This window comes from Triplophysa rosa, linkage group LG9 (assembly GCF_024868665.1).
Source record: "Triplophysa rosa linkage group LG9, Trosa_1v2, whole genome shotgun sequence".
NCBI lineage: Eukaryota > Metazoa > Chordata > Actinopteri > Cypriniformes > Nemacheilidae > Triplophysa > Triplophysa rosa.
In genome coordinates, this window is record NC_079898.1 from 16,227,119 (window position 1) to 16,515,476 (window position 288,358).

At 39.0% G+C, this 288,358-nt stretch overlaps 2 protein-coding genes and 1 long non-coding RNA gene across 5 annotated transcripts; 1 reads left to right on the top strand and 2 right to left on the bottom strand.

Annotated features, from left to right (window-relative positions):
- Nucleotides 1-55,696: 55,696 nt before the first annotated feature.
- Nucleotides 55,697-164,303, bottom strand: LOC130559497 (uncharacterized). 2 transcript variants are annotated; one of them, XR_008963585.1, is made up of 6 exons: nt 164,134-164,303; nt 158,242-158,404; nt 140,304-140,401; nt 82,457-82,617; nt 57,103-57,191; nt 55,697-56,974 (listed from the first exon to the last, which is right to left on the bottom strand). It is a non-coding gene; the product is annotated as an uncharacterized LOC130559497 (long non-coding RNA). The 2 variants fall into 2 exon arrangements; XR_008963584.1 differs by having other exon boundaries at nt 158,238-158,404.
- Nucleotides 164,304-165,898: 1,595 nt separating this feature from the next.
- fancl (FA complementation group L) lies at nt 165,899-184,269 on the top strand. The gene is made up of 14 exons (XM_057342184.1): nt 165,899-166,155; nt 166,294-166,352; nt 166,483-166,543; nt 166,851-166,907; nt 167,060-167,157; nt 171,462-171,558; nt 173,061-173,129; nt 179,454-179,604; nt 179,917-180,000; nt 181,690-181,735; nt 182,065-182,146; nt 183,099-183,215; nt 183,305-183,376; nt 184,158-184,269. Exons 1-14 carry the CDS (start codon nt 166,066-166,068, stop codon nt 184,191-184,193), a joined length of 1,119 nt encoding a protein of 372 aa, XP_057198167.1. The 5' UTR covers nt 165,899-166,065; the 3' UTR covers nt 184,194-184,269.
- On the bottom strand, nt 184,032-197,218 carry vrk2 (VRK serine/threonine kinase 2). Of its 2 annotated transcripts, none has more exons than XM_057342183.1 (13): nt 196,758-197,218; nt 195,957-196,012; nt 195,802-195,871; nt 195,219-195,306; nt 194,966-195,074; nt 194,346-194,438; nt 193,908-194,040; nt 189,645-189,765; nt 189,314-189,372; nt 188,395-188,552; nt 186,359-186,502; nt 184,878-185,036; nt 184,032-184,651 (listed from the first exon to the last, which is right to left on the bottom strand). In XM_057342183.1, exons 1-13 carry the CDS (start codon nt 196,882-196,884, stop codon nt 184,253-184,255), a joined length of 1,716 nt encoding a protein of 571 aa, XP_057198166.1. In that variant the 5' UTR covers nt 196,885-197,218; the 3' UTR covers nt 184,032-184,252. The 2 variants fall into 2 exon arrangements, with proteins under 2 accessions (XP_057198166.1, XP_057198165.1); XM_057342182.1 differs by having other exon boundaries at nt 188,395-188,555.
- Between the last annotated feature and the right edge of the window lie 91,140 nt (nt 197,219-288,358).

The window sequence follows — 288,358 nt, forward strand, 5'->3', positions numbered from 1 at the left end:
AAAACTTGGCATAAGCTCCTTATCAGAAAATATTAGGTTTACGCCTAAAGGTGCTTGCTTGTGTCATCTTCTGAGGCTGTCTGAAATCCCTGCCTCAATGTGACAGGTCACTGTGCCAAAACTAGCCAGCAGATGGAAGATGCCCCTACATGCATGTCCCCCACACACATAAATAAAAACTGTAAACTCTATAAACTGTATTTAAAACATTAAAACTTAAAACAAATCTTTTTTTTCTTAACTAGTAGGCCTATTATTCTTATTCACTAAAAGGAAAAATACTGGGAGAACTTATTAGTTAAAAAAATATATTTTTTGTTTGTTTAAAATAAACGATAAACAAAAAATGTTGGTTTGGTTTTACGTGCGCATTTTTGCTCTCAAAAATCATTATTTTATCATTGCTCCTCATTAAATTTAAACTGTACATAATTTATTCATGGCCAAACAAGGAAAACAACATCAAGATATGTTGCTTACCTTCAGAAAGTGGATTTAATAATGACAGGTTTGTACTGCTGTGCTATTTAATTCATCAAACAAATAAATACAATAAAAAATACTTTTTTCCAAGGATGAGCAAAACTTTTCTGGAGTTTCTAGATCATCCAAATCGCCTTTATAAATATCCACGCTCATGTAATAGAGATCAAACAGTAGAGTTATTTGAAGTGCAAGCAATATGTGCAAGTTGTTCAGCGTTCCTGGATCGATTGAGAGGGTCTTATAGGGGTCAGAGTGGATGCCTGAGGGAGAGAAGGAGTCAAACATAATGTTTGGTGTCAGACTGTAGACATTTCAGATCTTCAGATGCATTTACCATGCCAGCACAAAGAGAGAGAAAAGGATGCCAGGGGCAGAATGCACACACACACCGTATATGTATGTGTTGCCTGAAATGGCCGGGGTCATTGTGAGAGCTGACAGACCAAGTTGCCAATAACGATAATCAGTATGGGTCATACGAGTATGTAAATATATTTTGCATTAATTTAAATATCTTAATTGTTTTTAGCCTCAAGAACGCTAGTTTTAGATCTTATTTTCCTAGAAGTCATTATTATTATTATTTTAAATATTATTCAGATTGTATTTAAATATTTTAAAATGTTCAAATTTAAAACAACATTTAAAAGGTGTGTAAATTATACAATAATTTTCAGTGTTGTCTCTTAAAAAACAGCTGACAATCAAGGTTTCTCGTGTCTTAACATTGAACCAAACATGGTCAAACCATACACAACTTTTTCGTAATAAATAAATAAAAATTCTAAAACACATTTTAAATTTATCAAGTAAAATGTTTTTGTCAACATACAGTTCAAAACAGATCTATGAGCGCTCAAGCGGGATGCTTAAGAATTATGTGCAATATGCAGAAACACAAAATAAATTAACTTTAGAGGTAAGGATATGTTTAAAAAAATACAGCTAAATTATTTATTAATTTGATCTTTTTGCCATATCAGCAACAAAAGCAAACTCAAGATATTATAACTTACACAGTGTCCTAACCAAACGCGTTGCGATACCGCGACACATGATAAAAGGTTCTCTTTTCCATGTAAATCAGAGGTTTTGTATGGGATAAATTTCCCACATATAATAAGCGTAAATCAAAAAATTAAAAAAGCGAGTCAGAACTTTAAACACATTTTAAATTATATTGCACATAATTAATGCATAAAGACAAAGTTGTCTAAATCGCACACAAAATAATGTTTTCCTTGGTTGTTTTGCTCTTTTTTGTGTGTTCCCTCATATTTTCTGCTTATATTTAATTTTTTTCTACGCATACATTCTTTTTTTCCCTCGCTTGTTTTGCCACGTTCTACGCTTGCTTTTCCAAATGCTGCAGTTCGAGTTTCATGGTAATTAGGGTGGCCCTAGTGTCACCATTGGTCCACTACTTCTAGATTGACAGCTCCTCCTCTAGCCAATCAGTCGAAGAGGGTGTTGACGTCACTCCAAACGCGAATGGCGGCATACACTTGAAGATAGATAACCATCAGCTGCAAATCCCGGACAATCACAGGTAATTGAACATAATTATATCGTTACTGAGTGTCAGATAAACTTTTTATGTCTGTTATGAGTATTCTCTGCCGGGTCTATTCGAACATACAGTACAGTATAGTTTGTTCAGTTAACATACATATGTCCTGTTAGCTGGGTTTAGTCAGCGGTGCTATAGTTAACAGTGACTCTATTAAGTTATTTAAGATTATTGGCTGTGTATTTAGAAAAAAAGACTGAATTGGTGTGAATGCCTGATGTTGTTAGAGAATGATTATGCCATGCGTATCTTAATTCATCTATGATTTTTTTAAATATGACTACAATACTTTTGGCGGGAAATTTATCCCATAGTTTTGTCAGAACTAGCCGCGACAATGCAGCGCAATGAGCAAAGGACGTTTCTATTTTAGCTGACAGCTCCGCCACACAACGATCTCATTCGATGTAAATTCTGCACCTCATAAATATTAATCGCCAAACATGGATGATGACAGGCTATATACGTTTGATTACATCCATTTAGATTCTAAAATTATAGTGTACCGTCCGGTGAAGCATCACTGAAGTCATGAGAACAGGACATATCTCTCTATGTGCACTCTTGTCTTGTCGCGTCCCACCCTTTTTCGCGTTTGGTATGGTCAAACAAATTGTTTATCACTGGAATCTCATCACATCGCGTTTGGTTAGGATGCTGTGTTTAGACTTAACATAACAGCAACAAAAACAAAACAAGAACATGTATGAAAATTTTAACCATGCTAGTGTAACCGGTCCTACTCGCCCCGCTCTGCGCGGGCCTCAAACCGGCGTCGGTCCAGATGGGAGACGGGCGCTCTAATGAGGAGGCTAAAGACCGTAGTCTCTAGCGTGTGTCGCTAGAGCGTCTCTGTTGGTCGGGGAGTGAGGTTTACACACTGCACAGCTCTTCACTAGCTGGCCTCCGTTACACTCACCCCCTAAACCTCACTCCCATCCGGGTCACGGCACCAATGTACTCACCATGCGATGCGCGGGCCTCGAACCGGCGTCGGTCCGTATGGGAGACGGGCGCTCTAACGAGGAGACTAAAGACCGCAGTCTCTAACGTCTGTCGCTAGAGCGTCTCTGTTGGTCGGGGAGTGAGGTTTACACACTGCACAGCTCTTCACTAGCTGGCCTCCGTTACACTAGCTTACAACGATATAAAATAACAGCAAAGTAATACTGTTTAAAGTAACAATTAAAAATAACAATAGCAATAGACCATACCTAAATTATACTTAAACTATTATGACCTACAATAACAAAATGTTACCTTTTGAGTTAAAACAGCTGTAGTAATGTGGATAATAACACAAGCCATATCATTTGGATGGAGTGACCCATATCTGCCACACGCAAAGGGGCTGGTGCAGATCCCCAAAGCCTTTCTCCTGTCTCCATGCGCCGAATGCAGCGCCTGGCCCTGGCTCTTACTTCTGGGCTTGGATGGGCCCCTGACGAGGCTATCTTAAAAATGCTTTAAGATCCTCTGTCCTTTACTGTCTCATTCAAAGAGCCTTGTTTTAATATTCAGCACTGCAAGATGGTGGGAGCATTTGTTCCGGCTGCCACATTAAAATAGCTCCCACACTCTCTGATGAACTTCAGGCTCCTGAAGTGGGACTATGAATTTATCATATCAAGGTCACAATGCTGTTTTCAACTCATAAAGAACACTATTTGCATGTATGGATTAATGCAAAATGATAATGTAATACAGTCTTATATATCAAGACAGGTAAATAATAAGTTTGTGTGGCTGTGTGGGGTTTGTTTCATTGTCTGTCTTCGTGCATATGGGACTAAAAACACAGGAATATATAGATACAAACTCATAAATCCACACACAGGTAGTTGATAAATATACCGTACATGTGTCCTATGGTGTGACATAGCAAAAATGTAGGAAACAAACTATGAATAATATATTTTTATATTATTAATATTTATAATTATAATATAAAATAGCATAAAATATTTCTTCATTGATAGTTTTTATTTATTTTGCAGTCACACCATAGGACAATTGAATCATGACCTTGGAAAAAAATCAAGCATTTTAGGTGTGTTATAGTACTCAACAAACTACTAAAACTAAATTAAAAAACTATAACCTATTTAGAAAGTGAGAAATAATTTAATAATCATAACAACCATTACATTGCTCTTAATACTAATAATATTGCTATTACATTAGAAATGTATATCTGAGAGCTTTTTGAAGGAAAGTGCAGAGAAAATCTTAGAAAAGGAAAGAAGCAGACAAGCTTTGAGAACATGTGTGAGAATTCTTATAAATGAAAAGTGTTTGAGCAATTTACCAGATTACTGATTCTGCATGAAGATGAGATCACTTCACCCTCTGCCATCATCCAATAGTTATGATACCTTACTATTTGTGTCCCCTATATAACAGCAAAAATGCTAATAAAATAAACCATTCATTTCTCTGAATCTTCGTTCTACATGACTCACAACACCAGATGACACCTTTCTCGTTATTGGTTATTTATTGTGCCTCTCAGAATACTTAAGTTGATTCTGGATGTGCCTACCTAGGGAGAATGAATCAGATGATATTGGCTATTCCAGGATTCACTCAAAATTAACCGTCTTGGTTTGACACATCTCTCTCTATTGGAACGCCACATGTTTTCATAAACGCAGTGACACGAGCGTGCACCCAGCTGGGATATAATTAGCTCCTACGGTGTACAAATAAAAACTCACTTCACCATGCATCGATCCTATAAGAGTGATGAGAAATAACACAACAGTGCGTAAAAAAGTCCAGATGACTACACGGGTAAAAAAACGTACTGAGATCCATACGTGCTGTAAAACAAGAGAAGGTCTTCATCCATGAAGAGGACATTAGCTAATACCCCTGACACAACTGACCACCTCATTAAACTACGCATTTATGGGCCATTACGCACTGGGTCAATGAACACACAAGTTCAAGCTGTCCATAGTCAGACAGCAACGCACACACTCCGATTTGTTGCACTTCCATATTTACGTGCAACATTTTCCACCCAGATATATAACAGCCTATAAGGGGGTGGAAGATTTGAAGTTTGTTTTGGGGAACCTGAACAGGACCTGATAGAGCATCTCATTCCGCCCCATCTCTTTATTTCTCTCCCTCTCAATTATTGCTCTGATTTGTAAGTTGTGATTACAGTCGTGCACTTGGGAGTGAGCTAGCGCCAGTCTACACCAGGAGATAACACACTCCATGCAAACTTACAAAGTGGCCACTGACTCCTCTCTCCTAGGGTAATGAATAGAAATGCAGCTTTCAGGACAGCGGGGGGCGGGGGGGGGGGTTGGGGAGAGGCGTTTGTGTGTGTGTGTGCTACGGGGGTGGCAGGGTTGCAGGGTGAGCAATGCAGTTCCATTCTCTACCTCGCTGTCAGAAAATATAATTTGCGCCTTCAGTGATTCACCTGGTTCATACGCAGCATGCAAATTTATTTCCTTAATAATCAGAGCAAGAGGCTGCCCAGGAGGATTAATGGCATCATTCCTTATGCACCGGCAGCTTCCCGGACCGCAAGGATATTACCCACCTCTGACATGGAAAAATTGTGTTAGTTCTACAGAGAAAACGCCAGGATATTTGTCCTGTGCGACAATATAATGGGCTGGTGCATCATCAGATTGCAATGTCATTTCAAAAGCCTTGAATACAAATAATGTACAGTGAGAGAATAGATGGCGCGTACCTTAATACAGTTGGCTAGTTATCCTTCATGCAGGTATAAAGGGGGTTTTCTGACATCAGCCTTTATTTAAATGAAGCTCACCGCATCGGGCGGCTATAGGGTCTGTCCTAGGACAGATCCCTCACGTTTCTCTTTTAATTAATCTCGTCTTCTCTCCCTCACTCTCGTTTTTTTCGTTCTCCGAGAATATCTTTTCTTGCCTCCTTCACAATTTTAAAGCAAACAACATGAAATATGTATGGGGCAGACATATTAATTATCCCCCTATGTGGGGAAAAACAATGCCATGGTGGCACGGAGGGTTTGGGTGCAGATCTGTCACCGATCGTGGGGAGGGGAGAGCCGGCGTGAAGTGAAAACCTAATTAACAAGATAAGTGACCAACAGGAACCCTTTGTCAGGAGTCACACCCACCCCGGAGCTGAGCCAACATGGACGCCGCTGGAGCTGGAGCAGTGCTACTGCAGAGCTGCCTGGGCAGCCATCTTGATGAAGCTGTTTGTGCGGTGATCCAGAGTGGCACGTCACTGCCGGCATCATGCTTGTGTTAGCGTGATCTTTGAATAGCAGTGGCTGGTGGTAATGCAGCTACAATTTCATGAAAAAACAGCATTAGTCATCTGAAAGCTTTTAGACTTTATTCCTTAAATAATGACTGAGACAGTGAAATGTTTCAATGGAGAAGTATTATGATTGCTTTGAGTAAATCTGTCTAAAGTCCACTTAAGGGTCGCGTGTATGAAATTTAGCGGCATCTAGTGGTGAGTAGTGCTTTCGAAGCACTACGGAGGCTGACACAAGACTAAGATGTCATCACATTTTTGCTTCATTGTCAAAGGAGATAACATATTTACGAAACGTGCTCTGTAGAGCAGTTTGTCCATTTTGGGCTACTGTAGAAACAACATGGCGAATTCCTTGCAAGTGGACCTGCGGCGTATGTGGATAGAAATAGCTCATTCTAAAATAATAAAAACATAACGTGTTTCCGATGCGAGTACGCTGCGCGCGTTTGGCTGCCGCTTCACTCCGGGCTGTTTGTTTAGTCTTGTTTAAACTGTTTGTTGTACATCTTAAACACTTATAAATTGACTGAAGATTGAAGACTTCAACTTTAATCTCACTTTAACTGGACAATTTATTGCGTCGAGGAGGTGGTGTGCCCTGCTACATTATGCCGACTGTTGTGATGTTTCATCCGGTCTACCTGAACCCGCCGGCCAGCCTAACTGGCGGTGTTTGTTGTGCGGGTGCTGCAGGCGGAGTGTCTGCGTTCCTGGTGGGAGGTTTTCCTGGTGTCGCTCTGACTCTGCCCTGCGTTCGTTTGGTCGCTGCGGTGGATGCGTGGAGTGATCCCGTTTGCCGCTCGGGGTCCTGGAGTTTGCACTCGCTTGGACTCTGTGGTGTTCAACTGGAGGCATGGTTTGATGTGGGTTGCTCATTGAGGGACTACAGTGGTTGCTGCCTTTTTTGTTCACTGCTTTTGCTCCAAGGACATTTTGGACAAATAATTTCATGGACAGAACATTTGGACAGAAAATTTGCTCACGTTGAACTATGTTTTAAACCCTGTATCACTGTTTGTGATGTTTGATATGTATATTGTGTTTTGTCTTGTATTTTTTCTGTTACTTGTGTTTCTGTTGTTATTTGTAAAGCCCTATTAGCTCTGGAAAAGCGCTATATAAATTAAACTTATTATTATTATAACGCTTCATTATGAAAGGTCTTTATACACCTCTGAAGTCATAGTTATGGATATTATATTGCATCCTCCAAAAAATTACATACAGCACCTTTAAAATCCACATTAGTTTTGCTAATAAAGCAAATTTAAGCTCGGTCAGTACTACTGGTAGTTTTCCTTACTGTCAACCACTTATTACAAACCCGTTTGCCTTTCCATCATTTGAGATTATAGGAAAGAATTATTCCCTATGAGAAAACAAAAGCATTCTCACTTTGCTGTCCAGTAAACCTAACCAAGTGCAATAGTGTGTACGACTAGGGATGTAACGATTCACTCAGCTCACGATGCGATGCGATTCACGATTCTGATCTCACGATGCGATTTATTCACGATTTACTCACGATTTATTTTTACAAAATGAGTTGAAACAAATTAGAAATGAACAACTTCCCTTGCATTATTTCTTAAATGCTTCACGTTTCTTTGTATAATAAAATTATCTTTAATTTTAAATAACAAAACTAAACTGCAATTTTATAACAAATTAATAATAGAAAAAGTCTCTTTAATATAAACAAACTAATACTGTCTGTGCTTTTCTTGGATTTTTTGCATTTAAGAAATATCAGCATGTCCACGTGCAGGTTTGCAGTGAACATGGCGGCCCCTGCTGTTCAAAAAATGTATCGCGATTCAGTTCACACCTCAACCGATTTGAATCGTCACACATTATAATCGATTTTCAACCGGCTCACGGTGAATCGTTACATCCCTATGTACGACAACTACACTATTTTATTTTATTTCTCAGGTTTAAATCAAAATACATCTAGAAGAAATTAAAGACACCTTCACATTCTGGTTACAAGCCAAATATCTAAGTCTTCATAGTTTTAATATTTTTTCATAAGAAAATTTGAATCAGTTTTCTTACCTCTTTTGTCATTTTATCAAATCTCCATTTACAAAAAAAGAAAACCAGTAAAAAGCCTAAGCTGGTTTGCTTAGCTGATCTGAGATGGTACCCTGGCCTGACCGGCTGAAATATGCACAAAACCCCTATAAACCAGCAAAGAAACAATAAATGGTCCAGTAAAGGTACAACGCACTAGCTACCACTCAGAACTACACAGAACAGAACAACATGGCAATGGCCAACCACCCAGAAACCCTAGCTACACATTTTTATCAGTTAAAATAGGTTGCCCTAAATAGTGTCACCTTTATTAAAAGGCTGTTGAGATTACAAAACATATTCAGATACTTACACCGGGTCTAGACCGCATGCGACAGGCGCGACGCACCATGACAAAATTTTAAATTATAATGGGTTCTAATGCGTTTCTAATGTATTTTGTCGTGTCGCGTCGTGCCGGTCGCGTCCGGTGTAGACACGGTGTTAGGATAGTGGATACATAGAAACATTCAAGTCATGTCAGTTCACAGCAAGCTTCTTAAGAAATATTAATCTGGACAATTCCAACACATCAAAGTCTGCATAGAAATGCTCTGTCATGTTCAACAACAGCCCCAGGTGTTTACATCTGAGGTGAAACGGCTTTAAAATGACCTGTCGCCATGCAGCAAGACTGATGATTAAGCTGTAGGTACGTTAATGAAACGTATTAACGACTCTTCTCATCTGAAATGGGATTTATTAAAATGAACGCATAATTAAATTTAGCGATGAGCCACGTCGAACAATGCCAGATAGTGGCTACTTTGATTTTGTTTAAAGTAATTATGCAGAATTGACATGAGTGAGAGTGGAGCTGTGGCCCCTCTAATGAGTTAAATAAGAAAAATCGCTCAAGTTTCAGACTCTGGCAGGAGCTAATTGTGTTGATATGATGGTTTCCACATTGCTGTCATTTCATTTTTGGTTTCATTTTCTTTTTTCCTATCTGGTTCTTTTTTCTTTCAAGGTAAACAAGGGATGATTGTTTTCTTTTCATGTCTCAGGCTTAAAATGGATTTTCACAGCAACATTTATATACAAGTAAACATATACAAGCCTTGTCACTAGCAATGCTTACACAAGCCATGCAGACAAATGGATCTGTATTTTAGTTTATTACTTGTTAAGTCTTTGTATGGAGGTTGTTTATGTGTTAGTAAACACAAGAAGAAGACACACAGAATTATTGTCTCTTTATGAACAAGTTTACTTTGGCTTCTCACTACGGTTTCACTCTTTAACATGGTCTTAGTCAATATTAAAGAGATCAAGGTTATATTTTCACAAAACGTTTTTTACATTATGTAGGATGATTTCATGCATCACAGTAAATCACAAAAAATAAACTTAAATCACAAAAATATAACCATGTCACTCAAGCTTATGTCAATCATTTTCCAGTGCGCACATAAAAGATTGCTTATACCGAATATGCTAGCTTACGAAATATCACTTTTCCAATAACCTTTGAGAATCAGAATTAACTGCTGTATAAATGTAAATATCAGTCAATGTATGCATCCTATTAAAAAAACGTCAAAGTACAGGTGTCAAAGGAAATTAGTAGTTTGTTTGCATATTAAAACTCCCTCCAGCTACACTCTCAAACAAACTACACATCTTCTTTTCCATTAAGTGCTGACAGAACGACAGTGACTAAATGGTAGTGTGTCACTAGTCTGAAAGCTACAGTCAATGTAGCCTTCTGTAGAAAACTCCAGACAGGATCAAGTGCCCTCCTGCAACAAACAAAGTCTTCACACTAAGGGCCCACAAGTTTACCAACACATTGCCATGGAGACGGATCGCACAATAGCCTTAATTTGGCCCCTTGGCCGCGACAACATGCAGTAAGAAACAAACTGCTGCGACACACTTGTTCGAATATAATAAACGCGGCCCAAACCACACAAACAGGGGAAATAATCACGGTCGGTGCCCTGTGCGCTGCACAAAACAGAGCTGTAAACATGGACGCTGTGCTGAGGGGCGACAAACAGTACTTTTCATATGAGGTGAGAAGAGGTTATCAGCATCGCAACCCTCGCTGCATCTGGACACGTATTAATTATCACACTCGGCATTCACGGCTGTTTCTCAGAGCCAGGCGATATTAGGCTGGGGACGTGAGGTCTCATTATTACAGGGGCTGCTCGCAATGTCCTCTGCTCTTCCCATCAACAAGGAAGACAAAAAAAGTCTCACTGTCCTCTGGTTCCCAGTAGAAATCGGCAAGCCCATCTCACTGCTTAGCAACCAGCCCTGGGGCCTGTTTTACACAGCTTAATTCAGATGTGAGTTAGCTGCAGTTTATTGGCTATGCGGCCTCTCTCTCCATCTCTCAGAGGTGAGGACTGGAGAGAGAGAGAGAGAGAGCTACTGTGTGTGACAGTAATGAAGGATGGCTAGCACAAGAGGGGGGCAGCACTGGGACTGCGCTCAGAGGAGATAATGGTCAGTATCCTCGCTAAGAGCTCTGAACACCTTTTTAAAAGTTTCGCTTTTCAATACACATTAGCTGACATTTCAACTGTCTTCTCGGTTCTTGTACGGGATTTCTTTTTTAAGTTACGATGAGCTGCATGCAAAACACATTTCCGGAAATGACTTGTTTTAAACTAAAACAATTAAAAATGGTGCTTTCATGCCTGTAAATCTACAACCATAACAGATACAAAAATAAAACATAAACCTATTATGAATAAGTAAATTATTAAATAAAATATGTTTATACAGCTGTCACATAATTTAAAGGGATAGTTCTAAAAAATGAAAATTCATTTACTCCCTCACATTGCAGTCCAACCTTCCTTTTTTTCTTCTGTGGAACACAAAAAATATATTTTGAAGAATGTCGGCAACCAAACAACATTGCCCTCCATTGACTTTCATTGTATGGACACAAAACCTGAGAAATTCCTTAAAATGTCTTCCACTGAAGTAAGAGTCATATACAGGTTTTAAACCACAAGGTTGAATAAATGATGACCGAACTCTTGACCTTTAAAAAAGGCGTGAACATTAGCATTTTTATACTAATTTCTAATAACTTTTTAAAACTTTGTGTCACATGCTGTGTGAGAAAAAGAAAAGATTTTAATTTATGTCACAACATATGCAGTAATATGCACTATGAGACGTAATCGTAATTGAAGCTCAACCCTCCACTGAAGGCTAGGAAGACAGAAAGACAGATTGGACGGAAGTGAGCTCAACAGGGACTTACACCAGTGAGCTTAACATCTTGGCTGATAGTGGGTCAATTACCTGTGTGTAATTGCAATAATTCCAATAACGCACCAGTCATGCTTGACAGTTTCCAGATCAGGTCCAGTAATTGCTGGGTGATGTGTATGACTGGAATCAAAGGAGAGGCTCTGGATCTCGACTCCGCCATCCGCAGCCAAACCCACAATGCCTAATGCAATAAATCCTGAGCTTATTAGCACTGCGCTAAATGGCAAATTGGTGTGAATACCAAATTATTCAGGTTATGATTGAGGGGCAAAAGTTGAGGAGGAGATTTCACAGAAAATGGCAGGTATTGAAGCAACGGTCTCCGAATCGACTTCATTTATTTCACCTCACGCCATAACATCTATGTTTCCACGCATAATTCAGCACAAAACAATCCAGAGGTAAATGTGCACCACTCTGATCACCCGACAACATTTCGGATTATTGTGCGTTACATTCAGCTGTGATCGCTCGCTATGCAATAACATACGCTACAAGCAGCGTTTGGTAAAAACATTTACATTTTACATTTATGCATTTGGCAGATGCTTTTATCCAAAGCGACTTACATTGCATTGTATTATACATTTGTTTCTGACTATATGCAATCCCCTGGGATTGAACCCATGACCTTGGCATTGCTAGTGCCATGCTCTAACCACTGAGCCACAGGAAAGCTGAGTGAAAACAGGGCCCTGTTGATACTCACATGACCAGGCACTCAGCAACTCAAAGCAACAAGAGGCTAATAGGACCACCGCCCGTTTACCGAGGTAATTAAACGGCCGTGCGAGAGGACTGAAGAGAGAGAAAGCTACGGGGACTGAGGAAATATCGCCAGAGTGTGGGGCCACTTTGCTAATAGGCCTGGCGTGATGATGGATCTCGTGAAGTGGCCCCTCTGCATTAGCAGGAAGACATTAATAAACACGAATGGGTTAATAGCGCAGAAAAAGCCAGCAGTCAGACCGTGGGGGTGTGGAATATTCCTTTCCTTAAGTCAGCTGTAAGTAATTACGCCACGGTGAGCTTCTGACGATTACCATAACAGAGCAATTGGACGTGAAGAATGGATAATAGTATGAATATGGAAGTGTGTTTAGAGTGGGGCTAGCTGGGTAATGCTACACATTCTTCTCCTCTCACAGGACATGCGTTTGGGCCATCCCATGATTTCAACACTTGGGGCTCCGTGAGCATTTGTAGGGCGACCCTCTGAGACATTTCAGATTTACGGATTGTGACAAGGCCTTTCTTCACCTTAGTCTAGATTTGAGCCCTATGTTTCAGGCAGCTGTCTATTCAGTGTACATATAAACTAACATTCTGCCGCCCTGTAGACAAAGGAAAATAAGACAAGAAAACCAAAATACTGTGTTTTCTCAAATAAGGGCTCCTGCTTGTGTTTAATATTCAAATGCAAGGAATGCTGAAATGTTTACCCTTTGTGCGGGTCCCAGAATATTCTTTAATTAGATGTACAAGTTAACTAATAATAACTGGTTCTCCTTTTGGCAGTTCCTTAATCTCACATTAATAATGTTGATTTAACGTTCAAACAGAGAAATGAAAATATAATAAAAATGAACCTCCATCATGAACAGAGAGGCAAGATTCTTATTTAAGAATTTCTTGCACTTTCCGACAAAGTGTAGCTACATCCTGAATCTGAGCAGAGTGGAATTAGTTATTAGTACCATGCATGACACAGAAACTATATGGAAAAGGCATTCACAGACTGCACTTAAAAACAGTTCTCACTCTTAACACAGGACAGAAGACTTTGTTCTTCAACAGAGGGAGTTGGGAGGGTGGAGGAGTCCAGAGGTCTCCATCCTTACAGTCAAAGCAGCCAACATGTGACGGTTCCCACAGCTGGGCTGCCACTCTGCTTTAGATCAGGTCATAGAGCCTTCGGAACGGTCAAAGAGCAAAGGTCAGCCTGTCTGAAGAAACTTCCTAAGGGACTCTCAGTACATTTCAGCATTGAACAACAAAGACACTTTCACAGGTGAATGAGTGTGTGGATTTAGAGGGAGAAAGAGACAGGAAATAAAACTGCATTTTTTCTGGAATATTTTCTCTCACTTCTTCCAATAAAAAGTCCATATGACAGGCATTCTTGAATGCTCTAAATTGGGGGCCACTATAAAGAAATTCTGGCCAGTGAATGAAATGACTTATAAACAAAATGGTGCAGTATTTGGGTTTTCATTTTTTTATAAATAACCACAGATAAACAATTAAATAGAAACTTTTAAAATAAAATACAGTTGTATAAGGCCTTGGAACACGTTGAGCAACAAACATTACTCAAATAATTTAGAATAAAACAGGAAAGCAGGAACCTGGTAAATACATTCTTGATTCAGTCATAGAACTTCCTTTGCAATAAAGCTCAGGCCAAAAGCCACAGCTCATCTGCAGGGGTATGCTCTGGCAAAAGTTCATCCACTGCATCAAGAGCAGCCAAACTAGCAGCCGCACAGTCATGGCCAGCATCCAGAGTGTATACTCCGATATATTTATGTGCATTGAATTAAGGCCGAGGCCTGCGTTTGGACTGAGCTGTAAAGTGACGTCTCAATCTGTCGTGACACACAGCCGGCTGTCTGATTTCTCCCCTTGCGTCTGTCTGGCCCTGCGTACATGGCGCGCTGGCGGAAAGATGGACTTGACCAGACTGCCAGCCCTGACCTCTCACCCCACCAGCCTTCCTAACCGTTCAGCTATCCCAGACTGCACCACTCCAGCACCCACTGCTCAAGTGCAACGCTTAAAAGATTTAGAACAGACAAGGCCATTTTTCTCCTCTGCCTGTCTGGGCCAGTATGTGCGTTTGTGCGTCTGCCAATCTGAGCCATCAGCTTGGAACGCTCGGGCCGGGTCAGGGCCCAGCAGGCTGTCTCCTCCAGTCTTCCCTTTGCATCTTCCAGAAAGTTCTACTTAAAAAGCCCTAAATACATATTTATGGACAATGTGACACAAGGATATATGAGCATCACCATGATGAGTTAAAGAGAAGGCATATGGCCTGGCCAAAGACTCCTATTAGCTACTCAACAAGTCTTCTCTGTAAAGATACTCATTAAAATTAAAATTAAAGGGATAGCTTGTCCAAAAATAAAAATTGTGTCAACATTCACTTGTTGTTCCAAAACCATATGGTTTTCTTTCGGCCGTAAAACAGAAAAAGAGATGTTAAGGAGACTGTTAGTGAATGACAGCCTCAGTTATCAACCTAAAACCTCAATATTAAGAATACCCCCCCCTACAAAAATTCCTAACACATTATACTATTGTAAATAAATGTATGTACTTTATGCATTACCAAAGGATCACTATAAGGCGTTACCACTGAGTGAGAAAAACGGACTATTTGACAATAAGCACTACTGTCGAAGCATTACAGTAGATGTCAACTATGCCACAAAGATTTCCAGTACTAAACGGACAATTTCTGTTTTCTTTTCTTATAGTATTTCTTTTCTGAGATGGTGGCTTATATATGTTGTCAGCTAAGCAGAGCAGGGTGCAGTTTGTGGCCATTTTGTGGGATGTATTTTAATAGATGGTTAACCATCACATCCCTATCGTAATCTGCCATGTTTCTGGTATCCTCCAGCAGCCCTATAAACACACAGACTTTAAGATGCATTCACTGACTCACCAATACAATAACTGTAGCAGTCAGTCAACTGCCCGACCACTAACAAGCCAGCCAAGTTTAATTGGTTTGCTCTATTTTCCCTCTGGCTTTAAGAGCTTAGAAAGAAATTCTTTATTGTAAGGGGTCAAAGGCACTTTTTCTCAGTGTTACTTCTAAGTATCCTTGAATACTGCAAACAAATGATGCTAGAGCTTAGCACAAACCAAGACATTTTTGCAATTACTTTTAACCAACTGGTAGCAAGATCATTTTTAATAGATGCATTAAGCCAGTACCTTGCATTCACACATTCACAATACGGCACCCCACATGTACACTTTCTACAACAAAAGGCTCCTACAGTTCTTTAATGAGATACCTTTTTTGCTCTAATATGGGCAAAGTTGAAGACTGTGGTAAAAAATTTTTTGTTATATTTGTTATAATGTTAAATTGCTACTAATTACTATGCCACTTAATAAATATGAGTTATACTTATTTTTAATACTGAGGATTAAAGCTTTTAAACAAAAGAATCGCCAGTTCTAAATGATTTGTTAGACAAAGTTTCCAATGTACATTCTATGAAAACGATGAACTCTAAAGTGAAAGAATATCCTTCTCTTTTCCCTATATTTACTTCTTTATTGTTGCTATTTTTTCTTTTGATGTTTCAATGACACTGCATTATCTGATATTTGGTGTGGTTACAAGGAGATGTAAAAGCACCAAATTATATACATATTGGTTATTGATTCTATTTATGTTTTTTATAGTGTGTGGGGTATTGTCACAAAACGGAAAAAATACAAGCAAAGCATAAAGCAAAAAGCTAACAATATGTGTGCTAAAAAATGTCTTATAAAAGAAACTTGAATAATGAGTTGATGTGAATAATGTATAAAATACTCTGAACTAAAAGACATAATAAAAATAATATTTTAAGAAATATACAGTATGACAATCAGGATGCTTAAACAGAGTGAAATGATGTCAGAAGGTTTTCTCTTTGATGGCAGATCGACGACAAAGGGCCGCAGTGCTGGGGAGGTCTTTGGACAGGAAAGGGCCAAAGTCCAAAAGCCTTGGGCCTCTCATACCCCTGCCAGGAGGCCAGAAGTTCATCACCTACAAAGCCTGGCCAGAGACAGCCAGCGGGGACGGGCACCGTCCTGGAGGACATGCAGGCAGATGGTGCTTACACCGAGGGGAGAGACACCAAACACACACTCTCATGCATTCTGGCTTTTAGCCCAGCAATCACAGGCACTAAAGCTAATACTAAGGGTAACTCAAAATCTAAAGAGGACGGAGCAAAGCACCAGCCAGCCCGTCCTCTTCATCCACTCAATTACCCCCCCCCCCACACACACACATTCGCCCAATGCCGCAAGGCCAAGCACCCAAACGGCAACAGGCATCATTACACTTCAGTACACATTCTCTCACCTAGCGTATCAGGGCAGGCTGAGCGGCGGAAGAACAGACTGTTAAAAGTGGAAAAGATGAAAAGTTTGTAATGAGGCACATGTGGGAGTCGCGGCGGTCCCGTTTCTGTGTGTGCGTCTGATGAACTGGGCTGCTGCTTGTGTTACCTGGGGCTTGTGTGCAGATGGGCTTATGTCCTGGACTCATCCTCACTTTATGCGCCTACAGCTAGGAAAGAAACGAGAGATCTAACATGTACACACACACCAGCTGCAACCAAAATCTCTCTCACTCCCCAAACATAACTACACACGCTGCCTAACTCCCATATGATGACCGACAAACTATCCCATATTACCAGATCGCACAGAAAGAGATACATTTCATCACCCTCAGGTAAAAATGTCCCTCATGGCGTGAGCTATTAAGAGATTCTGTAAACCAATGCACTTTGACGCTCTGATATGTTTGTATCCTGTGATTGGAATACAAAACACATTCTCAATTTGGTGTATGCCACTTTCTCCAATCCCCCTCATCTCTACTTCGTACCCGAGAAGCATAAACGGATCAGACGATGGCAGATTACCTCTCAGAGGGAGATTTTATTGCTCGGAGGTTGCTCTTTCATCGCTCAGGAGATTTTATGGAGTTTTCAGTTAGGTTTCATAAACTTCCTAAACTTTTCTAGGAGAACCAACTAGGAAAACCAACTGAGGAGAACCAATTGAGATGTTAAATAAATCTCATTTCAAATGACTTTATTACAATAAACCACTATCACCACTGAGGCTCCATAACGCAATCTCTATTTTCAAAAATCAGGAAAAGGGGTGCGAAAGTGACACTCTTCTTTGGCAAAAGGCGGTCGATAAACAAATGAAAGGAAGAGAGAAAAAGTGCCGCCCCATGGATTTCTGTCCGGCTATCAGTACCCACAACCACTCGCCTACGACAACATGACAGGTGTAAGTTTCACCAACTTAAATGGCAGGATTAGCCACTAGTGGTTCTCTTCATATGCATTCCTTATGGGAATTAATTCCATTTGAAATGCAAGGCCAAAGGCAAGATTAGAGAGGCAAAGCCCCATGGGGAGCTGTGTGCAGCAGCTAAAAGCTGGGATTTGAATAATTGTACAGGCTTAGACCCAGAATCTGCACAAAACAGAACGAATGGATTATTACTGGGAACTTTGTACATTTGTGACTGCCTTGCTCTCTAAAATACCTGTGCGTGTGTACGTGGATGTGTGATCTTAATAAAAACGAGAGAACGGGATGAGAACGAGAGAGAGATGCCCTTGAGTGTATTGCGATCCACAGACACGTATGTCTGTTTCAGACAGCCTAACATGCGGGTGCACCACAGACACATGTAACACTATATGAAGACATACTGTATGTCATTCAAAGGATTAAAAGAATAGCTAATAAAAGCAGAGCAATGAAAATGCGTCCTGGGTTATTGGATGGAGACACAGTCTAGCAGCCTTGTAAAGTGAGAGAGAGGGAATTTAGTATGAAAGGGTGGGCTCATGCCCTGGAGACAGACAGGTGAGGGGCAGCTCATACAGACGGCTGAATTATCACACTGTTACTCGGCAACATCTCAAGAACAGCGCCCCGCCGTCGCCATGTTTATTTCATGCAGCCAATCAGTGTAATCTGATCATTACCCTCCTGCCCCATGCCTGAGCGGGGATCCAAAACGGCCCTTATCCAGCCACTTTGCACACTCACGCTTTAATCAAAGCCTCTCAGTCCCGACTTCCTCTGTTAGCGCCAAACCCGAGACAAGCACAAGCAACAATGGCCACACATTCAGATGAAGTGCTTATGAAAAGCGATGGTTGACATGATTATAAAGGCATGGCTGTGTACTAACATTAATTTGTTGTCCTAATATTACAATGCAAGATGAAAATTGCAAACAGAGTCACTTTTTACACTGCAGTACGACAAACTGTAAATCTTGGCTGGGGTTTGTAATAATTGGCAATATGCCTTGCATTCCTAAGTGTGTGTGTTATAGTGGTTTCGAGAGAATGAAAGAATGACATGAGGATGAAAGAGTGAAAGAGAGAGAGAGAGACGGAGCTCAGGAGGCAATTTCAGAAGTGTCAATGACCAAATCCCACACAGGCTGAAGTATATCAGAGACTCGAAGCAAGCATATGCAAAGCAAGAGGTCAGAGTCATCACTTTCTAAATGGTGTGACCAACACTTCAGTCATGCCCAGTGAAAACAGATGATGAGAACTGGGACATGAGAGGCCTTTAGTTTGGAGTAGAAAAAAACTGTAAACATTAATACCGTCGATTCGGAACGGCACACGTGAAGGCAACCAGAGACTACGCTAAACACGCACACACAAACGCAACAAATAACAACAACAAAAAATCAATAGCTTTACAGGACAATAGACATTTAAGGCCGTCCCACTGGCTGTTTATGTGTATGCTACAAACTGCATTTCTGTTGTTTTGACAATTCATCTTTAAGTGACAACCGGCAAGGTGACAAGAGCCCTTCAGACGAGGCATAGGACAAGCGCAGGAACCATTCATCTGACGAATGGGCTTCACCTATGTGTCAATCACGCACTAACACACGTGCCGAGCTCAGTAGCCCCTGCTTCCTCCACCTGCTTTAGGCAGGCAAACAAGATGGGCTCCAGCGTTCCGCTCAGACATTGCTGGATCTTCCCACAGCTCCCGTTCTCTACACTCTAAAAAACGTTAACCAACCAATAGTTGGGTTAGAGATATTGGGTCATTTTGTTGGGTTATTTCTGATGTTTATTTGGTCATTTCTGTAACAACCCAGCCAGTTGGGTTAAAATTGAGCTGCGTGAGCGGTTATTTAAAATTTCAACGGTCGACCAGCACCACTGCTGAGAGACGAGAGGTCAGCTAATATTAATAATACTTATTAAATGTGCCTGTGTGTATACAGTATATACTGTATATATATATATATACACACGTTTGTATGCAGTGTTTTTTTATAGCAACACAAACATACATCTCTGTCGACTGTTTTTATAATCTGCTGCATGACTGCCGACCAACCTATTTCAAACGTAGATAAAAATAATTGTTTGGGACGCCCCCTCGCTTTGTTTTTCTTTATCCAAAACTTTTAGGTAAGTCATAAACTTTTGTGGAAATCATATTTTAGATATTTGCCGGCGCATTCGGGTTTTAGCACCCAGTGGAAGCGTCAAGGCTCCCAACAGCTGCAGCACCACTCAAAAGCACTGGAATTCAAATGACGAGTTTGTTAATTTTATTTCGTTACATTTTTTACTTTTATCATATTTTTAAAGCAAATGCAGCAATAGCCTTCATTGACAAGCTTTCAATATATATTCAATATATAGAGATTGTATGCGAAGTAAATCTTCAGAAGTGGGAGACTGCAGCTTTAACTGACAAATTTGTAGGTTAGAGATTAATGTCTGAAAACTTCCTACGCTAGCCTACAGTCATGTGAAAAAGGACCTAAAATGTTTCATTTTTGACATTTAAACAAATATGTAATGAAACGTGTCTGTACATTCAGACCGCCGCCGTTGAGAACGTCAAAGTGGCCGGAAGTCATTCATTTCCAATATGAGCCGGCAATGGGCAGCGGCGTAGCGCTTCTTGGTCGTTGAGGGTGTCGAGGAGAGTTGAAATCAGGTCAACTTTATGGTAATGAGCTATGACGAGGTTCAGCAGCAACCAATCGGAACGTAGAAGTCCACCGCTTGAGAGGATTCCAGAGAACCCAACCCTGTAAACTTCGGTTCCGACCACATTAGTTCCTAAGCAAAATGGAGGAGGTGTTGATTACTGCTGTGGCGGGTTTCCCAATAATATACGATGTGTCCCTTTTTGCGTACAGGGATATAAACACTTAACCATGAACACAAAAGCCACAACATTAGTTTATTTCGTTAGCAAACAAGTAACTACAATAAAGTTATTTCCACCGATCAATTTCTTACTTTCACATTTAAAATATTTAATGAGGTTAACTTATAACGTTACCCTCCTTGTGGTCAGTCTCAGTCTGCACAAGATCAATAAGCTTTTTTTCTTTTGCGGACCCTTTAAATACAAGATAAGCTTTCGATCCATGTCAGAGCACCCAAGAATCTTTCTACAGCATTGTTGGCAGGGCGGCCAGAGCGATTTTTGACGCTCTCGACGGCGGCGGTCTGAATGTAGTTAGGGATGCTCCGATACTACTTTTTCATTTCCCGATCCGATACCTGAATTCTGTGTATCGGCCGATACAGATCCCGATCCGATACTAGCACTTTATTTTCCTGATCAATGTAGAATTACATATCTTTTATTACCAGTCTTTTATTGATTCTTGTAAATTGATACTTAATTGCTAGTAACTTAATGATAAAAGGATGTACATTAATAAAACAACTGCAACCAAAACTTGTTGTATTGGAAAAATAATTATAAAGGTATTTCTATGTTGTGCATTATTTGTTTACACTGCAATAAAATAATAATAAACAGGCTGGCCAAAAATAATAAACAACAAATATAACAATAATAATAAAATAATAAATAACATGTTGGGAAAAATAACCCAACAAATTAGTTATTTCATATCCCAACTGTTGGGTTAAACTTATAACCCAATATATTGGGTTAAAATAACCCAATAATGGGTCGGTGCTATAGTAACCCAGCATTGGGTTATTTGTTACGTCAATTTTAACCCAACTGTTTTAGTGAGTTAAGAAATGATGCCGATTAAATCTTTATGAGGCCGTGCCATGCTCAATTCCGTATTTGAGAACTGAGTCTTTTCTGAATGTGTAAATAATTTAATCTTTTGTATAAGGCAAGTGGATTTATCCAGTGGTCAGGTATAATACCCTGGGCTAGAGGTACTTATCAGGAGAAAGGTGGTCTGTGACTGTGCTCAAGGTGTTTAACTTATAGACTACTCTCAGGGAAACAGAAGGAAAGATAATTCCTTATGCAAAACTATCACATTAGTTGTTTTATTCACCTGCTCTCTATATCAAAAAGACAGTGACAGACTTGGAGTAGTTCACCTTCAAAATGAAAATACTTTCAAATTCTTCAAAAATCGTATTTTTTGTTCTGCGGAAGAAAGAAAGTAATAAAGGTTTGAAATGACAAGCGGGTGAGTAAATGATGACAGAATTTTCATTTTGAAGGTGGAAATACTCTTTTAAGACTAACCAGAAAGGTACTTGAGCTTGGCAAGATGACTTCATGGTCAATGCATCACAAACTGCAGCAATGCACAGTAACTTATTCAGAAAAAAAAACATCTACAAAAGTCTAGAGTGCAAGCTAACTCGCTTATAATTTTGTGCGATTATATTTGGACCTATTTGACATTCACATAATAAAGCACTCAACACTAGGAACAACAACTAATTCGTACATACCTGTACAAAGAAATTTAATGCGAATATTTCAAAAAATGTAGATAAGACAGTTTTAATATAGTTGGGTTACATCTCTTCATTTAACATTAGCAAGACATAAAGTAATTTAAGCAGGTAAATTGAGATTACACTGTAAAAAAAGGATGCAAAATTTACTGGTCATTTTCTGCCAGCACTTTATCCGTTTATTTACGTTAATGTTTTTTCCATTTATCTTACATTTTTGTTAGTGCTAAAACACAACACAATGCAGTACAAAATGTAGAATACAGGTAAAACAACTGTAAAAAAATATTACAGAAAATTTCTTCATATCAATACAGTGGGTATACTGTATATTGTGCTCTATTTTTACAGATTTTTTTACAGTGTAAGACATACTGAGCTCTCTACTTGTAGTAAAACAAACGTGCAAACTTGCTTAAGAATTACTACAGATCAAAAAGCCTGTAATGACCTATGACCTCCATCAAACTAATAATTCCAAGAAAATAAAAAAGGACCACTCGTAATTTCTGTGCTTAAATTCAGCATGGTGCTCTGCTGAAGTGCTGTTAGATTAATGTCACCTCCCTTGTTCAGCTGGTGATGCATCCATTTCTTTTCTCCTTTCCAGCAATCACCAGTTACATTTAAATATATCAAGTCATTGGAAAGTGACAAGTCACAACGGAGCAGTAATGACATAGGCTAGAGCTGCTCTGTGGGCCAGCTGGGCAACATTTGGGAATAAGGAAAGTAATACAGCAGGATAAAAACTCCTCTCTCTATTTAAAAAGGGAGGGTGAAGGCTTTTTCCCCCCACGGTGCTAGCGCCAGCTGAAGATTGTGATGGCAGGACCCCAATCTCCTCCCCGTGCCAGGCCTGCTAGAGCAGACGGTCCCGGCTGAAATACCTGGCCCTCCTGCGCCGCCCGCTTCACTACGCTGCTAATCAAATAAATAAATCAAATGAAGAGATGTGCGAATTGCTTTTTTCGACCGGGTCCCCTTCTTCTGCGGGACACTTGGAGTGTCTCAGCTGGGTGCCTAGCAGGGAGTCTGGGCATATTTTAGCACAGGTACGGATCAAACCCGGAGTGCATGCGAGACGTTGCCCAGCGCAGGCAAGCCCGGACAGACTTCACACACAGCCATGCATACACACGCAGATGAACTGTAACATTACACTGTACTAGACGGTTTAAGGGTTGGGTAGCCCAAAATGCAGTAACAGATGATGTCCTTAGCTCAATTCTAAAGTCAGCCATCTCTCTACCTAAGGTTGCATCCTAACTTATGTGGAACCTCAGAAGGGACCAATTCAGCAAGCTCTGCAGAGAAAGAACCTCAACAACAACGGTAGAACAAAGCTTTAAAATAGACATTTCTTTTTTTCTGCCATCTTGTACAGTAATTATTTTTTACATAACGGGATTGCCCACTCAGCAAAAGACACGTGCGATGTCGATTTAAAGTTGGCCTTTATGTGACCAGTGACCACTGACCAGACTGTCATTTATACCAAATTACCAGGATTTCTGGCATTAGACTCTTTATTTTAATATTATTTTCAAATCACTGCCTTAAATTTGACAATTAGAAATAGTACACACCACTTTGGATCACGTAACAATGCTGGTTCAATGCTGGTCCAGAAGAACTTCCTGTTTCAGTTTTTTAACACTGCACAAACGATTGAACAAAAATACAACAAACAGAACATTCATAGTCAAATTAAAATATTAAACAAAAATAAGTAAGGTTTAATAAATAAATAAATAATGGTCTATAAATTAAAAATAGTTATAAACTAATATGGCAGGTTCAGAGGCAAATGTGCTATTTAAAATGCTTTTCCTAGATGACTTTGACTTGTGCAAGAATTCATTCCTAACCAGTCACAAATAAGAAATAACATCTAAAGAGACCTGAGTGCTTATTGCAAACATTTCAAAAATGGCTCAGCTTCAGAGCAGAGGAGAAAAAGACCATTAGTTCAGGGCCAAACAATTATACAAGCTGACCTCAAACCTGGTCATATGGTTATTTCCATTCAGCAAAAGCAATCCATTCAATGTCAACCAATACATCCACTGGCCAGTAACAAATGTGTCATAGACAGTTTCTTATCAAAACAATATAACAATAACAATGTTATTTATCATTTCAAAATCTCAAAATAAATCATAAACAAGGTTTTAACTGCAAAGCAAACAACACTGTAAACACCATCACTGTAAATACTGATTTTGGTGTGTGTGTGTGCGTGCGTGCGTGCGTGCGTGCGTGCGTGCGTGTGTGTATGCATTGAGGTCTGAGGTAATAAGAAAAGTAGTGAGTTTACTGTATGTTCTTGTTCTGACCTTCTGCATCATTCATAATGCATCATCAGTACCTTTATGAAAGTTTAATATAGAAAAACTATCTTGCTTGTCTCCGGTCACAGCATTATGACAGAGTAATCTTTAATAAGCGTGATTGGAGTGGGGTGGGATGTCACCCAAATGCTGCTGTGATCTTTCTGAGACATCCAGAAAAGCTATACTGCAGCATCTCTACCTCTGCCTGCCTCTCTCTTAACACTTCTCACTATTCACCAGTCAGAAAGGCAGTAATTCAAAGAAAAAAACAAAGCTGTAGCTTCTGTCTCCAGTCTCCATCTTATACATTCTGCCACTGCTGCAGAAACTTATGAAGTTCCTCTATTCGAGTTGGTCAGTCTTATGATAAGTTGGACATGATGAAATACGGAAGTGCCCAAAACATAACACAGCATAAACAAATAAATGCAGGGTATTCTGCTGTTGTGTCAAGTGAATAATCCTGATTTAATACTTTTACAAAATCTGTACGGTTTATGTATATGTGGGCGGCATATAAAAATGCATAAAACATACCACAAATTAGCTCCCACCATATTAGCTCTGTCATTTAACAAATTAATATTTAAATGTAAAGCATTTTCCTTAAGGTGGCACAAGAACTCACTACTCTAAGCAACCTTATATTGATATTGACATAATATTACTTCGTAACATCTGACAGTAGTGAAATTGTGCTTATTAAATAAATAAATTAGTTTACAAACCCAAAGCTGCAGTATTTAAAGAGACTAACCTGCACTTTGAAGGAAAATCCATTTTGACTGACGCTTCTGTTCCACTCGCGCGATTATGGACGCTGGGATAAACGCGTCCAAATAAAAAACGTAAAATGTAAAAATAATAATAATAATAACTTACACGTGAAAACACCATACAGTGGTGATATATGTAATAAGAAAAGCGTTCTTTGTTGTGAGACTGCACTTGTTACACAAATGTTACACCTGAGTAAGTTAAATTGACACTGGGCACGTGCAGGAGTGCCTCACGCGTCCTGAAAAGTGAAGCTGCCCGTCCTTTGATCGTCCCCTGGTGGCTGGCTGCGGGACAGTAGCCAAACTATAAACTCCATTTACACTTCAAATATTTTTTCCAAAGATGTTTTCTGTTATTTAGTCCGTTTTTATCACGTTGATGTATGTCCAAGTGTATTTTGAATAAGTTTGGTTTTAGTAAGTTATAAGATGTTATAAAAAAGGGCTGTGGTAACATGATTTCTTCGTACGATTGGTATGGGCAGGACCTTGATACCACGCTCCACAAAAAAAGATACCGCGCTCCACTTCGTGCTCACTACTGTGCAGACTTTGGCGCCACTGACTATCCATCTGCTCATGCCCGGGCTCCAAATTGACGTTTTTGCGTAACATGTCAGCGCCCATCGTTCAGTTCAGATCAGTTTTTTTCTAGTCTTTTTTTCAACAACCTTTTTTATTTTAATGAAGAACAATTTGAACAGTATTATACAAATAAGAGTACATACATCTACACAAGTCAGGGGTCTCAAAAAAGTCCAAATTTTTACGATCAGTTTTTTACAATGGAAGTAAGCGGTGTCACACCGTCCATTGCATACGGTCTACGGTCACGTGACGATAAAACATGGCGGATGTAGGTTCACGCAATATAAACGATCCTGAACAAGTAAACAGCGAAGCTGCAGTTTTTTAAAAATATTATAAAATAACATTTCAGAATGATTTCAATAGTGTATGATCTACGTAACAGTTAGACAACCTTCCGTCAGTTAGAATTTAGATGGGCTGTGTCTCAATCAGCTCCTTTGTTCAGTAGTCAGGGCACTGACCAGGGAGTCGGACATTTTAAGGGCTGTCTCATTCTCAAAATCCTTCGTGTGCACTGATACGTTCGTTCCCTAAAAATCCCCACAATGGACCGCAAAAACCAGGGAGCATCGATGCTCCCTATGTTCCCTTATCGGAAATCACGTGTTAAGTTTTGAAGACATTTAACCGAAATCGCAGGAACCAACTCAACAAGGGAGCTGATCGAGACTAGGGCTGTAACGGTGGCCGTGATAACCACACCACCGCGTTGGTAAAGTGCAATGAAGGTGGCGACTGCCACCGGCGGTAGTGCACCTCACTCTGACAAATATAGGTGTAATAAATAATGAGAGTTGCGATAACGATTGCTAGTTGTAGCCTTTAAGTTGTGGATGGTTTTATTTAAAAGATTTTACATTAACAGAAATTATTGGCATACGTTTCCGTTGGTGCGTTCGAGCGCGGGCCTGCACGGCAAAACCCAGGTTATTCTGCGGGTTTTGCAATGGATCTTGTTGTGAAATGAACAGATACGTAAAATCAAAACTGGCTATGACCCGCTTGCTTAGTGTCGGAGCGCGCGCAGGTTTTGACGCGGAAGCGGAGAGACATCTATTCATTTGCGCTCCTGTGCACATCTTCTGAATGCGCATTTAGTGCAGCTGTACACATTTTAATCTGGACAATGTCAACAAGTAAGTTTCACATCAACGAGTCGGAAAAAGTAAAGTTTTTATCTGAATAGGAAAGCCAATGTAGGTTTAAACAGTTTGTTTCAAATGGAATTGTTAAGGACAGTGAGGGTTAATACGACTGAAGTTACTGCAACACAAGCTTTTTTATTTCGTATTTAGCTTTCTTATATCATTTAAGTTTTCATTATTTACTGATGTTTATTTAAATGTTTTATATGCTGTAGTGTGCCGTTTCACTGATGGATTTGCGCGTTAAACATTGACGGATGTTTCATCCTCATTTATTTCAGATATCATATTTCAATTTCAAGTATTTAAATAAGGTCAATATTTCTCTTCCACTCGTCATGTAGTTGCTACACGCAAATATAATAATATAAATATTATTTATATAAATAATATATATTTCTCAACCACCGCTGTCGATTGTCTATAGGCCCTTTTCACAATGACGTCACTTAACTTCCGCCTTTTCGCAAAGCAGTGTATCATAACATCCGTCTTGCAACAAACAAGAAGAAGAACTTCCGTTTTGCTGTCGCGCTGGAATTTAACAACAGTGAGAAAAATAACTGACAGAACACGTATTCAAGTACTTATCCAAGCACCTTCGCCAACACAAAAAGAAAACAAAACACTTACCTTGATAATCAAACAGGTACTGTTCAACGAAGAATTTGTATCCTTTCTAGCTTTGATCTTGTCATTAGCGAAAATTTGTCTGCAAGACGTTGTACATCATCTAGCTGTATTTGTGGCAGATGTGCAAGCCACTTGGTAAACTCCATTCTGAGGCGCTAGCGGAAGTAACTTCTTCTTCTTCTTGAGTTTTACTGGCGGTTGTCAAACCAGCTTATAGGTGCATTACCGCCACCTTATGAACTGGAGTGCTAGCGGAAGTAACGATACACTGCTTCGCGGCAGAACGGAAGATGCGTGAAGTCATGTGAAAAGGGCGTATTACCACCGCGGTGGTAAAAAACTGCTACCGTCACAGCCCTAATCGAGACAGGTATAGATACACTCCTGTGCATATGAAATGGCCATTTTGGTTGATGCATTAATCATGCTGTAAACTACATAAAAGTAATGCATAATCACATTAAATTCTAAATTAATTTGATTTCAACTGCTTATTTATTTAGAATACTTTTTTAAAAGACTTATTTCCATATCCACATTGCAAAGCACAGCATGTGATTTAGGAATTGATACAGACATTGTGAAAAACTAACACATTCTCACTCCCGACTCGTCACATATTTACGTTCAGTCAGCGGCCTTCGGCGTCACTTTTGAACGCGCAGGGTACCCCTTTGGCGTCGTTTTTCGACGTGAAGGGCACGCGAATTTTACTGTTATTGTGAAAATGTATATTAGATATAATTTGCAATGATGATGTTTCGGGGTTTCTTTTAAGTTTAATGGCCAGGATAATTGCGTTTACATGACGCTATTCAGACAGTTTCACAGTTTGAGCAAGTAATGTAACAGTTTATTTATCATACTATAAAACACATAATACAAGCAGCCACAATGTCGTTCAAAAATACAGATATTCCAAGGGTACCAACGCGAAACGACTGATTTGTATGAGGACCAGATCCGAAAGCGATCACCGTCCGCCGTAAATCTCAAATCCAGAGAAGGAACGACGTTCAAATATTGCCGCTAGAGGAAGTTATGTCTGCTTCGATGCCATTGGCTCTCCCGTGTCTCGTGACCGATCGCGTTATTTCGTTGGCTTTGAACGTGAAACGGTATTGGCTCCCGCGACCGACTGCATCTAGCTGTTCCGGTTTATCTTTTGAATAGGAGCGACTTCACTTCATGTATTCACGGACAAGCACGGCATCTTCATGTAGAGTATGACAAGTTTGCTTTGGTGCAAACAGGTCTTCGAAACGAGTTGTTTGTTATATTTTGTAATGCTTTTGGTCAGTTTGTGCAATAAATACCTGTGACTGTAATTTTATTTGCGTGTTGTGTTTTAAATGGCTGAGAAGTGGTTAGGGTGAGGGTGCGGTTAAGTGCTACAAAATATTTAAACCATAAATGTGACCCTGGACAACAAAACCAGTCTTATGGGTCATTTTTTCAAAATTGAGATTTTACATAATCTGAAAGCTGAATAAATAAACTTTCTATAGATATATGAGTTGTTAGAATATGACAATATCTGGCTGAGATACAAGAGTGTAAAACTCTGGAATCTGAGAGCACAAAAAAATCAAAATATTGAGAAAATTGCCTTTGAAGTTGTTAATCAGGGGCACTACTGTGGCAGACCATCCACTCACAAAAATAAAGTTTTTATATATTTAAGGTAGGAAATTTACAAAATATCTTCATGGAACATGATCTTTACTTAATATCCTAATGATTTTTGGCATAAAAGAAAAATCGATAATTTTGACCCACACAATGTATTTTTGTCTTTTACTAAAAATGGTCCCTTGCTACTTAAGACTGGTTTTGTGATCCAGGGTCACAAATAATTATGAAATACTAAGAATTGCACGCATCTCGGTCTGGAGCATTTAGCAAACAGCAACGCAGTTCCCTGTTCGTCGAAAACGACGCCAAAGGGGTACCCTGCGCGTTCAAAAGTGACGCCGAGGGGCGCTGACCGAGCGTAAATATGTGACGAGTCGGGAGTGAGAACGGGTTGGAAAAACAGCTAGAGAGAAAATAATGCTTGTTGTCATTCTCCATTGGTCTTAATTTACTATTTTCAAGTTACCGTTAAGAAAACTGAGCAAGTTTAAGAATGGAAGATGTACCTCTGTAGCCATGCCTGCTCTGTCTCAACAACTAATGCCTGTCTTTGTTTGGGTAGATTTGGGATTGAATCAACTGTAAGCTGCATCACACAGAGTTTCATCCAAGGGATATGAGCTCCCAAACTTGTCTGATGAATGTCTGGAGTCCAAAGCTTCCTGCTGAATACGGATGCTCTTATATAGATCTGTATCCCGACACAGCGGTGGAGAGGTCTTTCCTCAAAGCCTGCATTATAATACACAGTGATAATTCAAATATGACTGGGGTGGCGTGACATATTTGACCTCATTATTTCAGCAATGCCTCTTTTTAACTCAATAAAGCCTTTACAATAACGACTTCCATTGTGTATCTGTCAAGATTAAACTACTTATGTGGAAGCAATAGTATGCACAAAATAAACATAACTCAGAACGACAACGTTTAAAAGCATAATGCAAGATATTAATGAGCCGTTGGTTTTGTTTTGTCTATACTTTATTGGAATGCCCTGGTCAACTGTCAAGATCACTTTAAGCTAGGCAATAATAATTGTATTAATAGGCAACATGCATATATTGAGTCAAACTGTAAATAAATCTTATGCTAAAATCATTTTGGTGTAAATTATTAAACAGCACTGAACTCTCGTGAACTCAACATGCAACAAACATTCCTTAGGTATTAGAGGAACAATGGAAATAAATGAATTACATTTTGAACTGTGCATTACTTCACACTTTCATGTAGACCACATTGCAGTTTCAAAGTCAACGCACTCGCCACAATCCAGATTTCCACTTGATTTTGTAACTGTTTATTTTGGATGAAATATATCTGGCCTTACTGCATACTGTAGCTCTGATGAGCACTGAGACTCTGTTTTTCTCATAAGTCATTTCTACAGTGCATGATCTCTTTTGTGGATGAGGCATGTTATGATAGCCTCCAATAATACGAATAAAAGTAGTTTCCATGTAATCATGGAAAATCTCAAAATAAGATCTTTAGCAGTTTTCTCCGTTGTCGACCATCTCTGTTTTCCCTGCTACCCTAAATGTTTATTCTGCTTTTGGAGCTCCCAGCTGGCATCAGGCAGAAATTATAGTTGTCTGGTGATGTGTCTGTACATGTCACTTCTGCTTTTACCGCATAACTCTGTCCAATGTCTTGGTTAATGTTGATTGAAATATGGGCACTGCCTGACTGCAAAACCACTTTGTGTCAACGTGTCAATAGGCGCACAAGGAGAAATAAGTCAAAAAACGACCACATTGTCAAATCACACGGTACACAGAGCCGAGCGCCGTGGATACGTTGGCTAGCGTCGAATTTGCGAGGTTCTGACAAGGATTTCACGTGGCACATTTTATGTTTCAGAATTAATCCCACTGCAAAATTATGGGTTCTTTTCATCCTAAACTCCCATTGCCATGGTTACAATGTTTAAGCCTGGGAGATGAGCAGAATGAGGTGTTAAAGAGAAAAAAGGGAGGCAGTGCCAAGCTTTGATTCTCTTACCGTTTCAACTGCGATCAAACGAGGGAATCTAATCGTAACAAAGGACAAATTCGATTTTGCCGGGGCTCATTGTGCTATGAATGAAAAGAGGAGGGGGTGAGCAGAGTTATAGCAAAGTGATGGGGTCTGATGCTTAATTAAAGTACAATTTAGCAAATTCTACAGAGTTTCTGTTGGATAAGGAGGAGCTAGACGATGAAAGAGACCAGTAGAGAAGGCCTCAAGATGGATGTCTACAGAGTTTTGGATCCTGGGAAAACAAAAGTGATCAGTCTTTATTGCAATATTATTTCTAGATATTCAGCTAATCTTTAGATCTAAAATTAACTTTTGCCATCTCATTCAATGACAAGTGAAATTGCACGGAGCCCATATACTGAACAGTATCTGTTGTTAAAGCAAACAGTGATTGAACTCCCCTCCAAGTTTTTCTAGCAGATTAAATGATGTTAGCAGCAGTCTCAGAGGGGTAAGACCCAAAGTAGAAAACAGGTCGTTGACCCGGGCTTCACCCTCCCCTCACACGATCCCATTGCACTGCAGTTAAAGAACCTGACTGTCTCTGTGTGTTAACTCACCCCCTCAGCTTCATACAGGATGCGGATGCACAGAGCTGCCGCTGCGCCACTGCAGGCGAGACTTAGCTCATGAATCTTGCAAAACACAACATACCCCATGCGAGTACTTCTTTACTTTGGGGAGGGTATTGTGTTGATATGGTACAGTAATGTCAGATGTAATACCATGGAACTTTGATGTAAAGACCAGAGTTTCTTGTTACACATTTAGGTTTTATTTTAAGTTGTTTAGCAAGTGTGTGGGCACAAATCTCGAAAAGGAAACTTGTGTAGTAGGTGACTAAGATATAGTCCATGTGACAATGGTTTTTTGTACCTTAGAATTAAATGATTCAAAATGAAACAATTTCGTTTATTTTTTGTATACATGGTACCCCAAACATAGAAATTGACTGCAATATTATGCAATATTTAAACGCTTTAGATGAGCCTTAACATGCAGTGTAAGAATTCAAATGATCTAAACATAAAGACTGAAGCTATCCTGTAGTTAGTACATTGGTTAAAGTCTGTTGTCTGTGAGAAATGGGCTGTTTTGTGATAATGGCTGACTAGACACCTCATTCGATGCCAAACACGTTGGGTGCCATCCAAATCTCACCCATACGCCTGTGTCCACTGCGCTGTGTGTTCCAACCACCCCAGCTTTGTCATATGGACAATGATAAACACAATTTAAGTTGAAATGTGCATGGACAAACCTATGAGTCAGTCCTACAGAGGGAATACAGTAAGTGTAATTACTGTCAGTCTGTACTGTGAGGCCTCCACTACATACAACTATTGAGTCTACAACTGAGCAACTGAGTCTAACACTAACATAGTCCTAAACAATAGAATCTGCTCTCAGTAGTATATACCCCTGAAAAACATGCAGAAAATGATATATAACCTTCAGAAGAACAAATTCAATGCAGTCAGCAGTGTTTCACGAGAACAATACTCTAACCTTGGATTTACAAACCACCACAAAGATACAATAGACTAACTAACAAGTGATCACACTCAGTTTTAATAAAAGACCAGAAAATACTTTTTTCCTCATTTTACTTTCATTTTAGTAGACACGACATTTACTCACCCTCAGATTGTTCCAAACCTGTATTGTTTTGCTGAACACACAGGAAGATATTTAGAAGAATGTCAGATCACGCCCCCCTATTGACTCCCATAGTATTTATTTTCCCTACTATGGGGGTGAAGATCTGAATTTTTTACAAATTTCTTCCTGTGTGTTCAGCAAAACAAATAAATTTATACAGGTTTGGAACAATCTGAGGGTGAGTAAATGATGCGTTTTCATTTTTGGGTGAAGTATCCCTTTAAGAATATTGGTTTTAAATATTTCAAATAACGTGAGCTGTGGAATCAAAAGCCAGTGAATGTTAATATATTGCTTTTATACTAACAAAAAATAATATTTATTAATATAAAACATATTGTTATTGTTAAATAGCAATCTCTGGCCAGTTCAGATGTACATTGTACCTTTTACTTTCACAAGGGGCTTTTTTACTATCCAAGTAAAGTTTGCCTAATATTATAAAATGTATCATACATATGTTTTGTAGAAATCAACCAAAACTGTCATCACAGAATAACTCCAAAAGATTTACGTATTATATTTTTATTTGACAGGTGTTTATATGCAAAGCATGCATTTAAGGTTTTCATGTTATCAGTCCATGCTTTAACCACAGAGCATTTTTTTCACACAAAGTGTCTTTTCTTCATAAGCGTTTATTAAATTTATGTCAGATATACAAAAAGCAAAGCAGAGTGGAGAATGTGACATTTTGGGAACCGAAGCTAGTGGCTGCCTTAAGCAGTAATATTGCAGCGAATGTCGCTGCAAAGAGTTTCATCACACTGAATCACACAGCTATGCCCTCCTTTCTTTCCTTTTCTTTCTTTTCCTTTTAGTTATGGCCTTTACTAGCCACAGAAAGGCTAAGTCCTCAAAGGCTTAGTTCAAACAGACGGAGCTGTGGAGGTCTTAACTGCGGAAGACTTCCCTCTGAGGAGCTGGATTGCAAAAGGGTTGATTTCTGAGAAGAAATTCTTCTGTAGAGAAGTCGTCTTAAAGCTGGTGAGTTCCAGGTGTTTGGGCCAGAAAGAAGCATCAGATGATTGTGAAACCTTGACAGGAGACAGATGGACTTTGTAACAGGCAGATTTTTGAGCGGTCAGGTCAGGTTAGGTCAACGCTGCGGACAGCGCTGAGGTTTTTCTACAGAAGAGATGATCCACATGACCGCACGTCCCAAGAGGCCATTGACAGCAGAGGCTACTGCTGAATTTATGGGTCTCCTCAGTCACCCACTGCCAAGACTATATAACAAATTTAACCAGTTGACTTTGGCCAACTCAGGCTGAGATTCATGGTTTTTTATCCGGGTATGTCTGAGAGCAGAAGATGCTCTCTCTCCACCACCCCGCCTTGGAGAGCACTGTGTCCGGAGAAATGAACAAATAAATCAAAACCGCTCGTTTGCAAGAAACTGCAAAAGTCACAATTTTCCACAAACAGGATGATTGCGTGCCTAATGGAAAATCTGACCATTAAGTATGAAATGAGATGAATAACAATGCCACAAACAACTCTGCGTGTAGCTGAATCAGGATGCATTGTGCAATCGTTACCCCACTGAGACCATCAGACAGCTGAACATCTCTCAGCACCAGTGACACTTCATCAGAATGATGAAGAGGAACGTTTGCTGACTCAGCATCCTCAAAGACCTGGCTATACTTTACTGAAAGCGTTGAAATTTACATCAACATTCAATGTAAGGTTGTGGTTTGTTTTGTGGTGGGGGGATCAGCATCTAGACACACAAAGTTATGGTGATTTTATGAAGCCCATCCATGTTCTGCCCAGGCACTTGGTCAGTAAATCATCAAAACCAACAACAACGTATTTAAAAAGGGTGCTTTGATTAATGAAGACAGAACTTAAATCATTAAATGACACATATTACAAAAAAAACATATCATATTAATAAATTTGGCTTCTAAATTTGACAACTCAGTGAACAACTTCCAGATGGTATTTTTGCAAACATACATGTGCTGCAGAGTTTGTGCAATTAGAAGTGCTAATTACCTGCTGACCTCTGTGTTTTGAGCGTAGCGTTACAAATTAATGCCACTAAAATGTCAGCATTTGACTTTCAAAAAATAAGTTTTCCTAAGATTACAACGATTAATCAAACCTGGAGGAAGATTCGTACCAAATAAAAGGTTCAGATATGTCTCCACCTTTTGTTCACTAAGTCTAACACAATTTTTTACCTTATATCCCATTGGAATTACACTGGTATGGAGTTCAAAAACATGCACAAATTATCACTTAAAAAATCTTACAGCCTCAAAGATTATTAATCAAAATAAGCATGTACTGTATATACATATTTAAAACATTTCCATGGTGTATATTTTGTGTCATATTTAGCTGCAAGGAATAGTTTATATTGCTATATACTCTACATTTAAAACTTCAAACCAGCTTAACTTAAAAAAAAATGGTAACACTTAAAATAAGATTGTTTTTGTTAACATTAGTTAATCTATTAGTTAACATTAATTTACAATGAGCAATATTTATACAGCATGTAATGATCTTTTTAATGTTAATTTCAGCATTCGGGTAGTCGACAGGCTAATATGCAAATGTGTCCTATGGTGTGATGGCAAAAATTTAGAAAAAAAAACATAAAAATAAATTATTACTATACTATTTTATGATAAATATAAATTGTAAAAACATAAAACAATGTAATATTAACAGTTTGTTATCTAAATTTTGCTGTCACACCATGCACGATTTATTTGCCAACTACGGATTTAGTGACACATTTTTAAAAGCAGAAATTGATTTTGAATAAATGCAGAAAAACTAGAGCAAATGCATTAGCTACAATGAATGAACCATGAACAATAATGTACAAATACAACTTTGTGTGAAGTGTTACCCAAATAATTGTCTTTAGTGATAAGACATGCAAATATAAATACAGAAGCACAATATATTTGTCTCTACTGTAGGTTTACTTGCTATCCTTATGACAACAGCATAGCTGGACCGAAGATGGCCTCTTTCTCCTTTCATCAGTCACAGCCCCCATATAACACAACCCCCCAAGCCCGCCCTGCCCCCTTTCATGCAGAACAGCATGCATATGCAAATAAACCATAAGCCCTCCCCATTCCACTAGTCTTTTTTTTGCATGCAAAACGTTAAGGTGGTAATGATGGAAGTTTGACACGGAGGAGGACATAATCTAATTTTATTTTGTACATATTCTTTACTGTATCTGTCTGTTTTTACTTCTTCCACACAGCTAGCCAGTGGTCTGGGATCCGTCTTAATATGCTTGGTCCATTGTGGCCCAGCTTTGTTGTCCTCGCCAGTCGCTATCATCCGTTCTCAGAGCAGACAATGGGCAGCGTTGATGCTGGACACGGCAGTCATGTTCTATTTGCTGATGTGCATTATCTCCCAATCCCGTCCTTTTGCCGTCGATGCTTTGCGAGTGGTCCCTGCTCTGAATGGAGTCTAAAGCCATTATTTGAGGGGAGAAGGGGGAAAGTGGGCATAGACTGTTATATAGGCTACATTTGGGCTCGGCCACATGCATACTAATAACATCATTACAGGGCAGCGCTTCTGGAGAGCATGTTTATTTTGTTACGGTTTCTATCACCTTCCTCCCCTCAGCCACCAAATCACTAATACCCACCTCTCTCTCTCTCTCTCTCTCTCTCTCTCTCTCCCTTTCTCTCTCTCTCACCTTTTTTGCAAATGTAAATAGCAGGTAGGGCTAATTTTCTTACATTTCCCCCCAAAATTAAGTTACATAGTTCTCTCTCCGGCGGGTACACAGTGTGTGGGTGGCGCTCCTCACAGCGAGAACTTCTTTTCCATGGCATTGAACTTGACCATGAATGACCTTTTTATAATGAGTGCATTGAAAACATCTCCCTTTGGAATGCAGCTTGTAGACACTGGCTAGGGCGGTTATTTCTTTTTTTCTCTCCACACCCTCCTTCCACACATTCTGCTTTTGATGAATTAAAGGGGCAGTATCGTCATCCTACTCACCTGCGCTGTACCGCGCAGCTCTCAAAGGAAGCGAGGTCAATAACGCCGCTTTTATAAAGCTCTGTCCTCTGTAGAGAGAGAGACAGTAAGAGGGAAGAAAGTCTTTTAGATGCCGCTTTCTCCTTCTGGCACTGAGGCAGCAAAAGAAACCGATACCTGTGCTTTTATTTACAGCATAAATACAAGTTTACAAGAGTGAGGTGTTTGTACAGCCTGAGCTGTGGCTCAATCCCCACCATAACGCTAAACACTTGAAAGCCGAGACACTATAACATGGAGAACGTCTACAGATCCACAGAAGTGTGATTACTGAGAACCCAGGTTCAAGTGAGGTTTCTGCGCATCACCCTGGGACAAATCAATGGCTGACGCAAAGCTCAGCTTAGCAAACTGCCTGTGAATGGCAATGATATACCTGCAGCGCAGCCTTCCACATAAGCACCTAATGATACCGCTCAACTGAATTAGCTTTATATGTAAATATGCGAGTCTCTTACAATGAAGTAATACTTAGTCGGTGACCTTCTTTAATACGCACTATACAAGCGATTCGGCGTTCTTTCTTTTCAACCGCATTGATGCAGTCAGATAACAGAGGCCGTGGGGTCCGGTATGTTGTGTGCGAGTGTGTGTCGCTCTGAAGTGTGCTAGAGAGGTGCATCTGATCTTAATGGTGATATATTCTCCGTCAGCTCTGTCACGATCCATCACTTAGCGCAGACCTGCCGCAGCTGCCCAGCTGAGGTGTGGCTTATTACACCACCCCAAAGCTCATGAATAATAAAACAGGGTTGAAGAGCCATCTATGCTGAGACCCTGAGAAGCAATATCCCCGTGGCAACGTCACCTCACCCCGGCCCTGCCACCGCCATTCCTCTCTCCCCCTCCCTCTCCTGTGCATGTTTATGCATGATGCCTGTTTCATATGTATCGGCCGCATCATTTCTGTTGTCGTCCCGGGAACTGATGACACGCTCTGCATTAGGAGTGATGACCTGCACACAAGGGCCCGACACTTGCTCCACTTTACAGCCATTGTCAGAACACTGCTCCATTATGTACACACACACACAAGCAACACAAGTGTTTGTTTTTTATACATCTGGGATTAGCATTTGCATGTGCATGAGTGCATGTTTATTGTGTTTATTAATGTTTACTGCTAGAAAATTATAATATCACACAATTCAGAGGTGGAAGCCCATATTTTCACCCTATTTGCGGTGCATGGAGTCATATACTGCCATAATGTATTTGCAGTTTGCATACACTTTTACGGCTTGCGTCTTATTATCAAGCACACAAAACAAAGAGACAGAAAAACTAAGAGTAGGAAAAAAGACAAGGTGCTCTCTGACAACCATCCTCTCGTAATTAAAGCGGTCTTATTATTCCTCATATCTTGCTTTGGTGTCATGAGAGATGAGAGTTGGTCCTTTTCAATTTGAAAGTTTTTTTCTTCTCGCTTTCATTTTCCGATCTGACTGGAATAGAAAGAATACATCATGCATATTATAGACAAGTAAAAAAAGCAGAACTTTATAAATATTTAATCAGTTGATGTGCTCAGTATTTCCATTTCAAAACAGATATTATGGTTTGTTTAGGTCAGGGCTCATTTTTTAATTTCAGCTGTTTTCCTTTATGGCGCTGTGATGCAGATAGCGTGTTTTGTTTAAGCAGCGCTGATTTGTTGGCAAATTGAAAAAGCACACTCAGATCTTGCAAGTGACTTTATAGTACAGCTGGTGTTTCTGCAATAAATTCCTTCATTTGGATTACACAGTAAATATTCCAATGGAAGGCAAAATCCATCAAGATTAAGCTCCTCTTTCATGACGAAAGAATGAGAGAAATAAGGAAAGAACAATGGCAGTGTTGGGAAAAGCTTGTCAAGCAATAAGCCGCTCGTCATTTAAAGTGCTTACATCACAGTTAAGTCACTCTTTAAATGTAGTTACCAACACTGCAAGCTATTACCGTTAAACTAGATAAAAGGACAACATCTCAATTAAGGAATCAGCAACAAACCTCAGCGTTTGTACTTATAAAAAGTTAGAAGAAAAAAACTTTATGGAAACACATAGATTACATATTAGAGTTACACATTTAATTCGATTTTAATATTTATTTTATTTACAATATTTTATATAAACATAATATTTCGTATTGATATAATAATATTTAAAAAAAATGAAGTTCCACTGGTAAAGCAATATAGCATTTGATTGTCCGACACTGCGACTCGTAATCAGACTCGTAATAAGTCACACTACTAACAATAGTTATGTTACTACTTTCAGTTCATTCCATCCTGAACAATAGTAAAACTAAAACCACACATTGTACTTATGCCCACAGCGATTTATTCATCAGATTTCAGACATTACATTAAGTTTTAAATTTTACTTTTAATCAGAAGAGACCTCAAACTGATTACATCTGTCTCCAATTACAACATTATTCACCTAAATTCACAAGTAAATTCGAGCAGGTGGGAAAACGCTCTGATTGTGGATTTGAGCAGACAACAGCTCAGACGAACACACACACAGCCCTTGCTTTTTCTCTTAATCTCTCCCTCTCTCCAATTTCACTTAGATCTCCCTTTCTCTCATCATTTGTCCCTTTATTACTGCTCACTGTCTATTGACTTGTTCATAGTAACTTGTTTTCTTATTCTCTTCTTTCCCGCTTCCTCCTCTATCCTTCACTTCGGTCTCTTCGTACTTCCCCGCTCCTCACTTCTTCCTTCAAACACTTTTGTCCTTAAGCATTCCTTCACAACCTTCCCCCATTTGAGATCATTGCACCCCCGTCTGAGCCTTCTCTGGCCGTCTGCCCATACACACATTTGTGTCGGCCTTTTGAGTGTTTTCAGAGGCCCATTAAACAGCGCCTTGGCAGGGCCAGAAACACTCACCTCACCCCTAAGACCCACAGAAAGAAGAAAGGTTATCAGATTCCCTTATCCATGCCAGACACACACACAGAGACATTCAAAGGCATGCAAGGCTGAAGGTAACTTGTTCATGTTCAAAAAGCGCTTTGCTTCCTGTACCCCACGTTGGAGCCTGTAAATGTGTCACTAATGCCGGGTGGCAAGGATTTCCCCCAGCAGGCACTGGGGCCATTGGAGGTGGGGTTGAAGACAGCACGTCTGGTCAACGGTGGGCTGGACTTTATGCACGAAAGATGAGAAGGGGGACTGGAAGAGGGTGCAGGGGTGCACCTCTTAAATCTGGGTATGCTACAACTGTGCCTTCTGCTGGCCAGCCAAAGAAACTGAAGTCACACACATGCTCCTGCGAGTGAAACTCAACACGTACTATCGGGTGCTGAAGAAAACACTTCCAAAGTTTAAAATATTTACTATGCTTTTTGTCAACGACATTATTTGTTTACACAGCGGGTTCGATAGGTTAGGGAATGACCTACTGTATGCAAACAACACTAAACACTTATTACGATGTAAAGATTCTCTCGCAGACTTTTGTAGTGACCATACGTTATAACCAATAGCCAATATAACAAGCAATGGGGAAAGAAATCATCATTACCATTGTGCTTAAATACACCGGCGTTGTCATGGAAATTGTCTAAAGTCATTGCTAATTTAGGATTTAACGGATGCCAGGGAAGGAATATTTCTAATTACCATAACAAGAAGGCTGATGAGTAAATATAGATCCTCGGTGCTGCAGCGGTGGCTGTTTGATACGACTATGCAGAGACATGTCAGAGTCAATCATCATATTTTCTCACACCTGCAAAAACGGATGAACTCCTTAGAGGAAGCAGAAATTATAAAAATTCGACAGAGTGAGTAAAGGACAGCATAACAAAAAGCAAGAAACAACCAAGAAACTTAGATCAGGATATGAGAGGAGAGCAAAGAAAGATGAGACAAAGAAAATGAGAGGAAAGACAGAGAAAGAGAAGCATTTGAAAAAAGCAGAAGTGAGAGAGTGGGAAAAAGAGCCATTGGAGAAGTGGATATTTTGATTTGACTTGTGAATTTGATGACTACCTCCTCCTGCCACCTGTGAAGGTCTCTGCACCATCAAAGCACATTAGACACATTAGGCCCATGCTTACTTATGAGCAAGATAAAAAGCTGTGGGGCCTCTGCCTTCTCAAGCTGTGAGTGGAATAGCTTTGCAATTTGCCTGCAAAAAAACTGCATTTTGATCCTAATGAATATAAAATGGCTGCCATTAAAAGTAAAACAGATTATTTTGGGCTTTTCAGCCAGCACGGCTCTCTGACAGTCTTGGAGGGCCACTATGATCTTTCATTAAAACCTCACAGCAGGGTCCCCTCCGCGGCCGTCCGGGGCCTCAGCCCTCAAAGAGACTGGCTACGTTTAAAAGTAATTTTCATAAATCTACACAGATTTCTGAAATTCGGTAATGAAAGCCATGAGAGAGGGGCCGGCGGCACGGCGGCCGGGCTTTGCAGAGATGATGGTCACACTGTCTAGGGATGGAGGAAGAGAGAGAGGACCAGACCCATCCGCATCACCCCGTGGCAACCGTCCACATGAGCCTAGATGCTTGTCAATAACTAGCATGTGCTAATGACTAGCAGCCAGACTCTGGCAAACAGCACTACAGATCCCCAACACACACTACCTGGCCAATCCAGGGCCTGGACACTGCACACTTTTAATTGCATTAAACTTTGCTTAGCGATTTGTTGTGCTGGGAAAGAGAGGCGAGGACTGACAGCTGGCTAGCTCCACTAATGGACCTTCAGAAATCCGATGGGGATGAATGTTATTGCTCTTGATTTTAGTCATCTGCGTGATCTTGACACCGTACCAAAACATCTCTAGCAGCCTCCGGGAGCGAATACTGCCAAAAAACACAATTCTATTAAACGGCAATCAGTTATCGTTAAATCAATCACCTCTCATTGCTTCAAAAAGTTGTGATCTGTTTACAGCAGACCCACTAGGAGACGCTGTATCTGCTGTAAATTCAAGGAGCAAAAGTGGAAGTTTGGAAACGAAACTTCAGTAAAGCGCACCCCACGGCACGCTGCTCGTGGCAGTCAGGATCGCTGTAATATTCACATCCATTAATTTATGCACTGATCTGTGGCCTTCTGGGTCAATCGTAAACCCTTTCGTGCAAACATCGCTCCCTGCACTCTTTCATCTTCTGTTTGCAACCGCTTAGATCTTTCTCTTGGACATCTCTGATATATCTCTACAAACAGAAAACATAAGTAGCATGTCATATCTTTAGGCAAACAAACGGGTAAATACATGAATTATAGATCGAGATATAAATGAGGATGGTACACGGGTATGTGAATGCCTACACGGGGCGATGTACAAACAGCGGCGGGCGACACTGAACGATTGGCTCTGGCTGCAATCCCCTGCTAAGAGAGAGCTTAGAGGACGACGCACATCCACACACACCCTGAGACAGACACTTCAACATCGTGGTCGGAGATCCAAGGGGAAATTAGTGGGCACTTAGCTCCACATATGTCGAGTGTTTCAGCTGGGATCCAGGCCATAAGATCCAAGCAGCAGCACATGAAAGAAACTCAACTGCCCTACAGCCTCTAGCACCACAACACCTCAAAGAGAAGCGTTTGCTTCTACACATAGATGATTTCACATCTGCCTGTGTGTGTGTGTGTGTTTCCACTGCTAAAGCTAAGGGACATCACCATTATTTTACTAATCGTCTTTTCATCGACTCTTTATGTGATGTGAGCTAATCCACTCTTTCCATCTCCACTGTAAATACCTTGATTTTTCAGTTGATGTAAAAATCTAAATATATCCAAGGTGTTAATATAGTGTCAAACTCACAGAAATTCATATGTTGTGACACACAACTAGTGGCTTAATTAGAACTCCCACACTGCCCGAATCACTACTCCGAAACATCTCCGTGATTGATGCAGCCAAGAATTGTGCCATTTCAGGTCTCATTTAAGTTTATAGCGCACTGTTCACTAAAAATGAAAAATTACTACATTTTAAAAGCTTGTGCAATTTATGTGGCTGAAACGTCGGAGGGCAACAAATCCCACCCACCCTGTGAATGTCGGCTCAGTGTCATCCTGCTATATTTGAACGGGGCACATTCCACTACACTTTTGCAGTGTTTATTTCTTTCTCATGTAATGTCAAGGATACCGTAATAATTAGTTCTACATTTCTCACCTTTTCTCTGAACCTTGAAATAAATAGGCGGTGCTACTGCACCTTTAACACCATGTCAACACCAGACGCAACACGTCCCTATACATTAGAAAAGATATCTTTCATGTTATTTAGAGTTGTCATGATGCCGATACGCTTCATGTTACAACGGATTTTACAGTATGTTAAAAAAAAGTTTCCCTAAATTTTGAGACAAAATGCAATCTAGTGATGTGGAATACACCAATAACCACCAAAATATGTTGTTTTGTTTCTGCGTAACACACTGAAAAGTCTACTCTACGTGTCCTTCAAAATGGCCGGCGTTCATCAGGCAGATGAGAGAGAGTGTAAGCAGCGAGCGAAAGTTTCACGACTGCCACAGGGCGCCGAGGGGCTCAGGGGCAGCACAGAATGTTCCAGGCCACTCTACAGACCACCGCGCTGTTTAGCGCCCACCGTCCTGTTGTAATTCTGTGTTTATCAACTCTTTATTATGGGCGCATCATCATTTACAATGGTACCATCTGCTCATTACCTTTCCTGAGTATGGGGCAAATTGCTTTCACAGGGAGTTAACCAGGAGAAGGAAAATTGTCAGCAATAGAGAGAAAATCAAGAAGCCTGCTCCCGTCTATTTGCAAAGGCTGTTACCCACACAAGAGATTCAGAAACACGTTTATTTTTTAAGGGGATAAAATAATTAGCCGGCTCTAGTTGTGCAAAGAGAAACAAGGAGATTGGTAAATTAGAGCGAGAGGCCTCCATCGAAATCAAATAAATTCGGAGCGTTTTATGGGTACCTGCAGCTGTGTAGCAAAAACAAATATCGCATATGACCACATGACTCTAATTTATCTGCTTCTCTCCTAATTTAACAGCCCGGGCCAGGCAATGGGAAAAACAGTAGGAAGCAGAAAATAGGAGAATTCCTATCGCCTCTTTCACATTTAGTCCATTAACTCTTCTAACCACGACGGACGAGGAGAGGCACTCGCGTACAAAAAGCACCCATTAGGGAAAAACGCAAACACCTAACACCTAAACCTTTACTCAATGTGGAGAATTAGACTGCCTTTCTCGTCCGGCGGTGAATATCGATACCGCGGGTGGCACCGTTTTCTCCCACATCCACAGCAGAAGAGGGAAAGGGAGGGAGACGCAAGACCATCTGCTTCATTTCGCCTTTACAGTGATATATGGAGAGAAACACAGATAAATGAATCCGCATTAGAATGCAAGGGGGGGGGGGGGTAAAAAAGTGAGGAAAGAAACGCAACCCATCAAACAACGTGTCATTATGAAAGACAGATAGCTCAGTGTCTCCCGACCCAAACTTGCAACATTGTTTTTGTTACAATAAGGTATCAATGCCAGAGACCAACCCTCTTTTGCAATCTGATTTATGTAACAGGTCACACCGCTGCCTGTGTCAGATAGATTTGAGACTGTCAGAACGAGTTGTTAGACTTTTGGATGTTCTCCAATGTGAAGGCTGACATTATTCATGATATTTTGGAAGGAACAGAGGCCAAAAGATCTTTGACATTCAAGGATTGCGACCCTGCAGCTACGTGAAAATGTGTGTAGGCACGGGGGAAGGCAGATGCCATCAGATGAATCAGTGGTCAATGCCACACAACGTTATCAGAGCTCACACACCCCTCCCAGCAAACAAACACACACACACACACATATAAATCAGCCTTGATCTGACAAGTATTATTTGTGATGGCTGAGCACCATGCGGGACAATGGTCATCATAAACATACAAAGCACTTTTTAGGCCCTTTATACCTTTACGCCTCCTACAACTAACCTTCAAACATTTGCATTTTTACATTTTTATTAGGACTTTATTTAGTAGCTACATATACTAAGCTATTTTTCATGTGGGTTATAATGCGGGTGATTTCAGGTTTAAGTATGCCCCCATACACAAACATCTACAAAAATATATTACACTGCAATACACAGTGATTCATCTACTCCCGAGCTAATCCAAACAAATCCGAAATCTTTCTTTTTTATCACACTATCCACCACACACATATACTCGCGTTATTACAGCCTCATGATAGGATTTCAGATGAGAATGTGAAAACAAATGGAAACAACGGGCCAGAAAAACATAAAAGGCACAACCGATGAGCCACCTTTGTGCGCATTACCTCCGCGTCACAATATTCTCATATCTATTGAGACTGATTTACAACCCTCCCTCAAAGCCAGTGCTGCCGCTGCGCAGATTTATGTAGCGGGGGTCAGATCTCACCTAGCTGCAGCCATATGCACGCCTCATTTCCATATGCTGTATTAGGGTGGTGTCAGACACTATGTAGAGATGGAGGTCTTATTAGGCACGAGGGTCCCTGCCACAGTACAAATCAACACCGCTGGGACTTCTGCTCATTCTCTGTCACCGGCTCCGCTCAACAAAGCTCCATATGCGCGGCATCGCGCTTTATCGTCGACTGGTGAGCCCCCCTCGGCCATCGGCCCTTCACCGCACGAATCCCCCAGTGCTGGAAGCAGTAGGGCCATGGCCATTGGAAGCGTCTGGGGAAAGGAAGACACAAACAGGGAGCGGGGAGGGTTTTGGGAGTGCCATAAAGTTGGCAGCGTGTGATTGCAACAGCTTTGATTCCCAAGAAGAGAGTAAATAAACAAGATCCCCTGTGGTTCCCGCGGAGACACGGAGCGGCAGCACAATATGGAAGAGGGGAAAAGAGGAAACGAGGAAGAGGAGCAAGCAGCTGAAGACGAGAGAGACAAAAGAGTAATCAGAAGGTGTAACACTGAGTGCGCTAACAAAATACACAAGTAGCAGGGCACGTTGAAGGAAATTCGTAACAAAAGTTTGTTTTATTCTGCTCACATTCAACTAAACAGCTGTCTTTTAATACCATGTGATAATAGCATAATGGAGTTTTGTTATACTTTAAATGAATACTCTCTTAAAAATTAAGGTGCTTAAAAGGTTCTTCACAGCGATGCCATAGAATAAACATTTTTGATTCCACAAAGAACCATTCAGCGAAAGGTTCTTTTTTATAATATGAAGAACCTTTTTTCACCACAAAGAACCTTTTGTGAAGCAGAAAGGTTCTTTATATATTAAAGGTTCTTTAAGGAACCAAATGGTGGTTCTATGGAATCGAAGAACCTTTTGAAGCACGTTTTTTTTAAGGGTGTACTTCACCCAAACATAAAAATTATCTTTGAATAATTTACCATCGTGCCTTCTATGATGAACATGACTTCCTTTCCTTTTTCGACATGTGAGTGAGCGGATAAGAGATTTTTCATTTTGGGTAAATTATTCCTCTACTACACTCTTGAAAATAAAGGTGCTTCACAATGCCATACAAGAACCCTGTTAGTCTAAATATGGTTCCATAAAGAACCTTTAACATCCGAAGAACCTTTCTGTTTCACAAAAGGTTCTTTGTGGTAAAAAAAAGTTATTGTGGTAAAAAAGATGGTTCTTTTAAAGAAATTTGACTGAACGGTTCTTTGTGGATTATCATAGATTATTAGGTGAATTCATAGGTGCTCAAAAGGTTCCTCATAGCATTGCGATAGAAGAACCTTTTGAGCACCTACGAATTTACCTGCTCTGCAAAACATTTATTACAATAGAGTGAAAATATTTTTTTGTATAATGCACTCATAATTTCACTACTGTTATACTGTGCAAATGATCAAAAATGCAACAATGGAACTAAACAAGTTTACTTTCAAGTTACCCCAACCACATAACAACAAACAAACAGACTGAGAAAAATAAATACCGAAATGTACAAAACCCAATTTCAACATTCATGCAATATGTATAGTTGCCTTCAGACACAAAGTTCAGCTAGAAGCTGTTATAATTTGATAAGACTGTCCATACGTCAATGGTGGCATGAGTCAGACTGCTGAAGACATCTGCTTTGTGTAACCTGCTGGAGACAGCGAGAGCAACCGAGAAAAAAGTGAGAGAGTGCAACAAAGAGAAAGAAATCAAAAGTAAATGAAAGGACGTAGAAAATAAGGATTAATGTCATGGCCCGGAGCTCTGGGCAGTCAGAGTCAGAGCTGTATTGAGATACTGTCTTAACTACACAAATTCACATTCCAGATATGAGCAATGTCCAGGACGGCCACACTCAGCTGGAACTAAAGGAATAAGACATCAAGTGCAGGGTGAACTAAACATGTAGAAATGCTATTTAGGGGCATGGGGCCCCATTTCTGAATAAGAAAATAAGGATTCTCCTTTTTTTGTAGTCCAATATAAATTCATGTTTCTACATGTAGTGTTTCTACATTTTTAGGGCATATAAAACACCATTCACCTCACACTTGGTTGACGCTACAAACAAGCAATCAAAAATGAAATACTACATTAAAGGCATAGTTCACCAAAAAAAAAAAAATTCTGTCATTTACTCACCGTCAGATTGTTCCAAACCTGAATGAATGTATTTCTTCTGTTAAACACAAAGGAAGATATTTGGAAGAATGTCAATAATCAAATAGATCTCATTTCCCATTGACTCCTATTTATTTCCCCTGCTATGGGGTATGAGATGTGTTTGGTTACAGACATTCTTCCAAATATCTTCCTTTGTGTTTAGCAGAACAAAGAAATTGATACAGGTTTGAAACAACCTGAGGGTGAGTAAATAATGACAGAATTTTCATTTTTGGGTGAACTATCCCTTTAAGATTGTTGATGAGTTTTTGAACAATTGAACTTCGTACAACAAATACTGTAAGACTTTTCCCGTATATATTGCTTGTTTTTTAGCTGTTGTTTAGTTGTTTCTATCAATAATAACCTCTATTCAGACCATTAATCATAAAAGTCTTGTTTACCATTGCTGAGTGCTCTTCAAGAGATCATTTTGTGTTTTAAAAGCTTGCACATTCTAATTGGGAAAACACTAAAAGTGATGATGTCTGAGTGGGTGAGCTGTCTGTAATTTGTCCATCCATTTTCATTAGTTTGACCCATTCAGGCCAATTTGTGGACCAGCTGCAAACATGATACTTGGGTAACAGGGGAGCCAACTGCACAGTACTTGATCTCATGTTTTGCAATATTTGTTTAGCCTTGTTTCATTTTTGTTTCCCATCTATTTTTTATCTTTCCAGAGATTAGACTAATGATGCAAAAGAGTAGAGCTCATATTTTGCATATTTTGCATTTACAATCATGAGCTTGGAGGGGAAAAAGTGCTTTGGCATCTTTAAACTGTTCTGCAAATTGACCCAGATTAAATCAAATTTAAACTCTGTAGCCAATCAGACATTTGGCACTCTAAGACGCAACTAAAATAGGATATCAATCTCAGCATTTGCATCATAAAGGAGACATTGTGGAATGTGGAGAAAGAGAATTGCCTGTGTTACAGTAGATGTAAACCAAGCTGGCTGGACATCAGAGAATAAATCCTGAATGGCTGAAATATATTTAGAATGGAAGAACTAGAAATATGTTTTTGGTGAATTCAGAGTGTTTACTTCCTGGCATTCCAGGATCTTATCACCTTTATTGAGATACCAAAAACCTTCAGGATCAGTGGATCAATTTGTTATTTATGTTATCACAATTGTGCTGTTGTTCTAAACAACACTTTTGCTAGTTCAATATTGCTTGATTTACACTGTTCGGTGAACTTTATTTTCAGTATCAAAAACATTAACAATACTAGGTTTTATTCATTTGTTTTCAAATGGTCTCTCGCTTTCTACGCATAGCAGTGCTTGACTTTTGTCCAAAGCTTGAGGAAAGTGGCTGTGTTATTTATAAAGAGCTTGATACACAGACGCATCACAAATCCTCTTAGCCCTGACTGCAAGCTGCTTTTGGGTGGCAGCTTAAAGGAACCATTGTGGTGCTTCAGGTTTTGAAACTTCCTACAATGCCTTTTGGCCAGGCTAATGTAAATAAATGAGAGCAAGACCACAGAAAGAGCAAAAGAAATTGTGTGCGAGAGAAAGAATGAGATGGGATCAAAGCTCAGGTCTTCAACACCTTAAAGGGTACCGCAGAAGGGGGCGATAATCAAAGTGTTCCAAAAACAAGAAAGCAACTGAATTTGTGTAAGGAGGACCCTTTCACGAGACTGTTAGGGATGTTTGAAGTTTTTAACATGAGGTTTTAAAGGGATAGTTCAAAAATTATGTCATCATTTATTCACCCTCATGTGATTGAAAATCTGTATATGACTTGTGATTTGGATCAATAACAAGATATTATAATCTGTCAGATCTATCATATGGCGTTGTCTGTTGGATGGTCAGATCTATCAGAACACAAAAAAAAGACAAAAACAATGGTAGCACCCATGGACTTCTATTGTATGGACACAAAACCACTGAGAAGTCAATGGGTGCCAATGTTGTTTGGTTTTACAACTTTTTCAAAATATCATCATTTGTGTTCATATAGGTTTAAAATGACAAGGGTAAGTAAACGATGAAAGAATTTTCATTTTTGGGTTATTAACAGAAAATATTTATTTTTGTAATGTTTTCTCAAAACATAAATACATGCTAATGTTTCCTGCTCCAAACAGACATGCACTTCAAAGTAACCAAATGCTCTGCCCTTAAGAATGAGCAGGGCACAGCAATCCTCACTTTATGAACTTTGTCCACAGTATCACCAACTAAAAGACAAATGGGAGGTGACAGAAGCCAGAAAAGAAAGTGAAGCAAGAACAGACCCCCATCTTTTGCTTCCCTTTTTCTCTAGGAAGCCAATTCCTGCTTTGCTCAATTCTTCATCTATTCAATTTCCACGTATGTAATTGGCTGCATGTAGATTGTGATCTTGGTAATCTAGACCGAAGAGGGAATGCAATGGCCAGAGCTGCTGTTTCTCATAAGAGGCCCAGACAGAGCGCTGCTTCATTAGGGGGCGGAGAAGGACATGCACGAGCCACTGTCCTCCTCTGACAGAAGCCACAGGCCGACATGCAGAGAGATTATGCATTATGGAAATCAGAATAGCACCGCGTTTGAGACCATAAAGATTTAACACTGATCTCCATGTGCCTGCACATTGTAATCTGTTTTTTATTAGTTGGGGAATTTAGGTACAATTGTTTCAATATCGTCATGCTATGGAGACAATTGTTGGTGTATTGCTTGTTTTACATAAAGCACATGACAAACAGCCACAGTAACATCCAGTGGGACGATGCACGGTTTCATTTTGGCATTCTATATACTATTAATATGTTCATTTAAAAACTAAATACAGGAGGAAGCCTATGTATTAGTTCAATTGTGACACCTGCTCATTAAAATTTCATCAAACCTTTAAAGGGGCTTAAGTTGATTTTGCCTTAATGTGACTGAAACATTGGCTAATATTTCACCTGCATAATTCTGTGGAATGAAGAATGATAGAACAAAGAACATTATAAAATTACAGCGCATGGCAGACCGGGGGTTTATTGCACACATAAAGCTTTGATGGACAGCCTTCTCATGTGTATTTTTCAAAAAGACCAAATTATGAATAGAAGCGAGATGAAAATCAAACTGTCAACAAAGAGAAAGGGAATGAAAACCAGGAAGGAGCATATAACATTATTATCCCAACAATAAATGGTGACAAACGGGAATATGAAAAAGAACTAATGACAGATACATACTGCCAACCCCATTTCTTCAAAGAGCTTTGCATCAACACGGAAAACAAACAAACTCCAAAGAAGAGCAGTACGCATTGATGTTTTCTCTTCATCTCCTTAAAGGTAAAAAAATGTATGCCAGCCTCTCGAGTGAATCCAATGAAATATATATGTTGTTTTAATAAACCACTTCTCAAAGTGTACACTAAAGTGAAGGACTTCTTTTAACTTCCCCTAATCTTCTTCACATCAAGGGAGCAAAAACGTGAGAGGGTGCTCGCAACAGAGCCAAGGGGGTGGAGCTTTGCTCCAGCTCCCCCTCGCTGGACCTAGTGGGCGGAGCTTGAGCTGCTCTGTACTCTGTATACAGGCCATCGGAACTTACACAATTTGCATCGCACGGTAAGAAAAGCATCCATTAAAGATAAATTTAACATTGAGACATGCATCAACTTTTTCCATAGATCTTTTGCTGTCTCGACATTGCTAATTATTTTTCACTTCCTGACATATTAATCGGGAGTAGGTTAACTTTAACGTTAAAGCGTCATCCCCCCTGCATAAAATACCACTGTGCCTACTGTAAATTGGTGTTTAACCATTTACAGGAGCTCCAAAATCATGTAGCTAATCACATGCAAAATGCACTTCAACAAGAAGGTATGTGTGTGAATGATTTAATTATACTACCTTCTTCTTATAATACTTAATAAAAACATATTGATCATTTAACATTTTTTTGTGTTGTGAAACCTTTGAGAAGTCGGAATCTCAGGGGTTGAAATACTTGTTGTTGTTGTTATAGAATATGCATTACATTACATTTAGTTTAAATCATTGTAAAGTTCATGAATAACTATATAAATACCCTAGACTCTTAGCTTATGTTGTGCTTTAGAGCAAGGCATTTTACCACAAAACCTCTTCCTAGGCAATGCACTATAAACATTGCTGCTGTAAACAAGACAATTGTGCCAATTTATTCTTTTTACATTTTAGATTTGACCATCATCAAGTCTGGTCTAAACTGCAGACCATCACCACATTTTCACTGCTGCTATTGCACTTCAACAGTAATCAGACAGGATGGTATTATTAAACATTTTAAAACCTGTAAAAACATCCGGACAGCCTCCATTGCCAGCAGCACCACCACCATCCCTAGCATCAGCAGCGCCACCTCCATCGCCAGCATATGCAGCACCACTACCATCTTTTAGACTGGTTATATATTGAAATAGCATAATGCATGCATAGCCTACCACGTGAAGGCTGAGTCTATCCCCAATTACGGTAATATAATTCCATTTAAATGATTATATTTACAAGATTTTTGGAGTACGTGCATTCATATATACGAAAAAAAAAGGACAGATACGGTAACCTAGGCCAAGCTTTATTACACAAATTAATCCGATTAGCCTATTTCAATTCACATCTAAACCACACGGTAATGCGATGGAAAAAAAGGAAAGTGATAGTAAGATTTCACAGTGCCTACTAAGTGTAGTAATTTACATCATAAACTATAGATGCTTTTATCAAAAGCTATTTAGAAATGAAGGAAATTAACGAAAGGATTCATCCTATTAAGAAGAAAATATTATGACATTTCACTTTCTGAGATGGATACAAAGTTTCAACAGTTGTAAGAAAACATACATAGTTTACACATTAAATATTTTTATTAGGTGTTCCGTTTGTCACAGAAACACGTCTGACGTGCTAAAAAATCATCATGAAAAATGTTAGGGAGTCAAAAATAACAACAAATAGCATTTAGGTCGAGACAGCGGTTTAAGTCTATGGAAAGATTTTATAAATGTCTCAAAGTTCAGTTCATCTTTAATATACACTTGTCTTGCCGTGCGAAACAAACTGTATGAGTTCGGACTGTACCTACGCGTGGATAGCTCAAGCTCCGCCCACTAGGTCCAGCGAGGGGGAGGGGTAGCTGGAGCTTTGCTCCACCCCCTTGCTCTGCAGCGAGTACCACTTGAAAAACGTTCCAACAGTTCGAAGCATCACTGGATAAACTTTTACGGGAAAGAAAATAAAACAAGAAAAGGGTTTATACCATGATCTAGTCAGTGACAAATACAATTAGATAAAAGGCATGTTAGAGCATGGTAGGCCTAAAGTTGACTTTTTCTGTAAACACTTTGAAAGCCCTGGCACCGAGTACACATAGCCATGAGGGAAATGTTGTAGGAATGGCATGAGCCCTCCATATCATATTCTTAATATGGCTGTACAGTGCTTGAGTGATGATGAGCCTGAGGTCATGCTCATAAAGGGGCATGATTTTTATAGAAGACGGCACCAAACCATTTCCAGATGGCTCATCAGTACGGACTGAAGGTTCAGAGACTCCCAAAAAAACAAACATTGAGATATCAGAGCGTCTCGACCCGTGTGCAATATGACCAGCACCGCCTGGGAGCGGTGCAATGAGAACCTCCCCAACTCTCAACCGCCTGCCAGGCTAATGCCATGCAAAACAGCTGACTTTTATAAATGTGCATATTGCTTGCTCCTCACACAGACCTGAAACCCATTTCTGTATTCGTGTTCACAAACAGACACAGGGGCGGTTTCCCGGACAATGCTTATGACTAGTCTTAGACTAAAGTAAATGTTAGAGCTGTCTACAATGAAAACAGTTTAACATATCTTATACATCAGTAGCATTGTTTTGTCTCGAAATGCACACAAGTCATGTTTTTTGTAAGGTATGTTTGTAAGAACTACTTAAAGGAGTCATATTGCACGGCTAAAACGAATATTATTGTTTGTTTTAGATGTAACGCAATGTGTATACACCATTTAAAGTTTAAAAAACGTTGTATTTTCCACATACCGTGCGTGTTTGTATCTCCTCTTTGCCCCGCCTCTCTGAACGCACTGATTTTTTACAAAGCTCATCGCTCTGAAAAGCGAGGTGTGCTATGATTGGCCAGTTCACCAGTGCGTAGTGATTGGTCAAATACTGCAAGCATTTCACGGAAATGTAACGCCTCTTACCATATTCGGAACATCAGGTTCCAAAGCAATTGTACTGACAGGCGATACAATGAGATTTACAATTACGCCCACCGTATCTACGTGTAGATCTGGGCGGTCTTAGTCAAATCATGTTACGAAGTTACGTGGATTTGCCGGGGTGTGGTTACACGAGGCGTTTCAGGCAAGTCTGGTTGAGCATTCGCTTTTAGATAGAATGCATCTTTTGTTCCCACACTTTCATTTGTGCAATTTTACGTGTCTAATACATGCATGGGCAACTTATAACACACCAAAAAACACAGAAAAACATGTACTTCCGCCATATGTCCCCTTTAAATGTCCTAATTTGACTAAGGCTTAGTCCTGGTTTAAGCTAATCCTTGTCCGGGAAACCGCCCCACAAAGTTCATCTTAGTCTTGACAAAAGATGAAGCCAATTGTAACGAGGAAGGCGTGATGAGAGCCGTGAGGGAACGGTGCGAGGCCGGTGACGCGAGTGATAATGAGTGTCAGCTGCGTGTTGCACCGGTCTCGCATCTCTCACGGAGGAGCTCCGGAAGCATAAAAGAACGAGCGACAGGAGTGTACGATGAGAGAGCACCAGGCCTGGACATTGTGTTAAGTTTTATTTATGTTTGTGTGGCCGGCAGTTAAGGTAGCTGTCGGCCCTGTACTTTCATTTGGTTGTTTGTTTATTTTATTTTTAAATGGAGCACAAATCCCATTATTATTCTGTTGTAGGCATTTTTATGAGATGCTGCACATTTTGTAGAACAATTTCTTCATCTGTCAGTGGATCAAACCCTCACTCCAACTCACAGATGATTATTCATTTAGCTGCTTTATAGAGTCTTGCCAGTGATAAGAGCTCTCTATTCATTTGCTCAGGAAAAGACCATCACAACATCATTCCCTCCCGTTCACATGGAATATAGCCGTTCATTCAAATCTGATTCCTTGCTAATAGAAAATCACAGCCTCTTTTTGCGCATTGATTGATGGCTTATTCACCCTCACATCACAGCGTCGTAAATACAGGTAATGCTTGATTTTGTTCTTCTCACAGATCTTGACACAGAAAATGAGGTAATAAAATGCGAGGAGTGGTATTGAAATAGCGAGTGATACAGCAGTCCTGTTAATTTGTTTGCATGTGCTGTAATAAACCTGCGGTTGGTCACATGGGTGCGTGATTAAATGTAGCTCAGGCTGCAACGAGACTGACCTGTAAGCCTTGTAGTTACATTTTTATCAAAATCATTTTATAAATATAGAGCTGTGAAAAAGCAACAACCTGCATGGTCATTTTTATATACTGTACATGTCATGTGCACAAGTAATTAGTGCATTTTTATGAATTGAATTCCACCATAGACTTGAACAAAAAATAGTAATAAACAACAAAACTTGTAATAAAAATTCCACATGTTAAATTTTGAATTTTATTTTTTGTCCCTGAAAAAGTTTATTTGAAATAATAAAAACAATGTAAGTGTTGTAGAGACAAACATTACATCGATTTGTCCTTTTGCTTTGCATTGTGCTGCTTCATTTAAATGGCAAAAAAGTCAGGTCATTTGAGGGTACTTCAGCAATGTGACAAACCACTTCAAAACCATTTCCCTTTACTTTTACTTGCATTATCTCACCTTCTTTTCCTCTTCTCATCTCTAGTGTTATTTCAGAGGAATCTCTTTCAACTAGAGACGGCTTAGGACAACTGCAGAGTTTGACATAATTACGTCTTGGCTAGTTTTAATCACTCTGGGCCTTCACTCCTTGACGCATATTATCTGACTCCAAACATGTCAGATCCATGCTTGAAATAGGCCAATTTATCCTACGTATTCTGCGAGGAAATCTAGCTCTGTCAAAGGCGCAGATGCATAATTGTCCTCGTTTTTTTTTCAAATGTGTTTTTGAACGCTGCTTGTCTACAGTAAAGGCGAAAAGAAAGTTTGACTCGTTCCACACTTTTAAAATGAAAACCGTCCTAACTCAGGGTTAATAAAGCCACGAGTGTTTGTCACAACAGATTTAATGTTGAATGTTGAGTTTTCGAAGAGTTTCAGAGTTAATTACAGACAAGTGATGTGAATGAAACAACACTAAGCTTTGTGCAATATAAAGTGGGCTTTAATTAAAAATGCTATCATTTACATCAAGGTAGAGTGAATGTTATGACATGCGGTTCAGTCCCAAAAAAGGATTCAACTTTTGAACAAATGTATAACCGAAAAACACAGATTTTTTTTGTTACTCAATAGATACACGATCCATTTCCCTGCACGCAACTTCCTTTATGTCCTGCGTGTTGTCGTAAACTGCCCTTTCAGCTCAATACGGAGATACCCAGATCTGTGGATTTTCAGCCACCCTCATTTTACAGGCACACCACATGCCCAGCCAAGACTCAAATGGGTCAGAGAACAAAGGCACATCAAAGCCACACAACCAGGTCATGCACACACAGGCTAATGTGCTCCCAAGATGCAGCCATTCAACCTAAAACCAGGACCTTTGATGATAGCAGCCTGATGGACCATTGTTAAAAAAGAAGCCATCAGCAAATATGAGCAAATCTACTCTCAAGATAATGCAGGCCTGATCTACACACACTGAGACCAGAACAAGGCACAGCAGGGTACAGAGTCTGATAATGAAAAATACAGCGCTTCTGTCAATGAGCATGCGTGGGTGCACGAGCTTGTGCGCACGGGTTTCATCTGCGCTCATGTAATAAAAAACAACTCTAAAACAAAGACTTACATGCAAGTCTCTCTAGTCTGAGCGTTATCGTCTGTGTTTTTCTCCTTGCACCAGGTCCTCTGACTAGACAAGAAACAGACGCAGAGGAAAAAAACAACGTAACTGGACGGACCACAGGGGCCTCATGAAAACGTTTAGATGATGCTTCAGTTTGAGAGGTTCAAAGAGGTCTATGTCGACTGCTTCTCGCATGGCCAGAGCGCAGGGCACAGCCACCAGCCGGAGCTCCCAGCGGAACGGCAGGCTCTCAAAACTGGACCGGGCAGAGAGCAGCTCCCTCTCTCTCCTGAGGCCCTGAAGCTGAACCCAAACCTGATGTATCTGTCATCCTGAGAGAGGTGAAAGGAGGCAGCTGACATGACTGAGCTTGTGGTCTCATGTGAGAAGCTTCGAGACCCATTTGTCCTTCAGAGGGGAGAGAAAAGGAGACAGAAAAAACGGATTTAAAGGTGAAGCGTTTCTGTAATGTTTCTTAAAAACTTTCAAAAGTGGCAATTGGTCAGACAAAGCAGATAGATGCATGTCAAACTTACTTCAATGGATCAGGCGGATGTGTCCAGCCTTTGAAGTGACTTTTTCAAACATGTGGCAATTCCGTTTGATGCCGCTAGTGGTGCACAAACTAAAGAGACAAAAAAAGAGATTTACAAATACCTTTGACAAATACAGTGGGGTACAAAAGTTTGAGAACACTAGCAAAAAGATTTGTTTTTCAAAAAATATTTTATTACTGATTACTTTTTTATTTGTTTAATCATTTTATTAGAAACATTTATATGACATAATTTCTTAGTATTCTGTATGCGTTTCTACTGTAATTATGTGTGTTTCCAGCATGATTTGTGAATGATCCAAAAATGGTGCATTTTTTATTTCTCACTTGTTCATTCTTTTTTAGGTTCAAATGGAGAAAAAAATCCAAATTACCCAGGATTCTGGTGTTTTTTATATGATCAAAGATATGATAAAAATGATAAGTTAGCAGCAACGATGAATGTGTTATACACCCGTAAAAAGTTTTGGAAAGATGGAAAAACTCCACTTAAATAATTGCTGAAATACATTTTTATGTACTGTAAATGTAATTCTAAAGCAGGAATGTGCCAGAATGCTTAACTGCACTGCACACGCGCATGTGTTTGTGTATGATCAGCGTTGAATGTATTTGGACAAAGTAAGTGGCAACACACAGTAACCCACACAGTCTGTTTAAGCAAGTAAACATGTAGGCCTCCAGCACAGCTATTACAGTTCCTGATCCATTCTGACTCTTTGTGTAATTGTCTCTCGCATCTGAATGCAAATTTCCAGCCCTCATGATTCGTCATATTTATTTATTCTTATTTCCTCCAGCTACGTCTTTTATTAGTCCTGCTCGCTGTGTCAGGATTTAATTTCTGCTGGAAAAAAACAACAACAGAGGCAGTTGATTATTGTTATTAAGAATGTGATATCGCAACGTCAGAAATAAAATCTATGGCGCATTAAAGTGACAGATAAGAGCGCTCATTTACAAGTGCCCAGCAACGGAAAATGAAAATCAACTGTTTCCAACTGTTTGTGTGATGCAGACAGAATCTCAAGGGGAGGTGAGGGAACAGTGTGTGTGTGTGTGTGTGTGTGTGTGTGTGTGTGTGTGTGTGTGTGTGTGTGACTGTCAGCATCAGAGGAGGGGCAAAGACACTGGGATTGCGGTCCCCCCAACCTTTAGTAGAAAAAGATGAAACAGACCCCTCCTCCATTTACCTAGAGAAATGAAGCAGTTTTATCTCCTCATCTCTAAGGCACCATGTGTAAGATATGACCAACGACAGGGGAAATTATGGAGCAGATTACCCGTGCCATTGTTATATTACACAAAGTCTCATTTCCTCCTCTTCCAGAGTAGCAATAGTTATGCTTACTAAAATGACAAATTTTACAAATATATGAACATTTTGTTAAAAAGACCATCATATTTATTTGATGTAATAAACAATATCAGCGTACAGTGGCGTCGCAAGCCCCTTTTTTAGGTGGGCTTTAGCCACCCTAAATTTCTACCTTAGCTCCCCTAAAAATTGTGAGTAATTATGTCATTTGTGCAGGAATTCGAGATCGCTTCAGGCCTCTTTAAAACTCTTATTATGAAAACGGCAGCGGCAGGCTGCGTTATTTTGCGCATTCTTAAATTCTCAGCGGCACAGAGTGGAGTCAACGTTATAAGCAGAGTACAAGGTGTGTGCATTAACATGACATCTGCATCTTTGCCATTTTTGTTATAAATGCACCTTACATAATATGATGCGGGAGCGATACAAGACCTTTTCCCATCCACTGTAAAAAGACACTTCACACCAATGACGGCATACTCTATAAAACGATCATGATGATATTGTAGCGCACAGAAATGTGTCATTCATGATGACGTTTATTTTTCTGCACCTAACGTAGTTATAGAGAGCTGACGGTAGATTTGAGAGCCCCGGAAAGACGACGGGCAGATAGAGTTACAGTAACGTTAGTTCAGCGCGGTGCGGCTGTGTTCATTTATTCATTGTTTTGACTTCCGAGTAAACAAAAATGTACCTAGAAGCTCTTTGTCGTTTTTCAGAAGCTTCAGTATTTTTATTATTCATTTAAAACCTATGGTGGATGTGAAAGACGAACACGCAGTCATGAACAGGAGTGACAGTGACAATGACTCAGCAGTTGATTGTGACATTTATTATATGGATTTGTGGCTGTTTTCCCTTTGAATTATAAATGTTGCAGATTGACCGATTAATGTGATATTAATTTAATAACGATAACTTGTCTTTATTCTGCATATTCTTTCTTAATTATTTATTTTAGTAATGTATGCAGTATGGAGTGCTATATATATATTATTACTATGTTACTATGACAGGGGTGATACACACCATCCTCATTGGAGGCTGAGTCTCCCTAATATTGAAAATCTAGAATCGCCCCGTCATAGTAACATCGTATAAATCCTGTAGGTGATAATGGAAGTAACAGTAACTGATGCTGTAAAAATACACCTGCAATGATGCAGTAATAATGTAACGGTAGTAATGCTGTAATACTGACATAATCATAATGGGTTTAAGTGTGGCCAATGATGTATTAATAATGCAACAATGGTGGTTGTGATGATGTAATAATAGCCACAGTGACAATGGTAGAATTGATATAATGATTGTTGTTTTACACTACAGTACCCTGAATCAGCAGAGCAAATACTATCAATGCATAGTGTAATCTCTATATATTGTTATACTTGATCTAATGCAAGTATTGTTCAGATACTAGTATTGAATACTAGACTTTACGGTACTTTGATTGCTCTGAGGATCTATTCGTTTTATTTCCTTGTGCTGGACTGAGTACAATTACCGTAAATGTGTGTGCCAATAAATAATAAAAGCTTGTCAAAGTAATTGTCATAATGTAACAGTGCTGCTTTATGAAACAATAATGGCTTAAACAACCAAATCACTATTTAATCACGACTATAACAACTGAAGTATAAATACAGTAAACCTGATACACAAGTGTTAGTTATGAAGCAATCACAGTGTTGAGGTAACAGTGGCAGTTATTTGGCTGAAGAAATGATGATAATTGTGCTACAGGCACGATGTGCTAAACAACAGCTACTAATATTCATAAAAACGCCATTTTCTCTTCTGTGATTCTAACATACTGAAATAATGACAGCAGACAGTAATGAATCATTTAGATGCCCATCTCTGGAAATCAAAGACCAACAATGGACACAAAAGTATAAAGGATGAAATTAGCCATAATGGCATAATGGCGAATCGCTCTGAAGCTGACATTATGACTCATTTTCTAACCAGTCTCATTGAATTGATTTTTATTAAGCAAGAAACTTGATCCTTTCAGTAAGCTTTTTAACCTAAGCATTCTGCATGATGCCCCAGATATGTGCCCGCTGTCTGATTTCAAAGAGAACAGAGTTAATCAAAACCAGAAGCTCGCCAATCAGTGTTCACAAAGCCATAGAAGACAGAGAGAGAGAGAGAGAGAAAGAGAGAGAGAGAGAAATGCAGAATGAAAAGAGAGAGACAGAATGACAGATAAGGACCAAAAACAGCACCCCGGGGAGCTGGTCGGTGGAGGTATGTTATGGTATGATCAATAAACATCTATAATGAGTGAGTGTAATAAACACGTCTCGTCACTGGTAATCACGTGTGTTGTGTGTCCTCTCTGACCTGAAGGAGCCCGAGCACCCATATATTCTTCCAAATGATTTGGGTTTCACATATCTGCTGTTCAGTCACAGACTTTCGAGACTGTGCATTGAACCTGCCGAAGAACATATTTTTTTCAACTCTATTAGGGGGACATTTGAAAAACTAAACATTTACAGTAGTGCGTTTTTATAGTGAGCTCTGAAACCAGATCCATTTTAAATCTAAAAATAAACTTTTTCGAAAAACTGTTTAGAAAGAAATGTTATTAAAGCGATAGTTCGCCTCAAAAATGAAAATCATTTTTGAGGCGAACATACTCAACTCATACTCAACCTCTTGTCATTTCAAACCTTTATGACTTTCTTGCACAGAACACAAAAGAAGATATTTTGAAGAAAGTTGGTAACCGAACAACACTGGCCCCCATTCACCTCTATTGTAGAAACACAAAACTAATGTTATTGAATGGGGGCGGGTTAACAACATTCTTCAAAATATCTTCTTTTGTGTTCGGCAAAAGAAAATCACACAGGTTTGAAAAGACAAGAGGGTGAGTCAATGATGACAGAATTTTTATTTTTGGGTGAACCATTACTTATAGTATCCAAACAATAACATTAGAAAAACAAACAATAAGGCACAATGAATTTTAAACATGGTCAAATAATGCTGCATGGACATCTGGCTTCTCAACCCCAAAATAGACTAAAAATACTTAGAAATATTCATATTTAAATTCTTTACATATGTTAAGATACCATTAGTAATAAAAAATACATTAGAAAAAAATGAAGAGACGTGGTTTTAAACTTGTAATCATACTGTAAACTCTACTGTATGCACTTTTTCATGCGCTTTTCTTTTCATGCGTAGTGCCTTTCTCTGGTATCCATGGTCACTGGGGCTGTATCAGCAATGATCTAAATCACAATCGTACAATGTGAAATTATTTTTCCTCCGGAGCCTTCTGGTAAGACTGCTCGACAGAAGTGTAGAGATCTGAATCAATTACCGAGGTCAGACTGGCCTTAGGAGCATTGCTTAAAAAGTCTTATTCCTGTTACGCAAGCCTGCACACTATATTAGCACTGATTTCGATGGGCAGTGTATAATGTGTGATACATTAATCTCCACTATTTCAATTTCTGAAGCCAGGGCTGTAAAATTGTTATGCTGCATATCTAATTCACTTTTTTTCCCTGTTCCCCCCGAATAGCCGATTTATGCCTCTCTCTGAAGAAGAGGTGCAGATCCCATTGTGGACCCTATAAGAACATCCAACATCAGCTCTCAATTCTTATCTTGTTAAATCAGACAAACGCATGTGGCTGAAAGGGAGAGAATTAATGGGGAGGATGCTGCAGGGAAAGAACGGAGCGTTTTAATGCGGAGAACGAGGGGTGTGTGTGTGTACAAGTGTGTGTGAAGGGGAAGACGTGGCTGACTAAAGATGGGTATCAGCCATAAGGGTTGCGGTGCGCCGCTGGCACCTCGGGTTCATCTCCCCGCCATTCGCTGTGTTGATTGTGCCGTAGCTGATGTATCTAATTCATCTGGAAGTGTGATAGTTTATGACACGGGAGGGCCGGATAGTGTCCAGAGATGCTGGATTCAAGACATTAGAAGGGTAGAGAGAGAGAGGGGGAGAGAGAGTGAGAGATGATGAGGAGTAATTGACAGGTTTATGCTATATGTTCTATAGTTGACATGAACCTTGTCTCTCTGTAACGGAGGCCAGCAAGAGAGAGATGTGCAAAGTAAACCTCACTCTCCTACCAACAGAGACGCGCGACAGACGCTTCCCATGCCCATTCCCAGACCATTTCCCATGCTGGACCGACGCTTGTTTGAGGCCCGCTCGGAGCGGGTGAGTAGAACCCGTTACATCTCTGCTCATCCTACTGTCCACATGCAAATAAATATCAATGTTCTTTCTTTGACCCACATGCAAATACATATCAATGTTCTTTCTTTGACAAAAAAAGGTTATGACCTCAATAGTCCACACCACGCTGAAGCCATGACAAAATCGAGGAAAAAGCAATCCGACCATTTTGCTTTGCAAAGAAAACAAGTGTTAATCTGAAATCTGGACATAAGTCCCATTAGGAATCCAGAGTACATATACTCTTGTATCATTGCTATTCTGTCAGAAGAAAGGCGTTCAGGCCCTGAGGTCGTGATGGGACCACGTTGGAGGGGCTAATTTGATTGTGGCAGAACAATGGCACTGTAGCCTCCTTCCTCTAAAAAGCATACTAATTACAAAGGCTGCCCTTGATCGTGACCTTGGTGGGTCACTTAGCAGTTGTGATCTGTCTCTGACTCTTAATAAAGTCTCTTTCACCCTTGTGAACCGGAGTGGCAGGCTCCCCTTACTCTCTCTCTCTCACTGTCCATAATTACCAGCATGCTAAGCGGGTAGAGACATAATGACTGTGGCCATCACTCTCTCGCTGCCTTGCGAAACCAATTCCAGTGGCAATCGTTTCAAATGAACTGCAACACTCACTTGCTGTCCTGAAGGGAACATTTTTGAAATGGAGAGTAATGTGGGCCGAACTGCAACCTGGGCTGAAAACATGTTATTGAAAATTCAGCAAAAATGTTACAAAGAGGAGGAAATATTTTCATTACACCAGTGGCTGCAATACTGTGTTTTGAAGGCTCCTGGAAAAAAGAGTGGACTTAAAGATGCAATTCAAGTGATAATATTATGTACAATTAATAATAATAATACTTATTATTACTATTATCACCATTATTGTTGTTGTTATAATAACAATAATACTAACGTTTAAGTATTCATATAAATATTTTGATAATTATATAATTATTCATATTTATTATTATACCAATTTAAGTATAATTAATATAATAACAGCATTTATAATAATAACAACAACAACTGATATTAAATATTATTATTCATATTAATAATTATTATTACACTTATTACTATAATAATTATTATATTTTCACAGTCAATCTCTATTCCAAAATGGAAATTATAAAACGTACTGCAGTCACCAAATTCTTTCCTAAACCCAACATTTCTAGCCACTGCTACCAAGTAAAATGTGTCTTTGTTTTCTCTTGCAGAGTTCCAGTAAGTGCACATCTTTGAAATATTTAGTTCACTTTGTCAAGGTTTATGAAATTGACCATTGAAATGTACATAGAACGAGTCGAACCGCCTTGTGTAGCTAGAAAGTAAGTTTGATTCTAAACTTTAGTTTCTTTGCTTAGATCATGTGGTAGCTGTTAACAATCAAATCCTATCGTCTAATATTACTGTTTCATAAAACATAAACCAGCCTGCAGCTTTTGACTTTCATAAACTAGCTGTAGACAGAGCAGCAATATGGTGAAATTGAATTACAGTTTTGTTTTGTGATTATTTATAAGTGCATTAAGCACAAAGTTCACTCTGAAAATGCACAACACCTCTACTCTAAATGCATGCATGTATCACTCTCTCCTTAGCATTCGGAAGCGAATTTCATTATTTTTGCATAAAACAATTTACTTTTTTCTAAATTTCCTCTAACAGCATGCAGACATTATGAGCAGTCGATGAAGCCCTCGTTCTGTGGGCAAGAACGACAGAGCAGGTTTAAAATGCAACCCCAGGAGGCCAAACAATAAGCCAGTGACAGGCAAAAGAGGGAGGGAGTCCAGACAGTCAAGAATAATGGCTGCATCTTTCAAGTTGGATCAGGTCCTTCAGTAATGAAGAGAGGAGTTCTTTTCCTCTTGTGTGGCAGGGAGAGAGTGAGAGTGAGAGTGAGAGAGAGAGAGAGAGAGAGAGAGAGAGAGAGAGAGAGAGAGAGAGAGAGAGAGAGAGAATCATCTTGGGTCTCAGTCTCTCCAGTGTGGGATATGCAGAGACAGAATGAGGGAGAGAGAGAGTTGGAGAGAGAGGGAACAGCAGGGAGGCTGGGATAATTACACACTGTTTGTGCATCCGGGAAAAGCGAATCCGAGAGCTGAATGCTGGTGTGACTGAACACTGATGCTTTTTTTAATGAAAAAAGAAAGAAAAACAACACCTTATTTACTCCTCCTCTCTCCGACTATTTACTGTTTTTACAGAAACCATTGTCCAACGACTCTTTGTTTGTGTCACGATTAATTGTACTACAGAACAGAATCTCAAGTATACATACCGTACATAAATAGTGTATTTTTAGAGTTAGATGCTTTGTTCCTGTATCATTTTTTTTCCTGCTCTCTTTCTCTTTTCCCACGTGTGTTCACACTTGGTAGCTGACAGAGGACACTCTGTGTTTTTCAGTGGTAATCTACCCCACAGCCCACTCCACTTCCTTTAGAGAAAAAGACACATAAAAAAGTGAATAAACAGAAGACAGTTCTAGGAAGGATGAAAGTAAGTATCTCTACAGACGTGGCAGTTCATTTAATGGAAATAAAACTGAATATTTGTCAAGCACTGGTCTCCTCTGGAATGTATATGGTGGGGTTGCATGATCTCCCAGTACTGCTGGGAAGTCCACAAAAATGAAAACTTCCCAAACTGTCAAATACAAACTTAATACATGCTTTACATCCAAAAATAATCAGCATAGCGAGTAGCATAGCACCAAAAACTGGTCAAGTAAAGAAAACACATTTTGGCGAGTAAATCCAAAAGTAGCACAAAAATCTGAAAACTTGAAAGACTGTTCCTTTTGCACTTTTATCTTTTTAGGACCTCATCATAATCATCAAACAGTAAAAAGTATTCTTGCTGATGTTAGTAAAATAAGCAATTGAAAATAAAATAAATGTCAACTTCGTCAAACATATTTTACCTTAAGGTACACTAGAATCAGAAGTTTATCTGGGATCCTTAAAGGACAGTTCACACAAAAATATTAAAATAAAAATTCTGTCATCATTTACTCACCCTCAAGTTGTTCTAAATCTGTATAAATGTCTTTGTTCTGATGAAAACCGTTCTTGGACCCCATTGACTACCGTTGTAGGAAAAAGTACAATGGTAGGACGGGGGTGCCCCAGAATTGTTTCCTACATTCTTCAAAATATCTTCTTTTGTGTTCAACAGAACAAAGAAATTTACTAAGAAAAGTACTACTATGGTAGTAAAACAAAGAAATGTATTTAGATTTGGAACAACTTGAGGGTGAGTAAATGAAAACAGAATTTTCTTTTTTTTCTCCCAAACTCCATTTTTTATGCATTACCAAGATTATGTTGTTATTAATGTCACTTTTGTTGATGCCGCAAAGTTTGAAACCTAATTTGAGTTTTTAAAACATCTAAACAATCTCAATATTTACAGTTAAATAAAATAAGTTATGCAAAGTACAGTTTTACAGCCCGTTAATATTTATGGAAAATCCATGACCGGGTAAATTTTCCAAATCCCCTCACAACTGGCATGTCTAGTAAGAAGTTCATTCATGAACTCTGCATACATATGCACACGGGTGACCATGGTAAAGTCCTGCAGTGCACAGTGGGAGTAAAACGTCCACCGGGTGCGCTGTAATGAAGAGCTGTTTCGTTCCCAGACCATCAAGGCCCTTTCTCATTGAATACCACACTTACTGTATCATCTATCAGTCCTGGCAGCCACACTGTCACACCAAACTTCCTGCCCTCTGTGTGTGTGTGTGTGTGTGTGTAGTGAGGCCTGGGCTGCTGTGGGCTATAATGAGGCCCTTTGGTGGCTGTAAAGACTAGAAAGAAGAAAGAGAGAGAGGAGGACGCACACATATAGCTCTATTTGTCTTACAAATATCACACTAACTACCAATTACAGCACCATAAACCTCCTGCCTACTGCTTACCTCCCTCTCCATAATGCAGGACACACAGATGCACTGGGCTAAGCGTCCTCTCTCTCTCTCTCAGCTGGTGTGGTAGAAGAAGCTGTGGTCGTTGATGCAGGAAGCACAATCAATGAGGCTGGTAATGAGGTTTTTCTTAAAGAGTGGTGAGGCTTCTGGATTAGCACTGAGAACACAGCAGAGGAGGGCAAACCTGGCGCTGCAACTTCCTGTTTCACTGCCGTCCTCTGAACAAGGTGGGGCTGCCATAGGTGACGGACGATACATCACTGCAAATGCACTCTCTCTTAACAAAACATGCAAGCACACAATGAAAAGCCTGATACAGCAGTTTAAACCTTCTATTCAATCTGAACATTATTGTTTGTGTATAAAGTGGGGTCAACATCGGAAATATGAGAATCTCAAAATTTGATCAAATATAAGCAAGTTTGTAACAACAATAACAACGTGAACAAATTTCCTTGCTTTTTGGAACATTGTCAGATCATGTTGGTATAACATGGACTATCATTTTTTACAAACCTGTGAAGTCCATATAAGCTGGTAAATGCTGTCTATACAGTGAAATCCCAATTTCATGCCAACTTTGTTTAGTAATATTCTTCAATAACAAATTGTACTAGAAAAAAATGCAAAATAGAAGCATTACATCTGCGGAAAAATTAGGAGACCATTTCTAAATGATTTTACATCTTTTATTTTAATTTATTGCTTATTTGTATTTAGGTAAAATGATCATTTTTGTTTCATTCTGTGAACTACTAAGAATATTTCTTCCAAATTTCAAATAGAGAATATTGTTTCTAATTGCGTTTATGTAAAATAAATCTGGAGAAACATGTACTGTATACAAAATAACAGCAAAGATGCTTTCAAAATGTTTTATTCAGACCTCAAATACTGCAAAGAAAACAAGTTCATATTCACTTTTAAGCAATACAATATTTGTACATGTATGTAAGAAAAGTTCAAAAATGATTTTTTGTATCACAGGTTTCATGTGTGTTTCCATCCTGTTTTCATCCTTTCACATTGCTGTTGGATGACTTTATGTCACTCCTGAGGTTTGATTTTGTTGAAATTTAACAGACACTGGACTGGCCACAATACATCTAGAAATGCTAAATATATCAAAAATTTGAATGGTCTCTTAATTTTTTTCCGTTTTATAAAATAAAAATGGCATACACAAACATTGTTTATATGTTGTTAAATACACCTACACCAGAAATGAATCCACGTGAGGTTACATCACACATCATCCCATACTTCTAACTGCACATTTCACACTTGTTTGTTGGCAGAAGAATCATCTTTTGTTATCTCCTCATTCCTTTGAAAAAGCAGATGTAATCAATTTCTGTGGCGATGGAAAATGAGCTTGTTAAAAATATCGCGCTACCATATGAGGATTCCGTGTTTCCAATACATATTTCCACGTGCTGCAGAAAATAGCCCACTGATGGACAGAGCCTGCCAATAAACATGAGCTTATTAGCCGGCGAGAGAGTCATCAGCAGCGGATTTAACAGCTTTCCACCACTCATCCGCTGGAGGTGTGGAGAGTTGCCCCCTCTGCCTGGATCTCTGAGCCCAGGCCAAGCTTACCGCTCTGGGGCCGCAGATCCAGCCGGCCGGGCTCTCGTGCGCGGCCCGCAGCCCTCGCATTACCAGCTAAGCCTCAGCTGCTGGAAATGTTATTCTAATTAACAGGGGATTAAGTCATCATCTTCTCGTGTAATACAGTCTGGATGGGAATTTCAATATGGAACGGCAACCCCAAAAAAAGGCAGTTAGCATCTCAATAAATTACTCTTGACCCCCAGGATGACAGTCTACTGGCGCGTCAATTGCCTGCCAATTAAAGCCGCCCATCCTTGCCAAAACTTTATTGGGATGCTTTGGGTTTTCATCTGAACATAAATCAGAGGGCTGGAGATGGAGGAGGGTACGTGGCTGGCTGCGATTGCGAGTCTGATGGGAATTTTGACAAGTTAGTACAATAAAGTGTGCGGAGCTATCGCCGGCCATATCTGCACTGACAGCTTCACAAAAACAAGCTCCTTGTGAAGCGCAGATCTTTGATAAATGACCATATGTGGATTGTCATGGGAGCACAGCCGATAAACGTAAACAGAAGCGGTCCAAACAGACTTCTGAGGAACTGGACAGACACGGAGAAGCCTAACAAGCCCAGCAGGCCCGCACTTTGATTCTCTTGAATTGCTCCCTCTTTAAAAATGCATCAGTCATGTCGTGACATTTGACTAAGACTTATGGACTTAAAGCAAGCTCAGTGGGGAGACTGTTTGGTGACTCGGCCAGTGTATTATCTTCTGCGGGCCTGGGGTGGATTGAGACCCACTCATGAAAGGATTTGGACAGACCCAAAGAGGAATCAGCATGGTTCTTGGTATGACTAACCCTGATGCAACCTGATGCAATTTACAGCCACAAAAACAAAACATGTCAACAACAACAACAAAAAATCTGTGAACCAGAGCAAAACATTGCAATGTTATTCCAAAAGCTCAAAGAATGTTAACAATTTTAAAATCTATGAGGAACACACACATTATTCAAGTTATTATGGTAATGTTTTTTTCCTGACAAAGTAAAAGAAACAAAACTAGTCACATGGGTTTGTGGGCCTTACACAAGATCATGAAAACCACTGTTAACAAAAAGCAGACCCTCTTAAAGTTTTGAAAAAGTTCCCGCAAAAATAAAACTTCTGTCATCACTTACATTTACTTTCAAGTTGTTCCAAATCTGTATAAATTTCTTTGTTCTGATGAACACAGAGAATGATATTTGGAAGAATGCTTATAACCAAACAGTTCTTGGACCCCATTAAATACCATAGTAAGACAAATTACTTTTTTTTCTGTTGAACACAAGAGGATGAGATATTAAGATATAAGCGGTTGAAATAAGATATTTTGAAGAATGTAGGACAACAAACAGTTCTGGGGTACTTTTGATTACCATTTTTCCTGCTATGATAATCAATGGGGTCCAAGAACGGTTTGGTTACAAGCATTTATCCAAATATCTTTCTCTGTGTTCAACCAAACAAAGACGTTTATACAGGTTTGGAACAACTAGAAAGTGAGTAAATGTATTTTTGGGTGAACTATCCCTTTAAGAACAATATACATGTGTAATTTACTCATTCGGTTGAGGCATGTTGAAGCCCTTGGCGACTCCCTACTTGGATAGTCTGTTTGTGGAGACAAAGTAACTGTTTACCCAAAGTAAAGATGAAATGCATCTTGTTTTCAGACACAAGAGGAGGAAAAAGAGAAGAACAGTGGAAAAAAAGAGCATGATAGCAGGTAAATTGACAGCCAGTCAGCATGACTCCCTCTATGTGCTAAAGCACTGTTTTCTGCTCAGCTAAGCAGCAGCGAATTGATACGTTCGCAATGAAGTGCAATGACAATTAAATTGTAACTGACCTGCATGTAACCATCATTATGTCTTTTCTCTTTACTGCCATCCCTGTTATTTAATCACACAGCATGTGAGCTTTTTTATTAGGCAGTAACACTGAGGACTACATCCTCCTGCCTATAAACACTCAAACGGGGAAGAATCACTTCAGCCACCCGAAAGAAAACCTCCATCCTGCATGCTGAATCACTGAGGGCGGAGTCTGTGCTGATGGACTTAAATACTGAGTCCTGGAGCCTCCTATGGAAACATGCAGAAGGTATTTGAGGGACAAGTGCATCTTCTTTGGTTGCTTCTTAGTAAGTAAAGTAAAGTGTCTATGAGTAAGCAATTTGTAGGTGGAGGTCCCATGAAAAGTGTTAACACTGTAGGGCTACCAAAACAGTCCTCAGTTTGTTTACCAGCCAAACAGAGTAACACCGGCACAACCAATTGCGTGAACCAAGCGCACAACGCTAATGCTACAGACAGACGTCACCTGTAACTTACAGCCAATCAGCTATATTGGATACTGTCACTTTAAAAATGTATCAAGTCATACACTACCAGTGAAAAGTTTAGGATCACTTACTGATTCTTTCTTTATATTAGTTCACATTTTAGAAGAATAGTAAACCCATCAAACCCATTGAATAAAAATGGTAACTATGAGAATTATGTTGTGACTAAAACTCTATGTTATCTATGTTATCAAAGGCTGGCTACTATCTTCAAAGTAGCCAGCCTTTGACTAGAATTAGCTCAGTTGTACACTTGTCATTTTATTATCCAGTTTTTAAAGGTCTCAACATGGGAACCTTTGTCTACAAAAGTCATAACAAACATTGAAACACATATTCAGATTAAAAGATTTTTAAGAGCACGAGACACATTTTTGTCCAGCCCTGAACTTTTGACCAGTAGTGTATTTTACACAGACCTTTCAAATGTGACTGTTGCCTTGTAACTGCTCATGCCGTAAAATGCATACGCCTGTTTATTTTATACACACTATGCTTGATGATTGAGAATGTTTTTTTTAATGTACTCAAGTCCTGGCTGGAATATTCTCTCTCTGCCTCTTCATTTATTTTACTATGTGAATTATAATATATAAACACACGCACACACACTACAACCTTTCTAGAATAGCCAGTGCATTTTCATTTGCATAACAATTTCCTCTTGTTTTTCTGGTTAGATGGAATTCACAGCATGGTGTCTGCATAGGGAAGCGGCGGGTCATTGCTATGTATATGTGACAACAACAGAGAGAAAGATGTGAAGAGAGGTAACCGTATATAGCTATATGACTACAACAATAGATAATGCAGCATGAGACCTTTATCAAATAAATGTAAACAGCAATTATTATTATTGTTATTATTATTATCATTATCGTTATTACTATTATTATTATCATTATTACTGTTAGTCAGTTAAGAGGTGAACATTCATTCAGAAACACACACACAGCATAGGAAGTACATACACACAAGTGTCCCTAAAGGCTAGAATAAACAGACAAGCTAGCTTTGTGTAGTAACGAATGAGATCTAGATTTGTGGAGGTGATTTAATACCAACAGGAGAGAGTGTGGCTTAAGTTGTCGAAGGTGGACATAGACTCAGATCCCCCTCCTGAGAATCTCTCCACCTCTCTCACTCTTTTCTACTCCTTTACATTCCCCTTCTCTCTTCTCTGCTGGGACTTATAAAAGCCACACAGCCCCCGGTGACACCAAAACACAGAACATTCTCCTTCCTCCTCCTGCTTTCAAACTCTGCGGTGCCGTTCAGACACAGAAGCGTATCAAGTGCTCAAAGAGAAATCTTAATCAGACTGAGAAATGAGGTGGAATTTAAAGTTGAGGAGGAATGTTACTGCTTGAATGTTGGAATATGTTGAATAGGGTCAAAGTTGGCAATATAGGTCAAAGTGTGTTAAAGCATTCTGTGATATTATGCAGGTTGACCATTAAAAGCCTCAACTTTTTAAAAATAAAAAATGCAACATGATTGTCCACCTTGTGGTGGCTGATGGTAACAACATCTCCAGGCTTCAGTGACTACACACAAACCGAAACAACTCATTGCTCACCTCACTTCTCAAACTCATGCGCTCTGTATGGCCACCATCCAACGCTCAACAGTCACCACATCTACTGTATTCAAAAGATGCACTGTAATCTGACCTTTCATTGCTTTGTTAAACTGATTCTGGAAGAGAAAACTCTATAAAATAAAGTGCGATGATGTGCCCCTCCTCTAGTCACTCTATATGAGAGAAGCCTTCACCTCTCAGAGGCCTATTATTGAACACAAGTGCCTTCTAGAAATCTCTGGTTTTTTAAACCGAGTACAATTAAGTACATGTTACAAGGTCGTTATTTCAGTTCAAGTAACCCCTACTGACAGACAGCAATGTGGTGGTCCTTTTATCTCTGATGGGAGTAAAAACATGCATTGTATACAGTAGGACTATTGATCAATATCTCCACTCAGAACAGATTTGCACCCAACTGTTTTTCATTTCTCGACACAGAACTACAATCTTTCCCACAAAGAACCCTGCAGCTTCGGTTGCGAAAGTTAAGTTATCCACAGTTTACAAAAGTCTCTTGACGTACTTTTGCAGAAGGAATTATCTATTCGCAAAGCAAGTCGCAAGAACGAAAGCTTCTGATTGGTTACGCATGGCGCCAACAGAACAATGCGCAACTGCTCCGAGGACCCTGAAGCATGCACAAATGCGTCACGGACACAAAACCCAAAGGTCTGTCATCGGAAAAATCTTTACGTCATAATATTCAACCGCAGTGCTTAAAACAAGAGCAAATAATCCTTCTAGCCGTTTCTCAGTTTCTTTTGGAGATGAAAGATCCTGGGCAGCGTAGGAAGGACGGAAAGCCTGTTATGTGTCTATAGACACATTATGCAGGAAGAGGCTACCTCCCTTGTGTTTTAATTTGCCTTTAAAAGCATTCCCCCGGCTGCCAGGGCTTTTAATAGTTATTCACTTACAAATGATTGCAGGTCATTACATAGTCATTGGGAGGGCAGTAATGAGATGGGCTTAATGGCTCTTGGTAGTACATCGCCGCGCAAACTTCCCGCCAGTAAGTTTTTACGATTGTTCCATATGAACTGCGTTTGTTTAAACCCCATTTGGATTAAAGGGGGCTAACTATCTCTTTTAATGAAATCTGATTTATGGGGGCATTAGCTCACGGCTGAGGTAAGCAATCACACCATCAAGAGGAAGAGAAGTGGAAGAGAGAGAGAGAGAAATCCCATCATCCGCCTAGACAAATATTGTGTTAATCTTTGGTCATGTTAATTCCGCACTCAGCCCCTTTTCATCATAATTTAACTGTGGCCGGTGACAGCGGGCGTAATCGGATGCGGATGTAAACGAGTTGGTATTTATTAGGGGCCTGCGCCGTGGACGCTCGCTGAGGCACAAGTGCCCACCCGTCCTTATCCCTATTGATGTACAACGCTGACAAGTAAATTAAATTTACCTTTGGAAATGGTTCTATTAGTATTTTTATTAGGTTAATTAAGCAAGCTCTGGGGACTCATTGAATGGGAGAGACTGGAGATTAATTCACTGTTCTGCTCGTGCTGGAGGACTAAGACGGTAATCCCCACGCAGCCATCCTCCTCCAAGATCAGCCCGTCACCGCCACACCACGCCACACCACTTCATTAACACGCCGGGAACACTGCGTTAACCCCGCGTTGCACTCCCTCACCGTTTCATCTCTTTGGATGTTGGCGAGAGGTGGACTCAACACTGTCTTAAAGGGATAGTTCACTCAAAAATGAAAATTCTGTCATCATTTACTCATCCTCTTGTCATTTTAAACCTGTGTGACTTTCTTTCTTCCTTCCGCAGAACACAAAAGAATATATTTTGAAGAATGTTGGTAATCGAACAACGGCAGTGCCCATTGACTTTTATTTTAATGACACAAAACCAATGCCAGCTGTTGTTCGATTACCAATTTCAGTCAGGTCATAAAGTCATATAAAGCGAAAGCTGTTCCTGCAGGTCCAATGATGATATGAGAGAGAGAGCGAGCATGTGTTTATGGGAGCTCCATTTTACCAGGTCAAAGAATCTGCTGACCAGTCTCCAGCTGAACGGGCATTAGCCTGTCCCGCACAAGCCATCTGCCCAGTGGAAGAGCTGATACGGCGGGGCAGGCTCGGGACCAGTGCAGGGCTCCCCTGATGAAAGCTCTATTGATTGAGAAAAAGGCCTTTTGATAAAGCAGATTGCTCTTCGGAGAGGAACCTCATGCTCCTCAGATATAACACCTCTCAATCTGCCGGTCGCCGAATCGACCCCGACGCCTGCAGTCGTTACCAAAGCTGGGAAACATCTTCATCTCTCATCCGCTCTGATCACACTTAAGACCGGCCCATCGATTGGCCGCCGTGCCTCCTCTGGACTCCTTGAATAAAGTATACGAAGGTGGTGGTGGACAAACTACACGCCTTCCCGTTCGCCCCCGACGGCGTCTGTGCTCCGCCGAGAGCATCCTTCATTTAGCTGTCGTCAAAAACAAATCAGTCACGACGTCTGCCTGTTTTGGTACTGAAGGAAATCAAATTTGTACTTTAGCAGAGATGAAAACAAATCATCTTGCACTATTTCACTCGTACGGTCAACTCTGCAGAGGTGCGCGATTGAAAAGCGTGTTTTAGTTTACTGGTGCTTGCGTAGCATGAAGTAGATGTTATTTATTCACTGAGAGTAATTACAGGCGAGTAAGTGGAGAGTAAAGAGCGGAGGACAGTTAGAGAGAGGCTACGCAATTGTACAGGTGGGGCTTATGGATGCTGGATGGTTGTATATTACAAACAGTGTTCAAACAACTATCTCTCTTTCTCACCTTCGGCTGTACTGCATTTGTTTGGTTAAATCACCTAACTCCACTTTCTGAAGAGGCTTGTGTTTGGCGAAAGTGTTTGGCTAACAGTTAACCCTTGGGATTTGAGTGCTATTGTTTGAACTGACTGTTTTTATGTTGCGTGAGAATAAACAAACATTTAGGTATTCTGAGGACTTTCATACACAAGCTTGCAGAGGACTGTATCAAAACAATTCAAACATTTTAGAACTTTAATTTGTGGCTTAAAAATGCATAGACCTCTATATAGAACATCTGATAATAATAATAGTCTGATAGTAATAATGAAATCACAAAAAAGATGCTAGAGCAATCCCATAGAAGGACCGTTTTCTATGGGATACAATTTTCTTTTCGTCCAGCTGGTCTTCTAGCCTGAACATCTGACAAATGCCCAAAATCCATAGGAACCAGCATTAGACCAGACCAGATTGACCAGACTGTAAACAAACCAGCTAAGGTGATTGCTTTAGATAAAAATGAATCTAATCGAATCTAATAAAACTGGACCTCACAGCAAACCGGACTTCTCCACATCACTCTCTCCAGCTTATACCACATACACAGTACCCTTAATAATAGATTATAATTGATTTTCACCTGGCCCTGGCCTGGACGAAAAGGCTGAGCCAATAGCGTCTGCCCGTCAGAGAAACAGAGAAAACAGGCCAGCACGCATCTTTAAAAGCTCCAGACGTGTAGCACAGATAAAATATTTAGGATGAAGAATCCTTGACCTCCTTGTGCTAGCCAGTTCCCAACTCGAATTGATTTCTGACAAGACAACTGGGACACAATTACAACAAAATGCACTAAAGCTAACCAGTTGTGTCTCTGAACCTTCCCGCTAGTTTGACCTCTTCAGCGTGGCTGGGGTTGAACGGGAGGCCGAGGTCTGGCCAAGCGGACACTTGGTGGATCACACCACCTGAGGGAGAAAAAGATCAACTGTCAATTGCTGCAAATGAGGGACTTGAACAGCATCTGAGAAACTGAGAAAACCAGAATCCAAGCAGACAGATGATCCCCACCTCACCCCAACTAGTGTTTCAGGCAAATCAGGAGCAGTATTCAGACACCCTGCACTGTCTCTGCACATCTTGTGATGTGGCTTCTACTCTGGGTATCTGAAAAGAAAAAAGCTCTCTGGGCTTGAGCATACACAGAGAGGGAAAGAGAGAGAGAGAGCGAGAGAGAGAGAAGAAGAAGCAGAGAGAAGAGAGGGAAAGAGAGAGAGAGAGCGAGAGAGAGAGAAGAAGAAGCAGAGAGAAGTAATGCCCTTTCCCCCAACATTAAATATCCATGTTTTTGGGTATTGTAAGGAACTTGGATAAGTAACATTGGTGATAGTGAGAGTCTCTTCAAGATGAAAATCAGAGGAATGGATTGCTGGGGAAAACCAGTTTGCAAAGAGCAGTCTGCTCGTGGATACAACATGGAAATTACACAGATAAACCAGAGCTGTGCGCATGTATTATATATTAAAAATGTGAAAAGTAAACAACCACTTCTGTAGGCAGTACAAAAATGCTTGAATTAGATTTAACTTCATCAGTTGCACCACAAATAATAAATAATAAAATAAAATGACAATAAAATATAGAATACAATAATATATAAATATATTCACACTTATTAAAAAATATTTGATAATCAAATAAAAATGTTAAAATAAAATGAATAAAATAAAAACTACTATAAAACATCAAATAAAATAATATATAAAACATGCACACTCAAACACACTTGAATTTATAATTCACATAAAAAATCGTTACTTCCACTTCTATGTTAGCCATGCGAGGAGTCATAAAGATGTTCATCTTTGTGGAAAAAAAAACACCACTGCAGCCTTAAGTGGTATCTTATGTGATAAAAACAGATTTAGTGATTAACCTTGTTTCGACATGGTTTACATTCAGGAGGCTATTTAAAAAAAATGGTAAACCTGAATTTCACAAACCAGCATTTTGTCTTAATTCTTGTAAATACTGGCATCACATGTAGCTTTAGTGTATATTTTAAAGGGGTTTTTGTACTTCTCAATAGATCACGCAGATGACCGTTTACACGTAAGCACTGCGTGTTCCCATCTGATGCACCAAATAACTTTAATAGCATGTTAATCCTGCATCGTGCCAGGCTCGGGGCTGTCCAGGTTTGATGAGGTTGTTGGGTTTAACCAAGTTCATTGTGGTCAGTGGACACGCAGATGTTATTTGCTTATCGACCGGTGGACGTGCATGGGAGCTCTTTAGGGAAATCAAGTCTCTTTGAATTGGATCAAACCTTTTCTCTCCCACCATCCAAAACCACATGGCCGACCCAAAAGCACTCACTTTCCATACTGCTGAAATACAAATTCTCAGCTGAAATCACACAGATCGCCGTCTTTCTATTTAAAACAAGTATACCACCAGTGCCATCCAAAACAAAAAACTTAATTCCATTATTCCATAGACATACACAAAATAAGCAGGAATGCTGGGCAGTGGTTGGGTGTGCGTAAGTGCGTCTGTGTGCGTGTACGGTTGTCATACGGTAAGCCAGCCACGGCAAAACTAGGTCATTAATCATACGCCGGCGTTGGAAGCGGCGTGTGTGGCGAGGTGGGGTCAAACTGGGGCTATTAAAGGAAGGCACAGGACTGGGGCCTCTGTTGTGCTAAACCTGAGATCCCTGCGGGCCCTGGCTGGGCCGGAACCCCAGCTGTCCTCCTCTGCCTGACACCCAGCTGGCTAGAGGGAGGATCGGGCAGAGTCCAAGCTGCCGCCCAACCTCTGCTCATGGGTAGAAAAAAAGGGCCTGTGGATTGGAGAACAGGAGCTCTCCAGTGAACAAACATCCCATAGCTAAAACTGAGCACAATAACATTGACGGTCTGTGACTCATGACGTACTTCAACTGCTCTTATTAAAAGGCCAAGCTTGGATCTCTTTGTCATTGTGGAATATTTTTTCGTTTCACACACCAGCTGACGGACGCGTATTACGCACACACATACGCACGACTCCAGACCGCAAGCCATCATCTTCTTGGCGAAGTCCAGCTTTCATGCTGTTTTACTGTTTTAACATTTTACAGTCGGTCAACTCCATTCGTCTTGAACTGTAATTTACTGTATGTCATCGTATTACATACGACCACATGAATGCTATCGGCTAGCCAGTAATTATAACGTGAGTTCCATAAACACAGTCATCGCTACTGCACTTGTTAGCGGACACGACGCCATTCTTATTGGCCACAGTCATTATTTGGACCCTGAGAGGTGCTCTGTCCCGAGTAAATACCTCCCGGCCACCTCCATTTTCTCTCAGCGCTCCCCGTAACCATTCCTCCGACTAATCTCGAGCACTAGTTCAATTAAATTCAAAGTTGGCATGCATTGCAAGCATCGCTTCTATCAGTGATTCAGCTCTCTTTATAGCCAATCTATTTTTTAATAACGCTTCTGATGAAAACATTACAGTATTGATCTTTATTTATTGATCTAGCAGAGAGCATAGTTAAGGCTGACACAAATCAATCAAAATAAATGTAAAATGACGATGGAGAACAGCAGGACCCGAGGTTGAGCTCCGAGCTTAATTGGTGAAATGGCGAGAGGGAACCCAAAGCAATATCGGACAGTAATACAGTGGCTCAGATGCGTTTGTGTGGGCCAGATTACGCATTTGTATCGTATTAAACCTAGATTTCTGCAGCCAAGGTTAATGAAAGGCAGCAACTTACTTTATACGATAATCCCTGGAAAACCTCTCTGAGAATCACAAAGTGATGCATCCTATCACATGTGCTTAAAAGATCAGATTGTACACTGGCCTGTAGTAGCATGGGCATGGAGCAGGGATGTTTGGGGAAAAAAGACGAGAGAGTAAAAGAGATCGCTGTGGACAGACAGAAATGTTGTGTTATTGCAATCGGATGAATGCAACCTGTGCTTGACACAAGTACAGTAGAAGTGACTCTCAGAGTCAGAGAGCAAAGGCTGTCCGACAAAACAAACAGTTTTTTTGGTGTGCAAAAACACGCAGTCACATTAAACACCCCCAAATTGTTCATTTTTTCCCTCGTATCATTCTAAACTTGAACGCATGAAAGAAACAGACCTTTATAAAACAAAAATAGTTCAATGTGACATCTGTTTGGTTAAGAAAAAACACACCAAAAACACAACTGAAACCAAATAACTGAGCCACTGAAACGGTTTTTTGTTCTTTTTGGTGCATCACAAACATAGCCACTACATATTGTTTTTGTAGCACAGAAAAAAATAGTCATGGTGGTAAAAAAGATTTTTAGCCTTTCCAACACCACTTACAGAGACAGACACATAAACCTACAATAAAGTGAAATACGTCCTTAAATTACCTCTATGAAAATCCATGGCCAATAGCTTTTTTTTTAAACAAAAATAGTTAATTGTGACGTCTGTTTCATTAAAAACACACATACAGTACACAAAAATGCAAATGCAAATGAAAGTCACTGAAACTGTTTTTTGTTCTTTTTTGTTCTTTTTGGTGCCTCACAGTCATAGCCACAACATGCAGTTTTTGTCGGCGTGAAGATATAAAAAAATGTGGTTGCACAGAAAAGTTGTCATATGGGATTTGAACAACGTGATGGTTTAATCCAACAGTACGCTATGTTCCTAGCAAACTTTCCACATTTCTCCTGTTCTTAATGGGTAACCAGAACATCAAACCATAATTTTTCTCTACTAAAAATCAGTGGACAGCCTGAGACTATCGTCAGTTTAACTAATTTAAAAGAAACTGGATTCTTCTTACTGTATAGGAGTTCTAATGCATAAAACATGTTAGACTCGCAAATATTAATGAGTTAACAAGGACCTTCGCATTATAATTATGTAGAGCAACCGTGGCATCTTAGTGGGACAATGTTCCCTGTGGGATACATAAACATATCATGCTAGCAAAACTCACCTACTTTTAACAAAACAGTTTACATGCAGATGCAAATAACTCCAAGCATCCTTCATTACGATAAGCCGATTAATGGCTATGCCATTTGTAGCTTAATGACTGAAATAACTTTTTAATGCAGTGCTGACGGTTATTGTTTAAAACGCTGTCCGTAACCTTTACAAAGGACACAGTTCCAAGAAAATGCAAAACTCTAAAGGTTTTTCTGAAGTATTTACTTACAGTAGAGTCTTTACAAATAGCAGAGCTATTAGTTTAACTATGTAGCAATCAAATTCGGCATCCTCTATTGTCTGTTAGCTGTTTAGAACCAGAACTATAGTCGACTCATGAATGAATCATTCTTACATTTACATTACATTTATGTATTTGGCAGACGCTTTTATCCAAAGCGACTTACATTGCATTATACTATACAGTACATACGTTTCTGACTATGTGCAATCCCTGGGATCGAACCCATGATCTTGGCGTTTCTAGCGCCAGGCTTTAACCAATGAGCCACAGGAAAGCTCTTTGGAGTAAAATGGCCCAAATCTTTAACAATTCAGACTAAATCATTCACACTTATGCACTGAACCTTTTTTGTGATTTTTGTTGTTGTGTAAATGAATAAGTATAGTATTAATAGTCAATTAGAAGTATTAGTGCTGTCAAATCTTTAAATTGAATATTTAAGGTAAATATTTAAACAGAATTTCTATTATGTATAAATATATATTACACATAATATACACATGTATGTTTGAGCATATATAGGACTGTCAAACAATTAATCACAATTAATCGCATCCAGAATAAAAGGTTGTGTTTTCATGTCTGTGTACTGTGTAAATTTTTGTGTTTTAAAAAAACATACACATACACAAAATATATCAAAATTAATAAACATTTATATATCATAAATATGTTTGCTAAAATGATTGCTAAATATAATATCCTTCTAAACATTTCCTTGTAATGTATGTTCATGTGTTTATAAATACAAAATTAATATGCAAAGTACACATACATATATTCGTGATTAATCGTTTGACAGCCCTAGTTTTTATATATAAAGATATCAATAAAGAGTTAATTTGCAAAAACAGATTTTTAAAACTCCGCATTTGAAAATTTTTCAAAAATCATTTTTTTTATTATGCATTCCAATTAATACAAATTAAACTGCAGTTGAGTTGTTTTGATTAAGTAATAATAACTCATAAATAAATACATTGAAACATAAAAACAATACAGAGTTATGTGTTTTTAAACAAACTTAGCGTAACTAGCTATTGTTTCTAAAGGGTGGATTAGATATGCTATTTTTCTCAGTGAAAAAGTTTGTAGCCTTGCTAACCAGATTTTTAAGAGACAGACACATATACCTAAAATAAAGTGCAATACTTCACTGAATTACTTCTATGAAACCCACGGCCAATTACTCTCCATCACCAGTCACCATAACCGTGTTTGACAACTACTGACTCTCAATTCATTGGACGAGCTGAACCTCAAATGCAGGCAGAACTTGAGAGCTGTCGGGTGAGCAGAAGATGAGCATGAAAGAGAGACAGTGGCATATCTGTCTGTACCCAACCTGTCTGCTGCTTCAGAAGAGTAATTACAGGAAGGCCTGTGGTAATTAGCCCACCACTCACTGTGTTTGTCTGTTTTTAAAGCTGACAAAAAGAAGAAAAAAAACATACAAAAAATCTGGAAGCTGACAAAGCCTCAGCCCAGGTTTGCCATATGGGAGCGGATGGTTAGTGTCGAACAGCATGTTGGGTTACGTGGAACTGAGTCAAATGTGTGAGATTAGCCACGGGGATCCCAAAAACGGAGACGTGCCTTCTGATACCGACAGTTAAACAGAAAAGACAGCCATTCTGCATCACTCATTGTTTGTTATCAAGGACATCTCTATGCAGAGTTAAAACAATAAAGATGGGACAAGGCCAGTTTGAGATAGTTTAAGGTGAGCTGAAGGAACCACCAGATCTTACATTCCAACTAACTTTACTACAAATGTGTGGATCATTTACATGTGTTTTCATAACTTGTACATAATTCTAAAGTGTCTTGGAAACATTAATATGACCTGAAATGTATGAACAATTATTTTTGCATAGTGTGCCATTATTTTTCATTTAAAACATCGCACAGTGGTTTTGGTTTATGTTTTGGGCAGGGCAAGTCTGACAGGCCCAAATGGGCCAAAAACATGCTAATTATATATCTTGTTTGCTTCTTTTGCTCTGACATTGTAACAGCTGCCGAGATCAACAAGAAAACTTTATGATTGCGAGTTCTGAAGTAAGTTATAAATAGCTTGTGGACAGTTCGAGAGCAAGAGAGGGCTACCAGAGATCTCCGCCGAACGTACTGACTCAGAGGAAGATAATAATAAACTCACACGTCTTATTTCCAAAAAAACTCCTCTGCCGAAATGAAAGACTATGACAAATCGTTGTTCTAATGTTTCCTGTGTGGGTGTGCCGTGTGTGAATGTGTCTGTGTGTGTGTCCCTGTTGGCTAAGCAGCAGGGTGACTATTCCCCGTCTTCCTACCATCTGCCCAAGAGAGAGCTCCTCCAGCACAGCCCTGCTGCACCCCTGCCACGATCAGCACTTTTCCAGGCTGAAGCCAAGAGAAGACGACATCCAGCTAACTCTGCAGGTCCAAGCCATTCCTCACCTGCCTCGATGTGAGCCCAGGATTCACAGAGAAGCTGTTAAACAAAAGAGATCAAGTTCTAAAACAATCCAACGCATCTAAAACTTTTTAATGGAGTGAAAGAAAAGTAAAGCAATGAAAACCAAAGTAAACAGAAATATTGTTCTTGACACTTTGATGAAGGTTTTATGTGGTAAAACCAATGACTGAGCTTCATTGGGGCACCCTAGTCATTGACAAGTTTATATGTTAAAACAACAGAAATAGAAAATCTATTAATGTAAATTAATGCATGAAATTTACACAGCAATCACAGCTTTTACAGCTAGTACAAAGATAAAAACTTTATATTTCATATACTGTATATATTACACACAAAGATTACATACACAATTTCAGCCAGGACACTATCCATTAATGTAAAAACAAACAGAAAATCCCTTTATATTAATATAGTACATTGTGCCCTATTTTAAAAAAAATTAATTGAATAATATTTATATTTTAATTTATGTATTATTATTAAGTCCTTTAACAGATTTACAAGTTAGGTGTAAACATGTACATGTAATGTACAAAAACATACAGTATAATTTACTTACATATGTGATTGACTTATATATACTAAATTTATCTTATCTTTTTTATGCCCCAGCTGCCAGAATCTTACCCTTTTTACGGGTATGTTTTACAGTAGATTATGTGATCAAATGTTAAATCAGTCAACAGTCAATATTAAATGAACAACAAATAACATGTGATCGCAATATGAACAAAGAATTTATAAAATTCATAAAATGTGGATTCATGGTGGTTACTGTTGCTAAAGTTTCAAATCACTTAAAGTCTTCTTGCTCTTAAAATACTCGAGAATGGTCAAACACTCACTGAGGCAAGCCAGTCTACTATAAGCCATTTGGGTGTTTGTAAAGGCTTACCCTTTTCAGCGCTCAGAGCTCCATTAGATAAAGAAGAGCAGTGCAGGCTAATTAGAGTCTGACCGTCTGGCCATTCTAGAGCAAAGATTCATTTGCACTGGCCTTACAAACCGCCTCTCTCTCTCTTTCTCTCTTCGCCTAATAGAAAAATAAGCTACTTCATTCTGCGTTGCTGGCAGTGACACCTGCGATGGAGGGGGTAATGGTGTTTAATGGCCTTTTAAATTTTTATTCAGTCTGAGAATCATAAAAGAGGAGCCAGGCAGCCACTGGATCTCTTAATAATCCCAATGCTATGGCAACCAAAAGCATGTTCAGCCCTCGGACTTTAGGTGGCTCACCAATCCACCAAAAACCTAGTGAAAAACAAAGATGTGGAGAAAGGGGCTGGTTGAAAATAAGAGTGAGGAACCTTTCAAAATTTCTGCAAGGTCACCAATGGCTTGTTTTGGTGCCCCTCATAATAGACACATGCTGCCCAAGTCTCCGGCACGTTCATTTGGAATCACGGCCTGCTTGGTCAATGCAGTGAGGAATAGATTTTACATTAAGGAAAGAGAAAGTGGTAAAGAAGGAAAGTGGAAGAAGAGTGTTCATGTTTTGGAGAGCTGAAGAGTGTTCATGTTTTGGAGAGCTGAACTGTGTGTGTTTGGGATCCCAGGCGGAAGACACAAATCCAGATCTGATATGAGACTTACAGCTTTTACACATCTGAAACCTGCTGTATCACCAGACGCTATCTTTTATTTATTTGCAGCATTAAGAGAGAGGAAGATTCTCTTGAAAAAAAGTAAATCACTCCTTTTCTAAATAGGCCTGTACACGTAAAAAACAACACATTAAGTAAAAGGTAATGACCTGCCACCAATCATTTTTGATCCAGATGTATTCAATTACCTTACACCTCTTTTATTCTGAAGTCTTAATAAGACTTTAATCCAGAAATAAAGATTTTGTCTGCCAGTTTAAGTTAGTGAGATATCCAACATGCATGAAACTATATTGTTGTCACGTGAGCGAAATAATGTCAAATAGATGACTCCCTTTATCATTCAAAAATATAACGTTCCGTTTTTATATCGAACTGATCAATTTCAAGTTTTAATAACTCATCTGCAAAAACCCTTTCAAATGCCTGCTCTTCCTATGATTACTCGGAGTTAAACAAACTTGAAGATGAAACGAATGGAAGTTTTGAGGCAGTCAGCAGCCCCAGTCAGGCTTCACATCTTGAAGACGCGGTCCAGGTCCAGCAGTCAATCTTACGAGTGGTCTCCTGTCCACCCTAGCCGACTGAGCGCGTCGCCGTGCCGTTTTAATGTCAGTGATAGACATCAAACCCTGTTCTTTCCCAAACTCCATCTGCTTCATACAGATGTCTCAATCAAGCCAGCAGCTGCGTGGTGTCTGTACTGTCGGAAAGGGCCAGTGCTGCACTTACACACACTTCTGTTTAGACACAGAAAACGTACCTGCCATCCACCACATGCTACCTGACCCGCCCGTCTGCTGCCTGTCACTCAGCCCTCACGTGAACCCTCAACACGCTACCACAATCTTATGAACATACACGCACATACAAACATAATTACACACTAGTGCACACATGCAAGCTCTTCTTCCAACACTTCAACTGTTTGGAGGAAAAAAGCCAGAGGCAAATGCCTTTTCTATGCTATCAATTAAATACACGCACCATCAGAGATGAAATAATGGCTTGTTGTGACACACTGCAGATTCTGTTATCCTATGTGCTTATTATGAGATACATAACAGGTGGGCTTATTTAAGAATAAATCTTGGTGACAAAACTGTAAAATATACAGATATTCCCTTCTGCTTCCAGTGGATCTGCAGTATCTGTCTCTTCATATTTCTTTTTTTTTGTGAATAGCAGATAAGGACAGGATTGGACAGAAATGCAAAAAGAAAGTTTGTGAGAAATCAGGCCAGAGCTGCACTTTCTGACAGTATGCAAAAAGTCTGGAAATTGTTACTATAATTTTATACTTAACACCATGAATTGAATAATGTACCAAAAATGAAAAGATCTTTCAGATAAAACTAAAGAACTTCAGAACCTTCACTGACTGTGACTGGTTTAAGCTCTAAATTCTGTGATTGGCACCTATTTAATTGACTTTTATTTGGCATAACTAATACTTTTGTTTAGTTTGGTATCACCTGTTTACCCCTGGCACTTTTGTTTTTTTTTGTCCACAATTTCACATTGCATGTAAAATGTTTTACAAACGTAAGTGTAAGAAATGTATTTCTTTCATATTAAGTGTAATTTAAATGTATTAACACATCGCTTAAGACTCACTGATATAAAATTTTAATTAAACTTTATTTGGAGTACTACTCAGGGATAGTTCACCCAAAAGTGAAAATTCTGTCATCATTTTAAGAATGTCAGTAACCATACTATGGCAGTCAGTGGGGGATGAGATCTGTTTGGTTACAGACATTCTTCCAAATATCTTCCTTTGTGTTTAGCAGAACAAAGAAATGTATACAGGTTTGGAACCATCTTTGGAACTCTTTGCACTACCTCACATCTGCACTGTTGTATAATTCACTGGTTTGCACTCTATCTGCCATTACCTATCTTGTTTTTCTTTTTTTTAATATCCTTGCTTGTTATAGTTGTATTTTACATATATATAATAATCTGTATTTATCTGCATTTATATATACACTCACCTAAAGGATTATTAGGAACACCTGTTCAATTTCTCATTAATGCAATTATCTAATCAACCAATCACATGGCAGTTGCTTCAATGCATTTAGGGGTGTGGTCCTGGTCAAGACAATCTCCTGAACTCCAAACTGAATGTCAGAATGGGAAAGAAAGGTGATTTAAGCAATTTTGAGTGTGGCATGGTTGTTGGTGCCAGACGGGCCGGTCTGAGTATTTCACAATCTGCTCAGTTACTGGGATTTACACGCACAACCATTTCTAGGGTTTACAAAGAATGGTGTGAAAAGGGAAAAACATCCAGTATGCGGCAGTCCTGTGGGCGAAAATGCCTTGTTGATGCTAGAGGTCAGAGGAGAATGGGCCGACTGATTCAAGCTGATAGAAGAGCAACTTTGACTGAAATAACCACTCGTTACAACCGAGGTATGCAGCAAAGCATTTGTGAAGCCACAACACGCACAACCTTGAGGCAGATGGGCTACAACAGCAGAAGACCCCACCGGGTACCACTCATCTCCACTACAAATAGGAAAAAGAGGCTACAATTTGCACGAGCTCACCAAAATTGGACAGTTGAAGACTGGAAAAATGTTGCCTGGTCTGATGAGTCTCGATTTCTGTTGAGACATTCAAATGGTAGAGTCAGAATTTGGCGTAAACAGAATGAGAACATGGATCCATCATGCCTTGTTACCACTGTGCAGGCTGGTGGTGGTGGTGTAATGGTGTGGGGGATGTTTTCTTGGCACACTTTAGGCCCCTTAGTGCCAATTGGGCATCGTTTAAATGCCACGGCCTACCTGAGCATTGTTTCTGACCATGTCCATCCCTTTATGACCACCATGTACCCATCCTCTAATGGCTACTTCCAGCAGGATAATGCACCATGTCACAAAGCTCGAATCATTTCAAATTGGTTTCTTGAACATGACAATGAGTTCACTGTACTAGAATGGCCCCCACAGTCACCAGATCTCAACCCGATAGAACATCTTTGGGATGTGGTGGAACGGGAGCTTCGTGCCCTGGATGTGCATCCCACAAATCTCCATCAACTGCAAGATGCTATCCTATCAATATGGGCCAACATTTCTAAAGAATGCTTTCAGCACCTTGTTGAATCAATGCCACGTAGAATTAAGGCAGTTCTGAAGGCGAAAGGGGGTCAAACACCGTATTAGTATGGTGTTCCTAATAATCCTTTAGGTGAGTGTATATATATATATATATTTTTTTTTTTTTTATTCTGTGTAGTGTTATTTATATGCACCATGGGTCTGAGAGTAACACAATTTCAATCCTCTATATGTACATCTATATGTGGCAGAATTGACAATAAAGCAGACTTTGTCTTTGAAAACTGAATACATTTTAGTAGGCTATATTTATTTTTCATGAGGGTAGTCATGTTAGTAAGCACACTAAAATTTAAACTAAATTGAGAGGGAAAGAACAAGCCAATCACAGTGTGTGCATCTTCTCATGTGACTTTTCATCTGTATTATTACATTCACACTTTAGGAGCACAATGAGAGCACAACGACCTGAAAGAAAACAAGAGACTCTGCCTCCCTCTGTGCCTTTTTTCTGATCATGTCACTGTTAGACAGAGCTACCGTAGAAAAAACAATGACTTACTGTTTAATCTCATAAACTATAATTATTCTTTTGTTTTATTAGTGTACAGTTTATTTTCTTATATGTGAGGCGAACACTGACAGGTATCTAATTCTGTTCCGTAAAGCTCGACGTCTTCTTTTTTCCCAGGTTGATTAAAAATCCTCTGTTGGTTTCCTTCAGAGTCACGCCGAAGAGCCGATATAAAAAGCCGAGCCAGAAGCTCATCAAACGCGCCACACGACACCCACATTAAAGGTAATGTTACTGCAACAGCAACACCATCTCGCATTGTTTTATTTCGCGCTCCGCCTTTAATGAACGTGGCAGAATTACGCCGCTTTAAAACCGTCTGCTTTATTGTTCCATTTGTTTATCTATTTCTTATTTTCCCGTCTTTTCCCCGCTCTCATCCTTCATTCTCCGGTGCTTTCATTTTATTGGCCGCTCCGCAGCGGTACTGTTGATCGCTGCCCATTTTCGGATTAGGAGATTAAGTTATTCATCACTCACCGAGCTCCCCGCTGCGCCCCTGCTATCAGGACACCGGCGAATCAAAACATCTCTGCCAGCCATTTCAAAATAATTGAATGCACAATAATTTCCCTATTAATACATTTCTCATATTAGAGATTATGCACGAAACATGCACATTATCTGTGGCAGTGTTTTCCTTCTCCTTTTTTTCCCTCTCTGCGTTAATGCCTTGCTCCTCTCTAGCAAATCTAATAGACAGGATTGAATAGCTCACGCCACGATGAAGGGATAGCTTACAGATAGCCTCCTTTTTTATTTATTCATTTTTTCCCACTCCTTCTCTGGTGGAAGATGCAGGAGAAAATTAAAGAAAATCGATCATTTTGGAGCAGGGCGGCGGGGATGGGCTGTGACGGTTGCTAAGCCAACAGTAACTCAGCCTTTCACAGCTGTCTAAGAGAAGTTTGATCATTTTCACAGATAAGCCTTGTATTTATTTATTTTTAATCTGGTCATTTGTTAAGATTTAATAATTACACAGATCTGAAATCCAATGTTCGCCGATTTTTATCACTCAATAGGGTCAGTACTCTGGCTTCTCATCATATTTCTATATTTTTGGTCATTACAACTCACTATTTATATTTTTGTGGTGAGTTGCTGTAACTTATAAAATAAGTTAAAATTGAGATGAGTTGATGTAAAAACATTAAAACGTTTAAAATAGTAAGTTGAAATGACTTTTTAAGACAATTCTGATTAAAAATTTAAAAATGAAAATTCTGACATTATTTACTCACCCTCTTGTCATGTCAAACCTGTATGACTTTCTTTCATCTGCAGAATACAAATGAAGATATTTTGAAGAACAACGGTGGTACCCATTGACTTTTGTGTCCATGCAATAGAAGTCAATTTGTACCCGTTACCAAAATTTTTCTAAATATCCTCTTTTGTGTTCTGCAGAAGAAAGAAAGTCATACATGTTTGAAATGACAAGAGGGTGAGTAAACGATGACAGAAATTGCATTTTAATTTTTGAGTGAACCTTTAATGAAGCTGAAAACATTCAGCTCCAACTTTTCATCAATACGTCTTTAAGAAAAACAACCCAACACATTTTTTATTTGAATGATTCAGGTCTGTAAATCTCTCATCAGTAAAATATTACTAAAGCACAACACAATTTTACTAGTGCTCACGCCCAGTAAAGAGCAAGCCGCTGGCGAGTTTACTCATGCGGAGATAAACCACGCTACAGACAACACATGAGGTTTACGTCAGCACGCGCTACCTCTGAAATCAGTCACGAGCATTGTAGTGTCTCACGTCTGTGCACTAAAAACAATCAAAGACACACACACGCACGCACAAACAAAACGCACATCAATAAACGCCACATATGCACGTATTAGCATGAAAACAGATCATTAAATCCTTTGTAGGCAGCCAACCAAAACGCCTCCGAACAAGAACGACCATTACGCCGTCATCATACTTCAGTGAGCTGTGTTGCGCTTTGTACTAAGAATAGTCCCTCTTCTAGCAAGGACAGAGGTGGGCTCGCAACAGGGCTGGCCACAGTTTGAGGTCTCCTTCAAAGATCACAGTGTTAATCACTTGTGATGAAAGAGTTGCAAGGTTGGATGAGGGTTGGGAGGACCGATGCTATACAGAGATGTGCTGGCACTATGATGGCGGGTCAAGTGGCAGCGAAGGCCAGTGTGTGTCCAAGAGTGAACTCAACACAGACAGTGTCACTGTTATGAAGTCTTATTCACTGCTTCAGGAACGGCTCTCTGAAGAGAACTAAGTCTGACTTGGCTATCTGAATGGGGATGTTCCATAGACAACACATAGACGGAGTATTATTTATAAGGAAAAGTACAGTAGTTACAAATATTATAATCTAACACATGAAACACACACACACACAAACAAACAAACAAACACTTTGTTTTTATAATGAATAGATAAATATCATTATTACAATTATTACAAATGTAGACATCCCAAAAGGAGTATTCGTGACCTTGCCATTTTTTTCTAATTTACGGTTTTCTACATAAAATCATCCTACATAATGTAAAGAACATTCTGTGAAAAATAACCTTGATATCTTTAATATCGAATGATTAAAGGGATAGTTCACACAAAAATTAAAATCGTGTACTCAACCTCAAGTTGTTCCAAATCTGTATAAATGTCTTTGTTCTGTTGAACACAAAGAAAGATATTTGGAAGAATGTCTGCAACTGAGGTTTCTGGGGCACCACTGACTACCATTAAAATGGTTGTTAGAGGTGCCCAGAACTGTTTGCTTTCCTAAATTCTTCAAAACATTTTATTTTTTGTTCAAACAGAACAATAAAAATATACAATGTTACTTTCTACTATGGAAGTCAATGGTGACCCAGAAATCTCAGTTGCTAATATTCTTCCAAATATCTTTCTTTGTGTTCCTGTATAAAAGAAATGTATACAGATTTGGAACAACTTGAGGTTGAGTAATTCATGACAGATTTTTACGTTTTTGGTGAACTATCCCTTTAAGGCCATGTCAAAGATTAAAATCATACTGAAATGTAATGTTTGAAATCAAACTTTGATTATTAGATTTTCAATGCAAGACTGACCGACTACATGTAAAACAAGTCAGTCACACGGGACTAAAACCATTTCATGTGGAACCTTGATTTCCCAGATATACTGTATGAGAATACAATGACTACTATAATGCATTATGAACGTCTTCATGAAGCATTAGGAATTCCCTTATGATTCATTATACAGGCTTCATTCTAGAAAGTATCACCGAACATATTGGTGACTTGATTTGATTAATAGTAACACCATAATGACAGACACATGATTTCACAGCGGGCAGAAAAATTAATAAATAAATATGTGAGCGAAAGTGTGTTTGTGGAGCCACCGACTTCTCATTTCAAATGAACATGTGCTCTCTCCGCACAGACGACACTCAAAATGCATTATAACCATTAATGAAAAAGTTAATGGGCCATTTTCTTACATATCAATTTACATTTTACAATTTGGGTACACAAATGATGTCTGCTATGGCGGGCCCTTAATATTTTGCTCAAGGAAACAGTTCTAATGTGTTTTGCGGACATCAAATGTAGTGAATAATGATGCGTCCATCGCATGCAAATAAGATGACAGTTGGAACGGGCTGATCAACAGTGCTCGCATAAGAGGTTACAGACTGACACGTATTGTGCTCGGGTTTTCAAAAATGGCATCTACCGTATCACTGCATGTCCTTGACCAATACAACCAATTAAAAATTTCATATAAAGCTATTCATGGATTTACACTACATCAAAGACATAATTCACTCAGAAAAAGGTATTTTGTTATTCAGCCTTGTGTCATTGCAATTTTGTTACTTCAGTGGAACATAAAGAGTTTAGCAGGAGGTTGCATTTGCGCCTAATCCATACAATGAAAGTGTACAGTGACCGGGTGGTTTTAAGCTAAAAAAAAAAAAATCACTGAACACAAAACTATTCTGAATATTCTGTTGTTGGACAAAATAAGCTTGAATAAATGATGACAGAATTGTCATTTTTGGGTGAACTATGCCTTTAACTGTTGAATTCAACAGTCCATGCAAAACCTCTTCTATCCAAAACATTGACTCAAAAGCGTTTATAAGGTCCATATTTATATGTACTGTATGTATGTTTCACGGCAGTCATTAAGTGCTGCATGGTTGTGTGGGATCGACTTGGGGGATCTGCTTTCCCGTCTTCTTTCCAACACATTCCAGCACGCTGAGCTCCCTCTCAACTTTACACAAAATAATCATTTTCACCACGGGGCGTCGTTCTCCACGCACGTCTCTCGCGTGATGCCGATTCTGTTTTTGCATGAATGCGGCGGTGGTCCCGGGGGCCGGGACGGCTGAGCGCAAGGGCTTATGGGTGTGAATATATGTATCAGTGCCATCTGCATGTGAAGTGAGAAAACAGAGGGCAGAGAGCCAATCACACACCCACGCACACCTGAGGAAGGAGCCTATTGTTTTAGGCCTCGGATGTGAGGCACGTGGGATTGTTGTCACACCTTTTAAACTCGCAGCCACCGACAAACCCCACAAATGCAAATCTGTTTTGTTTGATGCATTTTCGAGCTTTGTGTTGTGTTAAAAAAGCCGCTATGCCACACTGTTCACCTCTGTTTGCGCGCCGGCGTTCGACAATGCTGTGTATGGAGACAAAACCCTATTCCCACTTTAACAATAACGTTTAAGTCAAGAACACCCACCGCTACGAGACATAGTATTCTCCATATACATTAATTAAAAAGATGCCTGCAGTTTGAAGTTCTCCCTCCTTTTTTCCTCGGCTTTCTCATTATTCCTCTACCTCGTTCTCTCTGTTCTCATCTCTCCCCCTTCTACCAGCAGCAGTCCAAAGCAATGGCCAATAACACAGCATGCTGGAACAGATACCTGCAAAGTTAATATCATTAATCAATAACAATGGAATTGTGCAGAGGGACGCAGTCCTGTGAGCCTCCCAGCAGTACCGATCTCCCTCCCTTTAAACCTCATTTGCAAGCCCAAGATGCTTGCTCGAATGACTGGCAGCAAAGTTTTTCCAACAAATTTCATGGGGCATGAGCCAAAGATAATAGGTTTTCAGCCCAATGACAATCCAATTACAACGCCAATCAAAGCTGACTCCATGCAGGCTAATTATCAGCTTCAGCCGTCAGTTCAAATACTAACATACCACTTTTTATTTGAATAAAAATTCAGTTTGGAAACCAGACGGGCCCGCGGTCCCCGATGAGCAGAGAAGCTACCTTGGTGGCTGCGTCTGCACTGATAAAGAACAGCAGGAGTATGGTCTCTTCAGAAAAGAATAACCGCTAAAATGTTCAGGGATGGCTTCATAGTGTCCTTTGAAACACGTGTGCAACAGGGTTACATGATATACCATGGTACCACTGTAAAAAGTACTGCGGTAGTAAATGATGGCATTTTTTGATTTTGGTACCCGACCCATTATTGTTTTGCTATACAAATTTGCATATCTCGTTCTGCAGTTGAAGCAGTGTGATGTGAAGCGTAAAAGTTAACACGCTGATGCGTGACATTCATTAAAGATGTTTTCAACCATTTACCAAGTTTGATTTTACAAGTACAGTATATTATATCATTTTGCTCTATATTTTATCTTTAAATCAAATCCAGATGAGGTGTTAAAGAAAATAATTTGTTTGGTAGAATTACATTTTCAAAGCCCTAGTTTGAATTACCGTGTTTTTCTAACACAATCTCATGGCAGTTTGTAAGTATTTTACCAGGTGCCAAGTATAATTTTCACCCATACGTTTTAGTATAATCTTATTTAGGCTTATATTACGTTTAGCGGTAGGGCCTTAGTATTGCCTTTTTATTAATGTTTTTGTACAATTCACATTGTATGAATTCATATGAATTATCCGCCATGTAAAAAAACTTCTTTTGAGATCCTCCTTTAAAATTTTACGAACATTAGTAACAATTCAGAAAGAGATAAAAGCATCTGTTACTTAAGTGAGCATCAATCTATACAGTAAAACGTTGCTGTAATTTTGCAGTAGGTTTGCCATTAACTAACTGTAGATTTAATTTTCAATTTTGTTTTAAACCTAAATTTACCTAGTTCTTATATTTTCTTTCATAAAACTAAATATCTAAGGTCACTTTTTTATGTAAATGTATCGTAATATAAGAAGTTTTAAATATTTTTACTATAAGACAAGACAAAAATGCTTTGGAAGAATGTCATTTTTTTGCAGTGTTGCTGTGCTGATGTCAGTAATGAGACCAGTCTCATCTTGCTCATTTTGAATCTCAAAAGTCAAAGTGTTAACTCAAATTGAAAACAGTAATAATAGGAAAGTAGTATTAAGTATTAATTAAATCTACAGTAAGTTACTGGCAAACCTGCTGCAAAATCTCTCTAATCCTTACACTCTTTTAAGTGTGATTTATTGGCCAAAAATGAGAAAATACTAAAGGAACAAATTAAAGATGAATTGACAGCATTATTTGGTCATTGTTCAAAGAATAAATAGATATTGTGATTGTACTGAGGAATACCAGGAATTATTTTAAAAACCTTGAAAATCTGATATCATGACAGCTCTATCACGCACAGACACTGCACAGATGTTTCTACCTGTGACACATTTCTATAGCATTCGTGTATGTGTCTTATCTCAACATCAGTTCTTATCAGTTATATCTGATCAGATTTCCAGATCAATTTTATAAACGTTAAATGAATTTGCGATTGGCTAGTGAGCGGCTGTTCTGGAATCCAGGATTACAGCTAAATCACAGCATCCACGCAGTACAATTTTGAGAGGATAACACAGATGCAGCGGTGTAAAAACAAAGGATCATGAATGCGTGTTCGCACCGCTCCGCGATGTGCTAGGATGAGATGCGCTGAGGATATGGAGCGCTGGCACAGACATGACATCTAATAATGTCTTTCTTCTACAAGTCTGTCCTGCTTGGGTTGGATTTAGAGGAGGTTTATCTCCTTCATATAACCCCCCCCACACACACACACACAGCGCTCGCATTACACTCACATGCAAACACACACACACAAACTAACAAACAAAAACCTGCATCAATAACACAAATGATTAAACATTCATGGCCTTTTGTAGAGAACATCTGCTCTATATAGACGTCTAGCCTGAGGGACTGGGTGAAAAGAATCAGAAGGATTTCTACCACAGAAGCAATAAAATGGCGCTCAGTTCTGCGTCTGAATGTGGCACACACAGATATAGAATAAAACACACACACCACTACAAAAACTGCATTGAGCTTAGTACTTGTGTCTTATTTGATCAAACAAAGTCATACACATGTTTTTTTCATGATGTTTTTAACATTTAGAATGAGAACACACAAAGTTATTCCGAAGGAGAAGCTGGCATTGTAGGCCAGCAGTAAATCTGTGTCACTAACAAAAAAACTAACAAGAAAAAAAGAGCTCCAATGTATCAAAAGCAGCTACAAATGCATCTGACATACAAAAAAAAAACGTAGAATTGTACATTCTAAAAGCTAAATTCTAGCTGATAGTTATTCTATCTAGCTGATAACAATTCTTATGTTATGACCGCTAACCGATACATGGCCAATGTCCTTACTATTATCTAAAAATAAAATAAAATATTTATATGGTTTTTATTTAAATTTCTTTTGACGATACTTGCTCATTTAATTTGAATTTAAATTCTGAAACGAATAAAACTAATAAATATCTAGTATTAGTTATACTGTATGCACAAAATATAATACCGTGATACAAAATCTGAAATGTTAAAATGAAAAAAAGGCATTGCTAAATGGAAAGTGCTCTACAAGAGATCATCAGTGACTTCACAAAGTTAAATATTTGCCTAAATCTTTTGTGAAAAAAAAAAAAAAATTACAGCCATATCAAAAGATGGAACCCAGAGCCCACAGGTAGACACACAACACTGACTGCTACAGGTAACTTTTAAAGGGATACATAAAACAGATTTGTTTCAAATCTGTATAAACTTATTTGTTCTGACGAAGGTCGAAGGTGAGTAAATGATGACATGAAATGAATCATTTTTGGGTGAAGTGTCCCTTTAAGAAATTACAAATGTCCAATATAATCCAATGAAATCAAGAGGAGATCATATCATGCTGTCACTCAAGAAACAAATAAATCAAGATATCTTGCGGAAATGTAAACTGCTTGGACAATGCATTATATGTTCGAAAAGCACAAAACTAACAATGCGCTCGAATAAAAACCATTCATTTGGAATACACCACACGTGATTTTTTTTACACGTGACCCAACTAAGCATTGTTTCCCTGTGCTGTTTTACTCTGCGCTTTGTTATGCCATCTTTGTTTCTCTTCTTTCATTTTTTCCAAACCGCTGTTTCTGTAAGTGTTTCCTATTGATTGCTTCTACTGACTATAAACCCACACAGAGCCGCCCATCTGAGAAATGATTATCTTTGATTATCTCAGAGTTTGTGGTTCAATAAATTCATGAAAATTTGAGGCCTTGCTGTGCCTCCCACCAGTGCGGGAACGTAAAAGTCTATCTCTCAGTCCTTCAGCGTGTTATCGCCGCTCTCTACACAAACTCCGCACTTCTGAAGAGATTAATAACACATTGTCTGTGGAGATAACATCTGTCTCCACTGCTCCTGAAATATCAAGCTTAATAAATATATTTATGAGCCCTGCTCTCTATAGCACTAATGCAATCAGCCGTTACTGCTCACGCTGGCCCAAGACACTGAAAACCCATTGACTTATTTTGTAGCAAATTAGTCCAACACCTAATCGCTGAACCCTGCTACGCTTTTTGAATTACGACTCTGAAACACCCATCCGCTCCACGGCGAACGCCGTTTGAATTATATCAATTCGTAGACTTGCTGGTGTCCAGATTTCATTAGCAACGCATTAACAACGTTTTACATCTATTACAGTTCTGACATGGTCTATAAATAATCGACATGGAAACGGAGCGTTACCATTAAACGATGGAGTGTTACGATAAAGAGATACATCATTAAAACTGAATGCGGGTCACAAACAATACGTAAAATTTGACTTCTGGGTGAACATTTATACTTTATGATGGGCTTATGAACACAAGTGGAAAAGCATAACGAGATGTTTGTATTTCAATAGTGATGCTTTTGGATCATGGCGGTTTTGACACCAGCATGTAAAATTCGACACCTATTGTGCTCCATACATGAATAAACGACGACAGAATTTTCCTCCGCAGGTGAACTATCCCTTTAAGTTCAAGACGTGCAGAAAGGAGCCATTTGTTTTCAGGGTAAACATGTCCCCCCCTCCACACCTCCGTCCCACAGTCCCTAAACCTGACAGAGCTGTAGCCAGAGGCTACATGAGACACAGGATGCGGCACAAGGACAAATCCACACCCACGAGGACAGCAGAGGAAAGATGTGATTAACTCTTTATCATTGTGACTTTACAGCGGTATGAACATCTCCGCAATGCGATTTGCCCCCCGATCTGACGGCCCACTCTCCTGTTCTCTAAATATTAGTCTAATCGCAGATATGCTCAATAGCTAGAGGCGGGGGGTGGTGGGGGTGGGCGTAGGGAGATAAGCCAAGAGGCTAAGCTAACAGAAATTAATAACCGTGATGGAGATCTGACTGTTTAGCATAATTTTAGCGCAAAAATCACCCTGACCCGCCAATGATACTCTTTATCTTGATTATTTTGAACAATGTGAAACAACATCATTTTGTTTACTACTTAACCTTTAGCGGGCAGGTGCTACGCCAAACCCGACACTCCTGCAGCAACCTGCGAGCACTCAGAGCTCCTTTTGCATTAAATGCAAAGCTCTTTTGGACTCGCTTTCGCTGTCAAACACACGCGGGAAGCTATGAAGTGCAGACTCGCTGTTGGAGCTCATCATGAACACCCAAAACAAGGCCTGAAACTGAAAAAGTTATTTGGGGAATTAACATTGTGATGAGGGAGGCGGGACGAGAGCCGTGAGGGAACGACGCGAGGCCGGTGGCACGAGTGATAATGAGTGTCAGCTGTGCCTTACACCGGTCTCGCATCTCTCACGGAGGAGATCGGAAGCATAAAAGGACGAGCGACAGGAGTGTACGACGAGAGAGGACCGGGTCCAGACATGTGTTAAGTTTGTATTTATGTTCTATTGGCCGGCAGTCGACCGTGAGGTGGCTGCCGGCCTTTTATTTCCGTGTTATTGTTTGTTTATTTTTATTATTATACGTTTTTGAATGTTCACCGGTTCCCGCCTCCTTCCTTCCCTACTTTGAACATTGTTACAAACATTATTGTGTGCATGTTTATTTGTGTCACAGTTGTATGAAACTGCTTGTTATTTTAGCAGCAAAACACCTTAAAGTGACCCAAAAATGAAAATCCTGTCATCATTTAGTCATTTTAAACCTTTCTTTCTTCCACAGAACACAAAAGAAGATATTTTGAAGAATGTTGGTAACCGAACAACGCCGGTACCCATTGACTTGCATTGGTTTATACAGGGGTGAACTACTCCTTTAATTGAACCTGACATTTTCAGTCTTGATGATCAGGTGCATTACACAGTTGAAATTCCTATGGATGCATGCGAACAAAACATTCAGCATTCAATGAGTAATGTTTTAACGAATGCTTCAGGATCACTGTGGTTTTCTTGTTATGCACATTTTTCCCGTTTGTCATTTATTCGCTATCTGTCAGTCCGAAAAGCTTTTGAGAAAAACGAGCCATCAAATAGGCATTCGCTTTCATTTCAGACATCATTTCAAGGACTCATTACAAAAAAGATGAAATATCATACAGGTCTTGCATGCTCTCACAAACATAATCTCTCAAGGTGTCGACGCAGCCAGGGTGCTTTATGAAAAGGGATTACTTACTTTACGGGAAATTAAGAAATGATTGTATGCGTGCAAACAGACACATGTGAAGTTGTAAAATGCTTTATCAAAGACATTTGCATCTTCTGAGATAGATGGGCGTGCAGAAGCGGGGAAATGTTAACTGCTATGGTAACCAACCCCTGGGGACTGTGAATCCTCATCGCATCACCTCACAACATCTGGCTCTTAAATGTTCACGCACAACAAAAAATCAAAGCACACAAAAAATTAAAACAGTAGTGTTAATAATACACAAGGAAGACAATGAGTACACTGTATACACTGCAAGCAATATACTACATACCCACATTGACACATAATCCTGCATAAAAGGCTGCATAAAATACATATATACAGAAAAATTTGAATACATTATAAAGATAAGATGGTGTGTGGTGTTACTGATTGCCCGGGTACAACAAAAAACTGTCAGTATGAATAGTGATCCAAAATAGAGGCTGTAATCCAAACTGTAATGGCCATCATGAAGAGAAGGACATTACAATTGACAAAATAATATGGTTGTACAAGTCAAGGGATTATATCGCGGTACTGTAGCCCATCTCAAAGGTTTCAAATACTTCAAATATTTCTCTTATATATAATGATGTTAATAATAACAACAATAATGGTGATATTTATTATTATTATTAATGTTGTTGTTATTATTATTAACATTAACTTATTTAAATAATAATAATAATACTAAAATAATAAATAATTGTTTTTATTAACATCGTTATATTAATATCATTGAAGTATTATTATTATTATAAATACTTGTTTTTAATTTAAAACAAACTTGTTTCAATGTGTATCATAAATGGAAATATAAAAACGAAGAAATTTTTTGAAAAGTGAAGAAAAGAAAAGTGGCCTCAGCTAGTCAAAGAAACAAAAATTCTCAGCATCCGTGACCTAAAACTGCATTCATATCATTTTTTACTGTTGCCGAGCAAAATCACATTTTCCACTTGACCTTGATAATGTCAGATGGAAACTGTTAGATTTTGAGCACCAGTTTTCTTAATCTTTTATTGGCCCATACTTACCGCTCAGTCCCAAAGCTTAGTCACATGATATCACCATCTACAGGAGACACCTTCACTCCCCGCACAACATAACTAATGCCTATTAATGTCTTTCTGTATTTCATTTGTAATTATAACTGGGAGGGCCACTACAAAATGGTTGTAATTAACAAAACATTATCGTGTAAAAAATAACCCTTAATTAGTGGTGCAACTGACTTTTCTACTTAAACATACTTCTCTCTGATTAAGAGACCTGGTTTAGTCATTTAGATCAATGCGTGCGTATTGAGTGACTCTCCCATCCCCGTGAACACGAATGAATTATGAGCACAAGCTCATAGGCTGCCATGTTCAGACAATCAAAACAACGAATTAGACAGACTAATGGAGAACACTTCCTTGGAGTACCATAAGAACCAGGACGGACTGAAGTCACAATGATACATGTTTGATTATCGTTCAAGAAACTTTGATCTAATGCAAGGAAAAGAAACTTTTGGAGTCTTGACACACTCTGAAAAAAGTTCCACTGAAAGTTGAAAGAGAAATAGCATACTTCAGTGTGACCTCCCGTATTGTCGCTTGTCCACCAAAAACAATTCAAAGGCTTGATTGAGCGAGACTGACTGCGCAGAGCGAGCGGTTTTCAGGTGGAAATGACCCAAAATGTCAATTAGCAAATTATCATTGGCTTTAAAGAGAATGGGATCTTTTCTCTCGTTTTTTTTCTAAACTGTCTGACAACCCTATCCCCCTGAGACCATTACAGAGTGATTTTTGAGGTATTGTATTCATGAGGGATTTCCAGTAATTGGATTAAATTGGTTCCAGAATGTAGCAATTTATATTGTAATATCCCATTACTTCTAATACTGTTCTTAATTAATTAGGTCTCTTTTTTTCTTGATGTATAAGTTAGCTACTACAGGAAGCTGGGGTTCAGTTTGTCCTCTTCCCCCTTTTCCTCTCCTCTTATCATTATACATTCTTAATATCACAGGTTCATTTGACACTCATATGGACTGATCATACTACTTATTGTACGTCTTAAAAATATGGACAACAGATCCTATTTAGTCTGAACACATTATGCTTTAAAACACATACTAAAATGAACCAAACACAACAAACATCTGACACCCGTAAAATCAAAATATGTATTAAAAATGTGTGTTTTTATTTATTGTAGTCGAAGTGTTTGATCAATGCTTAGTCATTTCCGTCTCATTCTGGGTGTTACTCTAATATATGAAAGTCGTTCTGCCTTGCCTAAAGGTTGTCTAAATGAATACAATGTTCAGACAATTTCCATATGCAAATAGGCTTTAATTAAGTAAATTAAATTATTTTCCTTTGCAAAGCCTCCAGGCGAAGTGTGTGAATGTGGAAAATATGTGTGGCTCTATAACATGTAGCAACTACGCACACTCTCGCACACTTTAAAAAATGGAAAACAAGTGATGGGATGCAGACAACAAGAAAAAGATGTTACAATGTCTGTAAGATCAAACAAATATAAATATATATTCATTGCCTCTATTTATTTCTTCAACCAGAAATGTATCTGACCCTAGCTTTCTGTTACACAAGACCCTACATCACTGTAACACAGATACCCCAGTGATGGAAGCTACCATGTTTTAAAAACCATGTCAACAAACACCAACATTTTTAAAAAAAATCATATTTTCTAATACAGATTAGTATAAATGTCTAAGTGTACACACTCCATTAATCTAATTATATGAAAATAGGTCAACAAAGATTCTTCCATCCATCAGTTATCTGCTAAACTTGAAGGTAAAAGATGAAAACAACATTATATAAATCAACAAATAAATAAAAGAATAAAGTACACGAGGAAGTGCATAATGGCTTTGTTTTCAGACACTAAGTTCATGAATAATTACACAGATGTCACTTCAAAGAAACGCTCAATATTACATAAAGCCGTGCTACTGCATGCTTATTCTATTAGCATGCATGCTAAGATGACACCTGAACAAAGGGCTGTGCGACTGTGCTCGTGTGCAAGCTGCCAGGAGAGGACAGACCCTCTGTAAGCTCTCTATTCTTCCCATCAGTCCAACAATTACACATTCACCAGGGAAAAATAAAAGAATAACTTTAAAAATCTCATCAAGAACTCCAGCGAGATGGACCGCATTAACATCGCTGCAGTATCCCTTGCTTTAATTTTGTTTCTGCGATATAACCCTGCCTTAAATTACACGGGGAGTAATAAAAAATGTCAGTTCAGGAAACAGAATCTTGTTTTGGCTAGTGTCATTTACCTATTAAAAACACAATCTTGCTGGTGACTAATCTTGCTATGTGATTCGGAGGACACGGAAGGAGTGAATTTCCTTGTGTATGTGTGTGTGTGTGTGAGAGAGAGAGAGAGAGAGAGAGAGAGAGAGAGAGAGCTGAGCTCTGTGGGCAACCACAAGGTGGCATCTTCCATCCTAAAGGAGGCTTGTGTTTTATGTCTGATCTGAAGAGGATGAACACACACCGCATCCCAAAAGCAGGTGCGTGTAGCGTGTTCAGAAGTAACCTGCGTTTATTTAATGAGCAATGCCATCATCTCTCTCAGCCTCTCTCTCTCTTGTTAAATAGACTACAGGCTCTGTCAGGCTCCAGCACACATTCCTCTATAGAAAAAGACAGAGCCGCTTAAACAGGAGCGGGTGTGCATCTGCATCTGGGCACAATAGGGAGAGCTAACAAGGATAGGGACAGAGAACAGATATTTTGCATTTGTGTTTCACGTTACATTTCACAAGACGGTGTTTTCTATACCTTAAAACTGTGTTTTATATACCCATTCCATCACTAGGACTCAAATTCGGATTTTACAGTAATTTTCTTACTGTAAAAATTAAGTACAATACGTATATATTAAAAATAAGATCAATTATTTTCATACCATTTTTATTTCAAGCGTAACTATTTCTGCTTCAGGTTTCCAAGTTACTTCTGTGGTCGTGGTTTAGAATCTCTGTCATGGGAATAAATAAATGTAAAAATGTCTAGGGGATAGATTTAGAGGGGCTTATCTCACCTAAAATAGAAAACATAAATAAAACATGCCTCTCAAAAGAAGATTTTTTTTTTTAAACTAAAGCACAAGATGATGCTGCATGTCTCAAGTCCACTGGTATGAATAATTTCTACCTTGATGCTTTGCATCTGCAGATCAGTTGGATGTTGTTTTGTGTTTCCCCCTTTTCCCCCCACAACTGCTATTTCAGTGCTGACAGCTACAGGAAATGTGCCTGTCTCAGTGAGAGAGAAAGAACACAGAGGAGGCCAGTGACTACTAAAGTCCATTATCTTCACCTCTGCCTCAAACGCTCTCCTCACCTGTTCATTTGCCATATGGAGGAAAAGTGTGCACTGAGTAAACACTTTCATTTCCATCCACGGCAGGTCATTACAGTATGTGTTCATTTTCCTTCTCGAAGGCTTCGAGCAGCTGCACCTTCACTGATTCTATAGGTGCAATTAAACATCTGTTTGGTAAAATTGATTAATATGATTCAGACACAGAATGCTGTAGATGGGGGGCTGCGGGGAATGTGTTCATATTTTTCTCACTTATTCTTTAATGTCAGTTTCAACTCCGTCCCTATGGTTAACATGCTAAATTGAGAGAGCGAGAGAGAGAGAGCGAGAGAAATTGAGAGAGCGAGAGAGAGATTGAGAGAGAGAGAGAGAGAGAGATTGAGAGAGAGAGAGAGAGAGAGAGAGAGAGAGAGAGAGAGAGAGAGAGAGAGAGAGAGAGAGAGAGAGAGAGAGAGGAGAGAGAGAGAGAGAGAGAGAGAGAGAGAGAGAGAGAGGGAGTGAGATTTTTTGATTTTTAAATCCATTTAATTTACAATTACCATCAAATCAACACACCTCCAATAAACAAACAAAAACAAAATAAATAAAAAATAAATAAATAAACAAATACATATATATACATATATATACACATACATATATTAATAAATTACATCAATTCAAGAGAAAAAAATAAAGAATCATCAACAACTGAACATATTGCATCATTATAACACCACTGTATCGAGAAAAACATCAGGTTATTCATCATCTTATAAAACTTAAAATCAATCCAGACTCTTGCTTTTATCATATTCTTTAAAATAGATACAACTTCACATCCTCTTGATCCCTCAATTTTATTTCTCCTACTTATATAAATTGCCTTTTTTGCTTCACCTATAATAAAATTTAATAATTGCCATTTCATTCTATTTTCTGATTTGTGCTGATACCCAATAATAAAACTCTGAATATTAAACAGTACATTGAATTTGCTAAACAACAAACCCAAAAAAACAAATAAATCACACAATCTTGTACATTCCATAAAGCAATGAAATATTGTTTCCCTTTTCTCCTCACAAAAAGGACACACATTGTTAACACTCAGATTTATCACACTTACAAAAGCATTGACAGCAACTGCGCCGTGTAAAATTTTCCATTGCAAATCCCCAATTCTTTTTTCTAAAGGAGGTTTATAAAAAACCCTCCATACCGGATTAACATCATCATTCAAATGCAATTTTTCCCTCCAAACAGTATCCACTCTATCCTTTAAGGTGTTCTTATTCATAACTTTAACACAGCATCTATACAATTTCTTCCCGTCAACCTCAAAAAAATGTAAATCTTCTAAACAAGAAGCATCCAACAACTTTCCCCCACAACCTCCAAAATTAGAAGTGATATAAACCCCCAGGAAAGGATCGTTCTTATTTGGATGCAAATTTCCTTTACAAAAACTCAAAATGAGAGACTTTTTTTGTACAGTAAGTTTCTGTTTCACCAATTCCAAACATTTTTCAACTAGTCTTATTGATTTTAGACCCAAAACTGAGGCCACCTTATTCAAATTATCCAAGTCAGGCCCACCAGCAGTTATTAGATTATATAATTTAACATTCTTTGACATACGTAACATATGTTCAAACCCCAATGCCACTTCAGAAGTAATATCCAATCTTGCCCCATAAACAATAGGCTCTTCTAATAACCAAAATAAAGAACATTCAGATACTTCTCTCTTTTTTTCAAACAGACTCCAAACTTTAAAAACACTTTTGTAAAATGGAGTCAGTCCATTTAATTGAATCTTAGAAGTGTCCACAAGAAATAAAGAAGATTCAAGTCCCAAATTTCCAGCTTGACTTAAAATGAAATTAGCAACATCCTTCCACACAAGATCTTTAGGTCCCATCAAGAGTCTTTGAATAAATTGTAGACGAAAAGTTGCTCTCCTGCTAGCCAGATGTATTAGTCCTTGGCCCCCTTCTTCTTTAGGAAGATATAGAATGCTCTGCGGTACCCAATGAAACTTAGTCCAAAAGAATTCCACTATGATTGTCTGCAGTTTTGCAAGGAGTCCATTTGGGGGTTCAATACATGCTAGCCGATGCCAGAATGTTGAGGCCACCAAATTATTGATAACTATAACTCTTCCTCTAAATGACATTTTTGTCCAAAGCCATTTCCATTTTTCTAATTTTCCTTTTGTCTTCTCCAGGACACCCTCCCAGTTTTTTTGTTGTACTGAATCATCTCCAAGAAATACACCCAAATATTTAAAACCTCCTTTCTTCCATTCAAGTCCAGCAGGAAGCTTAGGAAGGTATCTTCTCTCCCCCCGCCCACACATTATAGCCATACTTTTTAACCAGTTTACCTTTGCTGAAGACATTTTTCCAAAATCATTGATTATTCTTTGCAAAATGTTTATTTCTTCTTGTTTTTTAACCATAACAATAATATCATCAGCATAAGCTGACAACTTGACCTTGACCTCAGAATTTGGTATACTCCATCCATCAATATTTGCTCTAATTCTTAGTAACAAGGGTTCAATAGACAAATCATACAACATGCCTGACAAAGCACACCCTTGCCTTATACCTCTCGTAACTTTGAAAGGAGTACTCAACCCTCCATTAATTTTAAGTATACTCTCAATATCTCCATACAACACTTTAATCATTTCAATAAACTTTGGATTGAATCCAAATTCTCTTAACGTCTGCCATAGATACTCATGTTCCACCCGATCAAAGGCTTTTTCTTGGTCTAAAGAAATAAGAACACAATTCAAGTCTAAAGATCTAGAGATGTCTAGAATATTTCTGATCAAATGAACATTGTCAAAAATAGATCTATTAGGTATACAATATGTCTGATCTACATGAATGACCCGACCAATCACTTCTCTTAATCTAATAGCCAAAGTCTTGGACAAAATCTTCAAATCGGAGCACAAGAGTGACACGGGTCGCCAGTTTTTTATGTCTCTTAGGTCACCTTTCTTCGGTAAAAGCGTAATGACTGCTCTCCTGCAGCTTGTAGGCAATGACCCTTTGGTCATACTGTCGTTGAGTACTGCTAGCAAAGTCATCCCCTAAAACATCCCAGATTGTCTTGTAAAGCTCCACAGGAATACCATCTATCCCTGGGGCCCTACCACACTCCATACTGTTCAGGGCAACAAACAGTTCACCTTTAGTCAAAGGTTTTTCCAGTTCCTCATTATCTCTTATCCGGAACTTTAGGCAGACCTACATAAAACTCTCTGGCAATTCCACTGACCTCCACATGTTCACTCTTGTCAACTCCAAGTAAAAATTCACTGCTCTTTTCCGAATTTCCTTGACATTTGTAAGTTCTGTACCAGATTCAGATAACAAGGAATGTATAATTCTTCTTTGACCATTTTTCTTTTCAAGTCCAAAAAAATATTTGGTCGGGCCATCCATGTGCGTCACATTTTGAAAACGTGAACGTACCAGTGCACCCTGTGCCTTAAACCCCAACATATCATCCAAAGCCTTTTTTTTTCCCCTTAAACTTTTACAGCATTCATAATCTCCTTTAGAGTCCGCTAAATTTTGTAAATCTACAATTTCTTTTTCCAAAGCCTCTAATAACTGAGAAGTGTCTCTAGAACTATTGAGAGTATACATACGGCACAGTTGCTGTATTTCCACCTTTCCATATTCCCACCATAACTGCAAAGAAGTAAACAGAGACTTCTTGTTCTTAAAATTATTCCAAAAATAAATAAAAACTTCCCGAAAAAACTTATCTTGCAATAATCCCAATATTAAAATGCCAATAAGCACTTTTTGGCTTGATATTAACAATAAAAATATGACAGCAGACTAACCCATGATCTGAAAAGCTTACCGGTGAAATTACACAATTCTTAATGCAACTAAAATGATGTTTAAAACAGTACCATCTATCCAATCGAGCCATTGTTATATGGTTTTCTCTTATTTGTGTACCACGTATACTGTCTCTGTGTTTTATTTAACACTCTCCAGACATCATACAACTCATGTTCTATTACAATTTGTCTCAGCACACGTATGTGAAGCCAAATGTGGTTCTTTATGATTCCGATCAACAGCATCATTTTCAGTGCAATTAAAATCTCCCCCTATAAATAAATACTCTTCGGGTTTGCAGGCTTCTACAACACTTTTAACCTTATTTAAAAACAAAACTCGTTCACCTCCCATTACTGGCGCATATACATTCAGAAAAACAACAGTAAAATTCTCAAAGCTGAGCCATACTTTTAACAAATTACCCTCAATTACATTTTCTATATCAACTAAAACAGGAGTAACATTCTTACTTAATAGGATGGCAATACCACCACTATTTGTACTCTTATGACTTAAAAACAATTTTCCTTCCCATTCCATCATCCATTCACTTTCATTTTTTAAATCACTATGGGTTTCTTGAATAAACATAACATCAACATGTTTTTGCCTTATTAGTTCAAAGAGCATTGCTCTCTTCCTATAATCTCTTGCACCATTTATGTTTAGACCGCCCAGTTTTAAATTATTCATAAAGTGAATAAAAAAAGACACCGAGCTAAACAAAAAGAGGCAAAAAGGAAAAAAAAGAAAAATTATAACACTTGTTTTTCATCATTCAGCATACTTGACCTCAACTTTTGAACAAATTTCCTCAACCTGTATACCTCCTGTTCTGTTAAACCCCCCAACCCTGTTTCTTTAATTGCCACTTTTGCTGACTCTATAAACAAACCACGATCCGGAAAAAAATCGTCAACTTTAATTCCCTTCATTCCTTTTGTTGTTTACAAAAAAGACTTAATTCTCTCAATAGTATATGCACTCCTCCCCAGCCTTTTTAGGGAGACTGAATCAAGTGAACTCACAGATTCATTCTCACTCTCTGTTACTGAATCATCAGAATTACTACAATCAGAAAGAACTCCAAACATCTCATCATCTTGTTTGTCCTGAACCGGTTCTTTTTTTGTTTTTTTTCCACCCTTCTTGGTTTTATTTTTCCTTTTCAAAGTTGGTGTTTTAAAAAGATTATCATCTTCTGTCATGTCAACATCCCTTGAAATTTCTACCTCTGCAGCCACACCATTTGTTTTCTCCACAACTCTTCCTTCCTCATTATTCCCTTCTTGATTAGTTTGTTGTATATCATCCCTAATTACTCCATTCTCGCTCACCACTTTATCTTCTTGTTGCTGGTTTTCACAACCATCCTGTTTGTTTTGTCCATCTGCAACAACAACATTATGTGGCACTGCAATTTCTACAATCCCAGGACACGCTCGGGCAAGATGTCCCTCCTGCCCGCATTTAAAAAACTTAGTTGTTTCCGATGTAGCATATATGGTATAATCATAATTGTCAATTTTAAACTTCAAAGCAAGATTCAATTCTTCACCTTCATTATTCAGTACCATATAAACATGACTTCTAAAAGAAACAACATGTTTTAGTTGCGTCGATTTACATCCTAAAGCAATCTTCTTGATCTGAGAAACAACTTTTCCATGTCTAGCCAGTTCTTTCTCAATCACTTCATCTCTTATGAACGGTGGAACATTGGAAACCATAATTCTTTTCGCAGGCTGCATCAGAGGCATTACCTTCGTATAAGAATCATTAATAACAACTCCACTTGCAACAATCTCATTAACTTTATTCACATCATCGAGGAACAAAACAACCGCGCTGTTCATTCTTGATGCTGATAGAATGCTTTTGTAACCAACAACTTGCGCTATAGCTAAACTACAATCCTCCACCGAACAGCGATCCGTGGGGATAACTCTAATGCCATGCCTCCGCGTTAGCTTATCAAGGCTAACTTTTTCAGCCGCTGCCATTTCGATCAGCACAAGCTGATCAACAGCGCTTACAACTTTTCTAACTGTAATAAACTTCCAAACGTTACACCAACACCCTTAAGATAACAGATAGAAAAGTTTGGAAAACTCACTCAGTTGCAAAAAACCGCTAGACGACCAGGACATCATCTAGAATGGGTCATTTTGTGTTGCTTTTGGAGAGAGAGAGAGAGAGAGAGAGAGAGAGAGAGAGAGAGAGAGAGAGAGAGAGAGAGAGAGAGAGAGAGAGAGAGAGAGAGAGAGAGAGAGAGAGAGAGAGAGAGAGAGAGAGAAGAGAGAGAGAGAGAGAGAGAGAGAGAGAGAGAGAGAGAGAGAGAGAGAGAGAGAGAGAGAGAGAGAGAGAGAGAGAGAGAGAGAGAGAGAGAGAGAGAGAGAGAGAGAGAGAGAGAGAGAGAGAGAGAGAGAGAGAGAGAGAGAGAGAGAGAGAGAGAGAGAGAGAGAGAGAGAGAGAGAGAGAGAGAGAGAGATAGAGAGAGAGAGAGATAGAGAGAGAGAGAGAGAGAGAGAGAGAGAGAGAGAGAGAGAGAGACAGAGAGAGAGAGAGAGGAGAGAGAGAGAGAGAGAGAGGAAGAGAGGGGAGAGAGATGAGAGAGAGAGAGAGAGGAGAGAGGGAGAGAGAGAGAGAGAGAGAGAGTGAGAGAGAGAGTGAAGAGAGAGAGCAGAGAGAGAGAGAGGAGAGAGAGAGAGAGAGAGAGAGAGAGAGAGAGAGAGAGAGAGAGAGAGAGAGAGAGAGAGAGAGAGAGAGAGAGAGAGGGAGAGAGGGAGAGAGAGAGAGAGAGAGAGAGAGAGAGAGAGAGAGAGAGAGAGAGAGAGAGAGAGAGAGAGAGAGAGAGAGAGAGAAATTGAGTGAAAAATCCTGAGTGAGGCTAAAAGCTCAAACTCACTGTCTCTTCTTGGTCAAACGGTCAACAACAGAATTATTTTCTGTCATGCTCCAGAGTTTCAGTTTAGCCAACCAATATCATCATTATTCATTTATGACTAAATGCAAAATGAACCAGACTAAAATGCTGCCTGATGGGACACCTCTGCATCAACAAACCAGAAAAAGCTGACTTAAAAACAGGATTCACCTGGAGAATGTTTGTTTCAGCATGCATCCGATGAAACAGCACGTTCTTGGTTATCAGCTTCAGTCTGGAGCTGCTCATGTAAATACGTCCACATATCGGCCAGCTAATATGCAAAAAAGCTCTGTCCCGTGTGTCGGGATCTGTGGAACAAGGAGATTAATGGAATCCTAAAAGTGTAAATTATAGCCTTTACCCGCCGCAGCATGGAGAGGAAGGCCGACAACCCCCAGGGAGGCTCCCCACAAAGCAATTCCACCAGCTCCACACATGCAGATCTCCTATACACAGAGGTGAAGGGCAATTTCCCCTACTCTCACTTCTTTATTTATTTCCACAGATAGACTGGTTGGACACATCTACATATACACGTGACCGTGGCTGCACATGTTGTACGCAGGTAATAATGTGCTGGCGGGGGGTGGGGGTGGTTGGGTCAGCTCTAAACCTCAAGGACTGGATGTGGAAAACTGATGGAACAAGAGGAACAAATCATCAATGGTACTGTTGACAATTTATTAGATGGATTACATTTGAATACAAAAATAATGGGCATTTTTGGTGAAAACGTATATAATAAAAATAAATGTGATGGTTACAGGCAGTGACTTTACTGTGGGTGTCTTTGGGATGTTGATTAAATGTCGATTACAAACATTCTTACAATTCATACAAAACCAATAAAAATAAATTATTTAATTTAAAATCGACTATTTAATCAAAAATCTGTGCAGGCATGCATATCAAACCATTGTGCTTTTACATCAACTATATTAAATATATCAAATGTGAGACCAGTGTCCCATGCAATACACATAAAAATCACAATTTATAAAATGCAATTTGTTCCAAATCAGTCACATTCAAGGATACAGTCAGAATGTCACAGTCACACAAGGCACTAGGTAGAGAGAAAGCTCAGTTGTTGTGTCAGTAATACAGTAATTGAACTAACACAGGCCAGTGACATGGACGGTCAAACAAAAAGATGCAAACCTATTCACACTAAATCATTTAACAGCGAGGCTAAGAAACAACAACAAAAAACAGCAGCTGATGGGGTATTGGGGGGGGGGGTAGGGTTGAGGAGTGGAGTTCTGGACAGAGACCCATAATTATAAACACCTTGTATTGTGTGTATTATAATAGAGTGATTCATGTTTGACGGGTGAAAACATTTCAGATTTTTTTCCCTTTTTCTTCTTTAGATCTGGCAACGCTGCTGTCCTCCCCCCTCCTCCTTTTTACTATTCATTGAGATACAATCGCCTGTTGGCACTTCTCCAGTGTTAGATGCATTTGAATAATACATGACATGCCCTTTTGCTGACATCACGATGCCAGAGCTCCAACAAGGTATGAATCTTATTCTATATACACTTCCAATGTTCAGCTGTTCACAATCTATACTGTCAACAATTTATCACGGGATGCAGAGTGGCGCTGCCAAGTTATCAGAGCGGTCGGCAGCCGTGTATGATGTAGTCGGAGCATCTGGCTCTTCACTGCTCGTGACATTAGCCCAGACAAGAGAATCAGTGGACTATTGAATGCAATTACAGTAAGCAAGACAGACAATAAAGATTGATAGGGCTTTTTCATTTTATCACACAGGGAAACATCACTGTGGTAAGGCTTTGCCTTCAACTGCCTGCATCTAATAATGATTGAGGGTGTGCCATGGTGTGGGCAAAAGGAGAGGTGAGAGAGAGAGAACGAAGGAGAGAGAAAGCACGTACAGAGTTGGGCTTTGGCCTTTTATCTATGCACATGCATCACAGACAAATATGACCATGCACTCCCACATATGCTTGCACGTTCACATGCTAAACGCAAACAGAAGGTATACACACGCAGAGACACGATGAGCGTGTGTGGACACCTTCTGTTTGGATTTTCTCTTCAGACTTGCGGCTCTGTGAATAATCGCACTTTGCAATTTTAAAGGAGAGAAAAACCCTTAACGCGGCAGCGTTCTGTTAATGATGAATATTTACACAACATCGATCACATTTTTGCAAGCAATCTCAATGATTAAGAGGGGAGAGAGTCGCCATGCATATTTAAACAATGCAAGAGATAATAAATGAGGCCTTTCAATACAATCAACAACCTCAGGCAAAACAAAGGAAAAACATCAGAGGAAAATATATCTGTACTGTGTTGACCACACTGAAAGGCCAAAAAGACCCCCGTCTAAGAGCCTGGATACATATTCATACTGCTGCCTTGCTGCATTTAAACAACAGCGTGTTTACTGAAAGCAAAACTGACAGGTCACATTAAAATGACCTGACAAGATTCGGAAAGGTGACTATCGGGGCAAAACGCATTATGAATTGCAGTTTTGACTGGACGTACATGCAAACATGACAAATGTTTAATTCCTTGAGAGAGAGTGGGGAAAGAAAAAGCTATTTTCTGGGAGACACTGTGGAGATGACATGTCAACGCCGGGCTGTTCTATTATTTGCTTGAGTAATCATAACAATACAACATGCTTTCAAGAGTTAATTGCAATGTGGAAGAACAGGCCAATGCAAGCAATTCTATATTTGCACTTGTGTGTTGGCGTGCTGCTTCTCTCCATATTTTCTGTAATTTTATAATTTATGTATTATGATAAATAGTTATACTAAATAAAAAGATAATATATATGTGATATCTGAGATCAGCTTTTTATGGTAGGAATGATGTCATCCATATTACAGTGGAGTCCACACTGAAATTCAAAATCAATATTGAAAATATTGAAATTAAGTAAAAAAAACATGATTTTAAAGATCATTCACTATTTCAACCACTTCTATCCATTAAAATCTCAAACATTTTTTCAAGTTTTTTTTTTACTGAAAATTCTCTTGGGAACATTATCAAATCATCCTTCTCTTACAGAAAAGCTGCATGAAATTTACTTAAAAATATGTAATCACTTGGTATTGGAACATGTGTAAATCCCATGTAAATTACTATGTAAAAAGTAGGGATGCACCAATACAATTTTTTAAGACTGAGGGCCCTATTTTCACGATCTAAGCGCATGGTTTACATCGCACGGCGCAGGTGCACTCAGGGCGTGTCCGAATCCACTTTTGCTAATTTAACGATGGGAAAACAGTCGGCACGCCCGGACGCATGGTCTAAACGGCCGATTCTCTTAATGAGTACTGGGTGTTTTTTTGGACGTAATGTGCAGTAAACCAATCAGAGTCTCATCTCTCATTCCCTTTAAGAGCCAGTTGCGCTCGCGCCATGGCGGATTCGCTACTTACACGGCAGAATTTGCAAGAGCAAAGACTGGACGCTTCTCTAGAGAGGAAACACATCTGCTCGTGCGTGAGGTTAAAGGGGTGCTGCAATGGTGTGTCATGCATTCTGACTTCTTAACAATGTTAAACGTGCTGTCTTCTCATGCTTAACATGGTCAACTTGTCAAAAAATGAGTTGGGCGTATTACGTAGTATTTCTGTGCTCGATACACTCCCCCAGCAATCGTACAGGTTTCGGCAAGCTTTTTTCGAACATATAAAACTGTTTCGTAACAAATTTTCTTAGTCCCTTATCGGACAATTCTCCAGGAAAAGCATGCGGCACGCCCACGCGGCAGCAAGGAGAGCAGGAGAAGGAGCATGCGCAGACGTCACTTTCACTTGTGTGCAGGAGAGAGAGAGACAGCATACGTTTGTGAAGTTCAGGTGTTTGTTTGTTCACTGCATTTGGGTGATGAATGTTATATAAATGGTGGATATAACGCTGGATTTGGAGATCGTTTGAAACTGATATATTTAGCCGTCCCAGCGCCAAAAGATGCCGGACATGGACCTCATGCGGTGAGTGAAACTGATGTCTGCGTTTTGTTAGCAATGGGTGCGCACGTGCTTTAGTTCAGCCTACCCCTCCCCCCCACACGCGCCGTATGCTTTCGGAAAAAATCGTACAGCTGTATCTATCTTTTATAAATGTGATCAAACTAAATACTCTTCGAAGAAACAAAGTATGCAATACTACTCTATAGGTACTCAAGATTAATATGAGATTGGCAGAAGCCGCGTGTGTTAGGGCCGCTTTAAAGCGCGAGAGCAGATCATCTACATGACAAGACGGATTTTTATCTTTATGTACACAATAATAATCTTTTACATTGTAATCCATTTATTTTTTATATTTGGCATGTTTGTGTGCTGCTGCGCTTCCCTCTGTGTAATAAGTAAAGTGAAAGCACGTTGTATGTGGACCCGCCCAGAGGCGCATTTTCTACTAATGCGCTCTTTTTTTTAAACAAAAAAAATATTGCGCCATTGACTTTACACCAGGTTTGAGTTGGTCTATGGTTCAGTCTACGGTTCAGTCTATTTTCAGTTCCTCAAAATAGCAACGCGCCAACAATGCGCTGAGCACACCTCTTTTTTAGACCACAAATGAGCGCAAATGCATCTGCTATTTAAACAACCGGGTGTACAATAGGGCCCTGAGTACGAGTACCAATATTTTTTTCTGGTACTCGTTGATTCCGATACCACGCCCTGTATGTTTTTTTTTAAACTAATAAAAAATAGAAAAGCTTCTTTATTACGAACAACTCTGCTCAAACACATTTATGTTCTTGTCACAAACTTTCAAAGCACAAATTTTAGTCAGTTCTGTCAGGTATGTCACGTGAGGTATCAGTATCTAAAACTTTTCGGTGCATCCCTAGCAAAAAGCCATGTTATCACATGAGAAAAATAAAAAAGCAAAACTATTTTATGAAGTGGCTAATTCATATGAATTTGTTTTTTTAATTTAAACGTACAGTTATTTTAAAAACGCAATAATAATCTTAACCGTCACTTAGGCGAAAGTAAAACGTACAAAATGTACAAATGAAGCTGTACGAATTCATATGAAGTAGCCATCTTGTTAAATAGTTGCAAATTCCTGTGAGATTATTGGGTTGGAATAGCATGGATTATCCGCTTTTACAACTTGTCAAGTCACATCAGTTAAAGTAAATATTGTTAGACGATGAAAATGGAACAGAAAAAAAATTCTTATTCAATTTTTTAAAACAAACAAAATAAAAGAATGTTAAGTAATTGTCTAAAACTTTGCAATATGTTCCAACGTGTGCAATATCTATATTTGCTTGTACATCTACACACACACACACACACACACAATCTCTAAGGAAAAAAACAGTGATAGCCAGAAGTCGAAATCACTAAAAAAACTTTCATACCCAGTTACAAAAGCTGAAGCAAAAATACACAAAACGAACCAACACTAAAGCATTTCAAACGCTCAGTCGTCAAAGTTTGCATCCTGCATCTCAGCGTCTAAAAGGAGGTGGGGAGGCTGCGGGTTGAGACAGCTCAGTATATTTGCATGCACACATAGTTTCACATGCAGTCACACAGGCAAGGTGCTGGGCTCTTATCAACCGAGATAAGCCCTGACTGGCCTTTTACCTAGGGGAGCCAGGTCTAATCTGAAAAAGCCTGTCATTAACAAAGAGAGATCCCTTCCTCAAGGATACAAGAAGGCTACAGGCAAACCCAACTTTGCTCCTCTACGTCTTTGACATCCTTTTATCTGCCCCTTCATTTAGGCTCGGGACTTATTATTCCCATAATGCAACACTTTCACCCTGGTTCAACGGCTCCATTAACAGTGGATATTGTCCCTCTTGCCCTTACTGTCTGATAAGTGCAAATGAATGGCCAAATAAATATTGACAAACTGTTTTTCCTCTTTCCCCGCTGGTTTGACTTTGTCTGCACCCTGGCAGTTATTACAATAAGCTCTCCGGCTTTTACACGTACATCCGCTTTCATCAATGATAAAAGGTTAAGCTTAATCCAAGTATATTATGTTCATCACGTTTATTCACCTGCAACGAAATAAAAATGAGCACAAACTCTCAGAGATGGTCAAATATATCAAATCTGTTGTCATTTATCAAGACACCTATGGTGAGTTTGCTGTTCACAGATAGAAAGTGTCATCAACATTAGGCATATTGGAATTTATTAAAGGGATAGTTCACCTAAACAGAAAAGAACAGATATTTTGAGAAATGTCTCGGTGGTTTTCTGTCTGTACAGTAGAAGTCAATGGGGGCCAATGTTGTTCGGCTACTGACGTTCTTCAAAATATCTTCTTTAGTGTTTCGCAGAAGAAAGAAAGTCAGGTTTGGAATGATATGAGGATGTGTAAATGAAAATTCTTTCATCAGTTATGAATGATCTATCCCTTTAAATATTGCTAAGAAAGGTGGTGCATAAAAAACTGACACGAACAAACCACACACAACCCAAAAGTAAAGCAGTGTTAAGCAAATTGCTTGCATGATAAAAGAGCCCTAATATGTTTTGAAAGCATTCAGCTCTGTTAACACACAAACTCTGACTTCCAGTCGTGGAGCTTTGTTAAGATTCTAATCGGCAAATGTCAAAAAGAATTAAATAGATAACTGTCATTCAGATTGGGCTCCGGCTCTCTGACATATTACTCATAGACGGGAAAGATAAGGCAGACCCCAGCCTCCTGTTTCTCAGTCAGAACCCACTGCATTTCCTTCACATCCCAAAAGCTAATTCCCCGCTCATATGAATATGCCATTTTCCTACTGCCAACATGATGAATCCCTGAACTGTACGTTACTGGTAGCCGGCCCCACCAAAAATGCCATATTAATGTCAAATGAGATATAACGATTTAGATTTGTCAGATTGCCCGATGTCAGTCCACATCCATCCTGTGTGCCGGTGGAGATTTCCCATCAGACACTGAGAGGAAGAACAGATAACACAGCTCTCTGTGTTGGGCTACTCTCAGTGGAGGAAAGGGCTAAAGAAGTTATTCCAACTACTCGGCTCACTATAGTTAAAGGGGTATTTTACCCAGAAATTACAATTCTGTCATCTTAACTGACCCTCATGTTGTTTCAAACCCTTTTATTGAGGATGTACCAGTCAGTCTTTAATAGTCCCAAAGAACTGGTAAAATGATCAGCATCAATTTGTATATTATAAAATTATATTTTGTCAATATGTTAGACAAAAATTAAAGGCAATGCTTCATATAAGATTATTTACTGTATAATACAGTAGTTTTTGTGCACATGTGCTCTTGTGTTGTGAAGTAAGTGGTGAAGGTCAATAGAAGAGGGCACCACCCAGAGCATACAGACCAAAAAAGCAAGTTTCTAACATTTTAAGGGTCATTAAGGAAGCAGAATGGAGTTGTTGTACCCTATTCTCCCTCACTAACAGCATCATCAGCGCTTAACAGGTTCAAGCTACGATGCATCAGCTTCAAGATACAATCTCCGATAGCAATTAAGCAGGAAACGTGCAATTTGCTGAAGAAAAAATAGTCAATACCTATTATTGGATCTGCATACTTCAGGAGTAAGTTTCTCCCAGACGCTTTGTAATAGCAATCGCAGGCGCCCTCGAACTGAGACACTTGTTACAGCACAACTAAAAGGAGATAAAAAGCCTGAAGAGAATAAGAGACAATATTGGAATAATCATAAATTAAAAAACCTAAACGTTTTGTTTTCTTGGTTACCTTTCACACGAAATCTGAAAGATATTTAAAACAAAGTTTGAGATATCCCACATAGCAACGTTTTCAATTGTACTTTTTAGACATGCCCTTGGCTTCCACAGAAGAAAAATAATCCTTTATGTTGTGTTAATTTACTCTGAAGTGTGTAGGTAAGCATTTCCACCATGATGTTGTCCAGTCGGACAACAGCAAGTTGCAAACCTGTAAACCGCACTCAACCGCATACGCTCATTGCATTCATACATGACATTTGGATTCATACAGCAATCTCAATATGAACTATTGAGTATTACAATATTGACAGATAAAGGGATTTTTTAAAACAGATCTTAAAGCAGTTTTTTCACTTAAAGATTGGGTAGCATGCTATTTCATGCATTCTGACTTCTTTACACGGTTAAACATGCTGGCTTCTCATGCTTAACATGGTCGACTTGTTAAAAAACGAGTTGGACGTATGACATAGTATTTCTGTGCTTGATACATTCCCCCAGCACTCCAACTTGTTTCGGAAAGTTTTTTACAAGTCTGTATCCCTGTTTCGTAACAGGGATCCTATTCCTTTTATTGGGAAATTCTCCCGGAAAAGCACGCCCACGGCAAGGCAAAAGAAATAGCCCACCCACACGCCAACGACGAGCGATAAGAAGACCCGCTTATCAAGATTGGCTGTGCTGCGTCAAGATTGGCTGCGCTGTGGGCGTGCAGCTGCAGCTCATTACTCTTGCGATAGTGAGAGATGTTGAGGTGTGTTTGTCTGTTCACGGAATTTCAATGATGGATATTATATAAACGGTGGATATAACGCTGGATTTGGAGATCGTTTGAAACTGATATATGGAGCCGTCCCAGCGCTAAAAGATGCCGGACATTGCACGCGGTAAGTCAAACTAAGGGTGTGTTCATATATGCCATGTTTGGTTCGATTAAAACGAACTCTTGTGCGATTGCTCTGTTAGTGCGGTTTATTTGTGTAAGTGTGAACGCTGCCACCCAAACCCTGGTGCGCACCAAACAAGCGGACTGAGACCGCTGAAAAGATGGGTCTTGGTCCACTTTCAAATGAACTCTGGCGCGGTTCGATTGAAATATGAACGCAACCGAACCAAAAACAGGACTTGATAACAATATACGAACCAAAGATCAAGTGATTTGGTAATATAAAAAGAGTGTTTATTAGATGTGCCTGCGCATGTAACGCAGGAATTCCTGGCGCCGTTTTGACTGCTTTTAAACACTTCATGAGGTCTTCGCGAGTTACTAGCTACCGGTAAGTTCCGTTTTAAAATATTAATCATAAAAGCTGTCCAATCACGTTGCGACTTTACACGTAAGCTGTTAGGTTCGACATCTTTAGGTTCGCTGTAAAATGCCAGTCTGAACGCTAAGCGAACCAGGACTAAATGCATTTTTTTATTTTTTTGGTCTGAACCAAAAGAACCGAACTAGAAATATGAACGCATCCTAAGTCATATGTCCGTTTTTTGTTGGCAATCGGAGTGTACGTGCATAATGTAAAAAACACGAAGGGATTATTGCGATGATGTATTGTGTGCTCGTGCTATAGTTCCGTCCCTACTGCCTGCCTCCAGCTGCTCGTCTTTTTCCGGAAATAATCATACAGCTGTATCTCTCTTTCATAAATTTGATCAATCTAAATACTCTTCGAAGATAGGATGTATGCAATAATACTGTATAGGTACTTAAGATTAATATGAGATTGGCAGAAACTGCGTGTTACCCGATCTTTAAAAAAAGTGATTATCCTTGAGAGTTGACTTTACAAGATTTACTCACTCTTACAGTTTATTGTTCAAAACAATACTCATATTTCAGTGATTTCATATAATAAAGTGTTTTCTGGTTATTTTAAAGGGACAGTTCACCCAGCAATGAAAATTTTGTCATCATTTACTCACCCTTGTTCCAAACTTGTATACATTTATTTGTTCTGCTAAACACAAAGGAAGATAATTGTAAGAATGTCAGTAACCAAACAGATCTCATCCCCCATTGACTCCCATTTATTTTCCCTACTATGGCATTAAATAGGGGAGAAGATCTGTTTGGTTTATGACATTCTTCCAAATATCTTCTGTTGTGTTTAGCAGCAGGTTTGAAACAATCTGAGGATGAGAGAATGATGAAAGCATATTTATTTCTGGGTGAACTATCCCTTTAAAGCCTGACAGCATCTGACTGTACATCTCTCTTAACAAGCGAGTGAGTAAATAATGACAGAATTTTATTTTAAGGTGAACTATCCCTTTAACACTTTGGTCTATCCTGTGAATAAGCAGAACAGTCTTTCCAATGTTTGTCATTTCCCTAAGTGATCATGACTAACAAGGTTTAAATCCATTCTAATCTGACCGTCACCATTACGACTTAAAGATGTAAATACCAGCCCCACTTCATAAAATCAGAATTCATGATGTGACAGAGCAGTGAAGAGGACACCATGCTGGAAAAGCTAGCCAATGAAAGAGAATTAGAAGAAAGCTGACCCAAATATCATCTCCCCAAAAGAGGAAACGTGTTATGCTAAATAGGCCATAAAGGTACTTAAAGATTATGCAAAATTCTCTTTTAATGGATGACATGGAGAAATGAAAGACAGCCAAATCTCCAGGCGCAGACCTGGTAACCTCCCTCCCATCTCACTATGTGTGTGTTTGTGAGTGCCACAGGGAATGACAGGGGGTATATTTCGGATTTACTGGAAAATAGTAAGTTTGATAAAAATTGCTTAAAGGTACAGGGTATGAAATTTAGCCGCATCTAGTGGTGAGATTGCAAATTGCAACCAACAATTCATCTCTCCCTTTCGAAGGACTACTGAGGCTGACACAGAACTAATATGTCGTCACATTTTAGCTTCTTTGCTGAAGGAGATAACGTATTTACGAAATGCATTCTGTAGCAGTTTGTCCATTTAGGGCTACTGTAGAACATGGCGAATTTCATGCAAAGGGGCCCGCGGTGTATGTAGATAGAAATAGCTCATTCTAAAGTAAGAAAAACATATCGCTTCATTATGTAAGCTCTTTATACACCTCTAAAGACATAGTTATGTACATTATATTGCATTTCTGTCAATAGATCCTCCAAAAAATTGCACTGGACCTTTAATGTTTTGTAAAAGCTGATAATATAATGCATGTAATAATACATAACCATCTAATATATAAAACAATAAAGCTCGTTACATAAAACACGTTAAAGCGTTTACACTAAGATGCACTTTTAAATAACAAACAAGCTCCTTTCTCATGTACGGGCTCTCTAGTGTCCATACAGGCACGTATTATTCGACATACTCGCACTGAACACATACACACACAAAACAGAACCAGCCAGTGGGACAGCGTCAAGGCCCTTGTGGAACCCATGCACCGTGAACCCTGAATTTTATGACTTCATTATTTTCCTTTCCCGCAACGCTCGCTTTCATTTGAGCAAGTCTTCACATTGGTATAATGAGAGCGCTATAAAAACGTTGCTTTAAAAGGGTTTGCATACTCCCCCATTCTCAGCTCAACCCTTCAGCAAGCATATGGCAGGTAATCAGGTTGGCAATCACAGTGCCCATAATATGTGCTGCATGATTTCAGCATTGTGCTATTATCCATCTGTTTCTGCACGGAGAGACATGAACCTTCCTGCAAGAGGTCAGTGCTTTCATGACACTCACAGATCCTCAAAGCTCAAGCAAGAGGCTCTCCTGATTTCCTCTGGAATCTGGATATGTGCCTTCCTCTGTTCAACTATTCTATTCTATTCTCAAATAGATGTATCTATAGATCATAGCATCTGTGATGTCATATCCTGTTTTGGGGAAAGTAGGTGCTGCTTTCAGTTGACCATATCGTCTATAACATCAATCCATCCTTGTGGAGTTTCTCAGATATTTACACTGATAAAATAACCCCTTTGGGTCATGCCCTTTTTGAAAAGGTGCCTAGTATCTTTTCATTTCGACAGTGTGTGTCAGGTAGTATCACAATTTCAATTTGGCATTCACACAGCAAACTTTCCTGCTGTAACAATTTTATGCTATAACTCAATACGTGCGTGTTATACTGTCACCTTAAGATGTCCTAACTGTCCTTTTAAAATCCTTGAAAATAAGTTAACTCACTCGAATGCCAAACAGGAGGGGGTTATACATTCTGAGTGCCTTCATGGTACAGTATTTATTATGTATGTCAGGACAAAACATTACACAGGAGATGGGACGCATATGGATTCAATTGTGTACTTCGAGTGTGCTTCAGTAAACCAACCACTTCAGACTCGTTTGCTTCTGACAAAGGTTATATCTTATTTAATATTTGCTTGTCTTAATTCGCTGTGTGTGATCTTGGGTTTTACATTCTGGTAAGATCAATGCTTTAGTCTGTAAATTGCTCTACAAGTGTCCTGCAGTCTGTGATCTGAAAATTGAACATTGACATCAGTATAAGAATAAGTACCGCACAAGGATCAATGTGTGATAAAGCACATACTGTATGAGGCTGGATCGAAAGATGAGCCTTATGTCATCGTGCTTGCATTCGCACGTACACACATTTCTATCACAATGTGCAAATTTCATACATTTCACAAAATTATATATGTTAAAGGAACAGTTCACCCAAAAATGAAAATTCTGTCTTTATTTAATCACCCTTAAGATGTTCAAAATCTGTATAAATGTATTTGTTCTGATAAAAGCAAAGAAAGATATTTGGAAGAATGCTTGTAACCAAACAGTTCACAGCCACCATTGACTACCATAGTAGGAAAAATTGCTTCATAAATTTCTTTGTTCTGTTGAACACAAAATTAGATATTTTGAAGAATGTTGGAAAGCAAACAGTTCTTGGGCACTTTTGACTTCCATTGTCATTTTATGGTAGTCAATGGTGGCCAAGAACTGTCTGGTTACAAGCATTCTACCAAATAACTTTCTCTGTGTTCATCAGAACAATTTTTCTGTGTGTGTGAAATGACCCTTTAAGTTACATCACACAGGAGGCAAACATCAAATACATATTTTCCAAAGCCAATAAGACCAAAACAGGTCAAGATGTCCAATAAAAATAACTGGTATAGTTACTATTTTGAATCTTTTGAATAAACTATATTTGTGCAGACATCCAAAAAATCAAGAATGTATATTATATGACACTGTGCTAATGATTTTTGTACAGGTTTTGAAAACCCAGGGTGCCAGGGAAAGCCCTAAGCCCATGGATCTGGCCTACAGGACTCTATAAAGCTATCCTAAAAAGCAGTGGCAAGCAATGCTACATATTATGTTTGAATGACTTTATTGGGCTGTAAAATCTGAGGTGAGGTCAAATGGAAAAGAACTGGTAACGAACAGGTTTCCCTGGAACAGAAAAGCAAGAAATGTGAAGTGAACATAAAAGCCTCTCCAAATCAGAATAAAAGACAATAGGCTTTGAGCAAGACAAAAAGCAATTTATTTATTATTTATCATTTATTTATTTATTAGATATTATTTATTAGAATGATCTTGCTTGGTCTATAAACACCATGCACTGTGCTGTGTTTTACCTTTCTGTGTTTTTCTGTTTTTATTATTTGCTCCTGTAAAGTTGCTTTGGAACAATGCACATTGTGAAAAGCGCAATATAAATAAATTGAATTGAATTGAAAGATAAAACCATCATTGAGAAGACCAGTGCTGATGACAACTTAACCCTGGATCTGGCGGTATGCATGGAAACAATTTTATCCAGCTCCCTTCTAGCTTTGAACTTCTCTCTACTTACAGATTTTTAGGCCTATTAACTATTAACAGTGCTCCATAGATCCACAATCTGTCCTGAGTGTGTGTGAAAAAGTCTGAATGAAGATTCGAGCACTTCAGTGCAAAATAACACCCTGAATGACATGTCATGTTCCTGTTATGGCTACTAAGGAATGTCCATAGTAAGTCAAAAGTGTCTAAATGTCCTCCGCAAACTCACCCACGTCCCTCCTGCTAATGATTTATGGCAGGTTGGCAAGGCCGGTGTAATAAACTAAACATGGGGACAACATGGCAAACGTTAGCATACGTTAGAAATGGCCAACATCCAAAACAGACGAGAAAGAGTGCATCGGAGTTAAAAATAAAGACATTTAAAAGTGAATGTTAGATAAAACATTTTCATAGCCTAAATGTCTCAGACCACATTTAAAAAAAACTCTTCTAAACTTAGAAATAAACAGGACATTTTTATGATGATGAAAGAGGGATAAAAAAACTGGTATCATACTTTTAAACCTCACTTAAATACAGTATAGGTATACTACTTATTTTAATATTCACATTAAATTAAATTGTGCCTGATTTAAAAGCACTTGCCTCCTTATCCCCCGTATCCCAGCGTTTAAGTAAGGAGGCTCACAAATCTTTATTTAGAGATCTGTGATTATCCCTCGTCTCAGAGCGCACATGATGTACAGAGCATTAGAATGCACAGGAAGCAGTCATTCCTTCTCTCCTCAATCTCTCTCCATGCTGAAGGCCTTGTTTGTACAGCTCTCAGCCCAAATCCATTATTACTTCCTAAACTGACAAATCATTTCAACAAATACAATCTTCCCTTCCTTGCGCCGGCTGATAAGATAAATGCTGAAGTCGAGAAGGGACAGAGGCAGAGGTTCATATTTCAATTTGCAAAGCACCTCGTTCTGAATCTTAATTTAGACAAACAACAAAAAAAGCTAAAGACTAAGGTTCCAATCAGAAACAAAACTCTCATCGAGCCAAACTGTGAGCCGTGCCTCACACCTAGATGCACGTGCTCTAAAAACGCCTGGGTAAAAAACGACCAAACTGGCAACCCAACGCTGAGTCAAATATTGGAATTAACCCATGCGGCAAGGTGGGTTTGCACGTTTTAACCTAAATATTAGCTCCTGATGCTAATTGAAGCTCATAAAATGATAACCTATGAAAATCTGTCAACGCAACCCTATATCAGCGTATACACATGAGGTTAATAATGTTGTAGGAGAGGAGAAACGTCCATAACACATCGATAACAATAACACACAGAGTCTACAGAGATGATTTCCAGTGAATGAGCCCTGCTGTGCTCAGCACAGACCTCCACTCCTGGCCCTCCCCGAGCGTTTGTGTTTTTTTTAATCGTGACCAATAAAAAAGGTCATAATTAATACCCCAACACAGACACTAATAAACAATTCCAAATTGCCACCATAATCAAATGATGCAAACAGCCACGAGTTACAAAAGTTCACAGCCACAACTGACAATTTCTTAATTGTATTCAGTCATTCATGGAAATTTTATTAACATGGAGCTGATGTATCCTGCCCTTCCTCTGTCACAGCACCAGGGATCTAATTTCATTATTTTCCACAAGATTTGCTTGACTACAGCCATGATTTTAATGCTGCTGCAGTCCAGATGTTTATGCTATTTAAATTAGGAGGCAAGGCCTGTTGGGTAAACATAATTAAAGAAAGTTGTGTTTTTTTCCTCCTGCCCTCTCTTTGTCACTTTGCCTTCCCTCTATCCGTCTTCACAAGTTTACTTCATTAGACAACTTTCATTTAACTCCCAACGCCGCGCGACCCTCCCGTAAAACGCGCAGATCTGTGAACGGCTCACGGCGCCGTGAAGGAGCCTTACGCACATCGTCGCACCCGCCGTGATGGCACAGCAGCAGGCTGGCGAGAGGGGTCAAGGTCTTTGGGTCCGTGGAGGGAGGAACATTAGGTGCTCAGTGTTTACATGTTTGTTCTTCCTCCATGAAAATACATTATGGGAAGAGGAAAGCAAACGGCATGTCCCATCTGAGAAGTCTGAAAACGCTCTCTGCTCCTTTATTGCTTTGAGTGATGGTTGACTGATCTGGGTTTTACAGCTGCTGATATCAATATCTAAAGATCCAGATGACCAATGTAGATCTGTGATATATAACACAAGCAGATGGTAAAACACTTTCTCCTAGTAAATCTTAATATCTTAATACAACTATTAGTAATTTTTTTTTTTGTGGCTCCGTTATATTACCGTGTAATACTGAAAGATTGGCTAAATCTGTATTTTGAATTTAATCTGTAATTTTGAAAAACCAAATGTAATTTCAAAAAATTGTTTGCAAAATTCTATATTTTAATTGATTTCGTTAATGCTGCTGAAACAAAATTGACACAAAACTGACACAAAACCCTCATGGTTTATCAGGCCAAGTAGGCACAGTTGTAAATGGCCACATATCCACAGATTACAACACATACAATATACAGAATATAATAATGGATAATTCGTGTGAATTTGTATGACCTCATTTTGTATGTTTTAGTACGATCTACTTTCGCCCCAGTGACATTAGGTTAGGGTCGAGCCTTAATTCTTGCGTACGTTTTTTACACATTTTTATATTCAAATTCAAAATCACCACCTTGTAAAATAGTTTTCCCATGATGTCAGGTTTGATAAATCTGCCTGGCAAATAGAGAACCTCAGAGATGACGTATTTTTGTATGCAAACCCCGGAAGCTTGTTAGCATTTTAGCCCTTCCGGTTCCATCGCCCCAAAGTCAATGGGTTTTTTATCGCTGTAGTTAAGTCTGTGGTTAACAAGTTTTAACATTTGACATAAAACACACCAGTTAGAACCCGCTGGATTTTTAAACATTTATTGCGTCTTAAAAACGGTTGCTAATAAATTGCTAAAAGAGACATCGTTTGGCTGGTCATCGTGCATATACAGTAAATCTTACAAATAATGTAACATGGACACAAATCTCTAAAAACGTGGATGGATATTCCTTCACAGTGTAATTACATACCAGGTAACACGTTTTTAATAAAGTTTGAAAAAGTTGTCTGAGGCTTGGTGGTGGTGACATTGATATCGAGCCACCACCCAAAAAAAACATTTGCATTGTGACCACGTTGGTGCCACGTTCCATTTTTCCTCTGGCAACGTTGCTCACTACGTGCTGGCAACACTGTGACAACGTATAAATGTAAGACGCTAGAAGGCTGTTGCAACGTTGTAGCATTCAGTAACTGTGAGACGACATTCAGACTACTTTCGTTAATCCTCGATTCCATAGCAACTAATTTCTGTGAATGACCAATTTGCGCTACATTTTTCTGTTATATAACCACAAAATAAATATAGATTTTTGAACATTTAATAATGATTACGGTTCTATAACGTTTACAGAAAAAAACATAATCAACACCAACCTGTGTAAACTTTAAAGAGTAACAATGCAGCGTTATATAATTTAGCTTCATTATAAAAACGCGCACACTAATACAAGGGTATTGTAAAATGAAATTACACTTCCAAAAAAAACCATATATAAGTAAAGGTATATGGTTTCATTAATAATAATTTAAAAATAAATTCATAACTGTAAACCATCATACTGGCAAGCTCAGCAGCCTTCAGTTGACTGTACAGCTGAAAAAAGATGCGTCACATAGCATCATAAGAGCGTTTTCCGAGCAAGTATTTGTCTTTTTTAAATCTCCCAGTGTTATCGAAAATGCCCAAAAAACAACAAAGTTATGACCATTTTCCAAGCATCTGAGCTGCAAGTCACACATATATTTATAAATGATAAAGAAAACATAAAACGCACGTTTTTATTCTTGTTATGATTACCTTGTTAAATTGTATTGATTCAGTATTTTTTTTAATCTATTTTGGTGACAGAAATTAAAGGCAATACTCACGTATTCTTCCGATGAATCAGAGTGGACTCTTCTCCGACAGACAGCATAGCTGTCGGCTGAAATTTAAAAGGTTGATATTCGCGCTTCCCTACAGTAAAGGTTAAATGTCGTTTGCTGGTTGTCCATACAACATAGACACAACCTAAAGCAATGGCCCCGAAGGCAGGTTAAAAGATTACTTTGTGACAACGTTGTGACAACTTCACCACACAACAACGTAGAAACATCAACCTTTTGATCACGTTGTTACAACGTGCTTAAAAGGTTGGCTACATTGTGACAATGTTGTGTGTTTGCTGGGCATAAGTGTAGTCTGTTTATAGCCCCGTGTTAGCTTTTTACTTCTGGCAATTGTATTGAGGCTTCAAAAGTAACAATGTTGTGTTCATTTGTAGATTAACCTGATAAACCAAATGTGTAAACATCATAAACCTTTGTTAATCACAGAATTTATTTTTTGCGATAATGCAAAAATCTATGGGAAAAATGCACAGGCTTTCGGTCGAGGGAACCAGTACGGCGCCAACTTCCGGGTTGGCCTAGTAAAATACGTCATCTCTGCACCACTCCATACACTAGCCTTTTACTAGGTACTTTAGCTAAGTAAATAATAGAGGCTATAATATGAACCTTGCTTTGATAATTCATCTAAAAGTATCACACACACACATCAAAATGGTTTTCAGCATTCAGCTGCTGATGCCAACTGGCACATAAGTTGAATTTTAATGTCAATGACTTGTGAACCCTCATCGTGCAACACATCGAGCAGCGTCATTGAGGTCTAAACCGGTGATGAGAGCATTATTTCTCCTGTTTAGTGAATACTAATCAGCCATCCTAAAGCACCAGCCTGCATGTGTGTGTGTGCGCACAGAGGAGCGAAAGAAATTATATCACTTATGTCAGCTTGCTAATAGGTCCAGCCACACTCCAAATTTAATTTCATAAGCTGCTGTTCTTGATTTTTTTCTCTCTTTTCAGATTAGTGACTAACAATCTATTACAGGCAACATCACAGACAGTGTAATACAAGAGGTCATTACAAGATTACGTAAACTCCAGGCTCGCATTACCATTCCACATCCATTTACATGATGATTATTGCGGCAGAAATTAGACTGCGATTAGAAGGCCCGGTAGCCTTTGCTTTCCGCAGACGCATTTGGGCACACAGCAGAGGGGGACTGACCATTCGTGCCAAGGATTTATAGAAGCATGTCGGCATTTGTTTTGTTAGCGTGATCGCGGCAGCGCCTCGGTCATAAAACCAGTCATTCTGTCCCCGTTTTCCCGCTGTGGGCCAAACCGTTCATTTAGCATATGTGATATAAACACCTATTCTTTCCCAGCATCACGGGCAACAAGGAGAGTAAAACTCATCCAAATAACATTACGTCGACGCCATCCGTCCGTCCATTTATAAGTATGCAGCGCGTGGAACGTTCGCCATACTTTAGTGCACATGAGCTGAGTAGCTGTCAAAATTACAACAGGCATCTCAAGTAATTATGCAGATTTATGCAAAACATTAACAAGAAGAATTAAAAGCACAAATGAGGTGGCTACACTTGAATTGTTAAGATTATGAATAATTACCATGAATCCTTTTTGCTCTTAATATAACTTGTTTTTGATAAACAAAGCCTTAATTATCAGAATACTTCTGAGAATATCGGTGACCTTCATTAATCTTACAAAACAAGTCTCTTGCGAACGGCAGCTGAGGAGACCCGCTCTCATACAGAGTACACAAATAACAAGAGCGGCGTATGCTAACTAGCCACTTCAGAGAGCCGTGCGTGCGGCCAGGTATATCTTACAGCTCAGCCATGGATGCACAATCATGCCAGGCGACTCTGCCTTTCCATCTGGGACTGCCTCATTCCAGCTACTCATTAATTACAGCCACATTTCTCACCCCATCCTCCCTTCCCATCTCGATATGAGAGATCTGTTTTCGTCCCTAAACTCCACCGCGAGAGTAATTGTGGCAGCGGCGAAGTCCGCGTACCGGAGTCTCCGATTTCTACGAGGGTTCCCGACTGGTAGCCGTTCACCCTGACCCTCCGCCGAGATTCATCTGCGTGAAGAGGCTGATCCTCAGAGCTGCGTTTTGCTCTCTGGTGCGCCATACGACGTCCTGTCAATCAACATGTACCTCACAGGTTTCCTGTCCGCCCACTCGTTTTCTCTGAACAGACTGAAGGTCCATCCATCCAACCCCTACCACACCACTCATCTCTTCCACGCTGTCCAGCTCCTCCACCCCTCCATCTGTGCTTCACGTAGTTGCCTTGTCGATCGCAGACCAAGAGGATGGAGCTCGCTGGCATAGAATCATAGTCCGCAACCCTTCCAGCCAAAGCCCAATCAATTCAGATTCTGACAAATAATAAATGTCCATCTAATTGAACAGCTGATAGAAGGATGTTAGTTTGTTTTTTGAGATTTTGTCTTTTCATAAGATAGATATACTGTAGCCGAGAGCAGGGATGGGTCAAGATGGTTGATTAGGGAAATGAATTAATCTTGATTTCTTAATGTAGTTTAAAGGGATAGTTTACACAAATTTGAAAATTATTTCATCATTCCAGACCCCTATGACTTACTTTTTTATACAAAGAACTATAGAAGATATTTTGAAGAATATTGGTAGCCAAACAACAATGCCCCCCATTGACTTCCACTGTATATACACAAACTACTGACGCATCTAAAAATATCTTCTTTCATGTTCCACAAAAGAAAAAAGTCATGCAGGTTTTACACGAAATGATTTTGTTTTTGTGGATGAACGTTTTCTTTTGAATTCTGATTTAAAGTACCACTTTTATACTAAGCATTTTTGTCCTTTTTAGCAGAAAAAAATTACTTGACAAGGAAATGGCTCAAAGATATTTAGTCTTTTATAAGTATTTAGAAAATTAAATATAAGAAGTTTATGTTTAAAATAAGCAAACAAATCTACCAATGAGGTAAGAAAATTCAACTTGAATTAGTTACGTAAGAAAATGTAAAACTAAATTCAAGTTTATTCGTCTTACCCCATTGGTATTTTTTGCTTGTTTTAAACATACACATAATTAAATTTTACTTAATAAACCAAGACTAAATATCTTAGGTCACTTTCCTTGTCAAGTAAATGCATCTTGTATGTGGGAAACAAGACAACAATGTTCAACATTCAAAACAATGTTTTAAGAAATGCTTTTGATCTCAAAAAGTATAAAAATGATGAATGTAAGATTTCTTGAATGGACACGCATGACGCACATAAACCAATACATGGCGGCTCTGAGGACCGATGCAGAAATGTTAACATGAACAAGATGATACTAATTCCAAAAAAGGCATCTGGCTTTATTGTCTACATTTTGAATCATGTGCTTAGAGAGGAGTGTGTATGATAAAATCCTACTCATTCCTTTTTGTTATGATAATGTTGCCACTGCACCCAACATGCACTCCAGAGAGAAGGAAATAAGGAGCTATTTAGCACAGTGTCACAGATGCTGCGCACTCCAACCCCTTCAATCCACATATCATGCATGTGAACTACCGCTGGCTTGAAAAACATTAACATCACCGTCCACCAGTCCCAGAGACACACAGCCCCAATAAACGTGACAATTCCAGTAACAACCATTTCCGGCACTATTTAAGTCTGTTAGTCTGTAAATCATCAATACTCGTCTGTAGCGAATCAATCAAACATTTCCTCCCGTAGTACAAATACCAGCATGACTACAATTACCATTTATCACAATATAATAATACAGATAATTGTGTTTGCGTATTGATCTATAAAAACACTATAATTCACAAAGCAGGGAAGGTGGAGGGGCGGTCGACGGATTTGCTTTACAGCTCATCTTCCCGACATCAATGCAAGCATACCGAATGAGTTTACATGAAAAGATGGTCGCTGTTAACCTGTTAGGCAGCGCCAGATTTACCGAGTCTATTTCTACAGTTTCCCTTTTAAATCGATAGGGGAGTCAAGCCTCTTCCACAGCAAGAGCTACTCATTTTCTTCACATCAATACAGCCCCACAGTTCACTTTTTCATCCCCCTCCTTAGTATTAGGGTGGTTTTAATAGGACCAGCCTTTAGTTTTGGAGCTGTATTCCCGACAGACGCAGTGCTTTTAAGTTATTTTAGACTGAAAGGTTGCAGAACGGAGGTGAGAATTGTGGGAGGGGCCACCAGGCAGACCAAAGCACCCCTCGACCCGGGTACACCGCACACCCCCGGGTCACGCCATGGCACTTACACAAGGAGAAAACTTGGCATCGCCTCTCCATGTGCAACCCAAGGTGCACACAGGAAACATACCCAGGGAGATACTTTTTTGGCCAATTCTTTTTTGCTTTTCTTTGTTCTCGATTTACTTAAGTCTGTCGACTGACAACGGATTTAAATGATTTCTAAATCCTGGTGCTCCCCGATCGTGAGCCGTCCTATCGCGGTTTGATGCGAATGTGTTTTTGCATGGGTAATAAAGCCGTGCTCAGACTGAGCCCATCATTATTCTGTTAATGAAGTTGGGATAGTTGTTTAATTTGGTGTCTGTTTGCTAGCAGGCCTGCTGTTTCATGTTTCAGCGTGGTGTAAAAAGGAAACAAACTCCAGCACGGCCACCATTCCGGCTCCAGCATGCCTCTACCCGATTGCCCCTCAAACTCCCCCTTCCATGCCCAGCGCCCCACCGCTTCAATGCCTGACCCCCAGGCAAACAGATGTCCCCTCAGCCCAGGCAGACAGGACTGCCTGTCTATCCCTCACAAGGGCTCTTTAATTATTCCCCCTCTCGCACTCCTCTCTAATAAAACATTAGCTTGCTAATCGAATCTGGTACAGCCGACTGATATTTCGGCACAGCCCTCTCAACACACGCAGCCGGCCAATCTGAAATACAGCGATGTGGGAGAGATACAAAGACCTTCCCTGATGTTGACGCAACCGTGGTGCATCAATCAAAGGACGAGTTAAAGGCGAGAATCAACAAACACATCGAATTTTAGATATGAGGGGAGATTAGCGCTATAAGTCACTAAATATAAACCTTCTGGATCTTCTCAATGGACCTTTTATTGGCCTCTCTCTCTCTATCATCCAATACACCAACGCAACCTGAAATACACCCAGTGTTGTGCAATGTTACTTTTAAAAGTGACATGTTACTTGGGCTATAAAACAAAAGGTGCACTAATTCTCAAGATAAAGTCTATGATGGCTGAGGGCAAATTTGGTCATTTTCTCTTGTAAAATTTGGTGAATACAGCAGGATTTATTTTCACTTCCAGTATTATTTTGATGTTCTTAAATTCTCGATACAAGTTGAAAAAACTACTGTCACTGTCACTGATAAGAACACACTCCTTAGAACTACAATATTCATCACAAAAACTACAAATCCTACAATGTTTATGCATGTTAAATTTGTCACTTCTTTCTCCTCAACATACAATCAAGGGAGAGGTTTTTATTTGTGTCTGTCAATAAATAAACATTAACATTTATTCCACAAACAATATCTCTACAGTTTCTAATCTACCAGCAGGCAGAAACATTACCAAAGGTTTTTAAATGTTTATGCACATTATCGCAGCAGAATATAAAAAGGTGGCAGAATTCCTGTGCTATCCGTATTGTTGTGGCCTCCTCTTGTGCTGCATGCCATCGAAGCAAAGAGTTAGACAAGCGACAGAAGGCCCAGCAAACTGACCCACTAAATGTATTCTGCTCTCAATAACTGCTCTCAGCTGAAATTCATGTAAAACGCCCGGAACTCCCGATGCTTTTAAAAGCCACATCTGATAGTAGATAATGACACAGATTTCAGGGCCATTATGGAAGGCTATCAAATATTCCATTTCTTTTTGCATTTAGATTTGTAAACCGTCCACACAGTCCTCAACTCATTCACTGACACGGTATCTGTGGAGTGCAGCGTACGATAAGACGGTCCACAGCCAACAGAGCTTAGAGGGAGAGAGAAAGCAAGATATAAAAAAATGCTTATCAAAATGAAATGCTGGAAATGTATAACTCGCCACGACAGAGATTCCTTTAATGCTTTAGAATATCAAATGATATAAATTCAAGACGAGGTAACACGGTAAAAGTTTAGCCTGTAAAATAACCAGAAAGCGACATGAATGGAAATAATGTGTATTATCATCATGTTTTTTTATTCGTGTATTTGTTTTGTTCCGGCAGACTGTATATGTTTCCCTCTTTACATTTCACCATGCAAACTAAAGCAGGGAAATGACTGCACCTCAAACCTATTAGTTTCATGTTGATAAAAGCTAAAGATAAATGTGAAGAAAAAAAACCTGACTGAAGAACAACGGCTAGGAAGCGAGAGAAAGAGGAGAAAATGAGAGGTTCAACAGGCACCCATCAAAAACTTCTCAGTAATGGGCAGGCATTCACCCATTGGACCAACATCTTTCAATTTATTAGCATGACAAAGGACACAATCATTTTGGATATGCCTGAATGCAATTTTCATTAACTTTGCAATGATTTATTAACAAAAGTGTCAGGAATGTAATAAAAGCAGCAGGACCCCACAAAATGCCAAAATAAAAAAAGAAGAAATTAAACAGAATAAAATAAATAAATCTAAATCGAAGGGGAAAAGAGGTAAATCAGGAGAGAGAGAGAGAGAGAGAGAGAGAGAGAGAGAGAGAGAGAGAGAGAGAAAGAGAGACAGAGAGACAGAGAGTGAGCGAGAGAGCGTGCAACAGAGATGATTTGCAATGTAGCCTGGGGTCAATAAGGTGATCTTGATTCCATCACAAACATCATAGAGTTTAACTGTGCAATTAATACGGTAAACACAGAACATGCAAATGTCTCATTTAAATGGAATTACTGGCCTGGCATGCTTTGCATTCACACACTGTTACACGCATGCAAACACATAGCATACACAAACAGAAAATCACAGGGTCCAATACTAACAGTATCCAGGTTGTTCACTTTTTTTGTGACCCCTGCAAATAGCAATATGTAAACCATTATCAGCCATGACAATAATGACTATTTTGTTTTAAAATCTATCTTGTCAAAATAATAATTTAGCTTAGGACATTTGATTTTTAATTTGCTGACTTTTGAATGCAGACAAACTGAGCTTGGTTTGTGACATTCTCTTCTGAATTTCTTCTGGAGACATTTGTGGATCTAGAAGAAATGTTTGAGATCATTCACATTTAGTCATTTAGCAGACGCTTTTATCCAAAGCTACGTACAAAGTAGGGGAAAAACAGTAGAAGCAATTTGTGCAACAAACAAAAGTACAACAATGCATAGGTGCAGTACAACTGGTCTCAGTCAGCCTATCAGTATACGAAGCTAAGAATTTTTTTTTTTTTTGGGGGGGGATAGGCAAGTAGAAAAGAAGTAGAAGACTGTACTGTTGGGTCAGATGTTGACAGAAGAGATGTGTTTTTAGTCGATTCTTAAAGACCGCTACAGAATCCGCTGATCTTGTGGCAAGAGGGAGATCATTCCAGAGTCGTGGAACACATCCGGAGAAAGTGCGTGAGAGTGATTTTTTCCCTTTGTGGGACGGCACCACAAGACGTTGTTTGATTGCAGAGCGCAAGGATCGGGCGGCTACATAAGTCTGAATTAGCGAGTGAAGATATGGGGGTGCCGAACCAGTGTTGAATTTGTAGGCCAAGAGCAGAGATTTGAATTGGATGCGAGCGACTATAGGGAGCCAGTGCAATCTAACGAAGAGAGGAGTGACGTGCACTCTCTTCGGCTCATTGAAGATCACTCTTGCCGCTGCATTTTGGATCATCTGAAGAGGTTTGGTTGTACAAGCTGGAAGACCAGCCAGTAGAGCATTGCAATAGTCCAGTCTGGACAGGACAAGAGCCTGGAGAAGAACTTGCGTAGCATGCTCAGACAGGAAAGGTCTAATTCTCCTAATATTGCAGAGGATGAATCTACAGTACAGGACCGGGTGGTGCTGGCAACATGGTCAGCGAAGTTCAGCTGATCATCAATTACCACTCCCAGGTTTTTGGCCGTTCTAGAAGGAGTAATGGTTGATGAACCTAGTTGGATGGAAAGGTCGTGCTGAGTTTTCTGGTCGGCCGGGATCACGAGCAGTTCAGTTTTTGCAAGGTTGAGCTACAGGTGATGGCCTTCATCCAGAGTGAGATGTCATTCAGGCATGCCGAGATGCGCTCAGAAACCGTCGGATCATTAGGCTGAAATAACATGTGGAGATGTGTGTCATCCACATAGCAGTGATAGGAAAAGCCATGTTTCCGAATGACAGAGCCTAGGGACGTTGTGAATATGGAGAAGAGCAGCGGTCCAAGAACTGAGCCCTGGGGTACCCCTGTACTGAGATGCTGGGACTCAGAGACCTCACCTCTCCAGGATACTCTGAATGACCTATCCAAGAGGTAAGACTCGAACCCGTAGATGTAGAAGACTTAAAGGTGCTGTGTATAATGTTTTGGAAGACCTATTAACAGAAATTCTATACAATATACATAACTATATCTTCAGAGGCGTATAAAGACCATTAAGCATTATGTTTTTATTATGAGCTATTCCTATATACATACACCGCGGGTCCCCTTGCAAAGAATTCGCCATGTCATTACAGGAGCCCTAAACAGACAAACTGCTTTACAGAGCACGTTTCGTGAATACTTTATCTCCTTCAGCAAAGAAGTGAAGCATGACGATATCTTAGCCCTGTGTCAGCCTCCGTAGTGTTTCGAAAAGGAGGGGTGGAGTGAGCCATTGGTTGCAATTCGCAACCTCAACGCTAGATGCTGCTAAATTTCATACCCTGGACCTTTAAGCAAAGCTTTCCATTTGCTCTTCATTTCATCTTATTAATGTCTAGGATAAATAACTGAGATATTAAAGAGATCTCATCTGTGATTCTTTTTTCTTATGGGTTAATGGACTAACATAAACACTTCCATCCCTATCAGACTGTCACTTTAGCGGATTTCTTAAGAGTTTGATTTGACTTGCATCAGATAAAAACAGTGCAGGTAACACTAGCACAATACCCATTTAAGCCACACAATAAACCATCTTCCTAATAACCAATAGCTCCATTTTATTTAAACACCAAAGGCGAATTTTGCACTTTGGCATTTGTCAAATATGTTAATTTTGGACCATACAGTACATATGCTCAATGTGAAGAAACAGAACACCATATTGGTGTTGGTGACAGTTACTTGCTCAAGTGGGATGGCTTGTCACTTGGTGGGGGTGCTGCTCTTTTTCTTCCTTCCTTTCTCGATTTCACAACAATTTCACAATTACAAACACTCCCTCACAGTAGCACTGGCACAATAATAACTCTAAAAATATGCCAAGACAAAATAGAAAAATCATCATCTTTGCATTACCTCCTCCTTCAGTTATTGGATATTACCACCTCTAAATGCGATCTTCATCATTTAGTACTTATTAAACCTCTATATCAAATATTTACAAAACTGCCAGAGCCCAAATTGCTGGAGGAGAACAGTTTTTATTTCAAAGAGCAAGAAGGAGAAATGAAATGAAGACTAAACATGAACACAGTTATTGAGAGACTCCAGCGAGAAGGAAGCATCAGATGAATAGAAAATAGGTAGGAAAAAAACGTAGTACTGCTCCTTATCAAAAGTGGACAACAGGGGCTGAAATACACAAAAGGTCCCTCAACAGAACACTCTACCCGTAGCTTATCTATTTCATTAAGATTTTATCATCGTATAATCTCTTTGAAATAATAAATAAACTCCTCAGTAAATAATCTTCAAACGACACACATTCCCTTTTTGGTGAACTTTCAGAGACAAGTCAATGCTAAATATTTGCACTAACAAATAAATACATGTCTTTCGTAAGCACAAAGTAAAAAAATTGACATGCTTTCTGGGTTGTGCCAATGATTTATTTCCTTGGTAAGAACAGAAAATGGTTTCAAAAACCTTGTTTCTCCACTGACAACAATTCAAAACGAACCTTCTCACAAAAACAGTTTTTAAATCAGCATATGCTAAATATTTCATCGCATATTCTAAACTGCATACTAACAGGGGTCCTGCACCAGCCGAGCACCTGCTAAAGATTAATGCCCATTGCTTTCTATGTATTTCAGACCTCCTTGGGTTGGTTGTGTGTGCAACTGCCATGTTCCTTCACAACGTAATGCTGTCTCGTCGTGCTGTCTCGAAGAATAACATTAACATATATTTTCAAAACATTCCATAGAATAAATGGTCATGAAGACACATTTTAATGTAAAGATCATAGGGGATGACACTTTGCATTATAAAAGACCCATACAAATGTAATGAACAGCATGCCACATGGCTAACTTTTTGTGGTGTGGCGTCCGTGCTGTTTTTTCTGCTTTTGTGTCGCTCCCCTTACACCAGCAGTCATCACCCTAAACATACGACCTCCAAAGTTATGCAAATACTCACTGCAAAAATGATAGCACCGTCATTCCGATAATCCATTCGTAAATCTAATTTGTGTGCTAGAAATACACATTTACCTGCTATACCCAAGGAAAAATGCCGGGTGGTTCTAACAAAGCGTGGAGTAGGGCAATAACAAAAAAAGAAATACATGTATTTTTTATATATAAATATATATATGTATGTACAGATATAGTCAACTTTTTGCTAAGCTTATTCTGGCAAAGGTGCCTGATGGATGGGGTTCCTTTTTTAAGCCCTTTCAGGGAAAGAAAATAAGCTCAACGTTGCAATTTACCGAGCCATATAAATCAGCCCGTGACCACAAATAATTCTGTGAGGGGAGAATTTATATGTTTAATTACACAGTGCAGGTGCCAGACTTGTCTTCCTCATTACTCTAAGACACATAAAACACTCAATAACGCGTACAGCGGCAGGACAATAGGAAGACAAAGTAATTAGCTGCCTGTTATTTAATAAGTTACTTCTACGAGCCGCTTCATCTTGGTCGAGTTTAGCATACTGTACTCCGTTAAAGGAGCGCTCCAGATTACCTTAATATGCCTAGCTGAGTTGTTTTCTTTTATTCCAGTTCTACTTCTAACTTCTTGTTTTATGGTTTTTTTTGCAGCGTTCCTTGTAAAGCTTTCATTCTCTGCGCGTGTGTGTGTGTGGGGGGGGGTATCGCTGTGGCCCGATACAGAAAGCCAATAAAGAGGAGGGTGGATTTGGCCGGACTCTCTGGTTTCGAAATGTATGTGCGTTTGGAGACAGGCAGACATGTTCCACACACCTGAGCACCGTGTTGCACCTAAGTCACATGGGCACCAGTCAGCAATGGGCAGCCAAACTCCAGCCATTTGTGTTTTACTCCTGGGCCTGGAATCATATCAAAGCAAAGCAGCATGCCAGTGTGGGTGGCAAGGGATTCGAACCACAAGGTCAAGGGAGTTCAGCAGAACAGAGAAAGGCCTCTCAGGAGAGAGAGAGAGCGAGAGAGGAGGAGTTGAAGAGAGAGAACTAATGTGAAAGCCACATGTGCGCAGTGCCTTCACTTTCTTTCACTCCCGCTTTCCACAGTCCAGCTGCCCTCCACCACAATCCCAGCCTGGGGATGTTTAACTACCCAACACAGTAAAAGGGCCAAGTCTTACTCACTTTCTTTCTCTCTTTCTCCATTCCAAAACTCACAAAGTCCTGAGTAAACATAGTTCAGCCTACCTCACCGGCCATTCTCTTCCCATTGGGCCCAAGGCTGTTTAGAGACCAGCCAAACCAGGTCAAGTCCCCCCTCGCAGGCTCCACAAGAGACCTGACCTTACCCCGCACCCGGCTTCTACACAACGGGCCATGGGTAAGCTAATATACCGCCTTACACTCACCCCACATAGTCGTGTTGGATTTGGCCGCCGCTGGCCTGGCATCAGTTGACAGGCGGGCCGTGGGAACAGCTTGGCGAGGTTTGATGTCCGCAGGGCCGTTTGGATATGCCGAGCGTTTTAACAGGATGTCATGGGCTACCTGGCCCCTTCAATCTGTTTCGGCACGTCTCGGCAGACTCAAGCTGGGCACCAGGCCGGACACAAACCATTTACTAAAATGCCACATTTACTCTCTGACCACAGTAATTACTTGATGGCGACAACACGGGTGATCGTATTTTAAAAGAGGGGTACAGAAGCATACGCACTTGTTTAAACTAGTTTACACAGGTGCTTCTTGAATTCTTGTCTTGTATTTGAAACTTTAAATATGGAGATTGGAAACACATAATAAATCAATACATTTACCCTTGTGGCCATCATCTCTATAATAAATATTGGAAGGCAAAGTAATTGTCATCTGCTGATATCGTTGAAGGGGATGGATGTGATTTATATCAGCAATGGAAAGATGGCAGATACTGTATACCTGGGCCTAAAGGAAGACATAAGAGCATTGATTTGTTTGTTGTCTTCTTGTGTAAATGCAATCCTGTTGTATTGAATGCACATAGGAGAACTACCTGACCGTGGTGGAAAAATCTAAATCCTACAATTGTCATATCCTTGGCCTTGATGCACATTCCAACACATTGAAATATGACACAGATGACACAATTAAGCTCTCTGCTATAGCTATCAATACAAGTGGCAAATAAATAAATAAAATCAGTGCAATTTGACAAATGACGAGAAAAGGAAATGGTCAAGTCAATCGAGTAATAAAACCATCACACTTTAGGTCCTTCAGAGCATCTGACTCCAACAGTGCTTTTCCATCAAAGTAATTCTTTCAATGTGGCAAAGCAACCCAAATCACATTATCTTCATTTAAAATAAAAAGAGATAGGTGTTCTATTAAAGGTTAACAGGCAATGGGTGTCAGCAGGCAGGACAGAATGGGACAAGATGGGATTGGCACGGCTCCTACCTGTTTGAGCCGTACTGGCTTTCCTCCAACCGGTTAACTCGCCATCGGGTGAGCTCACAGCAGCCTCTCATCCCCATAAACAGCCTGTGAAATGACTCCTGGGGACACACACAGAAGAAAGAGAATGATTAGAAAACAGATTTGCTGGTACAACAGTTAAATATCATGACAATAAAATTTACGCTTCTTAAAGGGATAGTTCACCTAAAAATGAACAAACTTTGTATTCTAAATTTCAAGGTTGTTTGTCACACACAATTGTAAGGTTTCAGAAAACTTGAAGTATAGAACTCTAGAGCAATTACTTTGGTTATTTTGGGGATTTTTTTGAGCTCTGTGACATTAGTGCCGATGTCCCTGCATTGTATGTAAAGAAGTAGCTACTGCATTTCCCCTTACATATTTTTTAACATATATGTTATATGATGCCGCATGCAAAAAGGTAAACATTTTCAGAACAACATGAGGGTCAGTAAATTATTTTTCATCTTAGATAAACCTTCCCTAAATTAATAAATCTACAGTAAGTGCATGACAATGCCTTGTTTTGTTGCATTTTGATTTCTGAAGGCCCTTCCCCCAAATTGAGGTTTCTTGGCAGGACTGAGCTGGACCAAGGTTACTTTATAATGAGAGAAGGCACCAGTCATAAGACACTGACAGATAAACCACATTCCACCAGGAAATAGAAGCAAGGAAGGAAAAGAGGAAAGCAGAGGATGAAGACAGGACAGACGGATGACAGCATTTGAGCTGCTTGCCCTATAGCACTCACTATCCGAGAGCGTTGCATGATGGTAGATGGGCTGACAAGGGTTGTGAGGTTACTAGGAGATGACAGAGTAAATGGCATTACTGGACAGCCCGTATACAATGTGTATCATCGTAAATAGACAGAAAATGAACCTACAGCACAATAACATTATGTGACTCAAATTATTAAGAACAATGTGTGCATTGTCAACCAAAGAGACTAAAATAATTATGCTGTTCCTGTCCTTAACAAAACTAACCAACCAACAAGTAAGAAGTTATTTAGTTGAAACCTAAAACCTAAAAAAACAAACTAAACAAAAAATAAATAAATTGGACAAGATCTGTGATATGTCTTGCCCACTCTTCCGGTTTCAAACAGGAAATACATCAGGACTAAAGACATTTTTGGATTTAAATAAGATCTTACAGGACTGTAATAAACTGCAATTTTACAGAATTTCACTTTTTTAAGCTTTTTCCATGTACTTTAAAAAAACTTAAAACATTACAGGAAAAAACTGTAAATGTACAAGAATAACATGAAACACATGCAATTTTACTTGAAATTTTATTTTATTTTAGTATATAGTTTTTTTTATACAGCGATTGCTTTCAACGTATACATTTAATGTGTGTTACGTGAGGGTCAAACCAATGACCTTTGCACTGCTAACACAATGCTCTGCCAACTGAGCCACAGTAACGCTAATATTGATGTCAATGTTAAACCAGCCTGGCATGGCAATATTGCTTAACCAATAGCATGAGTATGGGGCAACAATTCCCATTCCAAATTTGGTTTAATCAAGGCAAAGAACCCCAACCCACTCAGAGTATCCCACACATCTCACCGTCCGCCTCCTACGTAAGACCTGGCCACTCCCATGACCCACTTTAACGCATCTGGGTCAGCCTGTGAACTCATATTCACACTTTATGTATCATCTCACCGTGTAAGGTAAATACTAATACAAACACTCCACTGAAAGTCTTCACATTGAATTCCACCTGTATGAGCATTTCTGTGTGAATTCTTTCAAACACAGATTCATGTGTCCGAAAGGGTTTTAAATGCAGTTAAAGAGATGGATTTTAAACAAAAAACACTTCTGGTGTTTGCTTTGAATCTTACAACGAGAGGGCAAAAAAAACACATCCCTCCCTCTCAGCCCAGGAACGCTCAAAAAGGCTGGTGAGGTCATATGGGAAATGATTAAAGACCTTCTTTCTCTACTATACACTCCAAAATACAAATTACGTTGATATGCAAGGCAGCAGAAAAACTAAACGGCAACTTTTTCCTCTTAGTTTGGACAGGAATGGAGAACACAGGTAAGTGACACAGCTGTCCTCTGCCTGTGGCCTCTGGCAATCTATCCTCTACAAAACTACCCATAAAGAGTGAGGAAGGTGGAGGGAGAGAGAAAGAGAGAATGAGCCCATTTCAGCTAGGGCTTCTGGCTACAGTGTTCAAACAGCCGTGATATTGAAATAAAGAGCTAGCAGGAGCGGCCGGGTTTGGAGCGATCCATAGTGGGGTATTGATCAAGGTTTGCGCTCTGTGAGAGAGCGCATCATCCCAACCGCACCACTGGCTGGAGGGCATCACACACTCACACGCATGCAGTTCCATCTCTGTGTACTCTAAAAACAGTATTCCACATGTAAACTAGCAGGGAAATCTCAAAGGCCAAAGAGAATCTGGAAGTTACATCTTTTTGAACAGAAAAAGTAACACAAATTAGCACACAGGTGCCTTAAAAGAATCATTTACCCATACGTTTAAAATTCTGTCATCTTTTATACACTTATGTCACATAAAACTTGTGCATGGCCCTTAATAAAACAAAAAGATTTTTGGGCTCATGTTGTTTGGTTACCAACATTCTTCAAAATATCTTTTTTCGAATAAATGGGTGAACTGTCCTTTTAAGGTCTATTCACACAATGGACAATAAAGTTTTAAAAATATTTCTAAAAAGAAAAAGATAAATGCTCTTAAAAAGAATGTGTTAAGCTATTTAAAGGGGTCATATGACATGGCTAAAACGAATATTATGGTTTGTTTTAGATGTAATGCAATGTGTATACACGATTCAAGGTTCAAAAATGCTGTATATTCCACATACCGTGCATGTTTTTATCTCCACTTTGCCCCGCCTCTCTGAAACGCACGGATGTTTTTAACCCCACCTTACTTGCGTATACATTTGGGCGGTCTTAGTCAAATCATACCATGAACTGATGTAGATTTGTGGGGGTGTGGTTACACGAGGCGTTTCAGGCAGGTCTGGGTGAGCATTCGCTTTTAGATAGAATGCATCTTTTGTTCCGACACTTTTTTAAATTTTTGCAATTTTTCGTGTCTAATACATGCATGGGCAACTTATAACAGACACAGAAAAACATATATTCGCGCCATATGACTCCTTTAACACATGATGTTATTTTTAACACATTTGTGTTGATTTTGTGTGAAATAAATGAAAGGGACAACACAAGTTGTGTTAAAAGTAACACAAAATGTGTTGTCCCAGAAATAACACAGAGATGTGTTAACATTTGTGTGTTGTCCTTAACTGAACACAAAATGTGTTCTGTTTTCATAGCGAATAATAAAAGAAACAGAAATAGACCATACCACAACTATAACAATATCGATACTGAATGAACAGTAAAACATTGCCAACCAATCAAAATCCATTTGAATTTAAAGGGCTCAAACATTTCAATTTTAGAGTTCAAGCATAAGTTGCCTATAGACATCGATGTAGTCATGTTATCTTTATAGTTTCATTCTTGGTGTGTAGTACAAATCAGTAGCCACACATACAATTAGTAAAAAAATGGCAACCGTAAAGTCAGCACTACAAACATATTCATTAAATAAAATAGGAGACAACAAACAGGAAATAGAAAATAAACCTACTGGTGTATGATTGGTTAACCCAGTAAAAAAATTCTCAGAGAAGTGTCAGGATTATGTCAGAAAAAGTGCCTTCCTGCTCTTTACTGTTCAGCAAGCGTTTTATTGTCCAGTATGACAGCAGTAATGCTGGTTGTGATGTCTGTATCATTAAACACATCTCATTGAAGTAGACTTCACTGGGAAGAGGTGACCTCTTGAGTCGGTGTGATTTTTAAAGCAGGACAGGGAGAATTTACACAGTCTTTCATACAAGATGTGGGAACACTTAAGAATTCATGTGCTGTGTAGAGAGCTACTGTACCTGCCAATTCCGTCTGCTGTTCTGCTCTGGCTGGGTAAAATCACAAGGCAAACTGCCCTCCTAATTGAAAAACCACACCACATTTAGAGATTCTGAAGAAAGGGCGACTGGCTTAAAATGAATATAAATCGATGAAAATATAAATAGTTATATTATTAGCCATTAAGCAGACTGATAAACAAACACAGAACGGAAGTTAACTTCGGGCCAAGCGCGTGCATCCGATGAAACCTTCTATTGTAGCAAGACACAAGCAAGAAATGAATACATTACACTTACATATCATGATTAAAACTCCCATAATTTGAACCAGCTTACAACAAACAAGTACAGATAATGGAAAACCAGACTGTGCCGGAGAAAGATCAGACATGGCAAAAGCCACCTGAAGGCAGTTCCCTCACAGGACCATGTTAGGCACAAGAATTCTATATTCTCTCTCTCCTCTCATCTGCTTGTCAGGGAGCAGTCTGGTCACTCTAAATGGATGGAGAAATTCCCTGCTTACTCATGCATACTGCTGGCAAATTGTCCCTCTCAGATCCCCGCCCCGCCGGGTGATTTGCGCAAGTAGCTGCGATGTAGAGTCTCCGTCTCGTATTGGAAAAGGGCACCGCGGAAATAGACAAACTAGTCGGAGAAGTGCATTTGAAGAAAATTACATCTTTCAGGGCTAGCCAGCGAGTCTGCGCGAAGACGAAGCCACTTGCGGAAGAGTGAGACGCCTTTTAGCGGCGACCTTGGCAGGGGAGTGGGCGGCCGGCAGCATTTCGAAAGGTCTCGCTAAGGCTGACGTGCATGTTATTGTCATCATACTGCGAATTAGGAGAGAGAAAGAAGGAAGGCGAGAGAGGATGGGAAATATCAAACAACCTTCACCGGGCTAGCAAAATATTCTCCTGGTTTCGTGATGCAACACAGCCCCAGAGCATCATCACGTTGTTGAACAGAAGCTTTTTGACTGTAGGTTTGTGATAGCATGTCAGGTACAAAACAGGAAGGAAGGTATCGCACACACCGCATGTCTAGCAGCAGTCTCGGCACCCGTGTGTGAAAGTATAAGGATATAGCAGTGGTGTGGGTTTGTTGCCGAATTGAATGCATCCTACCTACCACCTTCCTAGGTGAGCGTCTGTGGGCCGACCAATCAGCCTTGATATTAATAATGCCTTCATGCGCCCCCTATGGACCGTGTGATTACCCCCGGCGCGTTCAGGCGTGCCACGGCACCATGCAACGAGTGCGGATTATTAATGCTTTTACCAACTTTGCCTCTAAGATCATCTGTAATAACAGAGAACATCCGTTAGCACTGAATTAGATCAATTAGACGGCACTCTTAAAAGAGGTTACAGAGCAATTCATAAACGGAGCTGTGAGGGAAGGCAAGCGCCGAGAAAAAAACGAGCCACGTTATAGCCCATGAATAACAATGAGACTGTATTAGACAGCGTAATAGCACTGGATCATGCACGGACCTGTTGAGAGATTCAGCTGCATTACAGGAGAGATAAACTTGGTCTTGTTACCAATGTGATTTATACCAAAGACACAGAACCCGCAGGTACTCGCAATTGTGGACACACACATACATATGCAAACACCGATTGACTACTATCAAACAGACAGTGGATCCCAGGGGTATTGAATTAAAGTTTCAAGAGGTCTGCTTTCCACATTTCCCGCCCAGCAAAGGTCCAAACAATCGTAGCCACGCAAGTGTTTAAAGAAGCAATATCAATGTGGAATTTTAAAGAGATAGTTCAACCAAAAATTAAGACTCTGTCATCATTTACTCAACCTCTTGTCGGTCATTTCAAACCTGTATGACTTTCTTTCTTCCGCAGAACACAAAAGAAGATATTTTGAAGAAAGTTGGTAACCGAATTGCACTGGCACCCATTCACTTCTATGGTATGGACACAAAACCAATGCAAGTGAATGGGGGCCAGTTAACAACATTCTTCAAAATATCTTCTTTTGTGTTCTGCGGAAGAAAGAAAGTCTCGGGTGAACTATCATGAATTATATTGATTATAGGATATTCATTGCAAAAGTGATATCAGCCATAGGGGGTCTAGGCACACATCTTGAGCATGATTTGTGGGTCTACAGATGAGTGACAGCTGAGTTAATTACAGACTTTTCGTAAAACAGAGGCAGCGTTTGCAGAACAGATATTTTAAGCAAGTCTATTGCATCAAACCTTTAACGTTAGCGTTGTCATGACAATCGGCGCACAACTTGTTTTCTGTTGCCAGTGAATGAGAATTAACAACCGGCAGACACAAGGAGCTAATAAACAGTTCTCCCTTAATTGTGATTCTTGTACGTTTTTTACAGTACCTCTGTGTGGCATTGAAGTCGGAGTAAAACACACATTGTCACGGTAAATATGTTGCCTTAGATACAGCTGCTGTCATGATTTTTGCACCAATACGACTGTTTCCTGTAAAGAGTAAATGCAATTAAATGAATTTAAAGAATGTTGGTAACTGAACAACGGTGGTACCCATTCACTTGCATTGGTTTAGTGTCTATACAGTAGAAGTAAATGGGTACCCCTCCTGTTCGGTTACCAACATTCTTCAAAATATCTTCTTTTGTGTTCTGCAGAAGAAAATGAGTCATACAGTTTTGAAATGACAATAGGGTGAGTAAAAGTAAAATATTTTTTATTTTTGGGTAAACTATCACTTTAAGTCTGCATTTAGGCAATCCAAAAGCAAACAAAAGAATAAAAAAGAAGAAAGGAGAAAGAAAGCGCACACTAATTCAGAACACCAGGTAGTGAACGTGCCAAGTTTGCCTTCTTTTTCCAAAATGGACACAGGAGCTTTTCCAGCCACCGCGCGCAGGGAGGTCTTTTAAAAACTACCCACATTAAACACTAGGATCTGCTGGGGAATTTTGCCACGTATTGGCCAAACACTCTTTTTTTTTTGTTTCCTAAAATCTCTTGATCTTTAATCTCGGTGCCAATGCCTGTAGTACAGATTATGGCAGCGAGCTACTGACAAGTCAGTTAAATCTTAGCTGGCTGACAACTCTGGCAACAGCATTATTTGAAAATAATTCTCAGAAGGGAGAATGTTTTAATAACAGACAGCCAGCGCGAGCACTACTGCACTGGACGGTCAGATTTGGCGGCCACTGACGTGCATTAAAACAAGTAACTCGGCCCAGAGTGTGTGTGTGTGTGTGTTATGTGTGTGTGGTTGAAGTGTATATTAACTGTCTGCGGTGATAGTGCTGCTAGGGCTGTTTAATGACACATGATATGTTGTTTAAAGCCAGATGACAGTCTCACGGTATTGCTGATTTTACAATCCGTATATCTTCCTGTAATCCCCACACACTCGAATCAATCTGGAAGGGGAAACAAAGCATATTGTTTGCGAACTCATCAATGCTGATCAAATCCAACATTTTCCTGTTACTTGTACGTTATACACAAAGAGTGAATGCGGTGGCTCCTGTGACACTCCGTTCAGACTGCTTTATGCACACTGCAGGCTGGCTAATTATCATGTGGTTCTATGCCACCCCCCACTCCCCACTCCCCCCTCCAAATCGAGCCGAGCACACCCCCACATCCCCTGCGGGCATGGGACGCACTGACAGTAATCTCTCTGTGACAGCACTTGGACGTGCCATCATTAAGCCGTCCGTGTTATTGAGATGATAGCCCTGAGAATGTGGCCATCATGCCAAAGAGAGCGAGTGATGAGCAGCTCTTCCACTACAGCTGAAAGACAATGAGAGAGAAAGAGAGAAGGAAAGAAAGAATTAACGTAAAAAGAGAGAAAAGAAAGATTTTGCTTTTAGACATAAGTAAATCAAGGTGTTACACTGCAAAGACACTTTCACCTTTAATTCCAACCAAAACTTAAAAAGCCAAACCCAAAACGAATACAAAGATCACAAGGATGCGAGTTTTCATGCTTGACAGCATCAGTTTCTAAGACAGCAGTGTCCAACCTTTCAAAACATCTCAAGACCTCTGCATTCTGTTCCACTACACTGCTTTCCATCTAGCTGTTTTTAAACACAAAGAATACAGTATGTCTAAATTTCCCTCCTAAAAAAAGGTGTCCGGGCTAATTTTACAGGGCTCAGTCAACTACAGTGGGCATTGGGCAATCCATCAAATAGTCGATTATGAAAAATTTAAGCTTTGCATATTCTTGCTCAAAATATATCCACTATAAGAAAAAAAACTGTTTTTTGACCATACACCAAGACAAGGAATGAGAGAAGAGTTAGACACACGAGAGTTAACGTGTCCAAAACCATATTCTCCCGGCACACAAAAAAAGAAAAATATGGGAGAGAACAAAATAGAGAAAACTTTCCTATATTCCCCTCCTCTCAGATTCTCCGAGTACCCTGACAGGGAAACAGATGGCAATTTAAGCAGAGAATTTATGAGCGCCACAATCTTAATGTTGCATAAAGAAAAGAAAAAGACTCGCATCAAGCCCACTGACAAATGTACTCGCTAATATTAATGCACTCCTCATTCATCCAATATGCTTCCTAATTGCTTTTCTGTACACAGTAATATGGCACCTGCTGCTCAGCCCTTGCTCCGTCGTTCGGGAACGAGGCGAGGCACGGGCCGCCACCGGCCCTCGTGCCGTGATGGATGCAGGGCCGTGCATCACGCACCGAGCCTGTCAGGCAGCATAATTAAAATTTTAGACTTACAGCCGAGAGAGAGAGAGAGAGAGAGAGAGAGAGAGAGAGAGAGAGAGAGAGAGAGAGAGAGAGAGAGAGAGGAGTGGTAAACAATCAGACAAAAACACAGTCACTGTTCAAAGGCATCTTCACAGCCAGTTCACACACCTCTCGAATAGTGACTGACACACACAGACATGCGCGCACACACACGCACGCATGCACACACACACACAGACAGACCCACACACACGGACACACACAAACAGACACAGACACACACACACACACACGCATGTCTGGTTTATTATCTCCGTGGAGACAGCCCATAGGCGTAATGAGTTGTATACTGTACAAACTGTATATTCTATCCCCTACCCCAACCCCTAAACCTAAAGATCATAGAAAATTTTTTGCTTTTTTAGATTTAAAAATAATATTGTTCTGTACAATTTATAAGCTTTTTTGCCCATGGGGACCTCAATTTTGGTCCCCACGGTGACACGAGTCCCCATTGAGTTGGTGTGCATTCAGGTTTAGGTCCCCACCGGGATATACAAACATGAACACAGACATGCACACGCACACAGACATGCACACACACACAGACACACACAGGTTAACACAGACATACACAAATGAGAATATACAAATAAACATGCAAAACAACTTGTATACAGTAGATTGCTTTTTCAATTATAAAAATGATGGTAAATCTCACAAAATGGGTCATATTTTACCCAATAACCAAAAAATTAACATTACTAAGAGCAAAGATGGGCCGCTTGTTACTTTAATACTAGGACAATTTTTTTGGTTTATTTTGTCTGTCTTCCTGTAAAGCTGCTTTGAAACAATGCAACATTGTGAAAAGAGCTATTTAAATAAAATTGAATATTATAATAATAATAATTATGTTTTTATTAAGTATCTGTATTGCCTTAAAATTGTTCTGACTGTAAAAAAAACATTGCATTGAGGTATTTCGTTAATTTATGAGAAAATGCGCTTGTGCAGTACTGAAAATCAAAAAATAAAAACATCACCATCGCGAATAATAAAATTCAGGCAAAATTAAATTAAGGTAATGAAAAGGAGAATCTAATTGAAAGAAAAAATTGTAACGTGTAGGCAACATTTTTATGCACCAAAATAAATTTAGGGAGATAAGAGTCAAATATGAGTTAAGCATGAAAATCAACAATCTTTCTGTTTTAAAATGCCCATTCTCTTTAAAGCTCTTTTATGGTGTTCCTTCATGCTGTGTGTTTGAGTTTGGAATTACACCTTGAACAGAGTCATTTGGGATAATGTAGATCCTCCCTATAGCTCTTGTCATTAACTCTATAACAGCTGCTGTTAAATGCACTAAATTGTACTATAATGAGCAAGTGAATTGCAAGCAATTACAGAGTTAAATTGAATAAATCCTCAGAGCAATAAATTGTCCTTTCTCTTTACATCATATCTAATTGATGCATATTTATATGGAGACATACACACATAATTCTCAGGGAAACAATGGCATGTGTCATCTATTCAGACACATTCAGTAACAATTTCACACAAAGAAAGTAAAACAAAAATGTGAAAATATTAACAGCATGGACTGACCTGTCGTTAATAAATTGAGCATATACAAACGCAAAGATCAAACCGTGTTTAAAAGGAGACCTATGATACTTATTATTTATTTCTCTTTTAAGGGAACTTAAATGCTTTTTTCTTTTATTTAACTTGGACATTTTATATATATACTGTATATCTTTTATGTTTATAAAATATTTTGATATATGCTTCTGTATATGCTTTTTAGTGCTTCCTTGTTAGTTAAAGGAATAGTTCACCTTCAAAATGAAAATTCTGTCATCATTTACTCACCCTGTTGTCATTTTAAACCTGTGTGGTTTTCTTTCTTCTGCCAAACACAACAGAATATATTTTTTAAAAAGTTGGTAACCAAAAACCGTTGGTCCCCATTGACTTCTACTGTATGGACACAAAACCAATGCAAGTCAATGGGGACCAATGGTTTTCTGTAACCAACATTTTTCAAAAAATATCTTCTTTTGTGTTCTGCAGAAGAAAGTAAGTCATAAAGATTTGAAATGACAAGGCGGCGTGTAAATAATGACTGAATTTAATTTTAAAGGTGAACTATTCCTTTAAGTGACTGCATGGAGCCAGTTTAAAAAATCAGAATGATCCATACTTGATAAATGATCAAATGTCTCCTTGGACTAGGAAGGAGGTTTGGATTTCTGAAAATATATTGTAAAGGAATTTTATTTTAAAAGCTCAACCTTATGATATGGCTGCTGTGAGGTAATTTTTTTTTTAATTTTAAAAAAGTACTAATCTTACCAGTGATCTTAATTGCATTACCTTCAAACTTCTCTCTTCAAATCACCACCACTCCTTGTCAGTCTGTTAAAACTCTCTCTCACACACAAGCACACAGGCTTACACAGTGTTCCCTGGCTCTGATCCTGTGTAAGGGACTAACTCTGTTATGTGTGTAATGGGGAGAGTTGTGCACCTGAAGGCACTTGTCAACACAGTATCCCAGGAGCTGGCAGCAGCCGGGGCCCCCGGTCCACACATCTGCTGTATCCACTTCCAATGTGTGCACATATCAAAACACACAAACCATTCACGCACACACACACACACACACACAAATACACAGCATCCCGTTGATGCGAGTGTGTCCCATTTTGATTTTCAGTTGCATGTGTGTTTTTGTCAAGATGCATAGATTTTAAAAAGCTGATATCATTTGAGCCACTGAAAAAAAAATTGTTTAGAAAATTGTGAATAACGGTTTGTATTATTTTACTTCACGTGTGTAACAGGGACGTTCTCAGGTTGCGGCTCTTTCCTCAGCCACTGGAAAAACTAGTCGCGCTCAGACAGCCGCACACGTAGCATTTAACACAGCATGGGTGCGCGTTTGCACATCTCAACACCTCACATTACTGCGCTCATCTGTGCAATTGCATTCCTGAGACAGCTGCAAGTTCCTGCCCACTTTTGCTTGTGCGCATTCTAGACAACGCTCTCCTTCAATGTCACCACAATTACACAACACAGGAGCGCGCTAGGTCCGGTCTGCAGGCGTGAGGTAATAATTGGGTTGTATTTTATGGTTTGTGTATTTTAAGATTGTGAGAAATGGCTCCACTGAATAAATCATTCATACGTTTAGAGTGATTACCGAAGCGAGAAGAGGGAAGCTGGATCGCCCAAGATAGATTACCCATAATGCATTTCAAGAAGGCAACTAATTAGCAGAAGAAAGGTCAAGTAAAACCAGAAAGTGATTAGAGAGAGGAGACATGAAAAAAGGAGAGAAACCGTAAGAGAGAGAGAGAGAGACACACACACCGACACAGACACAGAGTGAGATGTTCTCTCATCTCACATACATTTAGGCACTTTTGGAACGTGGCCAATTTATCCCCCGCTTCTGTAACCGAAAGCGGTCGCTTTAATATTTAATGAAATGCTTATGTTGTGGCACCTGGACGCATCCGCATCCATGGCGACCCGTTGCTTCCCAAGTGGGCCATTACTGTAGCCATTTGCAAAGGGCACGGGCCTCTCTATGCCCGAAATGATGCCAGTCTTCCGGAATCTGCCGCAACACAGCAGGGGACGAGGGGGCGTTGCTGTACCCATCTACCAGGAGGAAGAAAAACAGAGGAAAAAGATCAAAAACAACAGCCCGACACTGCACCCAGAGCAAAGCTACGCCCACAGCCAGACTTCTGCTGCCCACGACACCCTGAGATTACAGCACGCTGCCAACGCAGGCACGGCGGAAGCATTTCCTATGGTGCATCTCTCCTGTCAGCACCAAAAACACGGCTTTACGCTGGCTCCATCTTCTCGGTGTCCCCCCTCCCCCTTAATGACCCAATGCATCAATACCTTCAGCCATCAACAGAGAGCAGATGTCCTACGTTAGCGTATCCTTGGCTGGGATCGGGAGCGCTGCTTTAAAAAGCATTAGTCTCTGGGTCCTGGACGGCTGTCTCGCCACGGCCTGCCACCCGCTTCCCACTGGCAGGTGATCCCAGGGCCTAATGGAATTTAATTACTTCAGCCACATTAATCACGGCTACAGTGGAGCACCCACTATTTCATCTCCACTCTTAGGGGTTATTAGTACAAATACACTGTCAACCTGCATTGTGGAAGCCGCATTTTAGATGTCATCGCCTGTACATTTATTAAAATCTATATCAATATCCTTCAGCGGACACCATCGTCCCCGGTCGTCTCCCGCTCACATTAGGGTCTTCAGACGAAGTTTCCTGGTATCAGGTGACACGAGGTCTAAAAAAGTTTTTCGTTCATTAATTCTTTTCTGCCACTTCTGCCCGTCGTTTGTCGATTGATTAGATGTGGCTGGCAAGGACAGAAGAGCGGCGTTTCTAGACAACACGCTGAAATAGAGACTTCATGCCTTGACTCTCTGAGGTGTCAAAAGCTTTACCCCATTCATTATATTATTAATGGTCCAATTGAGACAAGCTTTTCTTTTTTCAACACAATGGCACAGTTAATGTTTCATAGATGGTGTCTGGCGACATTTATGTAGTCAATTCTCATTTTTCATCTTTTGAAATACTAATCCCTAAAAGCATTTTCAGGAAACAAACTTTTAAAATATACTTGTTGGTAAAAGTTTAATTCTGCGGAGAGGCTAAAATCAAATATATTTTTAAAGTTCTAACTAAACTCTCTATAATAATTGTGGTGATTTTGATGGAGTAAAACTGGATAAGAGCTATCAAATTCTACCACCAACATTCAACCAGCGTAACCAGCAAATTCTACCAGACCAACTTAAATTGGCCTTTAAACTCAGATTTATTTCCAAAACCACTCTCCCAAGGACCAGGTGCTAGTTTGTTCTGGTTTAATTATTATTTCTAGCCTTGAAATCAAAATCAATAAGTACACCCCAAGCCCTCTTTATCCTGTTTCATGTATTTCATAGTAAAATGAAATGCCACAAAAGGAAACTGTGGAATTTGAACCCTGCTGCTCTGGAAACTCGAAGGTCAGGGAAATTAATTTGACCGCCATCTGAGCTGAGAAAGAAAAAGTAAAGCCACAAAAAATATTTCTACAGAAGCTAATTCAACATTTGCTGTGTTCCATATGGTTTCTGTATCTTATGCATAAGCTATTTCACCAACCTGCATGTGAGGATTGAAGCGCAGCACTGACAGCTGAACAAGACAAGCAACGAGAGCTTCATCTTCCTGCAGAAATGCGCAGAGTTCATGATCTGAAGCTCTTGACGCTGATCTCTTTCTTACCCAGCAACTTCCGTGTATTATTCTATGTGTGACACAAACTTTCCAAGCAGGTTTATCAACACCTAGAAAATATAGCATAATCTAGTGCACTCTACTCAAAGACATAAATTAAAGTTTCAATTTTGTTTCCAAAAAAATGAAAATGTCTTGCCTTTACTTTTTCAACAAAATAAAAAATTTGAAATTTCTTCAAATACAATGGCGTTTCATACTGACCAGCTGTTCCAAAAGTTAAAAATAAACCACCACTAAATAGATAATGCAGATTTGCAATGACAATTTTTTTTTAACAATTCAAATCAATGTCTGTTTATGCAATACACTTGTTCTGTGCCAAGAAATAAAGATTTTTTTAAACCTAAAATAGATGTCCATTCAAAGCAGATGCAGACCAAGAAATAAAGAGCTTAAAGCTTTGCTTTGATAAGAATATATCTATCAATAATGAACACATATATTATCTGGATCAGAGAGCTTGTTATGGTGCTTGCAACCAGACAATAGTCAGAAGCCTATGGCACCGACAAGACAATGTAGGCGATTTCAACAAAGGCGTATGAACAGTAAGGCCTTGAGCTCCGGGGCATATAGATTACTCTAAGCATATGCATGTGTACATGTCTTGTGTTTGGTGGGGAGTGTTATTTAGGCTCAGGTAGCCAAAGAAGCAGCTGGTCCACAACAGTGCAAAGAATTCTGGGTGCGAGAATGCGAGTGGTGGAACCCTCTGGATCCCTGCCACTCATCTGGCCACCTTCCTAAGCAGGGCAGAAAATCAAACAAGTAGGAAAGAATTAAATAAAAGCGAGAAGAAAAATGATTTCTTATAAATAGCAGGCTTCGCCAGAAGGCATAGGAAATGAGAGCAGCGAGGCGCAGGAGAGGAGTTTGAGCTTGACACGGGTCTTAAAATTGAGAGGGGGTGGAATCAGGGACCTATTGCGCAAAATGGCTCCAACCAAAGCAAGGATTAGTGTTCCTGCCTCCACAGCCAAGATTCTGCAGAACAACTAATCACCTTCAAGTTCCCTCGTTTTTTTCTCACTGGCTCTCTCTCTCTCACTTCTTTTCTCTCTCTCTATCCTCTTTAAAGTATCATTTCACTCCTCACAGCCATTATGGCTAAAATTAAGCAGAGAGTGTTCTGCCAGCGCCGATTAGACACATCCCTGGATCCACGCTGAGAAGAAGGTGTCATGTCAGTTACGGCTCCGAGAAGAGACGTGCTTCTACGTGACGGTCCACGCGGGCAGACTGAGAAGACAACGCACATCTGCGCCACAGCGAAACGGCTTGTGTGGAGAAATGATTTGATTTGGCTCCGAAGACTAAAATAGCATGCGGCAATTAGAAACGAGGATGACTATCATGAAAGGATTTATGCAACAAAGCTCACAGATTGTTTTACGTCAGTGTGCTAATAGAAACCAGGCATTTTCTGAGTGTTCTACAACTATAAATAAACACTTTTTTTTAAGTTAATACAATTAAAGTTGTAAAGGCATGCAGTGATCAATTAGCTTAATGCGAAGAAACAAACAAGGGTCTCTTTGTTCTTGTTTTTGAAATACAAAATGCAGACGTCAGCAAATCTCTACACTAAACATTCACACTTTAACACAGTTACAGACGAAGAAGAATATGAAGTTTATAATTAGCTATCGCAGGAATGCACAAACGAATGAGCATGTACTTCACTTTACAAGCAGACAGTGTGTTTGCACACACCTGTCTGATGTGACATTCTGCAGGAGATCAGCATCTCACAAGCATCAATGCACATGCAAATGATGGCGATGGTTGTGATAAAACAGAAATGTTATATTCAGAACAATCTCGAAATCTGCACCAGCACTGCAAGTTTAAACAGGTTTAAATTGGCCACATTCAACTTCAAGAGTTGTGTTCGACCTTTATTTTCTGATATAAGGCAAACAGAACGTGAATATAGAGGAAAATAGCTGTGTGGTTTTACTCTAGTTCTATCTAGACGGATGAAATGGGCCCTGCATACTTGCAAATGACTGGGAAATATGCAAGTAATTTACCGTTAAATTCCATAACAGGAAAACCTAATTGTACAGCATGTCCAGCGTAATTGAATTGTTCTACATGTGCATTACTGTTATGGAAATAATATGGGCAGGAGTGATAAGAGATTGAAAGCACAGTCACTAAAAGGAGAACAAAATTATTAGACAAAAAAAAAACACTCTCTCTCTCACTCACTCACACACACACGCACGCACGCGCACGCACACGCACGCACATTGAAAAGCTATTCTGTAAAATGTGCCATGAACCGAATGAATAAAAATAAACCGTAATAAAAACAATCTTAATTGCGGTTTTATATACTTTTAAAAATGCTAATAAAAACAAAGACATTTAAATTAGGCACAATGACATCAATTGTTAATGATACATTTAAAAATAACATTAGCAACATGTGTTTTTATTAAATACAAGAAACAAAGTATGTTTAAAAAGTGAAGAACTCCCTAAATATGTGCCAAAATCTGAGTAACGTCTTTACCTACCCTAAAACTTCATTTTGGCTGCCCAGACTGTAAAGACCTCCCTCTGCTGGTCAGACACTGAAGTGCAACTGACCCTTATGGTCTCCTGATGTGGCCTCTGACATCTAACCAGGACAGCAGCCTGTGGTAAACCAGGCTATCAATCTTATTAAAGAAAGATGTGTTTATGTGCCAGTGTTTTTTGCTCAGATGTACAAATTCACCATAATGGTTGTAGTTAAAACACACCCTCTTCCTTTCAGGTATACTACCATACATACATGTTGAAGCATGAATTAATTTCTACATAATTTACACATAAACACAAAGACAAATTAACACCAACATTCTGAATTACACTCTATAGATCACTGAAATTCTATCCAAATAATCACTGCACTTGGAAAAAACTAACTTGCTTTAATTCTGCTACGAATGTCTTTTGATTGATGCAAATCACGAGTGCAGTAATATTGGAAAGCTCATGAGTGATAATGGGAAATAAGGAATTTAATATCACCAGTGTTTCTCAGAAGTGCTAAATCTACATTTTTGTTAAGCTGACTAAATAAAAAAATCTCATCACATCACTCTGAAACAGTGGAATAGGCTAAAAATAATGAGGCTTATGATCTCTGGCTATCTCCTGACAGCAGGTTGTTTCAGCAATGATAGGTTAAATGTAATTTCTCTATTGTTTTCATTCAGACATCGCAATGGTGAGGTCCTTTCATGATGACAAACTGATGGGTAGGAAACTTCATTTCAGCTGGAACGTCTCACAGATGTGACAATACCCCCCTTTGTTGCCAAAAGAGTCGAACTGCTTTGAACTGGCGACTGACAAAGTAGAGAAGCCATTCCAAATTCAAATGTAAATTGTTGTTACATACACATTTAACCCTCTAGCCACTGCACTGTCCTATTAAGTGATGGAATTCTGAACTCATGTTGCCCTCTTTTGGCTGGCATGTGAAACTGCAGATTCTTTTGAAATAATTACAATGCCTGCTGGATAAATATGGGAAGGTATTTAAAAAGGGATAAAAGTGTAATATCATGATACGCTTAGTATTTAATTCCAGCAGTGAAAAACGTAAAATATGAATGTAAGGTTTTCATTCAGCTATATGACTCTATTGGAGATATACGAGTTAAGACATTGTGGTTTCTCTACATATAATAAATATACAAATAAGTGCATTAGAATAGTATATGAACTTCAATGCCCTCAAGGACATGAAAATTAAATTTTGAACTTCACCAGGCTCCAGTAAACCAACGCCACCAAAAACATCATAGATAAAAAAAATGACCAAGATGACACAGAAAAGTGCTTCTCACTAGGCCAGACTACATTCAATTCCTTCCTCAAATTATCAGTCTCCTCATTATTACTGCTCATTTTATACTCACTCACTCTCTCTCTCTCTCCAGTTCCTTTTCTTTGTCTCTCGCTCCTCCTTAGAGCAGCAGGTCACTCCAGCAGGAACAGGAAGTATCCGTCCTCCGGTCCAGACATAACCCCTCCATCAGTTTCCCCGGAGCTCACCCAGCATTCCAGGCTTTGATTTCCCACTCGTCTGCAAAGATAGGAAACAAACCCCAGCAAAGGGAACTTTCAGTGAATATCCTTTTCAGCCTCCACAACTATCTGTTTTGCTTTCTCCTTTTTTCCTCCCTCGTTCATCTCCGAGCTGGAGGAAGTGAAGAGGTGGGTAGTTTATTCAGTAATCTCCAGAATGGTTGATCTAAATAAAGATGCTCTTCAAATTCCATTGTATGTCTAATGGTCTATCACAGAGGGAGGATTACTGATCTGCTTTAAATTCAAAACAATGCCGAGTGGGAAGGAGGAGTGGAAAAACGACTTTTGTGGTGACAGATGCACTATGGAGAATTTCGCTGCCTCATATTTCAAGCTGTTAAAACGGACTTGTTTAAAAGGCCTGTACTGCCCAATATACAGCGGTAAATAAACGATCGGAGCGTGGCGATAAGCGACTCTTCCGCGTGCACTCTCTCCCCTCAGCCGAATCGATACCGCCCGTGCGGCATATCATTCATCTCATAAGTATAATGAGTACTTGTGTTATTAATCTCATCTTTATACCGGGGTAATATGATAGTTAATTCAGCTCAGTTGAAATGAATGAAAATAAGTTAATCACAAACGCATCGCTTAGGAAAATCAATTTCGGCGAGATATTCTAACAACAATACGTATAGGCAATGAGCCCTAATTCTATCATGCATAGAAACCAATATTTCTCTCTGTTCATCTGACTAATATATAAATGGGATTTTCACACTCTTTTCTTCTGTGAAAACAATATAGATTTTGATTTGCTTGCGAACAATTTTAATAAAAAGCTATTGATGGGATATTGATCGTTCAACTCGCAGCACAGCTCATGGGCCCAGCATGCAACAATCATTACACGCGTTCATTTCTGCTCATATGGTCAATAAAGACTCCGTATGCTCTTGGCCCTTTAAACACATGAGGGCACTTTTTCTATACTATCCTCAACATCAGCCAGAGAAGCGACTCCGGTTTACTCTGACATCCGACCGTGGCGTGAATCAAAATATAATAAAACATTTTCTAAAGCTGATCTGTTTTTCAAATGTCACAAGGATGACGTGCTTCACATCGACTTTATTTAAACTAAGATCAAGACAATATATTTTGCCTGCACACTATGATTCCCTCCATTGCTGAAACTTCGGCGGTATACAGTAAGTAAATTGATTTGAAGACTGGCCTGCCCTTTCTTCGCTTCATGTTTTCCAAGAAACACTTATATATATATGATGTAGTTGTAAAATTTGTGGCATCCCTCAAGGTTCTCTAAGTGCTTCCTTGACTGCTCTCCAGTCTGCACTGTACCTTTCTCCAAGAATGTGATCTCTGCACTCTTAAGATCTTATTTATCCTCGTGTCACTTTGTAAAATCTTTATTCTTGTGAACATATCTTTTAAATGCGAGAGGCACTGGAGTAACGGCAATAAAAGATTGGCGAGAGATCAATGCTGAACGCATTACGCCTCAGCACAGAGACCTGGCTTTAATAATCAAAAAATTGATCCATTAAGCCCAACCTAATTCTTTCCCAAAACGGTAGAGGTGCTTTGTTTTCTACACATGGTTATGTGGAGAATCGCAATTTTTCACAGAGGCTCTGGTCTAACAACAAAATTTCAAAGATCAAATGGGCTCATTAAAGGGATAGTCCACCCAAAAATGAAAATTCTGTCATGAATTACTTATCCTCAAGTTGTTCCAAACCTGTATGAGTTTCTTTGTTCGGTTGTACACAAAGAAAGATATTTAATGTAGGCAACTGAGATTTCTGGGGCACCATTGACTACCAATGTAGAAAAAAAACTACTGTATATTTTTTGTTCTGTTAAACACAATAGAAGGAATTTTGAAGAATTTAGGAAAACAAACAGTTCTGGGGTCCAAAAATCTATGTTGGTAGCATTCTTTCAAATATATTTCGCTATGTACAACCAAACCAAGAAATTTATACAGGTTTGGAACAACTTGAGGTTGAGTAATTCATGACAGAATTTTCATTTTTGGGTGGACTATCCTTTTAAAGCTAGATATAGCCCATATATATTCAACATATGCCTTCAAACAATGTCTTAAATCAACCCAATTAAACATTTATTTTATTGACCCATTCTGACCTCAAACATTTAGCAATTTTTTTTTCTTTTAATGTACTCAAATTACACTGGGACCAAAATTACTTGTTACAATGGTATTACAATAGTAATATCCAGATTTATCTCCACACATTATTCTACTTTGAGTACCTAAATATATGAGCAAACCCTTTAAAATCCTGCTTTAAAACATCCCTCCCATTCAGCATAATTGCAGAACATACATTGGGCGGCTCTCTTGGGAATATCCACCCCTCCCCCATTCACGTGCTAATTAAAAAAGATACTTAATAAAAAACCATTAAAACCCAACACAACTCATCTTTCTTTTCGATGGACCCCCAAAAACATCTGCTAGAAAATGTAATTGAATTTTCTTTAATGACCTCAAAAAATAAGTTCTATCTGGTCTACAGCGACTACTGAGCGCCATCCTTCATGTACAGAGCAGAGACTGATGTTAGAGCAAAAAGATTTCTTAAACCTTTTCCTCCATTCTGTCTTTTTACCTGAAGTGACCTAACATTTACTGAGCCCTTCTCAGATGACTGCGAGCATTCTCAACACATACTTCAAAGGTTACCGGATGTGCCCAATTCAAGGCTGTAAGTGAGAGTTCCACTTTTGACACGAGGATTTACCAAAAGAGATGAAACCTTATCCACACCACTCTGATGAGCTGGAGCATGTGTGTCTATTCCGCTGTGTAGAAGCAAGCAGCCAGGTTTAAGAGTTAAGGGGGTGGTGGGGAGGCGGATGAAAAGGAACACAAAAGCGGTAAACAACCAAAACCCTCTGAAACGAGACCCGCGGCAGAATCGCACGGACCTCGGTGGATGCGTAGGTCGAGCATCGCGGCGCAGAGACATTTCCTCCTCACCGTGTCCCTGGGCTGCCGCCGCAACTCAACACCGGCGATATCGATCGGCTTGCTAAGCCTCCACCAACCTGGTCAAACCCGAGTCCTTTCTGATATTTACCCATCAAAGTATTCCCTTTTGCTAGCTCTGCCAACCCACAAGACATGGAGGGGGAAAAAAGTCAATTATATACAACGTGCTTGGTTTCCCCTCAAGGATGGAATCCACCCTTTCTAATCCGATCAATTCATGTCAGACAGGGGGCTGGATTCAGCGCTATCTCTGAAGTCCTGTAATCCAGGCTAAGTCTTCACACTGCCTGCCTCACCTCCACAAGAAAAGGGTTTGGTCCGGAGCGTGATACAGCAAATTAGTCTCAGTGTACATTCAGACACGCTGCAGTGGATGGGTGCCAGCGTGCTAACAACTAAGCATAATGGGATAAGGTGCATTCAAGTAATTCTTACACCAAATTCCTGCTATACTCAATGCTGCAGTATAGTGTTTGCCAACCTTTGTTGTCGTACAATACGTTCCACTTAAAGCCTCATTAGTAAGTACTTTATCAACCCCAGAAATGTGTTTCTAACTTTTTCACAAAATTTATTTGGATAAAAATAAAAGTATAATTAATTAGGTGGAAAACAGACTAAGCGTCATTCACACTAATTTTAAAAATGTGCACACAAATAGATTTTCTTTTGTAAAATGACCGTTATAAAACAGATTATTAAAAATCAGCAGGTAAGCATTTAAACTAGGGATGCACCGATATGTAAATTGTGGCCGATAACAGACAATTCTTTAACGTTGGTAGCCGTTAACAGATATATTGTCCGATATACATTTTCTAAATATTAATGTATTTTTTCAGTATGCTTTTGTTCCTTTAATTTACACATTCATAAATATCTACATACTGCACCTACATCAACCATGTTTTGCTCATAGCAGTAAGTGAATAAATCACGACAGAAAGACAGCACTGTACTGGATTTTTACTGAGCAGAGGCTTGTTTTTCCGGCTGATGACGCAGGTTCCAATGACGAACGCTGCATTTTTCGTTTTGTTCCAATAGGATAGCGTCTACTCTGGCGGGAGCTTTCGTCACCGTCATTTGCCAGAAAAACAAGCCTCTGGTTCACATGCATTCGAGACATGACGGAAGCTAGACATCAACGTTAATAACAATGTGTCAATATGGATATTTCTCTTAAACAAACGCATCGATTCGCTTCAGAAGACCTTTGTTAAGACCACGGAGCCTTGTCGAGCAGTTCTTTGGTCGATGGATGCACTTTTTGGAGCTTCAAAAAGTCAACACCCATTCCCTCCCATTCTACCGCTTGGAAGTAAAATGATACGTGGTTTTATAACTTCGACTGCATTGTTCCTCATGAAGAAACCCATATTCAGTTAGGATGCCTTGAGGGTGAGCAAAACATCACAGATTTTAAATTTTTGAACTACCCCTTTAAGAACCCCATCGATACACAGACCACTGGTTGAGGTCTTAAAAAACTGCTACAGTACAGTGATTATTTTTACCTTTTCTATCCCGGTTTGACTTTTAGCCACTACTGAACTTTATCCAAGCACTACAGTATATAACTTTGAAGTATTTGGCTGGTGGGGAGACATGGGATGGAGTCCCATTGCAGACATGCGAAGCCTAACGGCCAGTGCACACAGTAAATGAGCAGGAACGAGGAAAGAGTGCTGGGACACTTTAATTTCCACTGACATATTGTGCCTCGTGTACATTCTGAATGGCTCCATAAAGAAAGCGTAATGATGGTCCAGGACCCTGGCCAAATAGTTGACATGCACTGTTTCCCTGGTCAGCTCAGCACCAGGTTTGATGCGTCTCATTACTACACCAGTCATTCAAATAATGGGCAGCTATGGGAGCTCTGGTAAAGCTGCAACTACACACATGCCAAAGACTACATCACAGCGGTTAACTCTCTCTCTCTCTCTCTCCCTCTCTGTTCAGTGAGCACAGGTGTCCAGCACTGGGAATGAAGATAAACACCTAAATGTTGTTTTTTCTTGTATAATATAATATAATATAATAAATGTTAAGCATAACAATAGTATGGTAAAAAATAATTCATACATATAATAAACTGAAGGAATTTTGGATCGCGCAACGCCCTTAAAAGGATCCCACCAATCTACATTAGGAATAACAATATATTTTCAAAGCGATTCGTAAACTGGCATTAAAGCTTGTCTACCACGACTGGAACAGAACAATAGCTCCTTATTCTCATTCAGATGAATGCATGGCAAGAAAAGAGAGGCGCGATAAATCGGCCACCCCTGCTCCTGTCTCGCTTCAAAAGAATCTGTTAGAGAGAGAGCGAGAGAGAGAGAGAGAGAGAGAGAGAGAAAAGCAGGGTGCAAGACCCACACGATGTAGTTCCAGCCAATTGCATTCCGGAGAAGTGACCATGGCTGGAGATAAACAATGCACAATAGATCACTCTCCTTAAAAGGTATAAAAGAAGGCAGGCACCGCAGGAATAAGGCAACAGCGGGGAGAAAAGAAATAATCCGCGTTTCTCCTGAAATTCTGAAAGGATAATTGTTTAAATCCGAAATGCAGGACTGCCATGATCGGCTGAAATGATCTGCATGTGAAGGGAAAAGAATCTCTCTCCCCATGTGGGGTTGCCAGGCTCACCCTCTCCAAACCACGGTCAGAGCCAAAATCGCTTGAAATTGTTCCTCACTGTCGCAAACATAAAAGCATTTAACACTCACCCATTGTGCGGGAACTGATCACTCAAGCACCCCATCAACACAAGCCAGATATTCCTTCCACAGATATGTAAACAGCCCACTAAGATTTCTTTGTTTGGATTTTGAAGCTGGGTAGGTTTGCCTTTGCTGCGCTTGCTTTTACAGCTTAGAAGCAGGTGGATGACAAAACATCAATCTCTCCAGGCACAATGTGTAGCACGCACACGCTTGACACTCTACACAAGCAATATACAATCACACACTCCAGCACAGTGCTTTCAGCTTTAACGCTGGGTGTATTTGCTTAAAGGCAGCTTTAGAGAAGAACTGCATATTTGATCATTTTTGGACAAAGAGAACATTGTGCTTATTACACGATGTAAGGTTTAATGACAGTAAAGTAGTAAAAACAATACAAAGACATTTGCATTTATAGCAGTGCATGGCAGAAAGTGAAAAGAGATTCAGTGTTGCCAGAGGAAACTAGAGAACTAAACAGCTTTATAAAGTATGGGGGAGGCCAGGGAGTGTTGTAACTCTGGGTGAACTGAACCATCTAACATTACATAATAACAGGAGGATTACAATTACAATTGTACATGGTTTACATCAAAGTTGTACATTTTTGTCAAATGTATGGTTACAAATCACGTTAATGATTGTGAAATTTGGAATTATAAATCAGCAAGTCCTCATGTTTAATTAGATTTTTACAACAAGCTAATTTTCACTTACATGGTAAAAATGGGTGGTGATTGGGGATATCATACAGCAATAACCAGAATAAATAAAAAAATGAGATACGAATTTTGTTTTTCGAATTGTAAAACTAGGTGACAAAAGTTTAAAAATAATGCTAACTTTAAAACATTAATGTTACTAATGATTAAGTAGCATAAAAACATTACACGTAAGTTATTTATTAGCATTGAAACAAGTGTCTCGAGGTGTCTTGAACGCAGCACAAGTGATAGAATTCTAAACTAATGTGTATCAAAGAAATATGGTAACGTTAATTGGATTCATGATCAATGTTATAGATGTTAAAAATGTGTTGCAACACTCAATGACCCTTACACGTGTATATTATGGTTAACTGTCTGTACAGTATGCATCATTGACAACAATTACGATAATTGGGGCAAAATGGGGCAGTAAATCTAACTTACCTGTTACAGCGCAATACGCATCCTTTCGTTGGTTTTGTTGACGGCTTTAATTAAAGACACATTTCAGACTTTGCACCCTTGAATTGGACGCTGTTACCAAACGAAAGAAAGCAAAATTGTTCTTGTTGCTGCTGCTGTTGTTCTTCTTGTTGTTGTTGTTGTTGTTTTTATGGCGTTTGGCATATAACGTGGTTCGAATTAAAAAATTGTTTGGCCATTTGTGATCACGTGATACGAGGTAGAGCGTCCCGTGATTTATTTTTTTAAGCTGAGGTCATTTATGTGATTACATGGTTTTTTTTACCTATTGCTTCAACTTTAACTTACCTTTGTTTATACCAACTGGAGGTCCTTACTTTTTTCGATTTTTAATTCACAACAAGAGAGTATATTCGATTGATTAACGCATTAAAATGAAACATTTGACATTAACAATAATTTTATCAATAGTTTTGCTGTACTTATATATATGTGTGTGTATAGTGTAAAAACAACTGATAGCGTGTTTTTTTTACTTTTCACAGACATTATCTTGTTATTGAAATATCGTAGTTTCTGAGTTCAAATAAAGTTTGGTCATTCAAACTTTTATGACGTAAGCGACACTTGAGTCTTTTTGCGGGAAGTACTTTCGCTTTGCTTGGATCTGTTGGTACTGGTGCTGTTTTGACAGCAGCAATCGATTGTTTCCCTTCCTCAAAGCTTTTTTCTTTAATGTGTACACGTTTATTTTACCTAAGGTTTATACGCGTCTTTACAAAATACTGGACAGTTTGTATGTATAATGTCGAACTGTTTGCTGATGAAAGAAAGCCCTATGATAATTTCGCTTAATAAAGAGAATACAGTCTACGATGGGTTCATTACAGCGCTGGTGAGTAAGGGAATCATGTTAACTAGCTAGTTTAACTTGTCCGTTTATATCCATGAAGTCCTCAGTGTGTATGACATTATGTGAATACCATACCAATAGTCAGCAGTTCAGATGTCACTTCTTATTTGTCTTTGACAGGAAAAAGACTTTAGGATAAGAATAACTTTACCCCCCGACCATCAGATGAAACAGGCAACGTATGATCACCATTTATTTAATTTATTACTGAATGATATTTTAACCTGGATATGGGTTTATGAATAGTACGTTTCAGTGCCATTTGGCAGTGTAGTCATATTCATTGACTTGTCTTTTATTGTTTTGTAGATTGCACTGTTGTTGGCAAATGAAACGACTACTTCATGGTTATCAAGATATTGTGAAACAGGTACAGTAAATCAATGGGAAATAGTTTCCAGCTATTTCTCATCATTCAAGAAATGCGTCTTAATTAACATGTAATGTTTGTTGAGGAAAAAATAATCATTTTCCATATGCCTGTAGGATAAAAAGATTAGATTTATGTTGTACCCTGCCTGGATTTATGTTGTACCCTGACGGGTTCATATTCATTATTTTCTTATGAATTTAAAATGATTAATAATTAACTCTGATGTTCACCCTCATTAGTCAAATGAACAGGTACAGGTTTTGATATTCTGTAATAGTTAAGCATGTATGTTCTGTTTTAACAGAGATTACAGCATTCAACAAATTTGATGGGTTTTATCCTGGAACTCAGGACTGTACTGGTAAATATTGCTTTAGCAATATGATTTTTATCCCTGGGGCTGTTGACAAATGTTTTACATCATGTAACATTCGGCATCAGATTACCATAATGAATGCATGGGTTGTTATTGAATGAATGATGTGCTTCTCCTTACGAACTTCTCTTTATCAGGAAGTGGCGTTGAAGAGCCAACCAGGATGCCAGTCCTTTTCGCCACCTCAGTATTATTCCCAGCTGATAACAGAGATGGAGATCTTAGGATGGGATAAGTATGATGTTTTGAGTTGTGGCCTCCCTAGAATCACATTGTATTCAATTGTATTGTGTTTAGTTTTAGTTACATCCGCATTGGCATGTATGTCTGTCATCAATGTTTTATGCAAACATTCATCTATCTTGCTTTGTAATAAAGGGGGCTAATGTGGTGTCTGTCAGCCATGTATCAAGCTGTGATTTCAGTAGGCTTCTCATTTCCCACTTTCTATTAATGTCCAGAGATATAATTATGATATTAGCAGATGCAAATTGGTCTAATTGGAGACCCACTCACAAGTTTAATGGGGAAATGTAGAAGTTGGTCTGGAAATAAGGTGCACATTTCAGACCTGAATTGCGGTCAGACGCATTATACACTAGCGCTATCTGTAAATGCACTTGAGATTAATTAAGATGCTTAATTCATGTCTGTGTTAATAGCCTCAAGTCCGGCACAGTTGTGGCCTCTGATTGGTTTAGGAAGGGGGATGCGCCGCAGAACCTGGTCATTTTAATGAGTTTTAGTTGCCTTGAAGAAGCCACATTTACAGTTAATTACTGTATAGATGGGGTCATGCCAGTTCTCCCCTCTTATCCTCAGAAAAGTTCAAAAGAGTCAGATATTTAGGAAATTACAAAACATCCGTTTCTCGCTGCTTTAAAGTGGTATGTAAGTGTGCCATTTGAACGATCACAGAAAGCATTGGGTCATAAGAAAATCAAAGTGGAATATTTTGACTTTGATCCCATTTTGCTCCTATTTTACTGTGAGATATTGCATTTTGTCTGACATCATCATCCGAAACTGTTCAGAATTTTTTTAGACTATTGATGCATAGGAGCCGTGGTGAGAGGTTGTCACACCTTGCACATGTATGAGAGAGAAACGCGGGCCTCTCGCTGTGGTCTTTTAACACCCCGCCAAGATAATGACACCTGAGCAGGTTTCCTATTGGCCAGTCCTCTCACCATCTTACTCTAGCCAGCAGTTAGATTTTAAAACCCATGATCCCTGGTGGCACCTGTGAGAATGGAATAACTGTACTATTTTCAGTAGCTGGGTTTTTGCATTTCTGGATAGTTGATAAGAATTGGTCAGAAAACGGCCCTGGCTGTATTACAGTTTGGGTTTTTTCTTCCTCCCGTGCTCTTCGGACAAAAATTCTTTGTATGGCTTTTTGCTTTCATCTGTGGCCTGTTTGTATGCAAACATTCCAAGTGTTCCTGTGCCGTTTATGAAGGAAGCTGATTTTCTAGTTGCAAATGTAATGTTCTCATCAATCCTCCCAGCAAGACGTCGAGCTGTCAAGCTGTTTCAATCAGCTGAGGTGAACAGCGGCGAGGCCTGATACTGTAGTAGCATATCCCTGTAGAATGCAAAGTGACTGAACGGGATTCCAGCTCAGAAAGGAGATCTCAATTTTTGAGAAAATGAATGATTGGTGTGATTTTGTGCCAAAAGCTCATGTAATTGAATGTGATGCACAAGATTCGTCCCGTGGGTTGTGAGAGAGAGAGTCTGTAGTTGCTACTGAATCTTCTGCACCCCAGCAAAAGAAATGAAATTTTGCCTGAATTGTGAGCTTGCAGTTTGAATTGAACGTGAAGAGATAAGCAAGGTTTTTTACGCTTCATAATAAATAAATAAATCTGCACAATTAATAACATGTAGTTTGTAAGAAAAATTGAAAAAAATATAAATAAAGCTTCGAAACTAAGGATGGACGATAAATTATCGACCATAACGGTATCGACCGATAAATGGTCATTTTTAATGTTATCGGCCGATAAATCATAAATTATTTCCTCTGATTAAACTTCTTCAGCTGCAAGCTGCACACAGTTAAAATACAGTACAGTACTGTATTTCTGTTGAGATCATTCACTTACTGCTATTAGCAAAACATTGTTGATGTAGGTACAGTATTTATGAATGTGTAAATTATAGGAACAAAAGCACATTGTTTGAGTGTCTTGAGACCTTTGAGACATGTGGCTATTAAAAACATTTTTCTGGGTTGCTCTGGAAGAACATCTATAATTTGTTTATTACATAAAAAATATACCAGAAAAGTTTGTAGGTTAAAGAATCGTTAACTAGTGTAAAGTAGGCTTGGTACATGATTTTCAGTGGGAAAAGTAGAACTAATGGTTACCTTGTTTTCTGCAGTGAATGATTTCAAATAAAAGCAGTTGTCCAAATTTTGCCTTTTGTTTCCATTTTAGGGAATTTTACTGTATATTGGCCAGTGTTGGGTGTAACTAGTTACAAAGTAATTAGTTACTGTAATTTAATTATTGTTTCCTTGAAAAAGTAAAGTAAGGGTTTACTCTTATTTTTTCTGTAATTTAATTACAGTTACTTCTGATGTAATTAAACTAAATACTTTGTGTAATATGTGTGTGCAATAGTGGACTTGACATCAAAATTCAAAGTCTAACTTTAAAATCCTTGCTTTAATGTATAATTCTTACATTTGTAATACTTTGGTCAGTTAATAAGAGTACTTTATGTAGTTTAATATTATTTATTTGAATGAATTAAATAAGCCGTTTCATGTCTATCCTTCAATCACTTAACTAATCAAGGTTGATGTAGGATATAGAAAGTAATTAGTAATAAGTAACTAAATACTTTTTGGAGAGAGTAATTTGTACAGTAATCTAATTACACTATTGAATATGTAATTAGTAACTAGTCATTAATTACTTTTTCAGAGTCAAGCCCATTGCACATTGAGTCCGAAATTTTCGTCCGAAATTTCCGTACGTTAAAAAATAAATACGACCTTACGTTGTGTCAATCACATTTACACACTGCCTCCGATATTTTTGTCCGTCATAAAAAAATTCGGACCGGGTTTGATTTTCTGCGTTTTTCGCATCCGTAAGAATCGTTTTCAAATGTTTTTTGGCTATTGTCCCTAATGTAAAACTCGTCCGATGCCACAGTTTGGTGTGAGTGTGTGCGCGCGCGCTGCGGCGTGTGTGTGTCCACACCTTAGACATACTGCCAGTCTCTGTTCAGGATCAATTGGTTCACGGAAATTGGTGGTCTTCTTTTTAATATGTGGCTTCAGTATCGCTAGCAAAGCATCAAACTGAGCAACTGACATCCTGAAGTTAATTTTAAATCGGTCAGGATAATCCCGCAGTTCCAAGGAGGTGGAACTCTCCTTCCTCGTTATGCAACCTCAGGACTGGATTTTTTTTCGCAACGGATTAATAAATACGCATCGGACTCAGTGTGCAAGGTTTCTGTCCGTGAAAATTTTTTAGAATGACGTATACGAAATAACATATACAAAAATTTCGGATTGTATGTGCAAAGACCTTCACTTACCCAACACCAATATCGGCAAATATATCCGTTATCGGCTTCCAACGTTAAAGAATTATCGGTTATCGTTATCGCCAAAATGTACATATCGGTGCATCCCTATTTAAAACCTTAAAATATGAATGTTGTCATATATTTTAATTCTCTCTAATTTGTAGTTGTGATCCATTGCAAACAGTGTAAGTATAAATTACAAAATTGTCACTAGTGAGTTGCTGTAGTGAGAAAACTGTTGTAATGTAAATATACAGTACATCATTGAGAGTTGGTTATATTCTGCAGTGATTAGAAGTGTAGAGGTTTTTCTCCAATATGTTTTATGTGGATCTAAGTGCTAAGAGGTACATGTGGATATGCGATCCTGCAATCTTTGCCGACGGGAACCCTCAGAGCAAAGTGTGCGTGCACACACCAACCACAAAACGCTGTGTTACACGACTCGTAAATAAGCTGGTGAAATACGAGCGTGTCATGTGAAGTGCTGGAACATTAGCAGGCATAAATCTGTTGTGGTTTGGTGTAGTCGATTCAAGACTTTCAGCACTGTTTGGAAGGTGAAAGCACTGTGTATGAGGTGCATCTTAAAATGAGAAGTCAACGAAAATCAATTTGCTTTAAGCTTTGAGGTCTGGGCCCTTTGTCCTGACTAATCTTGACCATGTGCAATGATGAAGAGATATTATATGATTGCATTTGGAGTGTTTGAATAAAAATATTAAACATATATGAAATGAGACTCCCAAACGGTCTGTCTGTCTGATGCATATGTATGTACACTGGTGAGGAATTAAAAAATAGCACAGAAGGATCTTGCTCCATCTTCCTCATCCCACCCCAAGTACCTGGCTGATTTTTTTGTCATGTAACAGTCACATTCCCGCAATAAAATATTTGTTGTATTTATTTATAACAATGATGTTTTGACAGGTCTGATGTGTGTGTGGTCTTATGTGTGACGCTATTGATCTGTTTTGGCAGGCTGCTCTTCATCGATGCAGAGTTTTGCACGCTCAAGCTGAAGGCAGAGGACTCTGCTGGACGTCAACACGCTATTACAATCAAACTCAAGTCCAAGGTGAAGCCAAGGGTCAAGACCTATTTTAACTCTTATTTTCTCTCAATGATATATATTTTGCAAACCATTTTTTACAAATCAGTCTTTTTTTGTTGTTGGGTCACACTGAAACACAGTATTCTAAAAAAAAATCTTAATTAATTCATTAATAATAATAATGTTGTTATTGATTTATTATTGTGATATTGATTGTTTCATTTATCATTAAGGTAAACAGCGCAATTTAAAAAAAGCGCCAATGGGAGTGGAAATTTCTGTGGATGATTTACTAACAAGGCGCACATTTAAAAACACAGGCACAATATCTCATTCCCATAATGATCAACACAATCTACTTAACGTTGTGCAAATTAGGTTTTTGGGGGCGTTAAATAACTGCCGCAAATACCAGTACAATGACAAGCGCAAACCTTAGTAAATCGCCTTGTGTGAAATATTTAAATACTCTCCTCCCATAAACTTTGCGTCTGAAGAGGAAACTCCTACAAATCCATATGCAATAAAGTCAGTCGCAAAAACAGCTGTGTCCACGTCCTTTCAGCGCTAATTTTCACTGCGTGTCTTTGGTAAATACAGACAGTAGTTTTTTTACGGCAAACTGTTAGTAAGTCTGGCCCTATAGCTCTTAGTTTTTGTCTGTGAAGATTTGTTCAGTGAGATAACGTTTGTCATTTTGCAGACTTAGTATTTTTGTGGGTCACAGATGCAAATGTACAGCTTTCCTAATCCAGACTCTCTGTGGAAACAACTGGACTACAAAAAAGAGCAGAACTTTGGTTTTAGTATCTAACTTTAAGCAGGTGGCACTAATGTGCTGTGAATGTAAGATTATGCTGAGAGATGGAGAGGTGAGATTGCGGCGAGGCCTGAAGGAGAGGTGAGAAAGCCCGCGTGGATGCGGTGACAGAGATAAGACCGTGAGTGATCTACATAAGGTGATTACAGGGGCCACAGCAGAAGCAGAAAATGATGGCACGTGAGTGGTTTGTCTGAGTGCTGGGCTATGAACGTGAGCTTGGCTAGCCGTCGGACGTATGGATGTGTTGTAGATGCCAGTGGCTGTCCGCACGGGGTTCTGATGAGATTCAGCAGGGCGTGAGAAGCCCCCTGTGCCCACCTGCCCACCGTCCTGCGGTGAGCTAAAAATAGCAGTGATCTAACCACCGCACATCTGCTCATCTTCCCAGAGCCCGGCACCTTTCACAAGGGCCTCCGTCACCCAACAGCGGCTCACGCAACAGTAGTCGGTCAAGGCGGCTCAGTTGCTTGTGGGTTGTGAGGTCTTACCCAAACATGTATTATTGGTTGTTATTGGAGTACTGAGGAGGTTGAAATTGTGGGTCCTTCTGGGAAGTGCCATTTGTGTCACTCATACTTGTATGCATTTTAAAAATGACTTGAACAGTAGATGTCAACTGATGCCAACTATTTTGTATTAACTTGATCACAAGGATTCTGTGTCTTAAACGTTCAAATTATCGCTTTTTTTACTTTGTTGTCAGTATCCAGCTGAGGCCCCAGAATTCTCTGCAGATCTTCCTGTTCCGTTGACCATCACATGGACCGCACAGGTACTTTTTAAGTCAAATTTTCTAAGTAAAAATCTGAACAAAGTAACATTCAAAAGTTTTCACTTTACCAGTGAGTTGAAGTTTTTTTTTGTTTATTTATACCACTGAAATTAGCCTCTTTTTTTAATCACAATTGAAGTACAATTAGTTTAATTACCAAAGTTTTTTGGCATTTGAAGGTGCGTTTCTGTTGATGAAAGGTGTTTCGTGCTGCATTGTCGCTTTGATGTTGCTTCCATAAAAACAATACCTCCACTCACAAAGGCTCGAACCGTGCCAAATAAACCAACAGGACGGCGATCTGGAAAGCTACATACATAAGCGGCCTCTAATGAGCCTCCGCGAGTTTCCTCTTACGTATAACAATTAACGTGAACGGAGACCCATTTTTCACTGTCGTTTTCGTTTTATCATCGTCCTCTGGTTTCACCTCCCACCCTGAAAACAGGCTCCGCTTCAGTCATACGTTTGCTCCAATTACTTTGAGGTGGATGAAAGCGACTTGGCGTTCCACGCAGCAGTGGAGTGAGTTGGGGAGGGAGCTGAAGCTGTGTCGGGTGAGAGATGGCAGCAGAACATGGCTCTCTGACAGAGAAGACCAGCTCAGCACACCGCAGCCTTCTGTTGGGTGAAGTCCTGCTGGGCTGCTGATGTCTTGATGCATCTATTCTTTTCAGAGAAGAGAAAGGTCTGTCCGAGCTTCTCTCACGTACATTTGAATGAGCGATGATTACCTGCACTGTTGTGTGTGTGAGTAATCTATAATGTGGATCAGGAGATTTGGCGCGATATGGATGCAGGTGTGTCTCAGCCCAATTTACACTCAGCAAGTCACCCGGCCAGACTCCTGGTGTGCAGAGAGAGATGATGCTCACTGCTTGAGTTTTCACTTCTCAGCCTGTTTTCAAATAAAGTACACCATAGCTTAGTCTCACGTAGCCAGACTTATCGGCACTTATCGCCGCTTTCTTTGGCCAAGGCCCGCCCAATAGGCCATATGACTGACAGGTGTAAAGCAACCAATCACGTTTCGTCTTGAGCCGCGTTAATGTTTAGAGGCGTGGAAATGTCCCCGCAGTAACAGACCGGTGTGAATTCACGAACGTGTCAAAAGTTAACAGCAACAAAATGATTATAAGTTTATGCTGTGAACCTTGCATACTTTTAAGAATTAAGTGTTTAGTCGATCGTGATGAATTCTTATAGCAACTGTTGTAAACACGACAGCTTACTTCTTAGATCAGACGGCTTCGTGTTGTTTCCAGGCAGTCCGTTAAAGAACGCGACACGCACGTCTACCGGAAATCCTATGAAATTGAACAAATCAGATGACAACTTCGAACGTGCTGAAGTGTTTCCAAAAAAGTGTGCCATATGCATCAGATGTTCAGCCAACGGATCGTGGGCGTGACGTCTGAGGCTGAGACTAACCATAGCTGAACTTGTAAGATATAATATACAGTAATAATGTAAAAGCCGTTTAATGTACCTGCAATACATGTGTATTTGTACACAGGTTCTTTTCACAGCAGGTTTGTAAGCATGTTAAAACATACTGTAACATTAGGTTCTCTTTCTATTAGACAAAAATATTAGCTACAAATTCCATGGAAAATCAACCTTAAGATGAAAAGTTTTTATGAAAGGTTTTTACCATACGTAAAGGTCACATGTCAATATTTGGTCGTTTAAATACCCAAGTCTCTCTTCCATAGTTTTCCATAGTCATGTAAGTGTATTGTCACATCCATAACGGAATTGTCACATCCATAACTGGCCATATTCCTCATAAATGGACACATGAAAATTAAAATAAAAGAACTATTATATGTTCTATGAAGAACCATTCCTTCTCCATTTGTTGGGTATTATTGCTTTTGGTTTTAATTCGATTACTTCACGTTTTCATTTTAATTCATAGAAATCCTACAAATTATGTACGCGCATCCTTTTTGGTCACTTTCATAACGCATACATTTTTTTATCTTTAAAAAAAACTGAAAACTCTTGCATAGACTGATTTTTTTGGATGGACTCGATGACCAGGGATTTGGTAAAATACAAACCGATGATTCAGTATATTGGTACTAAATACATTCTCCGAGGATTTATAGTTCAAGTTTTAACTGAAAAGGTCACATCCATAACGCTGGAATTGACCAAATATAATCGCACCGAGCATGAGAAATATTTAACCATTGTAGTAGCATCATGGTACCTTTATATACTATTAGGATTTTGTTCCTTTGAATTTTAGGGAGTCCGATTCTGCTTATTGATTTTAATTCTTATCGATTCCCAGTTTTGATTCCACAGTTGAAGTAAAACATTTATAACATAAACTGTAGTTACTTAATGAAACTATGATACATTTGTGGTTCTTGTGCTTTACTGCAAATACTATAGTTAAACTATGCTTACTATTAGGGCTGGAAGGAATATTCCGTTACCGCGGAATAAAATGTCAACCGTAAGAGATTTTTATGTTCCGTGTATTCCGCGGAATGTAAATAAGTAGGCGTGGTTAACTCGGCGCTGTGCAAATTAGGCGCTATTCTGAAAAAAAAACTAATGAATTAATCCACCCGTAACAAATGAACGTATCAAACATTCTTTTGACCTTCTTTCAGTCTGTAGTTTAGAGATCCGCTCCAGTCCGGCGCTTCTCTCAGGGATCTGCGCCAGCATTTAAAAAAGCTCGTTCTCAACACGTATTTCAGAAGTCAGGTTGTTTTGAAAAGCTGTTAATAGTTTTATAAAGTTTAACTTCAGGCGAGCCAAGGTGAAACTTACGTTGAAATGCGCACGAGCGCTTTGATGTGACGCGCTTCTACCTCCAGTTTTGGGAGACGCGTGAGGAGTCACCAGAGACTCGCAGTGCAAAAACAAGCCCGAGAATAAACAAACCTAAAGACAGAGAGTCGCAACACACTAAAATTGCTCATCTAATAGAGAGTGAAGAGCGATAAAGACCTACAGTACAGACCCCATGAACACCAGTTTATAACACTAGTCATACTGTACTCTCATTGTTTGTGCATATTCATACTTTACTGTTATATACTGTATGTTGTCTATCTTCCTACTGTATACATATGATATAGCCAGAAGATAAATATGAATAAATAATACAACTGATTATCAGAACTTAATTTGATATCTTTAGTACATTTTCATAACTTGCCTACATTTTAACTATGGTGAGCATTTAAATGAACTGTAATAAATAAATTAGTTAAATCAATCTAAGAAAAATGAGGTATAAAATATAGAATTTTAATGGGAGATTGTTTCATGAAATATATCGTCACCATGAAATAAAATTACTCATTCTGTGAAATAGATTTTTGGCCATTCCGCCCACCTCTACTTACTATAGTAAAAATATGGTTAATTTTCATAAGGGCTTTTATTGAGATATCAGCAGATCACAAGTTAACACATGCACGTTTCTGAAAATAACCCTGAAAATAACCCAACCTAGTATAGTATGTGAGTAACAATCATCGCTCCTCTACAGGCCATAGACCTTATTTAGGAACTTTTTTATTGTTGTACATAAATAATCAGTTTAACCCATCTTTGTTGCTGACGGTGGGTCCTTCACAATTATAGACAATGAACATTAAGGAAAACGACATATCTGTGTGTGCAATTATTGATTTATTTACTTGACACTTGTTCACTAAATGACTGAAAATGCACCGTTGAACATTAAAAGGAGGGACCATATTGGAAGAGTTAACAGAAGAGTAAGCATTGTGTCACCTCACTAGAGATGAATCCATTGTTGTTCCAATTTTGGGCACATTTCCAACAGAACTTCAATTATGAGGACATCTCACCTGTACCGTATATTTAAATAAAAGCATAACTATAATCACACGACTGGCATTAATTGGAAAATAATTGCTGCGTCTTTGCACCTGTGCAATGTTAAATTGTGTGCGCTGTATTGGCACAATGACCCGTCATTTTAGGTTCATGTCGGAATATTTCCTCCTGTGCGGTGCTGGAAAACGCTCATGCACATTAATGTGTGTTGTTGGTCTCAAATCCTCAACTGAACACAAATTACGACAGTACTCTTCATTTTTATCTCTCTCTTCGCATGATGCTGTATATTTTGCTTTAGTGCTACGGTCTAAAAAAAACAGAAGTCATTTGATTTGTTTTGTTGTGTTCAATTACCAGCTTTTGCTGCAGCATTCAGCTCTGCCTCGGCGCTCTCCAATTTAACATGTATGAAAATGTATCGGGCACATAATCAACACCAGCATGCAAATTATGTGACAAAAGACAAAAACATGGGATCTCATTTTCTAAATACAGAAAGTCCTCTCCCTCTTAAATCAGCTGAGATTGGCTGTATTATGTTGTTGAGATATTACAATGGTGCAAAATTACTGTTGACAAGTGGGATTTAACATCTGAGGACCTAAAATCAATGTACCTTGCGTCAGAAATACACAGGCAAAATAAACTAAATAAACTTACTGTGTACAGCACAGTTAAGAAAATGTAGACACATTTGATGCTTAGCCAAAACAATTTGATGAAAGAGGTTCATGTTTGTATCTTTTACTATGTCAGGAATTAAGAGACCATTTTCAAATTATTTTCAGTTTTTCTGAATGTACTATTTATAGGTATGTTTTATTTAGGTAAAATGATCATTTTTGTCGTATATTATGTGAACTACTAACAATATTTCTCCCAAATTTCAAATAAAAATATTGTTTCAATTTGCATTTATTTGAAGAAAATGACAAATGGTGAAATACATTTTTGATCATTTGAAAACTGTGATAAAAATCGCATAAAAATGTTCATGTGTCTTGTCATGCTGTCAATCTTTCACATTTGCTGTTGAGCAAAAAGAAAATAATCGTCATTTTGGGTACTACTATTCATGTTGACATCTGCTTAAAGTGGCGTCACGCAAAAGCTGAAAATGTTGAGTTTCGATAACACTCCTCTCACGCCTCCAAAGTTCAGTACACTTGATGCTGAATAAGCCGGAGACCTCTTGAGCAACGCTAAAAATAAACTGCTGGACGTGGCTTTGAGCGGAGAGGATCTGGTGTCCAGACTCCAAGCGTTCTCATTCTGAGCTGAGATTAAAGACCTCGAATGGGCAGTTGGGTAAAAAGCGAGGAGCTCGGGTGTGCGGTCGGTGCAGCGTGGGCGACCTGCACTCCCTCGCTCTGACGGAACCGAGTGAAAAGGGGCCAACCCTATCAGCTGTCAATCATCAGCTGTAATTTATGAGTGGCCATACTCAAACCATTAGCTCTGCCTTACAGCCGGACAGCTCCAGAGGAAACAGAGGCCTACTGTGTTTGTGTATGTTAGAATTAGAGGAAGCTGCTCTGGTGTACTGTAGATGGGTCGCGTGTGGTTTTCAGTGCTGGATTTCTTTTGTTTGCTGATGTATAAGTTTGGGTCTTTTCCTGTTCAGTCACTTTTTCTATTTGATTTGTTCCTGGGGCTTTAATCAATGGTTTGTTGACAGGTATTTGATGAACACTTGGCAAAACTTCAATGGGACTTTTTCCCTTTTTCCTCCTTAAGTTGGATGGCTGAGGGCTAAAGTGTTTGTATAAAGAAGTGATATGAAACCATGCATGTGGGCAGTATCAACATCTTCCATATGTGTTCAGTAGTGTAGGGTAGATATTAAAGACAGCCCAGCCGATGTCTGAATTAAGCCCTGCTGTTTCAGCATATAATGAGTTGCACAATATCACATGGGTGACACTTTTTCTAGGAACCAAACATCAAAACATTAGGATGCGCTGCTTGTTTTATTTAAGATGCTGTATTTCTACATTTGTCTATGCATCAAGATTTGGTCCACAGTTTTTTTCCCCCATATACCACATTTTACTACTATATACCCCTTTAAGGCATTTAAAGGCATAGTTCACCCAAAAATGACGTTCTGTCATCACTTACTCACCAGTTTGTCATTTCAAACATGTATGACTTACTTTCTTCTGCAGAAGCCAAAAGAAGATATTTTGAAGAATGTTGGTAACCGAACCACGGTGGTTCCCATTGACTTGCATTGGTTTTGTGTCCATACAATAGTCAATGGGTCCCGCTGTTGGTCAGTTACCAACCATCTTCAAAATATTTTATTTTGTGTTCTGCAGCAGAAGGTAAGTTATACAGGTTTGAAATGACAAGAAGGTGACTAAATACTGACAGAATTAACATTTTTGGTTGAGCTACTTTAATATTCAACGCCGACTCCCTTCTTCATATTTGAAGCATTAAACTGATTTCGAGTAGTTATTTTCTCTATGTTTCTGTTCTTAGAGCACATTGGCGCATGTCCACAGTCAGTTCCTGCTAAATGTGGAGGCTCTGTCCGAGTTCTGGTCGGTCATGGATGAAATAGACGAGCAGACATGGGTGTTGGAACCAGAAAAACCCACTAAAGCAGATTCGATGAGAAGAATCGCTGTAGGTAACTAGATGGACTTCTCTTTACTAGGATTATTCTCTTCAGAAATGTACTCACCCTTACACTGTTACGTCTTTGTGAAATACAAAACTAGCTTATTTTTAAAAGAAATATGTGACTTTTGGGTGAACTATGCCTTTTGCTATCTTAGTGACCAAAAACTGTCAAGCACCAAAAGGCCAAAAAAGTAATGTTGCATTTCAAATTCATTTTGAATCAAACTACACAGGTTTGGAATGACATAAGGATGAGTTATATATTGTTTGTCATGTCATATCAAAGCAACTGAGCTGCCATGTTGTTGTTCTTCTCCAGGAAACAACGTCTCAATAAAGGTACAAATTGACCCCAGACACCCCAAAATGCTGCCGGAATGTTGCCTGCTCGGGGCTGAGCATGGTAGGCATTCTTCATATCTGCAGATCCGTCCGTATGTTTATCTTCACACGGATGCCGTTTTCTCCATCTGAGCGGCAGCTCATACGCAAGAAAGGCGCTCTTCGCTCGCATGCTCTTGTTTTTCAATTACCTCCGTACATAAACGCGCATGCTGTAAATGCTTTACTGCATTTAGACAGGACCGGTTCAGTGGGACCGGCCGGGCTGACAGCCCGCAATATGTTGGCGCTTTTAGATTTAGAGTGAGATGATGTCTGAATGGAGGTCAGTTTGCACTATTTAAGCCGCCGTGATTGTTTCTTTAAATCCAAGGTCATGCTTGGCTGACAGTGGCACACAGAACACATTGTCGGTTGCCTAGCAATGTTATTCATTGATATTAAATCCACACTTCAATAGTCAAGACGGCGGCAGTCGCGGACCCTCCGAGCGTGGGGTCAGACAGAAATATTGCTTTTTGCATTTACAAATGACAAACAGAGAGAGCAGCTATCACGTTTCTCCCAGATTGATCTCTCGGGTGGAACAGCCGTGATGAGCACGTTTTATTTGAATATTCCCCTTTTTGTCAGACTGTTTGTCACAGTGGGAAATGACCGGCTCTTTCGCCGCTCTGCTGTGGCATTTCTTAGAGAGAACAGAGATTAGAGGTAAGAAATGAAGCGCTGTGCATTGTCTGTCAGCACTCGACGATCAGGTGAGGAACGCTGAATGAGAGATGAGGTCGAGTTAATTGAAACCGCTCGGCTACATTAAGGGGGTGAGCACTGTTCTTGCTTTCATGCGGTGCACTCCCTCAGGCTTGTTTTTGCCATGTAGATTGATTGATATGATTTATGTTGATGACATTTTTGTCTCCCGTTGCTTTGCAAACATTTTAAAGTCTGTATTATGTGTGTAATATTGCTTTTACGGAAACGGTAATTAATGCGTATGCTTTTTAAAAGAAATACTGTAGATGAAGATGTCAAAACAAACTATGGTTTACTGGATAACTAAAGTCGTTATGAAATAAAAAATTGAACAAAGATCAGTTCACATAAACATGAACATTTACTCACCCTCATTCTGGATGTATATGACATACATCATTAGTCAAATTAATCCAAACAACTCTGGAGGTTAATACATGTCTTCTAAGGTGATACAATCGATGTGTGAGAGGAAATATTAGGGGAAAGCTCTAAATTTCAAAAGTCAGTTGATAACATTCTTCCAAATATCTTTGTGTTCAACAGAAAGCAATTGATACAGGTTTGAAACAACTTTGGGGGTAGTAAATGATGACAGAATTTTCATTTGTGGGTGAACTACGCCTTTAAAGTAAAAAAGCAGTGAGTGATTTTCTTTTTTTAATTCAGTGTTGATATTGCTGCACTGCAATGTCCAAAATCAAAGAACAGACCCGATGTTTTGACACAAATCTCATTTTTCGTGTCCGTTTACATTCACTGAAGACAAACCAAATGCGTTTACATTAATGTCTCGTGACGACAGACAATTTAACCGAAAACTTTTCGAGCGGTCACACATGTGAAAGCAGCTGCCTGTCAGTGAGACGTGTGGACTTTATATTGATACTGTAGAAAGAGTGGAACAGTGTTGTTACATGTAGTATTAATGCCTGTTGGACATCCTTATTGTTAATGCAGTTGTGTTTATGATTGTAATTCTCGTTTTGTCTTTTAGTGGTCACTCCTTTAAGGAATAAGTTGAATGCCAATATGCATTTATGGTAAGAATGCTTTATGTAATTACAAAATATTATATGGAAATGAATGGTAATTCATGACAAACCAATGTGGTTTGCTAAATATGCAATGCATATTTCCTGCAGTATGCATGGAATGGATATTTTACAGTGGATGTTTTAATATAGTGTAAAATGAATTAGAAGTCTATACCACACAGTGGGATATTTCTTGGCCCAGAACATTGATTCACAGAATGATATGGCCAAATTTTCTGGGCAGTAATGTTTGATATGTATTCATTATACCATCATGACGTTGTTGTATGCATTTAATTAGTGCATAACGGTATGATTTCCTCCTCTCCTCATAGGAACCCTGACTGCAGTGTCCTACAGAATATGAAGGATGTGTTGGAGATAGAATTTCCATCGCCTACCACCCACGAAAAATCTGTACATTGCATATTTTCGTCTCATACGCTGCCACTTACAATTAGTTTCACAGCGCCATCACATCTGAAGCTCGCTGTGTTTTTTCCCCCCTGCTTTTCTCTTTATGTTTTTTATCATCGGGAGAGGTGGCTGAGGATTTCTTTTAAATGGGTTGTTTACAGATAAGATCATTAGAATAACAAAGGTGGCAAAATCTTCATCTCTATCAAGAGCTGTGTAATCATAGCGCTACCGTTTATCTTTTTTTCCCCTGTGCATGTTTAATGCATTCTGTCTTTCTGTTCAACGGGGGTTGAAAGGGCGCTGTGTTTATTCACAGTCTGTTCCACAGATTAATACTTGACCATCATTAACATTCTCAAGGGAGAAAAGTTTACTTGACCAAATGTTGAAATTGTAGAAGATACAGTATCTTGCATCTGTTTAATGAATTGCTGAGGAAAAATGCCTCTAATTATCTGAACAGCAGTATGCAAACATGGACAGTAGAGCAGTAGAGGAGAACAGAAACGCAGGAATGAGGGGACGTGTAAAGATCCTTCGATCTAGATGAAGCGGTTTTTACATAAGGATTGTGTGAAGCATACAGTATATAGTGCTGATAAGTCTCCTCATACTGTGGAAAACAAATACAAGGAACCATTTATTATATTTATTATACTGTATAACCAGTGGGAGGTGTGAATTGCAAATGCAGAATTTTTCATCAAACTCAGCTATGTTAATTTTAAGAAGAAATGATGCTTTCCCTTATTATTATTAGACTTTCACAATTTTTAGATACTTTGTAAATTATTTTTTCATCTTGATTCATATTTACATATGTGCCTTTTTTAAAAAGAATATATTTAATACTGTAGTTTAACGCCCTAATTTGTATTTTGGCTTGTGAAAAGTGCCTATAGATAGCTTGACCTAAACTTCATCTCATCTTGTTTTGTGGTTGTGGTAGAGTTTCAGTGTGGAATGTGGTATCTGCTACTCTTATCGTCTGGAATCAGCCATTCCAGATCAGGTCTGCAATGACCCACGCTGTGGTCAGCCATTTCATCAGGTCTGTCTTTATGAGGTAAGAATAAAGGACTTATCTTGTTTAAAAACAAACAAAAAATAACTTTTTTCTATCACATTTATATCTTTTGGTCTGTTTGTCACCAGTGGTTGAGAGGTCTGCCCACCAGTCGCCAAAGCTTCAATGTCGTATTTGGAGAATGTCCTTACTGTAGCAAGGTACGGCACTCTGAAAATAATTCAGGATAACACTTTATAATAAAATTGTTTTTGTTAACAATAGGGCTGTCAAACGATTAATCGCGATTAATCGCATCCAGAATAAAAGTTTGTGTTTACATAATATATATCTGTGTACTGTGCATAATAATTTTGTAGTTATTAACACATACACATACATGCATATATTTAAGGAAAATCTAAAAATTAATAAACATTTATATATAATTTCAATTACTAGTAAATATAAATAAATACATGTAAATATTTCCTAAATATGTATTCATGTGTATGTGTTTGTATTTATAAATACAAAATTAATATGCACAGTACATAGACATATATTATGTAAACACAAACTTTTATTCTGGATGCGATTAATCGCGATTAATCGTTTGACAGCCCTAGTTAACAATTAAGCCTGCCTCAGACTATAGGATTCTCGGCCAGATTTTACCATGGTTTTCCCCTCCCGAGAATCTTTGAAAAGATCTTATCCATAGCCTCGATCGGGTCCGATGTTTGGTCCAGATTATTGCGTAATGTGAGGCATTTATTTTTTGCTTAAAAATGATATTGCTCAATGTTAGTTAATGCATTTACTAATGTTAACAAATACAATCTTATTGCAAAGTGTTACCCAATTCACAAAAACAGAACATGCAAACTGCTTATAAAGATGATTTTATTTAAACATTTTCACAATAATAAAATACTTTTAAAAATAGTTCATTATTATTGCAAAAAAGTCTAATCTAATACTGATTTCTTATTGTTCCAGCCCATTACTGTGAAAATTGTCACACAAAACTCATAACCACAGTCATGTGGTACAACAGCTCCAGTCTCATGATCGGAGAACTGAACACATTGAAGTCATTGGAACAGTCCGAGTCGAAGGACAATACCAACAGCAGTCAATATCACAACAAATAAAAGAATCAAGATCCATTTGTGTTTGGTTGACCTGATGCCCCATTTTGAACCATTCACTGATTTTCGGAGGCCATCTGCTTCCCTGTAACCGTGTGGAGTCCATTCATTTTCCCATTCACAAACAGAACTCCCCCAGTGATCTTCACTATAATCAGGCTCTTCCCAGCGGTTGTAATTCCAGTTATGTTTTCTACTGTAGTTCCCCCAGTAGTCGTCTTCTCTGCCAGGTTCTCTATGGTAGTCATTTAGTCCCCCAGTATATCCACGCTGGTGCTCATAGTTATTTCTTCTTCTTTCGGTTCCCCATGCCTCACCATAAAAATCTGCTTTCCTCCTTTCCTGTTTAGTAGGAGCAGTTTTTTATCTTTTCACAATACATGTAAATGAGAGGATTGGATTGTTGCATATGTTAATATAATTTGTATCAAATAAAACTCGCCAAGCATATTTTTATTTCTTGCGAATGTGATGCATTTACAACTTCGAGCTGTTTGGATTACTATGAAAATAATTATTGATTGTGGTTTGTGTGGGCATTTGTTCTGTGCTCTGCTGTTGGTATTACTTGCTGGAGTGTCTGTTTCTGTCGTGCTCCCGCTCTTGTTTTAGGATGAGCTCGCGGAGGCAGGCTCTCTTCTTTGTCAGTCGAGTCTTCATCACTGTCTAGAAATGCAGACCTTTGTTGGGAACTGCCTTTAGTGGCTGTGATAGGTCTGTGTGGTCTCTGTAAAAGTCAAAACAAACAAAACTAAATCACCCCGATATCGTTTGTTGGTGTTCAATCAGGTTGTCCCACCATAAGTGTTGTGTTTTGTTTTAAGACTGCATATAAGTAAAAAAATATGATTTACTCAGTTAAACATTTCATAGTCAATGAAGTTGTTTAGAATCTATTTTGTCTGTTATATGGGCCATTTTACAGATTTTTTTCCCCAGAAATGTTTAATGTATGCAAAAATTGTATAATATCAGAGGTTCAAATTCTAGTAATTGAGCAGTTAAATTTCATATTGTAATTTAAGAAAGTTTCTGAAAATTCTTCCTCTCCCCAAATTGTGTCACTACCGAAACACAATAATAAATCATTTTAAAAAAGAAGGATTATGTTTACATATTAAGATTTTGTTTAAATCTACTTTAAATATATTTTTAGCTATTTAAAAAAATCCACATGTAAATCAATAATAGTTATAATTTTAACAATATTTCAAGTGTGATTTATGAGATTTGTTGTATTTTGAATCCAATCTTTGTTTGTAAAGGTTGATCATACCGATTTCAAAGTTTATATATACACATTATACCAAACACTATCATAACATCTTAGTTGATAATTCAATATACTTTATTTTTGACAAAACATCCCATGTTTCGGTTGTGACACACATTTTCAGTAGTGATGGTCAGTGCTCGAATTGAAGGGGGACTGGGGGGTCCGGGACCCCCTAAGTCTATTTTTTACTTATGGGGGTCCCAGATCCCCCAGCTCCCCTTCAATTCAAGCTCCCCTCAGATATTTTTATTTGAGTAAAAATGATAATGACAAATGTGATTAAATTCATTCAATGGATATGGTAAATTTCATGAATTATTTACAATAATTTATATTAAGTTTGTTTATGGGCTAGTTGTCATGTCTCTTTACATTTTAAACGCCCCCGCCACACTCCCTCTATATACCTTTCCACTATATTTATCAACTCCATGTCGGGGCTTTTGTATTCCTTGCGTAAATTATTATTAGGCCTGCTAGAGATCTCGAAGATGAGTGACAGCTTTTTAGTAATTATAAAGGGAGTGCTCGTTGTGCTGTTTCTGTGCAATACACAATCCATTCAGAATTGTATAAAACTTGTTTCTTATGCTGCTAAAACCAACAGCCACATACGCAGATTATAAGTATTATTGTGGGTTTCAAAAGATGATAGAAGGGATCTTAGTAAAAAAACTAAGATTTGAATACTTGAATGCTTTTTAAATGTGTTTTTTTGATGTGGGACAAAATTTGTAGAATGGGCCATATGAGAAATGTTTGTAGAATTATACCTGCTTGTGTGTCTCTCTTTTCATCCTGCTTGAGACTTTATTCGGTGTTGACCCCGGCATCTCTTCCTCATCATCTTCCTCCACAGTTGCCACGGGCTTTGATCTGGCAGGTTTTTTGTCAGTACTCTTGGGTTGGGTTGTGGTCTGTGGGTTAAGTTAAATTAAATTTACAGGAATTAACTTGCTTTTGTCGCTAAGCGCGCTCTCCTGTGAATGCACAATGCTCTCTCCCTGACCTGGATCCAGAGAGGAGAGGACCTAACCTGATTGATGACATCTCCTGCTCTCCCTAAGGTGGCAACTGTCCAAACTAAATTTGGCCACAGATCACCACGAGGTCAGCTGTAGGCAAAATAAACTCCAGGAGCGTTGGAGTGACAAGAAGCGACTAGCCTCGTGGTTTCGGGAGAGCTAGGACACGAGGGGGACATTGATGATGTTGTTTTAGCTTTTATTCAAAGGAACTACAGCTAGATCTTCTAGAAGATGAACAGAACCACAGAGAAAATCTGACTACAAAGAAAAGGGGATTCAAATCCTAATGCCCTTGGTGTTGACACTGATGTTTTCCATGTGTTTAAAAGGTATGGTCAAAGGAAAAAGACACAGAGTTCTTCAGAATGCTTTGGAAGGACTCTATATATCAAGGACTCTCATGTTCCTACGCTGCTGAAATATGGTGATACTGAACGGTCACCCAGACTACCCAAGCTTTAAACAGAAGAATCATTGTTTAAACAAATCCTGAGGTTTAATCCAGATTTAAGGACATTAACATGATTTTTATATAATGCGACATTCCAAATCTAACATTAGACAACATTTAATGAATAGTTCACCTTCAAAATAAATATTCTGTCATTATTCACTCACCCTCTTGTCATTTCAAACCTGTATGACTTACTTTCTTCTGCTTAACACAAAAGATACTTAAAAAAAAATGTTGGTTACAGAAAACCGTTGATCCCCATTGACTGGTTTTGTGTCCATACAATAGAAGTTAATGGGGACCAACGGTTTTTGGTTATCATTTTTCAAAATATCTTCTTTTGTGTTTTGCAGAAGAAAGAAAATTAGACAACAGGGTGTGTAAATGATGATAGAATTTTAATTCTGAAGGTGAACTAATCCTTTAAATTACTTATAAGTCTCTGAACATGTATTGTTATCCACATGTGTATGATTCCTGCTTCTTTTGATCTAAAAATGCAGTACTTAAATATCTATAGGATCAGTTATTGTGCAGACTGGCTTCAAGATCAACGTACAAGCAAATGGTAAATAACACCCCAACACCAACCCATCTCAAGATCCTCAACGCCGAGCCCTCTCCATTGAACCACGGATCAAACTGCTGGACATCTCCACATGAAGATAAGAGGCAATTCTAACCGGTGATCTTTCGGCCTCGGAAAAATGTGTGTATTCAACAGCCCCAAATTGGGTTGCTTGGGTTTTCGTAAAGTTCGGCGGTTCAAGTTCGCAGTGAACTGTGAAGTGATTTCACTGAAATGAAGGCCTCTCCATTTCAGACCTCTTGTCATCCAATAAGCTTTTTGGCAAGGTGAGCGGAGGTTAACCTATGACACCATGGTCAAGATTCACCAGTCGTTCCCCTTACACAGGGAAAAGTGCCATTATTACCTGCATCATCTGCTGGATAGGGTTAGCAGAAACCCAGCGTGATGTATTTTAAGCGCTAAATACACCTATAGCAACTACATAAATGCATGCATACAAAAAAAGTAAGGTATACTGCTCTAAACTAAAGGATTGTGACCACTGTGTAACTCTCCCAAATCGCACTTCGTTCCACGTCTAACACAGCCAACAGGCCGATCTGACATCTCAGAACAAGAGTGGGAGTCAGTGTAGCATGGAAAGGGTCACGGGAGGCCTCCCAAACCTAAGAATCTTCTCTCTCCCAGACAGATAAATCTGCCGCATCCCACCGGCTTCCCTGAATGCTCCAGCTCTAGCTTATCTGGTCTCTATTAAGACTACTAGGCTGCTGTGCCAAAGCATCACACACTCACCCTTTGTGTGGCTGGCCTGGATGTCTCAGACGTTCTCGGCCTAGAGAGGTCCAGTGGGCCTTGCAGCCCCGGTCCTGACAGAACTTTCTTTAGGACCTGATAGTCCGGCTTTTCATTGTAGCTTAGGCCCTTTACGTATAACAGGAACCTGGCGATCTCTTCTGAGGAGAATAAAAGAAAGACATCTGTTGGTAACAAGATAAAATAATGCAAAGGTTAAACAATGTACATCAGGTGTTTAGCAGGACAAGCTACTAGATGCCTCATCGTGATGCTTCCGAAATCACCAAGACGTGTCCTCCTTAAAAAGTGAGTTCCTAATAGCCATGAAGACTGCATCTGCAGATTTGCATAATTCACAGATAAACCCCAGCTGAAATGGTCCGCATGCTTTATGCGGATGCATCCCGCGGCTGACCTAGATGCTTACCGAAACGTCCGGGCCACTGACAACGGACTACATTTTCATTCCAAGGGAACAAAAACCATATCTTCCTAACAAATGGATGGTGGCAGGAGCACTATGTAGAAGACCCTCTCTGTTCATACCAGAACACAAATGTGCGTCTAATACGGGCACCTTCCATTCTTCACTGTAATAAATACTCCGGGTGCAGTCATACGCCACCGAACGTTCTCTTTGTGGCAGCCCGACTGAACGTACGCCACGTGCGTGGCCGTGATGCATGTTAGAGGTCTTATCTTTCTGGTCCAGCTGCAGCCAGCCTCTCAAGGTTGGGGGAATAGGGCCTCATCATAATCATAGATCACAAAGCCCCCATTCAGGAGACACGCATACCCTCTCTCCCTGCGGAGGGGGGAGATACTGCAGGAACGCTAGAGGCCGTTGATGAAGGGGAAGCAAGGATATTTGTGCTGTGGTGAGGCAACTAAGTCCCTGATCCAAACGTATACATACCTGTGGTGGTGCCAGAGGTGGACATGCTCGTGACGGAGTCTGGAAGGTTAGACATTAGCCTGTGGTCAACGTGACAAAAGAAGAGGTCAACTATCATCATTTTAAATGCATCAGATTGTGTTGCACATCTCAAATCGAAATACAACAGACTTTTCGAATCTATTTTAAACTGCCAAATATGGCTTCGGGAAAATTTCCATCTACAACTTTAGCAGGTTTAACAAAGAGTTGAGTGAATAATTTAGGCTGAATAAGCACATGGGGCCTCTGATCAGCGGCCACTACACACAACTCAAAGCGTAGACCTGCGGTGAAAGGGGGGAGAGCATACTTGGCCTTTGCATCCTGGACCTCAGCTGGGTTCCTGAGAAAAGACCGCCAGGGCAGAGTTCCACACTGCCAGTGGAGCAAGCAGTAGCCCAGTACCTCCAAGTCTCCTCGTCTGGACGGGACTATAAGAGATAGAAGAGATAAGAAAAAACTGAGAAAGTTAGACATAAAAATGAAAGCTGCTCCAGAAGTGATTTGGAATCTTTTGATTCAATGGCCCGTCCACTAGCTGCTGAAATATGTCCTTATAAAAAAAGTGGAAAAGAGAGGGGTGGTAGTGATGGAGAGGAGTATTTTGTTTTCTCAGCTGGTGCCCTGGCTTCGCTCGCAGGCTAACGGGGCTTTTCTAAGAGGGGTTGAGGGTTGAAAGAGTAGGTCAGTTTCCTCCCACCAGAGATCCTTCTGTCTAGTTCGAACTCCTCAAGTCTCTCTCTCGCACACCCTCCTTCTCCGTCTGGCCTGGCGACTCGTCCCAGAAACCTGATGCTCACGGCCTCTGACATGATCCAGACAGCCTGTGGCCCAGCCCGACACACTCTCCGACGGAGAGCCAAGCAGTAAAACAAAGAAATAAATGTCTGGGCCCAAATTGTTCCCACATGTTTCTGGATTCCGTGGGGTCTCTACTGGCTTTAAAAGAAGAGCTTGAGAGTGTGCATGTGCTCCTCAGACCTCCTCGGTATCCACCTCGGACGTAGCACATTACACAACTGCCATCTAGCGTAAAGGGTTTTAGTACGCTGTAGAGTTTAATAGACCAGTATTTAGCCGACTATTTATCCACATAAAAATTTTGATAAAATACACTGATGGTTTAATTTTGCAAAGACGATTTCACTTGTTAGCATTACGGGTGTCACAACATGCCGGTTGTGACAATAACCGTGATATTACAAACCATGATTATCAATATTGTGTTAATACTACATGTAATATTGTAAATAGTTCAGCACCTCTAAAATTATGCTTGAAGAGTCACAAATTTCACAATGGTTACTCTCTTTCTCTCTCTGCCTCCCTACACTCATTTTGAGTGTGATTCATTTGCCAAAAAAATTAAACAAAATTAAACATTAATTTGACTGATAACATTATTTATTTAAAGGAACAGTTCACCCAAAAGTGATAATGTTGTCATCATTTACTCATTCTCAGATTGTTGCAAACATATACACATTTCTTTGTTCTGCTAAACACAAAAAAGATATTTGGAATAATGCCAGGAACCAAACAGATCTCATCCCCCATTTAATTCGAAGTAAATGGAGGATTACTTCTAAATAAATAAATATATAGAATCTTCCTGTAGCTCAGTGGTAAGAGCATGGCGCTAACAATGCCAAGGTCATGGGTTCGATCCCAGGGATTGCACATAATTAGAAACAAATGTATAGTATAATGCAATGTAAGTCGCTTTGGATAAAAGTGTCTGCCAAATGCGTAAATTTAAAATGTAAATGATAACCATTTATTGAAAGTCTGATTTTGTGACAGTCTGATGTCTACGAAAGGTGATGATTGGCTAAAACTAATTGGAGGTGTGGTTTGGACTGACGTGACATTTGTTATTTACATTATGTATGCTAGCTAACAGAAAAACTATCCTAAGTAAAAAAGTATAAATACTATATACTATATATAGTATATATATATATAAATTAAGCTTTAGACAGATTTAGAAAAAGGCAAGGAAGAAGAAAAAATACCCTCCTCATCTATCCTCCCATTTATTTCATCTCCCCTAAACACACTCTGCATCTGCCCTTACCCTATAGGCATATTTTATTTGTCTGGGAATGCTAGACACCTCATGGAATCAATGCAATTGTTCTCAAATTCAGGAGCAGAAGAGATAAATACTTTGGAGTAAGTGAAGCCCCCCCTCCTCACTCTTCAAATAAGACCAAGAGATTATTACTAAAGTCTTGCCAAGAGGGGGTTTCACACTTTTTAAAAAGCTCTATGGGAGTCTATCCCAGTCTGTCTTCAACAACGGCACTTTAAGCCGCGCTCTAATGTTACTACGAAAGCATCTGCTTATGAACAGGCCATTGAGTGTGAAATGGCCTCACTTCAACCCCCTGATTAGTCTTACGCCATCCAGACGAATAGCGGCAGCATTTAGATATGAAATATTCATTTTGGTACTGATCTTGGATCCCGGCTATTAAACTGAAATACATTTTGGGTCAGGCTGACCAATTACGGGTTGACTTTAAACTAAGCACTTGCTATGAATTACGTTCGCCTAAATTTATATCGGAATTGGATGGTTTTGTCTGTCTCGAGTTAACCTCCCGTTAAGCATGTCTCTTCATGAAAAGCTCCAACTTCATCAATATGGGTAAATTAAGGCACGTCGTTTGTTCGTGCCTAGAGAGTGTATTAACTCAATACTGTAACTGCAGTCAATCTCCTGAGAAATTACCTATTGACTGCATTCATCAAAAGGGAAAATCTCAGCCTAAATCCATGGCCGTCATTGATCCTGCCATGCCCATTACAGAGTCAACCTCTCTGCCCGCTAGCCACCAAAACAGCTAGACCCATTAGGACGAGTATATAGCTTTTCTTTATTTTTCCTCTACCCTTGACCAGACTAATTTACCAAACACAAAATTTACTCCAAAAGACTTGAAACATCCTAACTACGTAGACGCGACCTTGGAGAAAACGCATGTAAAATGGGCCCTCTTTCCTCATAATAGGCACCTCGACTAAAGACCAAAGTGAACAAGATAAGACACACTCTGTAAACATTTTGTACGCTTCTGTAATAGGGAGCAGAAGGGGTGGGTTGCCTGGCCTAGTCCTGACACCGATTCACTCATAAAAAGGCCGATCTAAGAACGCCACATTCCAGGCCGCACACAACACCTTCCATCAGACAGAAGCTGTTGTTCATAATTATGGCCTATTGTTATTCTGATTATCCAAAGCACCATGTCAAACTCTTGAACCTCTCCTCCTGAATTTCAACTGGCTCACTTCAACCCCACAGGTGATAATTAGGCCTTTAGCAAGGGATTTAGCGGGACATGAAGTGCCTGTCTGTGCACTCCTCACCATGGTAACAAATCAACATCTACACGGGGTGCCAGGGGCCAGAAGAAAAGGAACACTCTGCAATCTGCATTCATCTATGGGGCAAATGACACTAATGACCTACACAACAGCTGTCGGCGTCCTCCGTCAAGGCATCTGGAGCAGTGACATCAACTCGGAGGCAGATATTCTCAATAGTGGCGAAAACACAGGGTTTGTTGATTTACGGCCTGTCTGCTTTGATTTTGGATTCGGGAGTGAATCGGGTCACTCTCAAGTCGGTGTGTCGATGGGATGGTGTTTTCCTAAACTCTCGTCTGTTGTATCACTTGCCATGTGTGATTTATACGGTACAACGGGCCATACATTTATGGAGCGGTAAGACAGAATCAGGACCATATGTAAAATCCTGCACATGAAAAGTTGAACAAATTGTATCAAGTCAGAACATGATCTTGTCTGAAAGCAGCCAGACCTTGGTCTGAACCTGACCGTGATTTACTTTCAGACCTATTAAACAATATGTAATGTTGATCCCACAATATGAAGCACACTATATCATGTATTCTCCCATTTCTATCACTGAACGAGAATAATACATTCTCATACAATTCTACATATAAAACCACCCTGATGACATTCAGGAAAAATAAAATCAGAACTTCTTCATTTGTAATTAAAACATTAAACTTTAATGCGTTATACAGTATATATTTCTGCTGACTGGCCTTCATGTGTTGTTTCCAAACAGTAACTATAAGTGAGCTTTACCTCTCTGTGTATTCAGTATCGAACTCCTGTAATGTCCCATGGCCGACGCAGGTAAAGATATTGACTTTGAGCCCCGGTGCAACAAAACATCAAAGCCTTAATTAATAGCAAATGCATACAAGATGCAGGTTATGACTTTGACTAATTAGGGAATTCTTGAATTAAGTCTGCCCAAGTAAGCATGGACAGAACAATCGATATCCAATAAAAAGGACTGTACGCAATTTACGACTTAATGTGTTTCCAATAACATGACCCGGAGTTAAGGACATGATACTGAAGGAGTTCCAGCCACATATACAAGACCTCATTACAGAGAGAGTGATATACACTGTGAATTCATATTTGCGCTAGAATCGTTGTCCGTAAATGGCCGTTTTTACATATGGACATGTTTCTTTCTCAGTATGGTTTCAAGATATTAAAAAAAAACAATGTTTCAAATTACCTACTCCTTTGTGAGCGTCAATGCTTGTATACTCAATAGTGCCATTGTGTCCTTTCTTTGGATTCTCTTTATATTCTTTATGCTGGCCATTAGGACAATATCTGTATGACAGACCATAGTCAGCCAGGTACACCTGTTGGAGATACAGTCACCATCAGTCATCCCAAAGACATTTTCTCTCCACCTGTTTCTGTCCTACATGGTGTGTCTGTGCAAAGCATATGGGGTCAGTTGTTTAGGTTGTGACAGCAGGTTGAGATGTTAATTGATCATATTTAAGGTTTCCAAATGTTGTCAATGCTGGCTGACAATCAATTAAAGCAATAAAAACACACTTGGATGAGTATGTATTGCACTTGAATACTTTGCACAGAAAAGATAACCAATAGTTTAGAATGTCCGTTATTGATTGTGGTAATGTGCATGCAGCAGACTCACCTTGTTTGGATCTCGGTGTCCCAATAAAAGATTGGCAGCCTTAATGTCAGCATGGACATACTCGTTGTCATGAATATATTCTAGAACGTCCAGCTGTTGAGGGCAGAGATAGAGGGGAAGGTTAACATGAATAATTTAGTAACCTCATGATGACCTACCGTAATGACTGCAGGTAGATGAGCTGGATGCAAGGCAGTTAGATGTCCAGGCACATCAATTAAAGCTTATTAGAGATCATATTATAGAAATGTTTTAAATAAATAAGTATAAGTAAGTTGGTTCATGTTGAAACGAATCTTACTACATACAGTGTACACTAAATAAAGTTTTTAGTATATATTTTTTGTATTTTTAGTTTAATTGGCTAGTATGGATTCAGCTGGTCATGTAAACAGTCATAAATAATACAACTTTTATTAGCCTACCAAGTCAATGGTTTTAAACATATTTTGAAAGAGTATAAAATGTTTATAACGAGGAAATAATGACTTTGTGTAAATACACAAATTCACTTGTCAAGCTTACAATTTCATTAACACACTTATTTATAACTCAATATAAGTGATGTCCAGAAGGATTGCCAAACCTTAAGCCAAAGTCTAACATTAAGAAGGTCTCACCATAAGGACACCCAGCCGTAGTACTGTGGGCTTTCTCAGTTGTCCACCATTCTCCTCGATCACCTTCTGCAGATCTGTGCCTAGACGGTCCATCACCATGAACCTGTACCTAACGTACATCACCCCAAAGTCAAAACGACCAAAATTTACAATTACAGCTCAAATTATCCTCACGTAAACAGAAGAATATCATAGCCAAATGTTTGTTTGAAGGACTGGTTAATGTCAAACTGCTACATTTGAATTTTCATACCTTGTTTCTTTGTATTCAGACAATCCAGACCCCCCGTAGGTCGGAATCCCCAAAAACTCCAGGCATTTAGACTTCTTCCATTTGTTCACTGTAAAGTCGAAATTTTATATGTTTGTACATAAAAACAGTAAAAGCTGTAAATGCACATCTCTCTCACACATTTCCTCCAGTCTAGCCTGGATGAAAATCTGTCTTGACTGGCTGTGCACCAGAGTGACAGGTGGTCAGAGAGGCCCTTTGGAGAAACCAGCTTCATCATCAGCAATTTGGTCACTTTCTCTGAATTAGAGCTCAAACAAGCCGGGATTGCACTAACGACCACAGAGGTGCATGTTTGCTTTGATTTATTAATTCACCCAGCCAGGCTAATTTACATCTATAGCCACTTCATCAGTGACATGCACTCCATGTTTGAGAACTCTCAGATGAAGATGCACTCTTCTCCAAAGAGTGCATCTGCTTTTCCCTCCTTTGGCCATAATAATGTCAGTGTATATGTGGGTTTTGCTGGCTAATAGGTTCTTGCATAACAACAGAAAGTATTCCATTACAGAACAGTAATTCAAATTCGTAAAATGCTTACTAATATCTGGCTTGGCTGCTCGCTGGTAAAATTTCAACTCTGAGAATAAAGGTCCATTTTCATGATACTCCTAAAAATGAATATAAAGATTACACACTTTGTAAAAACATAATTTAAATGGTTATGAATTATATTTCATCAAACTTACTACTCACCACTTTGATCACAAAATCAGTGTCATCTCGTACAGGGACATGTACATCACCAGAGGCTGTAAAACGTGTATAAAAAGGTGAAAAAACTACTAAATCTCAATGTAATTATGTAACTCTCTGTCTTCCTCATACTGAGGGACATTCCAAGCCTTTTTATCGGAACTAAACTGAATGACATCAACAACACACATTACATCACATCTCGACTTGCACCATTTTTTGTACCACTAAGATTTATGAATGTATCTGTATAGACCACATTCCAGAAGACACTGGTCCAGAGGAACTTCCTTTTCCAGTTTTTAACACTGCACAAACCTTCTATGGTTTTAACATATATAACCAAATCAAAATGTTAAACAAATATCTTTATGATTGAATTATACATGTATAATAAAAAAAGGAATAAAACTGAAATAGAACCGGAAGTGCTACTGGACCAGTGTTTACGTCTTACTAAGTGGTCTATATTCTTCTGTTACAGCCAGGTACCTCATTTTAAATGTTTCTTATTATGAGTAATCTAATATATTTTTACATTTTGTACTTTGTATTGTCATGAAGTCAGAAGTGAGGGCACGTGGCAGTAATATAGAAACTACAGAAACTGAAGACTGTGGCAGAGATCCACCAGTTCAACCTCGAGTTTAAAGATACATATTCAAATTCAACGTCCACTTTATGCAATACCAATTTTCACAGTACCCGGCATATTCTGCCATAATGTCTATTGCTATAGATGAAATGGAAAATATGACACACAGAATCAAAAGACACATGTACGCAAGGTAAAGCAATTACCCAGGTAAATCAGTCCAAAACCACCTCTCCCAACAATCTTGCCGATGCGCCATTTCTTCTTTTCTGAATCTGTTAAAATCCATCCGTCTGGGAGCTCGCTAGGTAGTGTGTATTTCTTTGGAGGCATTGTATGCTAAAATATCACGTGGTAAGTTTTCGATAGAGTAAACTTTAGGGAAAAAACGACTTGTGAATGTTAATATTTACATGAACTACACTAACAAACAATCAAAACAAAACTGAAACAAGGATCTGATTTTGCAAAAAGTCATTGCTGAAACTAATAGGCTTATTTGCCGGCTGTTTTACAAACCAGCAATACATAAAAATAACGTGCTCTTGTTAAAGAACGTCAAAACCATACAAAAAGAAAATTAAATTGGCAAAATATTATTGCTGTATAAAGTCACAGAGTTTAAAACTCATAACCAAAGACGGGTGTCCCCTCTCGAAATCGGTCCCCTTTAGGACCCCGCGTGATTCTGTTGCCTAAAAGAACTTGTAATGGGTACTCTTCTTAGCGCCTGATTGCAATTCTTACAAAATTACATTACGATTTATGTCACTAGTACTTTGTTAAAATGACCATTAGTGTCACTAAATTCTTCATATAATAGTACATAATCGAGGCTATGGGATGTGAAATCAAACAAATCTCGTTCTTACTGTTTTAGTTATTTATTAAAACCATGGTAATTTAAAAATATTAAAAAGTGATGTTTTTTGTTTGTTAAGCAGATGTTGACCCAGAAATACTGGCGTGTGTGTTACATCAAGCTTTTATGCTCATATGTTTTTCGTAAACCTAAATTTTAACATCTCATTGTAATGCTTTTATTTTACTCAGCGTATTTAGCTCGCTAGAAATTAACGCAGCTTCGATTAGCAATACAACAACATATCGAGATAACAACTTTGTGATCAGGCATTACAACTACCTACTACATTTTGTCCTAAGCGGACACAATTCACGCGGGAACCGAATTTGGCTGCGCTCAAATACACTTGCGGTCTTTGCACTTGACCACTTGACTACTTTCATGACGTATTTCCTGCTTTTGGCCCTAGTGTTCTAGTGGGCGTGAAGATCCCAAGTGAGCATGTAGTATTTCTAACCCGATGGGATACACGTAGCAAGTGCAAACATATAGCCTAACGTTAATTAATGTGGTGTTTCTAATTATGAGATAAAAAGCAGTTTTACAAAATACATAACTCTGGAGTTTTCACCAATAAAATGTGTAACACTACGTTTTACTACGAAATTATATGTAATATCTAATTATATAGTCAAGTAAAGTCAGATTTATTTTTATAGCGCTTTATTTAGTATTGTATCAAAGCAGCTGTACCCAAAAAAGAAAAACAAAAGAAAAACACATGTTGGCCAAACATAGAATAAATAAAGATATAACCTTAAAAAGTAGTAGTACATACACTGGAAAGCTTTCCACAACATCTCGCGAGACCCGAGGAAAAAGTATCATGATTCGTATCCAGAACATGATGCATGATGGGATACGCTTAGCCTTAATACCGCTCCGAAGCGGTATTCAAGCTAGTGTGGGTTTAGTGTGCGCTAAGCGCACTGCCCTTTGGCATTTTTAAGACATTGGACACACTTGCGCTCTTCCTTCCTGTCGCGTGCACGCGCTCTCAAGTGGCCAAGATCGCAAGTGGGGGTATTTGGACGCAGCCTTTGTCATGACACCTGTCACAGGGTTTTGACTAGAAGGGTACAGCTACCTCCACTGGACATGCGCACTTCAATACCGCATTTTTTTTTCACGCTGAAAACAGTTGTTTTTTTATTATTGTAAGGTTAGGTTTCGGGTTGGGGTAGGTGTAGGTGTAGGCGTTAGCTAATGTCATTTATTGTAATTATATGGCGAGATTTTGCACCACTTCCGGCCGTAGCTGTATCCCTTCTAGCAACACCGCTGTCACAGCTCTAAACATTGCATTCTCAGCTCCTGTGTGTCTAACTTCCTGAAAGTTATTGACACTCCCGCGAAATCGCCTCCAAACCAATCGCAACCTATCACAAAGCAGAGACGTGCCGTCCTTCAAGTTAAACTACCAATCAAATGCAAACAAAGGCGGGACCATTTGTAGCACCTGATATGTCACAGGGTAGAGCCTCTGTCATTTAAAACAAACGGAGACAATAATACAAAAGCGTGAGTACGGCGGCGTGTGTGCACCGAAAGAGGTAAATAAACGTTACCCCTGTCCTTTGTAATGTTTGCAGTTTACAGATTTCAGCGCTGCCAAAACTGAAAATAGACGATTTTACACCGGATTATCGAATAACTATTTAAGTAACTGTTAGTTGATTATATAATGGATTTTAAACAGCATATTGAAATTTAGGTCACTTCTGCAGGGGGTTCATATCGGTGGTTTTTAGTGTGTTTAAGAATGTATTTTTCTTCCTATAAAGATGTCTTTATAGAGAAGTAGCATTTTAATTTTAGTATTTGGTTGTTATTCTGTTTTTGGTGGACCTAATTTTTAATATTGCATTATATATTTTTTCTATTTGAACAGCAAATTTTAAACTTTTTTTGTTGAATAGGAATTTCCCTTTGTATTCAAGTCAGAGTGCTGCGATGTGAGCCCATTTGGGCTCTGTGTGGGATGCAGGGCATATAGCTCGTCTTTCAAGATGCAATGACACCAATATTGAGAGGCCATGGCACCATTTTCCATAAATGCCCCTTGTAATGAAGATGGCATAATTGTTGTAATTAGAGAGACCAGCTTGGGATGGCCTTCCAATGACCCACCTCAGCCCAGGTCCATATGGTCTGAAACTGATAATGAGTCTCATAATGTGATATGTATACTCAATATGGACTGTAAATGGACAGGCTGTAATTTTCACCAAGGGCATCAAGCGCGGACAGATGAGGTCTTTTAAAAATGTACTGACATGCATGCCAACACTTTCTCTCTTCGTCTCACTTTCTTGACAATGGGAACAAATGGAGCGGCTGGAAGTACATCCTATATACACCAAGGGACAATCTTCCGGTCTCTCTCGTGAAACCAACACGGAAGTGACTAAAACTGCAATTCATCGATTCACTGGCTCCAAAACAGAGCAGGATCTCATTGAGCCCCATGTTAACATGGCCAACTTTACAGCACAAAAAAACATGTTTACAGCCTGGTACAAAAAATTATTTTGGTCTATATAGGTAATTTTACCCTTCATGACAACTGTGAGGAGTGTGATTTTTTTTATTATTATAACTCACCCATTTAACTTATATTAAGCCTTAAAATTCTGCAAAATAGTTGCGTGGCCACTTGAGTGACAAGTGGTTTCAGCCAGCCGGGCGCCTCAGCTCCAACCACATCCCGTCTCTTTGCCCATTTACGATTATCCAGGAGTGACGCGCGATGCCAAGATGGTGACGTGTTAGATGTGTTAGAGGGATACTTCACCCAAAAATGGAAATTATGTCATTGTTTACTCACCCTCTGATTGTACCAAACCTGTATAAATTTCTTTGTTCTGCTGAACTAAGGAAGATATTTGGAAGAATGTCAGATCTCTTTCCCCATTTACTGCCATAGTAGGGATGAATGGGAATGGATTTTGTAGACCCTACTTAGTTTGACCTTTTGTGTTAGATATCAGTAATATTCTGCAAAAGGAAATATCTGCATAAAAAGAAAACGATATGCCTACTAGACTAAGGAAATACATTTTAAAATGTTATGACATAACCCAACACAATAAAAAATGCATTTATACATGCATACTGTATGTAAAAGGGCATAATGACTTGACTTATCACAAATCATAACAATGACATGGGCGGAAGCCGAGCCGTCTACAGTAGGTGAAGCACAATGGCTGTTGTGTGGCTTTAAATGCATATTTAGTACTCTTCATCTGTGCAGATCTTTATTAGCTTGTGGGGGAAAAGTGAGGATGCTGAAATTTCTCTCGTTTTCCCAGTGTGAATTGTATTGCATTGCTTCTATTATCAAGTCCTACTAAAAGAAGCTGTTTAATATTGTCTGCGTTACATGAAGACTTATCATATTCTAACCCCAAGGCATTGCCCGTGAAATTATACTTTGCTCGGACCCCCAAATATGCCTTAAATGCAAGATTATTTCAGTCTGCACATTTCGTACTGATTGTACAAGTTATTATACAAGAGAAGCACATTAGCAGTCCATACAATAAGCAAACAGCCTCAACACCATGTTCCAATTACAAACTGTTTTGCTCCGAGTATTTTCTTTCTTTTTAGCGCATTATCGGGCCTTAAAAACTAGTTATGGTCGTAAGATGTATTGCTATTTCAAATACAAGTAATATGATTCTAATGACCAGTAATGAGAGACTGGGTCGCTATTACGGAGAGGCCAGAGATGTGCTAATAAAGCATGGAGACTGCTGCAGGGAACGTCCACTGACCAAGTTGTACATTAGGGTCTTAATGTCTCTAAGGCCTTGGGCTAAATTGAAATGTAAAACCCTAAACCAAACATCATTTAGGGCGTATATCGCTTCATGATGTGCCACTATTTGTGCAGATTGGTGCTGGTTATGATGTATTTTTTTCCTCTTTTAGAGCTGTGCATGCAGCAGTGGTGTATATTTTTTCTTGGCCTAGATAAACAAATAATAAAATATTAAGGCAGAAAATGTAGAATATTGTATAGCAATAATCTAGCAAGAGTCCATCACATTTCCAGTAATGGATAGAGCAAGACCTATGTGGATATTTCTTTTTTCCTGAACTATAGACTTAATGTTGTCTGAGTGTGGTGTGCAGCATGTCGACTACGCAAGAAATGCCGTCTTGATTTTGAAATGTGCTTTATTTTGTTCTTATTTCCTAAATAATTTTGGGGTTTGCCAACATCTCTCCAGCTCATTTGAAGCCGTTCACCCAAGTTCCAGAATTCAGAAGGATGACCTGCCTTTAGAAAGACTTAAATTGACTTGATTCACTAATTGCGTACGATAATACTATCAATTCTTTAAGCAATGAGCTTTGAGATTCTATGCTGCATTGCAGGGTCACAAGCCCCTCAATATTCAAAACAATGTTTAATTAGTTAGTTCTGATTTACTCTATGTGATAATCGGATCCATGGCAGATACAATAATTAACATTTCAGCTCTCAAATGATTAACTTCTTTTACACGTTGTGTCTCATCTTTACTAGCTGTGTAGCAATGTATAGCAAAGCATGGCTCTATTCTGTGGTTTTTGTATCTCAGGGTTAATTAAGCTGTCTGGTGCTCTGTGCCCACATGCAGTATGTGTGCTGAGAAGGCAAGTATAGCCCTTTTAGCTTTGTGTCAACCCTACCGTCCACATGACCAGACCCTGCCTCTGTGACACTCATCGATTCCGAGGTCAGACAGGCCGAGAGCAGGTGAGAAAAAGAGAGAGAGAGATGAAGACAGCGTTAGACACAGGGGAGTTCTGTTTGAAAGTCTGTGTGAACATTTCCTGTGGTGCTTTGACATGGTCTCCCCAGACACGGGCACCCTTCCTTGCCCTGCAGGACAGCCAATTAGAACCACACACTGCTGGTTGTGAAGGAAACCAGTGCGATTACTGTCTTTATGAAGCCTTTCATCATTGTTGGTCTGCAAGATTTGCGTTTGTATGCCTGGTGCATTGTGTTGTCAGCAAACATGCTTCATGTTACATGAAATTTTATGTTATGACATGGTTGATATATGAGTTTCCAACCTGTCAATCGCGTTTTGTTTTTTAACAACATGTTAAAAAGTAGTGGACTACAGCCCTTTGTCAAATTTGTTGCGTGACAACTAGCCCCAGTCTCTAGTTACGAGCACTATTTTATGATAGGAAAGCAGCCTCAAACTGGAATAGATCCTCTAAAAGAGAGCTCAATTTTTATTTGATGCTGTGTAGGAAGAACTGCTACTTTGTGATGAATGTCAACATGCAGGTCGGTGGAGTCTAGTTTACTGGTCAGACCTCTGTGACCACCCCCTTTGAGTTTGCTCACTTTCCTCATCGTGATCTCTATCTCTCTAGTTCTCTCAGCCAGACCACAAGTGTCTCCTCTCATACCACTTAGACTTAACATCTCACAATTAAGCCATATCAACATCTTGTATCTTGCAAATCGGTGACCTTGGTGTCTATATATTCTTTACAGAAGCTAGAAAAAAAAATGTTTTAAAGACCAACAACGACATCAATGTTGGGCAAAGAAAATGGAGTAACACTTTATAGTATGTTTAATTGTTAAAGGGGTCATATGAGTAATAACAATTTATTTTATATTTAATTTATATTAATTCATATTTTATTGTTTGAAATTATTTAAAATAATTTGTTACCTGAATTTGTTACTTTTGGCCAGTGGTGAGTTAATATTGAAATTGAGTTGATATAACTTAAAAAAAATTGAAATTGGTTAACTTATTTTTATGTGTTGAAGTAATGTTATAAAAGCTGAATTGACTTGTCAAACCAAGTTGATTTTACTTCAGATTTTAAGGCAACAAACATAGGTGTTATAAAATGTGATATGGAAGCTGTTTATAGCCAAATTACAGCAGTTCACGTTGTTTCTTATATCATGGCAATAACAGACCAAATTAGAATGGAATAGAAACCCAAATCGAGCAGCAATTATTCATTCTAAAGCAACAGCTACATCGGTTTCTTTATCTGATTCTTTTTTATTTGTAGCATCAAACTGTGCGTTGAATGACAGTATGTCTCGCCGCATACATCAGGGAGCCCTAACAAGCTATGAGAATTACGCTGAAATATTCACCTGTGTGCCAGTTACAATAATATTATTGACTTAGCATTACCTTTTCGTTCTATGTTCTGCCTTAACCACAATGGAAATTGAATCCCATAAGTGCTTGCTCAGGTTTGCCTAATTATGATGATGATTATTATTATGCATGTATCCAGCCTCAGCTCATCTGTTCTCAACACGTTCTGTGTCCACCTATAGAGGCTGCACCTTTAAGGATTAGCCGACAGGTTTTTAGGTGGTCACATAATGGATGGTCAGTGGTCACATAATGCAATACGGTAGTCTAATATAGAAAGGAGAGGCATGGAAAGAAAAGTATTCATTAATTTGAAAACAAGTGGAGCATTTCATGTCTTTTAGAATAACTTTTAAAAGTCCATCAGCCGAGCCGTCTGACTCCGACCTCCCGCGCTGGGCATAAATCTTGCTTTTTTAACTGCCTCTCAGTACCATCAGATCATACAAAAAGCATTAGCAAGTATTAGACAGTGTGTGGTTCAGTTGTGAACCTCATAAGTTAACAGTCCTTTTAATTTGGTCTCCAGTGGGTTGTTAAGAGCACAGAATGACTATGAGAAACACAGAAACCCTTGGGCTATAATAATTTTCTACTTTTTCTGTTTCTCTCATTCTCACTCTTCGTTTACTTCTTGTTTTTAAGCACTTGTTCAGCCATGCATCAAATGTAGAATGTGTGTGAACAACAACTCAAGTTATATAGTTTTTGTTATTTTTAAATGAAACACAATGTTTGTAGTATTTAAGGCCTCAGAAACATGTTGGACAGATAAAGATTCTACATTTGAAATCCATGAAAATTTGGATTTTCATGTCTTTCCTTGGATTCGCCAAATTTATTCAGATTATCTTAATATACCTCTATAAGCTGTCTGCATAATAATAATCACAGGGTATGTTGCATCTGTATACCTGAGCAGATGAGAGAAAGGGGAAGAAATCATTTTTGTATTCATGACAGTTTCTCTGCACCGAAAAATCAATCTCAATCAAAGCAGCTACAGAGTTTATCATAAATTATCATGAAAAGGGTTTCCACTGAGTAGATGCTTAATTACAATCTCATTTGAATAATTTTGCATATTAATGAGCTCGGAATGAAAATCGTTTTTGGAGTTCTTACTCGAGCTCAGGAACCCACAGTGATAATCGCAGACCTTTAAAATGTATGTGATCTTATTACCACGTGAAACCCAGCCATTTCTCTCAGCACACAGTTGTGTTATAACTTGATTAATGGACTTGTGTCTTTGACATTAATAAACTATAACCGAATTAGAAAGACTTCATTAGTTTCAGCGTGGACCACATGTTTAGCTGCTTCGAAAAAGAAACTCTGTGTGATATCAACACCTCATAGCATTTTTTTTTATTAGAAGATTCAAGTCTGCCATTCTCATTTTTTGACTGATATAAACACAAGTGTAGAAATTTCTATTTAAGGCGGCTGCTTGGGACAGAGTGGTTCACAAATGCACCTTCACAGGTAGCATACAGAGGCACACTCTTAAAAATAAATAAACCATTTTTGGTTTCCACAAAGAACCATTCAGTCAAAGGTTCAGTTAAGAACCATCTCTTTACTTTTTTTTGCCACAAAGAACCTTTTGTGAAACAGAAAGGTTCTTTATGGAACCAATTGGGTTCTACAGTTGTGGCATCGAAGAACCTTTTGAAGCATCTTTTTTTTAAGAGTGCTTGACTTCTTCAAGGAACACTCAAATCTGTTGTTTGAAGGCAAGGCAGATTTATATTTAGCTGCCTCTGAAATCCGACAATGTGTGAGCCATTTGACAGTTAGGTGACAATAAATGTGAGTCAAATTAGCTAATTAATTAGCATAATAATTGTAGTCATTCAATATGTATTTTGTTTGTTCTAAAGCACATTGGAATTAGTTTTATTTTTAATAAATCACTGCTGTCCTTCTGAAACCTCGTATCTCCATAATTCATGATTTTAATTTTTGGGCATAAATCATTATTACTTTTTGTCATTGGGTTTTGCAAATACCTAACCAATAAAAAGTATTTAAAAAGTGCTTATCAACTTTGACAACACATTATGCAATCATTGAAAGTTCAGAGTTTTTTCCTTTTCCTGAAAAACAGCAAATTTGAACATACAAGGTTTCTGAAGAACAGCGACGAAATGTGAATATACGAATCACACGCAAGTTTCCAGTTGGAAGCATTGCACCAGTTTCCAAGAGAGATACATTCATACAAAAATAAGTCACTAACTGACTGGGAAGCAGTTTTGGACACAGCCTAGAATTTAGATGGTGAAGCAAGTAACCCTTTTCTTTTCAAATTGTTCTACACACACATTGTTACTTAATCGGATGTGTGATTATGAAAACCTGACTAAAAAAGAATCCAATGCCGAATGACTTTCTTCATAGTAAATTATATGAAATATGTTGCTCCCCCAAGAGCCCAAATGCATTAGGGATGCACACATACGTTCTAATCTCAACTCTCTGAAGTAAAATAGCACAGGAATATAGGTTTATGTGAAACTGTCTCTGTGTATATGGGGATCGTAAAGTATGCTTGAAAAGTGATCCAACAGCATGGACTAGTGGCAAAAGAGGGTTTTGTGAGGGCTCTGGTTTTCTTCAGATTCGCCACAGTACTGCTTTTATAGCCTTGACCTTTACCACTGTTTGCTCAATGATCTAAGTTACATTTATAACAGATTAGGGGGGTATAGGGAGAGGTCTCTATAACATGCAGCGAAAGTAAACTTTCTACACTAATAAAAAACCGAGGTTTTTTGCATTGACTTATCTTTCTATGAAGAGCTATAATTAGCATTTTAATATGTTGGGTTAAACCTTTATGTATTGGCTTTCTGTGTGTTAATTAACATGCCTGTAATGATATTTCGGTTTAATGCATAATATAAGTATACGTATAGATAGCTAGGATCTGTATGCATTTTTTATGTTAGCAGGAAGCCTATAAACAAGGTTTTTGCGAACGTCTCATAGTTGGTTTTTCTATCTCTCTATTTCTCGTGCTCTGTGCCGTTCATTTGCTCTTAAGCAAACACTGGAGATAAAGTAAGGCTTTAATTAGAGATGTGTCATTAAAATATCCTCTCTTTCTAGAGATGGTGGGGGTATGCTTCTGGATGGTTGGGTAGGTATTAACAAGTTCATGGATCTTATTACTTCCTCCCTCCGTTGCATGCTGTCAGCTCCCAGGGATATGATATCCGATGGCTGGGCTCACATTTACAACAAGTTCATTACGGCACGACTACCGCTCTTTCTGCTTGGGCCCAGCTGGTTGGAGGGGTCTGTGTTTTAATTAGTGCTGAGGGTGTGCATATTAATTACAACATGAGTGATATTTACTGTACCTAAGGAACACAGGACCGGCTAAAGACACTGGCAGCCTCAGCTAATAAAGCCAGCCATGCTAATGAGCAAAAGGAATCATAAAAATAGACGCTGGCAAAATAATTCATAAAGTTTATTGATCTCGGAGTAAAGACGTTAAGCTCCGATTAAGGGCAACAAAAGGAAGGCATCGCACTTTATCAAATAAATAAGCCGAGTGGAGAAATGTGAGTACAGAGACAGATTGTCGTTAAGTAGGCCACGTGACGACTTCCTCCAGAGAACGCTCACATTCGTTCGCGGTGAAAGAATAAAATAAAAGGGGGTGTACGAAAATTATAAAATGAGGGAGAAACTGAGGGGTTTTTCCTCATAAATTTGATGAAAGTAGAACTCATTTTGATTGACAAAGACATAGTGATTTATCTAAACGCAATGAGTAGTGCTGTAATATTGTCTCTGAAAACTTTCATATTTCTTTCTCTGATTGTTTTAAAGTTTGACTCCAGTACAAGAATTATAGGTCTCTTCAGCAATAGTTGACCCAAAAAGGAAAATAATCATATTTGTTCGCCCACATGTCATTCAAACCACTGACTATAATGTTTTTTTGTCCGTTTTAGAGCATTAAAGTGTGAGAAAAGTAGACGATATGATCTGCCTTCTAAAGCCATGTGGTGAACGTACCAAATTTTTTTACCAGACAAGATCTTAGTCATGACTTATTGATAATCTTCACCTCCACTGCAGCTTGAATCAAATATGGCCACTATTGTGGAAGTTGGAGGTCAATAACATTGGACGTCATTGTTTTTTTATTAATTATCAATCGTCACGTCACATCTGTGCTACGTTTGGTTTGATTAGACACGAGTAATGACTTTGCTGTTTATGTTTGCTGTTAATGTTTATTACACAGCACTGTTATATGAAAAGTTATGAAAACTTAACATCATCTGTGACACTTTTATCGCTTTTTTTGACAGCCTGCTGTCATTGTTGACTGTTGTATGATGGTTCTAGCCTGATGGTTATGTATCTGTGGTATGCTACCCTCTTAGAAATAAAGGTGCTTCACGATGCCACAGAAGAACCTTTTTTGTTTAAATGGTTTCATAAAGAACCATTAACATCCAAAGAGGCTTTCTGTATCGCAAAAAGTTCTTTGTGGCGAAAAAATGTTTTTCAGATTATAAAAAGGTAAGAAAGAGACGGTTCTTTAAAGAACCTTTGACTCAATGGTTCTTTGTGAAACAAAAAATGATTCTTCTATGGCATCGCTGTTAAGAACCTTTTAAGCACCTTCATTTTTAAGAGTATAGCTGTGGGTCTGTTGTCTCATTCAGTGAGAACTGTGAGTTGTGTCCATGTCTAGTTGGCTTCCTGTCCACCTATTGCTATGTAATTATGGCCAGTCCACAGTGGGGCTTGCCCTCGCAGCGTGCACCAAGCCTGTGCCAAGATGGCTCCATATGTCCTTCACACAACATGGGCCTGTAATATGGGAGGTCTGGCTTTTATCCAAGCCCATCGGAGTGTCTAGACAGGTATGTGTAGAGTTGTCATGAAATCTGCCAACATGTGTTAATGAACGTACGGCTAAGCTGACAGCTTTTCTCGTAGTCAGAATCCTTTATGATAACCCTTGACCAGCTATCAGTGTTTCCATGTTCCTCGCTGTTCACCCGGAGATCAAATCCAAGATTATTCGGGAGTGACTTAGGGACGGTTACGGCTCTGTGCGCGATGCAAAATCCCCAGTTCACGCAGATCGCGAGTTCGTTTGCGTGTCCAGGAAACCTAAGGGCTGATTTTATAGGTTGATAAAAGGTGTCTGAAACAGATGCCATGTTAAATGGCTGCCGTGTGAGAGTGCACACTTATGCAGCGGGTGAAAGTGGGTTTGTGTTGGCAGCTCTCCAAATGAAGGTTGCACGTAGCACATTGCCGAAAGAGAGAGAGAGAGAGAGACACACAGAGTGAAGAGAGAGAGAGAGAGTTAGATGCTTCATTTTAAGTCATGTCTGGTATCAAGGCAACACACTTAAAACAGCAATTTGTTTCCCTTGCATCCAATAAACGGCTCATTCCTTTTCCAATCAATCACCTGAAGCAGAAAGATTAAAAGTGGGGGAGAGGAACTCCAGGCTGCAGGTCGCTCCGGAGAGGCAAGTGGTGCAAGGCAATCTGAACCGTCCACCTGCAAAACAATAACAACTTGATAACTATACTGTTGTAATCCACTTCCTGTAAGGCATATTGCTTGGACACCGATTTGGATATGAAAATGTACTTGACAAAAATATGAAGTACTGCACGCTACGAGGCCAAAAGTATTAGAACTCCTACTCCCAATTAAAGTTTTACTATTTGCAAGTTTTACCGTTTTCTCGTGCTTCTGTTGGGTCTCATGCCAAAATCAGAAACAATTTTTTGTATCTGATGTGGAGAAACTTCCTCATAACCCTCAACTCTTTGATTCACTTGTGTCTGATCGTGACCAGATTGATGTAGTGGAAAGCCTTCCAAATAAAGCTGTAAATAAATAAAAATATAAATGAATATATGCAAACTTATAAACGCACCCATGTGTTTGTTGAACATTCCAGTCCAGTGTCTATTGAATTTCAACAAAATGATATTGAAGTCATCCAACAGAAAGGTGAAAGACTGACAGCATGACAAGACGCATGAAAACTGTGATAAAAATCAAGGTTATCGCAAAAAAAATCTAAATACATGTACAAATATTAGTGTTGTATTGCTTAAAAGTGAATATGCACTTGTTTTCTTTGCGGTATTTGAGGTCTGAAAAAATACAGAGCATCTTTTCTGTTATTTTGACCTGTTTCTCCAGTTTTCATTTTCTGCAATTAAATGCAAATAGAAGCAATGTTTTTTTTTTTAATTTGGTAGAAATATTGTTAGTAGTTGAAAGAATGAAACAAAATGATCATTTACCTAAACACATGCCTATAAATAGTAAATTCAGAAAAACTAAAAAAGTCTTTGAAATGGTCTCCTAATCTTTTACCGTGGCTGTATGTGTATATTTGTGAATAATTGTTATCAGAACATTTTGTGTTTTCCAACTGTTGTGAATTATGCTTCATTTCTCTAATACAAAATAAACTTATGTGAATATTTAAAAAACATTCAAATAACCTGTGACTCAGATGCTGTCATCTGAGTTTACAGTTGACCCTGTAGAAGAAGATAGTTAGGGGTGTTCTGCATTGCTTGTTAGAATGAGAAATAAGATGAACACACCCTTGAACACACATCACTCTCTCTATCATTCCATCTCTCTTTCTCTCGGTCGTGGTCTCATCCTCTCTCGCCATTTCAGAGATAGGGCTATTTCCAGCCCTGGTGTTGACAGGGCAATTAGTCTGAGGCAGATCTCTAAACTGCTGGCAACGCTATCATTCTGCAGCCCGTCAATTCATCAGCTAATTTGCTATTCGAAAAAGCTAGCTGCTGTTAAACTGGACAATGAGGTCCTGAACTTTTCTGTCTCGGTGCAGATGTGTCGCCACGGTATGACAGGGGTGTTTTTACTGTATGCAGACAAAGCAGCGAGTCTGGCTAACTGAAGATGAACTACAGGCCTGGCGTGGACCCATGCGCCTGCGAATGGAGAGCAGAGAGGCGTACCGTTGAAGGATACGAGACTTTGGCATGAAGGCGTGAGGCCCGGTGTCCTTGTCAGAACACCTGCTGTCTCCTCCCAAGCCTCCCCCAAAGATCTCATCAATCCAGTCCCATCATAGCACCCTGGGCTCGGCGCTCTTACCACCTAGGAGACACGAGAAAAGAGATCAGCATGGCGGAAAATATGCACATTAGCATGTATAGTGTCTATAAAAGTATGTCAGAGTGTTCTTCAGCGTGTAGTGTACTGTTTGTTTGTTTGTTTGCTTGTTCGTTCTTTTTTCAAAGGAATTGTTCTAATTCAAGCTGGGAGAGTTTCTGCGTGGGGACGCTTCCTCCGCCCTCACTTTTCCTGCTTCTTTTATGCTCTCCATCACCACTGTCTCCATCTATCGCTCCTTCAATCAAACTCCAGACTTCTCCCCCCTCCGTCGTCCTCTTTGTTTCTTTCTTTGTCTAATTTTGACTCTCCCTTGACATATTTCTCCATTTCCCCTGATTTTTACATCTCTGCATACCTCCCCACATTCATTCATCTACCTCGCTCCCTCTTTCCTTTTTCTCTCTTCATCTCTTTCTCCTCCTCCTCTCTATCTCTCTCTCCCTCAGCGGTCCGACCGTTCATTATCCTAATTAAATCCAGCAGCTGAACATCCTCTTATCTGTTGGGGAGGAGAGAGAGGCCATGATGCAATAGGGCTGATTTGCATATCCAAAGTTAATTAGTGTGGAGGAGCAGGTGTACAGTAATAATAATCATCACACATGACAGTCACCTGTGCCCGCTTTGCTCTGCCCTTCCGAGATGTGCCCCCTCCCTCCACTATCCCATACCACCCCCCATCATCTCACCCCTGCGTTGATGGAATTCTCTCTCTCTCTTTCACTTTAATCTCCCACCATCTCTCCCTCTTTTCTCAAACCCCCGCACATATGCACGCTTCTTTTTCAAATGCATCTCTTTTCAGTTTGATTCTGCACACACCCCCATTTTATTTTTTCTACCTCAGTTCTGTTTTTGTCTTTATTCCCTACCCATCAGCCTGTGGCATCTGGTTAGTCTTTGATGACTGTGTTTCTCTTGAAATCTTTTAGGTGCCCCTAGCTGAGAATGTTTAGTGGTAAACCAGGAGAATATAACTGGGCTTTTGCCATCTTTACGTCAGCACACAGCTTCGTTCGGCACACGCTCGTCTCGGAGCTGTCAGTCTTCTCGATGAGGTTCTTTTGAGGTCCGGCCCTTTTCTTTTCATCCTTGTGTTGAAATGCCTCTAATTGCCGTTGCTAATTCTGTATGGACATTTCACAGTGTTTCTGATTCTCAGCCCAATGCGTGGTTCACACCTCCGGGTGTCCAGGATAGTAGTGATGTGACACAGAGTGGCAAGTGTGTGTGTGTCAGTCTTTGAGGTGTGCTTCACTGGGCATATTTAACACTGTCACCATCAGCACCATTTCTGAGCCACGGACTGATGTGGTTACCTAGATACTGCTCCCTTGGGATGGAAATTAAATTCTGGGAAGATGTTTTGTTGTGGTTGTTGTTTTTCACAACTGGAATATCTCTGTAATCATCTGCCGTGGTTTTACGTGTTTTAATGCTTTCATTTCACAATTTGATAGTAAGACTTTTACAATGGTCAAAAAGTCAGAGTCCATATTAAAAAACTTAACAAGTAAATAAAGTTTAGTCATTTTAGAATACACAAGATCCTGTACTGTTTTAAAGAGTACATTCCTCGAGATCATAAAAAATACATTTCATGAAGTGTTTAATTTTGCCGTGTTTGAATGTAAGCAATCTGCCAAGTTATAAATCCGAAGGTGAACGAATAACAAAGTTATTAGCTTATAAAAAAGGTAATCGACTCTGAATCACGCGAACAAGCCATGACCTGTCCGAATCTTTAACCACAATGTACCTACGTCACTAGAAAAATCCCCGCCTACTGACTGCGAAAACTTAACTCTCTCCTCCCCAAACACTGTACTAGCTCGTTCGTGACGTGTGCATCATGTCTAAGAGAAGCTGTGTTCTATGTAGTGAAACGAAGTCAGTCTTATTTTCACTACCAAAGGAAGAACTTCTGAGGAAAAAATGGTTACTATTTATTTTTCAAACGACACCAAAGGAGTATAAACCGAACGTTTTACTTATTTTACCGTCATTTTACCGAAGATTGCTTCATCAATCTTGGCGCCTTTACTGCAGGATACATTAAACGTCTTTCCTTAAAAGATGTTGCAATACCAACTTTATTTGGACCTGTAAGCTCCACCGAATCACAACCTGTAAGTGTGACTCTTTATTTTTGTCTTTACTTAAAATTAAATTTGTGTGACGTTATCTCATGTCTGTGTTTAGCTAACGTTACCGTTATTTTTGGGGTTGTTACTGTTTGTTTACCTAACGTTAGCTATAAACTCGTTGCGCTAATGTAAGTGTTCAACCATATTAACTCGCAAAGTCTTTATTTCAAGAACTGCGTGGTGTACTATAGTTATAATAACATCTGAAGATACGAACACCGTACACTGTATGCCGTGATAACTAACTGTTACAAGAGAAGTGTCTAAAACAGTCCTTTTTCTTACTGGCATCTGTATAAGGATTAAAGAATGATTCGTCAGACTCGGGCTCGAACTGATAAGGTAAAATCGACGCCATCTCTCTCTACACACTGTTAATATCCAACCACCTGCAAACCGTAATACAGCAGTAATGATAGGCGGTCCATTTGCGACACATGCTGAACGCGTTTGACCAATCACAGCAGACTAGACCATTTGACCAATCACAGCAGACTAGACCATCTGACCAATCACAGCAGACTACACTATCTGACCAATCAGATCAGACTACGCTGGCGGAAAGGCGGAGATTACACAGATGAATCACGGAACGAATCATTTGAGAGTCAGTCAAGAAGTAAGGTAATAAAAACTGCTTATTATTACGAAATAATAGTATTTTTACATCATGTATGTACATAAACTTGTTGTCGGACACTCCATAAACCAAAATAAGCCCTTAAAAATATTGAGGAATGTACTCTTTAAGGCTGCTAATCGACAAGCTTGGTTTAAAACGGCATGTTTATTTGTCTTTATTTGAAGCAAATAAAGACAAACATTCTCAAATAACGGGATAACATCAACTAAGTTAATGTCTGTTTGTAGTCATGTTGACACTAAATTGATAGTTGACCCAAAAATGCAGAACACAAAAAAAGATTTTTTGAAGGATGTTGGTAACCAAACAATGGCAGTACCCATTTACTTCTTTTTTTGTATGTATTTGTATGGACACAAAACCAATGCAAGTCAATGGGTGCCGTCGTTGTTTGGTTACCAACATTCTTCAAAATATAATTTTGTTGATTCTTCAGAAGAAAGCAAGTTATACAGGTTTAAAGTGACAAGAGGGTGAATAAATGATGATAGAATTTTCATTTTAGGGTGAACTATCCCTTTAAACGAAAGTGGAAGTATCAGTGACATGATCAAATTCTTAATTTCAACTTTTCACTCACATTGTTATGCTAATAAGAAAACAAATAAAAAAAAATGTATTGCATCAAATTAGAAAAATGCAAAACAGAAGCTCTGTATATGTTCTTAAGCATTCTGTATATGTTCAACCCGGTTGTTCTTGTACACCTGTGCAGCACGAGTCCCCGATAATACACACTTACAGACAGAAGATGAATGCTTTCCTTACACTACTGTCTGTTACGGTTGCCTCTCAGTCACACAGGTGGAATAATTTGTCTGTGAGGAATCACACAAGCCACCAAAATAAACAAGCCCTGTCTCCTGTAATACATTATTTATCATTACAGTCAGTCTTGCTGCTCGCATTCCCTCTCATGTGCCTTTATGGATTATTTATGCTGTGTCAGTCACTTGCGTCATTTGCATCTTTTATATATTTAGAGGCCTGAGTGTCTCTTTCATGCAGGCTGAGGGGTGGAGAGGTTGGCAGTAAGCTGAGGTGGGTTGGGGGGGAATCGGATCGAAAAAGTGGACTGGAGATGGACACGCGGGTGACAGGGTGACACAGGGTCACCGTTTGTTCCTGAGATGGTGTCTTGTGAAGCGGGCGGTTTGGATTATTATGAGCTCGGAGCACAAGGGCAGGTGCTGATGCCTTTGTGTTTGTTTTGTGTAACCATATGTGAATGTGTGGCTTGATGGTTGTGCTGTGTGGCAGGGCTGGGCAATGCATAGATATTCTTAAGTTTTCAAAAATATTCTGTGTGTTTGTATGTATATTAGTGGACTTTTTCCCTAGTCAAAGGAACCAAAGTACCACTGCCCTCAAGAACATTCTAGGGGGTGGTTTCCCATACAGGGTTTAAAGTGATAGTTTACCCAAAAATGAAAATTCTGTCATAATGTACTTACCCTCTTGTCATTTTAAACCTGTATGACTTTCTTTCTTCTGCAGAATACAAAATCAACTATTTTGAGGAATGTCTTTATCCAGAACCCATTCACTTGCACTGGTTTTGTGTCCATACAATAGAAGTGAATGGGTGCCGCTCCTGTTCGGTTACCAACTTTCTTCAAAATATGTTTTGTGTTTTGCGGAATAAAGAAAGTCATAGAGGTTTGAAATGATAAGAGGGTGAGTAAATGATGACAGAATTTTCATTTTTGGGTGAATTATCCCTTTAATGTTAGATATAAAATAAAGAATATTTGTGTAATATTTACTGTATATTTACATATTCAACAATGCATAAAAGCATTATTTTTCTTCATAGAATATATATTTAAATAAACATTTTAATATATGAAAGACCAGGCGGAATCATTATGGATATGTAGTCAGTTTAAATGTATTAATCAAAATTCAAAATTATTGAACATTTTCTAAATTCTTTTAACATTTTTACTGCTAAAGTTTAAAATACAAATGCTGCGTAAAGAGGTTAACACTCTAATTTTTGCTAAATTCATTTTAAATGTATTTATAGTGCTAAAATGTATATAAATACAGTAACCATTTTTTGTAATCATTTAAAATATTCAATTGAGCAAAAATGTATAATGGTCACCATATTTAAATCCCTTTTAATAGCACCATAAATACATTTATATATGAATTTAGCAAAAATGAGAGTATTAAACTTTAGCAGAAAAATGTTGAAAGAATTTTGAAGAGGTTTTAATAATTTGATGAATCATTTTAAACTGACTCATTTCCCTAACGATTTATCGCATCATGGCTTAAAAATGAAGTCCCTGTCTGGCTATTTCATATATTAAAATGTTTATTTAAAGATATATTCTGTGTGTTGCTAAACAAAGATTCAAACAGGCTTACATATGGATACATAATGAAACATACTGGCATGCATTCATTATGAACTTTACCTCAAGATTAACAAAACCTGTCTGCTTAGCATTTCATTATGATTTATTAATGTTAGGTAATTGGCAAGGCGTTTTATATCATGTAGCATGGCACCCACATTTGTCATCATGCGTGTTTCCTGTTGTACTTCCTTACTGGCGTCATAGCCAACAAATTAATCAAACATCCACAGGCTATCGTGCTTTGTGTTCTTTGTCTCCTCCTCTCGTATCGTACCTGACTTCTCTTTTTTTCACATCAAACACCTTTTGAATGATAATTCAGGTGGGGCTGTTGTCTTTCACGTTGTCATCTGCTGTCCTGGTGCTGATGGAGATGGATGGAAAGACACATGTTCTTCATGTCCTTGGGTTTATTAACATTTCTCCATCGTGTGCTTTCGTCTTCATCGGCACCTCCTGCCCGTATGGTCTGGGCCTTTTGGAGGAGGTAGAAAGACATTCATTGTGCAATTTGGGGATTTCGTTGAAAGTACGGAGGGCTTTGATATCATTAGCTCTCTGTTGACTCCATGAGCTGTTGAGCGGCCAGCAGGCCAGCCAATGCTAGAATTACAGCTATTTACACAGCTGTTAAAGTAATGCTACCTCATACACAACCTCTCTATGGACCGGGCCTGAATCTAGACGGCTCTAATTCCACTCTATCCCAGAGAGGATGCACCCACGCGAGAGTGCCAAGAACTGTTTCCCTTAATAACCACGCATCCCCAGATCTTTCCGTTTGGCTCAGTCTAGAGGGAGCGGACCGCCCTCACCTTCTCAAACTAACACAATTCAAGACTTCACATAGTCCCTTGGTCTCCAACATTTATCACTCCCAAACGCTCGGTGTGTGCGAGAATGTAGGTCTGTTTAAAGCAGGGACACCAATGCGTTTAAGACTACGCTTTTTTGTGCTTAAGTGGGTAGGAGAGGACCTTTCAAAGCACTACCTCAACCCTCCCCATCTGTTGGTGTGTTTTGTTAGACACCGCAAACATTGTTAAGAGAAGGTTCTTTAAAAGTGAGGCAAAAGTTGTGAATTGTCAGCTTGTTGGACATGACTGTGGGAGATTTTGCCCAAGTACCACATCCACAAGACTAGCACTTTAGCAGCTAAGTAGCTTTTTCCACGCAACAGGAATCAAGAGATGACAGGAAGAGGGATTGACATGAGCAAACATCGGCGAAAAGAAATGACAACAACAGACCGTGTCTAATTCCTTCTGTTACTTCCTTTTATAGCGGAATAAACAGTGCCATCTCGTAAATTCCTCCTGAAAAGTATTATTGCTGACAGGTCTGACCTCGGGAAGCCTGCAATGTTTACCCATAACTCACAATTAACAGAGACATTAGAGAGTCCTCCTGAGAATTGCCAGCTTTATTTCCCTCTAACTGGGCAGCACTAAATCTGGAAGAGATCCCAGTTCTGCCATTTACCATCGAAGGGGCGGACTCCGCAGCGGAGAAAAGGGGCTCCACAGACTGAACACACTTCTGAGCTTTGGGGCTGTTATGGATATGGCGGCAGTAATTATTCAGGCCTTGTTATTGCCCAGAACACCACACCTGCGTCCAGCTCACCGCCTGTTATTAGAATATCAAAAAGGCCACCGAAGAAAAATGTCTCGCACAATCAGAGCTAAATGCAGACCGGGTGCTCTGATTTTTCTCCGAAGTTACAGAGTATACACCTTTTCCCTCTTGATCATTTAGATTTTTTTCCTTTTTAACGACTCTCAATTTGTCCTCTGTTTTAACACGCGCATTGTAATGCCGCTTCGTTTTACTTTGGAGATAAACGCGCACCTGTTCACATCCGTGTCAGATCCAATCAAGTAGATCTCCGGCACAATAAGGCATTTTTACCACAGCTTTGTGGCTAATTTCCAATTTATTGCTGTCAGCTTATGTCATAGCCGGAGACATTCAAGTATTTATTCATTTCCTATCTCGTGGTTTTATTAGATCGGTTACAATTGCGTTGTTTCAGAAGCAAACAGGATGAAGGCAACCCAAAAACCGAACTGAATTAATGAACGCGCCCATCAACCGATAATCTGTTTTACCACTAGCCCTCCGTTGAATATCAATGAGACGGTGCAGTTTGCTGCTCTTAATGGACTAATCTTTTATGTCTGTGTGTAGTTTATCCCAAATCATCCATGAGGAACGTTGTCAGTGCGACGGTCTGCTTGTCAAAACACTACACTGCCATGGCCTCAGGAAAAGAAAGTTTCCATGTAATTAAACACAGCATATGACAGAGGCAAGGTCTCATTGCTCACTGCACATCAGAGGAAGATGTGATAGTCGAACATTTGCGTGTTACCGAGCATCCTCTGCCTATTTGTGTTTCATTTTCACTCTGGAGCGGAAACAAAAGAAACAAACACTTCAAGGCGCGCAAAACGCAGCGGATGATGTATGCGTTCATCCAGTACAGCCGACGTTGCAATCGGCACGCTCGCTCGTATGCGTACCCATCTGCGTTCAAATTGAACACTAATGGAATGTTGTCATGTTCTGTAGCTGTTATTGTCATTTGGAGATAACTGAAAAATGTTCCTAGGTACCTTTAATGGTCAATTACAAGCCCGGTCCAATGGAGATGGTGCTGAGGTCCCACCAGAGAGAAGATAAAGGGGGCTAGACGAGCTCGGAGGCCTCCATCAGGAGTGGGTCATTGCGTATAAACTTGCGAGTCAAAATTTGGATCATTTCCCAGTTTATCCCAGCTCGACTGCTACAGATGAATTTTTTTTGGTCTGCATTGATGAGAAGCCCTGTGGCGTGCCTCCGTTGATTGGAAACCACACGTTAATTTAGCAAAGCTCATATATCAAGATCACAGGAGGCCGTTTCTTTATCTCTTCATGCCACTTTTTCTTTCTTTAGTTCTTGTATTTTCTCAGTTTATTACTTGGGTTGAATTAGGATTCATAAAGGATACTTTTGTTATTTCAAAGCTGTTTGGCTGAACTTCTTCTGCCGAACAAAAGACGATATTTTAACAAGACAATGGCGTTGATCGTTACCAACATTCTTCAAAATACCTTCTTTTGTGGAAGAAAGTCATAAATGATGAACTTTAAGGCCATTTCTAGAATTTGAAGTGTCCAAATACTATTAAGGGGCCACTTTTTACATTTTGCATGCTCTGTCAACATGCAACTAAACTACACGGATCTCCCATATTCAGTGTGGATGTTTGTGTAGCCGGGCACGTGCGAGGGAACAGCTGCCCTTGTCACCTCTCCATCCGTAACAGAGCTGTCACCCGCTTTTAAATAGATCTGAGTGAATTAACACGGCGCTCCAGGTCGGGTCTGTTGGGGCTCTGTGACAGTAGTGGTGCCCTCCGCTAACGCTGTTGGAGGAGGCCTTGGCACGCTGACATGCCTGGCAGGGCCTGCCCAAAGTGACTCCACAGGCACTGGATGCCAGCCAGTCAACTGAAGCCTGGCCAACAGCCCCAACCCGGACGAAAGCGAAGCGCAGAGAGGCCACTGGAGAACGGGGGAGCCAGCTTTTTCATTTAGTCGTCCAACTGTTTCCCCCCTCCAATTGACAGAATAAATGCACCTGCCATTGTGTAATATTGGGCAGATTAGTTTTGGCTGTGATTGAAGGTTGGGTGTCGGGGTTGAGCATCTCTGAGGGGAGCCACCCAGCGAGTTGGGCTTTTGGGAGCTCTCGTTTGTACCAGATAACATCGCAAATCTTTTTTGATGGATAATATGAGGCCAGCCATTGGCGTATTGACATTTTAGAGGGTGTGCTGGCAATGACGGTTTGGAAAGGATGATGAAGCAGGTAATTGACGTATTATTTTGAGCAGCAAAATATTTGCAACGGCAAATGTTTTGGAAAATCATACATTATTGATTATTGATTATTGATTGCCATCTCAGATGGAAAATTACGACAACAATTACAGATAACGGAAAGATAGCCCACGTATTAAACAGAATAAACAATTAAGTGCACCTGGCAAATGTATTAAGAACACTTGCCTAGAAAGGTCTCATCTTGCATTTTGTTCATAGCGCTAAAACAATTAGACTTTCCTGTCCTGTGACATCTTATTCTGATGCAGAATTTTCTGCCGCTTAATGTAAATTTAATTGGACCGTACCCAACTGGCTCAGGTCAGTATGAAGAGAAAATCAGGAACATTAATCAAGGTAAAATTATCAGCAGATTAATCCGTGTTCTAATTATGGCACACTGCGTCTCTCTTTGTTCCGTTTTAATTACTGTACTTCATTGTCTTTTCCATATGGCCAGCATGTTTCTGCATAATGCCAGTGTCTCAGGGAGTCATTAGTACCCTGCCTGGTGCCGCTGTCCCTTCTCTTCAGCTACCTCCATCTCCCGCCTTTATGGCTGGTGTTGAAGGTTTGTAGGCGATGGATGATTCCGTAAAGGGAAAACTGCAGCGATGTTGGTTCAGTCTGTAATGATGTTTGGCTGTTCTGTCGGCGGTCTGAAATAATAGCTGGGAGGACTGCAGACAGGCCGAGCCGCTGCTGGGCGGATCTGTACACACCGTGCGTGGCAGAGCTGCGCGGACTCGGCGTGTTAAGTGCCAGAATAGATGGGGATCTAATAAATTGTTGAATAAAACATGCTCTGTTGCCACGGGGGCGCGAAATTAGCAGGGCAAAGTGGTGATTAACCATCCTATCATACTTGCCATTGCAATTCCCAACTTCCTTTTCTACTCTTCTCAGGATCTCTTTACCAGTCCCTTTCAGCATCTAACACTCTACAGTTTTATTCTAGTCCTTATTTTATGTCCAAGGTCTAAAATCATGGGTGGGAATAATTTTACTACATTTGATACTTTTGGCAGAAAGCTTTACTCAGAAAAACTTAAATTTAAGGCATTTTATTTAAGGTTGGGTTTTTCCTAGGTGTTTCAAACCCATGCATTGCTAGCACTATACCCGACTTCAGATGACGTAAATAACACAACGTTTAAACAATGTTTAAACCAACAGAACATATACCCAATATAAAATGTTAAATTAATATCTTTAAGATTGAATAATATTTGTAAATAAATGAATAACTGAAACTGGAAGTGCTTCTGGACCAGTGTTTGTCTTGCAAAGTGGTCTATACCGTATGTTCAGGACAGGTAGGACTTCTTTCTATCTTGTCTTAAAGATTTTTTCTTATGAAAAAATACTACCTTGTAAAAATATTTTAAATCATAAAGAACTTATTTCTATCAATAGTATAATACATACTATATTATTTTACATAAAACAAATTACCTTATGTTGAGTTTATGTAAGCGTTCAGCTCTCAGTTTTTCTAACAAAATAAATGATTCATTTCTGACTCCAATAGCTCGAATTTCACATTTTTGCCTTTGCAAGATGTCGTCACCACGTGGCTAGTCTAGAACAGCTGTGGTGTTGGCCAGCACAACATAAACCGAAAAACAAGCGAGTGCACCTTGAAACATTTGAATTGTAAATTCATTGTGCTATTCTGAGAACCAGCGAGCAGATGTGTCAATCTGTTGTAAATGGCTGTAAGTATATTGAGAATGACCCGCAGGTTTCGTGCAATAACAGCATTAATGTTTTCAGTAATAAATAAGCTCTATCTCTGCAGAGATTTGCCGTGTTCGTTTGGTGAACTGTTGGCTCTGGTTAACATAAATTCTAGGTGTTTTTCTCCCTTAAAAGCTCATCGATGTTTTACAATGGTTTCGTACGCACACTTTAACCCTCACAATCTTTTTCTCTCTTACGGTTTTCTTTTCTTTTTGTTTTTTTTAACTAAGAGTCTTTTCTGTCTCCCTTCCAATCTACATGCTGTGTGGCGTGCTGGAATTAGACATCACTTAAGAATACTTACGCCAGCGTCTCACTAGCGCATGAAACCTTTTTTCAATATGTAATTACTGGAACCGTACAAGTGTCTCATGCATATTCATGTGGATTTTAATTAAGCCCATCTCTTCACAGTTTGTGCCTTTGCCTCCTGAAAAGTTGCTTCCTCACACCCCGCAGGCTTCGCACATGCAGAAATGCTCACAGGCGCATTAGTGTGTGTGTCGGTGTGTGTGTGTGTGTGTATCCATGGGCCCAAAAGAACATGCACGGCCACACACAACAGACATGATGTTGTTGCGTTTTCTTTCTTCTCTTCCCTGGGTAGATTCTTTCCATCTCCACCTTTGCCAGCTTGTCAGTGTGTCTGTTCGAAGGCATTTCGTTGTGTCTGCAGCTGTGCTGTTAGCCCTGAGAGAGAGAAACAGACAATCATGATCTGTGTGATGTTTTTAGCCCGGAGAGGGGGTGAGACGGGCTTGGTAGCATATGCTTGCCGACAGATCAGAGACAGACACAGTGGTGTGACTCATCAACAATTAAAACATCCATACATTACTTTACACTGCAGAATTTGGGGCTGTAACCAAGAGAGCCAGTGACTTAAAGCGACGGTATCTCGTCGTACCTAAAATCAGTGCTTGCTATAAATGGGCCGAGAGCTGCGTTAGGCTACTACTTACAATGCGCTCATATGTTGTGATAGTACAAAGTCTATAAACACTTGAACAACTCTTACACTTATTCTGTGATGAAAACCCACAAGCGTACGCCGATTTTAAGGATGAGAGGGAGAAAATATGCTACCGTAAAGACACTTGGCACGTCGTGCTTAAAGCGATCCAGTGCGTTTCAGAAGACTAACAGTGCCATCTACTGAGAGAGCGGAGGATGTGGAGAGAAAGAGAGACTTGGACGAACACCAGCTCAGTAGGATTTCTCAGATAATAATCAGTTTCTCTGGGCTTGTGAAACTGGCTCATTAAACTACCTTTTTAACTGGAAATATAGAGAGTGATTAAGGCTGCATTACTGAGTGGGCACAAAATGGCTAACCTCCGGCCACCCACTGCTCCTAGGTGTCTGGCACGGGGTTCTGCAAGCAGCGTAATGTCTTCACTTCGAGAGCGGCAGATCCATCACCTGCTTGTTTATCTACTTTGCTCTGGCAGCCTTATCAATCAGTGTTAAACCATCACGCTGGCATTCTCTTTTAAATATTGTTAAATGCATCGGGCCTGGCCCAGCAGCGGGCGCTATGGGCGTCTCCTCACGCGGGTTCAGTTTGCCACGGCGGGTCGAAACCAGGCGCCTTTCATTTAACCTCCATCTGACGCGAGAGGCCAGATGATCTTGCTGGCAGACTTAAATGGATGGTTTTTAAATGGAGATGTTTGTTAAAATCCGTGATTTATTTCCACTGGCAGAACGGGGTTCGGTGATGTCACCTGGGTTCGGCATTAGCATACGTAATTAAGGCTGGTGAGGGCATCTGGAAAGGGGGCGAAGCTGGTGTCATTGGACGTAATTGCTTCAGGAGGACATAATTGAGCCTCTGGTTGATTTTCAAAGGCTCATCCCTCCGTTGTCGTGGACACAGCCTGTGGACTTTGGCCTGATGCCAGGTAGGCTCTTATAGAGGATGCGGTAACACGGTTTCTCTGTTTCTTAATGGGGGAAAAGACAGACGATGAATCACTCAAACTCAACATGACTTTTACACAACATCATAGGTGTGTGTATCTGTGTGTGTGCTGGAATGGTATTATAATATGCATTGTGATGTTATCCGTGTTCATGAAAGATGCAGCAGAGGACCAAACCGCTCTACCCGTCCCGAGGTGTCTTAAACACCGAGATGCCAGAAAAATGAACGTATCTTGCTACAGAATTATTGCTGTTGCCCTGAAGGTGGGGTTTAGGTTATATGATGAAGCGATAGAAAAGATACAGCACCTTTGTGCTCACGCACGCACGTGTGTATCTCTTGGCGCTCGGGCCAGCGTGCTGGTTTGCAGGCAGACCTTCCGGCTGGCGACCCGGTCCAAACATCACGGCCTGACGTTTTTATCATCCGTCAGCGCGGAGCGAGATAAATCTGGCCTCCCAGCAGCCCTGGCAGGCTCCTGCTATCTTGTCACATTCCAGACAGTTGGGGTCGGTGGGCTGAGCCAAGCCAGGCCGGGCTGGGAGGGGAATCGGGGCCAGGTAATCCATTACTGTCCGGGGGCACGTCTCCGCACATACGGATTTAATATCAGCCTGCCGAGAGTTATGAGCCATCCCCATCCACAAACACATACCTGACTTATGCAAAACGACAGGCCCACAGCTGGGGAATTTGGACCCACTGTATTTTCTCTCTTTTGTGAGCGAGCGCGAGTTTTTTTCCCTTTGGCTCTAATGAGGTTTCACCCTCTCCTACACAGTGTCCTCTAGCAGCAAATTCTGGACTGAGTTCAGGAGCCGTGCAAATGGACCGCAGAGACGCCTTCATCATGACCCATTTTCGTGGGAACGGCAAGGTGACCTGGCTACAGAGGTGCACTGGCACTTGCTTTACTTTTGAGGTCCTCAGAGGGTCATGTGTTACACTGGAGGTATGAGGCTGGGTGGCAGATGGCCACAGCACGTTGAAGTTGACATTTCACCCTGAGATGGATTCCCCTTGAGGAGAACCAATATGTGGAACTATGGTTTCGCATAGACGGTAGAATAGCAAAAAAGCATGTCCCATCTCTAGCCCTTTTCATGTAAGGACGGGCACAGAAAACAGGATGAGAATGTCTCAGGTGGCACATTTTAGTATCTAGTAAAGAAATGCTTTATATACAGCTGTGGAAAAATGTAAGAGACAGTTCCAAATTTTCACTTAATCAGCCTTTCTAGATGTATTGTGGCCATTCCAGTCCAGTGTCTGTTACATTTCAACAAAATCAAACCTCAGAAGTGACAAAGTCATCCAAAGTAATGTGAAAGACTGACAGCATGACCTAAATAAAGGTATGAATATTACTGTTGTGCTTAAAAGTGAATATGAACTTGTTTTCTTTGCAGTATTTGAGGTCTAAAAAAATACGGAGCATCTTTTCTCTTATTTTGACCTGTTTCTCCAGTTTTCATTTTCTGCAATAAGTGCAAATAGAAATGATATTTTTATTTGAAATTTGGGAGAAGTATTGTTAGTAGTTTACAGAATGAAACAAAAATAACCATTTAACCTGAACACATACCTATAGCAAATTCAGCAAAACTGAAAATATTGTATTATAAATTTTTTCCACAGCCGTATGTATTTACTATAGGTCTCTTTACTCTATATGGTAGAACTGGGTTGGTAGTATTTACTTTCCTTAATTTACTATATAGTGAGACAGAAGCTGCCATGATATACAGTACAGTTGGTGTGTTTCAGAAAAACCCATCTCCACAAACCCTTCTCTCTGGGGTGACAGGGTCAGGGTCTGACTGTAGTCATGGCACTTTGACCCATAATGATACTTGCTTTTTATAGATTCCAGCCAAATGTCAGTCTTAATGTCAGCATTTGACCCCACTAAATGCCAGTGAATGCCAAGGGATAGGGATGAAAATGAGGAGAAAATGCTTTAATAAATAATATGATTGCTTTTCAGTTAGCCCTGAAAAGCAAAAATAAACAGATTTTTGTTGAAGTTCTCTATCCATCATACTAGATGTATAAAGGGAACAAGCCTTAATGCATGGTTGAGTTAAATATTTCGCACAAAAAAAATGTATTTTGCATTGCAGATTATGCCAATAAACCGTCATATAAAATACATCATAGTAGAATTTCTCACTTTTTAGTTTTCTTCACTGTTTCTAGTTTTGTCAGGCCTGTGGAATCACGAGGGTTACGCTGGGACGGTAAATTTGTCATACACCCCTAAGCCTGTCTTTTTCCAGCACCCTCATAACTTTTTTCACCATTCTTCCAGAATAAAAGAGTAGAAGAAAGAAAAAAATGGCTGAGTAAGCTCAGCCTGCTGGGAAAAGTTGGCTGATCCATCAAACCTGCTCCCCGGCTTGGCGCTACAGCCTTGTTAGCTAATTGAATATATGAAAAATGGGGATGCAGCTTTCTGAGAGGGATATTCACCAGTCCGGCTATTGTCTTATCTGTGTTTTATCATCTCGGCTTCATGCTTAACTCATAAACAAGGTCTTTAATGCAGACATTATGAATGTGGTAATGTGAAAGGAGGATGTCATTGCTGTGGGATGTGTCCAGATGTGTGAGCAGTGCTGATTCAGGCATGCAGATCACTTTCTTCTCTCTCTCTCTTCGGTTTCTTCTGTCATTCCTGTTCCTCCGGTCTACATTTTCTAACACTTCATTCTTTCCCTCTTATTCTTTCCTGTTTTTCTATCTGCAACACACAATTTTCTTCTCTGTGATTCTTCTCTTTCTTTCCTCTGTTTTGATAAAGTTGTCACTCCAAGTTTTAGTGATTTTAAGTGATAGTTTAAGTATAGTTAGGGATGTGCCCGGTTAACCGCGGTTACCACCAAATCCTGCTGAAACCGAGCTGGTTGCGATAATGCAAGGTATCATTTATTTTATTGATGCGTAGCTTGTCCGTAAAGCACGACTCTGGGATCAGTAGAAATGCTGCTCGATCTAAAAGCAGTGCGAGTTTGAGTCACTTATAACGTGCATTTAAAAAATCAACACCCGTCAAACATGATCATTATAAATATACTTTATTATCATAAAAATACCTGAGGAGGATTGAGGATCAGTGATAAAAACATGTCCTTAGGCATTTCCTACTACTACTACTACGTGTGTTATGGTCTTCTTCTGCAGTGCGTATTTAGAGTTTCTGCACGAGAGCGCCCTCTGGCTTTCGGATGCAGCAGCATTTTACCGTACTTCACTCACAAGTTGTGCATAAATCATGTGATATATATATTTTCGGTTAACCGGGCATATGTCTAAGTATAGTTTAAGTTTAGTTTAAGTGATAGTTCACCCAAAAATGAAAATTCTGTCATCATTAACTCACCCTCTTGTCATTTCAAACCTTTATGATTTACTTCTGCAGAACACAAAAGAAAATATTTTAAAGAATGTAGGTAACTGAACAATGGCTGTAACGGGTACCGCCACTCGCTGGTCTGGGAAGAAAAATCGGCCCTGGGGGGGCATGCATACGTGTCTTTTGCATTCCCGTTGCGTGCATTCGCATTTATAATACATCCGTATAAGCGGCCAACGCGTCCATTACGGCCCCATACGTTAGCGCAAACGCGTCCGTTACGGCCCCATACGTTAGCGGCCCACCGGGAAAACGCCCGGTACGCCAGATGGCCAGTCCGCCCCTGCCGCCACTGTTCGGTAAATGATGACAGAATTTTCATTTTAATACAAAAATTTGTTTTTTATAATCTGTAAATTTAATATAAAATCTGTACAGACACAATTCCTTTGTTTAGGGGAATCACAACTGCATTCGCGAACTAAATAATTTCCAGAGGAAATTTATTCACAATATGCATAAAGAACTGAACTAACAACTACTTTCGACTTTGACATTGTGTTCTGTTCACAAATTGCTAAAAAAAAAGGAGTGAAACACTAAAAGGATTGCAGGGGTCTTGAGAGACAATTTAAATGCATGTGAAATCTTCAAAAGCTTTACATACTGTAGAAATTAATCCTATTAGGATGATTGCTAGACATCACTGTAATGTTAACATTTTATTATTATTGATTATTTAATTATAAATAGTGAATACCGAAATAATAAAAAAGAGCCAAATGGGGAAAAAATTGCTATGCTTATCTAGATTGTCTTCTGTATTTACTACTTCCATACTTTCAGAACAGTAAATTAGGGGATTCGCTCCCTCGTTTGAATGCGGTTGTCACTTCCAGAACTTTGAAGTATGTACTCTCTTTCTGTCTCTGTCTAGCTCTCACTGGACTGGAGGGATTGTTAGGAGAATGCATTGCAGCTGGAGGATGGTTGTGCTGCGTTGCTGTGTGCAGCATGCAGGCCTGTTTAAATAATGAATGAGGCGTGCTGCTGTCACACAGGTTGTTTGCCTACTGTTAAACGCTGCACTGACGGCTGGCACAGCGAGTTGTTAAAGTGTTAGGCCTACACCTCCGCCAGGAATTTATGTGGGTCTCCAGAAAGTTCCTCTGCTGTTCGTTCTGATCAAGGACCACTCTCCAGTCTCTCTCCTTCTGCATCTCCGTCTCTTTCTCTCCCTGTTTCTCTCTCCTCTGTCCTATCCTTTATCTCATGCTCTGTAAGTACATCTCTTACATTGCTGAAAAAGTGTGTGGGTTGACTAATTGTTCATGGTTGTCAGGTTACCATAGGAACAACTAGTTGTTTAGGCTAGCTATTTCATCTTCATTTGTTCTTTAGTTTTGATCGTTTTTAATAGTTTAGTAGTAGTGCTGATAGTGTGATAGTTTGCAGAAGTAATATGTATTTAAATTCTTCAACTTTAACATGCAGCAGATACAGCCTCACATTTGAGTTATTTTGGAATTTTGAGTATATTTATAATAAATTATTATTATTATTATTAGCCATAAACAATAGTAGCCGTTATATAATAACAACAACAACAATAATAATAATAATGATAGAAATAATAACTACTATGATTATTATTACTATTATTACTACTACTACTACTACTACTACTAAATAATCGTCATCATATTCATTGTAGTTATTATTATTATTATTTCTACTACTACTAATACCACTCAGGTGAACCTCAAATCAGATGTATTAAACATCACTTCCCTAAAAATGATTAGTTTACTAGTCGATTTAAAAAAATCAGTTTCACATATCTCACGAACAGTTACAGATGGTCCTCTCTCTTTTCCATCCTCCGCTCTCACACTCTATTGGTGAACGGCTCAGTGTGAAAGAAAAGTTATCAACTCTTCTCTGCTCATTACATCATGTCGTGAAGGCCCTTTTCACAGCTCCCTGGACTTCTATCAACGAATGACAGTTTAGCCCTCAAGGGTGTGGACGTGATGTGTTCTTTCTCTCCCATCAGAGGATATCTCGTGCCCATGCCCGGATGCCTGTTGTGGTCCTCTGCTGAAGGAGAAAAGGCGAGGGCCCAAGGATTATGATGGCATGCGTTCGAGGACAGCGGCGTGTGGACGGGCGGACGTGTTTATGGCGCGAAGGCTGGGTGTCAGCCGGAGGGGGCGGGAGGCAGGCTGTTAGTGTGCCCTTGTCTGCCTTAGACCCCCCCACATCCTGGTCAGGAGTCAGTCTTAGAGGAGCAGCTAATAGAAGATTTATGGCTCACTGAATATGCAGATCTGCTTGGTGCGATTGACCAGGATCCACACGCTGCCCTTGGGTGCAGCTTTGCATTCAGAGGAAGGTAGATAAAAAGGTGGTAACTGTATGGGGGTGGTGAACAGGCGGCGTAAAGAGAGTAAGAGGAGAGCATAATAGAGAGTAAAATGCACTGGCAAATTAGGCACCCTCTCATTTTGAATAGCCCAACAAGATTGTACGGGCTTCGCCAAAGCAGCTATTAGTCATTTTTTCTTGGGGGGGATGAAATCTTCCTGTTTTTTTCCTTTGTTCTCTCCGCTCACTTCTTCCCTCATTTCAGGCAATTTGAACTCCATTTGCAAGAGTGCAGAGGCTGTTGGAAAGCAGATGTGTTTTACTTTATTTGAAATATACATACAGGCGTAATGAAGCTGCACCGTGACCGGGGCTCAGCCATCATATAAGTGCTTCTAGTTGCCGGCTCTCTGATGAATGTGTAGGTAAAGACCAGCAAGGGACGTCCGTGCTGTTCACCGTCTAGGAAGTAAGCACTGAGATGGAGAAATTATAGAGCAGTGCCCGGTCTGCCAAATGAATAGGCGTACTGACAAATTGAATTGAGTTGCATCAGAGGGCCTCCATTTAATCTCCTAAGTCTTTTTCGGCCATTAAAAGAGTCGTTCAGAACCCATCATGGCTGCAGGTCCTGCCACCCTGCAAAACGCTCTTTATATTCTGACTACTCATCTCTCAGATTTCAGCTTGGCTTCTGAGCGCAGGCGGTGTTTTAAAGTGTCTCCGTGTTTATGCCTTTGATTTAACCTGACAATGGCTTTGTTCAGACAGGCACCAAATGTTTTATTTTTGGTTTATCGACTCAAGTGTAGATCAGATTTCATCACCCAAAATGACAGAGAGAGTCGGTCTTAAAGTTTAGATTTATTCTTGTGTGAACAAAGCTAGTTGATGTTGTTGAGAGTGCATATAATAGTTGACTAGACGTTTCAAGAGTCTCAACACAGAATACAAATGAGCGATTTACAGGTATTTAACATCGGTCAGCATCCACGTTACAACATTGGCAGTTTAGGAGATATTGCAGAAAATGGGTTATTATATTTATTTCAGATCTTTTTATTAGCATTTTCAGCGACTGAACAACAATGCATCATATAGATGAAACGGTATGTATTAATCTTCCCCAAATACCTTCTCCTCACATAGATGGGTTATTATATGTATATATACATAATTTAGCATATATACCCATGATGATATATGACCCTACATCCTTAATTGTGCGTTAAGTCTCTCAGACCATGATAAGAAATGTTAAATCTCATCACTCACATCTGTGTGACCAACACCACAGGGAAGAATTGTGTATTTTGACAAGAATGACGTTTTAGTGCCCCCTACTGGTCAGATGATAGAACATCTGGACATTTTTGATATGTCATGAATTGATTACAGTAGATGACAAAACGGAAAACGGAGTGAACATGTGCCAAATGTAACAAATATGATTTAACAGTTTTGTTTATTTAACTTATTGTGATTCAAGCATTAGACATTTTAATATTATTCATTATGTTGGATAAATCGCTTATTTGGAAATGTTTATATTTACTGGCAAAAAACATCAATGTGAGTGATACAGGGAAAACTCATTCTGGGTTTTCCCTTTATTTGTCATGCCTAAGGAAAAGTGTCGCACCCTCCTGTCTTTCCTAATGGAGACAGTATGAATTGCTCTGACATTTATCTCACACTAACAGCATCACTGATTCCCTAGAGCTATAAAAGTCCAGCAGGTAAAGTTTATGTGGGTGTCTTAAGTGTATTACAACGCATCTTTACAAATTGCATTAGTGAGTCATTGCCTTCTGCCTGTTTTCAGACTGTCTTGAGATAAACACTCTGACTTTCAGTCTCATCACTTGGCATAGAACCTCTGTGTGAACAGAAATAGGGAAAGCGAACAAGGAAAGGAAGAGATTAACGTTGTAAGAACAAGAAATGTAAGAATAGATCCACTCATTCGTTCATTCATTTAAATAGTTTTCATTCAAAATGTAGAAGCTATCTTTATTTACTAAAGGTCTACACATAATTTAAGTTTAGGGTGTGCTGGTCGTCATTGGAGTACTATTGGAGGATGCAGCATCATGCAAATGTTTGTCATGATGCTCTATTTGTAGTAATACTTGATACTTTATTCCATCAGCGAAGTGTCTGATAAGGAGGTAACCAAAATAGGCTAGTCACATGATCTTAAAAGGATTATTCACCCAAACTTATTTCGTCATATACTTGACCTTATGTCATTCCAAAACGGGATGACTATTTTGAAAAAATGTTGCAATCAAACTATGCTGGCTTTGATTCTTGTACTTCTGTCAGTCGGTGTAACCTGTAAACCTGTGTATGTGGCGCGATCGTCCCTTTCCCTCGCACCGCGTGCCCCTTAAACCATGAGTGCCGCCTATAGGAGCCGCCATGGGAGTTCTGACGCGTGTGCTTTGATAGTGTGTCAGAGCAAATTAGCTTCTGTGTGCTGGCGTCTTGGCACACAATGCTGCTTTCACTCCTGCCATCACCCCGCATATGTGCACAAGATTATAATTAATAAGCAAGCCCGTCAATCACACTTTAATAATAATAATTTAGCATTTAGGGGGCAGAGTGAGGTCATTGGCATCTGTGCCTTTGATGTGGAATATGAGCTGGCTAATAGGAAGGCAGTGGGGTGGGGAAGGGGGGAGAGATGGAGGGACGATATTCACCTTGTTCAGTAGTTGAACTTGGCTATCAACACGGTCACATCAGTGGAGCTTAATGTGAGATCGACACATCTGTAGCAATAAAGGAAGCTAGTCATTTTTAACACTTACATCCTACTTCTAGCATATGCTGGATCAAAAGTGTCTCTTTTTCTTGATGCACTTGCTGTACAAAAAAATGGTGTTGTATTTTCTGTAGAATGTAAAATTAAGGCTGTAACTGGCAAGGGCGGTAACATTGTTTCAGTTTAGTAAAATGAACAGTCACACTGTCTCTCAATCTCTCTTTCTGTCTTCCCATCGTTCACTGAGGTGACCATATTGCCATGGCCCTGTTCCACCATCCCTTACTACTCAGACACATCCGCTAATTGCAATCAAAATAACAAAACAACATATGTCAACACCCCAGAGACCACAGCACTGGTGTCCTGCAGTCACTGAAATGAAGAGTGATGGTTGACAAATGAGCGCTTGATTGGTTACATAAATTACTTTCAGTAGACGGAGCATCGCTCCAGGCATTGCAAGCAAATGCTCATCATTAAACTGGGGAGGGCTGCGGAAGGGAGAAAAAGAGAAAGTAAGATGTAGAGACAGTGGATGGAAAAACAGTAGGTGTGAATATGATTATTTGCACACCATTGCAGAGACATTTTAGTGGAATGTACATATTTACACTACATTCAAGTATCTTTTTTTTATTGTTCTTGAGTGTTTTCCTCACTCCTGTAAGTGGCTTTGGATGAAAGTTTCTGTTAAATGCCTCCATTTAAATGTAAATGACTGTTTTTGGACAGGTTTGGTTGAGCTGTTATCTTTTCAGAGATTCCACAAACCATTTAAATCCTGCAAGACGTTAATAACACTGGTCCAGCAGCATTTCTTGCTTCAGTACAGGACTGTATAAAAATGTTAAACATTTTAAAGACCTAATTCATATAAATGGAGGACAATAAATAAACATGAGGTGCTTCTGGAGTCTTGTTTACATCTTGCAAAAGGGTTTATTTGCAGATAACATTAACATTTTTTAATTATTTGTTATCTGTTGTAAATATAATGATTCAGTAAGTTAACAATCTCACCCATTGTGGCTTTACCTGTAGTACTGCATGCATAAACAATACTTCACCACAACCAGGGCTGGATTGGCCATCGGGAATACCAGGCTGATGTACTTTTTGGGCCGAAACGGACGCATGGGCCAGAGAGACGGACGGATTAGAAGCGTGAATCGGGCGCGTATGCACAAAACGTGAATGCAGTTGCGAATCGGACATGTATGCAGGAAAGGCAATGACAGCAGCACAACCTACCACTCGCACCCCAGCCCAGCACCCCACCCCGTCGACAAAAATGGTGGAGGGTCGAAGCTGGTCAAAAATGCCAGGGCCAAATTTACATCCCAGTCCAGCCCTGACCATAACCATGTTAAGATGTGACAGAATTTTTTTTCATTTATTCATTCATTTATTTACTAATAAATACACACGTCTTTGACAAAAATCTAAATAAGAAATAAAAAAGTATAAATTATTCTACACTTCACAGTTGCCTGGTCATCTATGCATAGCTGCTACTATACTCAGTTAGCTAAAGCAGATGGCACTGACTGAACAGACAAGACTACCTCAGTCAGGTGTTAAATGAAAACATTTGAGAAATTCCTAACCAGACAATAAGTAAACTTATTACACGGCTCGTTGGATTGCTTAATTCTTATTGGCCAGTCGCGGCAATTGCAGGTTCGTTATTCCCAGATAACAACCTCTTAAAACGAATAACACACGGTAACCCGGATGCAGCAAATCATTCTGACATAAATATGTCTTTTAATAACATATATGCCATTATATTTACGTTTCAAGTCGGGTCCTGATCGCACTGTCGGGGCTTATTTCTGCGATAACAACCGGCTGCCTGTACATTATCCCTTACATAATTATTGATTATAAATATGAAGGATGCAGCCTTTGAGTTTTGTGAACTTTGATATTTTGTTAAATATCAAATGGCAATGATTTTGTTGTTTACTCAAGCAAGACCTTTATTACTGTTCATTTGAAACATGTAACTATAAGTTCAATATAATATTGTGTTTCAAATCATCCATTATGGTACATGCTATTTAAAGAATGAAGACTTTGAGAAAATGATTTAAAATGAATTAGCTACCATTTTTTGGATTTCTGCCTGAATTTGACATTCCCAATTTTAAATGCACACCATATCCACATACAGTGGTGTAAATACAAAATGTTGATGTCATATTCCAGGAAACCCCTCCAAATTGCATATATAACACATCTGAAAGTTATGGAAGCCCAATTCGGCCACGTGATAAAAAAAAATCAGACTCTACAAAGTCATAATTATGAGATACAAAATCGAAATTATGAGATTAAAAGTATTAAAGTAAAAAGTATTTGTTAAAAGTATTTGTAAAGTAAAGTTAAAAGTATTTGTAGTATTTTAGTAATTTTTCTGTTTGATGAGGCTTCTAAAATGGGACTTCGGATCAGTTCAAAACAAATGAATCAGGTTGCTTGTTTCAGCCTAATTAAATAAAATAAAAAATGTACAGTTATTTATATTTACACCGTATTAAGCAACGGATGTCGCAAGCGTGCAGTGTCTTGCCTGCACTGCGCATGTTAAATCATAATTTCAATTTTTTGTCATAATTACGATTTTCAATCTCATAATTTCGATTTTTGTATCTCATAATTTTGATTTTTTATCTCATAATTATGATTTTTTGTCATAATTACGATTTTCAATCTCATAATTTCGATTTTTGTATCTCATAATTTTGATTTTTTATCTCATAATTATGATTTTTTATCTCATAATTTTGATTTTTAATCTCATAATTATGATTTTTTATCTCATAATTTCGATTTTTTTATCTCATAATTTCGATTTTTGTATCTCATAATTTCGACTTTTTATCTCATAATTATGACTTTTTATCTCATAATTTTGACTTTTTATCTCATAATTATGACTTTTTATCTCGTAATTATGACTTTTATCTCATAATTTCGACTTTTGTATCTCATAATTTTGACTTTTTATCTCATAATTATGACTTTTTATCTCATAATTATGACTTTTTATCTCATAATTTCGACTTTTGTATCTCATAATTTCGACTTTTTATCTCATAATTATGACTTTTTATCTCATAATTTCGACTTTTTATCTCATAATTATGACTTTTTATCTCATAATTTCGACTTTTGTATCTCATAATTTCGACTTTTTGTCTCATAATTATGACTTTTTATCTCATAATTATGACTTTAGAGCCTGATTTTTTTTATCATCCATATTCGATGGATGTGTTGTTTGTTACAAATATCAATTTCATACATCATAATTCATTCGACTTGCATTCGATCTGTGGTAAAATATCAATAAATCCAACTGGAGATCTATATTCTGTAGAGTAAGAGCTTTCATTTGATATATGACTTGAACATGTTGGACATATTTGAGAGTTATGAAAAATGTTCATGATCATAAACATACAGGATTTTAAAGGGGCTATGACACTGGGATATGATGAATTTCAGCCTATAAGTTATTTTATGTACGATAAATGACGAAATGGTGCACTTCTCCAGAAACTAGAGACTCTAAGCTTTCAAATGATGTCACAAATGATAGTTAGAGTTACAAAAATACATGTAAACATTAAGGGAATTCTTTTATGACGTAATATTGAACAGAGTTTAACAGAGAGTTTAACAGGTTAAAACTGATTACTGTATGGGATATGACAATGCATGTACCTATTTTTGCCAATAGAGGGCAGTAATTATTTTTCAGACTTTCAAAAAATCTGCTCGACTACCAGCTGTTTTGTAAGTTATATCATGTATGTTTTTATGCCTCGTCCTTTAAGAAACATATTTTCTTTTTTACACAGTAATATCCATCTCTTTTGATTTTTGTAATTGTATGCATAAGCCATGGTTTTAACAAATAAGGTTTGAGATTGTAATGTTAAGCAGTTTAGCAGTCCTAAGAATATAAACGAACTGCCTGCAGATATCATAAATATTTATTTTATCTTTCTTTTTTTTAGACTCATCAAGCTTTTTTGATATGTATTTATTAGAAATTATTGTTGATGATATCAAACTGACTGACAGTTACTGGCTTATTGTACTAAATATTGATTGGAATAGTGTTTATGATAATCTTGGGAAGAGGACAGGCTGTCAAGCTTACAAATCCACAGATCTGACAGAACTCCGAGGAGAAAAGATAGAACAAAGGAAACAGTGTGAGAAGGAACGCTTATGCTAAAATTATGACTAGTGTTTTTAATGCTCAGCGATGAAACCTAAGAGAGAAAAGTGTGATGAAAGAGATTAATGAGAGAATGTACAAGTAATGCAAACTAAATATGAAAAGATATCATCTTTTATTTTGCTGTAAGACGCAATGCATGGTTTATACATGATAAACAAAGAGAGAGAAGGTAAAGGAGCAGAAATGTGGGCTTATGCTGCTCTCAATGTCAGCTCACATCAGAAATCTAAATGAGAGTGTTATCTGAGTCACCATGCAGACATGGCAACAGCGACTCATTTACCCCTAACTTTTGTTGTACTCTAACTAGAAGACATGTTAAAGAAATGTATCCAATGCATTTTGCCTTCAACAAAAGCAACTCTACAGTTTTTCTCGATAGCTAACACACAATTCATGAAACAATTCACCATTCTCTCACAACTTTTAACACATTCTCAGAACAATACACCTTGTACAAACCCCACACAAAAACGTCCTCATTTTGCAAAGGTTTAACAAGTTCTCATTCAGAAAACACAAACACATAATATAATGAACTGAAGTGTCAACATGCAAACTCAAATAGCACACATTTAGCTATCAGTAAACATTCAGTACCAAAACTAATGACACAAATCACAAACTCAGGATAATATGAATAGGAACACAGGTAATTGTGCATTCTCGAATCATCTACAGGGCTTTATACTACTTGCGTAAACATAGAGTATAAATACAGTACACACTTTATATGAGCGACATTTCACTATTCTGTATCCAATAAACTGTAACACGTTTACAACCTCAAATTTGTGATGGTCAAGTTTATTTGCAGCATTTATTGCATGTTCTGTATATTTACAAAACTTTGAGACGACTATACTTACAAAAAATCTTTTGTCAGACGACCAAGAAATTGCTATAGTATCCTGTAACGAAATTGGGCCAAAGGTGGATAGGATGCCATGTTTATTTATATATTGATGCAATTGCATTCTGTATCGGGTTGCATGCCCATTTTATATAGTTTTTTGTTTTTTGAACTTTTCTTATCTTCATCTACTTTCATCTAAGATTACTTACTAAAAGTAGTGTAATTTTTGTTTCCTAAAGCTCATTGGTGCATTTTGCTCATTCTGCACTCTTTTAGGTTGTGTATTGTAATAGACACTGAGCTCTCATATTACTATATTCTTAAATCCCAATAAGAGGTTTTAGTAACAGTGTTTTCAATTGATCTCACCAGTGTCTAAGACTATGTTGTAGTGTGAGTGTTTCTGAGGGCTTGCGTGTCTTGTTTGGGACAAAGGTTTGCTTTTTCAGGAAGTTTTAATGGTTTTGAGTGGAGATCTTCATTTTGACCCAAAAATAGGATGTTGAGAGAATTGGGTGAGAAGTTAATGATTTGTGTTTAGAGTTTGGAGAAAAGGAGCCATAATTTCAGGAAATGTGTTTAAGCAATTGAGAATAACTGTAAAGTAGTTTATCATTCATTTTCTTTCAATTAGGGACATGTATGAGGAATGTAGTAAATACAAGCTACCTCGTCGAAATGCTGTTCAGATTTAGCTTTGGAATTGAAAACCTATCGTCTCTTTTTCCTTCAAATTGTGACTATGCTTTTTTCCTTCAGTGACCCACATAGTGCTGTTTTTATCCCTTTATTCTTCCTTCACAGCATCTAACTCGTCTCTAGCAGCTTAGCCTGTTCTTTGACAGGACATGTAATAGTCTACAGTATCTGTAGTGTAGGAATTCCCTATAGCTTATTGAATGATTGTGATATCTGTCATGTAGTGATAGGATTTCTAAAGTGTCTAATAGTCCCTGGGCAGGAGTCCGGTAATTGATAACCCCTGTAATGTGTTTCCTGTTGGGTAGGACCCAAGGTAAATGGATTATCTTCATCTTTTGAAGTGTCTGCCATTGAGTTCAGTAGCTCCTGACTATTTCTGGTGGGCATTTTGAAGCGTTAGAGCTCTCCATTTGTGTAGTCCCCTGGGCCCTGGCTTTATGATACTGTAAAGAAATACATGATCCGGTGTGGTTTCAGAACCCTTCAGAAAAAATCTGAGTTCAGATAAACCCCTGCAATGTAAGATTTGACTGTTAAAGAAGTGTGTTGACTATTTAGGCATGTTTGAAGCGCTGGTTTGTTATTATGAGTCAGTGGTGAATGTACAGTACAGTCCATGTATTATACATGTGTGTACTATATATGTGTATAGTACTGTATGTTTTTTGCAATGTGTCAGGGATAATTGGATCGCTCAGGGGAAAGAACAAGATGATGGACGGCAGCTTAACAAGACAAAGATTGCACTAAATGGGATTTCAACGAACAGAGAATCTATAGCCAAGGCAGTTAAGACCGAGCTGGTCACAGACTGCCAGCTAGAACCTGGCATCCAGCCCATCTCCACTATTAGAGGGAGAGTGCCTTAAAGCGACAAAACTGAGACAATGTGCTGTTTCTCACCTCAACAGAAAGAGAGCAGACAGTGCTAAGATAAGCTGGTTCACAGTGTTGTGTACCTGAGAGAAGACATTTAAAATGTCCTCAAAAATTCTTGATGGTCTTTACATTTATCTTCATGTGTGGAGACCACCACTAAATGACAGTAGTTACAGTAACTAGATAGGTACATTTTCTGAAGAAAATCTGATGATGCTTTGTGGCAAACCGCAGAACTGGGCACTAGAGTGATAACACATTAAGCCACGAATGAATCTAACCAATCCCCATGTCTCTACGATGTTCTGATGCAGAGATATACATATTGCTAAACTGTTGCTAGGCTAATATGTTTGGTTGCTATGGGCGTGGCATCTGCACTTGATAATACTCTAACCCAGTGTTTCCCAACCCTGGTCCTCGGGCACACCTTCCAGAATGTTTTAGATCTCTACCTATATAAAACACCAGAATCAACTCATCAATTAGGTGTTTCATATAGGGAGAGAACTAAAACATTCTGGAAGGTGTGCCCTGAGGACCAGGGTTGGGAAACACTGCTCTAACCTATGTGTGAAACAAACCAACCCCCGTGTCGCTACAAAGTTCCTATGCAGAGATACAGGTTTTGCTAAATGGTTGCTAGGCTAACCTGTTTGGTTGCTATGGGTGTGGCTTAGCATTTGCCAATTGATGATGCTCTAAGCTATGAGTGTAAAGAACCAACCCCCGTCTCTCTACGATGTTCCGATGCAGAGATATAGGTATTGCTAAACAGTTGCTAGGCTGACATGTTTTGTTGCTATGAACGTGGCTTCGAAGCTTCATGATGATCCTGGGACACTGATTGGTTGCCTGAGTAAAACGAGCCCACCCCCTTGTCTCTATGACACTGTGTTGCAAAGATATCCACCTGAACCTTTTATAATGGGAGTCTATGGGATCGGTTGCTAGGTTGCTGTAAATGGTTGCTATGGGTGTGGCTTAATAGCTTCAAGATGATCCTGTGACACTGATTGGTTGTGTGAGTCAAATGAGCCCACCCCATTGTCTCTACGACACTGTGTTGCAAAGATATCCACATGAACATTATATAATGGAAGTCTATGGGATCGGTTGCTGTAAATGGTTGCTATGGGCGTGGCTTAATAACTTCATAATGATCATGTCACACTGATTGGTAGCCTGAGTAAAATGAGCCCACCCCCTTGTCTCTAAGTGGTTGTACTGCTAAGATATTCAACACGACGTTTTACGCCTTATATGGGCATGCTTCCTGTGATTGGGAAATTTTGGGAGGCTCTTACACCCCAGGGGAACAACTTACACCCCATTGTGAGTGATGTTCTTACAGAGCCTGATAGCCTCTTCAAATCGTGTATTATTTTCATGTTTCTACGATATCCTCACTAGGAGCTACGACCCGTCAAAGTTGGGCGCAATGTTAAGTCAATGGGATTTTTCGGGTTTTTATTCGCCCCCCTATCGCACCCCCTCCACCCGATCGCTTCCAAAAGTCATCACACATCATTCCTCAATGGGCCACTCGATTTGATGTAGTCATTCATGGCTCCAAAGCGAAAAAATAACGCGTGAATATATAAGTATCTAGGTTTTGAATGGGAGTCTATGGGCGCCATTATAAGTATACAGAAATTTTGGGAGGCTCTCACACCCCAGGGGTGCAACTTACACCCCATTGTGAGTGATGTTCTTACAGAGCCTGATAACCCCTTCAAATCGTGTATTATTTTCATGTTTCTACGATATCCTCGCTCGGAGCTAAGATCCCTCAAAGTTGGGCGCAATGTTAAGTCAATGGGATTTTTCGGGTGGTTTTTCGCCCCCCTATCGCACCCACCCACCCGATCGCTTATAAAAGTCATAGCACACCATTCCCGAATAGGCCCGTCGATGTGATGTATTCATTTATGGGTCTACGTCAAAAGCTGCGGGACAAGTAGCGTGCCAAACTTTGGGCGGAACAAGAATAATTATAAGAAGTATGTATGTTCGAATAACAATAGTTATGCTTTTTCAAAGCATCACTAATTACTGTACAAAAGGTTTACTGGATGTACAAGCAATATATTAAAGGGATAGTTCACCCAAAAAGGAAAATTGTGGTATAAATGACTCACTCTCTAGTTGTTCCAAACCTGTATACATTTACTTGTTTGGTTGAAGACAGAGAAAGATGTTTGGACGAATGCTTGTAACCAACAGTTCTTGGCCACAATTGACTACCATAGTTGGAAAAATTACAATGGTAGTCAAAAATGGCCCAGAACTGTTTGCTGACCTACATTCTTTAAAATATCTTATTTTTTGCTAAACAGAACAAAAAAATGAAGTAATTTTTCCTATGGTAGTCAATGGGTCCAAGAACTGTTTGGTTATCAGCAGTCTTCCAAATATCTTTATTTAAATTTATACAGATTTGGAACTACTCGAAGGTAAGTAAATAATGACAGAATTTTCATTTTTGGGTGAACTGTCCCTTTAACAGCTTTTTGGAAAGTGTTTACTAATGAGTTTGAAGCAATAATTGGACCATCGTGAGAGACGTTACTCAAATAAATTCATAAATGTGTAAAATCATGAAATGAATATTTTAGGATTAAAATGTTAGTTCTTTTTCCTTAATGTTCCATTATAGTTGCTCATAATCATTTGGCTCATGTGGATGGTTCATGCGTAGTTTCATGCTCTAAACAGTAGATGGCAGCATGACTTTCTCATTGAAAGGGCTGTAAATTCCTCATCCATGGTTTGTGTGGCTGTCAAATGATGATGAGATTTCCCAATGCTACATGGGAATCGCAAACTATGATGTCATCAGTACACCGAATGAACAAAGCACATTTATGCACTCCTATTTCTTATGCTTTCCTTTTCCACCTAATTTCAGTATAAAATCAATAAGGCATGATCTCATCCAATTGTGATTTCATCATGATCTTACATTTTATTGTCTGATTATCCAGCTCTCATTTGAAAAAAGGAAATTATTGAAAAACCATTCAGAGGGGCATATTTTTTGTGATTCGATAATCTTGGTCGCAGATTGTCCAGACTGATTTTTCATATCCTGCCAGGAGACACTGACCTGTATGACATCACTCAGATTTAAGCCTTTATAAATGGCATAGATTCATTTATGCTTTTAATGTGATCGATGTCATGCCTTGTTTAATTTGTCATTTCAAAGTGTTTTTAGTTTAGGGAATACTTGCTTTACAGCAGTTTAAACAAACATCAAAAAGCTATGGGTTAATCTGATGTATACCTCCTGTAGTGCCTGCTGAAGTTCAATGCTGTAACACCAAATTGTGTGGGCAGAGTTGTTTGTATGTATCTATAATTTTCAAGTGTGTGTCAATCTGAGGGTTTAAGATTTTAAATATTTGTTCCTTCCTTTCAATCAAACCACAGAGAGCAAATGGGAATACGAGGTCAACCGTCAAAAGCGCACTTGTTTTAGACCACACTGAGGGAGTTTGATATAAAGCCAAGGGCAAAAATCTAATACGTCTTAAAACTCTTCTTTTCAGGTCAAGTCCAGTGAATCCAAGATATGTTCCTGTGATGTTTCTGTCAGCAGAGGGTGGATCCAGGCTTGGAAGGAATGTCTGTTTTAGGGCAGGATGGGAAAAACTAAGCTGGCAACTGTGGATTGATGGGCCATTATCCCGGATCAAAGCAGGGCTCAGTCATAACGGCTTGAGAAAGTGCACTAATCCTGCTGCTATATTAGGTAAACATGTGCCTGACATTAAATACAGGTGTAGGATACATTAAAATGCACACAATCATTAAATCAGCAATGAATACAAAGGTTAGTCTAGTGGGTTGACTCCCACTGAGAATAGGTGTGTGTTGAAATTCCACTAACATTTCTTTAAAATTTTAATTTTATTGTATTTTAATTTAATTTTTTATTATTATTTTAATATTTTTTTATTTAATTTTAATGTATTTATTTAAAATGTATTCTTATTTTATATAATTTTATACATGTAGTTTTTTCCCCTCTATTTTTTTATATTATTACATTTTTATTTTATATTATTCTATTTTATTTATCTTTTATTTTATATCATTCCATTTTTTTGTATTTTCTAATTTTATTTTGATTTGATTTTTTGCAAATAAACCAACTAGTGGACAGAAGAAGTGGCAATCAAACAAATCAAATAATTATATCATCCATTGTGCCTTATGTGCAGTGGAGGATCCCAGTCCCCCTCAACATTGTCTTTAATCCCCTTATACAGGTTTTTGTACATGTTAGACCGACTAAGTCAGTGGCCTCTGAGGCTTTGATGGATGGAAGTCCTCCCCGATGTGGCATTCCTAGGAAACCAGAGTTTCATTTCACGTAGAATTGAAGGGACGAGCCTTCAGGAACATTAACCCTCCCCCCTCAATAAAGGTGTTTCTATAAGAAGCTAGAGGACATGACCTTGTCACAATGTCGTCAGCACCTCGGCATGTTCACATGACGTAACGGACAGAGAGTTACTGAAGCAATGTCTGCGTGGCACCGCTACAGCTGAGATTGAATACTATAAAATGATGTGATATGCCTCCCTCATGCCCACAGTGTCCTGTTTTCATTCTGTCACTCATGAATCTATGAGGCAGAGGCTGAGAGTAGGGTATGCTCGTCTCTGTCATTTTACTAAGCGTCTTTTGCCCTTGTACTCTATTAGTTTATCAGCGAGTCTCTTATGGAGTGGTAATCATTACCAGCATGTTGGAGTGATTCCTTTTAGATGCTGTGAAAAGATATCGATTTTGTTTGTCATTTGTCCCTGCCCACTTCTTCATCATGGAGGACGTGTGTGTGACCATCTGACTCGCAGTACCTGGAAAAATACCTTAATTTCTAAGTTATTTCTCACTCTCTCTGTGCTCTTATTTAATTTCCACTTTGTGTGTGTGACCCTTTGAGTTGCAGTTGGTTAGAATATGAAGTGACCTCTGGTATCTGTAGAAGTACTGTATTAATCACTGGTGCAGGCGACTTAAATGTCTGCTCGTCTGTGTGTCTAATTCTTTAATTGCTGGATTACCAAATTGGACATGTTTTGCTTTTAGAAGAAAATTAATTTAAAAAGAATAGTAGCAATAATAATAATAATAATGAAAATACTGTTAGTAGTGTGATGCCAAACATTGTGCCAGTGCAGCAGGTTTCCAGTCAGCTCCAGGTTGGAAGGTTTTAAAGGGATAGTTCACCCCAAAATTCTGTCATCATTTACTCACCCTCAGATTGTTTAAAACCTGTATAAATTTATTTGTTCTGCTAAACGCAACAGAATATATTCGGAAGACTGTCAGTAACCAAACAGATCTCATCCCCCAAATAAATACTATGGGAGTAAATGGGGGATGAGATCTGATTGGTTACTGACATTCTTCCAAATATTTTCCTTTGTGTTTAGCAGAACAAAGACATTTATACAGGTTTGGAACAATCTGAAGGGGAATAAATGATGACAGAATTTTCATTTTTGGGTGAACTATTCATTTAAAAGAGCTGCAGGAAGAAAGGGGAAAGTAGAGTAATCCCTAAAGTAAAGCTGTGCTATAGAGAAGAGATGTGTCTATTAGGTAACCACACAGTGTTGCAGCATTTGTTTTATAACCATGAGACCTACAAAGATAAATGCTTATCTTATATATATGTATTCACTGAGGCTAAAATAGTACACGATCGACATGTTTCCACATGGTGTATCTTTATTAGAGTTCAAGGATATTTCACTGAAACGGGGTCTGCTTTACTGTAGGTGACTATCCACATCTTCTCTTGCAGTCCTACTGAAGATAAAATGTGCAGTTAAAGGCATATCTCTTGCTGCCTTGAAGAACTTTGGCTGTATATTTGTAATTGAGGGTGGACACACTGTATCACTTTGCATATTAGTCAGAAGGCTCTTTTTCTCAAGTGGAGGTTCTTGGCCATTTTAACTACAGAAATCTGATCTTCTGCAGCAGACTGCACAAATAATGCGAATAGATTCAGTTGTTTTCTAAATGACTAAATGTATATATATACAAAAATATATAAAGTGTGAACTGGATGATTACAGACAGTGTTGTTGTAAGACAAGTGGTTTACATCCAGTGGGTTTCAACCAAAGATAATATATATAACAAGATGCGACACTGCCATTACAATCAATGGGGAGGAATGCAATGCTCAATATGGCTGCTTTAGTGAAGTCCCGCCTTCCAAGTAAAAATATTCAATCGTCAATCGATAAAGACTGACGATTCTCTGGGGCGGGGGAGCTCTTGTTAGGTGCTTGCCAGCATGTGCGTATGCACAGTAGCTGAAGCGACTTCAAAAAAGGTGATTTTTAGGGCAAATTAAGCTTAGTAAACCAAAGTTAAAGTTCATATGAGGTTTAATCATTGATTGGAATATGATATTTAATTGTGGTTTTTGCTAGTGATTTTAGAAATATCTGCCTTCCATCATTCGAGATAGGACTGTTGTTTTGCTATGACGTAAATAGCTGCCCAGAGGCGTTGCAAACGTGGCCACCGAGTGGCACGACTTCCGTAAACGGACTTTGACCCATAGGTCTGTTCCTATTGAGGTTGTGGAGAGCAGAGTAAGAAAATGCTAAAAGCAAGTGGTAAAATGGCAAAATGTTGATGGTTTGTTGTGCATTGAATCAAACTTCATGCTATTTGTTGTAAATGTGTCTGTAATCCGAAAGTAGGTCATTCTAATGCTAATACAAATTTGACACGTTTATTTAACCGACATGTGGTTGTTTCATTCATTATTCTTTAATAAATTATGTTTTCTTTTGTATGATAAACAGTTTGGGTATTGTCTTGGGTGTCTCCTTGTGGTCTATGATTTGACAACAAAAGTATCTACAAAAATATTATCATTAACTTTACAGGCCCAGTGTGCAAAACAGGTTTAACAGTATTCAAATTTACACAAAGTATGCCGAATTGGAAAATGATAAAGTACTTAACACGTGCAGTAGTTTATCAAGCTGTTTTGGGCATCTTTTGATTAAATCAAGTTGAGAATATAGGAGGGTGCCACAAGTCTTTCTGTAGCATCTCCCTGCTGTAATTAAAAGCTCTGCTTTACAATCTATCATCCTGTCATACGCTGCTGCTATACAGCCGTCTACAAAACTAACAACTGAGACATCATCATCCAAATATCATAGTCACTCTAATGCTCTAGTGAAAGTGATTAAAGTCACATTGCTGTAACATTACTTTTTTAGTTTATCTACACCATCTTAATGATCTCGCTTTAGTATAAGTTTATATGTATGGATATATACGTAATCGAGTATATCGCTGGATGTGTGTTTGTGCGAGTTGATTTATGCGTTGTTTATGCTCATATGAAGTCGTGTGCTCGTTCTGTTTTTGTGTTTCTATATTTTCAAATGGATCCATTGTATCAGATTTTTCACATCTTGTAGCAAATAAATCTCAGTGTCAGAGTAAAGGGCAGCTAATGCAGAACTTCGATATAAATATGGTCAGTATCTCCAAAACATCTGCTTAACATTGGCCACAGTTTTGCATAGCTTGGTTAGCTCTGGACCATGGGTTGTGTTGTGTTAGTGAACCGTATGTGTAGGAGCCAAACATGCTCAATAGTGATCTCACTGGGTGTCTGACACGAATAACCTTTGTGTTCTGTCATCTGTTCTGTAGTCTGCATTATCAGATCCCAAGTGGACACATAGCAGGGGAAAACACTCACCAAAACAACATGTGCATATCAAAACACACAGACAAGCATGTATATAAGTCAGATAGAGTTCATAGCGTTTTGTTGGTGTGATGGAAAGTGGGAATTGATCGACAAATAGATTAAAATCAGTCGGGTTATGAATGTGAAAGGGTCTGGCAGGGTGATATGTGGATTTGCTGTCCTCTTCAGTCCATTTATTCTTCTTTATGTTTTCCATTCTGAACAGTTATTCTGCAATGACATAATTGCTCAGGGTAAAAAAACCTGAAGGGGGTCCGAAGCCCCCCATGCCTATATTCAAAATAGCAGGTTAGAAGCTTATTGGTCTTGTGACAAACACTGCAGACTCCAATGATGGTGAATGATACATATCTTATTAAATTACAGCTTTTATTTATTTATACAGTTGGTGTTTACATGTTCTGTAACCGACACGCATGTTCTTCCATGTGCCGTGTCTGTTTCCACAGCATCAGAGCAGCTTGCAGAGATTAGATTTAGGAGGCTTCTGTAGAGTTCATTTAAAAACCGGAGCCGAATGCATCCCTATGTCAAACTCTAGCATCCACATCTCTTCCAGCGTCAAGTTTACCTGGGTCCAGCAGGTTACCCGTATGTTTACCAGGTCATTTGTGTAACTTTCTAGGGTACGATGACATCATCAGTGAACGGTGACTCATCCTGACCTCTGAGAAAAAATTGCCATTGGCTGCTGCCAGGCCCAGCAGCGGTCACACGATTTTCAGTAGACATATGGCCGTGCTGTGCCCTACCAAATGCTCAGAGAGAGGTTTAGGCCCCGCTCCAAGACCCCAAGCCAGCTCCTCTGGGCATCTGACCCTTATCTCAGCTCGACCGATTACACTGATTGGTCGGGAGAACAGAAGGGTCAGCGGAATGGCCGCAGGGCACAGAGCACCGGCCTGTTAACTGTGATTCATTCATTACAGAAGCACTGTTTAGATTTGTGATGGTAGTGGTGGGGGGTAACCTAAAGCCACAGAGAAAGGAAGAGCGAGAGACAGAGAGAGAAAGTAGACAGAAGAACGGACAGATGGGTCACCGGAAGGGTTACCAAATGTACATCTCTGACCTGTTTACAGTCATTTATTCATTACAGAGGCACTGTGGTGAGAGGTTAGTCTACAAGAGAGGGTTAGAAAGTTGTTTTAAAGAAAGTAGAAATTTTTGTCGGTTACAAGAAGCATTTATATACAGTATGACTATGGTAACAAGGCTACGCTAGCAATAGCACTTTAGCGTACTATTATCTTTGTACAGTAGTATACAGTGTAGTATGTATACTATAGACCCACTAAATAATAAATAAATAAATATAAGATAATATAATAAAAAGAAAAATATTTTAAATTAGTTTTTTAAAGAATACATTTCAAGAAACTTATATATATATATATATATATATTTTTTAGGGATTTATTAGCATACATTGTTTCGCAAAAATGTATGACAAGTCAAGTCACCTAAAAACAGACTTAATTATTATAAATAATGAATTCGTAATATTTTGTGCACCTTATCTGCACAAATTTCAGATTTGTCATTATTTTTTGCTAAATACTTTTTCTGAGGGACACCCTTAAGTCTGTTTTTTTATTTCCTAAAGCATTATGGTCCTAAAGCCTGGATATAAAAAATATACTTTTACATTTTAATAATTTCACATTTAATCTTCAAATTGATGTAGAAACAACATATTTCTTTAACAGCATCATTTTATGAAAGCTAACATTTTGATATTAGTATTGTAACTGATGTCTCTATTAAATTGATTATTTTAACATGAATTATATCCATTCAACAGTATAAATGAGAGCTCATGTAGGAAATATACAGAAATTGAAGGACACTTTACAGTCTTTAATGCTAAATTATAAATTAAATGCAGAAGAATTCTCATTAAAGCTACAAAATCACATTGATTTCTTTTTTATTTTGTTCTTTGATTAACATTAGTGACAGGAGTCACAGCAGCACGTTTAAGAACGCGGCCCCTTTAAGAGCTGTCTCAGTACGCAGATCTGACCATCACCGCACTCCCATTTTCACAACACTTTGCATTCATTTAAGATTTTATTTTACACTTTGAAGTCTGTGCTTAAGAAAATGCTAGACAAAACGGGCTTTCTGACATAATCTTGTGTGGTTTTATCCATTCAAGCATGAAAGAGAACTTAACACGGATGCGCTGTCTGACACAAGCTGTGTCCCAATTCGGGGGCTACAACCTTCTGAGGTCGCAGACTTAAAAACGAGGACTTGTTTTTCAAAGCACGCAGCCTGAAAAGACGAAGAACCGAACTGAAATGAGACGGTCTAGCCTCGCGGAGGATTTCCTAATTGCGTCACCTGCTGCTCATGTTGCGTGGCGACAGCAGCAGGCCACAGCAGTGACGTTTCTGACTTTTTTAAACAAATACGGAGCCAGAAAAAATATATTTTATTTTAGAGAATATGACACGTTTATATACTGTAGATTAAAACAGCCCAACAGTATATTAAATTAACCAACCTTAGAAATTTAAAACACAATAATGCAAAAATTAATAATGTTAATGAACAACATCATATATATTAAAACACTGAAATGGACCGTTTTTGTGAATTACATACTTTTATTTAACTAAAGTTTTGAATGATTATTTAAAAGTTTTCAAGCCGTTACAGGCGCGCAATGAATCTCGGGATGCCCAAGGCTGTGAAGGATACATTCGTTCTACCCTTAAAAACCCACGGAAATAAGGTCGCATTTTGGGGCTGCATTTGAAGCAACCTTTGAATCGGGACAGCCTTACCAGCCTTCAGTCGCACTGCTGTGACGCGATGGGTCTTAAAATGCAGCCTTCAAAGACCGCAGCCCCCGAATTGGGACAGCCAGAGATTCACCGACGCAACCTTCAGCCCATGGCTGATTACACCAAACTGGACCTCGCGTTGCGTTTTGCCGCATCCCACAGTTTAGAAGCTGTCTATCTTCATTGAACGCGTCAAAGCAACTGTTTCAAATCGCGCTTAAGTGGTTTAAAAGCCTGTACACGAATAAGAGCGTGATTACATAATGTAACGCTAAACAAAGTATGTCAAAACAAACGGATGCTGCGTTAATTGCGATAAATATATTCTCACGCGTTAATTTGAAAAAAATTAATCGCATGCGTTAACGCGTTAACGTTGACAGCCCTACAATAAATACAAAACACAACAACAATAAAACCTAACATAAAAACTACAGTAATTTAACAGCTTCAGCAATTCTTTTGCAGAAATACAACCATATTTGCCTTCTCTGGCAAAATACGACACCTCTCCTGACTTATTGCATGTCCTGAACAGGAGAAAACTCTCTCAGATGGTCTCAGACATTAATATTTTACAAATCGTTTGATCATTTGTTAGCATGACTGCAAGATTTACATTTTGCAATTAGCATTACATTAGCCTACTACTAACAAGGCTGCTGTCGTCATCATAATTGAGAGTGCCAGCTGATGTACGAAAGCTTTCAAGTTTATTCCATGTGCCCTCGAATGTTTCATTGGGTTTGACGTGTTTCCCCCTTTACACGCAACCGTTGCAAAACATTTGCTGCACGTCACGGTTTCGGAATTCTTTCGTGTGAACTATAGCCACACTTTAGAGCGTTTAGTTTTAGGCATTTTAACTTAAGCGCGTTTAATGTAGCTAGCTAAGCTATCGGTAATGTTAGACCACCTGCTGCACTGCAGTCAGAGCAAGTGTAGTTGCTGCATTCGCGCGCTTCTCGCGATTTGTGCATTTAATATGAAATGTGAAAACAAATTGGACAGTAACACTGAAAACAGTATTTAAATTTAACAAGCGATCATGCGTGTTGATGAATATAATGCTTCTTTACGTCCGTGTCATGACTCATAGCACCAGAGGACAAATATTTATCAGTTCAGGCATTTAAGTGGCACCGAAATGAGGCACCGAAATTCGCGTTCTGATTCGGTGGTCACCAACCCTGTTCCTGGAGATCGACCGTCCTGAAGATTTCAGCTCTAACCCCAATCAAACACACCTGAACTATCTCATCAAGGTGTTCAGGTTTGCTTGATAATTACAGACAGGTGTGCTGAAGCAGGGTTGGAGCTGCAGTTGTTGTGGAAAAATTTCAGTCTTGTAGTTCAAAAAATCTCTCAGAGAAGGTCCGGATGTTGAGGAGTTAACTTTATTTGCTCGAGCCAAACAAAGTGAGATGTTCAAAGTCATCTAAAAACCAAGTGTTTTCAGTCTACAGTTATAGTGAAACTTCTGAAAGGTGGTCCTCTCTAAAACCAATCAGGTATTTTCCCGTTATCTCTTATTTTTATTAACCAATTGTTAATTGTCTGCCACCAATAAGTCCCAGGTAACAAGGTACGTATCTAATGGTGGTACGCTGGTTATTACATCATTTTTAAAATAATTTGCATACAATGGTTACTACACGAGACCACCAAACAAGCCATGGTCTCCATACGAGACGGCGTGGCGTCTGTGCGTAATCATGGTTACTTGTAAACAGTGGAAAATCCCCTGGTTTTAGAGAGAACAGAACAGGCTTCAAACTCTAGGCCTCTAAAAACATTACTGGATTTTACCTTGTTACATTGTGCTCAAATGTGCTTTAAACATTCATAAAGTGACATTAAGTGCTTTTATATGAACAATCATTGGTTACAGGTACAGATTGTGTCATTAAATCATCAATTCTTATTCAAATAATCAAATTATCATCATAAACCTACTTATATGTAATTATTCTTATTGACTATGATATCAGATCAACCCATCTATGTACTAATGTTCCTATGAATACTTCTGAATACTTTTTAGGTATTTTATCAAGTGCATTTATAACTGTGGTGAAAAACAGTGCTCAATACATGTAAAAAACATCTATATGTGCATCTATATGTGCCCAGAAATTACACAATACAGTCTGCAGGACGGTCGATCTCCAGGAACAGGGTTGGTGACCACTGGTACAGCATGAAGTTCAATGTTTATATTTACTTGCATGTAATAAATATGGAACACAATTTAGTTTCCTCACCTGCAGTTAACTAATAAAGATGACTCTAATATAGTCTCAAATTAACTTATGCTTTAATATTGGCTAGAAGATTATAATGCATAAATTGTAAATGAAGTAATATTTTCTTTACTGCTCACTGTCTCATAGTCTGTTTCCCATCATTTAGTTTTATTTCATATTATTCCCCTGTAACTGCATGACATTCATTTTGAACAAAAGGTAAATTGGCTAATATATTTGTGGCAGAAATTGTGTGGCTCATTTCTTTTGCTCAGTCAGAACATTCTCCTGGTAATTTATATACAAAGGGTGCTGTGATTGCTTGTAAACCGTTTAATAGTTCACACAAAGTACACACACATTCACACATACACATCTAAACCTACACAAGACATTAATTTACTAAATGGTACTGTTAAGTCACTGGAGACCCTCAACCCCCCCTTCATGTTGGGAAATTGCTCTGTAAAGTTTGTGATTTACGGGAATGTTGTGCTGTTGAGTTCATTGGCTTCCTCAGACAAGTGTGAAGGTCCATGATGTTGCCCTGAAGCTCTTAACCATTTTCTGTAGTTTTATAATTCTCTTTTGAACTCTGAATGACTGCAGTCAAGAGGTGTGTTCTTTATGATCCAATTTCATCCTGATGTATAGCTGATGTCACCATGTGCATCTATCTAACTGTGTTGCTGTGATCAAGAACTGGATGTCTGATCATTTTCTGTCTCTAAATGGCTCCAAAACCAAAGTCATGCTCATTGTTTCTCCGTATCAGCTACGAAATGCAGGCTCTATAACTTTATCTATTGATGGAGCTGCCTTGGAGTTTCAAAGCAAACTAAAAAATCTTGGGAGTCATTTTTGATGCTTCGCTGTCATTTAAGCCTTTTATTCAGAATATGGTTAAGACATCCTTTTTCCGTCTAAGAAATATAGCTCGCTTACATCCTTTTTTTGTCCTTTTCGGTTGCTGAGAGGTTGATAAATTATTTTGTTTTTTCACGTATTGACTACTGTAATGGTCTTCTTGCTGGAGAATCTAAAACCTCAATTAACAAAAATATGTACAAAACTCGGCTGCTAGAATTCTGTCTGGGGCCAGGTCTGGTGATACTATTTCTCCTGTTTTGGAGTCTTTACACTGGCTCCCTGTCAGGTACCGTATTGATTTTAAAATCCTTACGTTAACATTTAAGGCTTTGCATGACCTGGCTCCTCAGTACCTGTCTGATCTGTTATTGCCTTACACACCAGGTCGAAATCTGCATTCTTCTCATTGTGGTCTTTTAGTTGTTCCCAAGACACGGCTTCGCTCTGTGGGTGATAGAGCATTCTCCTCATATGCTCCTAAGGCCTAGAACTTTCTCCCGGCTGACATCAGGGAGGCAAATTCACTAGTGACTTTTAAATCTCTTCTTAAAACGTTTTATTTTAGGATTAGCCATGTGTGAATGGATAGGGAGCAGGCCTGGTGCATTCTGAGAACAGGTTGAGTGTGGACAAGGGACAATATGCCCCAGATCTATCAATGCTCCTTTGGAGAGCAGGGTTAAGGGCTAAACGTGTACATCTTGTATTCCCAGAATGCAAAATTCTGGTTTTATTTACAATTTTATATACAGTACATACATATACATTTTATGACAAGACACTTTTTGACCTGATAAAATGTTTATTTAAGTATTTTGCAGAACAGGAATCACACGTAACATGAACAATACTGGACAAGGGAGAACGCAATCAGGGAGAACAGAAACAGGTGTGGGGCAATTAACAACCAAGGAAACCAACGAGGCAGGAGAACAGAACAAAACCAAAACAAAGCATACCCGTGACATATCGCCCCTCTCCCAGAAAGGCAGGTCCTCGCACTGACAAACAGTCTAATGGAAGAGGGAGGGAAGGCGGGGGGCTCAGGAGGGGAACAAGGGGCAGGCAATGGGAAAAAGGGACAGTCCACAGATCTAGGGTGGTGAGGAAGGTGGGCGGAGCCAGGGAGGAACCCGGAGCAGGAGGAACCAAGTGATGATCCAGAGACCAGCCAGGATAGTGACCCACGGTGGAGTCGCCGGAGGGAGGAGCCATGGTGGAGGAGGAGCTGACGACACCAGGTGGATGACCGACAGAGACACAGCTGATTGAGGAGGAGCCCAGAGTGGAGCAGAGCAGGCGGAGAGCCAGGGTGACGCCGAGGATCCGGAGGGCCAAGGCGGAACTGGCGGCTCAAGTGACTGAGGCGAGGATCTGGCTGACCGTGGCGAAGCCAGAGCGACCGAGGATGCAGGTGGAGCCAGAGGGAAGGAGGAGCCTGACAGAGCCAAAGGGGCGGAGTGACGAGGCGTAGCCAGAGGATTGGAGTCCCGAGGCGGTGGATGGTCGACGACTGACCAAGTCGGAAACGGAGGGACAAGGGAGCCTGGTGGAGCTGGTGTGATGACGTGTCACGGCGGAGATGAGGGAGGTGGAGTTGGGCCGAGGTGGAGTCCAGGTCTCAGAGGCTGGAGGTGGAGACATGGGATACTCCATCCCCGAGGTAGCTGGCGGCTGGAGATCCCGAAGCTCATCTGACCCAATGGCTATGGCGTGAAGAGGGTGAACAGAGGAGTCTCCAGATGCCAGTGAACCCAGGGCTGCATGACTGGCTGGCAACGACAGAGGAGGCGGGAGTGGGAGACTGGGCGGGACCTTCCTGGAGGCTGGAGAGGAGGTGCAGGCTGACAGAGAGCTGGACGGGACCAGCGGGGACGAGGAGGAGCTGGACGGGACCAGCGGAGACTTGGAAGAGCTGGACGGGACCATCGGGGAAGGGAGCAGCCATAAAGCCTCTTTATTATTCGCCCAGTTGAAAATGGCAGAGTCTAGATGCAGCTGACCCACTGTGGCAGAAGTGTGGGTTGGGCTTCCCTCCAGGCCCTTGAACTCCATGAGGAACCCCACTGCGATGCACGGTGTTGCCAGCTCACGCACCTGGTCAGACGCTTCTTAAGGCTCGTTTCCGTCACACGCGTGCAGTATTCGACCAATCACTATGCACTAGTTAACTGGCCAATCATAGCACACCTCGCTTTTCAGAGCGATGACCTTTGTAAAAATTTTGCGCGTTTCAGAGAGGCGGGGCAAAGAAGAGATACAATCATGCAAACCTTAAATCGTGTATACACATTGCATTACATTTAAAACAAACGATAATATTCGTTTCAGCCATGTCATATCACCACAATCACATATCCACAACTTCCAAGGAGCACAACAGAAATCACGCGTAACATAAACAATACCGAACAAAGGAACTAATTCAAACACAGGTCTTAAATACAAGGGAGAACGCAATCAGGGAGAACAGAAACAGGTGTGGGGCAATTAACAACCAAGGAAACCAAGGAGGCAGGAGAACAGAACACAGAAAACGAAACCAAAACAAAGCATAACCGTGACACATATAGGGTCGGTTTCCTGGACAAGGATTAGTTTAAGCCAGGACTAGGCCTTAGTTAAATTAGGATGTTTAAATTGTGTTAAAAAACATACTTTATGTAAATTGTTTTCGTTTAAGACGCCTTTAACATTTAAGTTAGTCTGGGACTAGGCTTAAGCCCTGTCCGGGAAACCGTCCCATAATGTAATATATATTTAATATAAATCTCTGTGTGGGACTCCCTGTTCTCATTTGATTTTTAAGGTTAATGGCAAAGAATGTTTGGAATCTTAAATTAATGTTTCCTATTGACAGACTTTATTTATTATTTAAAATGCATCTAATGTGACTATGATTTTGCACTATGCTGTATATGCCAAATGAGGCCATATTCATTTCAGGCTTAAAATAAAAAAACTTTTGCAAGTAAATAAAAATCCCAAATACTGCTAATTAAAAAATACCCCCCAACATACATCAGCCTTTATTACACACCCTGTCTATCACAGGGTCAAAGCCCAGGGCGCTCTCTCTTTTTCTTGGATAGTGTCATTACATTCTCTAATTTTCTATCTCTCTCTCACTCAAACACACACACACACCAATGCAGTGGTGGTGAGAAATATTGCATTGGAGCGGCCCCAGGAAGTGAAAGTCAACAGTAATGCTTAAATAATGAATTTATCTCTTGCACATGCTGTTGTAACAGTTTGACTTGTACACGTGTTGTCTAATTTAGTAATGTGAAACGGGACTGTAAATGTCACATGAGAGAATTAGACCTCTGGGATCTATAGATGAGAGAGTGTGTTCGAAGGCTAAATGCAGTTATCACCCAGCATACAGGTGTTCTGCTAGCACAGCTGTTTCATACAGGAATAATTCACTGATAATGTGATTGGCTTTTGGCCACACTGTCAACATGCCGAGGGGTTACAAATACAGACTTGTAGGGTATAAGTGTGTGTGTGTGTTCATGGCCACACACAGAAGATTCATCCAGGAGCCTGTCACTGTGTGCTCTGTAATTGCTATTTCATGCTCATTGTGCTTTACTGCATTTGATTTATATTGCATACGTGCACGCATGCTTTAGACACCAGGTGTTCCATCATCAGATAGTGTGGTTTTACATAAATAAAGTTTGCAAACTTTTAATACCCAGTTATTTTCTGAGGAACTATAAATTTCTTGACTGTGTTTTTTTTTATGTGTTAAGAATTTTTTAACATCTTTGTGCCAACACTCTAAAAAAGGATGTGTTAAATAATAACACAGTTCATAATAATTGTTCACCCCAAAATGAAGATTCTGTCATCGTTTACTCACCTTCTTGTCATTTCAAACCTTTATGACTTTCTTCTGCAGAACAAAAAATAAGGAATTTTGAACAGCACTGGCCCCCATTCACTTCTATTGTATGGACACAAAACCAATGCAAGTGAATGGCGGCCGGTTAACAACGTTCTTCAAAATATCTTTTGTGGTCTGCAGAAGAAAGTCATACAGGTTTGCAATGACAAGTGAGTGAGTAAATGATGACAGAATTTTTATTTTGGCTGAACTATCACTTTAAGGACAGTTTTTAGAGTAATGGCTGGAATACACGACAGGACTTTTAAAATCTGAACAGATTTTCTTTAAACTAGACATCATACACTTGCAGACTTTTTGAAAGTTTCAGATAGAAACACACTAACTGATCAAATCTGCAGACTGGCACAGACTTTCTGCAACAAGTCCAGACTGAAAATCTGGGGAAAATCTGAGCAAAAGTCTTGTAGTGTATTTCAGCCTTAAATAACCAAAACTGCAAAATAATTGACAAAAACAAAACCTTTGCCGTCTACCATTGGTCAGCAAACAGGTCCCTATACTTAAACCATTAAATGATCATGATATTATCTTGTAGTGTCAGTAACTGCTTAAAACAACAAAAACAAAAGTGCCTAAAATTACAGAGCTTTGTACACTTCCTTAATTTATGGGTTCGAGGATAAAAGTGGCCATAATTCTGCATGCAGTATACATCAGCAGTGTAAACGTGTTTTGTGGGTCCCCATCACAGAGTCTAATAAACTGTAACTCTTGGTCAACTGTCACAGATGAACAGTTTTGCAGATGTGTAACCTGTGAGGTTTGTGTGTTTTCCAAAAGCCTTGAAGCACTGGTGACTTTGCCTTGAATGGGGAGTAATGGTGATTGACGATGTCATTCATTTATAGAGACCTCACAAGGTTATGTTTAGTGATGGAAACACAGATCAGTCTGGTCTTGTTTAAATGTACCTTGTGCCAGGGCTATACAACAGAAGTAAACCATCCGTCTTTGTTTGAATTGTATCTGGTCTCTTCACCCCAGACAAGAGGCAGGTTTTTGAATATCATGTACAGTAGTGCAACTAGATGCAAGCTAAACGTCATAAACAAGATCAGAGCCGGGGATTCATTAATCTTGCTGCAAAAAGTATGCCAATACAACGTTATTCTGTCTAATTGACTCCTCCCAATGTGTTTCCTCTGAGTTGACACGTAAGAATCCACTTATTCACCTGGTGTGACCGCCACTCACATACCTCTTGATTCAAGAGCAGAACGTCTCTCATTCTCTTTGACCGATCGCTGGCATTTCAGTCACTCCTGATTTAATATGTTAATATCTAAACTGACCTGAGAATATCATCTGCTTTCCAATTTCATGTGACCTTTCACCAGCCTGAGTCTTAATTGAGAGGTTTATAAGTACCATTTATCAAACAGGAAGATGGAAGCCACAGTGTAGAAGAACCCCAGACATCTCCTCACTTCGGTGCTTGATGAACGTAACCTTATGCACGCACAGACATCTTTGAACAACCATTGACTTTTTAATTAGCGCTGAAGCTATGTAAAGATCTGCTCTTAAGTGTCTGTGTAACATTCTCTGTGTGAGAGTAAGGAATGCTTTGTATGTTGAGATATCGATCGGGTAGGTGCAGAGAGTCAAATAGCTCAATAAAAGAAGTAAAGAGCCCACCGGAGAAGTAACACGTTTTCTAAAGGGCCGTATCTCCTACTGGCTCTCTAGTTTCTTTGTTTGGTTGAACACAGATATTTGGACGAATGCTTGTAACCAAACAGTTCTTGGACTCCATTGACTACCATAGTAATAGAAATAAAAAAAACTGTTTGCTGTCCTACATTCTTCAAAATATCTTCTTATATGTTCAACAGAACAAAAAAAGATCAAGTAATTTTCCCTACTATGGTAGTCAATGGGGTCCAAGAACTGTTTGGTTACAAGCATTCTTCAAAATATCTTTCTCTGTGTTCATCAGAACAAAGAAATGTAAACAGATTTGGAACAAATCAAAGGTGAGTAAATGATGACAGAATTTTTATTTGGGGGTGTACTATCCCTTTAAAGCCACAATATGGAAGAATTTTGTTATGAAATATCCAAAAATCACTTGCACAGTGTGATATATTCCATGCAGTTGTGTACTTGCATTATCCCAAATGTTCCCAAGAATGTGAAAATCCAGAGAAATTCCTATTTAAAATAATGGCCCGTCCCTTGACTCCCTTGTATTTGTCGCATATCAGTGACTTAATATCCGGTGCTCCGCACTACCCCCAGTTTCCGGTTGTAGAAACTACGGCAACACGCAAATGCGGAAGTGGTTATACAGCATCTGGGACGCAGCATCTGTTGTTCTGTTATTATGGATCACGATTACTCTTTGGCGAGTAAAGGAAAACAAAAAAGTGTAAACGTAGGCCAAACGAGGCAAGCAGGCTTATGGACAAACGAAGAAATAAAACAAGGATTAATATCGGCGTGGCGTTTTCGAAATGGAGAGAGCTTCGCGACCAACTTGGACTCGACAGAGACTCCGCTCTCGCATGTGTTTTAATAGACAGGTAAGCACATTTTTTTTATTGTACACGAAATACTCATGCACAAATTATTTGAATAGTTATGAATGCAGTTACCCTATGAAATACAGTATATGTCGCACAAAAACATGTAGCCAATAACGTTACGTGTAAAGGCTGTGGGTTCGTTCAAATGTACTTTTTAAACGACGACTATATGACTGTTTTAAACAGGTAAAACTGTGTAGCATTACGCTACCAAATCAATGGACAAAGTCCAATATAGACGTGCCCGGTTAACCTCGGTTACCACTAAATCCTGCTGAAACCGAGTCAGCTGCGATAATGCAAAATATTGATTATTTTATTGATGCGTCGCTTGTCCGTGAAGCACGGCTCTGGGATCAGTAGAAATGCTGCTCGATCTAAAAGCAGTGCGAGTTTGAGTCGCTTATAACGTGCATTTAAAAAAGCAACACCCGTCAAACATGATCATTATAAATATACTTTATTATCATGAAAATACCTGAGGAGGCTTGAGGATCAGTGATAAAAACATGTCCTTAAGCATTTCCTAGAGCTACGTGTGTTATGGTCTTCTTCTGCAGTGCGTATTTGGAGTTTCTGCACGAGAGCGCCCTCTGGCTTTTGGATGCAGCAGCATTTTACCGTACTGCACTCACAAATTGTGCATAAATCACGTGATATATATTTTCGGTTAACCGGGTATGTGTAGTCCAATATCAGTCGTGGGCTAACGTAGCATTACATTACACGTTTCTTGCAAGCTAATTCATTACAATGACTTAAAATAAAATAAATTCATTACCTCGTCCATGAACATGATGGACGATCTCTGGATGGTGAAAACGACATGTCCCATAATTCCACTCTACATAACGTCATTTAGCTTCACCTTTTGTTGTTATTTCGAAAGTGCGCCATCTAGCGGTCCAAATATTCCATATTGTGGCTTTAAGTCACTTTGAATAAAAGTACCTGCCAGATGCATGCTCAAAAATGCTAATTTTATAATTATATGTTGCTTGCAAAAAATGTAAAAAAAACCTTTACCAACCATTAGGGGCTAACCAGGCCAAACCAGCAAAACCTTTAGCCATTTGACCCTGAAATAGTGCACATCCTGGAGAAACGAGTCTTCATTTCTGAGAAAGAGTGGAGTCGAAGGAAAGATGTGGTGATTAAGAGTCTTGTCTGAAGTGGCAGCAGGTATTTGGGGAGGTGAGGCACAATTGCCTCTTTGTTCCACCCAAGAAGCCTGAACATGCTGCTGTCATGGCTGCGAGAGCTTTAAGCGAAGGAGAGCGCTACAGATGAAATGTCACATCAACTCCTTCCCCAGTCCACCCTCAAACACCTCAGCAGACTTTCCTGTGGGGAGAAGCCCAGACGTACTGCAGGAGCTCTGTCTGGATACCAAATAGGACCCTAAAACAGCCATGACAGATTCATGTGTATAAGGCTTTTAGCTGAGGATTAAAAAACAAACAATAAATCAATCAATATCTACAGTATGAGTGCCATTCACTTTTAAATGGATAGTACTCCCAAATATGAAAATTAGGTCATGAATTACTCACGCTCTAGTTCTAAGGCACCATAGTAGGAAAAATTGAAATGGTAGTCGAAGGTGCCACTGAACTGTTTGCTTTCCTACTTTAAAATATCTTCTTTAGTGTTCAACAGAACTACTATGGTAGTCAGTGGTGCCTCAGAATTGTCGCTAACATTCTTCCAAATATCTTTCTCTGTGTTCAACCGAACAAGGAAATTTATACAGGTTTGGAACAACTAGACTTCTAGAGGGTGAGTCATTCTCATTTTTGGGTGAACTATCCCTTTAAAGACATGGATAATTTCAGCCTCTCAAGGACACTGTCTAAAACAGAATGAGTCAGAATTTCAGTGCAGTTAAATTTATAATGAAGCACCTTTAGCAGGACTTGCATCATTATTGATTAATTCTTGGCCCATTGTTTTTTATCAGTTTTGTGCTATTGCACCAAAATAAATGTGAGTTGAAAGGGGAATTGACTCTTTTTGAACCCTAAACAGTTGGCTGGGGCCTTGAGAAAGATGAAAGCACGAAGGTAAGATTGAATCATTTTGAGCAAAACTGTTTCTTATGAAGTCCCTGTGCTGAACAGTGACTTTGACTTAAGTGACTTTGTTAAAAGGTTTCTTAAAGTTTGTCTTTTTGTTATTGTCTCTTCACACTACGTAAGAAAAACATGAAATCATTATTTTTTGTGACAGTGGACAAACATTAAACTATCCTCTTAACTACAGCAGACAAAAGCTCAGAGGAGAGGAAGACAACGTTTGGCCTGTAATTCTATTTATTTACTTGTCAAAATCAAATTTTATCCACATTTTGTTTCTCGGCTAGTGTTAATGTCAGACCCCGGGCACAAAAACAATGAAATGTGCCTTTTCACAGACTTTATAATGCCCAGATGAAGCATAAATGTAGACTTGCACAGTAATCACAATCAAGGGAAACAATGGATCACAAAGTGATAGGAAAAACAGATTTGCATGTTGTCATGACAACAGGGAACCCTGCTGAAGAAAACAGCTAAAACCAGCATAAGCTGCTTGGCTGGTCTTCGCTGGTTTAAGGTGGAAGCAGCTGGTTTAAGCTGCTCTTTGGAGTTGACTAAGACCAGCTTGCTAAACAAGTGGTCAAAACCTTTCTGAATCCAGCTTGAAAATGACTAAACTAATATACTATATTTATATTATAATATGACCGGTATGTCCCACAAAATATCTACATTGAATATCTATTTTCAATTTAAATAGTTAAATTGTTGCAATATACCGGTATTTACAATAATTGTAATATTAACAACCTTAATTATTGCTATTTTGTTTAATACTACACATATGAAAATAAAAAATGATTGACGGATAGTATTTTTTATCATTCAAACCGATATCACAAGGTTATTGTGAACCTTTTTGGCCACAATAATTGCATAGTGAAAATCTGTGATTATCCCTAAGAGAAATCTATATTTTTTCTTAATGACACTAAAACAAAAGTATTTTCAATTGTAAGTTCCTCTTTATAGTTACAAATAAGGTGGCAAGTGAAAGTGATATTATCTGGTGGTACAAAACACTATATATAGCTATAATTTCCTTAGATTCTGTATTCCGTGTAAATGAGAGCCGTGTGTGAAGGAGTAGATGTGTGAAGAGAGCACTGAAATGTGTGATTCAGATGTGTTAAGCATCAATCTAACTTCACATTTTCAACAGGAGACCTGACTCCCTGCACTTTCAGGAAACTCCAGTATAAACACCTTTAGTTTAGATGTAACGCTGCAGAGTGCTGCAAAATAAATCTCGTCTGAGAACCTTGTGTGTGAGAAGCTGGTCTTTCTCATGCTGGAATGAATCACTGCTGTTTTTGTTTGATGCTGATGTCTAAATCACAGGGCTGGAATAGAAAATACAATGATTAATAAATGCTCAACCCATGCATTTCCCCATCAACACACTTATAGAATACTGTGCACAATAGTGCTGCATTTCAAACCGGAACAGAATGTTATAGAATAATTACAGTACAATTTGCCAGACAACAGGCTACTGTACTATTGATTTGTTTCTGAATCCAATACTGGATTGTTTTTACCCTCAGTATCTTTACCTCTCTTTTGTCTCTGGCAGTGTATAATGAGCCTATGCAAGGTCAATGATGTGCACCTGAGCTTCTGTGACTGTGGAACTTTCCATCAGGACCAGACATCCTAGAGAAGAAGACATTGACTCGCATCATCGTGAAATAAGCATTTTTTTGGGGGATGTTTATTTATAAAAAAATCAGACACCTAATTTTTGGGTTATTTACACAATGGCAAGGACATTAACATGATATTAATTACAAAAAGGGTGGAGACTAATAGGATGAAAAACAGTGAGGGTTGAGAGTTAAATTAGCCCTCTTTTTAAATTGTATATATAGTTTTGGTGAAATTTTATCACAGAGAGTAGAATGTTTTAGAGATAAACCAACTAATACCATAAAACATCACAGAACTATTAAAATCCATTAATGGTGGAGGATGACCCAAAATTTGTACCTACCTGTAATAAAAGATACAGAGTTGTATCTTATTAAAGTGATCGGATTTATTAAGACATTCAAAAGTACTTGAAAATGTAATGGACTGTAGCAATGACCCCCAAATATTTCATGCGTTTCATGATCTCTGTCTCAGTGTGAGCAGGTTTTCGGCCTTCATCTATGTATTAATCTTTTTCTATTAGTTCCACGTGTCCTCCCTATAACTAAATGATGATTTCCTCATTCATCAAATCCTCCAAATTTGCCTCCCAGAAGATGTGAAATGTTTGTGACCCCGTGCGTCTTGCTACTAATGAATCAACGCACGGATGTTGGAACATATCAATCGCAGGTAATTGAGCTCAAGCCAGTTCTCGGCGTGTGTGAGTGATGCAGCTAATGTCCCACAGACACCGTTTGTTTAATGAGAAAAGGTAGAGAGAAAGAGTGTGAGAGCAGAAGGCCTGAGGAACTCCTAGACCTTTGTGTCCTTTCACAGCAGGCTCTTATATCTGCTGTAGGCTTTGCACATGGCTCTGCCCTCTCTTTCATCACATTACAATGCTTGTGTTAAACATATTACTTATATTTTTTCAAACCGTTTTACTGTCAGGTAAAGCTGTATGGCTTTAATGTAGTAGACATTTCTTTTTGATTTAATATGTCAGTAGCAAAAATACAAGTCTGGGCACTTTAGTGTTGTTACAGTGGTGACAGTCCTTCTTTAAGCTCTTTGCTATACCCATTTTTAAAGCTGTCTTTCACAGCAGGGGTTACATAAGCATAACATGTATTATAAACGTCTTAAATAACATTTAAAATGATAAAAGCAACTATTGAGGGTTGTGAGTATATGATCTCTGTGATCAATTAATGCAAACTGTAGGATTTTAGAGAGGAATACCAGCACCCTCCCAAAAGCATCACATAAGTGAACCCCGGCTCTTTGCTGCACATCCATATACAGTATTTATCATCCTAGCATGTCCATATTCAGCAGGGAAGATATTCTGTGCTGCTGCAGCCCGTAACTTTTAATGTTCTACATTATTTCTGCATCTGCTGCATGCAGTAAATTGTGCCTTTAAATTCTGCGTTGACACCTGCGTTCTTGTCCCTCTCTCGCATCATTGCCATGACAACCAGAGTGGCTTTACACCCAGTCATGTAGAGAGAGCTGGAATCTGTGCTTCTGTTGGTTAAGTTCAGAGTGTGAAGCCAGTCTCAGTTTTTACTGCATTGTCTACCTAATATGGTTTAAACAGCAGAGCTGACAGTAAGTTGTTTATATTGAAAACAGACAGAGAATTCAGAAAATATTGTGAGCTCTAAACCATTGTGTGCAATGCTTTGTAGGCAATATGTTCACTGTTTTTATTTAATGTTTATGCTGTTTTTATTATTAATGTTTTTAACTAGTTATTTATATAGGCCTACCCAACGTGATTATCCAGATACCACACGTGCTTGTTAAAGGGATAGTTCACCTCAAAAAAAAAATGCTTGGATTATTTATTCAAGCTTATGTCATTCCAAACCTGTGGAACTGTGGAACACCTAAGAAAGATATTGTTTATGTCCATATCGTCGCTGTTGGGCGGAATCCTCGTATCTCCAAAACCATTATTTTTCAGGAAGTTAAAAAAACTGCATATTTTTTGAGTTATTAAACATTGTATAGTTAAAGTTGGTATTATACCTTATATTGCTATCATATACTGTTGTGTACCAACATTAACACAACATTTCCCCAAAACCATGTTTAATCGAAGATACAAGGTTTATGACTTGGGAGCAGGGAGATACGAGTTTACGCTGTCATTGATAAGAATGGTACGGACACAGACGTCGCTGCTGCCAGCAGTGTTCATCAAAGTCTGCGGTGGCGTTGAGCCTTTTGACGAGAGACGAGGCTTTAAAAGCTAATGAAAGCTAATGATTGTGGTTACATACATCTTCCCAAACTCTATTTTAAACGTTAGAGCTATGAGTGATGCAATACCAAAATAAAACGTTAAACAGGCTGTCTAATATAGGCGGAAATTAATCTGCACGCAAATAAAGTCGGCGGTCGCGTTGAGCCTCTTGACAAGAGAAAAGGCTTCAATAGTTAACCAAACCTAACGACTGTGGTTACATACATCTTCCTAAACTCTATTTTAAAGGTTTAAGAACTATAAGTGATATAATACAAAAAATGATGAGCTGACTAGGCTGTCTAATAGGCGGAAATTAGCCGAATCTGCTCGCAAATTTACTGTCACAGCTCTGTCCTTCCTATCATGAGGTTTCTGGTCTGTGGACAGAGCTGTGACGGTGCCATGTCTTTTGTGCTTGTTTTGTTATGTGTGGAAGACACGTGGCCATTGTTGTCACTTTCGCCGCGTGTCATCCTGTTTTGTCTCTCAGCCCCGCCTCCTGTCTCCCGTAATCTTACCTTGAGTGTTAATCCCTGTCACCTATCCGTCACCTCCCGTGTGTAATTATCCTTCGTTACTTGTCCCTTATATAATGTCCCTTTGTTCTCTGTCTGTTGCCGGTTTGTTGTCTACGCGTCGTCGTGTCCTTGTTTATAGTAAGTCTTATCCTAGTCTGGTGTCACTCGTTCCCTCCTGATTATTCCCCCACGTGGGAAGTGTTTATTTTGTGTTTTTTTGTATCTTTACCTGTTTTCCCCCTTGTGGGATTTTGTTTATTTAAATAAATACCTTTCTGTTGTATCTCTCGTCTGCAATTGGGTTCTGTCATTACGTTTTGTGACAGAACAAACCGGCCAAAGAAGAACCCAGCGGACGAGAGATCAGCATTATGCGGTGGCCGTGTGCTTCTAGCCGGGAGTGGTGGAGTTCCATTGCCTCCCAATCCCACGCCGGCGATGGGCCATTCCCGGCACAAGGCCATCGTCCCCTGCAGGAGTACGCCCGGGAGTTTGAGGCGAGGAGGGGTACCTTCCCTGAGGTGCTGGTGAGTGCCTATCTGGTGGCCGGGATGGATAATCCTCCACCCCTAGATGAACGGGAGGAGTTGATTTACCTTCCATTCTCTCGGTTGGTGGATCAGCTGCACTCTCGAGAGGAGCGGCTACATGGCGTTTCTTCCAACTGCCCCCGGGACTCCTCCCGCTTCAGCCTGGGTACCATCTCGGAGGACCACGTCCTGGTCACTGGGGCCGTGGGCCTCTCAGTCCCGTCCATCCCAGCATCCTCAGGTCGGGCCCCTCCCAGCCTCCGTGGAAGGCATGGGAGAAGGGAGTCATGGGACTCCACATCTGACTCTTCAGGCACGGAGATGGCTCCCCCACCATCCGCACCCCTGCAGCCAGCCACGTGTTCAGTGGTCCGACCCCGGCGGAAGAAGAAGAAGAGGGGGTTGCTGTCTTTTCCGCCAGCACCTCTGCCAGCATTCCAGCCGGCGAACCAGCCGGTTATCCAGGCGGCACCCCAGCCGGTATTCCAGCCGGGGTCCAGTCTGGTGATCCAGCCGGAGTCCAGCGGGGGTAGTGTCACAGCTCTGTCCTTCCTATCATGAGGTTTCTGGTCTGTGGACAGAGCTGTGACGGTGCCATGTCTTTTGTGCTTGTTTTGTTATGTGTGGAAGACACGTGGCCATTGTTGTCACTTTTGCCGCGTGTCATCCTGTCTTGTCTCTCAGCCCCGCCTCCTGTCTCCCGTAATCTTACTTTGAGTGTTAATCCCTGTCACCTGTCCGTCACCTCCCGTGTGTAATTATCCTTCGTTACTTGTCCCTTATATAATGTCCCTTTGTTCTCTGTCTGTTGCCGGTTTGTTGTCAAACACGTTGTCTACGCGTCATCGTGTCCTTGTTTATAGTAAGTCTTATCCTAGTCTGGTGTCACTCGTTCCCTCCTGTTTATTCCCCCACGTGGGAAGTGTTTATTTTGTGTTTTTTTGTATCTTTACCTGTTTTCCCCCTTGTGGGATTTTGTTTTATGTGTTTTGTTTATTTAAATAAATACCTTTCTGTTGTATCTCTCGTCTGCAATTGGGTTCTGTCATTACGTTTTGTGACACTTACCTTCGTGGCTCACGGGCTTCCTTCTGCACCGAAGCATTACAGCTATCGATTTTTAACAAAACAGGCCTACTCAAATGTATCTAACTTAACTATTTTCACTCGTTATTGTCTAAAAAACTTTCAATCAGGAGATGTAATGCCGAGAAGCTCCCGCGGAGTGAAGAAGAGGTGGAGTTACGAGACTTCTCAAACAGTTGAAGTGTCCAATGGAGTTAAGAGATTTGCTCTCAAGCTATTTTCAACACTTTAGATTGGTTAATAATTTGTAAAAATAACAGACCCACATGGGGACTGACCAATAGCATCGATTTGTGAAAAAATATGAAATTGACCAAATTTGGACATAGGAGGTTTCCGCCCGACAGCGACGATATAATGGAAGTCAATGGGGTTCAATTGAGTTGCCAACATTTTTCAAAACATCTTTTTTGAGTTCTGCAGAAGTAAGAAAATCTTACAGGTTTACAATGACATGAGGGCGAGTAATTTTTTATGACATTAAGCAATTCATTGCAAAACCTATAAGGGATTTCTTGACTCCGATACGTTTAAGTGTTCTTTCTCCTCATTGTATATGTTTTTACACCAACTTAATAAACAGGCTGGCGATGCACAGGTTCACTGTCTTAAAGGGATAGTTCACCCAAAAATGAAAATTCTGTCATCATTTACTCACTCAGATTGTTCCAAACCTGTATATATTTCTTTGTTCTGCTTAACACAAAGGAAGATATTTGGAAGAATGTCAGTAACCAAACCGATCTCATCCACCATTGACTGCCATAGGGAAAATAAATACAATGGGTGTCGATGGGGGGGTTAGATCTGTTAGGTTAAAGCACACAGCAGAACAAAGAAATGTATGCCGGTTTGGAACAACCTGAGGGTGAGTAAATGATGACAGTATTTTTATTTTTGATTGAACTATCCCTTTAAGTGTGTAGTGATACACCAACCATAAATGCCAAAGACCAACATCTTTCTGTGGTTTCCAAGGACCTGCTCTGATAGCTCTATTTGCACAATTTGCTGAAAGACTTAGAGCCATCGTGTCGTACAATTTATAGTATTTTGTGTAAATAAACACTAACTACTAAACATATGAGCCTTTGTCTCGTTACCCATTTACCAAAACCACATTTGCCCTTCATGCTAAATAATTAGCATGTCTGCTGTGAGAAAGAAGGAACATTTTCCTCTTTAACATGTTGACAAACCATTTCACTCTCTGTTTTATCTGCTTGTACAGCTGTTCTGTTTTCCCTGAAGAATCTAAAGTTGGACATCATGGTTCCAGACAGCCTTCTGGTCTTCACACATTCTCTTTTTTCCAGTATTTTGGAATTGTGTTCCTTTTAGTTTCACACGTCAATGCCTTCCTTCTTAGCTATAAGCTCCCTGCAAAAAAATGCAGACAGCTGAGAACACCTCCTGTGATCAGTTCAAGATTGGTGTGTTCCTTTTCTTTGGGATTATTTGAGGCACTTTCACTTGGAGCAAACATCTGGTGTCCATGAGCAGATAGAATGAGGTTGTGAAAATGCATCTCATCCTATTCGGTCTTGGTTTATGTGGTTTGAGCAGGTGTTTGGATTACAACAAGGTGTTTGCCAAAGAGCATCTTAATAAGGAGACTTACTAAGAATCAACACTGGGTTGATATGGCCATGCATAAATCGGGCTGTACAGCAAAGGATGGTTAGACTTTTGCTTATTTTTTCTTTCCAAAAAGCATAAAAGCTGTGATTTAATGACTTACATTGAAAGAGAAATTTGCTTTAGCCCTTCAGAGTTAGAGGTAGAAAGAAATTAAGAAAACTCTGTCGATTTCTCTCATAAGGAGCCAGGTGTGTGTTTCCTGTGCAAATCACATTCCCTCAGATGTTGCGGTGAATTTGCAGAGCCCTAATGTAATTCATCTTAATTTAGCCAGATGACAGCGATGGCATTGGGATATAAACTAAACTCTTTTATCTCTCTCACGTATGCATAAAATTCTTGTTCTTTGTGGGGTGTATGCAAAATTTCTTAAATTATACATAAAAATGAGAGGCTAGCCCCATGTAGCTTTCATAATGAATCATATAAGCACTGTTAGAAAAATCGCTTGTACAGAAGTCAAAGTTGCCCTGTGGGCAATGTTATTGGAGGAGGTATAATTGATCATAACTTATAAAGGAAGGCGCTCCATGGATCAGCACCCAGAAAAAGCTGATGTGAGGTGCTGTTTAAATATGGTAGCTCACATTAAGATTAAACTTGGGGTCACCAAGCTGACTGCTCAACCTTTCCAGTTCCAAATGGAAACGTTACAATAACACATCAGGTTATGGAACATGCAAACCAATGAAACCAACTGCAAATTTTCACTTCATTCACTGTCATTCTGTTTACAAACAAAACTATTTTGTTCACTTCTCTTGAATGGTAGTCAAGGTTTCTTGCACCAAAACTTTCTTTCTGTCCAATGGTTTTGCATCTATATCTTCCTTTATGTGAACATGTTGTTGGCATGAAGAATAACGTCCACACGCTGGTGTAGCTCACACAGTTGTTCATCAGCACTTGCCAGCTCATTTAGGCAAAATATAATTGTAGACGGTCATGTTAATGTGCTTGTGGTGGTGAACATGAATATTTGATTTAAATGAATGTCTACACAGTACACTTAATGTAAAAAGGATGATGTTCTTTTTGAATATGCTAGCTGTCTTGATTTTGTTTTAATCAGATGTAAAGAAGCAATGACGAAAGATGCATCTGAGCATCCAAGTACCTCCTCTTTCCTCTGTGCTGCCTGCATAAATAGGACCTAACCAATAACCAAAGTCAATTTCTCAAGGGTGGTCACGCATTTGGATCAGATCTTATTCCAAATAATTCCCTCTCTCCAGAGTGAGCATTTTCAGCGTGCCCAGCCCTTAGTTTATTAACCTTCAGAGTTGCTGCATAAGCCGTTTCCTGGGCAACCACTCCTCAACCCTTTTCCAGAGCACAATAATAAGCCTTCCTAATAAGCCTTCAGCATTGTCTTGTCATCCCAGAGCTGTTATCAGACAATTTTCTACTCCATAATTTTACTATACTTTTGGTTTGTTTGTTTGTTTGTTTTGATGTTGGCTGTTAATTGGTTTGAACGATTGATCCCCAAATGATTGCCATTATGAGATTTTCTGAATTGCTTTATCGCACGTTTATGACATTGTGCTTATTAAACAATCTTCTCTACACAATCTTCTCATCATCATTTTATTCATAATCTTTATGACCATTGTGTTCCCTGTGTTCAGCGACATGAGTCAAGAAAAGTCTCCATATGGGTTATTGGATTTTGTGGGATCTCGAAAGGCTTTAGCCAGCTGTGATAGATGGCAAAGGTAAAAAATGTAACTTCATTCTAAAAAAATCAATTTCTATAATTTCTACAATTTCTATGTGGTTTTATTGGATCTCTACTGTCACTCTCACTAACCATGAGATGGGAGAAATATGGTTTGATCCAACCATAGAAAGATTTTAGAACAAAGTCAAATGAAAGAATGATTTGATGATAACTATTTAGAGTCTGCACTAATTTATGGCATAAATGTTACGATTTTAACGGTCCCAAGACGACATTAATTAAACAGCAATCAGGGGAATAAATGTAATAGAATAGAGTATAGAGGAATGGATACACCGAATAGCTTCTTGTGTCTCGGTATAGAATCAATTAATTGAATGTGTTATAATGAAGTGTTTTGATATTAAAGACTTGAACAGTTTATGTAAAATGAATTGTGGTATACCTTTATTGATTTACTGAATTAAATGAATGAATATTGTCGTTCATGCATGGTGATACCTTAATGTACTTAATGTACTTAATACATATCAGCAATCTGATTAGATGACCTGCTGTATAATCACTGAATGTGACTGTGATATTGATTATTGAATAGTGGGGTGCATTTTGAAGAGATAATACTGACTAATAAGGAACAGATGATTAAATAGTGCTTGAAAAAACAGTTGCAATTTTATCCTTATTTGCAGTTGCATTGAGCATTCCAATGTCAAACTAATGTTGAAAATATGGTGAATATTATTACTGTCATTTTCATGTTGAGAACATCTATAGCTTTTTTCTCATATTCAGCTTTCTCACTCTCTCTGGCACCAGGCTCTCTCGATTTCACACCTTAGAGCACATCACATTCTGCACATCGTAATGGCAAGATATGCGTTTTAAAATGAGTGTTACGCTGCGATCAGTGTCTCTCTTCACCTCTGCACTTGCACATTGGTACAATTGGGAAACCAACTGTAACCTCTTAAAGCAAAAGTGCTGATATGTGAGTGTGTACTTTTTTTATAGGAAAGCAACAATGTTTTCCAATAGAAGGTAATGGTATAAAGTAGCAAAAGGTAGTAAAAAGTACTTGTGAAGGTGATAAATCCTGTTGTTATAAGCTGACAGAAACTACCGGTCACACTTTATTTTAAGGACCAATTCTCGCTGTTAACAAACCATTAACTATGACTTTTGCCTCATAAACTCCCGATTTGGTGCTTATTAATAGTTACTAAAATAGTTGTTAAAGGAGACATCAGATGAAAACCCCGCTTTTTCTGTGTTTAAGTGCTATAATCGGGTCCCCGGTGCATCTAGAAACCCAGAAAACGTGAAAAATAAGAACCCAGTAAGTTTGTTTTGGTGTGCCTTTCCCTGCAAGCATGTGAGAAATCGAGCCGTTCAGATTTCGCTCCGATTGCGACGTCCAAAGCAGATTTTATTATAATGTTACCGCCCCTTAATCTACACAGTTCCACCCACCGTGCTCCACCATTGTTGTTTTCACAAGCGACAGCGGTGTACGTGACGCCATGGCTAAAGTTCGTGGACAACATGCAATGTCCAAACCTGGGAAGAGACAGGAGTGGATTTATTTTATTTTTTGTGGAAATCCATCAGAAACCATATATAAAAACCTGCTTGTTTGCGCGAATCACTTCAAGCCGGAGTGCTTTTTCAACCTGGGACAGTACAAGCAGGATTAGCTTCAAAGTTGTTCCTCAAGAGGGATCGAGACCGTCTGAACGAGACAAAACTGCCGATGTGAGTAATATTTATCAACAGTCTGAATTGACGTAAATGTACCGTATATATAGGAGGATAACGTTAGCATATGATAGCGAAGGGAGCTAAGCCAGTCACGGGCTAAATAGAACATTCAAAGCCAGTGTTAAACTTACGGTATATAAGTGCAGATGGACACTTGGAGTTTAGCTGTATGAATGTTAATACATTATGTGCGTTAATATGTTTAGCTCTCACGTTGTGTGTGTAACGTTATAACTTGTCAATGACAAGCGCTAAAATCCATGTAATTCCGCTGAGATCTGCAGTGGATTCCGTGGATTTTAGGTAAGCATACATGCACAACGTAAGCGCATTAGCTGTTTGCTGTGACTTATTTTTTGGTCTCCGGACGAATGATTTGAGACGTTTAAGACGAAACTAACCGCAGAGGAATTCAGGAAATATAATTTAGCTAAACCATTGCCACTACACGTGTGTTGTGTTGACACGCCGGACAGAAGGGGGTGGGGTTCGCTGTAACTCATTATCAGTTAAAGAGACATGCACCAAAACGGGTTGCTGTGAGCATAGCTGTTTTTGACGAGGCAAGAAGGGTTTTGTTTACACAGCAATTGAGTGTTTTAAGCAAAATATGTTCCAGACATTTCATGAAGACCCTAATAAATCATACCAACTTGTTAAAAGTGCTCGTCTGATTAGACCTTTAAGTTTAGGTATTGGGTAGGTTTAGGGATGTAGAATATGGTCATGCACAATATGTGCTTTATACGTACTAATAAACAGCCAATATTCTAATAATATGCATGCTAGGCAACTTGTTTATAGTAAGAATTGGTCCCTAGGAAAAATTACAATGGTGCCTCAGAACTGTTTGCTTTCCTACATTCTTCAAAATATCTTCTTCTACAGAACAAAGACATTTTTCCTACTATGGTATAATGGTGGCCAAGAACTATAGAATTTTCATTTTTGGTTGAACTGTTCCTTTAAATTTAAAGCTGATCCCTTAAGTGAATGTGCATTACAGGCACATCTATTTCAAAGTAGTACTTTTCTCCCAGACCTTTCCTTTTTCTAAGTGACTTGTTATTTAAGAGTAAATGTATGCCTGTTATTTGAAAATGATCACATTTGTCATTTTCACATTTGACAGTTAAGGCTTTTTACTTGACACTTTGCAAGGGAAAAAGAAACTGTACATTAAACATAACATATCAAAATCACTCATTTGTTTTCTACCTGCACCATGGAACAGTTATGAAACCTCTCATTTATATGGGACTTTCTGTATTGCATATAATTACAATTGTGTGGCTCATGGAGATTAAAAAGGCAGATGAGAACTCACTCATTTGCCTTTTCTCCTCTTATCATGTATCGTCTTTTTTATATTCCATGTGCATATGTCTACTTTAACCATGTATATGTTCATGCCATGTACAATAAATCTGCATCAGGAACTATGAATAATACATAAGCACACATTGTTATTTGCATTTTTTACAAGGTTGATCACAAACCGTGATATGTTCAAACATCGATTTCAAAAAGTACTGCTTGAGTTGACATGCTTAATTGCAATTCTTTCCTTTTACTGCTTACTACATACACAGATTGATCAATTGAAAATTCAAAATTATTCAAAACGTCATCGCCAATCATGATTTTGTCATTTAAGCACTATTCTATTCTTTTATAAAATAGATCCTGGATGTTCTGAAGGCATCATCTTTACTATTGGATTACATCACATGCTCTTCCTAGTGAATACTAAAAATGTCTTTTTATAGGTTTATATGGGATGTTTTTCTAGATTTAGTATGACATAATTTTGGAATAAATCACCCGTGATTGGAGGCGGGAGTAAAGTTAATCTGGGTTCAGTGTGTGTTTGACCAACCCATGTGCAATTAACCAAATGTGATAAACCATAACCTGATGACTGCAGTATTACAACGACACCCCGTTCATAGATGATGGCAGAATTCTGAGCCCCCTCAAAAGATCCTCTCCCTCGCCTCTTTTAATGTCTTTATTACTGCACTTTATGGAGCCATAGATCAGGTCAGATCAGCATTTGGAGACAGTGCAATGAGATAACACACCAGTCATTAAATAAAAATGACCTCCTCCAGCTCATGCCTCATTAACTCCCTGCAACAATCAGAGACCCACCAGTGAAGCCCCTCAGGAGGGTAACAACCTCGCAACCCCTTCTCTAGAGACCTGATCTGTCTATCCCCAAAGGTCATTAGTGACATCAGGAATGTCTCAGTGACACTGCTTCATGCCTTTGCTCATTTACATTTACATTTATGCATTTGGCAGACGCTTTTATCAAAGCGGCTTACATTGCATTATCCTATACATTTATTTCTAAGTATGTGTAATCCCCTGGGATCGAACCCACAACCTTGGCATTGTTACCGCCATGCTCTTACCACTGAGCTACAGGAAAGCATTTCAGAGCAGACAGACCATATTGGAATTGGGAATTCTTTCAGGCTTTCCTGCAGGTCAGAGCTTATTTGTATTTTACAGAGGGAAATTAAATAAATAAAGTAGCCAAAATGGTAATGTACGTTATGTCGGAGTACCACATACTATTATAGGATCAAAAAGGTCAAAAGCAAACCCCTAGATAATCTAGTTTATTTTTTTTCTGAGTTTGGCTTTGTTACATAATCTTCAATAAATTAGCATTAATATATATATTTTTTTTTAAACATGATTGGTGTCTATGGAATGGTGTCTTGGAATCTATGTCTTAAGTGTGTGTTCAGGTCATACTCAATCAAACAGATTAGTTAAGATTTTCATATTGATGCACAGTACACGATCAATTCAAACGTATGTAATGTAACTAGTAGGGTAATCAATACATCCAGGCCCTTGGGACACTTTAGTCAAATAATCCATGGTCACTTCATTATTGATTCGGTTTCTATGTGACTCCTGGTTACGATGTGAAATTAATAAAGCAATTTATCTTATACATTCTATTCAATATTGTAATGTTATGACTGTGAAAAAAAACATGTTTTTTATTTTAACATGGCACAAAAACACTGTCATAATTGATAATAAACAGTTTTGCCTGTAATATTACATAGTTTCCTGTTTTTTCTTAGTCCTGCAGTCTTTTTCTATAATTTGACAGTTTTTGACCATATTTTAAAAAATATGTGAAAACAGTAAACTGTAAAATAACAGTTTTTTGACATTATATGTGAAAAATCTGTAAAAAATTATTAAAATTATGTTTTTTATAGTGTGACCATGTGTACAGTTTCTTGACATGCTGATAATTTTTTTCTTAATGTCCATATAAGTATGTATATGTAGCTCAACTGGTATTCCCAAGGAAAACTGATAATATGCAAAAAACTTTGGATAAAAGTGTCTGCCTCACAGATATAATTTATACCTCTATTGTATTTCACTTTGCATAATAACATTAGATGCATACTGTAAATTTTGAGAATATTAGAATATTACTATATTAGAATATTACTATATAGTTCTCTGGTTGCACTATCATGCTGTGCAATATTATGCCACTGGTCTTCCAGTAATTCTGCTTACACTTCTTGTGTTTACCAAGGGTCAAATTAACTCTCACAGTGTTTATATAATCCACACTTTGAGAGTGTGGATTATATATAAACTGTGAGTGTTAATTTGACCTTTTTTAACACTGGCGATTGTACTGTGTTTGAATGTTGCAACATTACAGCTTAGCACAAAAGCAGGAAGCATGAATTGACAGTAAGTGGGTTAATTTATAGTCCACGCTTGGTCTTCATTTAAAGTCAGTATAGTAAACAGATGAGCTTGGATTGAGATGGCTGTCAGGTATGTTGATTGAGATGTGATGACGTCACAGGCAATAGTCTCCAAAGCACTACTGTATATTATCTCCCACAATGAGTGTGTTAATAACTCGAGTTCTTCAGCAGGTATATGATGCGAGGTGCTTCTGTCAGTGTGCGGGACACTACAGGATCAACCAAATGGGCTCTAATTCTTTATGGCCGCTCTGCAGTAAACTGTTACAGCCCTTGAGCCTCGATGTGGCCTGAGCTCAGCACCAGACTGTTTATCATCTTAAATGTCTGATACAGATCAGCAATGACATAACGGGGTGGACAGTCTGCCAAAACTAATGTGTTGGGATTTTTTTAACCAATGAACTGCTTGCCATATTTTGTGTCTATATATTTATATTTCATACGTGTGAACCTTCAGTGCCAAAGATTAAGATAGCGGTTACACAAGTTAATTAAATAGTTAATTAACATGCAGACCTTCTTTCATTTATCAAGTGAAAGGTCGTGTTCCTCTCACAGAGGGGATTTTGCAGTGTGTCATTCGGTGGCATTAGTAGTAGTTCCTCATGATAATTAGATTGTGTGGTAAAAGACATTTGCAGCACTATATGTCAAGAGCTTCAGATGTTTAATTTTTAATGCACCTACATTATTCTTTTTAGAAAGGTTTATTATAGTTTATTATAGGCTTGCATTTGCATGAAGATAATAATGTTAATAAAAATACATTTTATTTTAATTTATTTTTAGTTTGTATAATTCTTTGGCTAATTTCAGTTCTTTGGTTTTAATAATTATAGATTAAGAATCGGTTAATGAAACTGTAAATTAAAGTAATTCGATTTCAGTTAAAATATAAGAAATTAAATATATATATACATGTATATATACAGTATACAGTATATACTGTATGTCCTGGTATATGTCATTGTTTTTGCTAAATTATAGGCCTTAATATTACTACAACAGTTTGCATTTTTTGCTAGTCTGACCAGGAAAGAGGCTTCCTTTCAATTACACTGATCTGCAAACTTTCCATTAATAAAAAATCCACCCTGTCATAGTAGTTTAACAAAGACATTTTCTATCAATATGTATCATATGAAGTCGTCTGGCGGATGCTTTTATCTAAAATGATTAGCAGGGGTGTCGCTAGACCCCTTTTACTGGGGGACGACACGCGACTGAGGTAAGCTATGAAAACATGACGAAACTAAAGTAAGTTTCTAAATAATATCAATCATCTTATTTTGACTCGATCATTAATAGCCCCTGTAGATGGACGTCAGAATTTGTTTGTGCAAAGCAGGGAAATGGAAGCAGAAAGGAGATGATGAGTTTGAGGGAGGTAAGACTTGATAAACAAACTACTGTACATCCCCAGCTAGTCAGGTCCCAGACATTAGAGGAAATTTTTTCCTTTTGTCAAGTCTGTAAAATGTCATGGTTGCTTAGAAAAACATTTGTGTTATGTACTTTCAGAAATGAAATTAACATTTAATTTACTAGCTCTGGTTTAGGACATTACATAAAACTTGGCAGTAACCATGGCTGAGATAACTATATGTGCTGTAGGTAGTTAATGTAAAGTAAAAGTTAATGCAGTACAGTTGGTTCAGAAAATGAACCAGCTTTGTTTTTTAAAGATAATATATGTTCTTTATAGTTGGAGCCATAAAATGACTGGTTTCTTGAAATATTGTAATTGTAAATTCTTGAAAAGATGTAATTATTCATTGTTATCATTGAGTAATGAATGCACATGTGCAAGAAAACATTCTCTCTGCTTTCATTATTTTAGTGCTTTCAAACATGTTAATAAAGTTTGTTAAGTATGTTGAAGATACTTCAGTATTTTTTTACAAATAAATGTTTACCTTCCCTAGTATTGTTTAACTGTAGGAACAGTGGATTAAGCAAGGGAAGTTTGTATAGTGCATTGTGTCGCAAGTGATAGAAAAAGTAATGGGGGCCTGTGGCACAGTAGAGCTACGCCCCTGATGATTAGCTGTGCATATAAATATATACATTTTATAGGTACATGCATCACCTACATGCATTGCCATTTTTTACAAGTCAAGCAACAGGAAAGCTAATTGTAGCTTGTAAGGAAGATAGAGAGAACATAAGAGTGTTATTGATGGGCATGTGTCACATTGTATTGCTGTTGAACAGGCTGATATCAGTCATGTCTGTTTGGAGACTCTCTATGTCTGCCACAGAACCTCTGCCCTTGCTTTTTGTCCTCCTAGTCCAGTTTTAGTGATGTAATGCTGGATAGATTGTTGTGTGCACAGCACTACATGCTTGGCAAATGGGCACATAGCAACTGCTAAAGTGGGCACTAATGAGCTCCCTTCTAAATCATGACATGACAAATGGCACCCTGTGGTTTCGTGGACTTTACAGACATGCAGAAGTGACCACATTAAATGTGCCATTTGGGAGAGCAAACAAATTGTGACACGGGTGATCATATAAAAAATAAACAACAGCAGACGTAAAAATCCCAGAAGTCTGACATTTTTAGCGATAACACGCAAATCTCCCCATGACAGACCAGCCATCTGTAGAAGCCATATGCCAGTGCTTGCAATATCAATTCAATAAAAAAGTGATTAAGTGCCAAATTTTTAGGAAAGTACTTCAATACCCAACTCGTGAAGTGAGATCTACCAATCCGAAGACCCAGGTTTATGTTTAAATTCCAGCGAATACACATATTGATCAAATACATTAAATGCACTGTAAGTTCATTTGGAAACAGATTTGAATGTCCAGCCGTTGGTTGCAATTCACAACCTCACTGCTAGATGCCGCAAAATTTCATACACTGGACCTTTATAAAACCCTTTTGTGAAAATAAGTCTCAGAATATTGTGTGGAAGGATCAGAAAGAGACTCGAGGTGTTGGTGAGTGACGATTTATTCACTCTTTACATAACAGTTACTTCTGTTGTTCAGATCTGATTGGACAAACTCTACTTGTATTACTCTGTTTGTCTGTTAAAATACTCGGACATCCTGGTAATGAAAGGAAACATCTGTAGTTCCAGGTTTTGCAAAACAGTGACTTATAGGACAAAATGTCATATCCATGATGAAAAAGATAGATTTAAAGCTAGCGATATCTAAGAGAAGGCTTTTTGACTTGCAATTGAAAAAATGAAATACGTGTTTGGAACAAATCGCATGTTTACAAAATGCTTCAGGAAACGATTCACTAAGCATCCGTGATAAAACGATAAAGGTGATAAAAATAATAATGTGCAAATCTGCTCTGATTTTTATGCTTACCGGTTTATGTGTTTTCCACTACTTATATTTCCATAAATATTCATGTACTTAAATAGCATCTGCTGCTGATATGTTGTGTTTTCTTCTATAAATATCACGACTTAACAACATTACATTTCTTGTTTTTCTAAGATAATTGCATAAAATCCTCATGTACACATATTTTTCACATATACTCTGAGGTGGTGTTTTTAATGCCATTTAAAGCCCAATGTACCAGCCGAATATAATTGTTCATTTTGTGTGACCATGGCTGTTCGGCTGCAGTTTCTGTCCTTACCTTGCCTTCGTGTAAAGGGCAAGCAAACAGACACACACACAAAATAAATAAATATGAGTCATTGTTGCTGCTTCAAGTAGAAGCACAATCAATAACTGAATAAGAATACTATCCCTTACTGTCCTCTCACAGAAACCATAATAACACCAGTTAGATTTATTGAGTTTCGGTGTTATTGCAGGTTTGTTTTAGCTTTTTCTCTTGTTTCACATTTAGCTTTTGAACATACTGTATAACCAGTTGTGGTTTTGAGATTAAGCTCATCCAGAAAGCTCAGTACTGGCAACAAGATACTTGAACAAAGTTACTTAAGGAGACTAAACACACATTTAGAAAATCGCGTTTCTTAAAGAAACAGATCACCCAAATTCATTAATTCTTCATTTACTCACCCTCAAGTTGTTCCAAATCTGTATGAATATATTTGTTCTGATGAACACAGAGAAAGATATTTGGAAGAATGCTTGTAACCAAACTGTTCTTGGCCACCATTAACCATAGGAGAACATTTCTTTGTAAATTTCTTTGTTGTGTTTTACACAAAAGAAGATATTTTAAAGAAAGTAGGAAAGCAAACAGTTCTGGGACACTTTTGTCTACAATTGTATTTTTTCCTTCTATGGTAGTCAATGGTGGCCAATAACTGTTTGCTTACAAGCATTCTTCCAAATATACTTCTCAACAAATCAATTTATACAGATTATATTCATTAGAGTAAATGATGACAGAATTTTTATTTTTGGGTGAACTGTGGATCATCACATATATACTGTGGTTATAATTCTGTGATTGCAAAAATAATTCAAAGTGACTGCGTGGTAACTGATCGCCTTGGAATTATAAGGTTCTATCTGCGGTCTGAGTAGTTTTGAGGAGCTTTAACGTTTTTGCATTTCATATAGCAAAAATGATATGAGGAACAAATCTCTTTTATACATGAAAAAGACAGAGACCCTTAATGTATTACAAATGTACAATATCAACATTTTCTGAAATTTATAAATGGGGTTTTTTGGAACAAGCAGGTCAAACACAGATAGAAACTTCTGATTCTGTAAAGTCACTTTCGGTTTAGAATTATAAGGTCCTATCTGCAAAACATCCATTAAAGCAGTACATTTTCAAGCAATACAAACAATTTACCTATAACTTTTGTTAAAACATGAAATTAGTGTATAATAATGTGTAAAAAAGGTACATGTATAATAATGTGTAAAAAGGTAGATTTACATGGTTTTTATGACACTTATTTCATATTTTAGAATGCTTTTTTCTTGTTCAAGTTAAACATAAAAGGTCGTGCTAATTGTTTTATTCACAGAAGGTGGGACAGATCAAATGACTTTTTAGAGATGAGTATGGCTGAAAAAACATAATAATGTTTATTGTTGTAATCAAGACTCTTGACGTTGTTGACAATTTGGCATTAACTGCATTATGAGAGTAAACACAGGTATTAGGAAGCTAGCGCTGCTGGCTAGTGTTGTGTCTATAAATATAAAAAAATTAATCTCCTCAATAAAACCTAAAACAAAACAAAAAATACTGTCGTTTGAGCTGCTCTCGTTGACAAGAGTATCAATAAAACAGTCAACCTTGAAGTTTTTTTTAAACATTGTTTTGTGTTGCACTGTTTCCTCGGATATTCCCCTGTCACTGAGGAGTCCGGTCACATGACAAAAAAAGCTGATCCTGATTGGTCCTCTTGTGTGCATTCAAAGTGCTGATTGGCTCTTGCAGATAGTACCTTATAGCACCAAATTATAATTTGATTTTCTAGATAGAACCTTTTTTCTTAAAAAAAACGTCCCAAAATGCACACATTTAAAAATAAAACAATGCATAATGTAAATAAGTTGTCACAGAATAAGAATATGTGAATAACTCAATTTTGACCAAAATGTCAGATAGAACTTTACAATTTCGACAAACTGTTTTACAGAATTTTTGTCACATACTCTATATTTTTATCCCATAAAGCAATGGGGGATGATTTTGCAAGCAATTAGCAAGCAGGTCAAATGTTTCACCAGTGAAGGTAAACAAAGGACACCTCTCTGATCCTTCTGAGTGGTTTAGGAAAGATAAATGGCCACTTGGACTCAAATGTGTGTGTAAGTTCACATTTGTTTGTGTGTAAAAACAACATGGGTCTAAATCCTGCATCTGACTTGATAACTGTTGTATGAATATATGAGAGGTTAAGTGAGTTTACTTTATAAGAGGCATGTCTCTGTGGACCTTATTAGAGAGAGAGAGAAAGATATGTGTGTCTGCGTGTGCGTGCGTGTGTGTGTGTGTGTGTGTGTGCGTGTGCGTGCGTGTGTGCGTGTGCATGCATGCGCGTGTGTCTTTCCCTCTGTAACTGGACAGCGATCTCTTCTTTTCCTTGTTTCTGATATTTCACCCATAAGTGGTTTAGCAAGGGTGCACACCTTCTTATCTTCACCTTAGTGCATCATATAATGAATGCTGTATAAAGAAATTCTGGCTCAGCAAATGCAGAAAAAACACTTTTTAAAAGTTTGTTTTTTCAATATTACTGCAGTGCAAAAGAAATAAGAAATAAATCCCAATATTTTTTCACCCAAAGGGAGTGCATAAACTATTCTGCCATGTAAATTTGTCTCGGTAATGGTAAGAAGACAAGAGGGACTTTCTGCAAGAATGCTTCAGAGAATTATTCTTAAGGAGTTCTTGGAAACCCCATCCAGCTCAGTAACTCACCGACTTTCTGAAATTTCTTTTCTCTGTTTACAGGTTGCGAAGAAAGAAAAAGCCTGCAATGTGTTTTATGCTCACTGGACACAATATATAATCACAAAGAATTATTTAGAGTAGGTAAAGACCCATGAATTGTGACATGGCAAGACTTGACTGGAAATCTATTTACATTCTAAAGATTAAAAAACATGCCTGAGGAAAATCCCCCTACAAGCCCAGATGTTAATATAGATGAGCATCTTCAAAGTCCTGTATAACACAATCTGATAGAAGAGACTTTTCTCCTCTTCTCCTGTTCTCACCTCCTCTCCAGAGCTCCGTACAGCCCTTCATTGATGTGACAGCAATGTTTCCTCCACCCAGATTGATCTGACTTGGGCTCAAATTGGTGACATTTCCAGAGGCACGAAGCCCACTGGTAATGGAACAACTCCGACACCAGTCACAGCTTAAGACTTACAATTACATAGTAGAGAAATAACATTATCCTCTTTGTTAGATACAGAGGCAGTACATAGCATTCCATAAAAAAAAACATTGTAAGGTTTAGATGATATGAATAGAAGATTGTAATCTATCACCATTGAATTAACCCACAATGCTGTAACAAAAGTTTTGTTTTCCCTTGAAGTAAAACTTTGAAAGGGTGCAAAGGTTTGAGAATTTGGGATCTAAAATCTAATTCAAACTTGATATTAAAAAGTTTAACGTGATCGTGAGATTTTGCAGAAACAAATGGAGCCTTATATCTGTCATTAAAGCAAAACCTTGTTATAAAACACTAATCTTTTTTATTTAATTCAAATATCTTCAACTTTTTTACTCATTGTTATGTTTATAAATGTAATTAATGCAAAGTTTTAGAGTTACTGTAATTTACTTTTAAATGTTACCAGACCAAGAAATATGCTCAGGAGATTATAAATAGAGGTTGTTTGGAGATCTATTTTCCTGAAACTATTGATCTTACATTGTTTTCTGTAATATCAGAAGGTTCTTTTAATGATTACTCCACATTTCCCTCTGTGTTGTCAAAGAGAAATAATGAAAGTGCAATATACAGAAGATAAAACTGCAGGTCTAGGAGTCAAACTTTTTAGTCCACAGAAAACAAATTCATCCTTTTTTCATCCTAGCAATACCTTCACATTTATATGTTCTGTGTAGTTTTTACTGGAGTTGTGTTTTGTGTTAGTCTCAGCTCTGTTGTCTGCAGTATTCATAGGACATCAGAACTTTAATTTGTTTGGCGGTGAATGTTTTATTCATGTGTTTCTGTGTGCAGCACAATGAGGGCTTCAGAAACTATAACTATACCTTCTAACAAGCCATTCTACTAAATAAGTCCTCTATTCACCTACAGTATACGCCCTCTATTGGACTGAGACATTCTACATTCAACAACAATTCCCTTTAAAGAAATGACTGTCTCTTATATTATAGTTATAGATTTTAACAATTAGTAAATTTTCCCGTTGTTTAAACTCATTAGCATCAGATTGGTAATGACTAAACACTTGTGCTTGTAGGCCTTCAAAATCAATAAAACCTTAAGATGAGGAAATGACTCCAGCACTAATGTTCTTCGGCGGCTCGGCTGCACACATCAGCGAAGGATTATAATGACAACAAATGTACTGTTGTATTTTGATGGGTCAGATTTAAAAGCACTTTTAAAAGCACACACACACAGTGCAAACAGGTGATACATACCTTGAAAAGGGCCGCTCAGGTCATGGCACTATGATGATCATTAAGTGTCTTTGGACGTGCCGACCACACTGACCACGAGCTCATTTGTAGTCACTGTGTAGTTCATATTATGCGCAGAGAAAGATAAATGAGTTTTCCTGTTGGTTTAGCACAGATCTTTCAGGGGCTGACAGTGGTTTTGTGTCTGGTGCTCGATAAAAACGGTTGAACAAAGGGTAGTGCAGTTCTTTGAGATATGCCCAACATACAGCACTGACAGTTAGTAGATACTAACAGTGGCTGGTTCAACACTATCTTTCCTCTCTATAAAAGCTTTCAATGTTGTGGTCAATGGTTCACTGAAAATCAGTGTTTAGTATTTTTTGTAATCATTTTCAGTGGCTAATAAATTCTGTGGCTGTTTTCCTATATTCTGTAACCAAACTAAAAACCATGAAAATGTCACAATGATGCAGGACGTGATGGTAATAGGCCCTTTTCACAATGACGTCACTTAACTTCCGCCTTTTCTCAAAGCAGTGTATCGTAACATCCGTCTCACAACAAACAAGAAGAAGAAGAAGAACTTCCGTTTTGCTGTCACGCTGGAATTTAACAACAGTGGAGAAACTGACAGAACACGTATTCAAGTACTTATCCTAGCACCTTCGCTAACACAAAAAGAAAACAAAACACTTACCTTCATAATCAAACAGGTACTGTTCAACGAAGAATTTGTATCCTTTCTCTAGCTTTGATCTTGTCGTTAGCGAAAAAAAGATGTTTATGACAGAGCGGGACCAGGGCCGTGACGCGAGTGATAACGAGCGTCAGCTGCGCGTTGCACCTGTCTGGCATCTCTCTCGTCCCGCTCTGCTTGTCACAACGTTGTACATCATCTAGCCGTATTTGTGGCAGATGTGCAAGGGACTTGGTAAACTCCATTCTGAGGCGCTAGCGAAAGTAACTTCTTCTTGAGTTTTACTGGCGGTTGGCAAACAAGCTTATAAGTGCATTACCGCCACCTTATGAACTGGAGTGCTAGCGGAAGTAATGTAGATGCGTGACGTCATGTGAAAAGAGCGTATAGCCAGTGGACATTATGCCTTTCCTCCATATCTTCTGTGGGGTGACCTTAGAAGAAAGCTGTGCTGTTTTGAATTGCTAAACACATAGCCATGAGTAACACTGGCTTTGCTTCAGAAGAAATGAGAGTGGCTTGTGGGAAAGCAGAATGCAGAAAATGGAGGGCATGTTTTTGTCGTGACATTTCCCCTCCACCTGTCAGTCTTCTCTGTGCCCCTGCACTGGGTCATAGATGCCCGGCTAAACCAGACATGTCACCTCTGATTGTATAAAATTGTTTGGGAACATCTTGGGCCTGACAGAAAGAGTCAGCATATGTTGAGATAAACTCAATGAAAACAGCCAGAGAATATAAAGAGCATGATAGCGTGTGTTTCAAATTCTCATTCACTAAATACAAGAATATGTTTTGTAGGCAGTGTGTGTGTTTGCTAGTCCAAAATAATGAACACCGTCAGAGGGTGATTGTGTGTGATTGTGTTGCATTTGAATCAATACCAACACTTTTAGTGGCGGTTTCCCGGACAAGGATTATCTTAAACCAGGACTAGGCCTTAGTTAAATTAGGATAATTCAGTTGTTTTAAAAACATACTTTACAAAAAAACATTACTGTGTGCATCTTGAGACAAAACAATCGCAGTGATATATTTTAAGATATGTCAGTGCAAGTTGTTTTCAATCAAGGCATCTCTCACATTTAAGTTAGAAATTGCACATTAATGTCTAGTAAATTTCTTTTAAATGAGAGCAAATTAATGTAAATGACACAGACTGCATTGATTTCCCTTAAAATAATTGGACAAGGCACATAGAACTGTGTAATGCTTGCTCAGCACAAACTATAGGAAGCTTTAGTACTTCTTCAACCATATTGTTCTGGCCTATAGTCACTGTGTGAATTGTTTACATGTTATGTATAATATATGCAAGTCATATTTCAGTTAAGATCGCAAATTAAAAAAGCTTGCTAATTTTTTTGTTAAAAAAATATTTTGCCAAATATTCATTTGTCGCTTGGTAGAAGCTTGCCAAATTATTTAGATGCCAGCATGGATAGGTGGCATGACATGATATACCTTATATACAAAAAAAGCAAAAAAATCATATTTAGCCAAGAACTTTTTTCTTTAATTTTCTAATACATTGCTATTTAATGTCTGCTAAATGTGGGCCCATAAAGCACATCCAATTAATATAACCACATGCTGCTGTCCATCTGAAACCTGGTTTCCTGGTTTTAAAACCTTTTTATTTTTTGCCATAAATCATTATTATTAGTCGACCTTTAAATCTGTTACTGGGTTTTTCATTTGCCAATAAAAATACAACACAGTATTTAATCATTTAAAAAGTACAGTGTTTATTTTTTTTCTGAAAAACAGCGAATTTGGACATCCGAGGTTTAGGAAAACAGCCAAAATATGTAAATGTTAGGTTTATAGTTATGTTTTATGTACATATTTAGCTGCTCTGCAACTAAATTTGGTGTATTTCATGCTGAGCTGCCTGACCACACAGCTATACTGTATGTGAGGTTGATAAATCAGTCTAATCTGACCCGGGATCAGAGGATCCAGATTAGAGCAGAAAGCTGCATGTTGCCTAATGTACATCCTGGTGTACATCCTAATGTACAAGCAGCACAATGTCATGCCAAATTATCTAACAAAGTGAGCTTCAGATAGCCAAGCGTTTAGTAACTAAAAAAAATGTATTCATAAATTTAAGCTCTTTAGACTTATTTGTGTGATATTATAGTGAGTGAAGAACTGGTGTACTGTAAACAGGACAAGGCACAAACACTGGATTGCAAACCTGTGTATGCTATCTGAGAAGGCACCATTTTTTTTCAGACACAGTTACAATAGTGCTTCACTGATTGCAGAGCTTTATGGAGTCCAGAAAAGGTTTCAGAGGGTATCGCTGTACAGTACAGTTCTGTCTGAACGCTGGTTTGTGTCATTACTCAGTCTCACAATCTCAATCTCTTCATAGGAGATTTTTATTGCACTTCTAAAATGTCTTTTCGGTCTATACATGACAGTACAGTATTGCTTTTATAGTTTATCTTTATTCTGCTTTTGTTTTTTGTTATTTATTTTCTTTGTTTGCTTTTTTCAAGCATCATTTCAATGCACACACATGTCCACTGGCTGTAAACAGCCTTTATGTTTTCTCTGTCTATGGATAATTAAGTAGAGGATGCTTGACTCTGCTTTAATGGCTGGTGGGCAAATGCAATTAAAGGCTCATAGCGGGAACTTTATTTATGTTGACGTCTCCTCATCATTCATTAGAATGTCTGGGCCTGGCACGTCATTCTCTGGTTAACTTCAATTTATCACTCCATTGAATTTACTTTGTATAATCTGCATTTCAGATTTTTTTTCATAAACATATAGACCATTTTCCTGAAACGCTACCTTTTTCGGTTCTTTTTAGTTTACATATATAAGTCATATATCTTTCCTGTCCTTATGAAACCTCAGTTGTCCAAAGTCACTGTTTTTCAGGAAATTAAAAAAACACAGTACTTTTTAAATGATTACATACTGTGTTGTCAACATTGACAATCATTTTTAATACTTCTATTGGTCAGATATTTGGAAAAGCCAGTGACAAACAGAAAGGGACTAATAATAATGATTTATGGCAAAAAATAAAAATCACGAAATATGGAGATACAAGGTTTCAGAAGGACACCAGTGATGCAAGTCCTAAAGATGTTTGTTTAACATTTAAATTCAGTCCTAAATATTCTAGTACTTATATTTTGTGTATCTAAACAAAAGACAAAAGTATTGAAACAAAGTCTGTATAGAATTGTATGAGATGATCTAAATATAAATATGCATTTTCCATCTCGCCAGGAAATTTTTTTTTGGCTTGTGGTTGATCAAATCAAAGATTTATTAAGCTACATCAGAAATAGACTGAATTTTACCTTACAAGAATTGTGCGTACTTGCTGGTAAAGAATAGCCTAGATACTAAGAATATAAATGTCTTATACTTTTAACACACAAATATATAAATATGTATGTTTATGTAATGTTCTGTGTGTGGCTGTTGGTGTCAGATTTTACAGCCACTTGTTACATTTTCATTAAGAGCAACTGGCAGCGTTTGGTAGCAATGAAGGAAACAATCTGTTAATATGTTTATTCTACTATATACTACCCGGTACAATGTCTCTTATATGTTATTATCCCCCATTTTCTGTAAAATAGTCTTTATTTTATATATGCACAATTTAGAATCTTTTAGACTGTAAATCGTATTATATTGTATTGTCATTGTGTTAAATGTCTGTACTAGAAGCTTCCAACACCAAAGAAAATTCCTTGTGTGTGCAAGCACACTTGGCAATAAAGCTCTTCTGATTCTGATTCTGATGATCAATTTTGCGACGGCAAAATTGTGTCCCCTGTTTGTTTTCTCCATGTGCTTATTTAGAGCTCCTGAGCAATATTTCTCTTCAACCAAATACACACAAATAAACAATGTGCCAGTTCTT

What these genes read in the sequence shown, in the direction of transcription:
- fancl (XM_057342184.1), top strand. Translation starts at nt 166,066, where the DNA reads ATGTCGAACTGTTTGCTGATGAAAGAAAGCCCTATGATAATTTCGCTT. An exon ending in TGGAACTCAGGACTGTACTG is followed by an intron (nt 166,908 to 167,059) that starts GTAAATATTGCT and finishes TCTCTTTATCAG; the next exon opens with GAAGTGGCGTTGAAGAGCCA. An exon ending in AATGTCCTTACTGTAGCAAG is followed by an intron (nt 183,377 to 184,157) that starts GTACGGCACTCT and finishes TTATTGTTCCAG; the next exon opens with CCCATTACTGTGAAAATTGT.
- vrk2 (XM_057342182.1), bottom strand. Translation starts at nt 196,884, where the DNA reads ATGCCTCCAAAGAAATACACACTACCTAGCGAGCTCCCAGACGGATGG. An exon ending in TGACGCTCACAAAGGAGTAG is followed by an intron (nt 189,766 to 193,907) that starts GTAATTTGAAAC and finishes TATCTCTTATAG; the next exon opens with TCCCGTCCAGACGAGGAGAC. An exon ending in GTCCAGGATGCAAAGGCCAA is followed by an intron (nt 189,373 to 189,644) that starts GTATGCTCTCCC and finishes CGTTGACCACAG; the next exon opens with GCTAATGTCTAACCTTCCAG.